Source organism: Lontra canadensis, unplaced genomic scaffold (assembly GCF_010015895.1).
Source record: "Lontra canadensis isolate GAN:19392208 unplaced genomic scaffold, GSC_riverotter_1.0 scaffold13, whole genome shotgun sequence".
NCBI classification, from domain to species: Eukaryota; Metazoa; Chordata; class Mammalia; order Carnivora; family Mustelidae; genus Lontra; species Lontra canadensis.
Window position 1 is genome coordinate 4,824,420 of NW_022631007.1, and position 288,358 is coordinate 5,112,777.

The 288,358-nt window shown below is 42.9% G+C and overlaps 4 protein-coding genes across 4 annotated transcripts; 1 reads left to right on the forward strand and 3 right to left on the reverse strand.

The window, feature by feature from the left end:
- Positions 1-15,987: 15,987 nt before the first annotated feature.
- AP1S3 (adaptor related protein complex 1 subunit sigma 3) lies at positions 15,988-73,287 on the reverse strand. The gene is made up of 5 exons (XM_032857340.1): positions 73,100-73,287; positions 32,619-32,797; positions 30,516-30,624; positions 23,155-23,292; positions 15,988-18,036 (listed from the first exon to the last, which is right to left on the reverse strand). Exons 1-5 carry the CDS (start codon positions 73,100-73,102, stop codon positions 18,001-18,003), a joined length of 465 nt encoding a protein of 154 aa, XP_032713231.1. The 5' UTR covers positions 73,103-73,287; the 3' UTR covers positions 15,988-18,000.
- Positions 73,288-97,631: 24,344 nt separating this feature from the next.
- Positions 97,632-140,508, reverse strand: WDFY1 (WD repeat and FYVE domain containing 1). Its single transcript, XM_032857341.1, has 12 exons — positions 140,343-140,508; positions 125,495-125,562; positions 120,010-120,089; positions 116,756-116,810; positions 114,828-114,978; positions 113,091-113,203; positions 110,981-111,107; positions 109,553-109,658; positions 103,864-103,965; positions 101,972-102,102; positions 101,047-101,155; positions 97,632-100,240 (listed from the first exon to the last, which is right to left on the reverse strand). The coding sequence occupies exons 1-12, from the start codon at positions 140,477-140,479 to the stop codon at positions 100,181-100,183; spliced, it is 1,239 nt and encodes a 412-aa protein (XP_032713232.1). The 5' UTR covers positions 140,480-140,508; the 3' UTR covers positions 97,632-100,180.
- Positions 140,509-146,067: 5,559 nt separating this feature from the next.
- Positions 146,068-155,685, forward strand: MRPL44 (mitochondrial ribosomal protein L44). The gene is made up of 4 exons (XM_032857342.1): positions 146,068-146,291; positions 147,825-148,293; positions 152,238-152,416; positions 155,400-155,685. The coding sequence occupies exons 1-4, from the start codon at positions 146,113-146,115 to the stop codon at positions 155,569-155,571; spliced, it is 999 nt and encodes a 332-aa protein (XP_032713233.1). The 5' UTR covers positions 146,068-146,112; the 3' UTR covers positions 155,572-155,685.
- A 9,658-nt stretch (positions 155,686-165,343) lies between these two features.
- SERPINE2 (serpin family E member 2) lies at positions 165,344-226,750 on the reverse strand. Its single transcript, XM_032857343.1, has 9 exons — positions 226,545-226,750; positions 190,978-191,258; positions 187,973-188,200; positions 181,523-181,720; positions 172,964-173,162; positions 171,305-171,405; positions 169,121-169,207; positions 166,704-166,787; positions 165,344-165,716 (listed from the first exon to the last, which is right to left on the reverse strand). The coding sequence occupies exons 2-9, from the start codon at positions 191,234-191,236 to the stop codon at positions 165,679-165,681; spliced, it is 1,194 nt and encodes a 397-aa protein (XP_032713234.1). The 5' UTR covers positions 191,237-191,258; positions 226,545-226,750; the 3' UTR covers positions 165,344-165,678.
- Positions 226,751-288,358: the final 61,608 nt, after the last annotated feature.

Genomic DNA, 288,358 nt, shown 5'->3' on the forward strand with positions numbered 1-288,358 from the left:
TATTTGGTCTCCTGAATTCAAGTCCACATCATAAATATGGTAACTAAGAGGAGCCTGATGGAACTGATATACTGGCTGCTCCTGCCTTCCGGGGTGTAATTCACACGTCAACACCAGTTATTCTTATTTTTCTGCGTCATTCCCTCTCCAGGGACAACTTTAAATTATCTGTGGGTAGACAGTTCAGCCAACTGAAAGTAAAATTGTTAAATTTTCATAAAACAGATCCTGTACAAATAAAGAAAGTGGGCATAAAAACACCTTGTTCTCTTTTTGGAGTGTTTTTATTCTATTTGCTTCCTCCCTTAACACAATAGCCAAGGTCATTCAACCCAGAATGGGCTACGTGCTGAATATATGCTCATACCTTCAGAAAATATTTAGTGACCATTGCCATGTACCCTGCCTGTATACTAAGTTCTAAGGATAAAATGACCAAGACAGAGCCCCAGGTATTCAGGAACTTAGAATCTGGAGAGAAATAAAGATAAATAGGCAAGCAATATGAAATGCTAAGACAGATCTTCCCTGAGTGAAATAAGTCAAGCAGAGAGAGTCAATTATCATATGGTTTCACTTATTTGTGGAGCATAACAAATAGCATGGAGGACATGGGGAGATGGAGAGGAGAAGGGAGTTGAGGGAAATTGGAAGGGGAGGTGAACCATGAGAGACTATGGACTCTGAAAAACAATCTGAGGGGTTTGAAGGGGTGGGGAGAGGAAGGTTGGGGGAACCAGGTGGTGGGTATTAGAGAGGGCACGGATTGCATGGAGCACTGGGTGTGGTGCAAAAACAATGAATACTGTTACGCTGAAAATAAATTTTAAAAAATGCAGATTCTGAAGCTTTTCCCATGTAGAGCCTCTGATGTAATAAATCTGGGATGATACCAAGATATCTGTATTGGAAATAAACTCTGCAGGTTTCGACAGTCAAAAAAAAAAAATGAACAAACAAACAAAAAAATGCTAAGACAGAGAAGTAGTAGAGAATATGAAAGTACTAAGCCTGAGTACTCACCACTGAGGAGGGGCAGGAGGGATCCCCACTGAGTGAAGGTAGGCAGTGATCAGAGAAGGCCTCCTGAGGGTGATATATAACACTGAGATAAAGATGTTAATATCAGTCTTTTCTTCAACAAATATTTTTGAGCGTTTTAACTACACAGCATTTTTATAGGCCCTGGGGAGACAATAATGACTTAAGACAAAATTCCTGCCCTCCAGTAGCTTACTGAGACAGATGTATATTCTTTTTTTTTTTTTTTTTAAGATTTCATTTATTTATTTGACAGAGAGAGAAATCACAAGTAGGCAAGAGGCAGGCAGAGAGAGAGGGGGGGAAGCAGGCTCCCCACTGAGCAGAGAGCCCCATTTGGGGCTCAATACCAAGATCCTGGGATCATGACCTGAGCCAAAAGCAGAGGCTTTAACCCATAGAGCCACCCAGGCACTCCAACAGATGTATATTCTTGATTGAAGTAGTAGTAACAGCTAAAAGAAACTAAAGCAAAGAAAGTGAAGAAATAGGGATAAATTATAAATATAAATACAATTTATTTTAATAAAAAATAAGGAAATAGAAAGTGATTGAATAGCCAAGAAAAGCCCCTTTGATTAGCAGGCATAAAAATAGAAATGAGCAAAGTGAGGAAGCCAGACCATTGGCTCTTTCTTGCCAGTTGGTGGTTATAACAAATCATACACAGTTATCTGGGATGCAATACAGCTAGTGCTGCCCCCATGTCTGGGGGCTTGCTTTGGTGGCTCCAGTGATCTCGGCCACACTCACAAACCGGGGGTGAAGTCCAACATGGCCACAGGAAAACAGACAAGAGGAGAGTGACCTGAAGACAGAGATGTTGACAGAAGCCAGATTCATGCAGATTTGATGTAAGATGTAATGGGAAGTTTTTGGAGACTTTTGAGAAAAGTGCCATGATGCAATTATTATTTGAAAAAGATCACTTGTTACTCCAGGATAGACTTCAGTGAAACAAAAGTGGAAGCCACCAGCTAAGGGGTCTTTATGATATCCTGGCAATATATTCTGATGGCTTGAACTAGGGTAGTAAAGGCAGAGGTGATGGAAAGAGATTCTGAAGAATCTTTTGAAGATAATCCAACGTGTCTTACAGGTGGACTGGATGAAGTTGGGTCAATGAGAGAAAGAGATAACCCAAAAGAGGGTTCTGCAAGATGGACTCATCACTCAGCGCTACAGCAATGTAGAGTGTGTTCCTTTTGTTGTCCCAGACACTTGTCCAGAGGGATAGCATTGCCTCTCTTCTGCTACTTTCATGGCACCAGCAGATTCAATATAAGATGGTGTGTTCCTCACCCCTGATTACCAGTGGAAAGATGAAGTGTGAGCTCTGTAAAACTATTTCACCTCTTTAATCCTTAAGTTCCTCTTTCAAATGAAAGTAATCAAGGCATCTGGGTAGCTCAGTCAATTAAGCATCTGACTCTTGATTTTTGGCTCAGGTCATGATCTCTGGGTCATGGGATCAAGCGCCAATTGGGGCTTCACATTCAGCATGTAGTCTTCTTGTCCCTCTCCCTCTGTTCCTTCCCCACTCATGCTCTCTCTTCTTCTCTCTTTCTCAAATAAATGAATCAATAAAATTTAAAAAATATATAAAATAAAGTAGAAGTAATCACTGACATGACCAAATGAGGATGTGGAGCAACGGGAACTCCAGGAACAGCAACATTCATTACTGATGCGAATGCAAAATGGTACTGACGACTTTGGAAGACAGTCTGGCAGTTTCTCTAAAAAGTAAGCATGCTGTCCTTCAGTAAACAAAGGGATAAATGAACTGCAGTACATCCAGACAACAGAATATTATTCAGCACTAAAAATAAATGAGCTATCAAGCCATGAAGTCATGGAGGAAATTTAAATGTGATTTACTAAGTGAAAGAAGCCTACCTGAAAAAGCTATGTCCTGCATGATTCCAACTCTATGACATTCTGAAAAAGGCAAAACTATGTAAACAGTAAAAGGTCAGTGCTCACCAGGGGTGAGGTGGGGGAGAAATGAATAGGCAGAGCACAGAGGATTTTTAGGGCAACAAAAATACTCTGTATGTTATCACAATGATGGATACATCTCCTTATGAATTTGTCTAAACTCACAGAGTACACCACACCAAGAGGGAAGCCTAAGGTAAACTACAGATTCTGGGTGGTTATGATGTATTAATATAGGTTCGTCCTTTGTTTAAAAAAAAAAAAAAAAGGAATGTATCATTCTGGTGAGTGAGGTTATGTCTGTGCCAAGGTAGGGAAAAATGAAAAATATCTATACTTCCCTCTAGATTTTGTTGTAAACCTAAAAATGTTCTAATAAAATAAGTTCTTACAAAATAAGTTCTTACAAAAAAGAAGTAAAATGAGGGTAATAATATCCACTTTATAGGGTTGCTACAAGACTAAGTGAGCACCTTCTGTGGGCAACACCCTCTCCTAGGGGTGCCATCTTTACACGGAGTGAAGGCAGCATTCTCCATGAAATATTAGTTCTCTGGGTTGTTAGTAAGTACTCTCTGGGAAAATGTTCCTATATTCAAATACATTTGTAACACACCAAGTTAAAATGTCTCCTCACAGCTGGGGATTCCAGAGCCTGCAACAGGCTCAGATGTATTGTGACTTTTAAAGCAGTTTTTAGCACAGGACCTTATTTTCTAGAGTATCTCCTTCAGCGACTTAGATGTGTCACATCCTGGGAAGTACTGTGGTAAAAGCAGCATATCCTAGGGGCCCCTGGTCAACACTCAGCAGAAATAATCATTAACCCACTCACCTCTCGGGAGGGAAATGGGTGTGATGAGGGAGGAGATGGGTGGTGTGGAGGAGTGGACTCTGAGGTCAACTCCAAGAAGTCAAATGCCAGGCAAGGTGCTGGAGTCACATGGAACTGGGAGGGCAATGCAATCAGGGAGTTTGAAGTCAGAGATCAGAGGTGGAACCCCAACTCTAAGAGCCCCAAAGCTAGGAGAACTGGGAGAATGGAGGAGTGTTGAACACAGGGCGTCAGAGATGCCTGTCTTTGGTTTGGCATTTTCTCTGTGGACTAAGGGTAAGGTCTTTAAGAGGTAAGGACTGATTTGCATGGATTTGCCAATGGACAGAAATGGGTCACTTTGCACCAAGGCAGGTGCAAGGCAGGTACCTCTTTTGGAGCAGCAAACATGTAGAGACACCTTGGAGGTAGGCGGGTGGTAAGCAGGGCTCAAGGCAGGAATTGGGGAGAGGAACCCAAGATGGACCCCAAGGGTGAATATCTTGTTTCTCTGTGTTGCACAGGCTCAGCTGGAGCCCCCCAAGATTTCTCTCATCCTAGGTCACAAGTTCACAGAGGAGTCCCATGCAAGACCTAGGGAGCTCCAAAAACAGCCAGAACTTTGAAGCACCCGAAAGATACAACCATGTTCCTCTCTTGCCCTCTTCCTATGTTCGAAGTTCCATTCTTCCATTTCGAGTGTATTCTTGGCCAATCTAGAGACGCACAGAAGTCCATTTTTAAAAACATCGTGAGCCAGGAATTTAGGCTTTCACTCAGCTGTTTCTCTGGCAAAGTTCCTCAACACATTTATCATCTACCCACTCACCAGTATCACAAATCAATTTATTTTTCGACTGCGGTATGGATGTCTCAGAACGATGTCACTGCAATAGCTCCATCCTGCTCATCCAAGTACCCATAACTGGGTTTAGCTGACCTTAACTGAGCACTTTCTAATGCTCAGGCATTGAACCAAGCTCCTACAAGCTTTATTTCATGTAATTCCCACAAGAGTCTTAACAAAGAGGAGGGGATTTTCCCCCACTGCCACCCCCTCACCCCGTTTTACTGATGAAAATATGGAGAGGTTGGACAAAATCCAAGATCCCACAGAGATTAAGTGGCAGAGCTGGGATTCGAACCAGCTCCAGCTTAACAGCCCTGAATCAGACACTGAACAAGAAATTCTAGTCTAACTCCAGCACCAAAGTAGGAATCTGAAGATGTGGATTCCAGTTCCAACTCTGCAGTTCATCGTCCAAATGGGAAAGTCACTCGATGAAAAGAAATTTATTTTACATTTATTCAAAATTTTCTCATTTATAATAAAGACAAGGGATTATGAGATGATCCTATTTAGAGCCCTGTCAACTACAAGAGTCTGTAGTTGTTGTGCTTGTTTTTTCTAAACTTAGTACACAGATAAAAGGGTACCCATTGCAGTTTTCTTTCTGAAAATAGTTGCAATGAAAGGTTTTGATTTTTTTTTTTTTTTCCCATTCAGCCCTTTGAGGCCATCTTGGACATTCCTCTGGAACGGTTGCCCTTGCACGCCCAGAATCTGTCCCCCTTCTCCAAGTCTCTCATTTCCTTGTAGGCAATTTGTACTCTGCCATGGGGGGCCCAGGGCACAATCTGGGCAATAGGGTGATTCTGAGAAGCCACTTTCCTCTGTTGAGTTCTGACCTTCCTCAGGCGGGTTTCCTGGACTCTCCATCAATATGGTGTGCTCTCTGATGGCCGGCCAACCGTTCTCCCTCCTCTCCTTCTCTTTTTTCTTTCTGTTCTATTACTTTTCTTTCGATTCCTTTCTCTTTCTTTCTGAATGAATCTTTTGAAATTGCCTTTGAATTTGGTTCATATCACCCTCAAGAAAACCAGTCTCATTAGATCAACATGGCTTATTTTCACCTAAACAAAGGTTTGCACCTAAGTCAAACCTCCACTATATTCACCAGACCTGATGTCCAAAACTTCCAAGTATCAAATTGCTGGCCAGCGATTCAAAATCAGAAGATTTGGGAAGAAATCCCATTGCTGCCTCCTAACACCTGTGTGACCATGCTCAGGTCAATCACTTCCTGTGCCTCGGTTTTCTTAGCTGTAAAATGGGAATAACCCAGACTCGGTTAGTGGGTGAGGACACAAACAGCTGTCATATGGTGGGAGCTCAATATTCATTTGGTCTTTAAGGGGCTGAAAGTGTGGTATTCTGTAGGCAAGTTCCAGAAGAGGAATTCCAACACGAGCATGAGCCATAGCAGCAGAAAGGACTAAGCATAGATCTTTGCAGCATGAGGTCCGTGTTCATTTGGATCTTACATTCCAGCATTTCAGCTTCAAAAACAGTCAGAAACTAGAGGTGCTCTGAGTGGCTACTGAGCCCAGCTCTGCTGAGCCTTTTACCTGGGCTGGTTTCCTTCCGGCTATGCCACACCAGCCGGCAAGCAAATGAGGGAAGAATGTTCTGTGGTTGTTTCTTCAGGACCACCCTGGCTCAGAAGTTGGGTCCCCTGTGGACCTCTCCCAGCCCAAGATTGTTGCTCTATTACAAACTCCTTGATTCTTGTCCATGAGCATGATTCACTCCAAGTTCTTTTTATATTCCAGTGAGGAACTACTAAATAAGATGTATATGAATGGTCAAGTGGATGAGCAAACAAAGAAATGGATCAGTGAAAATCTTCCCATATTTTCTGGATCAAACATATGAACAATGTCTATCCCTGAGCCCTTACCTTATGTCACCACTATGCAGCCCTGACTATGATTAACTCCTGTTTCTTTGTGTGTGAGCTCTGGCCTGAATATGATCTCATCTGACAGAATCATGAAACGAACTCTTTGAAGCTGCCTCACCAACTCTATTTCTGTCACTATAAATGCGGAAAAGAGGTGACTATGACAAAATAATAGCAGAAGTATTATGACTCTACATGATTTCTAGAGTTTTTGTTGTCTGTTAAGTTAGGAGAGACAGAGGTCTAAAAACAAAACAAAAAATAAAGGCTAGACAAAATATAAATATAAACTAAGCTGTCATTCTGCATAGAGGCACACATTTTTAAACTTGAGTAAAAATAATATTAGGCTAATAAATATAGCATGATATTAGGATAACAGATGTAGCAATGTGTTTTTTAAATGTTTTGTTTCTTTTTAAGAAGGGAACCAAGAAATTGTAGACTCAAGTCAACTCAACAAAATAACAAGCATTAATTGGGAAACTACTGTGAATTTATTCATTGCTCAATCAGGAAATAAAAATCTTTCCCTACTTAATGCCAGAGTGTGGGCTGTGGGCACAAGGGGCCAATCTCTTCCTTCCCAGGCTCCTTACAGTTTAGTGGGGGGGTCTGATGCATAGTCTGGCCAGGGAAGATACTTAAGAGCTGTGCTGATGGAACACAGAGGATGAGACATCCTCCTCCACCTCAGAAGGTATGGGAGGATGACGCATAGGTCCTACAGATGAGAAAGTATCCTCTGGCACATCATGGAAAATGGAAATTTGGGGGAACCATTGCCCACCAGGCTCTCTTTAAAGCTGTGTTCTAGGGGCTGAAAACATGGGTCCCTGCCCTCAAAAAGCATACGTCCTAGTGAGGGAGAAGGGGGGGGGATAAATGCAGAGATACATGCAAACACAGGTAAATAAATAGGTCAACAGCCAAACAAAGCCAGAGGATAATTTCAAATAATGTGCATATTATAAATAAAACAAAATGGGGTTATAGAATGAAAGTGACAACTGGAGGGATCAATGAAAGACTCTCTGAGGAGGTGGCATATAAGCTGTAGCTTCTAAACATGCAAAATTGTGGAAGAAAGCAAGAGCATATCACATGTTGGGGGCACCACTAAATGAGGGGCACAATGATGGGTGAGGCCAAAGAGATGGTGGCAACACAGAGTCCCATACCAGGGAGCTTGGACATTATCTTATGGGCACCAGGGAACCACAGTAGGATTAAGGATAACACAGGGGACAGATCTGACCTATAGCTCAGCAGTGCTGTGTTCAATCACTAAGAAATCACTGGCACAGAGCCTGGGTTAGAGAATTCCTCTCAAGTCTTCATTGGAAAGACTGAAACAATCAATCTGGTCTCCTTCTCTGAAAAGAGCCAACAATGTAAATGATATCTAATGTCTTTCATCAAAACAAAAATGTAACCCTGATCATATTCCTGGCCAAGACTCTGAAGCCAGACTCTTACAGAAATAGCCACAAAGATTCCATGTAATGAAATATATATAACCTCCCTATGGTATCCAGGTTCACAAGGACATAGAAATCAACTAAAGAGCATAAGAATTCCATCCACCCACACGATACTCTGCAGAAAAGGAGGAAGGGGTCCTGGAGGCTTCCAGGAGAAAGAGAAGCTTCCTGAAGTGAGAAGAGTGTGTCCTGAGCTAGGACATGTTCCCAAGTGGGTTGTGTGACCTTGGGTGTAATTTCCCAGCTACGAAGGGTCCTGAGAGCCAGAACACAGGAATCAGGAGCTGTCAGGGTCCATTCCTTAAGCCAAGACCTTCACATTCAAGGCAGAATATCATGAAGTTTTAATATGCGTAGTTTATCCCTAACTGCATGGAGCATTCAGGAGTGAGAAGAAGGTCTGTGAGCCTGGCAGGCCATAATGGCTTCCTACGATGGGCAAAATGCAACACCCAGATCTGTGGTCCTGGTGAGGTAATCACTTTATTTGTGGTAAAATATCCTCTTAGGTGAATCACTTAATAGTTATCAAGCAGTCTTCTCTCCTGAGCACTTAAATTGCTCTCAGTCTTTTGAACGATTAACCATTGCAATGATCACCCTTGCCATGGAGATGTTCCCATGTGTTGAGTTGTTCCTTAGATCGGAAGGCTGTGAAAAGGCCCAGATGGTAAAAATACTGGGCTCTGTGGGCCAAGCAGTCTGTCTGCCCTGCCCCTCACTCCTCCTCCTCCCCTTTCTCCTTCCCCTTTTGAAAATAGTTCATTATACTGCACACCTGAAACTAATATAACACTGCGTATTAACTAACCAGCATTAAAATTAAAACTTAAAAAAAAAATGAAAATAGTTTAAAACCTTGCAGACCGTCCTTATTTTCCTGGCCATACAAAATCAGGCCACGAGGCTGGACCTGACCCATGGACCGACTTGCTGACCTCGGCATTCGATTCTCAGAGTCCCTGGGTCAAAGGACGGTGACAGTGTTATTTACACACACTGACAAACTCTTCTTCAGCAGACTATGCTCTTCAGCTGTGTCATCCGACACTGGGAATATTAAGTTTGGTGTTCCTTTTTCTGCTAAATATGATTTGCATTTTTGTGAAAGAATTTGCTAGGGATTCTTATTCATTCCTTCAAACATGCCAATCTTACTGAAACTTTCAAGAGTTTGGAAATGGGGGCGCCTGGGTGGCTCAGTGGGTTAAAGCCTCTGCCTTCTGCTCAGGTCATGATCTCAGGGTCTTGAGATCGAGGCCGGAGTTGGGCTCTCTGCTCAGCAGGGAGCTTGCTTCCTCCCCTCTCTCTCTGCCTGCCTCTCTGCCTGTGATCTCTGTCTGTCAAATGAATAAACAAAATCTTAAAAAAAAAAAAAAGAGTTTGGAAATGGAACACCTAACCCTAAAGAATTAAAATACCTCATTATGTCTTTTTTTTTTTTCTTTTTTACTGTCCTGTGGAGGGACAGCTCACCAAATCATATAAGAGAAAATGTCACATCAGACCTTCAGCACACTGAGGAGATTATACTCCAGAAAACACTAGCCTGTGGCCTTTCAACTGTGTGCAAAAATGAGCTTTATCATTTGGGGATAATGCTGACTATGTCAAAGAAAAAGGCTATTTTAAATCGAGAGTTTGTCTATGATTCAAGTTTTTCTTTTGTCAGTTTGCCCCTCTTGGCCTCAAGGGTGATATTAGCCTCGTACTTGCTTTGTCTGGGAACACAAGAAATTCGTCCTGGCCAGCTACTGGCAGGGGACGGGAAAGAAGCCCCCAGGGACAAGGGGAGGAGGAGAAGCACCCCCAAGAGAACATATCCCAACTTCTTTGCCATAAAGAAATCATCTCCCTTGAATAGAATATCTGAGAAATCGACACAAAATGCCAACTCTGCTCCAGTCCCTTTTCTTTGTTCTAGCTCCTGAAAGCTATTTTGAACAGCACAAACCCTCTTCCCAGCGATACAGTTAGCCTAGCTCTCCTGCCGCTTCTCAAATAAATCCAGAAGAGAAACCCACAGCAGCAGCTGACATGTAACAAGCAATTACTAGGTTCCAGACCCTGTACTGAGCACAGATGAAAAAACTGAGGCAAGCACAAGTTTCCTGCCCAAAGTCACACAGCTGGCAGGTGACAGCATCAGGATAGGAACTCTGAGACTCCAGGTGTAAAACCCACCTTGTTAAAGAGCGCAGGGATTCTTGGTGCTAAATTCAAGAGTTCATAAAATAGCCTATGTGAAGAGATTCCCCTGGTCTTAGCTCACAGAGCACTGACAGGGCTGAGGAAGGCCCACCTCTCCCCCCACTCCCATGCAGGTCTGCCTCTCCTGCCCCCTTGAGGGACTAGTCCTAGATGGACAAGCTGCCCTGGGCAGAGTTAGAACCCCCAAATCTGCAAAATTGCCAGTTATAGATACGTACCTGTGTTCACTTCATTTCCTTCCCTCAGGAGCATGGAGATAATTTTGTGTCAAAAGAAACAAAGCTGAGTCTCCCACCCTCCTCCCCACCCCACCCACCTGGCTTTCAGTGCATAATCCCAGTAAAGTGGAAAGACCCAATCTGGTCAGTGAATCCACGGTGCCCAGCCCCCAAAACACCTTCCAGACTTTTCCCTTTTTGGTCTCCATAATTATTTGTTTTCACATACCTTCGTCCCCAGTGGTGGCATTTGAATGGGCTGTGTGCTGGGAGTGCCCAGGATGATTTACCGGGACTCACAGGGCTCAAAAGTCTTACAGCCACTGTTGCAGGTTTTTTGTTTGTTTGTTTTTTAAAGATTTTATGTATTTATCTGACAGAGAGAGAGATCACAAGTAGGCAGAGAGGCAGGCAGAGAGGGGGCGGGGGTGGAAGCAGGCTCCCCGCTGAGCAGAGAGCCTGATGTGGGGCTCAATCCCAGGACCCTGAGATCAAGACCTGACCCAAAGGCAGAGGCTTAACCCACTGAGCTACCCAGGTGCCCCACCACTGTTGCAGTTTATTGCAGTCAAAGGACATGGAGCAGAATCAGCACAGGCAAGAGGCACAGAAAAGACAAGGTGCCAGCTTCTGGGTGTCCCTCTCAGTGGAATCCCATGGGGCTAACCTGAACTGTGCAGCAAAAGGTGCAAAAACACATGCCAAGTGCTTCCAATCAGGGAAGCGCCCTAGCCTTGGGATCTGGAAGTTTCACTGGGGATCAGCCCTGTTGGTACTCAGGGCCTATGTGACTGAGTTCAGGTCCTTGGGCTCCAGGCCCCAACCCACGGCAAAAACAAGCATTCACCATAAATCACACTGTCAGGATCAACTTGTCTGGCCACACCGGTAGATCACCGCCCAAGCCCTGAGACCTGCGAAAACACTCTTATCAAGCAGAACATTCCAAGGACTCAGAGGTTACACCAGCCCAGCCTGGAGGCAGGATTTCCTGTGGAACCTGCAGGGTTGGACCCACCCAGACCTGCTGAGTTAACCCTTTCCTACACACACATTTCTGATGTATGACTGGATCCCTGAAGCTTTGGGTGACTTGTTTGATTTCATCTTCTGCTGGGTCCCCAGTGCCCTTCGCCATGCCCGAGATGCAGTAAAATATCGAGAAATGTTTGCTGAATGGGAGCTGAGTGATGAAAGACTGGGCGGAATGTGCCAATGAATTGGCCATGGTTGTTTCTGGGATGGAGCAAAGTGATTTATAAAATTAAAACTGAGCACTTAGCAGTGGTACCATATGGATATGTTTTGTCTCTTGCGAAAGAAGACACAGAGAGCTACTGGGTTTGGACCAGAAGGGAAGCCACCACACTTCTGGGCCAGCCTTCATTCAGTTCCATTTCTGTGACCGACACCAGGCTTCTACGGTGGAAGCACACTCACAGTGTACAGCTCAGGTTAGCCCCATGGGATTCCACTAAGAGGGACACCCGTGAACTTAGGATTCTTCAAAAACCTTCCAGTAAGGGAGTATTAAGGAAAATGTGCTTTTTTAAAGGGGAGGTTTTCGCTTTCTGATTTGATAGATGTTGATAATTGTGTTCGGGTATGCAAGACACTAACAGGGAGAGTCAAAAAAGTGATCTCTTTCTCGCTCTCTCTCTCTCTCACACACACACACACACACACACACACACACACTGCTCTCATGTATTTTTAAGCAAGAGATAACACATGTATTTGAATATCTATAATACAGAATTAAAGCAACGAGTGTCCTGGGAAGCATGTACCTACCGTAAAGGGATTGCAGAGAAAGGACAGAATGAGAGGAGGGCCATGAAGGAAGTGACACTCAGGCCGTGTATTAAAGCATCTGGATACAACTGAAGCAAACAGCGCTTCCGGTAAAGGAATAAATGGAACAGCACCAGCAAAGAAGAGAGTAACACGCTGACCTGTGAAGGAGTGTGGCACAGGAGATTTAAAGATCCAGAAGGGGTCAGATTATGAAAGGTCTCAGAAGTCAGACTAAGAAGCTGCATCAGCAACCACAGAAGCAGAGTGAAATGTAGCACGGGGGTCAAAATGAAAATCCCACCCCCTCTTCAAGCAGGCTGAGTCTGCAACTCAGTGAAGGGGGCAGGTATAACGGTGAGGACTGCAAAAAGCAGCAGTGCGTGCCCTCCAGCTCCCAGTGATTCTCCAGAATCACTGAATCACAGAATCACTTGTAGCTCCAGAGCTACAAGCCCAAAGTACTTGCAATTATCCAAGCAAAGCAAAAAAAAAAAAAAAAAAAAAAAAAAAAAAAATCTAATTTTCATGTGAAATTACTCAATTGATTCAATTTTCTTACGCAGTTAGAGCCAAACAAACAAAATCTGTATGCAGGTTCAGGGTACCCTTTGGGAGGGACCCGGTTTGACCTTCTAGAAAACCGGCACAATGTGTGGGTGGTAACATCAACATCTTTCTACTTCTCAGCAGCCTACTCTCCCAATCAGATTTATTATCCACCCTCCTCTAGATAATTAGTTGCTTGTATTAGCTCTAAAAGGGGCTATGTTTTTCCATTATCTGAAAATAAACTTGATTACCCCATCTTGATGCTGCCGATGGTAGCCCATGATCGTTCCACGTGTTAGTTTGGGCTTGTGGCTGAAACAAATCAACCATGGGAGTTCAGTTCACAATTGTTTCTTTCGGTCACATGGAAAGGTCCCATGTGCCTGTTTTACCTAGTTAGCCCTCCTGACAGCCTTTTTTAGGCTCCTTCCATCTCATGACTCTACCTTCTCTGGATCCTGGAGTATTTTCCTTCAGCCATAACAGGGAAAGACCGAAAATGAAGGGTCATGGGTGGAAATGTTTTATGAGCCAGACCTGCAGCGTGGAGGTTCTGTGAGATCAACCCACATTCCACCGGCTGTCATTTCACCATGGAGAAACCACAGCTGAGGAGGGTCTGGGAGATGAAGTCCACCTGCGTGCCCAGGAGGAAACAAGAAACGATCTCATAAATGAGCAGCTGGTATCTGCCTCATTTTTTCAGCACTGTTTGGTTTCATCCCATACTGACGCCTCAGCTCAGAACCAAAGGCAAAGGTTTTCTTTTCATAGTTAGGTACAAAGAGGGTTGAAATGATAAATCTTAGCTACCTGCAGGAAGCAGTCACTGAATTCAAGGATTTTTCCAGATCATTAGCTCCTTTTATTCAAGACTAGCCAAAAAAAAAAAAAAAAAAAAGTATTCCTCTTCTGTACTCCCTTTCCTCTGAAATATGTAAGAAGTTCCACCTCCAAAATTCAACAAACACAAACCTGGCAATTCACCCTTTCCTATATTCCAGCAGTAGCATTGTTTTTTTTTTTTTTTTCTACTCCTATAATGGCATCCCTCACTCAAAGTGCACTCAATATACTTCATCTGTATCATTTAAAAGGGTGAAAAACATGTTTAAATGTCATTAGGCTTGTATTTCATACCAGGAAAACAAGCTCATCAAATACTTACATGAGGTAAGACTTTTGAAAAAGACAAGGTTTAATTAAGCAAATGATTTAGCACTGAGACCTGATCAAAGTATAAAATGTTAATGCACTGACTCCTCTTTTTTCTTTGTATAACGAACGGGTAGTAGAGATTAGCTCACTTCCAAGATCCTGATTCTAAATTTCCATCCATTCCAAAGGACAAGTTCATGAGCCTTCTCAGCAGTACAGTCAGTACCAGTACAAAGATCCCCAATTTCTAGTCCATTTTGATGCTCTGACCACAAATATGATACCTAGTCTTATGGCTCAAAAAATCCCAACAGTAAGTTGGGACTCACGGTCGCAACCAGTGAGTAAAGGTCCACTTGTTTGCTCAGAGAAACTGATGGCTGAAAATCATATATAAAGATTTAAAAAAAAAAATCAAGCCATTATTCCCCATCACTTCAAAAAGTTCACAGCAGTGGGAATTGTATTTGACTAGTATTTGGATGGCTGCCTCAAAAAAAAAAAAAAAATCACTTCAGAAATATTTAGTAATTATGTATTTTAGCTCCTACAATCTTGATTTTAGAACACACTGACAAAAGGCAGAGGGCTAGAATTAGTGTCAGCACATGTAATACTTTCTAAACTACTGAGTTAGTCTCATTTTTACTTCATGATTTATCATCCTTGAGGTTGTCTGCTAAAGATTTAAATTTTCTTCCAACTTAATCTGCTCTATTTTGTTAATTATATTTTATTTTTATTTATTTTTTCATTAACATAGAATGTGTTATTTGCCCCAGGGGTATAGGTCTGTGATTCATCAGTCTTCACATTTCACAGGGCTCACAATAGCACATATCCTCCCCAATTTCCATAACCCAGCCACCTTATCCCTACCTCTGACTCCCCAGCAACCTTCAGTTTACTTTTCATGAGATTAAGAATCTCTTATGGATCTCAGGGTTGTGAGATCAAGCCCCATACTGGCCTCCATGCTGGGTGTGGAGCCTACTTTAAAAAAAAAAAAAAAAAGTGAAGCTAAAACAGCCCTAGCTGTTATGTCCTTCCTGTTTTTAGCTCTATGTCACAAAACAGATTATCACTGTCGGATACCAAAATACACTGTCTATGAAAAGAGTTTTTTCAAGTTTGTCAAAATCTAAAATAAGAATTGAAGAAAATTTTAATGGCCCTCCCTTTAATTACTGAAAAATAGTCACTGGCTTATTTTACTTACATCCCAGAGCATCTGACTGGACTTAATCCAAAATGGCAGGAACCATGTGAAAGAATACATTAACATTTACCAACAAAGTTCATTGATTAAACCTTAGAAAAGTAAAGTTAAACACAGTTCCTCAGTGGTGTTTCATAGTGATGTTACAAACAACATGAATCCTAGAGAAGAATTTCTAGAAGAACAACAGCTGATGAAAAAGCTTTATCATTATTTTAGGAGACTTGATTTCGAAAATGAGTTTGAATGAAGTGAAGATTCACTTACTTTGTCACAGTAAATGCCAACTTTACATTTGTTCATGCAAGAAAAGAAATTACTAGATTTAAAGAATGATTGCATCACTAAGTACATGCAGAGATCAGATTATCAAAATGTGATTGAATGGGACTGCCTGGGTGGCTCAGTCTGCCTTCAGCTCAGGTCATCCTCCCAGGGTCCTGGGGTAGAGCCCCACATCAGGCTCCCTGAGCCTGCTTCTCCCTCTCTCCCTGCCCCACCAATGTTCTCACACTGCTCTCTCTCAAATAAATAAATAATTTTTAAATAATAAATAAATAATAAATAAAATAAATTATATATATATATATATATATATATATATATATATATATATATAAAGCATTAAATAATCTTCTCTCATCCCCTGTCACATGCTCGTGAAGTTGCTCCTGGATGGTAAGTACCAAGAAAATAAAGAGATCATGCTAAAGGAACTTCACCAGGAAGTGTGGGTAGCAATTTCAAGCATAAAATTGGGTTAAAAAATAATTATATTCATAAAAGTACATTCAAGTTTCTCATTAAAAAATTTAAAAACATTTTATTTGTAAGTTTTATACAAATTTTATATTTATCTTTCACTTGGTAGTTTTATTACAATTATATAATATAAAGAAAATATAATGATTATTTTCACCAAGACCCACATAAAATGCCTCCCAAATCCCTCAAATTTATACAGTGTGCTATATCATTATGTTCATTTTCTAGGTGAGACACTGATATGGAGTCTGGAAAGCCCTACATACAGCTCAACAGTGTCTAATGTGGAATTATCCAATTTGAAAGAATAAAGGAATAAATACCTTCACCCCCAAATGGTGGAAAACTTCAAAAGAACCAGATAAACTGTGTTGATTTACATAAAGCCCATCTCTACAAAACTTTTTAAAAACAGAGTTCCACCATATTGACAACAAAAAAAGCAAAACCACAAATCTGAAGACATAAAATAAACATAGGTAATCAAAAATGACAGTTAAACTTCAACTCAATTCCATCACTGTAATCACATGATTAATTTGAGTACATATCAGATATTAAAAGCCCAATAATTCCTTCATTTACTAATCTGAGTTATTTCTTTTTAGTAATGGCTCTATTGAGGAATTGGTCAATTTTTTCTTTGTTCTTGTGGTCTCATCTTGTTATTTTCCCCTAAATCTATCTGGCAAGATGAATCAAAGAGGACATTTTTTTCCCCCAAAGAGGACATTTTTTCCATCATGTCCCCTAAAGATCTACCATATAGGATCTTCTAGAGACAGAATACAACAGTGAGCACACTCTTCTCATAGGAAAAGCACTACGGGCCCCTAACTACTCCAAAAGGAATGATACCAGGACTCAAAACCAACACTGAAAATGCACAGATACAACATCAGAAGTGGGACATCAAGACAGAGTATGAGCTACTTCCTTATAATGCCTGATCACATTTACTACCTGGGTATATAGAACTTTCATTCCAAGAAGCATGAATGCAACACAGACACAATAATCATGGTCAGCAGCAAAATCTGGGGCATGAGGAAATAAAAAATGAAGATCATCTACCATAGAGGCTGCAATAACAGTCAATTCTCTAAGTAAGTCTAATAAACAGTAAGTCTTCAAATACAGCAGACATACATTAAAACATATTTGAAGCAAAATCTCTCAAGCAGGGAGGGCTTCGAACCTCAAAAATTATTAAAATTATAGTAGTAATAATAATAACTGCTATTGCTATTAGTCTTCATTATACTATTTTTATAGTAAGAGAAGTCATAGACACATATCTCCAGATGTCTCAAATCCTTAATAAATACACAGAGTTTGTAGGAACCACAGCCTTATCGGAATGCCCTTAATATTCAACTAAAAGGTAAAATTAAAACCTCGATTAGATAGCAGCTTCCAAGACATCAAAACCATTTAAGTCCCTTATTGTCTTTGGTTATTTTCCTTAATTCCAACCCTGAAAAAAATAAATGAATTCAGGACATTAAAATCAGATACATTGTATCTGGACTGAAATTACATTTTACTAAGTATGTTAAAAATGCCTAGCATTATGTATGAACTCTGAACTCTTAACGTGACTTGGAATTATTACACAATTTAAAAAGCTAAACATTTAGAAAAGAATTATTAATACAATATATATCTTACATTCAAAATCATGGGTTATTACAATACAGTTTTCAGCTGTCAGTAGAGGATCAAATGCAACAAAAACATATTGCAAAATATTTGTTTAAATTAGCTTAAAAATATCACATGGAGTTCAAATGTTGAAAACAAATATTCAGTCAACTGAGTCACAAGAGCAGTTATTTGAACATCCAGACTACAGTAAGTAGGTATATACAGTATAATACAGGTATGTAATAATGATAAATATATTATGTTAAACAACTTTTTGCTAGTTAACAAAGAATCCCTTTTAGGTTATTTTTGGCATGACGCTTGGGGACTCTGTCAAAGAACCGGACGCCAGGCTTTGCTCAGGTACAAGCACCCAGTGCACAGCCCTTGGACTCTTCAAGTAGATTCACAGCTAAAATGTAGGCTTGTTCATATATTCTTCCATTGTCTGAAAGACAACAATGAATTAGAACAATTTCTCCTTAAACCACAGCCTTTAGCAGAATGTGAAACCTGTTTTCACTATTTTACTTACTCCTTTTTTGCTGTTCCTAAACAGAAGTCCTGAAACATGTATGCGCATAAATCTTTGCATTCTGATCAAGAACAGTGGTTCAAAGTTTGAGAATAATTTGCATACATCTCCATATGGCTGGGACTAAATAACTTTCAAAAGAGAAAAAGCTGAGCTTGATCATAAAAAGAATGTCGGATAAGAAAAATACTAAAGCGTCAGCTGCCAGTATATATCACTGTTGACTTGAGATAAATGTGCCTACTGAAAGGATCATGAACACCCACTCCAGGCACATGTATTAGGGAAATCTCAATTGTATCTGTAGAACATATGTACTGCTATAGATTCAGTGCAAAACATCCTTTTACACTTACTGGCAAGATATAAAGGATAAACAGACTCTGATTCTTAAGAATTTCTTCCATGGGGGCACCTGGGTGGCTCAGTGGGTTAAAGCCTCTGCCTTTGGCTCAGGTCATGAACCCAGAGCCTGCTTCCCTTCCCCTCTCTCTCTGCCTGCCTTTCTGCCTACTTGTGATCTCTGTCCAATAAATAAATAAAATCTTTAAAAAAAAAAAAAGAATTTCTTCCATGTATTTCACAACAGCTTTCCTCTGAAGTATGCAAACTTTCTTCATTCCCATCAGTTAGCAAGCTTGCTAACATGCCACAAGACCATAATTTTTTTCCAGTACTTTAAAAAAAAAATGTTTGGACAGATTTGCAATTACAGGTAGAGTTAAAATATACAGTGATGTTGCAAGCCCTTTACTATGCAAGATAAATGGACTTTCTCTTGCATTCTTTCCTATTGTAAACATACTATTTGTATAACACGGTGGCTCCTGGGTTGAATCAATAAGGAAGTCCAAGGGGGCAGACTTGGGTAATGGCCCTGCCTCTTCCATGTGAGCCACAGTCAGCTCAATCAGCAACCGGCAACCTGTTCTTGGGCTTGAACCTCAGGGTGCATGATTCACTTGCACCTGCCAGGGAAGCTGATCAGCATGGACCAAATAGAGCAAGACCACGGCTAAGCAACATTGCTCCGAGGTACTAAAGTTAGAAATCAGGTGTTCTGACTGGTTTTCATCAGCTCTATTTAGAATTCCAGGGCTCCTCTGCTGAAATACTTATGCCCAGTCATCCACTTTCTTATGAAGTTCTTATACCTCTTAGATGAGCACTAGCCGAAAGAAGCCCACACCCTAACAGCCCTATACCTCTTCTTACAGAAGCTGGGGGTGTCTTTAAAGTTAGCAGGAATAGCACGTTTGCCTGGGGCCCATGTCTGTTTTGTAGCATCTAGAGTTTATACCATGAAAAAAGGAACATAAAGGGGAACTTTGGTAGTTCAGTTGGTTAAATGTCCAACTCTTAATGTCGGCTCAGGTCATAATCACAGGGTTGTGAGATCGAGCCCCACACTGGGGCTCCATGCTGGGTGCGGAGCCTGCTTAAGACTCCCTCTGTTCCTCCCCCAACCCCAGCTTGCACTCTCTTGCGCTCTCTCTCAAAAAAAAAAAAAAAAAAAAAAAGAGGAATACAAAAATACAGATACAAAATTGGGTATAAAGTTTATTTAGAATGAGAAAAGAAATATCATGATAATTTTTTTAAAGATTTTATTTACTTGAGAGAGAGAGAGAAGGAGAGCATAGAGGAAGAAGCAGACTCACTACTAGCAGGGAGCCTGATGGGGGGCTCGATCCCAAGACCCTGAGATCATGACCTGAGGTGAAGGCAGATGCTTAACCAACTGAGCCACCCAGGCACCCCAAGATGATAATTAAAAAAAAAAAAAAAAAAGTTTTTTTTTTTATTTATTTATTTGTCAGAGAAAGAGAGAGAGAGAGCACAAGTGAGGGGAGTGGGAGGCAGAGGGAGAAGCAGGTTCCCTGCTAAGCAAGGAGCCCAATGTGGGACCCAATCCCCAGGACCCAGGAATCATGACCTGAGCTGAAGGCAGATGCTTAACCAACTGAGCCACACAGGCATCCCTCAGGTGATAAATTTTTAAAAGATGACAAATATCACAAAATTCAGAACAGCGTATAGTTTTCATTCATTACGTACCTGACACACTTTATAATATATTCATTATATGGGCACATATGCTTTGCAGTTAGATATCCTACCTTTGCAAATCTGGCCACATGAGCCTGCAGCGTTGGAAGGGGCTTGGGCCAGCAGGCTCTGGAATTGTCACTTGACTGGCTTCACAGCCCACTGGCCTCTCGTTCTCAGGCCTGCTTCACTCCGCTGGCTAACTCAGTCCGCTAAAGACTGCACAGACTGCTGTTTCTGGGTCATGCTCTTCCCCAGGTCACATGAACCAAGAACACACAAGGTTCGTATTTTCTTGAGCTCGCCACTTTTGAGGTTGGAACAGACTTTTAAAGCTGACACAACCTTAAAGAGCTCTGCCCTGGCCATTCACAAGAGGACCCAAATCTGTCCCTCAGCACCCCTTCTGTTATCCATCCTGTACCCCCAAGTTTCTGATGTATTCAACACTGTATGTGTTGCAACTTTTTACTGCACTATGGCTTCTCTTAGCTGTTAACATGGGTTTTGTTTTGAAGGATGACAATGTTGGGGTTCACCTAGCCATTTCTCACGCATCCACACATACACAGGCGAGGTATCCTATTACCTGAACTAATGAGGTACCCTTTTGGACCCTCGCCCCTCATTCTGTGGTGAAACCTCGTCTCTCGGTCGCCCCCGCTGGTGATGCCAGGAATTGCAACTCATGCAGGTAATGAGTACCATCGTCCCCTTTCAGCTTCTGTTCCCTTCCTCTCACTCCACACCACTGTCCACAGGTTGTCACCCTCAAAAGAAGGCACCTCCTAAATTCACCCCCAGCCAATTAAACTGCTCTCTTCTTAATCCGTATCACTAACATCAAGCCCCAGTACACTCAGAATAATCTTTGAGCATTTGGAGATTTAAGACCATGTACCTTCTTATTAAATATGCAAGGACAGCTTTTCTATTCTAAGAAACCTTTCTTAGGTAGGGGCTGGGGAAAGTTCCAGGGGCTAAAAGCGCAAGCAATATGACAAAGGCCTCCCTTAACTTTTAGTAGCTACAAGTATGTGCTTAGGTCCAGAGGACAGGGGAAAAAAGAAAGCAGTCATTTCTTTTTCTGAATGTAATTACAATACTTGTGCTCCTTCATTCTAAACGTTTCTGATCAGATAGACACAATCAATTTCCCAAACAGGTCCCTAGACGTTCACTGATTCAATGACTTAGCTGAAGTACCCAGAGCCCAAGAGAGTGCTGATAACACAGTCTCTATTGGGCAGGTGCTGTGATTTCACCAAGAGACATTTGGAAGGCAATCGTGATGTTGCCTGCTCACTATGGGGATGCAGGGGCTCAATGGAGGGGCTCCTGAGGCCTACCCATCAAGACCTCCCACTCGATCACCAGGGACATGAACTACTGGTTGGCATTTACCTGTGAAAGGGCTCTCTTCTGAAATCCATGCTTCCCATTGTTCCGTGGGACTGGCAGCACCAGGTGCACAACAAACTCTTTAAAACTCTATGTATGTCTTACAGAGGAGGAATTCAAAATAACTCAGGTGTGTCTTGGCCCCAATTCAAAAAGCTTTGATTACTGCGAGTGCCAAAGACCCTGCTAAAAAGTTCCTTTCTCTGGTAAGGCTTAGACTCCGCAGTCTGGGCCCTGAGGGTAAAATTATAAATAACCCCTGGTATATTTTAAGAAAGGTTGTTCTGTGGAATTTCCAAACCACTGAGTTCTCAAGTACCTTGTAAAATTCCCTTCCTGTGGCATTTGGAGAGAGCCAAGTAAACAGCCGAAAGTTTAAATGAGTTTCTTGAGGGGAGAACACTACTGGGAAGAAATGCGGCAGCCTCCTAAACAGCACGCGTAGCCACTTCAGGGTACCTGCTCCAACAGAGGTCATCCTCAGGGTCCATTCACCTGAGGACCGCTTCCCCTGGATGGGCAGGAGCAAGTCATCAGTTCAGAGACGTGCCAAAAAGAGTGGCTTGGAAAACATGCCTGATGTTGTTTTATTAACATAATCAGAATCTTCTTTCTCAAACGGCAGGGAGGATGGCTTTAATGCCAACTTTTAAGAGAGGGTTTAGGATCCTCTGGGATCTCCTGACATGCTACTGTAAAACAGGCAGGTGGAAAGACCCAAGGATGCTGCAGGAAGAAGGACCCGGGGTGGTGGAGCTGGGACAGAGCTCAGCTTTGTTCCAGGGCGGCTGGGGTCACCTCATTAGGGAGGCCAAAGGTCAGAGCGGTGATGTGCTCTTTCTCTATGTCCTTGGCAGGAGGGAAGGCGCTGATGTGGATGAGTCCCCTTACTGGGTATGATGCCTATCTATACTGCTTCTAAAAGACCCACTGTATTTTATATAAATATCACAGAATCAGGAGCACACGTATGCTTCTGGACCCATTTATACCTTGGCAAGCAAGCCACAGTATCCCCAATTTATTTATGCAAATAGGAGCACACATGCAGCCTCGCTGGGAGGTGTGAGAAATTTTAATTAAAATAATAAATGCCATCTTCAATAATAAAGGTCTAATATCCCTGGCAAAGGAAATAACGATGTACTCCTATTCTTCTTTCCCAGGGTAGCACAGATATTTTAATGAGAATCTTTTTTTTTTTTTTAATGAGAATCTTTTTATACCTTTCATAAAATCCTTGAAAAAAAAAAAAATAGCACCAAAGGTTTTGCTACCTTTTTGACAGTGAGGTTTCCTCAGTCAAACATAGAGCAAAGATTCTGGAGCTCAACATCCTCATTCAAATCTCTATTCCACACTTACTGGCTGTGTGACATCAAACAGGCTGTTTAACCTCTCTGTGACTCAGTTTCCTCAGCTTCAAAGTGAGGGTAAAAATGCTACCCACCTCTTAGAGTTACTGTGATCATTAAATGAGTTAAAACAGGTAAGCTGCTTAGAAGCATTCAGTAAGTATCATCATTACCCTCACCATCACCATTGCCACCCTCCCCCATGACGCCAACACCGGGTACTGACCTCCTGTAACATGTCAGAATCTTCAATGGCCTTGACAGCAGATTTTTTGGAGGTTTCCTGAATTTCTCCGCCCATTATAAACTCATCAAGGATAAAATAAGCCTTTTCAAAATTAAAGATAATATCCAGCTCACAGACCTGGTAGGACAAAAACAGATGTTTTGAGAAACTTGCGGGAATATCAGGGCAAAGCCATGTCAGCGTCTCAAGACGTCTCAACAAGTTACACCCATGCAGCACACCAAAGACAGAACCATCGGATGGAACTGGAAGGACTGAGAAACAGAGTGAAGGGATTGCAGGCCTTAAGCAAAAGTAAAACCACATTCCATTAAGCAGACCATGTCCCTAAGTAATATTCCTTTATGTCACAACAAGAACTCTGAGACTTGGGACAGGCATCAGGAAGCTCGGTTCATATTTCCATGGGCACGAACAGAAGCCCAGTCGCCACAGTGATTCAGGCGGAGGACAGCGCCTGCTTCCCCCTGCTCTCCTGTCTAGAAATCTTGGCTCCTAGCTTTGGGACTCTCAGAAGCTCACTCTTTAGAGGCAAATTAACCCAGCTGTGCTAATTTCTCTCAAAATCATGTCACAAGTCAGTGGTTCTCAAATTTTAGAGTGTATCCGAGTTATCCAGAAGGCTCCCTGAGGGACACACTGCTTGGGCTCCAGCCCAGGAGTTTCCGATTTGCTGGGTCTGCGTAAGGACTGAGAGTCTGGACTTGTAACTGGTTCCCAGGCGATGCTAATGGTGCGGGTCTGGGGACCACACAGGGAGAACAACGGTCATAGAACAAAGCAGAGTCCGACAGATTCTGCTGTGTAAGTAAAGCAAGTGGCAAGAGCAACCCCCACCCAATAATCCAAACAGGGCTTGTTTCCAATTCCCCAACCAGGCACCACTCAGGCACCCTCCTGATGTTCTCCTTCTTGCTCATTCCTCAAGTCCCTAGCACTTCTCTTTCCTGACCCACACCCTCTGGAAGGTTTCCACCTGCAAGTTTTCAGCCCTCCCCCTCCATGACCTCCCAGCAGCACTGGATACCCTCAGCAATCTTTTTCCTGAAAATCCTCTCTCCCTTACTCCCTGACTTTGGCAATGCCATTCAATGCCTGTTCTTGTCTTCCATCTCTGTTGAATCCTTCTCAGATTTGTTGGATGAGTTCTCCCCCTGCTACTTCACATTTGGTTAGGAAGTATTTATGGAGTGCTTGGGACATAATCAGCAAAACCCCGCCTCACTGCTACATGTGGCTTACTTTCCAGGGACCCACTTTCTGCTTAAACGCTGGTGTTTTCCATGAAAGCCTCTTCTCTTAACCCTGTGTATATTCTAGAATATTCCACGGATGCTCTCTGGCTGTGTCTGGCATGCAGGTGTCTTAACAAACCTAGGTGTCTAGCCCTGATCTCCTTCTGGGGGGAGTCCCATATTTCCACCTGCTCATTAAACCTCTCTGCCTGGATAGTCCTCAGCCCAAGTCACCAGGTGCCAAACTGTGGTTAAGCGAATTCTTTTCCCGGTAGACCTTGTTTTGCTTTGTAGCTGCAAACCTCCATCTGTGGCCCAATCGAATCATCCCATGGGTCCAACTTCCTTCCCCTTCCCTCTCATCCCTCTCCCTCCTTCAGTCTCATCCCTCTCAGTCTGGTCACCAATTCCTATTGATTCTGCCGTGTAAATAAAGCCCAACCCTTCCTGTCTTCTCCCCATTCATTTCCGCTGCTCGGACCTGCAGTGTCTCTCATTAAGGCCTGCAGTGTCTCTCATTAAGTCACCTACAATGACCTTCTAGGTGGTGTCCATCCCCAACCAAAGCCAACAGCCACTAACACTCCAGTGAGCTGCAATATTGTTCTTCCCCTGTGTGGGGTCTTATACTCAGGACAAAGCTTCCATTCCTCCGCCTGGCACAGAGGACTCCTGGGCACCCAGCCGGGGCGGGCTCTCTGCAGCCCATGTCAGCACTCACCCCAGGCTACACCCACACTCCACTAACTCGCAGGGACCTTCTGCCTTTCCCCTTTGCCCATTCCAGCAATTCCTGGGATGGCCCCCAAATGGCCTTTCTTTATTCTGCTGGCAAAATTAAGCTCATTCTTCAAAGCCAAATTCAAAAGTCAGGGGCACAATGACTCCACCAAAGCCTCTTTCCCCCATTCAGATGTCACTCTGTGTTGCTCTGTGTTCTGTTATATCTTGTGGGCACTAGTATATGCTGACTGATCAATCTCTCCACCAGCACTTGTGTGAGCTCAGGCACAGACCTTATCATTATCAGTCATCTCGTTATTCCTGGTACCTAGTGCTACATAATAGGACATAATACACATCTGTAGGATAAATGAGTCACTCACCACTTAGGCCTTGTTTCTATGATGCTGGGAATTAACAGCTTCCCAGATCAACGATTCTGTGACGCTACTGAGTGCTATAACTTAACATAAAACGGATGTCAACATTTTAGCAATGTTGGTTCCATATATTTAAGGTTTAGGTCAATAAACTTGCAGACTCCATAAGGTAAACAGTTAGGTAAATACCGCTATCATAAACGGCCAGCTCAGAAAAACTCACCTAACTCATCTGCAAAGGTCATGGTCTCATTTGTTAGAAAGCAGTATCAAGTAAGTAAATCAACCAGTGGGTATATATATCTAGAGCTACTTCCCTCTTCCCTCAATAGTCTATCTTTTCCTGCTGTGATCACATGGAAATTCCATGTAGAAGTTGGAAAAGAAGGAAGGAGACAGATTTCCATGGATGGCCATGGGGGAAAAAATAAAGAAAAACTTGCAGGATAATATGCATAAGTGGGTTAAAGCCTCTGCCTTCGGCTCGGGTCGTGATCTCGGGGTCCTGGGATCGAGCCCCGCGTCGGGCTCTCTGCTCGGCAGGGAGCCTGCTTCCCCCTCACTCTTTGCCTGCCTCTCTGCCTATTTGTGATCTCTGTCAAATAAATAAATAAAAATATTTAAAAAATAAAATAAATAAAATAAAACTGTACATATCTAGAAGGATATATTAAAAAAATGCAATTTTAAACAATACAGAGAAACAAAAAGAAAGCACAATAGATCAGACATTCATGCTCATTAGAGAAGGTAGGAGAAGCAAGCAGTTACCAGAAGTCAGAAGAGCCAGGAAGTCAGGAGTTACAGTAGCAAGAGCTGAGGAACCTCAAAGTTCAAGGCAGGTGTAGACCAGGAATCTGAGACAGACAGGAGCCTCATTAGGAGAAACCAGCAATCAGAATCCTGCAAGATGAACTTGACAGATACTAATGCAAGTCCTGTGGTTCTCTAGGACCATCTCAAACCCCACTCTCAGAGTGACAACCTGTAGGGTTGGCCAGCAGCCATGGGGCAATTAATTTACTGCATCTAGTTTCAAGGGATGGGAATAAAGTAACATGGCACCCAAAGCCAGATACACAAACACACGTGCACACACACACACACGCACACACACACAGAGGCAACCTGGATATACAATTACTGTATCTAGATCATAAGGAAACAGATGCACAAGTTCTACTGGAATTATAGAGAGTTTTACAAATGAGCAACTATTTCATATAGAGCAACTCCAAAATGCTCCCTCTATGGTTATTCTTTGAGCTTAACCTCAAGGGTTTACTACAGCCACAACTAAGAACAGAAAACATCTCCCAGAGCACCTTAGACCAAAGGCAGACCAATTACTCAAATACTTGTGAGTCCACCTCAAGGGTACTGTTCCAGTACATCAGGAAGATGCCCTTGATGCTCAAATGACTGCATTTCATCTAATAATGCAAAAAACAAATGATTTCCATGTTTATAAACACAGGAGCCTATTAGGGTTTTTTCTCATTTCTGGTGTATCTGTATTCTGGAGGAAAGCTTACAAAAGGCAAAAATAGTGATAATTTAATTTTACCCTTGATCTCTTAGTCTATGCTTTATCATAATTTGGCCTGAGGGTCTACTCGTATAGCAGAGTACATGATGCAGAAGATTATTCCTGGCAATTCAGTAACTCAATACTTCTGATTGAGTCTAAAAACTTTCTCTTACTAAATTCTGTTCTAAAGTAAATACAAAAAGCTTAAATTATATACAGTAAATGTATAAAACCAGACACGATACTTACAGGGTAAGACACAACAACGTAGCAACTGACAGTTTGTAAAAAGTACTGTTAATTACACTGTCTCTTTCATCCTCACAACAGCCCCATGAGATTAGCAAAGTAAATATTTCTATTAACATTTTTGAGTGTTATTTTTCTTATATGTCAATTAGAGATTTATTCCCCAGCCAAAATCATGGGTCTGGTGAGTGAGTGATGAGCGGACACCAGGACTCAGCAGGACTCAGAGCCCTCCACGTCCTCCCAGAAAACTTCCTAAGTCAAGGTCAAACGTCTCTGGAACAGCAACACCCATACACTCTGAGCACATCTGCAAAAACTCACACTGTACTCTGTAATGGGAAAATATGGCAGGTGCCTAAATCCTCAGACCTTTATCTAGCGGGAGATTCTGGGGTATTTCCTCTTAGCCTCCGTAAACTGGGGTTAATGCTGTTTACTGAAGATCGAAAGATTAACTAGTTAATCCTTGTAAATCTCCCTGGAATTGAAAAATGCTCGAAAAACACATAAATTAGTAGCCAGAGATACTGATTTATCTGTCATAGGAAGATAATATTTTCCAGTGTTATAAGAGAAGCTTGGTACAAAGTCTTCTCTTCAATAATATTAAGGGCAGAATTCCAGGAAACCTTCAGGATTAACACAAGAGGAAAAGAGAGCCAAAGAGAAATATATAATTCCTGAGATGATGTCAATGAGAATCGGTACTAGTAGGCTTTGCTCATCATAGTTAATTAATAAGAACTCAACACCTACTGGGCAGATAGCCTTGAATTGCTCTTAGCTTAATAAAAGATTCATTGAATTTTTTAGTGAATTAAATTTTGGTCCATGGCAAAGACAGAGCTTCTAAAGGTAGGCCAAAAATAGGATGAAAAATTAATGTTAGAGAAATAGGAATTCATTCTGATTCTCCGTATATCTTAACTGGGCTCACTCAGCTTTGGTGAAGGTGATTTAGATTCTCTTAAGAAAGCAACGTGATCTGAAATATCTAATGTTTGGTCAGATAAGACTGACATCAAAATTTAACCCCCATTCACATTACCACAGTCGGGGAAATCTAGGAAAACACAACAGGTCAAACCAGAGTACAGAAATTAAGGACAGAAGGCAGGTCCTGGGAAACCTGGGCCTCAGGAAAACACCTTCAGGCCTTTACAAAAAGGCCAAGGTTGCAGTGGATTTGACAATGTCGGGCTTCCTTTGAATAATGGAAAGCATAAAATTAAATAAACCCATGTTCAAAAACATGCAGTTATACACTTGCAAATCTCTCTTTAAAAAATGAAAATAAACATGGGGAGCTAAGAGAAAGAGAAAGGAAATTGGTCTGGCTATCTTACTCTCTATACTGACCAACGACCTAAAATCTCCCAAGCCACATTTAAGGTCATCTTCTAACGTCATTTACAAAGGGAAATAAAGGGGAATAAAAAGGATGAAGGGAAGGAGGGAGAGGAAAATTCTTTCAAAAGCCTTTCGAATACTCACCCTTGTGGAAATAGTTGCAAGTAATCGGATAAAACCCCACCCAATACTGCAAATGCTACTCATTCCATTGACCGGAGCACAGAAAGTCCTGTGGAAGCAAACCTTCCCAACAACACTTACTAGAAATCCTCAGTGAGCTGGGGAACAGGGAAGGTACCTGACTGAGAGAAAATCTATTCCAAATCCAGTGATTTATTTCTTAAGACTGTGAACTGGCTGGCATGTCCCTGGAACATTTGCTACAATCTGCCCCAGAGTGACTCACAAGTGTTGGAAAAAATCAAACAACTAAGTGCCAGGTCATGATCTCGAGACACTTACAGTCTGGTGTTCATACAAACCTTGCGCAAGTGAAGGATGGTATCAGGCTGTTCTATGTCGCCGGAGCACTGAGCACGTCAGGGGTGAAAAGAGAGGACAGCAAAAAGTTTGGAGAAGTGGTCTGGGACTGATGTTTAGAGAGCTTAAATGTCAGGCTAAGAAGCTGGGCTTTTATTCAGTATAGATGCTGGAAAGTGGCTGAGGACGACCGTCACCTGGATCCATGCACTGCAAGGAAGACGGTAACTAACCAGGCAGGAAAGGGAAGCAGAGACAAGCCCAGAGGTGCAAAGGGCCAGAGATGAGGTTTCAGGCAAAAGCAAAACTGCTATCTCAGGTAAGCCTATACTACTGAGAGTGGAAGGGAAGAGATAGTTTGTAGACCCATCTGAACAGACAAAGGCAGCCTTTAGCGAAGGGTGGAGGAAGAAGAAAGAAAAAAGCATTGAAGGATCCTGGGACATAATAAACTCAATCACAAGACACAACAGGTTTGCAGAAGATGATTTTAGTTCTTGATACGTTTCGACTGAGACGGCTTGGAGAAGCCCAGAGAAGACCGTCCTCGGCAGAGGGAAGGAGAGCCATCCGGTCACAGATTCCAGGAGAAGGCAGGCAGGGAGACAGACATACAAGGAGAGTAGAAAGGGTAGGGGGAGGAAGAGAGCTCGGGGCAGAAACCAAGCCATTAGAAACAGGATGAGAACCAGCAGAACTCAGGGTTGTGGCAAAAAAAGAAAGGGGAGCAGGGACGAGCAAAACCCCGGTGCTGTAGGAAGGTCAGGGGAAGGCTGAAGAAGCATCCCTAGTCCTGACCATTAGGAAGGGGCCAGTGGTACCTTTATGATTTCCTGGGAACCCTTAAGGAGGAGCCCAAGCCGTAAGAGTAAATGAGTTCTAAGGATGGGGGCACCTCATATAGGATATTACTTGGCAGTAAATGCACAGAAATTAAATAGCAATAGGAAAAGGAAAAGGATTTTGGTTTCCCTGTGTATGTGTTTGGCATTTTTTTATGTATAAATAATATTAGAGAACACTCAGAGCTTACTGAAAGAAGCCGGAGAGGGGATTAAAAAATCAAAATAGAAGAGAGATGACAGGCAATGAAGAATGAAGAGGAAAATATCAAGGAACCCTGCACAATTAAACTCTCATTCAGTGAACGAGCTCTCTACGGTGGTTGTGGTCTGAAGACAGAGAGAGACACAGCCTGTCTCTTGAAAGCTTTGGCTCCTTTGTTTACAAAGAACTACGGGAAGGGGGAGAATGCCTCATATTCTGATCCTTGTGCAAATGCAATTCGTATTTTAGACTCAAGAGAGGGAAGGAATGTGATAAAGACAGAACTGACGTAAGAGCTGAAATAGGGACTGATTCCAAAGAGACCAGAACAGCACTCACATTTCCAAAGTATTTGTCCAGCAACTCCACGTAACGGTGCACGATCTCGAGAGTCAAGAGCTCATTGTCCTGATTTTCTACAGCACAGCAAAAATATAAACTAGCATACCTTGAAAGGAAAAACACGAAGAAAGAAAAGTAAAATAAGATGACACATCCAATACCCCAAAGATGGTGTTTTCTGCAGTGAATATGCGAATCTCCCCCCATCCAAATGCAAGAAAGAAGCCATCATGGATCATATCCAATAGCCTCCCAATACGTGAAAGAGAATATATAAAAATAGCGTGCCCACTGGGTTGTACCGAGTAATTACATAAAAGACTCTCAACACCATTTTACCCTGAGGAACTATAATCAGGGAGACGGGGTTCTCGGCCCACAGTTATGGGGGTGCCTGCTCACACCCCTCCCCGGCTTGTGAGTGTCCTTTCTAAACCTCAAGGCTTCGACCCCAGCTCTCACCTCACATGGTGCTGCACTCCTGTATGTGACCCACCCTCAGCCCATCCAGTCCGTCCTCCAGTGACTTTCTTCTGCCCGAAATCCTCTTCCCCACCCCCATCTGTGTGGTTAACGCCGACTTCCCCCCTCAGCTCTGAGTTTGGATGTCCTTCCTCCTGGAAACCTCTAACCTCCCACACTGGGCTGGATGCCGGGCTCTGCACTCCTGAGCCTCCCCCATCAGAGCGGCTAGTGCTCTTCAGTGCCCATTTCATGGCCTGTCTCTGCCCCACTAGGTCACTGGCTTCCCGAGGGCATGTGCTGAGTCTGCCTCGCTCACCACGATGTATTCAGGCACTGCAAATATCGGCTTAAATCACAAATGAACTCAAAGTTTTAAAAGCCAGTAGGCAGGGAGTAGATAGGGACAAGCTTCTTGTTGACAAGTGCTTCCTGGGACTTTGCCTTGTTGTCCCTGGGATGCTTATTAAAAGGGGCCTTCACTGACATCTCTCCAGAGGCTCGTACTAAAAGCTTTAACTTTGGACCCAGCAGCAGCAGCTCTGCCCGGGCACTTCCTGGTAATTTACTCCATTAAATACAGCCTACCAAGTTGCCTCTGTTTTTGCCTTTCAGGTTTTAGAAACACCCTTTGCAAGAGCCTTCCCAATGTGCATTTTGCTTCTGGAAGTGGCAGTAGGATGCTGAATGCAGAGTCCTGTTGGCTGGGTTCTGCTCCTGGCTTAGACATCAGTTATGTGGGCCTCTGGGCAAAATGGCTTTACCTCTTAGGTAACGTTTCCTTATCCATAAACTGAGGTTGCTTGCCAGTACGGTCTTGCTATGGCAAGCAGGTGCAATAATGAGAGAATATATAGGTTTTAAAGCCAGAAGGAGGGGTGCCCAGGTGACTCATCTGCTTTTGATTCAGGTCATGATCTCAGGGTCCTGGGATCAAGCCCCAAGTCCGGCTCCCTGCTGAGCGGAGAGCCTGCTTCTCCCTCTCCCTCTGCCCTTCCCTCACCCCCACTCATGTGCTCTCTCTCAAATAAGTAAATAAAATCTTTTTAAAAATTAAAAAAAAAAAAAGCCAAAAGGATATGCATCTGAATTCTGGCTCTCCTAACTGCCCCTTAGTTCCTGTGATTGAAGACTAATAACTTAGAAACTCTCTGTGGCTTCAGTTTCCTCCTTTGCAAAGATGAGTAATAATAGCAATAATAAGGGCTGCCCATCGCTCTAGCACCTTCACCTGCATTTTTTCCCACAGCATTTGTTACTAACGGATAGGGTTTTGTTTGCCTGACCTATGAGTACACTCCGTAAGAGCAGCTCTGGTCCCCGTCTTGTTTGTTAAGGCATCTGCAGTCATTAGAGGTGCTGGAAATATAACAGGTGCCCAGAGGCTATTTCTTGATGCACTACATTATCCACATGTAGATCCCATCCCTAGAATCCATACTGGCACACGGAAAGCCTTTCAATACATGAGAGCTCTTTTTCTGTTAGTCTACTGGTACAAACATTTGGGCTCCAGACTCCAAAGATTTCAGTAAGTGATGCAATTGGTGTCGTAATCAAAAATGTTCAGGATTAAACAATCCAAAGTAATAATGAGAAAGACAGAGCTCATAGGAGCTCATAGACAGTTACTCACACCTTTTATAAACAAGTTTTAGCTCCTTCCAGTCAACAAAACTGCTTGTTCTCTGACCACGAGAGAGAATAATCTGAACAATTTCCCGGGTGATCTTTTTCCTCTCTTTGTCAGGGAGAGTCGTGTACCATTTCTGCAGCCGCAATTTCCCCTGTCTACTGAAAAGCAATATGAAATGTATCTAGAACAAACAAAGGACAGAGAAAAACAGAACTTGATCAGCTAAATCGTTCTACACAGACACTGGAAATTAAATGGCAGGGTTTACAAGCAATGATAATTCTGCACAAATGAAAAAGTTCTCACCGGTAGGAAACTATCTCATCTGAAAATTACATTTAACCCATCCAAGAACAAGGAAACGTGTGCATCACAAACATGACTTCTTGATATTAGAGGGGAAAGATACGAGTTTAAAAAATTATTCCCTTTTGGAGTCACAAATTTATCATATGCAAAAAAATAGAGAGAGAGAGTTACATACTCTTATTGAGAAAACAATAAAATTTTCCTTCACAAGGCAAAAATAAAGTGTTAAAAACAGCAGAAGAGTTTACTTTAAAAATTACACCCGAGTTCCATATCACAACTATGGCAACATAATGACAATAGAGGGAAAAGGGAGAGGAGGGAAGGAAAGGAAGATAAAGCACTAGAAAAGGGTGAGAAAGCAAGAAAAGGGCTACATTCTCAGTCTTTTTTTTTAAATAAAAATTGTATATATTGAATGCATACAACAGAGTGATCGAATCTACATCTATCTATAGTAGCGTGTTTACTATAGTCAAATTAATTAATATTTCATCTCCTCATATTGATTATTGTGCATATGTGATAGAGTCCTGAAATCTACTCCCTTAGTAAATTTCCAGTATCCAACCGAGTGTAATTAACTGTAGTCGTCATCGCGAACAGCAGATCTCTAGACTTACTCATCTTAAAACTGCAACTCTGTGCTCTTCAACCAACATCTCCCCATTTCCCTCACCTCCCCATTCCTGGTAATCACGGTGCTACTCGATATACCTCTATGACTTACCACTTTTTAGCCTCCTCTTCACATGTAAGTGAGATCATGCACTATTTGTCTTTCTCTGTCTGGCTTATTTTATTGAGCGTGATGTCACCCAGATTCACCCATGATATCACCAATGACAGGATTTCTTTCTTTTTTTTTTTTTTTAAGATTTTATTTATTTATTTATGAGAAAGAGAGAGCAGCACGAGCAGGGTGAAGAGCAGAGGAAGAAGCAGACTCCTCGCTGAGCAGGGAGCCCAATGCGGGACTTGAACCCAGGACCCTGGAATCATGACCCGAGCCAAAGGCAGACGTTTAACTGACTGAGCCACCCAGGCGCCCGATTTCTTTCTTTTTTATAACTGAAAATATTCCATTATATACACACACATACACACACACACACAACACACACACATATATACCACATTTTCTTTATCCATTCATCCATTGACGAACACTTGGGTTAATTCCATATCTTGGCTATTGTGAATAATGCTGCAAAGAACTTGGGAGTGCAGGTATCTCTTCAAGATACTGATTTCAGGGCGCCTGAGTGGCTCAGTGGGTTAAGCCTCTGCCTTCGGCTCAGGTCATGATCTCAGGGTCCTGGGATGGAGTTCCACATCCGGCTCTCTGCTTGGCAGGGAGCCTGTTTCCTCCTCTCTCTCTCTGCCTGCCTCTCCACCTGCTTGTGATCTCTCTGTCAAATAAATAGATAAAATCTTAAAAAAAAAAAATACTGATTTCATTTCCTTTAAAAATTCATCAAGATCAAAAGCTTCTACACAGCAAAGGAAATAGTCAAAAAAAACAAAGAGGCAACCCACGGAAAGGGAGAAGATATTTGCAAGTGACAGTACAGACAAAAGGTTGATATCCAGGATCTATAAAGAACTCCTGAAACTCAACACACACAAAACAGATAATCATATCAAAAAATGGGCAGAAGATATGAACAGACACTTCTCCAATGAAGACATACAAATGGCTATCAGACACATGAAAAAATGTTCATCATCACTAGCCATCAGGGAGATTCAAATTAAAACCACATTGAGATACCACCTTACACCAGTTAGAATGGCCAAAATTAGCAAGACAGGAAACAACATGTGTTGGAGAGGATGTGGAGAAAGGGGAACCCTCTTACACTGTTGGTGGGAATGCAAGTTGGTGCAACCACTTTGGAGAACACTGTGGAGATTCCTCAAGAAATTAAAAATAGAGCTTCCCTATGACCCTGCCATTGCACTCCTGGGTATTTACCCCAAAGATACAGATGTAGTGAAAAGAAGGGCCATCTGTACCCCAATGTTTATAGCAGCAATGGCCACGGTCACCAAACTGTGGAAAGAACCAAGATGCCCTTCAACGGATGAATGGATAAGGAAGATGTGGTCCATATACTCTATGGAGTATTATGCCTCCATCAGAAAGGATGAATACCCAACTTCTGTAGCAACATGGACGGGACTGGAAGAGATTATGCTGAGTGAAATAAGTCAAGCAGAAAGAGTCAATTATCATATGGTTTCACTTATTTGTGGAGCATAACAAATAACATGGAGGACAAGGGGAGTTAGAGAGGAGAAGGGAGTTGGGGGAAATTAGAAGGGGAGGTGAACCATGAGAGACTATGGACTTTGAAAAACAATCTGAGGGTTTTGAAGGGGCAGGGGGTAGGAGGTTGGGGGATCCAGGTGGTGGGTATTGTAGAGGGCACGGATTGCATGGAGCACTGGGTGTGGTACAAAAACAATGAATACTGTTACGCTGAAAATAAATTTAAAAAAAAATATATATATATATATCCAGAAGCTGGGTTGCTGGATCATACATCACTTCTATATTTAATTATCTGCAGAACCTCCATACTGTTTTCCATAATGGTTGCATGAGTTTATATTCCCACCAACAATGTTCCCTTTTCTCTATATTTTCACCAACACTATATCTTTTGTCTTTTTGGCAACAATCATTCTAACCAATGTGAGGTGATCTCTTATTGTTCTGATTTGCATTTCTCTGATGATTAATGATGTTGAGCATCTTTTCATATACCTGTTGGCCATCTGTACACATTCTTTGAAGAAATACCTGTTCAGGTCCTTTTTTTTTTTTTTTAAGATTTTCATTTGTTTGACAGAGAGAGACAGCGAGAGAGGGAACACAAGCAGGGGGAGTGGGAGACAGAGAAGCAGGCTTCCCGCTGAGCAGGGAGCCTCATGCAGGGCTCAATTCCAGGACCTTGGGATCACGACCTGAGCCGAAGGCAGACGCTTAATGACTGAGCCAGCCAGGCGCCCCTGTTCAGATCCTTTGTCCACTTTTTAATCAGGTTATTTGTTTTCTTGCTATTGACTTAAGTTACTTATATATTTTGGATATTAACCTCCTAACAGATGTATGATTTACAAAGATTTTCTTCCAGGTGGTCTCTTCGTTCTGTTGATTGTGTCCTTTGCTGTGAAGAAGTTGTTTGGTTTGAAGTAACCTCATTTATCTATTTTTGCCTTTGTTCCCCTTGCTTTTGGGGTAATATCCAAAATATCTTTGCCCAGACCAATGTCATGACGCTTTCTCCCTATTCTTTCTTCTAGTCATTTTGCAGTTTCGGATCTTACATTTAAGTGTTAACTCACTTAATTGAGTTTGTTTTTTTTTTTAATATGGAATGAAAGAAGGGTCCAATTTCATTCTTTTGCATGTAAATAACAAATTTTCCCTACACCACTTATTGAAACTTGTCCTTTTCCTATTGTGTGTTCTTGATAGCTTTGCTGAAGATCAAACTGCCTTAAACCTAAGGTCTTCCTCCGCTTTGTGGGTAACTTAGCTGAGAGCTTTAGAATAGACCATCTCATGTAGCAATTGTCTTTGTCATCATGATAGAACTGTAACAATTGAGATAGTGTGTTGGGTATCTGGAAGCAACCGGATCTTATATTCAATTAAGTTTCAAAATGTGTATTTTAAGTAAGGGTTTATATTCTAATGCATTTTAAAAGCTTTAAATGAATGGAAGACATCATAACATACAGAAATTTACTTTGGTAACTTGGAGGTACAGTAGATAATGCTTTTCAGAAACTGTCAGATGGTATATTTATTTGATGGGAGATTAAATTTTCTCAATGCACCATGTGAGAAGTTTAGAATCATAATTTATTTCATCAGGTTTTTGCTTTGTTTTCTTTTCTTAAAAAAATAAAATTCAGTAGAGGTTAAGTGTGTTATGGAGAGAAGAATGATATATACGGGAAGCCAAAATAATTAAAAACTTTTTTTTAAGATTTTATTTATTTACTTGAGGTGGTAGGGAGCACACACAAGGTGGGAGGGCAGAGGAAGAGAGAGCAGCAGAATCCTCACTGAGCAGGGAGCCCCACGACTCTGCACTCAATCCCAGGATTCAGGGATCATGACCTGAGTCGAAGGCAGATGTTTAACAGACTGAGGCACCCAGCTGCCCCTTTAAAAACTTTTTATAAATAAAATATTCACCTCCTTTTATTGAAGAGGTTTGGCTCTGAGTGTCAGAACATAGGTCATAAAAACTCACTAGGTGGTGATCTGAGAACCAAAAGTAACCAGGCTCTTTCCTCAGAGCTCCTCGTACCTCCAACCTACAGAATTTGAAGTCTTCTTAATAAGGTTATATTCTGTCTTAGAAAGAAAACATCTCTTAGAACAAGGACTTAAGGACCAAGGTATCATCAGCAAGGAGAAGCAAATGTGAAAGCCTTGCTCATCTAGCAAATTTAAGAAACATCACCCTCAGACTGGAATTTTAAATATCTGCTGAGAATGCATTTTCTTAAATACCCATTTCACTATCAGCACAGGTATAAATAATTCAGTAAGGGAACACAGTCACTGTTTTCTAAGAATTAAATTGAGAAAGGTATTTTTACTTCCAAGAAGAGATCATCCTAAAAGTGACATTCTGAAAGTATAAGGTGGAAATAAATAAATAAATAATAAAAGCATAAGGTGGAATGGTGATAGAATCATAAAATCATAAAATCTCAGAATCTTGAGAACAAGCCTCAGCTTTGGATCATTACCAATGGATAAGTCTATTTAATCCAATGTCTAGCAAATGGTCTAGAGATGTCTAGGGAAATGAAATCGACACATTTTCTTAGTGTTCACTTTGCATTTCCTGTCAGAAAATTTTTTTCTTCCCATCTAACCTAAATCCCTTCTGTTACAGTTTAAACCAGTTTTCCCTGATTTTATCCACAGAGTATATTAAAAGACAGTATGTCGTAAATAAGTCAACACATATTTGAAGACAGCCTTTCAGGCGACCATGAATCATTTTCCTTCCAGGAGAAATAACCCTGGTTTCCTGTTGTCTTCTTACCGGTTCTATTTCCAGACCTCAAGATCATCATTGTTGATTCCTCCCAGATTTTTCCACAGGCTAAGTAAGTGCTACTTTTAACTGGGGGCACGCAGATGGATACCCAAAGTTCCAGAGAGCTGCTGGAAGTAGGACTGAGTTTCATTGTGGATTACTTTCTAGTTCTTCTACATTGCAACAATCTCTCAAGATCAGGGGCCTCCCTTCTTAAAAACGGTTCAACAATGTAGGGCAATGAACAAAGAGGAACTCTTTCTTCCAACAACCAGTTCAAAGAGAAAAGATGATCAGGAACCTGATACATAAAAGCCCACATAAATAGAAACACGTTCTAAATTCAAAAGAAGCAACAAACTGATTCAAGTTTATCCCATAATTGCCTTGCATAAGACAGTGTTGAGAGATTTAGCCCTCCCAAGTTCTCCTCTGAGACAGAACATAGCTCACGTTTGTGGTGTCTGGTATCTGTCACGCCTCCAGAGTTAAGGTGGCTTGAGAGAACCAGCAGAATGAGTTGTGGTGACTCACAGGAGTTCATCACCTCCCGTAATTAATTTTATTTAATTTATCAGTTTAGTCATTCAAGGCATATTTGAATAATAAGTTTCAAGAGGTTAATCAAACACCTTTATTGATTAGCATTAGCTTGAGAGTAGGAGGAAAGCAATTGGAAGGATTCTTTCAATATTTACAAAGAGCCAACTTACATTCAAGTGATGTCATAAACAAACTTCATCTGACTTCAGAAAATAACACCCAGACATTCCCCTTCCATAGTACTGCTGAGATAAGAGGAGTAATGGAGAGGCTGACTGGTAATACCCTTCTGGAAAATGCTAACTCCAGAAATAACCATAAAATTCAATGAACTGTGTTAGGCAAGGTTGACTTCTTACATTTAGCCCAAATGCTTTGGCCTCAGGTGGACACAGCTTTACCAAGAGCTCCCATTCTTATCTCAGAAGCCCTTCTGAGGGGTCTGGTTCTGTACCAGATGATCCTTTAAATCCAAACATGTCTGGTTAGTCCAAGCATTCTTTGTCCTCAGAGTGTCCACTAGTATAATCCTTGACCTAACTGGGGATAGCCCAAATTTGTCACTTTGACCCAGAATGCAAACTACTCTGGGCATTTTCGTAATTTTATTTCTGAAGCATGTCCAGGGAGGTACCCTTAGGCCTTTGCAGGAAGCACAAAGCAGACCAATACCAATCTACTTAGCCTGCTGTTCTGAACCGGTGTTAGCATCTTTCTTCTCCTTAAAGATAAAAGGTGAAAGCATCCAGAAGCAGCTTTGGTTCTTAAAGTTTGTAAATCTAGTAGACCCATGACTAGCTTACAAGAAGAGAGGCATCCAGGAACCTCTTCCTATCCCCAACACTGTCACCTCACCAACACCACATATGCAGGGCTGGCTTGTATTTCAAGATCTGAGCTGCAAATATAAACCCATACAATCCTACGGCACCCTATAACCCATAATACATCACTTAAATAACACTATTGTTGGGAGTCCTCACCTCCTTAACCCCCTTTCCAACTGCTGCAGCCACTCAACAAACTCCCAATCTGGATCAGCCCATCCACCCTCCTCTCTGCTTCTCTACTGAAGCATCAGCCACTCCTGAGAAAAACTGCAGAGGACTTTGCAGATCGGTACTATTTTACGGGTATGAAATCTCCAGTGTTACTTGGAAACTCTCCATCTACCTCTTCAAGTAAAGGGGTTGCTAAGCAACTGCCCCCTTCTATTCCCCACAGGGGTTATTGCCAAGTCACAGCCAAGCCCCTCCTATTCCTTACCTCCATCCTTACTCCCTGACTCTGGGAAGATAAAAGTCAAGAGGATCAAAATCATTCCACAGGATTTCCTTAGCTCCTCCCACACCAGTACACATCTACATGCACAAACTCAGTCACCCCCCCCCCACCACCCCAACCAATTTACTTGCTCCCTATCATCTTCTGTTCTGGTTGCCCGCCCTCATCTATGTCTTCAGGAATGTGGATTCAGCATTCTGACACCGTCCCTTCCTTCTGAGACTCTTTACATGCACATACTAAATAATTCCAAGTCTCTCGCATGTTTAAAAAACAACAGTCCTCTCTAGAATCCCAATCTTGACTCAGCCAGTGCCAAGAGCCCAAAAAGTCCCCATACCTTTTGACCCAATGACCCTACTGTTTAAATCTGGACTAAGGATGTGCCTTAAAATGCAGATAAACATTTAGGCATTAATGTCTACTGTAGTTCTTTATAGTAACACACAAACAATAAAACTGTAAACTAACTAAATTACCAACAATAGAGACATTTTTAAATGCCATTTGTTAAATGATTTCAATAAGTGAGAAGGCCTACAGTATAATGTTACATTTAAAAAAAGAATATAAAAAGGTACATGGAGCATTACAGCAACAAATTAAAACTATACTTACGTAGACATTATATAAGGGAAAGACATGAAATTGCTCATAGTGTTTCTGTTGGAAGACTGGAATTACAAATGTTATTTTCTTCTTTGCACTTACCTGGAATTTCCCAAATTCATATGCATGATTTTATAATTAGAAAAAATGCTTAATGAAAAGAATATTAGCAAGTTCAATAAAAATTAGTCAGGATTCTATCTGAAGGCCAAATACTAAGTAAATGTCAAAGTGTTTTCAACAAATAGAACTATATCTCAAGGAGACTGCACGCTCCTCGCTACTCAAGAGATCCTGCAGACAGACAAACGCCTCCCCCCTGGCCCCTCCACAGCTCACAGGGGGTGTCCTGTCCATGGGACTAAGCCTGCATAAGGAGAAGGAGGGTAGGGAAAGAACATGCAAAAATGGTCATTGTTGGATGAAGAACCTCAATGTGAGAAAGGAATCCATCCAAATCCTTGAGGAGAACACAGGCAGCAACTTCTTCGACCTCAACCACAGCAACTTCTTCCTAGGAACATCGCCAAAGGCAAGGGAAGCAAGGGCAAAAATGAACTACTGGGACTTCATCAAGATCAAAAGCTTTTGCACAGCAAAGGAAAACAGTTAACAAAATCAAAAGACAACTGACAGAATGGGAGAAGATATTTGCAAACGACATATCAGATAAAGGGCTAGTATCCAAAATCTATAAAGAACTTATCAAACTCAACACGCAAAGAACAAATAATCCAATCAAGAAATGGGCAGAAGGCATGAACAGACATTTCTGCAAAGAAGACATCCAGATGGCCAACAGACACATGAAAAAGTGCTCCACATCACTCAGCATCAGGGAAATACAAATCAAAACCATAATGAGATACCACCTCACACCAGTCAGAATGGCTAAAATTAACAAGTCAGGAAATGACAGATGCTGGCGAGGATGCAGAGAAAGGGGAACCCTCTTACACTGTTGGTGGGAATGCAAGTGGTTGCAACCACTCTGGAAAACAGCATGGAGGTTCCTCAAAAAGTTGAAAATAGAGCTACCTGGGTGACCCAGCAATTGCACTACTGGGTATTTACCCTAAAGATACAAATGTAGTGATCCGAAGGGACACGTGCACCTGAATGTTTATAGCAGCAATGTCCACAATAGCCAAACTGTGGAAAGAACCCAGAGGTCTGTCAACAGATGAATGGATAAAGAACATGTGGTATATATATAAAATGGAATACTATGCAGCCATCAAAAGAAATGAAATCTTGCCATTTGCAATGATGTGGATGGAACTAGAGGGTATTATGCTGAGTGAAATAAGTCAATCAGAGAAAGACAATTATCATATGATCTCCCTGATATGAGGAAGTTGAGAGGCAATGTGGGGGATTTGGAGGGTAGGAAAGGAATAAATGAAACAAGATGGGATGGGGAGGGAGACAAACCATAAGAGACTCTTAATCTCACAAAACAAACTGAGGGTTGGGGGGGGTGACGGGGGAGAGTGGTTGGGTTATGGACATTGGGGAGGGTATGTGCTATGATGAGTGCTGTGAAGTGTGTAAACCTGGCGATTCACAGACCTGTACCCCTGGGGCTAATAACACATTATATGTTAATAAAAAAATAAAAAAAATTTTAAAAAGGTCATTGTTGCCCTACTAAGATGGGGGCCCATAGTTATTTTTCTGTAATTTCAAATCAAGGGTATTTAATTCTGGCAATGAAATAGAGAAAGGGAGAATGAGCAAAAGCGTGAGTCAATAGTTTAGGCTCTATTCACATGAACTAGAGCATTGGTTTTGTAACAGTCTGACAAACTCAGGGCATCCCAATCAGCATGTCTTTAATTAAAAAGGACAGAACGGAACACAGCAGAGCTATCATGGATATTAGGGGTGTGTGTTTCAAGAAACCTGTTCCTATAGCATATACTCAGACTGGGCGGTAGTGTAAAGTGCATGTCTTGCTTGTGCCTGAAAGAAGGAGGGGAGAAGGAGGAGGACATTGGAAAGAAGTCAAGGACAAAGACACTGAGCCTAGTGAAAAGGTCATCCACAATGAGGTAAAGAAGCAGGGAAAAAAATATGTTTATGCAAAGCTGGTCAGTAGGGAAATGTTAACAGAAAAAAAGCAGCTCTTTATTCAGTATTGATACTGAAGCTCTTAGAGAATTGCCCTGACCAGGAAGAAAACTCCCATAAACAACACTGTTTCCCCAATCTGAGAAGCCACCATTTGGTGTAGCAAACCATGACATTGTGTGTGGTGAGAAAGCCGACTTCCAGGAAGGGCGACATCAGGCCAAAGAACTAAATCGGTGTCGAGGAGGAAGATGCCCTCTTTGGAGTAGGAATGAACTGAAACGCTTTTTTTTCCTCAGTGCAGACAAACAAAATAAGCAAGTAAAATGGAGGGAAAGGCCTCACTCTGTCATGGGTGCGACTCTGCCCTTAGAACAGGGAAAAAGTACACAGCTGGAAGCGGTAAGAAAGCGAGAAAAGAAACTCTCGCAGGCCCTTCTTCATCTGCACAGTTCTCAGTTCTCCAGAATCACGTCCAGTTCTGTTCTTTGCTCATAACTGGGACACGATAAATACGGGCGGGACTGTCGAAGTCTGAGCAATGGCACCAAGCCCTATAATATCGAGCAGAGAATTGGGTTTTCTCTCGGGCTTAGAGAACATGAAAGTTTTCTTGAGATGACCTTTTAAAAGCCCGGGGTTTTATTGGACATCATAGGTTTACCACTGGAATTACTTTCCTCCAGATGAGTAAATGAGTATAGCCCTTGGATCCCCCAGATCTCCTGGGTGCTTACCCGGACTGGTTTAACAATCTTCTGGCCCAGAATGCAGGAAAGTGTCCACAAACTCAGAGATGGAGCTACTCTTCTGGAATCAATTATAAAAGGGTTGCACACAACTGCTCTGGGCACTCATTCCTTCAGGGCTACACAGTTTGTACACCTGTGACATGCAGCTCAACTACCGTTTCAGATTCCGTCCAGAGTATGCTACGCCTTCACCCTGAGGCCAGCCCAAATCTGATTAAGGAAATGCATCACCAGGCCGGGCCCTGGGGGGCTGCAACGGTATCACACACGTCCGCCTCCGGCCGAGTCTAGCAAAGAGAACTCTCAGTAACCGCTTGCCGTTGCTAACAAGTCATCCGGGAGGCAGGTCCGCCCATTTACACTGCCCTCCCTCTTCACGGAGGCCGGCAACGTATTCTCTGCTTCTTCCTTTGGAATCGCTGCCCCTCCATCTATTTTCCCTCACTGGTTCCCACACTGGGACGAAAAGAGGCTCTGATAGGCCTTCCGCAGGGACACTGAGGGGCATTCTGCTGATTCTTGGGGTAACCATAAGCCATCCAGTTTCTACCCAACCTGCCTGCTACCTAGTCCCCTCCGTTACCTTCCCAACCCTCAAATACTGAGGTTGCCCCAAAGACAGCCCAAACTTGCCCATAAGTCGCTCAGAGTCCCTTTCTCTCTTTTGACTGCTGACCTGTGGTCTTCAGGTTGTCTCTACTCATCCTCTCCAAGTTCTCTGTAAGGAGTGTGCTTCAGGCTTTCCTGTTTTTTCACCTATGTGTGTGTGAGCCTCCAGTTTCCTTTTGCACAACTTCTCCTTTTAACAACAGTTCATGTGTTAATTAGTGTTCGTCTCCTCTTCCCCCTGCCAGGTCCTATTCACGGGGCGGCAAGGGTTATTAGCAGGAACCATGGGGCAGGTGTGGCCCTCCACCAGCCACCGGCTCCCCACTCCAGGCCCTCCCCTATGAAACCGGAGAGCAGGTCAAATACTCAAATACCTTTCCCGGGCTGGGTGCAGAGGCAGGTAACCTTTCAAATGAAGATAAAGGTTCAGGGTAATATAATAGGGGTGGAAGACAGAGCGAGACTGGAAAGCACCTGTCCTGACTAAAGGGACAGGCACAACTCAACCACACTGAAGTATTGCCATGAAAAAAAAAGATCAGACAGTATTGCTGGGTCTTCAGATTGTTTTGTTTTGTTTTGTTTTGTTTCCCAAAAGAAGCCTGAAATCTGATAACTATGTAAAATACTGGAATTATTTTAATGTTGGCCATTAATCTTAGTACTAATACTACCAAAATAGTATTCACGCTAAGCCAAGCACACTGTGATGGCTGTGGGCTCGAAAAGCATTTGGGCTGCAGGCCTCACGTGACACTGCTTAATCAGGGGACGGCTGAAGTCCCCTACTGTATAATGTCATTCTGTAGCATTTGGCCACACAGTGGACCTCCTTTCCTTGTTATTTCTGAATCTCTCTGAGGAAGCGGCCCTCCAACCTGAGAACCCTGCTTCCACATCTCAGCCCCCTATTACTGTCAAATCTATTGGGAATCAGAATCTCCTATTAACTAAATTCATCAAATCGTATAGGTTTCTTTTCCTCAAGATTTCCAGCTCTGGTTTCTGTTTCTACAATAGAAGAAGATAACATTAAATGGAAAGAAAGTAAGATCCATGAAATCTCAGAATCGCATTTTTGGTTCAACGCGTCAGTCTTTTTCTCCCGGAATTAAAATACTGGAAAGCAGCCCCATCAGCCAACGTCTTTCAATTCCTCTCCTGATCCGTGTACACCACCTGGTGGCAGAATGGTCTGCTTAGAACAACTGAAATGCCCAGTGACGCAGCACGGAGCCCGGCCAACGAGGAGAGGAGGAAAGAGAAGAGCATCAGAGGGGCAGCGAGAGAAAAAGAAGGAAGGAATGACGTCAGAAACAAAAGTTGTAGGTAATCCATAAATGAAAGGATTAACTGCTGAGAATTAGCTGGTGACCATTTATGTACACCTTTAAAGCTCCTTCTGTGAAGAAAATTCCTTGTAAAACTGTCCAGTATCCATCTACCTGTACTGTACAATAGCATTTACTGGAAGGAAGGACGGAAGGACAGACGGGCAGGCTGACCGGGTTGCAGCTAGAGGACAGGACAAGCAGGCTACTATGGGTTGGCCTGCATTACCCCAAAATTCGTATGTTGAGGTCCTGCCCCCAGTAGCTCAGAATGTGACCTTGGTCACTGCAGATGTCGTTGGTTAAGATGAGTTCATACGAGAGTACTCCCCACTCCGGAGTAGGGAGACCCCCTACTCCAACATGACAGGTATCATTCTCAAAAGGGGACAGAGGCATGCACACAGACAGGATGCTAGGGGAGACTGAAGGCAGAGGAGGGGATGACACAGCAGAAGCCAAGGAACGCCAAAGATCGCCAGCAAACCCCCAGAAGCTAGGAGAGAGGCATGGGTCACATTCCCTCTGGGTCCCCAGAAGGAATCAGCCCTACTGAAACTTTGATTTGGGGCTTCTAGCCTCCAGAACTTTGATAAATTTCTGTCGTTTAGGCCAATCCATTTGTGGCCCTTTATTACACCAGCTTTCCTGTGCCTTTGAATTTTGTCTTTTTTTTTTTTTAATCTCAAAAAGCATCACTACTGTTTTCTAAGTTATTACAATGCATATCATAAAACCAAATCATCTACATTCCAAAGATAAGGTGGGCAGATTCCATTCAGCTTTGCAAATATTTATACACTGTCTACCACAGTGAGGTATTTAAAATGAAATAATCACTCATTCCTGGACTCACAAAATGCCAACATTAGAAAGGACAACAGAGCTGCTTTGGTGCAAACCTTCTCCTCTGAAGAGGAGGAACTGCTGGCCCAGAATGCTTACAGCTGGACCCTCTGCCGCTACTAAGGGGCAGAGTTAAAACACGCTCCTGCCTTCCAGAGCTCCCAAGAGCCTCCCAGCCCAAGGCTCTTTGCACTTGTTGCCTTCAACCACTTTTTGTTTTCCGGCAAAGCTAAAATTACTATTTTCCCTCATTGTTTCTTTTTATCCAGATAATTATAACCAAGTGAGTCTTTTTTTTTTTTTTAAGATTTTATTTTTTTGACACAGAGAGAGAGAGACAGCAAGAGAGGAAACGCAAGCATGGGGAGTGGGAGAGGGGAAGCAGGCTTCCCGCCGAGCAAAGAGCCCAACATGGTGCTCGATCCCAGGATCCTGGGATCATGACCTAAGCTGAAGGCAGACTGAGCCCCCCAGGCGCCCCATAACCAAGTGAGCCTTACGCTAACACCAGAGACCTACTTGTAATGGTTGACATATACTGGGCATGTGGTAGTCCCCACGCTAAGCACTTCACATGCAATACCTCATTTAATCCTCATCAAAATGTTATTATTACTCCCATTTAATTGATAAGGAAATGGGGCCCCCCAAAAGTGAAGTCCTGTGCTTCAGGTTAATCAGCTAGAAGACTCCAGAGCTGGGCTTTGGTTCTAGAGCCCACCGTTTAAGTGGTTATGTAACACTGCCTCCTTGACGAGAAAATTAAGTCCAGGACATGGGCACCAACTGGGCTGCCAGCACCACTTTTAAAGTCACTATGATACTGAACCGCCCTTTGTAACTAGAAGGCAACATTTTTCCATGACTGCTTGAACCCTGTTTAAAACAACTTTAAGCCGCAATGATGTTATCAATGACGAACAAACAGACCTACCAACTACTAAATCACTGTGCTCCATGAAGACAACACACTCCAGGTCTCAGATCTTCTATTCCCAAACACAAAGTCTTCCTCTTTCAGAAAGCTAAAGCTTTATTCACAGTCAAATGCTGCCAGTTGATTTTTTTTTAAATTTATATCCAAGATGAGTCAAGGGGAGCTAAAATGGCAAACAAAAATTAGATGCTGTTATGGGTATAATACCCCAATGTTATGATGCAGTTTTGGTGTTACTAAGTGTTACTTCTCAGAATTCCACTCCTAAGTGCTTTTCACTTCATGCAACAATTAATTGGTTTTATCCTAACAGCATGATGCCTGGCATGAGGGCAGAGGTGATGGGTCCAGCCATACTGTGTACTCAAAGAACATTGCTCTTGAAAGGCCCAGGACGGCAGGTCACTTATTACCACAGGGTGAAAACAGTATGCCTGAGTTCAGGAAACATGTGGGAAAGTGGACATAACTCAACCGAGAGAGAAAGAGCCATGATGATGGAAGTATGAGCTCCAAAAGATATTTAATAACAAGTTTAATCTACCTGCCTTTGCAAAGTAGAATGGACAATAGAAATGTGGAATGCAAGGCTGTCATTATTCAAATTCAAGTAGAATGCTGAACTGTGACCTACCCTATCCTGCATCTCCTGTTCCCACAGGCTAAACAAAGGCCTTGAGAAACAAAACAAAACACCCAAAAACTCTTGTGATAAGAGCCAGGTAAAGTTAGACACGCAGAGTCTCCCAACCAATGTCGAGGTTCACACTCCTAAATTTAGGTCCCACCCACGGCTCAGGCATGACAGAACAGCCATCAGGCAGTGGCTGAGCACATGTCCCAAATGCTCCAGGTTAGTGGCTGCCGATCTGTGCTGCCCACACGGAGGCGAACCACTAATTAACGTCACAATGCACACTCAAGTGAACATGCCTGCTTTGCCAATGCCGTAATTCCCTTTCTTCCAGTTTTCCAGCTCACTGATTGCAAACTATGGGATGACAGAAAAGACCTGGATCTTCCAGACCACGTGGAAGGAAGGGAGTTTTTAAAGTAAGGATATTAAAATCTGCAAATTGTGTTTGTATGTATGTAGGTAAAATCTGCAAATTGTATTTGTTTATATGTAGGTGAAATCTGCAAATTGTGTTTGTATGTCCACCTCAAACAGTGACTCTTAGGAAAAGACTTCATTTTGCAGCAGTGCTATAGGGAATGGGTGTTTTAGTGCTGGTTAGTTGAAAATCACCTTCAGCCAACACCTGAAATTATACAGGCTTGGAACATGTACAACTATAAGCCATGTAAAAAGACCCTGTGAGAAAATACTCATGGAGAAATCACCACGGAAAGAATTTGCCTCCGAATAGCCCAGCAAAGAATGCGCTAGCATTTAACAGAAGCCTTGACAACTTGTCAGTGGGCTTAGGAAGAAAGAAATAGGGACTACTGAAACTTTACAGGTTTACAATTTCCTGAAATACTTGTGGAGACCGTGTTTTCTGCCATTAAGTTTACGACATCCAGTGCCACGCTTCTAAAGTCAAGACAAAAGCATTTAGTCTCAGAGTTCATTCTGCCAAGTACATGATCCATAAGGTACTTCAGATATGTATCGAATACCATTCTAAGTTACTTCAGAGTAACAATGCATGCTCAAGTATATGCTAATGCTTTACTGTAGTTCAGAATCCCATCTCCCTTCTTATATATATATTTTTAAAATGTAGTTTGGAATATTACTCAGCCATAAAAAAGAATGAAATCTTGCTATTAGGAATGACGTGGATGGAGCTACAGTGTATTATGCTAAGTGAAATAAGTCAGAGAAAGACAAATACCATATCATTTCACCCACATATAGAATTTAAGAAACAAAACAGATGAACATAGGGGAAAGAATTAAAAAAAGAGAGGAAGGCAAACCAAAGAGAGGCTCGCTCTCTCTTTTTTTTTTTTTTTTAAAGACTTTATTTATTTGACCCAGAGAGACAGAGAGCACAAGAAGAGGGAGGAGCAGTGGGAGAGAGAGAAACAGGCTCTTCACTGACCAGGGAGCCCAATGCAGGGCTCAATCCCAGGACCCCAGGACCATGACTTAAGCTGAAGGCAGACACTTAACAGACTGAGCCACCCAGGCACCCCCATAAGAGAGACTCTTTAACTATAGAGAACAAACTGGGGGTTCCTGGAGCGGAGGGGAGGCAGGGGGTGTGTTAAAAGGGTGACGGGTATTGGGAGGGGCATTTGTGATGAGCACTGGGTGTTGTATTTAAGTGATGAATCACTAAATTCTACTACTGAAACTAAAAATACACTACATATCAACTAACTAGAATTTAAGCAAAAACCTGAAACGGTAAAAAAAAAAAAAAAAAAAAAATTTTAATGTAGTTTGGTATCTCATAGGCTGATCCCTAACCTATTTTGCTTTGAAGTTTCAATGAGTTGAGGTATTTCTTTTCCTTTTGCATTATGCTTTCTACCCAAGCAATATACACAATTTAATTATAATGTTTTTCAGAACTTTTGCAAAAAATGATGATTCTAAGATTAAACCTTTTACTCTGTGCCCTCACTAGTCTGAGTGTACCAGAAACCTCCATTTCTAAGGCTGATTCACCAAGTCCAGAATCAAATTTGTTAAAGGGGAATTGGTACTGTATCAAGTAAAAGTTAGAGAGAGAGAAAGAATCTCAAACTCCTAACTTCTAGAAAAATAAAAATACAGGGGCTCCTGGGTGGCTCAGTGGGTTAAAGCCTCTGCCTTCAGTTCAGGTCACGATCCCAGGGTCCTAGAATCGAGCCCCGCATCAGGCTCTCTGCTCCACAGGGAGCCTGCTTCCTCCTCTCTCTCTGCCTCCTCTCTGCCTACTTGTGATCTCTCTCTCTCTGTCAAATAAATAAATAAAATATTTTAATAAATAAATAAATAAATTTTAAAAAATAAAAATACAGATAGACTCGATTACAGACACTAGAAAAACTGCATAGCTCTCCAGCAGGCAAGCTTGCCAAGTTAAAAAGAAACCAGACAGGTTCCAAATGACCACATGCTTTCATTACTAAATGTGCCAAACCCAAATAACCCCGGGAATCACTCCAGTAAAGTAAAATGCACGTTCTGTAAAATTCACAGTCACATTTCAGTTTTTGAAATAAACAAAGGATTATTTTATATCATTTTGCACATAATTTCATGTGGATGATTATTTTTATATCATATATCATTTGGCTGTGTTTTAGATCATTTTTGCTATCATTTTATATCATTTTTTTCTTCTTTCTTTTTTTTTTTTAAGTGGGGGGAGGTAGAGGGGCAGAGGGAGAGAGAGAGAGAGAAAGAACCCCAAGCCGACTCCATGCCCACCATGCAGCCTGACACAGGGTTCCATCTCACCACCCTGAGATCATGACCTGAGCCAAAATCAAGAGTCAGATGCTTAACCAACTGAGCCACCCAAGCACCCTCATTTTATATCATCTTAGACTCTCCCTTTTACTTTCTTTTGAAAGTTGACTTTATACTTCCGGTATTTAGAATATTTTTACATTCTTTTATACACATGTGGCTGAGATTGTTAATGTTCTTTCTTGGGGCCCCAATAATTTCAGATACCGTTCATGTTTATTTTTTACAATAGTTGAAGGAAAAAGTAATTGTATAAGCAACGTTGCAAGGTTCGCTCAGGCATCATTTCAGGTGGTTTGTATTTTCCTCTTTACATTTGTTTCTTGCAAATTTTCTGTAATAATTATGCATTAGTCATAGTTTTAAAAATTTAAGTGAAGATTGCTAGGGAACTACAGAATACAGTATCTACCGTAACACAGGAAGGCGAGAACTGGGTTTTCTGGGATGCTGAGCAGCTGGAGGCAGATCTGTTACTCAGGGACATGAGAGCAGCCCTGGACTCTGCCACACATGCCAACCCCGCACCCCACACACCCTGCCCAAGAAAATAAGGCTTTGCAGATGTGAGCCTTAGGTCAAGAAACAGCCCAGTATTTATTAGCATTTCCTTCATCAAAAGTGAAAAAATAGTTAACATAAATTCTTCTCAGAGGGCAAGTATGACCCAAAACACAGGGAGGAAAGCTAGAACTGAGTAGCGAGGTAGCTAGAACTGAGTCTCAAGGATCTGGAGAACGCCATCTAGCTCTGATGGCATCACTGGTAGCTTCAAGCCAATCCTATCTATCCCTGAGGCCCCAGGGATCCAGGCTGGGAAGTGCTGCTTCTGCTCCTCCCTGGGCAAGCTACTCCCTTTGGATACATTTTAAATTCTAGGTTATTACCAAGAATTTTTTTTTTTAAGATTTTATTTATTTATCAGACAGAGAGAGAGAGAGAGAGAACAAGCAAGGGGAGTGGCAGGCAGAGGGAGAGGGAGAAGTAGACTTCATGTTGAGCAGAGAGCCCACTGTGGGGCTCGATTCCAGGCTGGGATCATGACCTGGGCCAAGGGCAGATGCTTAACTGAGACACCCAGTCACCCCTATTGCTGAGAATTTAATCTAATGCTACATGAAAGGGGGATTTGTTTCTGCTTTGGTTATTCCATAGGCCACCAGAAACACAACAGGAGAAAGGATTCTTTTCAAGCACATTTACATGAGAGAGTGGTATACTGTATAATTTCTACTTTTAAACAGTTCATCTTTTTCATTAATGCAGACCTAAAATGATCCCTAAATTTTAATACTCTCATGGTAAATCAACTAGGATGCCCTAGACTAATATTAGCACTAGAAAACAATGCAACTGAATTTCCTTAGAATACTCAACATTTTCCTTTCAACGAATTTTAACAGGTTAGTGAAGTTTTAAGAGACTTGATTAGACAGGTCATAACAATGACTTCATCCACTGCTCCCTTACCATCTGTTCTTAATAAAGCAACCAGACTGAACAGAGGATAGGTCACTCCCCTGCTCAAAATGTTCTCTCTGGGACCACCTGGGTGGCTGAGTTGGTTAAGTGGCTGCCTTCGGCTCAGGTCATGATCCCAGTGTCCTGGAATCGAGTCCCACATCGGGCTCCTTGCTCAGCGGGGAGCCTACTTCTCCCTTTGCCTCTGCCTGCCACTCTGTCTGCCTGTGCTCGCTTGCTCTCTAACAAATAAATAAATAAATAAAATCTTTAAAAAAAAAGATGTTCTCTCCAAGAAAAAGCCAAGTCCTTACCATGACCCACAAGGCCCTACTCAATGTGCCCCTCCCTACCTCCGACATCACTAAACACTCTTCCCCTTAATCCCTGTAACCTATCCACACTAGCACACCCTACCTCAGGGCCTTTGTACCAGCTGAGTGGTGCATGAGTCACTCCCTCACTCCATCAAGTCTGTTCAAAAATCCACTTCTCAGTAAGGCCTACCCTGACCATTCTATATATAACGTGCTGCCCCCACTGGTCTGCCCCAACACTCCTAATCCTCCAACCATACTCCAGTATTTTTCCAAGTATTTGTGACTTGGCATTTTATTTTTTTATTTTTTTAAAGATTTTATTTATTTATTTGAGAGAGAGAGAGAGAGAGCGCGAGAGAACATGAGCAGTGTGTGGGGCAGAGGAAGAAGTGGACTCCACGCTGTGCAGGGAGCCCGATGTGGGGCTTGATCCTGGGACTCCAGGATCATGACCTGAGCCAAAGACAAATGCTTAACCAACTGAGCCATCCAGGAGCCCCACTTTATTATTTTATTATCGTTATTATTCCACAGTATACAAAGTATGCTCCATGAGGTCAGTCCTGAAGTCGTTTGTGTATCGATGTATCCCAACCTTCCAAAACAGTGCCTGGCACATAGTAGGCCCTCAATAAATGCTTTTTGAATGAATGAATGAATGAATGAATGATGATGGCAGATCTGCTCTTGTAGGAAGACAATGAAGCAGTAATTTACTCAAGTGTAGTTCCATAATACAAGAAAGAAAAGCTAATTTGTAAAATGTAATTATTTAGCTAACTCACAATAGAGCTGTGAGAATTTAGAAGATTAATGTGTAGAATAATATTGATGGGTTTTGAATTATGTCTAAATCAACCACTGCTTCACCTCTTAATGGCAGAATTTTGCCAGTGGGAGAGAAGATAAATTAATTTCTTCCGGGCAACATTGATATACTATCAGCATGCAAGTATATTCGGTGCCAATCTTTGGTGGATACATCCAGGACAACAGATGAAAAAGCAACATGAGAACACTATGAATTTTTTTTGCTATAAATTTTAGAGTGAAAAAAAAAAAAGGAATAATCCATCATCTAAAGTCAAAGAAAATCTCTTAGCCCATTTACTGGAAAGACTAACAATCATGAAGTAATTGCCACTTCATGGGACGTGACATTTAGTTGATTAACATTTAACTTCTCAACTAGATACAAATATCTGTTCTTCCAGCACATTCGATAATACCCCTCCCAGAAAATGAGACAATCAACTATCAGAAAAAAGTCACAGCCAAAGAATCTTGACAGCACAACAGTAGACCAGGCTTGCATCTAGCATGTACCTAGATTACGTGGACTACCACGGTACAGCAAGTAGAAAGCAAACCTCTAAACATTAGCCTGTGAAACTTTAGGTAAGTAGGAAGTAAAAGAATTTTCTTAAAACCATTCATTACAGGTAGCCATTTCACTTTTTTGTTCTCCTGGGAAAACCCTGTTTAATTCCAAGCCAATATTTTCAGAACAAGGATCCAAGCTTCTGTCAGCATCCGTCCCTTCATGTTCTCGTGCTTTTCTAGGTACTGCTCCAATGGCAGAGGAGTGGCAGTGCCCACCTGCTGACTTCAGAGGGAGGTGATAACAGATTCCATCAGCACCAGTATCAAGGGAGCTTGATGGTGGTTTTCTTTTGTTACAGAACTGAGAATGACCTAACAGAACACCATCTAATATCAAGACGCTCTGACATCTTTGTCCATGGCTCTTCTCAAGTCTGGGCTATTTACTGAGTCTACTGGGTCTCTTACTTTTTCTTCAAAAGCAGTCTTTAAGGATTTTTTTGATTGAGAAACGAGAAAAGAGCTAGATGGACTGAGAGCCAAGAGTGAGGTGTTTTAAAATCTGTATATGCACTAAAAATCCCAGTGTATGACCAGAGAGCTCACAAAATGCTAAAGCTGGATAGGACTACCAGATACAATCTAACAGAAACTCAGTTCCAGAAGAGAAGGCACTGCCCACAGCTGTATCAGTGGTAAGCAGTTGAGTCAGGATGACTGCCTGGGGAACCTGACCTCAGACACGGTTGTCATGTGTTCCTGACCTCAAACACTGTTTTCATGTGTGTCACGCATGCACACACACGCATATGTGTTTATTTTAAATTCCAGGTTACAGCTGTCTTTTGACCAAAGCAAAATGCTGCTGGGCTGGTGAAAATTTAGACTAAGTGGCTTAATACGTGACAGAGGGGAAATAAATGATACCTGACCCCCTTCTTTCTTTTGTAGTTTTTTGAAATACACTACTATAAAGTTTGCAGCTGGCCCACAGAAGCATTGTTATTTCCTTTCTTGAAATAACACATGAAGTAATGTCTACTTATCTAAATGCAAAGGTATGCTGTCCCACTTACCAAAGAAATACTATCCGGAAAAGGCTCAACAAATACTGTGTGATGGATAGAAAATTCCCAATAAACTAGACAGCCATTATTTTTAATAGACCATTAAAGATTCCTCTCTTACTGGTCCATTCACTGCAATATTCTTTTAAGAAGTGCCTTATCATTTTATTATGGTTTAAAGTTTGGCTCCATTTTTAAGGATTTAAGATTTTTTATTGTAGTAAAATATACATAACATAAAATTTGTCATTTTAACCATTTTGAAATGTATAGTTCCGTGGCGTTAAATACATCGTAACGTTGCGCAATCATCACCACCATCCATCTCCAGAACTTCATTTCCCCAAACTGAAACTCTGTCCCCCACTGAAGTGAACAACAGTTTCCCACTCCTCCTTCCCTCCCCCCAGCCCCTAGCAACTACCATTCTACTTTCTGTCTCTATAATTTGATACTCTAGATATGTCATATAAGTGAAATTACACAGCATTTGTCCTTTGTGACTGGCTTATTTCACTTAGCATAATGTCTTCAAGGTTCACCCATGTTATAGCCTGTGTCAGAATTTACTTCCTCTCTAAGTCTCAATAATATTCCATTGTAGGTATATATCGCACATTTTATTCATTCATCCATCAGTGGACATTTGGGTTGCTCCCACTTTTTGGTGAATCATGCTGTTACAAACATGGGTGCACAAATCTTTTCTTTTTAAAAGATTTGATTTATTTATTTGAGAGAGAGAAAGAGCACACGCGGGAGAGGGGCAGATGAAGAAGGAGAAGCAGACTCCCCAGTGAGCAGGGAGCCTGATACAGGACTCTATCCCAGGACCCTGAGATCATGACCAGGGCTGAAGGCAGATGCTTAACAGACTGAGCCACCCAGGTGCCCCCACAATCTTTTCAAGTCCCTGCTTTCAATTCTTTTGAGTACATGCCCAGCAGTGACATTGCTGGATCATATGGTTATTCTCTGTTTAATTTTTTAAGGAAACACCATACCATTTTCCATAGCAGCCGCATCATTTTCTATTCCCACCATTTCATTTCAAACCTAAGAATTCCAACTTCTCCACATCTTCACCAACACCTGTTATTTTCCGGGTTTTTTAAATAGTAGCCATTCTAATGGCTGTGAAGTGCTATCTCATGACCATCCTGATTTACACTTCCCTAATGAATCGTGATGCTGAGCTTCAGGTGCATGTTGGTCATTTTGATATCTTCTTTGGAGAAATGTCTAGTCAAGGCCTTTGTCCATTTTTTCATTGAGTTGTTTGGCTCCATTTTTAACAATTTCATCTATACACAACTGTAGATGCTGGGGGCATTCTGGTTTGAAGATTATTTGGAACGTGGGAGTTGTGTTTATGCCTTGGGGCCTCTTAGACATAAGCTGTAGAAATTATAATATGTGATTTGGTAGGGGCTTTTTTTTTAAGATTTTATTTATTTATCTGACAGAGAGATAGCATGCACAAGATGGGGGGCGGACAGAGGAAGAGGAAGCAGCAGACTCCCCAAGGAGCAGAGAGCCCAACTCAGGGCTTGATCCCAGGACCCTGGGATCATGACCTGAGCTGAAGGCAGACTCTTAACAGAATAAGCCACCCAGGTTCCCCAGTGATTTGGTGTTTTTAGGTGCCCTGTGAGTAGTTTAAGCCTTGATTATTCTGTACCTATTTACTAACTGAGTCAGCAAAATAATAGCCTTAGGAAAAACAACACAGCCTAGCTGCATCGATTGTGGTTCCAGTCCCGGATTTTACCAAGAACCAGTTCCATGTGACTTGGCAACCTGACCGGCATCTCTGGGGTGCTGGACCTGAAATGATTTCCACAGTTCCTTTCAGCCCCAACCGCCTGACACTAGATACCTATCGCACAAGGCAACAATAACCACAGATTCTTTCAAATGATGGGATGCAGAGAGTGCTTCTTAGATGGACAGTCATAAAGCAATTTTTCATACTTCTCAGAAACCAAATATTCTAGGAAAACACAAAGTTTTTCTTTTTTTTTTTAAGATTTTATTTACCATTTATTTGACAGAGATAGATCACAAGTAGGCAGAGAGGCAGGCAGAGAGAGAGAGAAGGAGAAGCTAAGCAGAGAGCCCGATTCGGGGCTTGATCCTAGGACCCCGAGACCATGACCCAAGCCAAAGGCAGAGGCTTAACCCACCGAGCCACCCAGGTGCCCCACACAAAGTTTTTCTGACCAAAGTCTCCCCTCCCTGGCCCCGCCCGCCCAAGATATGAGAGCCATTGCTTTCCTGGAATAAGGCAAGCGCAATAAAACATGGTTCTCTTCTACCCTTTGCCCTTAGAGAAGTGGTTTTCAAGTTTGAAGCTTTTTGCTTTTTGAGTTTTTGTGAAACATGAAGTCTATATCTAAACAAAAGCCAGTGACAAAGAGTCAAAAGTGAGATCTGAGCAGCTCTGGTTAGAAACGTTGGGGGTTTTCGGGGATCTCCAAGGAGCCTTGCTTGAACACTATTGTCTCATTGTTCAAAGAGCTGGGTGGGGGGCGGTAAAGCCAGGATTGTGCCATAAAGTCACAAAAACAAGTAAACTGGAATCAAAACTGGTCATATAGCCAATGACAAAATGGCCTTTTCTTTTCTTCCACTATTGCCTCATGTATGCTATGCCATTCTGACCTCTAGTAATGCCAGACAAGTCATCCTCAGAAGCAGAGGTACTCCTCTGAGTGCAAGAGGTAAGAAGGAAGGGGCCAGCCTGACATCCACAAAGGATCTCCAACTTAGAATTGTGTATTTATTCAGGAGGTCACAGGGAAGCCCCAGGGAGGCCAAAAGACAGAGACGTTCTTCATACGGGATAGAAGCTTGTGCCCATTTGCAGACTAAACTCCTGGCCGACACAGTGCATCAATACGTGTTTTAAAACATTTTACGAAACATTTTGCAAAAGGGAAAATGAAAGTGCACGATATTTTATGTATGCTACATGCATTCACTTGTTAAGCATAAGGCTTGAAAAACTGCCACAATATTTATAGCCTGGCTTAGCCACTTTGTTTTTTTTTCCACATGCCAGTGGCTTCAGAATATGGAAGTGGCCTGGGTTTCGAACCCCTACCCCTGTCCCCTTGTGACTCTCACTAGGAGGAAGAACATGCTAAGTAAGTTTGAGCAAAACCAGAGAGAAGAGGCTGCAGTGGGCATAGCTGGCATCATTGAGTATCTCACACTCCACTCTCTTAACAATGGGAAATGGTTATTCTCTGCCTTTTGTTCTTTGTTTTGCTCTGTCTAGTTTAGAGCCTGCAGCCTAGGAACAGAGACCACACCCATCAGAATTGAGTTTAATAAAGAGGCAAAATGACAAAGGGTTGGTCTTTCTGCTTCTCAGACATCACAAAATTCTGAAACCAAAAGTATTTGAAAGTAACATTTAAACCATTCGTGGTCACCATTCCAGGGGCATGTGGCCAGGACTAATTTTCCAAAGACCCTAACAAACTTCAAGAACAAAATTTTCACTGATCGTGGGAACATTCGCCATTTGCAAAACAGGCTCATGCTTCAAATACAGAAACTCTCGTTTGTACTTCAATCAAAATGAGGCTTGCACATTAAACTAAAAACTACAGCAAGAATTCTAAGACTGTACAAGAGATTTCAGGCTGACAATAATAACAGAGACCCAACTTTATTTTAAATGAACGTGGTTTAATTTTTGACTTGGACTTTTAATTCATTTTACCAACAGGACTTCATAGAGGTAGCAAAACAATACCATTGCTTCTATAAATGTTCTATAAACCACGCTGGAAAACGTCTGAATATCTTCTGCTATAAAACTAAGGACAGTCTTTGATGCTTCTTGCATGGTAACTTTTAGTCAAGGGCTCGTGTAGGATACACATTCTTTGGGAGGAAGAATCTGGAGGAGGTAAGTCTGGGAGAAACTGTCCAGGGTTGATTTTTGGATTCGATCCAGAGAAAGCTGAGAGACTGGGTTAATTAATTCCAGACAGACCCAAGTAACAATTCTTTTAGGTTCTGATTTAACCTTCAGATAACAATCATTTTCCTTAAAGGTTTATGAACCAACTTCAGACCTTGGTACTAACTAACCTCAAATGAATGATGCACAGATTTGTAAACCAACTTCACATGTGGACCTTGTCAGAAAAACTAAAGCAATGGGTCCAAGCTTCCGAAGAAATCTAGAAAGGTTTTAATTCCACAGCAACGAATTCAAGCCCATTAACCATTCTTACGTGCGCATTACTCTGCATTCCACAGAACACTATCCTACCAGACAGAACTTTATCATCGTAGGTTAATTGGCTAATGAAGAATGGGATGTAACACAGGTTATTTTTGTCATTTTGTCATTTTGCCTCTTTATTAAACTCAATTCTGATGGGTTTGGTCTCTGTTCCTAGGCTGCAGGCTCTGAACTAGAGGGAGCAGAACAAAGAACATGATGATAAGCCTCTATGACAAAGAGTGGATGATGATTCCTTTCATCTCCAAACATGTGAAAACAACCACTTCAGTTGGTCACTTGTCAAAAGTAAATCAAGAGATCACAGGGCCTCTTTCTGAGCAAAGTCAAGGCTCCAGGCCATGGACATGCTGCGTTGCTAAGAGAAGCAGGAAGTGTGAGTAGCCACAAGCCATCACAATCACGATAACTACCAGCAGGAAACAGATAGTGAATGTTGATACGAGGCCCCGGACAGATGTCCTGGAATACCCATGTCAGTGACTAAGCTCAAAGGTAGTCATTGGCAGAGAGGGATTCCAACACAGATACCTTTGGCTCTAAAGCCTGAGGTCTTGCCACCATCCACATATCAATCCTTCCTACCAACCCGAGGCAGTCTTTGAATGTGCACAGCATACATGAGACCACTAGTTACGGCTCCCCAGCCTTCCTAGTCTGTGTTAAATAGATGCAAAAAACTACCATCCATGACACCGTTCAATAGAAGACTACAGGTAATCCTCATAACCTGACAATTAGAATAAAATAGATTAGCTAGATTAGCTCTCTACAGAAGACACAGTCCAATCAACCATGGTGTGGTCATTCCACCGCAGGAACGACAACCAGAAGAAGGCTTCAGGATCTACTCAACAGTAGCTTGTCTGACGACAGCTGTGTTAGCAGCAGTGGTCTGCTCAGAGTCCTTGGAAAAAAGGACAATTTGGAAGAATTTGTGAACACAGCTCCAGGAGAAAAGGTGCCCTGTCTGGCCTCTATAACTTCTCAGGGACCCCTTCCTTCAGGAAGACTCCAGTCTGTTGACCACAGTTGAACACAGTATTTCACATGACAATTATACTTATCAATAAAAATGACCCATTGCATGGCAGGTACGGTTTGGGGCACATTTACACATATTATACTGTTGAATCCACACGCTTAGGTGATGTATTATATTGAAGATAAAAGACATTATGTTTCTGACATTTAAAAGACTTTCCTGGAGTCATCAAGAAATAGGTCTAGGCATTGCATTCAGGTGGGAGGGGGGGTGGTCATCGCAGTCCACCATGTGTCTACAGGACTGGAGATGGGCTTAACATCTTCAATTTGAACAACTGTTTTTCTTTTATAAGATCTCCCAAACAGCATGAAGTTTTTTTTGGGGGGGGGGCTGTTTGTTTTTTGTTTGTTTTTTTAAGGGAGAATACAACAGATGTTTTGGGATCACTTTTGCTGGAAATAACAATTCTTTACATCACCCAGTAGAGAAACTGGCAATGTTAGAAAAGCACACTCTATTTTCTCACTTCTTTCCCTTGCACAACATCTTAACTTGTTATTTTAAAATCCAGAAATCAAATCTAATTTTAGCAGTGTGTAGCTATAGAAGAAGTGATGAAGTCATTGGCACCCATAAATGTGTGAGTTGGCAGTCAAATTGATATTTAATCATAAATCTTTCAATGATGTTATAAAAAGATACCACCCCAAGATTCATCGGTCAGTTCTATCTCAATAAAACTGGGGAGAAAAAAGAAAAGGAAGTCCTACTCTGTTCATGAATGTCTTATTTTGCAGCTAATAAAAAAGAACTTCACAGCTTTTTGGGGTCACTTTTGCTCAAGGTCTAAAAATTTTAGCTCCCACAGTCAAGACTCTACTATAGAATATAATTCTAAATTGGAAGTATGTCATAGAAGCATTCAGGTTGTAGATATTTGCTAAAAATACAATGATTATTGAAAAGCTATTCTGTTCTTTGAACTCTTACTGATAAAATGTAGTTATATTCACTGGGTATAAGAAGGAACTCGGGAAAATTAGATTTAAAGGCTGGTTTTATTAAAAAGTCTTTTTTTTTTTTGGTGCAAAATGGTGGCTTATTAAAGAATGGGGACAGAACCTGTGGGCAGAAAGAGCTGCTCTAAAAAGTCTTAATGTCACTGTTAGCAAGATTTAGTATGGTCTTTAAAATCTCAGCATTTTGACCCTGAAACTGATTTACATGGGGCGGAGATAGCACCAATGCAAATCTTATTGGGATAATGTTTGCTAAGCTAGTTGCTCCAAAAATTACTTTCTATCATGATTTAAAAGACACTTTTGATATTGACTTTACTCATAAATATGGATAAACATCACTTAATCAGAAAAGCCCATTATTTCAAAGAAGGTCACTTTGAACAACTCTTTTCTCAGAACAAAAGTTATTTCTCTCGCAGCTCTAGACAAGGCGCCAAAGGTGAAGCCTTCACATTCAGTCCTGCATGCTTCAAAATGTTTTATTTTTAAGTAAGTGTAATGTTTGAATTTTAATAGGCATTGACATATAGCCGCTCAATAAATATTTACTGCCTGAATTTTGTTTTAAAATGATCATAGGCAGGACGCCTGGGTGGCTCAGTGGATTAAGCATCTGCCTTCGGCTCAGGTCATGATCCCAGGGTCCTAGGATCGAACCCCACATAGTGGGGCTCCCTGCACAGCGGGGTGCCTGCTTCTCCCTCCGCCTGCCGGTCCCCCTGCTTCTGCTCTCTGTCAATCTGACAAATAAATAAGTAAAATCTTTAAAAAAATAAAATTAAGTAAAATTATCATAGACAAAGATAGGCTCAAGTTCTTCTGAGAAATGGGTATAGTTGTTCAACTTACCTAAGACAAAGAAGATGAACACAAAACTTTACATTTCATTTTAACACCTCAAATCAATAGCATCTGTCTGTGTACATACTACCCTCCACCATCCAAAAATACGACAGAGGGACAAGGATTTAGTTTAGGCACTTGTCCCAAGAAGGGCCTGTCACACTGCTCATCATCCACATCTATGAAACGATGGTCCTGAACAGAAGAGAAAAAAAGCCCGACCTTCCTGGATGGTCCTCCAGATGAATGACATGGAGAAAATCTCCTGTCTTTCAACACCCTCCACCGAAGTACTCCACTTTTTCTTCTGCACTAGATATCTGGGTGTTTTGGAGAAGTGTGTGTGTGTGTGTGTGTGTGTGTGATTGTGTGTGTGAGTGATTGTGTGTGTTTTGTGTTTTCCAAACTCGTTCCCCCACGCACCCATGCCAGGGGGCTTCCCGCCCTGAAGCACCTCCTGCCCAGACCGGCCTCACCATCTTGCCCCTCCTCCCTGCCCATGTCTGAAATAGGCTCTTCCCCAAAGCAGGTCTGTAACATGCTTTCAGGACTCCTGTCCAGATGTCTCTCCACTTCCCTATGAACCCTAGCCCCTGCGGACCACAGCTTCATTTTCAACATTCTTTGAAGAAAGCCACAGTTTACGGTAGCATACAAGCTGCTCTACTTACATGTTCCCCCCCCACGCCCCCCACCATTGGGTCAGAAGCATTATCAGTTCTGTTTCCTTTATAGCTCCTTCATCATCTCCACGTCTGGGTTTAGACCACAGTAGGTATTTGGTAATTTTAACCTAAAGCAAAACAATAATGCTGTGCTTCCTTTACACTTGACCTGACTGAGGCCAAAACTGCACCTACGACCGTGCCTAGACTCTGTCAACAAACAGACGTGTGAGCAGCGCAGTGACTCACTAACTAGTTATGTGCGCTCCGAGTTGGTGGGGTCATCGTTCCTTCGGGGCCAGCTGCAGCCATGAGAGCTCGAGAGCTCCACCTGCACGCTGCGGGGAGGACAAGCCCAAACCTCATCGGCAGCAACACAAGGACACGCGGGTCAGCAACTGAGCATCAGGCCAGCCCTGCCTCTGATTCTGACCCATTCGGAACACAGTGTGTGTTAGGGTCGGAGAGACAGAGGATCTTCTTGTGGCTCATCACAGACTGTGAGAGCAGAAAGGATTTTTAAGAGACTATGCCTCAGATCTGCGCAAGCTGCTTCCTGGCACAGCAAGAACAGGCCCAGGGAGGGAGGGGAGTGGTGAAGGTAACAGCAATGAGCAGGGCTGGGTGACAGCCCGAGACCCTTAGTTCCAGGGCAGCCATCCTTCCAAGTGTTAGGCTCTTCTATCTTTCCGGTGATGTCTCTGATGCTACTATTAAAATGACCTTTTCTTCTCTTCTCAAAACTATATGAAAGTGGTAGAAGAGAGTCTGGAGACAGACCTGCAGGGTAGGCAGAACACCAGATGGTATTTTAGAGACACACAAGGGAACTAACCCACTTGGGAGACCACACACACACACACACACACACACACACACACACTCTTAAACACACCTGCAATTTCAGTAACACTGTACCTTGGCTGGTAAAAAGGCAACTCATCTCCAAAACCAAGCAGTGCAGTGAAGGAGTCAAGTGAGGCTGCTCCTGACTTTGAACAAGCCTCAAGCACTTTGGATCCATTTTCCCAAAGCTTGAGGAGGGTATTAATATCTTTCTTACCTCTAAAATTAAAAAAAAAAAAAAAAACAACTTTGTCCTTTTGAGCTATCTGGAAAATCCACCCGTGAGAAAGTCTCATTCCCCGATAATACCAGATGAATCCTGTGCTAGTGGGGTTGACCAGGGGTGTCAGTGAGACACCAGGCTCTCCTCCAGGATTTGCATTTCCTTTTAACTGCCTGTCTTTACAGTCTGCTTATTAACCGCTTCCACTGACACACACATCCAGCACCCGCACAGTACGCTCTCCTCTGAAAAGCTGAGGGTGGGATCGCCCTGCCCTTCTGGACTCAGTCCCGAGCCTCTCCCTCTCCCACCAGCCCCTCCCAAGTCCTGCTCCATGGAATTCCTGCAGCAATTATATAATCTGAACGACACACTTTCGTGCTTAATTATCCACTCCCGCACTCATCTAGATTTGCTACGCATGTCACAAATGTCTTCCCAACGACACGAGTTTCTTGTAATCAAGGAACAGATCTTATACCTGTGGGTTTTGCTTTTCTAATAACCTCCCCAATTAAGAACTCAAAGAGGAGGGGTGCCTCAGTGGCTCAGTGGGTTAAGCCTCTGCCTTTGGCTCAGGTCATGATCCCAGAGTCCTAGGATTGAGCCCCACATCGGGCTCTCCGCTCCACGGAGAGCCTGCTTCTCCACCCCATGCCCCCACCTCCCCCCCCCCCGGCCCAGCTTTTTTTCTTCTTTTGACCCCTGTTTGTCAAAAAAAAAAAAAAAAATTTTAAAAAAAAAAAAAAAAAAACTCAAAGAGGAAAGCAAGTGAGGAAAAAAAGAAAAAACCCCTGAAAAGTGATTCACATATTATTTCTTCATTTATCACTTCCTCTGGACAGAGTAATCAAGTGGGAATATACCAACAATACCTGTTAATCATTTAACTTTTGTCTCATAGTAAATACGCCTCTCACTAGGTTTTCTTCCTGGAGTCTTCTGAGAGGCAGACTGGCTTTCGGTTCTGTTTCAAATCATTTAAGGAGCAAAAAGATACTGGAAATAGCAAACATTCCAGGCAACTTTCACTACGACTTTGAAGTCGAATGAAACATTAATATCTTGGGACCCTATTCGTATTTCATAGTGATGCTTATTTGATCTTTCTTAATGCGAATTTTTTTATGATCAGAACAAACTTGGTTTGAGAGGCTATGCTTAGTATACAAACCTCAGCACCCTGCATGGTAATGACCACTTAAATGTTGATTAAGAACTTTCATTATTTTCCTACAGCAGCCTACCTAGCTAGCACTCATTAAAAATCTGTCCCCAGGGCCTTTATACCTTGACAACGATGTCTACAGCCTGAACAAAATTTGTTAGGAGGAGGGAGATGGCATATCTGTCAACCTCTTTCAAAGTTCAGGTTCAATATGAGAGACAGATCTGCCTTGCTGTATATACAGTCAAGTCTCCCCTTCCCTCTTAGTTTTTTACCAAGACAGTTGATGTAGATTATCTGAATCCTTAAAGTACGGAAGTCATGAGACTGAATAAACTTTGAAAGGAAGGACTCATGCACCCCGCACCTAGAATTGAGGACCTGGCTTCTTAGTAAAGAAACTGAAAGTACTTGTCTAAGAAATAAAAGAAAAATGTCCCAGACCTACGCCGGGTAATTGAATCCCACTGGGAAAACTGATCTTACAATAACCCTTACCTTCTCCCACCTCCCCAGTGTTTACAGTCTATGATATTTTGTTCCTTTAGTTCATTGGTTCAGCTAGGTTTCCTAGGGAGAGGGGAAAAAAAAAAAAAAACAACTTATGAATTGTTTTTAAACTTTTTTTTCCTGTTTCTCTTAAAAATAGCCTTGCTAACATTGATGGAATGCATTCTAGGTGCCAGGACTCACGCAAAGGGTTTGGACTGAATTATCTTGTTCGATCTTCAGGTAAATTGAGGAAGTGGGCCCAGTGTGCGAGGGATAAGCAGAGTGTTCAAGATCACAGAGCTTACACGCAGGGCCTTAGGCTGTCTGCCTCATCTCATTCTCTTCCTGGACACATTGCCCTGACATCTGACACCGGCCTCTCCAAGTGACTGCAGACGGGGGGAAAAAGCTGGGCAAAACGCCCTGCGTGTCACTTCCACGGGGAAGGAGTAGCTAAATATTTACACAACAGAGATGTGTCTTCCAACAGCATGTCCTGTCCCCCGATGAAATTCTGACACTTCTCTTAAAAGTCAACATTTTTTCAAGTCTTTTCTAGTTTCACCTGCCTAACAAAAAGTTAATACCTTTTTTTTCTTTTTCTTTTTTTTTAAAGAAGGCAAGAGAAGCTGGGGGTGTGCAGCAGACACTGAAATCGGGGGCAGAATAATTCAGTGATAGGGGAGCCTGGGTGGCTCAGTGAGTTAAAGCCTCTGCCTTCAGCTTGGGTCATGATCCCAGGGTCCTGGGATCCAGCCCCGCATCGGGCTCTCTGTTCAGCGGAGAGCCTGCTTCCTCCTCTCTCTCTGCCTGCCTCTCTGCCTACTTGTAATCTCTGTCTGTCAAATAAATAAATAAATAAATCTTTATTTTTAAAAAAAAAGAATAATTCAGTGATAATCAGAATCTGATACCAATTTGATGGGGCCTCTGGGCTTTTTCAGAGACATGACTTCTTAATCTCCGCTGGAATGTTTGGCTCTCTATTGAATGCAGAGAGGCCGACCCCAGGTGATCTGACAGCCATCTCTGTACTTTAATGGTTTAGTCCTATGAAGCAACCAGAAACATTCAACATTGTTAGCATAAGTTTTGAGAGTCACTGAAGTGAGAGAGATGAATTAGATTTTTGCCCCCTCAGCTATTCTCGATTCTTACATGAAAGCAAGGTACAAACAGAAATCTCAGACATCTGGCCAAGAGCCCAAGTTAGAGAAAGCCTCTGTGTATATGTGTGTGTGTGTGTGTGTGTGTGTGCGCGCACGCACGCATATTTTCAGGAAACTTCTGTTTCCATCCAAATTCCAGACACATCCAACCTTAAAAAGTTACATAAATAGGGGAAAACAAAATAAAGTTTTGCTGGAGAAGTAATATAAATGACAAAATTTTTAAAAGTCATTTTTCACATAATTTAGAAGATTGACCTTCCAACAGAGGAAACCGAATGGCCAAATAGAGCATACAATAAAGAGTGAAACTTTATCACACTAGGTGTTTCGAGACCTTCTCAGAAAGAATCACTGTTTCTTGTATACCCTGCTAGAAGTTCCCAGTTTCTATATGGGCATATCTGCCTTATTTTATACAAGAGCTAATGTACAGGATTTATGTTGACAAATAATACCACACCCAGATTTTTAGGGCCGACCAGGGAGGGGCTAGAGAAGCCATGACGTCCGGCACCCAAGACTCCACAGAGACATGGACAAAGGCAATGCCTGGGAGAAAGGTATGAATCCTGAACTCTGTCCAGCCAGAACTGGTTCAGGAAGTGACCAAGAACCAGCTGAGGTGGCTGGATGAAGGGACCCTCCTCCTTAGGCCACACAGGGTTGAAATGGCAGAGCCTAACATAGCCACCAAGGCCAGGACAGCTCCTAATTCCACATGCCCCGACTGGTCCCTACATTGCCCACGTCAGAAATGTCCGCAACTTCCATGGAGTAAAAAAGAGATGATGATTTTCCAATGCCTTATCATAGCTTCTTCTGTGTAATTGATACAAAATATTTAGAAAGTTCAGAGAACTTCCCACCAAGAACATGGGCTCTGGGAAAGCATGAGCTTCCGGTTTATTTAATGCAACCTCTGGGGCCTAGACCCAGGGCTAGTTTCCATGAACACAGACAGGGTCCTTACCCGGAGCCCTGAGTTCAGAAGGATCCTAGACTTGGTTTAATGCTCTGCAGTCATCTGGAAATTCTTAATAATTTTGAACAAGGGACCCCACATTTTCATTTTCTATCAGGTGCCACAAATGATAAAGCCAGTCCTACCCGAAGCACTGCCTGTCATAGGGCAGGTATCCAATTCATTTGTCAAATATACAGTGAAGTAATGGAAGTTACCTTAGAACACAGGTCAGTAAACCATAGCCTACGGCCCAGTTCTGGCCCTCCACCTGTTTTTATAAATAAAGTTTTATTAAAACATAGCCACACCCATTCGCATCTTATCCATGATTGCTTTCACTCTGTAAGAGAAGAGTTAAGTGACAATGCCAGAGACTACAGTACCAACAAAGCCTAAAATACTTCCAACCCAGCCCTTTACAGAAAAATTTTTCTGACCCTTGCCTTAGAACACCAGTTCAACTTTTTTGTGAGATGTAGTGTGCTAATCTTAAGCAGTTAGCCATAAACAAGATATTTCTTGGGTTTTTATCTTTAAAGTTTGCAAAAATTTTGCATCTTGGACCCAAATGCATTCGTGAATCTGTGTAGAGAAGTTTTTAATCTAAGATGATCTGTATATGTCACATTTATCCCTTGCTGTTCCCTTTCTATAAGAATGAGTAGAAGAAGGACGCTCAATCAGTTAAGCGTCTGCCTTCAGCTCAGGTCATGATCCCAGGGTCCTGGGTTCCCTGCTCAGCAGGGAGCCTGCTTCTTCCTCTCCCTGCTGCTCCTGCTGTTTGTGCTCTTGTTCTCTCTCTCTGTCTCTCTGACAAATAAATAAAATCTTTAAAAAAAAAAAAAAAAAGCAGAAGCACGGCAGCTTGCAAGCAATGGCCTCAGTTTCCCCTCTTTATTTATGTAATTTTTTAAAAAGATTTATTTATTTATTTATTTGACACACAGAGATCACAAGTAGGCAGAGAGGCAGGCAGAGAGAGAAGAGGAAGCAGGCTCTCCGCTGAACAGAAAGCCCGATGCTGGGCTCAATCCCAGGACCCTGAGATCATGACTCAAGCTGAAGGCAGAGGCTTTAACCCACTGAGCCACCCAGGCGCCCCAGTTTCCCCTCTTTAATGACACAGTGTGGAAAGGAAGTTCCTATAGCATTTAAGTATCCACACACCCACCATTTCTTACCAGCTCTGAGGTCCTCCTGGAAAAGATCCATCGAGGACATTAAATTATGGAATCCTGAATGCCCTTCTTGACCTAACGTAGTGTAGGTCTATGTCCCATCACACTGAGAGACTAAAGAATGCTTGTATTCTTTTCCCCCAGGCACTTTTCAAAAACTCCTTAAAGACAGCCATTTCAGATCTGATTCTCAGACTTGAGACTCGGTCAGAGTTTTTTCAAAGGCCAGGTTCCTCATAATATTCAATGGTGTTTCATTCCTACTGTAAATAATTTGTAGCACTCCTTTCTCATAGTTAAAATTCACAATTTATCCTGCTATCAGGAGCCACATAATGAGCACATTTTCTCCAGCTGGCCATGATGCCGGCGAGACAGATAAGTCCAGCCCTGAGAGGATTCAAGCGGCTTTGCATCTGGCTTCTGTGTACATTCTCTCCCGTCACAGGATCTGGGGGATACAGGTAGTCAACGGGAGTTTATCCTGGGTCAATGGCTATGATACTTTGGGGAAAACAAAGAATTCCATTAGAGAAGAACAAGATATGCCAGAAAGGAGACTTTCTCAGAGGCAAGTAAGGGTCCCAGGAAAGAAGTGACCCCAGGGGAGTCCTGGACCACTGGGAGAACCTCTGGCCGTTGTAACTACAAAATAACATCAAAGGAATGAGTCATGGAGATACCCAAAACTGCTTATCTCTAGGGACTCTTCAAGGAGTTCTCTTTGTTGGTGTTGGGGGGTGGAGTGAAGAGGAGGGTTAACTTTGGTCAATAATGAAATCATTCATGGGACCCAAAAGGACACACTGAAAATGCCCTGTGGGAAATACACAATCTGCTGACCATTGCCTTCCAGCTGCTGTTCGTAAAATGCCATAGAGAAATCGCAAGCTATTGATGGTACTTACCACAGAAGCCAGTAATGGGAACTCAAAAGTAACGTTCCTGCGAGGGGTAAATACAAGTCTCACTGATGTTGGGAGACCTTGGAGAAGGGCTGTCGTGGTTTACCCTCTGGAGACAACTGAATACCACAGAGGGGCAATTCCCTCCCCTATTCCCAAGCCCCTCTACTCACCTCTGGCCACACTCACCTCTGGCCAGCAGCCCAAACCAAGCCTCGGAGCAGGAAGGCACTCATTACTATAATAAATGACTTCACCCTCGAACTACAACTTAAACTACCAAAATAACTACACACTTATTACAATTCCCTTAAGGTGGGACAATTAAATTGATACACTAGGTGGGGAGAGAGGGATCATAGCAGGATACAGGTTCTTGTTAAGACTTCTCCCCCCTCAGCCTCTGCACTCCTCTTCACCCTTCCTGTCCCCACATAATATAATGAGATGAGGATGACCATGAGCATCTCTGAATTACTTGATTTAGGGAAAGGGTGCCTTCATGCTGTTTCAAACTAACAACAGTTCTGATAAAGAAATGGCTTCACAGTTCAGCTCGGGAAGCTCTCTCTCTCTCTCTCGAAAGGAAGATTTAAAATCACACCAAAAAATCCATTTTTTTCTTCTTTTTTTAGTGTAAGCAAATATCACTTTGGATAAACAACATCCATTATGAGAACTGGCTCTGCAACACAAGATGATTCATATTTCAAAAAACTCTTGAGCTTCTTTCAACGGGTAATTCCTCTATTTTGTTGACAATGTGGTTTAAAAAGTCACTTCAAATTTTCAGAAGCATACAGACTAGATAGAGCAAAACTGACTTCATTTTTACTAAAGGTGTTCCCACAGCTTTTTAAACATCACCCTCTAAATCCTTACCGCTACCTTTTTACAGAAAAACAGAACAAAGAAACAAATAAAAGAAAATCCTCCTTCTTCCACCAACATTGTCAACCATTCAATAGTAAATTCTTCCCACTAAGATGTTTAAATACACTGGGCTCGGAAACCACGGGATTCCTTGAAACACAATAACCCTATGTTGTTCTCTATGCCAGAGGTTTCAAAACCAAAGACAGGGTGCAGAAGTACAAAGTTGATTCAAACAAGATACTCCAGATACAAACACAGTCCCAAGATTCAGGAGGTATGAAGTCTCTGTGCTAGAAATCTGGACCACCCACACAAGGGAATGAAGAACCATTTCCTTAGGGAGGTAGCAGGAGGGATGCTGTAAGCCATCTTCCAGTTTCCTAGAGTAAGAGTTGGCAACAGTCAGGAATGGAGCAGGAGAGAAACAAGGAGTCACCAAATGGCCCTCAAGGAAAGGCCAAAGCTGCTGGGGGAGAGGGGGTTACCTCGTGGCAGGAAGAACAGATAAGATGCCATAGTCCCTGAGCTCTTACAGCGGGCAAAGCTGCTCTAAACTCATTCACTTGCATTAACTCACAGAGCCTGTCTCTGACTCCTTTACACTCTTAAAAATAGATGGCCCCCAAGACCTTTTATTTATGTAGGTTGTTTCCTTTGGTACGTACTGTAATATACATTTAAATGGGAAAATTTTTTAGATATTTACTAATTCATGTTTAAGTAGTATTACACATTAACAGAAATGACTTTCTCATGGACAGTCACAATATTCTCCAAAGAAGAAAAAAGAAAAAAAAAATTGTGAGAAGAGTGGCACAGTTTTTCAAATCTCCTTCATGTGCGGCTCAATCAAAGGCAGCTGGGTTCTCTGAGCTGCTTCTGCTTTCACACTGTCACACTATCCCAGGGCATGTTGGCCTCAAGCAAGCGCCACATTGAGTCACATAGGGAACGACTATGAAAAGGGCAAATAACATCATAGTGCTATTATGAACTATTAAGAAAATACTTGGGTCTTGTGGACTTCTGAAAAATTTTAGGGACTCCTTAGGGTCCCCAGACTGCACTTGCAGTACTCCTTCTTATTATCCCCAATTCGCAAATCAGCAAACCGGCACAGAGAGGTCAAGGGGACTGTGCAAGGACACACTGCTGAAACAGGTCAGAGCAGGTAAAAGGCAAAGAGCATAATACTTACCTTTATCCGGTTGCTTCAAGGATTGCCTGAGACGGTGAATGGGAAGGGTTGAGCATCCCACCCAGCCTATCAAGTGCTCAATACTAACATGAACATTTCTGTCGGGCAAGGCCTGGTGGAAAAGCTAGGGAAACTTCACACATTTCTGATTACCTGATTATATGACACCAGCAAGGAAAAAGAAAACTCCACAGCAAGTACTGTCTAGAGCAAGGATTCTGCCCCTGCTCTCAGGGTGGAAGTAGCATTTGGTACTCAGAAATGCCAGGGCCTTATTTCGACCTCCGTTAGGCAAATGATAAGGGCGAGCTAGGCACACTGTCACTGTGTTCCTCGGGAAACCAGAGCAAGCCAACAGAGCTGCTCCATTATTTACAGCCTTCTTTTTGCATCCCACTGTCCTTACAAGGAACCCTCAACAAACAACCAAGGCACCTCTAGTCTGTGCAACCAGACCTCCTCCAGGAACCAGCATCTGTGACCCTCCTGTCCAGGGGCTGAGCACTCCACTGAACTCCTTCCCCACCGATTTCTGAACCCACAGGCGCTCCCGCTCCTGCCTGAAGTGGGGGCTCAAGCCCTCAGAGTGCAGGTCACTTCTGTTCCTGCTTTCTTTTGGGAAGTGAAGTCACCTGGGGAAGTGGGACCCCCATACTCCCAAAACACAAACCGCAGAATGAAGGCATTGGTAGAGGCGTGGGAAGCTACTGTTTTCATTCAACTGCTCGCCAGGATCTCTCACCTGGAGCACCAAAACTCCTCTCCCTGTGTCTCCTTGTTTCTACATGGACACCCCTCCTCACACACACCCCAGTTCACTCTCCACCAACAGCCAGAAGCATTTTTTTTTCAGTGTAGAAGGAATGAGGTCTGTGATCTTGCTAAAACTCTCCCAAGACTCAACTCCGTGGGAATAAAACCCAAACTCCTTCAAACTTGTCTTCTAGGACCTGCCTCAACTGGCTCTCTGGCCTCCGTCTATCTTCCTGGTACAAGCCAGGGTTTCTTCTCTCTCGGGCCTTCGGTCTGTCCGCGCCCACTACGGGCAAGGCCCCTTCACGACCTCCAACAGCTCAGACGTCACCTCCCCAAAGAGGCCTTCCCCGCCACCTCCTCTAGAGTTGCCTCTCCACCCCTCCATCCGGTTGTAGCGGAGACTTCAGAGCGCTCACTCGCAGAGGTACCCTTTATTTTTATTTTTTTTAAGATTTTATTTATTTATTTGATAGATAGAGATCACAAGTAGACAGAGAGGCAGAGAGAGAGGAGGAAGCAGGCTCCCCGCCGAGCAGAGAGCCCGATGTGGGGCTCGACCCAGCACCCTGGGATCATGACTGGAGCCGAAGGCAGAGGCTTTAACCCACTGAGCCACCCAGGCGCCCCGCAGAGGAACCCTTTAATTCCCGGCAGACGACACGTCTGCGCACCCACAGCCTCCTCCGAGAATGTAAGCCCCCCGCCAGCACAGGTCCGCCGGGTCCCCTGCGACGCCGGGAGCCTGGCCCCGTGCCCCGCACGCGCGACGCGCTCAGCGAACGAGAGAATGAATGAAGGAGCTGCGCTCGTGGCCGCGGGAGTCCCGGCAGGCGTCCGGGTGGCCCGCGCGTCCGCCCCGTCCCGCGGCTGGACCGCAGGCGCGCGCGGACTGGGAACCGTTCGCGGCTTCCCCCATCCCCGGCCCCGTCGCCGCAGGTGCCTCCCGCCGGCGCGTGCTCCCGGGTCACTCACCATGGTGGCCGGGCCTCCGCCGTCCCCGCCCGCCGAGCAGCGAGCGGCGAGCGCGGTGATCACGAGGGCGCGAGGCGAGCGCAGGAGCGGGGCGCGGCTGACAGGTGAGGTGCCCGCCTCAGACCATGGCTGCTTCCCACAATGCCCTCGAACGGAAAGTTCGCAGACTCCTCCCCGCGCTCCTCCCCTCTCCCTCCTACCCCCTCTCCCTCCTCCTCCTCTCCCTCCTCCCCGGCTTTCTCCTCCCCTCCCTCCTCCACTTCCTCCTCCCCCTCCTCCTCTCCCCCACTCCCCCGGCCCCGCGCCGCGGCTCTCCCAGCCCGGGGCCCCGCAAGCGGCAGCAGGTGCACTGGCACCTGCGGGGCGCCTCTGCACCCCCGCACTGGGAAGCGCTGAGCAGGAAGCCCCGAGGGGGCTGCTTTCCGGATTCTGCCCGGCAAATGTGTCATTCATGTATTTGAGAAACGTTTATCTGCCCTGGCACTTGCGAATACACTTAGGGAAAGTGGCAGAGGCAGGCTGGTCCTAAACCGCAAAGAGAAGCAGTGGTTGGCAGATCCGGAGCTAGAAGCAACTACTTGCCCCGATTTCTTTCTTTCTTTATATCCTTTAATCCTGCAATCCAAGGACACATTGCTTTCTACAGGCCCGGTTTTATAAGATGTCTCTCCTAAGACTTGCGGCGTCGAGTCTCCAGTCTCCTTCTCCACTTCATTTTTCTTAAGTCTGGAGTTTTTACCTGGGGCGGTAGAAGTCTCCAGACCCCCAGGTTGTAAACAGAGTTTTGAGTGTATACGGATGTTCTTTTGGGAGAGTCCTTTGCTTTGGTTACATACCTGAAGAGATCCGTGCGGAAAGGTTAAAAGGCTTTGCCTGGGTGGTCCTTGGAAGCCAAATTGGTGGAAGTCCTCCCTAGGATTTACTGTGTAATTTCTGTGGGGTGTGGGCCAACTGAAGTGATGGAAAACAAGGGATGCTCCTTCCATCCATGCCTCGCTGCCACATTTATCAGCGCTCACTCTCTGCCAAGTTCACGGGGGTCCAGCTTGGGAACAAACAAGATGGCCTTCTTCCGAAGCTTACAGTCTCTTGTGGGACAACAAATAATAAATAAATAAAAATAATTTGAAATAATTATAAAGTACGATGAGCATTAAGTAGGTGAAGAGATTATAAGGAGGTTAAGTGCAAGTGGCTGGGATAGGCTCGGGGAAAGCCACATTCATTGAGCTGGGGTGGGGGTGCGCAGGGAAGGCTGGGCCTGGGGCAGTGACGGAGGGCCTGAAGGTGAGAAGCCGGTGCTCAGAAGGAAAAGAAAAGAGATTTGTCATTTTCAAAAGACCCTAAAGCAGGCCTCTCTGTCTAGACCTAAGTGACAGGAGATCCAAGTGGTGGCTGGAGCCGGAGCCGGAAGGCAGTGAAGGGTCTTCCCTACACCTGATCTAAGTGCATCAGGTGCACTTACAGACCCCATAGACAGCCTCAAAGTTCTCAAAAAGCTCACTTGTATGTTGCTACGCACCTCCTGTTGGCTTCCACCCCAGGGTGCATGTTCCAGAGAGCTCTGAAGAGGTTATTTAACAATTAAACCCCAGTCAATGGGGTGAGTTTGCCTCTGGACAGAGGAGTCACAGATCTGCTTTCTAAACTTCTAATTGTAACCCCAGGGTGTGTTTTCTCCCTATCTCTGGCCTTTCGACTTTACTCAATTCGACCCTAACCTTTGTGTCTTTTTCTTTCTAACTTCAGGGCAGAGCCCAGCCCTGCCTCACCTGTCTTGCCAAGCCTATGGAAAGCACCCAGGGCACTCTCTGCTTTAAGGGTTTTTTCCCTAGTGCAAACAGCTGGGGGACTAAAGGTGTGCTTAGAAACTAAAGAAATCTCAGTGCTCTGGCCATGACGGTTACATACAATTCCCTTATAGGATGGCCCATGCTAGGGAATGTTTGATTAGAAAATGAGGGGAGTTTAACTTAAAAACTATTGTTATCCTTTGCCTTCCTTCAGTCTTGCTGTGATGGGCAGTGGAAGCCCTCCTGGGCTTCTGCCCCCAATCTTCTTCCCTCCAGATTCTCCCATTGCGCCCAGATCCTCCCTCCCCCAACCAGAGCTGGACACTTCACAGAAGTTATCTTATCTGGCTGTCAAAACAGCTTGTAGAGAAGGGGGTGCTGTGCCCATCATCCAGACGAGAGCCTGAGACTGAGAGGAAGTGAGGCCAAAGCAGGCACAGACAGCTCAGGGGCAGAGCACGTCTGGTGTCACAGCACCAAGGCTCAAGCTGATTCCCCTCAAAGCCTCATGTGAGACAGACCCACTCAGTTCACGACAGTGGGTAGTGGGCAATGTTTATGTAGAATGCCTGCGTGTCCCAGAGGAGTGACTTGCATTTTTGAGTCTTCCCTCCCCTCTCCCATCTTTACTCCCTTCCGAACTCCACAGCAAGTCTACCAAGGATGAAGCTGACCCTAGGGGGAACCCAGAGGCCCTGGAGCTCAAGATGTTCCACTGTAAAAAGGGACTCCCTGGTCCCATCCCAAGGGGGGGCTTTAGATTCAGAATGTGCTGTCCTAGGTGGAGACCGGTGTATACAGTGTGCTACGTGTTTCAGATGAGGTCGCGAGCTGGCGTAGCGATTCTGTGTGTGTGCATTTACTCCCCACATGGCCTGTAATAGAACAACTCAAGGTAGGAGCTTCGCTTCTCAGATGGTTCCAGAACCACCAGGTAACAGAAGAGAGGGTGAAAGCCACCACCAACCATGGAGGTTGGGGAGGGGGAAAAATTAGGGACCTGATGATAAAGTAAAACTATGATAGTCAATAAACCAAAATATTACCTTTCTAGAAATTAGGAGAGGTCAAGCCACAAGTTTTAAAAATAAATTTTATTTAAAAATAAAAATAAAAATAAAAGCCGCTTGGGTGGCTCAGTGGGTTAAGCCTCTGCCTTCGGCTCAGGTCATGATCTCAGAGTTCTGGGATCAAGCCCTACATTGGGCTTTCTGCTCAGCAGGGAGTCTGCTTCTCCCTCTCTCTGCCTGCCTCTCTGCCTACTTGTGATCTCTGTCAAATAAATAAGAAATAAATAATCTTTATTTTAAAAAATAATAATAATAAAAATAAAAGAAGTAAAAGAGAGGCCCACTTCCGAGCCATCTTATGTAATGGCTCCACAGCAATACACACATCCTTGATTGAAACCTGGCCCTCCCATTCCCCAGCGCCCTCCTCTTAACATCCTACGTAATCAGCTTCTCCTGTAATCCCCTCTGCAGGGCACAGGAACTCATTTTGTCATGGGGAAAACTTTTGACTTAAGGTTGTACACGCTTTAGAAAATCTCTTTTATTGTCCAAACAGGGCGTTTTTTATTCCAAGTGGAAGAACCTTAACTACTCTATTTCTAAAGGGTATTTTCAGGAAACTTTTTAGTTAAAAATACTACAGGTTAATTGTAGATTAGGAAAATCAAGAAAAGTGTTGCTTTAAAATCCCATTCTTAATTCTACCATCAAGAAATAACCACTGTTACATTTGGTGTAGTTCTTTTCAGATTTGCAATCTATAGAGACAGAGGAGGGGAGAGATGTAGGGTTGGTTTTTTTTTTTTCAAGATTTTTATTTATTTAAGAGAGAGAGAGAACTTGAGCAGGGACCCAGGGAGAGGGAGAAGCAGACTCCCTGCTGAGCAGGGAGCCAGACTCTGGGCTCCATCCCCAGACTCTGGGATCATGATACAAGCTAAAGGCTGACACTTGACTGACTAAGCCGCCCAGGCACATCAAGATACATAGTTTTTTTGTTGTTTTGTTTTGTTTTTTTTAAGATTTTATTTATTTATTTGACAGACAGAGATCACAAGCAGGCAGAGAGGCAGGCAGAGAGAAAGGAAGGGAAGCAGGCTCCCTGCCGAGCAGAGAGCCCGATGAGGGGCTCTATCCCAGGACCCTGGGATCATGACCTGAGCCGAAGGCAGAGGTTTAACCCACTGAGCCACCCAGGCGCCCCAAGATACATAGTTTTTAAAACAAAAATTGGAATCCTATCATATGTTCTGTTTTATAGTCTGCTATGGGTTTTTTGGTTTTTGTTCTTAGTAACACAGTTATTGAACAAATGTTAAGTGAGCATTTGCTGTGTGCCAAGAGAACTATGCTGGCTACCAAGCATAGAACAGTGAAGAAGAGCCACGGTCCCTGTCAAAGTAAGTGCAGAGTGTCATGGGAAAGACAAATACTAAATAAATAATAGCATAGATAAACATAGTTTATCACAAATGCTGTGAAAGAGAAGGGTAAGGATACTGTTTACGTTTTCAGGACCCATTGCCCCTGCTTCTTGTGCTCCCGGGTTAGCTTTGGGACCCAACCCACATGTGAACTCTTAGTCTTAGGGGTGGCACTGGACCTAGTCCTAGCCAACCAGAGCATTGCATTGTCTCAGTGACAATACCTAGCTTTAAAATAGGCAAGTGCCTGGAGTCAAATAAGCCAAGCCAATAGGACTAAATTTGGGACACTGTTTGGAATCCTCTTAGAGAGGTCTATCCCCTCTTCCTACTGGATTTGAAGGTGAATGAAGTCGCTGGAGCAGCTGCAGCCATCTTAACACCGTTAAGGTTGAGCTTCTCCATGGAGCCAAGGCCAAGGAAATGGGGTCTAGAGGTGGAGAGATAATCAGATCTGGTGATTTCTTCCTGAACCAAGCCTGAAACTAACCTCAGGTTTTGCGGCTAACTGAACTAGTTTGGATTGTCACAGTTTGGGGTAATTAAGATGACTGGGGATGTAAAGGTTTTCCTGAGGCTAGGAGGTGTAAGGTGAGATCTGAGGATGGAATCGGAGTTAAGCAGGCTTGGACCAGAAGGGAGGTGAGGAGCACAACTGAAGCAGAAGGAGTAGCATGCACCTGGCCAAGGGGCCTGGAGCAGCAGAAGCTGGACAATGTTGGAACAGGAAAGCCTGAGTGTGGGAAAGGACAGATCACGTAGAGTCTTGGAGGTCATTTCAAGGGTTTGGAATATAAGACCAAGAAGTAAGAAACCACTGAAAGCTTACAAGCAGAGAATTGTCCAGATTATGTTTTAAATGTGTTTATGAATAAATACCTTTGTGTACAGCGTGGAACAAAGCACTGGAGGCAGGTGGGAGAGGACATAGGGAGATTTGCTTATGAACCTTCACAATATTTCAAGTGAGAGATGATATTGTGACTTCAACCAGGATGGTTATAATGGATTATTTATTTATTTATTTATTTATTTAGCTGATACACATAGAGAGAGAGGTAGTGAGAGAGAAAGCACAAGCAGGGGTTGCTGCAGGCAGAGGGAGAGAGAGAAGCAAGCTCTACACTGAGCAAGGAACCCGACATGGGGTTTGATTCCAAGACCCTGGAATCATGACCTGAGCCAAATGCAAATGCTTAACAAACTGAGCCATGGAGGCACCACATAATGGATTTTTTTTTACTTCATATTATTTTGAGAGAACTTCTCAACATCAATTTCTAATTTAAAAAAGAAATGATACTTAGAGGACACAGAAATAGCCCATTCTTGGGCTAGTCATTTTATTTCCTTATAACTGATATATAATGAAATTCTTAGAGTCTTAAAGTCCCTACAACAAAATACTGAGATTGCTACTGGTTTTTATTGGATTAATATCACAATGGAAATCTTGTACATATAGTTTTGGTCTAAGCTTCTGATAACATCAGGATCAATCCATAAAATTCAAATGACTGGTTAAAAGAGTAAACTGTTTTCTAGCCTTTCTTTATATAGGCCCGTCCGTCTAGAAAGATTGTACTAATTTACACTGATACACATTCCCAGCAGTGATAAACAGCCTGTGTAACTTTTGAATTAAGAATATATAAACAGAGTTCCAGCTGACTTTAGCTGGAGAAAACTCACCACTTGGCTGGCCGGTCTCACTTTACATTTGTGCCCACAGATTTAAATAGGCCTTTCGGCCCACAGGCAGGCTCCCCAGTCACCTTGGGCCTCTCTCCTGGAGGAAGTATTTTCCACCTTCCCTTATCCTTCAACATCTCCTCCCCTTGCCTCCCTCTCAGCTTCTACTGTGCTGAGAAAATGGAAGCGATCAGAACAGAACTTCCTCATCCTTAAAACACCAAATGACTTCCTACTTCCACCACCTCTGCCACATGCTCGTCCCTTCTGTGACCACTGTACCAGCCAGCCCAACTAGTCCCCTTGGGCACAAGTTCTCCTGCCCCACAGAGCGAAGGTCTTGTTCTGCACCAGCCAGCCTCTTCTGTGTCCCCCCTCCTCCCCTTCCACAGGAGCACTCCCATGCTACGTGTACACGTGCAGCAATTCCTCCAGAAAAAAACAAAACTTGCTTCGGCATCCCATTCCCTTCTAGCCTCCACCTGTGAACCGGCTCGCCTTGTTGGTCATGCCTTGAACAGTTTGTTGTTACTCTGTCTTCATATCTACTCATCCCACGTTCTTCTGAACCTACTTCCATTTGTTTTTGGTCCTGCCAAGCCAAGTTGATCCAGATCACCAATGAGCTCATTGTGCTCAACCCAGTGGGGGAGTTCTGATCAGCGTTCAGCTCCATCCATGAGCAGTGTTGCATCAAACTGCTTGTGACCTCCTCCCAGAAACTGTGTACTTGGCTTCCAGGACACCACTTTCTCGGCTCTTCTAACTCATTGGCCATGTCCTTTTTTGCCTTCACTAAATTCCCCCCACCTGCCAGTCCTCTGAGCATTGGCCTACTTGCCTTCACACTCACTCCCCAGTTTAGCTGAGATGTGGCATGCGTTCAGACAGTGGGGGTTTTAAAGCTGCTGATGGACCAAATTTTGAAGGGCACTAGTGCCACTCAGCTAATTTATGCCTTACTTTTAGACAATGAGGAGTTACTGGGTTTTTTTCAGGTAGGTGAGAACATTGGGGGTGGGGAGTGTGGTGGGAAGGGTTAGTATGTGGCTGGAACACAGCTGGGCTTGAAGAAAATTGACTTGAAAAACTGTTTGGCTGCAGGGCATGGGGCAGACCGTGCGCAGGAACTGTTCTAATATCTCCATGCTCAATCAGGTGGGACCTTAGATGTGCCTTTGGAGATTTGACAAAAGAAGAGTAATTCTGGCCAAGAAATTTAGAGTGTATGTGTAACTTAATTCACAGACATGCATGGGTGCCACATGCACACACACATAAAAAGACATGCCCACACACTCCTGCACAATCACTCAGTTCCTTTAGGTTCTGGATTTTACCACTTCTTGAAATCAATCCCCAGGGAAGGCAGTCCACAGCTATCAAATTGTTTCCATTTCTACATGAACGTATTTCCAGCATGGCTTCCATGCAGTGTGGATTTATGGAAAGAGGAGTGCAAACTCCAGAGCCACAGCTGTAGTGTGGGATAGGGACAGATCCTTAAAAAGGGGGGGAAAGCCAGCAAGTCGGATGCTGAAGATTTACAGTCACCCCTACATGTTCTTCTGGGCAGATACCTTGAGTAGGTCCCTGCCTCTTCAGGTAAGTCCCAGAATGCCAAGCCCTTTTGGTCCATCCTTAAGCTAATTATGTCCATGATCTCTAGAGACCACAAATTGGTTTTAAAAGCATCACTACATGGGGCATCTGGATGGCTCAGTCATTAAGCGGCTGCCTTTCGCCCAGGTCCTGATCCCAGGGTGCTGGGATCGAGCCTTGAATCGGGCTCCCTGCTCTGTGGGAAGCCTGCTTCTCTCTCCTCTACTCCCCTACTTGTGTTCCCTCTCTCTTGCTGTGTATCTCTCTGTCGAATAAATAAATAAAATCTTAAAAAAAAAAAAGAAAGAAAGAAAAGCACCACTACATGCATAGTACCAAGAGTGGTCGGTCTGGCATCTCTTTGGGACATACCAAAGGATGCGTGCATACATGTCAAACCCTGAAGAAAGTGAAATGATCCCAGAATGAGACAAATATCCCTGCAGTGACCTGTGTGTCTGCCTTAGAGTTTCAACCATCTACCCAGATGACATATACACCAATTAACATGATTCAAATGTTATTTTATCACATGGTAGATGCCAGATTTTCTTTAGAAAAGACAAAGGTATAAAGTATGCCATTTTCTGTGTGATTGTGCAAAATGCTTCCTGATGGTTATTGAATTCTGAACCATAATGTCTGTAAATAAATAAGACTTACTGATACCAAACAACCTGGGTCAGGAAATGAACAAGGTCTTTCTTTCGATTCGTAATGGTAATCTGGTTAAAGGCTAACTCAACTAAAGATAAAGAGGATGGGGAAGAGCAGCTCCGGGGTTTCTCGTTTGATTAGTCTTGTCAAATACGAGCTGCTTTAACAAAACTGGCTTGATGGTTAGCACTGCTACACCAAGAAAGAAAGTGGAATGCGGAGGCACCCCGATGTTGGCTGGCAGTTACGATCACCACTAAAAACACAGAATAGGGGGCACCTGGGTGGATCAGTGGGTTAAGTGTCTGACTCAACCTCAGCTCAGGTCTTGATCTCAGGGTCATGAGTTCAAATCCCATGTAGGGATCCACACTGGGCATGGAGCCTACTTTAAATTAATTAAGAATTAATTAACATAAAACAAAATAAAAATAAAAACTTAGAATATGTCGGTGTCATTGGTAAGACTGAGTACCTCTGAAGCAACCAAAACATTTCATATGTAAGAACTAGCCTTTGATTTGATCAGTCCCGTCCAGTCCAGTCGCCTTCCCCACTCTGGGTCCTGGTTTAAAAGGGTTGGCATCATTCCTGACAGCTGCATTCCACTTTTGTCTGATTTTTGCTACCATTTCCTCACTACAAGTATCCACCCACCTTTGGAATTCTGCAGATTCAAACAATACCACACCCCAGGCTCCTCAGCAGATCCACAGGTGATAGCAATGAATTCCCTAAGACACAGACATGATACTGAAGGCCCAGTTTAATAGGTGGGAAGGAGACACTCTTTCTGTGCAAGAGGCCTTCAGTTTGGCCTGAAACTTGATGCCACCTTGGTATCTTACATTGCCAGCCCCTTATGGAATATGGTGAAATCCCTGGTTGATATTTAAATTTCAACATCAATCAGAAAACTGTTAGCCCTGGTTCTCCTGATGAACAGCTGTCTTTGATTCTATAGCTTTTAGCTGTGAGCTCCCCATATAATCTTGACTATGCATCAGCTGAGCATAAGAACAGAATCCCTCAGGGCGCCTGGGTGGCTCAGTGGGTTAAAGCCTCTGCCTTTGGCTCAGGTCATTGATCCTGGGGTCCTGGGATCGAGCCCTGCATCAGGCTCTCTGCTCAGCGGGGAACCTGCTTTCCTTCCTCTCTCTCTGCCTGCCTCTCTGCCTACTTGTGATCTCTGTCCGTCAACTAAATCTCAAAAAAAAAAAAAAAAAAAAAAAGAACAGAGTCCCTATTAAATGTTATTAAATGTAGATGGTGGGCAAGGAACTGAGCCTCTAGGCCAGTGATTCAAAATCTGGGACAGGAAGTGGGGAGGGTGATGGAGAACAGAATCCCCTAGCCCTCAAGTGAGTTGGGACAAGAAAAGGTGGAAACCAGACCTACCTGACTGGTGGGATTGCCTCCTAAGAGGAGATGATTCTGCAGTCAGAAGCTCTGAGTGCTTCTCCTATCCATCAGCCATGTGATTTTGGGCAAGATGCTTAACCTCATTGTGCCTCTGTGTCCTCATATGTAAAGTGAAGATGACCATTCTTATGCCTCCTAAAGATGCTGCCAGGATTTAAAAAGTCAGTACTCAATAATTCTAGCCAGTCTTACTACTAGTAGTAAGTTTTCATTTGTGTTAACTTTATTAAAAAGGAGCCTTGTATACTCATGGACCAAAATACTTTTTCCAAAGCATATTAAAATGTGACTTCTTGTGCATGTTCCAAAGCAATGGAGAGAGTGAGTGGGATGGCAGGGTATCTTCATGGCCCCAGCAATCGTGTTCCCAGCAGTGCAAGCCACATGCCAGGTGAGGTGCACGAGACTCAAGAAATAAGCAGAATAGTGATCTGCACACACAACTGGGGTGTGGGTGACCGCACGGCCTCGATGTTCCTTACAGTGAGTAACGTGAATGCATATGGCTGTTGGCTAAATCTGCAAAGGCAGAGATTGTCACCTGAGAAAACATCAGCAAGCCATCTCCTACATTCAGAATTTTGGGTGTGAGAGTACTTTCTCTTCTTCTGTTGAGAGAGATTCAGTATGTTGACCTCCATTTCTGTCCTTACAATATGGCACCAGCATAAATATCCACTTACATATTGACTTTTCTCTAGTATGGGTCAGTATTCTAAAAACAGCATTCATAGGTAATCGATACTAGCTGTTAATCTTATCTCTAAGACAAGCATTCTGCCCTTCTGATCTAGTATTCTGAGTTGAGTGACGCCAACAAGCACCAGGAATCCATTCCGCAGTGGGGGTTTTCCGAGTAAGTTCATCCCCCCGCTTTATTTTCTTCAAGCACATTCTTTTCCTCTCTTAACTCTTGTTTCCTCTCTGGTTACACATTTTGGGAAGAGATACTCCAGATGCACAGTGTAAGTCCTCACCCCTGTTGTATCGATGAGGAAACTGAGGCTCAGAAGTGTTAAGCTTACGAAGGTCTCCTCACTTGTAAGGTGCAGAGCTGGGATTCAGATGGGCGACCTTGATTCCAGAGCCCACTGTCTTTCCACTTTGGTTATCTTTCAGCCCCCAGCATGTTTTAGTTAGACTTTGACCTTTTCTTTATCTTGTTGTCCTCTTCCTTCCCAACTCTCTTTCCGCCACATTTATTCTAGCCAACCCTCTCAGTGTTTTTGAGTAAGATTCTAAAGACGGCTCTCTCTCCCGCACACAGCAGTGCTCACACTTCTCAACATGGGATGGGGTCCCCGTGATTAGAAAGGAAGACTCACACACCTACAAGAAAAGTCCTGCTGAGACCGTGGAAGCCATCAGAACCTCTAGACCCCCCTCACAAGAGCCAGTGGACCTCAAACTTTGGTGTGCACAGAATCGCCCACAACATGCTAACGACAGGCATGCCCAGCCCTGCCCGGAGAAATGCTGATTCAGAAGATCTCTTCAAGGGCTTCCCATGAGGGAGTTGCAAGCTCAGATCTACTACATGGCTCTGATTTAATAAGTGACCTCACTATTTCTTAAGTCTGCAAACTTGGACTGATTGTGCCTCAGTTTCCTTGACTGTAAATGGAGATGGTATCAGCATGCAACTCATGGGGCTGTTGTGAGAATTAAACACAATGATAATACCCACAGATATTTACATGGCCCCTGTAGTAGTAAGTGCTTGATAAGGGGGAGCTGTTTTTGCTGATACCAAAGTTCGAGAACCTCTGCCATAGGCAAAAACAAACATCTCACTCAGACTATGTCTCCCCCAAGACAAGTAGAAGAGTAGTAAATGCAGATGATATTAGTACACAACTCACAGTTGTTGTTGTTGTTTTTTTCTTTTTTAAAGATTTTATTTATTTATTTGACAGAGCGAGGTAGGGGGAGAGAGCATGCAAGCAAGAATAAAGGCCCAGGGAGAGGGAGAAGCAGGCTCCCCGCTGAGCAGGGAGCCTCATGTGGCACTCTATCCTAGGACGCTGGTATCATGGCCTGAGCCGAAGGCAGACGCTCAACAAACTGAGCCACCCAGGCGTCCCCACAACTCATAGTTTTGTGATGAGAATTAAAAAGCGTAAATCAGTACACCAACAAAAGCAGTAATAAAGTGTACCAGGAAACTGTAATGAGTTCCACAGTAGATAGTACCAGGGACCAGGGATGGAGAAGAGTGGGGTATCCACTTAGAAGGGGATAAAGGAAGGAACATAAATCTGAAGGCTGAAGGGGATTGGGAGACTTGGACTAGATTCATCCAAGTGAAGAGGATGGGAGAGGACAGGTAAGCAGGTGAGCGGCTGGCAGAGTAGAATGAAGGCGGGTGAGTCAGGAGCATAGTGGGGACCAGAGCCCTCAGCTAGATGGGGCAGACCTTGCCGGCTCTGGTAAAGACATGGGATTTTATTAGAAAAAGAACCTCCTTCTTTTAGCTTTCGGAGCAAAATGGCACTCATTAGTTCCCACTATTCAAGAATTCATGAACAGGGGCGCCTGGGTGGCTCAGTGGGTTAAAGCCTCTGCCTTCTGCTCGGGTCATGATCCCAGTCCTGGGATCGAGCCCCACATCAGGCTCTCTGCTCAGCAGGGAGCCTGCTTCCTCCTCTCTCTCTGCCTGCCTCTCTGACTACTTGTGATCTCTGTCTGTCAAATAAATAAATAAAATCTTTAAAAAAAAAAAAAAGATTTCATGAACAGAACACTGGTTCCCCTGTCGGAATCCTATGTTCCGCGGTGGTCTGCTTCCCCGGTCATGGCGGCGTGGCCCCTGTGCCGCACAAGAAGTCATTTGTCGTGGAATGTGGTGATGGGGAGCGTTCCACATTTTTCACTGTTCCCACTGAGTAACCCTCAACACCTGCCTAGACAGTCCTCTTGCATCAAACCTACATTTCCAGGCAAAAGGAAAGTCTGAATATGAGCTCAGAGCTGGCTTTCTGGTAAAATGAAGCTCCCAGAGCAGTAAGTAACCCTTTCTATCCCTGCCAGGCTTAAAGACTAGATTCTAACCATCTTAAGGGAGGTGTGATACGGCTTTCAAGGAAGACCAGAAAACTGAGCTAACTGAAGGCCAAGATATGGCAGTGGAGACCCCCTGTGTTCATTCTGAGTAATAGCTACCTGAGTCAACACTTTTTTTTCCTCCCACCCAAAGAAAATTAAAGGTGTTAAGTGGAAAAATGTCCTTTCTGTACCAGGGCCGTTCTTAGGAATTTATTTATTCTCTGCCACCTTTCCAAATACCACTTCACCAACAAGAAGTCAGGTTAAATTCAGTGGAACCAGCAAGCAGTGTCTTTTAATGTCACTGAGACTTAGCGTTATCATCTGCAAAAAGACAAAGTTTGTGGGTGCCTGGGTGGCTCAGTAGATGAGGTGTCTGCCTTCGGCTCAGGTCATGATCCCAGGGTCCTGGGATCGAGTCCTGCATTGGGCTCCCTGCTCAGGGGGAAGCATGCTTCTCCCTCCCCTGCTCCCCCTGCTTGTGCTCTCTCTCTCTCTCTGTCAAATAAATAAATAAAATCTTTAAAATATATATATATATACACATATATATATATATAAATATATAAATATACATATATATATATATATATATATAAACAAACTTTGGACCATACCTTTTGTTCTCCAAAGTCCTGGCAGCCTGTGATGAGACCTGGCGACCCAGGTTCTAGCCTTGCCTTCACCTTGCCTTTGGCTCGGATGGTCAATTTCCAGGGTCCCAGAAGAGGTGCAGGATAGGATTCAGTGCTCTCTACTCTTTTCGGCTACTTGAAACATGTAGCTTTCAAAACATCCCCCAACTTCACAGGCTTGAAAGAGTCACCACGGCAACTTGTCTAAGCCTGTGGTCTCCCCCAAGCTTGGCTCTCAGACTACAATAGCTCCCCTACACGACGGTCTCTGCCCCCATAAGAAAGGACGTGAATGATAAAGACCGATCAGGAATCAGAGAAGAAACCAGAAGAGAAGAACCAGAAACCATGGCAGGCAGGCTTTTCAACAGCACCTTATCCCAAGCAGGGCTTGGAACTGGGTCTGGAAGCTGCCGAACACCCTCTTTGCCTTGACAAGGATACCCAGACTCCACCTGCTGGGATGAGGGGCCACTAAGTGCCTTGCAGCCCTCTGAGACTTCATTAGTCTTTGAAATTCTGATCTTCTGGCCCCTCTTGACATATGAAAATAGCCAAAATTTACTGGACATTGGATATGTGGCAGACAGAGTTCAAGATGCTTTGTACAGGGCCTCTAGGAGGGCTCAGTAGGTTAAGTTTTCGACTCTCGGTTTCTGCTCAGTTCATGATCTCAGGGTCCTGAGACTGAGCCCCTCTACTGGGCTCCCCACTCTGCAGGGAATCTGCTTCTCCTCTCTCTCCTTCTTCCCCTCCCCCTGCTCATGCACAGTCTCTCTCTCTAAAATAAATAAATATATCTTTTTTAAAAACCACTGTGTACATATTAACTCATTTAATATTCACTACAACACTGTCTAGAGGTAATTACTCTCCCCACCTTGCAGGTAAGGAAATCTGAATCCAGAGATTAAATAACTGGTCTGGGACCACACAGCTCTTAGGGGGGATTCCAGTCCAGGTGGTCATTACCAAAGCCCATGCTCTTGGTCCTTCTCCAGCACCCCCCAAACCCCATAGCAGCTGCTGCATGGTAGGTGCTCCGTGAATACACACCAAATGAACCAATGTCCAGCGAAGGTTTGAATGCATCAAAATAGAACTCATTTCAAATTCCCAGTGAGAAATGTTCCTAGGCAATAGATTCTCCTAGCACCTCCTCTTCCTTTCTAGACCTTCGGAGATTCTCAGCCAGCAGCTCTAAGTTCTTTTCTTAACTGGTAACAAGCACCCAAGGAGCTGGGCCAGAGAACACTTGCATGGCACTGACCAGTATCAGCCTTTCTTAAAAGCTGTGAACCAGAAACCCCAGATGGGATCAATCCACACATTCCAGAGCCACCCCAAAGTGAGCTTTGCCTCAAGGGGCACATCCCACACAGCATTCTATTGTCCATCAACTTCCCCAAAGCAGGTTCAATCCCTGCTTCATGTCTAACATTTCTAATAGATGAGAGGGAGAAGAAAGGTAGTACTCTTTATTATCTACGATGGATACCAGGCTACTGACTTTAAATGCCTTAATCTTTTTTTTTTTTTTTTTTTTTTTTTTTTTTGAGATCAAGCCAGCATGGTGGGGAGGGGCAGAGGGAGAGGAGGAGAGAGAATCTCAAGCAGGCTCCACACCCAGCTCAGAGCCTGAAGCCGGGCTCCAACTCATGACCCTGAGATCATGACCTGAGCCGAAATCAAGAGTCTAACGCTTAACTAACTGAGCCACCCAGGCGCCCCTAAATGCATACACCCGATATAATTGTACTCATTTGACAGGTCATGAAAGCAATGAATGCCCAGAATGTTTGCATAACTTGCAAGTGTTAACTTGGCCCATAAGTAGCAGCCCTGGAATTCAAACCCAGATAAGTCTGGAGCCAAAGTCCATGCTCTTTCTACCTGATGCTGTCCTGAAGGTGGTTATTAGCACTTCCTGTTGGCCTCCTCCCAGGTTCTATGATCACTGTCTAGGGAGGGAGTGAGGGGGTGGAAGCTGAGGACGATTTCTATAGAGAATTCTTAAAAAGATTAAATCAAGTAAGCCAGGTGAAGAATTTCGCACCGTGGCTAGAACGAGTAAGCAATCATCCTGCTCAACCGGGGCCAGAACCGAGAATGTTCCAGAAGATATTCAAATGAAGACATAAATGAACAAATAAATGACTATTTATTCTTTTTGAAACGGTTTGTCGATGTCCTACCTTTTAGTTTGACTTTGTCGAAATAACCAACTGGCTCTAAGTAACAACCTGATTTTCCTAAATTTCTTCAGAGATAGCTAGAAAAATAATGAGACATATATTTTCATTGAATTAACTCTAATAAAGCTCCTGAGACCAGAAGCCGGGCAAAGGCTGCCAGACTTATTCGAGGCACACACACTTCCTTCTATGTTCCTTTCGATATCTGGTCTTCAGACACTAAGTGCAAATGCCGACATCCAGTCTCCAATGGTATATGATGTCCTGAGATGTACATGGCCCTTTGGATCCTGCTGTGAGTTGGTTTGGAGACTTGGGCCAAAATAAAACCAGCACCACGCACGTAATTAGAAGCTTCCAGTGCATTCATTAGGAGGCAGATAAATAGTTTAAATAGGAGATCAAAGAGCCATTAAAATGATTATGGGAGCACAGAAACAACTTTGCAACTAGGGGACTAGGTCCCCTAATGTTCCCTAAATGTGCAACTGCATTTTCAACATAACTAGGTACTTATTTGTGTACTACCCTCAGTTAATACATTTTAACACATAAAACATTGGATTTTTTTTAAAAAGCTACTTTTACTCACTTACTTTTACTCACTGCTTTTGGAAATCAGAAAAAAAAATATATGAAGTTTCCTTCTTACCCTCTACCCAACACGTTGCTAAAGTTTTCGTTGATTCAAATTCAAAAGTGTAATTTGCTTAATAGTTGTAAATGGTTGTCTAAGTCCCTGTAAGAAATTTGTAAGGAGCCATGTGAAAAAGTCTACTTCACAAATTGGACTTGGCTCCATAATTAGGACTTTGAACTTTTTAATCAAAATTAAATATGAAGATTTGAGATAACATGCTGTAAATAGGTACACTTCTTCATTTCCCTTTAAGAACTTTCACCAATGGTGGCTGAATTGTGGCCCAAAAAAGTCTTCAAATAATTCATGATAACCGAGCCACCGATGTCCAGGTTTTGAGTGTAGTTTTTCAGGGAGAGAGGCAAACACAAAATTGTTAGAGCACTCAGCACTCAAACAATGAAATAATTCAGTCAAGAAGCAGGATATAATTTCCAAAGGCAAAAAAACAAACACAAAACAAAACCCAATATCCTTCATCTGTACAGTTTCCAATTAAAGGATATAATAGCAGGCAGACCTCCATTTACCACAGCAACAAAAATTAAAAAAAAAAAAAATTACCTGGGAATAAATTTAACGCAAAATGTTAGAAAACTTATTTGAGAAAAATGAACATTTTCCTGAGAACCCAAGAGCAGACTTCAACAAAAGGGCACACATTCTCTATTTTGCATAGGATTACTCAACAGTATAAAAGCATCAGTTCCAATAAAAATGAGAAGTCATTGTTTATGGAGCAGGACAAGTAGGAATCAAGTTGTTATGAAAAAATAAACGTGCAAGAACAACAATCAGGAAACATTTAAAATGAAAAGCTGCAGCGTGGGACCAGGCCTACAGGACACGGCCAGGTGCTGTAAGGTCTTTACAACTGTGGCAGCTTAGCAGGCCCAGAGGTGACCAGACCAGCGGAAGGGTGCACAAACTCTAGAAATAGACCCAAGTTCATTGGCACCTTCATGACAAAGCTGGTATCTCAAATATGGACAAGGCAAGGAGGGGGTTTTTAATAAATGATGCTGGGATATTGATTCACTATTTGGAAAAAGATAAAATTAGATCTCTACCTCACACCATAGATAGATGGTGTGAAACTCCACATGAATCGGGAATCTAAATCATGTGGTTTTTGAATGTTGGTGAGGTCCAGAGCCAACGGCCAGGAAAGACGTTTTGAGACGTCTTTGATGCAAAAAGTTGGTTTTATGAAAGCACAGTGACAGGACCTGCGGGCAGAAAGAGCTGTTGACCAGAGTTGTGCGGAGCTACTAATTACATATTTGGGAATGAGGGCGGGGTAAGGAAAAAGGGAGATGTCTAAAAGGGCTTTGATATGCTGAAGACTCCCAGGATCCTGGAGGCCTATTGTCAAGCTAAGATTGTTTAACATTAAGACCTTTGGGAGTTTCCTGGAGGAAAGTTATACTCTGTCTGGCTCAAGTATTTGTTAATGGGCTGCTTGTTATAAGGAAATTTAATTTTATCTACATTTCCTTCTATATTTGTTTCTCACATCACTATGGATGAGTGGGTGATGTTCAGACTCTGGGAAATTGTGGCTATGGGTTTCTGGAAGTTAGGCTATGGATAAGAAGGCTTTTAACTTGTGAATCACCAAGATGTTTGTAAACGGCTGGAGACTCCTGTCCCACAGGACCGTGACATCTATTATTTAACCATTTGTTTTTCTTTCCTTAACTTTTACGGCAGCTGGGAGTGCCTGAGGAAGGTCACACATATCCCACCTGTGTGTGTGTGTGTGTGTGTGTGTGTGTGTGTGTGTGTTGGGGAACTGTTGCTCCATGTCAGCTTGTGCTTTGCCCTTAGCTTGCCTTCTACTCCCTCATCATAAATGTTAAAAAAAAAAAAAAGGGAAGGGAAGAAAATCATGTAAGTACTACAAGAAAACATAAGTTCCTCTTCACCTGTGTCTAGGGAAGGGATTTCTAAAAACAGCTAGACTCAATCAGAGATTGATAAATTTGACTCCATAATGTTTTTTTAAAATGTTATTACAGGAAAACAAACACAACATAAGTCAAAGTCAGAAGGCAAATGAAAAAAGGGACAAAATATTTGCAACATTGGCCATAGATAAAGGGCTAGTTCTCTAACATACAAAGAACTCCTTGGAATTAAGGAGGAAGATGTCAAAATACCTGCTAGAAATATGAGCAAAAGGCAAAGAGACACAGGTACAGGTGCATGCACAGGCGTGTGCACCTGCACGCGAACGTTTTAAATGACCCTTAAACATACGAAAAGATGTTCAATAATGTGAGAAGTGCAAATTAAAATTACAGAGATACCATTTCTCACCTTTTCTGGTTAACAAGAATTAAGCAGTACGACAACAAAAATTAAATGGTTTAACAAAAATTAAACAGTATGAAAATAGCATTTCTGATTTTTAGAAGAACTTAAAATTCAGACATCTGCGTGAGCCCCTCCAAGTGTCATGTTCCGTAGGCGCTGTGCTTTCTAAAACTACTGGATTAGCAAGCCCTGTTCGTGATAAGAGTTTACATTTTCATGGAGCTTTTTATAGTCTGATGGGAGAGGGGACTATTTCACATTATTCACCTCGGTAAATAAATGAAGAAGATAGTTTCCGATTATGATAAATACCAAGACAATCTGGGTAATGTGACTCAGGATGGGATTAGGGTGCAGCCTGTGAGTCTCTGAGGGCAGAAAATTTAAGGAGTCAGGTCACGCAAGTATCAATTTAATTAAATCATGATCAATTTTAACTTAAATTGTAATTGGAAATAGGGAGCCAAGATTAAAAAGCCTTGAGGCAGAGTCGGAAGCAGCCGAGGTTTCACATGCATCCCACAAACCAAAGAGCTTACGCTACCAGCTGATGATAATGAGAAAGGAACCATGGACCCTTCGTGGATGGAAAATGGTGTGTTTGGAATGGCTCTTCCACAATGGGACAATAAAACATCTGCAGCCCCCTCTTCTCAGACGAAGGACCTAGGCATTTAACAAAATAGTCCGGAGAAGTCCCCACCCCCACATCTTGCCTAGGGCTGGACATTCCAAGAGGCACAGGCATTTACACAACAGTTAACAATGATGCTCACTTTTTCCCATTTCACCTATTTCCTCCTTCTAAGGATTATCTGCATGTGACAGAAGTCTAGCGAGATGTCAAAATATAGTCATATCAAGCATTCCTAATTAACAGATCATTTGGCATCAGGTGAATCCACAGTATTTCAGAAATAAAATGGTTTCCCAAGTCAGCACAACAAAGATACAGAGAAACTATAGGTAACTCACATACCTATGTTTGGAAGCCATAAATACTTATCAATAATTAAAAATTATGTATCAATAATTAGAAAACTATAGGTGGGACCGAAAGCAGTCTGCCTTCAACAGTCTTTGGCATCAATATGTTCAAGCCGTTTCAGATCATTAAAAAACAGAGGGCCATTCAGACCTAATAAACCGGGTAAAGGAAGTCTAAATGGATTTGTAGGTAAAATACACTCAAGTATCTATGGACCCAGGAGAGGGGAGGTTTAGAAGGCAGTGATACCCTTTGATCAAGAATTAATTTTGTCTTATACAACTGGGCAGTTAAGGAACGTATTGTGAAAACAAACAAGCAAATAGTAACAAGGAGTAACAAGATAGAGTAACAGGTCTTGGGGATGAGATGGGATTGCGTCTCATCCCTGCTCCTCCACTAGGCTGGGCAAGTTCAAACCTTTCTAAACCTCATTGGCCTTTTGTCTCCTTCACTGTGAAACCCAGATGCTGCCTCATTTGTGGAAGTTGTGTGAAATAAAGAAGAAAATCATGTGGAGTAGTGGAGTATTGGCTTGGCCCTTGGTCGGTTCTGAATATGCTGTGTTCTTTTTCTAGCGCAAATTTAGACCAGAGCTCCACAACATCGACTGGAATAATTCTGAGCTATATATACGGCACTTCCTCCCTTCCAGGTGCTTGGGGCCAACCTTGGAGTCCCTGTTGACTTGCCGATTTCCCTCGTACCTCCTCCCCTCCAATGCAGGAGGAAGTCATGCTGGCTCCCGGATGTCCAGAACATGACCACTTCTTACCCCCTTCATCACTGCCCCTGGAGGAGCTGCTGTCATTTGTCCTGGGTTACCCCACAGCCTTTCCAGCAGCCTCCATGCTTCTCTTCTTGCCTCCACAGGGTATGCACAGCAGAGCAGCCAAAGTGAGCTTCCCAAGGTGCAAGTCAGATAATACTCATAGCCTTCTGATGGCTGCCACCTCACTCTTAGTTAAAGCCAATGTCTTTGCAAAGGCCCGCCAGACCTCCATGACCCAGCCCCCACTGAACTCTTTCACACCTTCTGTGCTAACACTCTCACTTTCCCTCACTCTGCATAGTCACTCTGGGCTCATTGCTTTTCCTCAGACACACCCCACTCACTCCTATCTTGCAGCATTTTGTTTAGCTGTTTTCTCTGCCTGGGACCTCTTTCCTTTTCACTCTATCTTCCTCAACTTTTTCAAATTCTTTGAGCTTATATCACCCCAGTCACTCTAGCTGGCAAACTGGCCCCTACCCATGTGCATTCTCCATCTGCAGGAACCTGCTTTTTCTTGTCTCCATGGCACTCTTCATACTGTAGTAGAATTTCTTTTTTTTTTTTTTTTTTAAAGATTTTATTTATTGGGCCGCCTGGGTGGCTCAGTGGGTTAAAGCCTCTGCTTTCGGCTCAGGTTGTGGTCTCAGAGTCCTGGGATCAGGCCCTGAGTCGGGCTCTCTGCTCGGCGGGGAGCCTGCTTCCTCCTCCCTCTCTGCCTACTTGTGATCTCTCTCTCTCTCTCAAACAAATAAATAAATAAATCTTGAAAAAAAAATGATTATCAAATAAATATTATCAAATAAATAAAATCCTTTTTTAAAAAATTTTATTTATTTGACAGAGAAAGACAGCAAGAGAGGGAACACAAGCAGGGGGAGTGGGAGAGGGAGAAGCAGGCTTCCCACTGAGCAGGGAGCCCGATGCGGGGCTCTATCCCAGGATCCCTGGGATCATGACCTGAGCTGAAGACAGACGCTTAACGACTGAGCCATCCAGGCACCCCAATAAGGAAAATCTTAAAAACAAAAAAGGCTAATGGAATCATCCAGATAACACTGTACTGGACCATGGTAATAGCAGCTCAGTGATGCAAAGGGGCCATGGTGGGATACATTTTGAAGGTAGAGCCCATAGGCTTGTACTGAGGTTTGTATCCGTAAGCCCGCCCATGTTTTCAGCACACATGTGCAACTTGAGATCCATTTCATACAGTAACAGCTGCTAGGACTCCTGCAGCAAGATATTAGATGTCATGGCTATCAGAGTTCTACTGGAACTCTTGGGTGTGCAAAAATACACCACACTGCCTTGCTAATGCTGTAATGAAATGTCTATCACTGTGGCTTTCTCCAGAAAATCAAAACTCAGGATCTAAAATTTCTTCACATATTAATGAGCCAGATCAGGTAAAACAAAAAGGAGCATGGGCCTTGACGTCAGAAAAAACAATCTTGAACCTTCAGTCTCCCACTTGGGTTTGACCTGCAAGGTTGTCTCAGTCCCTGCTTCTACACTACAGATGACGGCAATGAAGGTGGACCCAGAATGTGTTTCTCTGCTTTCATGAGAAACTGCATGTACCAATATGTAATGGGCTTCGTGAGGGATAGTTTGCACGTACAATGCAAAGATTTAGAGAGGGATCTAACGTATAGCCAAGGAGATTCGGAAACTAAGGAGTGAAGGGAAAGAAGGCTGGAACCCTAATACCTGAACCGCTCATCTGAGCGTGTTTTATACATCAGTGGTAAGTCCGGTGCACTCTACAAAGGGAAGTCCAGAAGCAACTTGCTCAAGTGTTTCCACTGTTCAGCAACCTTGGCAATGAGCACATCAGGCTGTCACGATGGCATCAGTCATCCAGCCAACCTTTCTCTGTCCTTGGCTGCTAAGCAACCTTCCAATGGTGATTTGGGTTCTATGTGGACTGTCCTAAAGGTATGTGGCCTGGGGGCACCTGGATGGTGCAGCAGGTTAAGCGTCCAACTCTTGGTTTCTGCTCAGGTCAGAAACCTTTGGGTCATGAGCTTGGGCCCCACATCAGGCTCTTCCCTTGGCGCAGAGCCTGCTTGATATTCTCTTTCCCTCTGCCCTCTTGCTTGTGCCCTCTAATAACTAAACAAATCTTAAAAAAAATAATAATAATAAATTAAAGAAAAAAAACATGGTCCGCTTGGCAGATAGAATTCTTACGGTAAATTAATAAACTGGAATTCCACATGCTAAGACATTAAGACAGGCCTTTTTATTCCCTGGTCAAAGGAAGAAAATTCAAGTGTTGGCAATAGGGTGAAGATTCTAGCAGTAATAAAAAACTTAAAATATGCATATTCTTTGACCTAGTAATTCCCACGTTGAAGTATTTATCCTATGAAAATAATTGGAAAACTGGGCAAAGATGAACATACAAGGATGCTGAATTTAGCATTTCGTAAGGTATTTTAATTAAAATTATATATATATTCTAAAAATATATGGTCTAGTTTTAACATGTTATTTGTAAAATAACTGACAGTTGAGCCACATAATAGAACAATGGGATACCGCGGTCCAGACTAGGTGATGCCAGTGTGTGTGTGTGCGCGCACACACACACACACACACACACCAACCTCAGTGGATCAGAACAAAGATTTATTGATCTCCCATGCAAAGTCCACTGCAGGTCCAGGGCAGTCAGGCTTCAGATCTTCTCTATCAACATGCACTTCTGTGACCCCTGTGGGAAACCCGTGGAGGTTAAGCTTCTCCCCAGCCATTAAACGCTTCTTCCCATACTTCATTGGCTAAAGCAAGTCACGTGGCCTCACTGACCCTCAAAGCCCGCAGCAAGGGTAAAAGTATGGCCCCTGAACACTCTATCCAGAGGTGTCTTGTTACATGTCCTGCATGCATTTAACGCAAACACTGAAAGACATATAGTCCAGGTTTAACCGTGTTTTCTCTGGGGGGTTAGGACAGAGGGCTTAAAGCACATCTTTTTAACATTTTTGGTATTATCTTTTTATTTTCACTTTTTAAACTATATATTATTACATATTATTTACTAAATAAAGCTGTATGTCTTTAAAGACACACAGTAAACTGCCATGCTGGTTTCTAAGAAACCAACTTCCTATCAGTGAAGCAGAGGAATCCGCTCTCCTGGGTCAGAAGCACCCCGTGTTTATTCACAAGATGGAGCTGCTTGCTGATGTGGAGAACTGGGGCACAGATGCCGGTGTGTCCCCATGCACCTCGGGGAGCCTAGACATCCAGAGCAATCGGACTCTGGGGCTTCACAAACTTGGAGAGAGATGATAATACCTAACCCCGAACCCTTACAGGAAACACTCATGACAAGCTAGCATGTGAAAGCAGGTATTATGGAGAAGGCAAGTGCTTTCAAGTCAGACCAACAGACAGGATCTTCTTAGCTTCTCATCTGTACAACAGGGACAGTAACACGTCTGAAGTGTCTCCAGAATGGAACAGCAGAATGCAGGCAGAGCAGCAGCGTACTGTGCTAAATACAGGCTGGCTAGTATTACTGCCCTGGGTCCGTATCAAACATAACAAAAGCTAAATTAAGCAAGAGAGTAATAAGCAAGGAACATTTTATTGTGTATGTATATTCTCAAAAAAAAAAAAACAACAAACCCACAAAAACAGAACCCACAAACAGGAGCAAAGAACAAAGTTTTCTAACTCTCTGGGATTCACTGGGGCACCATATCTTATAGAAACACAGCTAGTACAAGACAAAATGTACTAATTGACACTGCCCTCTGCTTCCCCAGTCAAAAAAGCTATAGAGTAAAACACTTTAAATTGTATTCTAATATAAACTCATTGCACAAGGAGTTACTGTATAGTAAACTGCAGAAAACAGAGTAGGCATTTGATAATCTGCTCACAATTAACAATTAAGCAATAGACACTTGAATAAATAGAGCATGTATTACTTATTTGTTAAACCTCAGGTTTATAATGAGCAGATGGTTTATCATTAATAACTGGTTAACTGGTTCCTTACATTTTAGAAGACACCAGATCCAGTAACGGAAGTAGGAAGTAACTGAATGAAACCCAATTCAGAAAGTTATTTCCTTGGGTCTGGGTCACCATGGAATTTATAACATATTTAGGCCAGTTTCAACAGTTTAAAAATGTAGGTACTAGTAAATTGAATTCTTTAGGGGAGAACCAAGTGACATGTTCTAGAGAGCTATTTTTTGTTCATATCCTCCAGGCAGCAGGACAGAAAGTAGGACATTGTAAACAGAGATTTACAATATAATGAATAATCTGTTTCCAGCTAATGCCATGGGGGTGTTTCTGTCATTTGCAGTAAAAAAAAAAAAAAAAAAAAAGGAGGGCAATTTGAGAATACGTCTCAAATGAAGAACTGACATTTCCTTATCACAGACATACTAGATCTAAAACATAAGGATCTTCTCTAACATTCTGTACTTCTTAATCCCTAGTTACAGGAATCAGCGTGAGTATTCAGGAATGGAAAAACCATGAACTGTTACTTGAAGAGCTATTTTAAGTGACCCGTTTAAGAGTAACGCAGTCAAAATAAGGCAATAACTAGAAACCTAGTTGGATCTTCCTTCTGTGTCTGGTCAGCAGAACTGTGAAAATAATTTTTGCTCACTTTATAAAAAATATTACTCATTCGCTCCCTAGTGTGCAGTAGAGACAAGACAAGCCTGCAATGTGTGTCCCTAAAATGAAAAGTGCTAACAGGCTCTGGTGGAGAGAAAAGTTAACTGAGACATTCTTTCCTTTTGCCGATATCCCTCTCTAATTCTCCCTTACATAATGCCTTTCCTCTTTGATTTACATTAGCTTAAACCTTTAGGAGGTGCTCTTACAACTTTATATTCTCTATTGAACACTGCATTTTTCATTCAGTTTTTAAAATAAAAGAAGGTTGAAAGCTACAGCATGATATTGTGCTCAGTCTACCACAGACATTATAAAATCACATTTTACAGAAGTTAAAGGCAAACAAAAACCACAGTTCGGTACTTGTCAAAATGGCAAGAAACAGATCATATCCTATTTTCCTTTCAGCACTTCACAAAATCCCCAGGATAGCACCTTTGTATGAGCTGGACCATTAACTGAACAAGAGCTAACATTCAAAACTGCCCTGTAAGAGCCCATCCCTCCAATTTCCTTCTGTCTTAGTATCATACGTTTTGCAAAGAGCTCACAAAAAGTTTAAAAAAAGCAAACACCTTTTTCAGGTGATAGAACACAAAAATCATATGGAGCAACAAAACCCTTCAGTCTTATTTGTGAAAGCAAGTCAATTTTTAATGCAGATTATTCTAAATATGAGGTACCTGATCTCCTTTCCCTATTATTTGTGTCACTTGGCCAGTAAGACATCTTAATTACCTGTCTTAAATATTACAGTCCCTCTCAGCTGTTAAAAAAAAGATTTAATCCCTTCCTCATATCACAGCGAACCACCATGCTGTCTTGATAGGATCCCAACGCAGTGACGCAGTAGTGAGTTTTTAATCAATATCCACTAGGAAGACTAACAAAAATACTGTTGCCATCTACTTAAAATTTGTCTTTAAGAAAAGTAGGCCTCTCTCCACTCATTTGCATAGCCCTCAAGTAATAGGTACGTGTACTATTGTTAAAAACAAAGAAATAAATATTGGAATATTAAAAGACAGGCTCTCCCTTTCCCCATCTCTTCCCCATCCTGATACTAAGTGGCCAAAAACTTTTAAAATGCCATTTGATACAAGAGAATTCACTAGTTGCTATGAAAGCAATTTACAAGTTAGGAATTACTGTGCAGGACCTGGTTAACAATTCCTGCTCTGGGTTACTAATTCCCTTCTAGGAGATGCTGATAATATTCCTTACAACGAAAAGTCAACATAAAAAAGCTTTGGAGTTCTTTTCCGAGGTGTATTATTACTAAACTGCCACAGTATCGCAGGGGCCCGTCTTGGGACTACAAACAGAATGTGTCTTTTTAGGAGGACTGGGCTGTTCCATGGAGCGGACCGATCATCTCCCTTCATCATCATGCTGCCAGCGGGGCTGTTTTCCCATTTTCCGAGAGTCGTTACTGACAGCAGCCGAGTATCAGGCGGCTTGTGTGACTCCCACATTAACAGCACCATTAAAAACGTTTTGTCTTCAGGGAACATTTGGGGGAAGGGGAAGGATGTGGGCTGCCTCGGTTAATACAGAAATTGTACAGCTCACTTGGTAACAACGGGGAAGGTTGGCCCCCGGCACACCAGCTGGCTGGGAAGAGGAAACTGAGCGCTCCCGATACCGAGTGCAGGTAAGGGTGCTACCTGGCGAGAACAGAGATCTTTAAGAAGAATCACTACGTGCAGAGAATATTCACATACTGCCAGTGAGGAAGGAGAGATCTCTGGGTTCTTGGGGTCCTCCTGCACCCCTCAAGAGGGAGACTGCAAGTCCTCCTCTCCTAATCCCTGCTCTAATAACAGAGCCACAGGAGCCCGTGGAGGGCCGGCAAGTCTTAGGGGAAGGGTGTTTGCACTTGGGACTGCTTTAACGCTTTTGTTCAATGGTTTCTCCTCTAAAACTCTCCTTTGCCGAATGACTCCTTCAGCACACGTGAGCTCACTGCTCATGAGGAGGTCTCACTGAAGTCATTCCTTTCCTCAGGGAACCACAACAGATGAACTTTTTTTTCCATATTCGTCCCTACAGGTAGTTCCGCAAAGGCCCCCAAACACACCTTACATTTTTTTCTCTTTAAAAACGTTGCTTTGTTTTTTAGTGGCTACTATCCATTCACGTGACCGTGACCACGGAGCCACGGGGAAGGGCTGTATTGGTGAAGGGTGCCGCGGGGAAGGTGCAGACCTTGACCAGCTCCTGGATCAACGTGGAGCAAACCCAGTTGCCAGACTGCAGCCCACCACAGGAGTCATGTCCCATATCTGCAAGATAAAGAACATGCTAGAGAAGGCTGCGCTCATCACAGGGCCCAGAAGTAGCGCTCACACCAAACAGTTATTAACCTGGAAAAGGGGATAAAAGAACTCAATCTATCATTCTTTCACTACAAAACCTCCTCGAGATCTATAGACAAAACCCCTCAGTGCACTAAAATTTGAAAAAAGCTTGTGTTATCTTGAGATCCGAAAATGACATAATAATGATGTTTTATTATAAATCTAATTTCATTTTTAATAAAAAGCCCACTGGGAAAATTTCCTATTTTTAAAAAAAAGATTATGAAATAAAGTGTGTCATGGTTTCACAACTCCGGAGTGGTACTCAGTATGAAACACTTGCTTTTAGTTCCTGTGTTAGTGACCTGAGGGATCTAGTGAAAGAACATCTGGTTATTTCCTACAACTAGGAAACCTGTCTGGGCCAAGAGGAACACCAGCCGGGGAAGGATGACCAGGCAGAGGGGCTGACTAAGCCCTGACCAACTGGGGAGGCAGGACCTCTAGGCAGAGAGTGACCCAGGGGTGCCAGGCCCCAGCAGCTACTCTGAGAGGTAGAGGTCGTGCCAGAAACCCCCCCCGGAAGGAGGGGCCACTGCATGCGGGACACTCGCAAACATGGAGTTTGTTACTCAGGGTTTCCATCCTGCTACAGGGTGCACGGCTGCTCATGAAAAGGGAAGGCAAGCCCACTGACTAGAGAGTGAAACCAGGCCAGCAGCTATCTGTCCACAGCACAGCCACGGAGCACTCCACACACAGACACTCCTTGGGACACTTGAGCAGACTACCTTTACGACGCGGTCGGTCCCACAGGTCACCATCAGTCCCCGAGCAATGTCCATGGACATGTGGGAAATGTTATGTTTTCCTTCATGAAAGGTTGCTAGAGAAGTCCGACTAACAAAGAGAAAAAAGAGACCGCTGAAAGCTCACCTGTTTTCCAGAGCTAAGGGAAGAGGTTTTTTTGCAACGTAACAATGATAGTGTTAAAAATTTATTCCTAAAAATGTGGCTACAGTTTGGAAAACTGTTTATAATTAGAGGACAAAAGGCAGGATAAGCTGAAGATTATTTTACATAAGGTCTGACAAAACTCTCCAGATAACTGATTTTAATTTTTAGTGGAAAGGCTAGTATACTCCTAGACATAGAACAAGGGCCTTAACTGTGCAGAGGAACTGCACGACAGGAGATCCTACCCCGTGGACAAGACCCTCATAGGGAGGCGGCAGGCCCCTGAAGACTCTGGTTCCTCCAGGAGCAGCTCGGGGCACCGGCTCTCACTCTGCTCCTGCACCCAAACCCCGGCCTCATCATGAGCACGCATGGACTGATACCAGTGATGCCGACTAGCCTTTCCACTTGGGCCTCAGCCAAGGTCTGCCAATGTAGCACTTTCTAAGATGATTCAAAGGGAAGGCAAAGGAAACGAAATTCCCAGACACATGCAAGCCAGGGTTGGGACACTGGAGGGACAGCAACCTCTGCCACCACACTGGTGTGTGCTGGCCTTGACCCTGAGGGGGCTCAGGGATGCCCCGCTGCTCAGCAGCCCCAATGGTGTTGGGGAGAAACTTGTCTAAGGTCATACAGCGAGGACAGAACGCCCTCCCCAGGAATATTTAGGGAGCTGGGAAGAGACAAACGGGGGGCATCATTTCTCAGTCCTCCCCCTGCAGGCACCTAGTAAGACGAAGACCCACAAACACTCACTCCTCGTCCTTGATGGAGTCGTAGCAGGAGTCGCACACCCGGACCTGGAACTCGAAGCCCATGACAGGGTAGCTGGAGCGCTTGCTGCTGCACTTCCCACACACAGCCTGCCCACATTTCCGGCAGTGATGCTTCAGGACCACCGGAGGGAGGAAAAGGAGGAGTTTAACTTTCGCTCGTGTTCCGCTTCAGGGCGGGAGGGTAGGAGTGGGGAAGATTCGCCCTGAATTATAATTACCCTATTCAATGTACCATTAACACGGCAGGCAGACAGTGTCAACATTTGTCAAGGATTTCCAAAGATCCTTGTTTTATTGGTCAAATACTGCTTTTTATTCATTCATATTATCTGTCTAGAGGTCCACAAACAACATTATTAAAACCAACTTCAAGTTCATTTAGGAGCTCAAATGACTACAGGTTTCAGGAAAAAAAAAAATCTATTCCTATGTCAGAGAAAAGGTTTCAAATAAAGTAATATGACCTCATTAAGAAATAAATATTCATAATCACATGTTTTACCATCTCTTTTAATCTTTCAAACTGTGATCCTGGAAATAAGCTTCAAGAACATTCAAAACAGTCCGGTTATTAATTTTGTCATATTCTTTTACCACTAAAAGTTTAGTAACCCATACCTTTCCTCTCTCTTCTAGTAGTTAATTCATAAGATGGAAATTAATGTCTTCACGTTTAGAGGTAGGGAGTATCTCGCCCATCAGTTACAATGCACTAGTTACCAGCAGACATGCATTGCGCGAAGCAGTCTAACCATGGAACTCAGAACTTGAGTTCCATTTCCGAGCATCAGAATGTTATAGGAATGCTAAGATCACCCCTGCACTGCCTGTCAGTCTCATAGCAGACCTTGTGGGGAGTAGCTTTGTAAGTGACACTGAAGAAAGTTTATTAACACACACAAACTTTAGGCCAATCCCTCATAGAGGCGCAAAGAAATAAAATCAACATTCTTCATTACTTACCTGCATCAATTCATACTGAATTCATATTCAATCTGAGTGGACTACCTTCAAGGTTGCTGTAGAAATATGTTTTTTGTAGAACTTTAGAATTACATGAATACCTAGTGATAAGGGCGTCTCTGAAATCTATAGGCTATTTGGGACATGTTTCTCTTATCCAAAAAAAAAAAAAGAGAGAGAGAGAGTACCAGAAACATGCTTAATAAAAATGTTCCAGGTACACCAGGCACACTTATATAGAACAATCTGTGAATAATTTAAAATTCTGGGACACCTGGGTGGCTCAGTGGGTTAAGCCTCTGCTTTCGGCTCAGGTCATGATCTCAGGGTCCTGGGATCGAGTCCCGCATCGGGCTCTCTGCTCGGTAGGGAGCCTGCTTCCTCTTCTCTCTCTCTGCCTGCCTCTCTGCCTACTTGTGATTTCTGTCTGTCAAATAAATAAATAAAATCTTTAAAAAATAATAATAATAATAATTTAAAATTCTTAGTGTCACAGTACTCCAGTGAGGGCCAAATTGTTACATTTTTAACAAACAGTGAAAGCATAAGGTTTACAACCATATGACCTGCTTCATTCCCATTCTAAGCATGGTTAGCACGGAACACTGACTTGAACAAGCCACACTCCTAGACTGAAGGATCTTTCATGTATTTGCAAATAGGCTCTCAGTGTTTTCTGTGCATCCATGCTTTTCCAACACTGGACAAGTGACAGAACACTTGGGTAATAATCTTGCTGCACCAGGAGAGGCCTCACTCATGGTTGTTACACAGAGATGGTGATCTAAAAAATTCAGGAGGTCACAGCACTTACAGGAAAAAGTATGATTTCAAACAAAATGACAAATTAGTACCACAAAGAACAAGATACATGATTAATCCAGTGAGAACTCAACGTCGGCTACTCACCTGTCTCAACCCCAGTGTCTTTGTGTCCCACATCTGCTTTATATTCCAGAAAAAGGGCTGCTCGCATTTCTGGCAAGAATCACTCTCTAACCACTGAGGAGCCTGGGGGAGAAGAAAGTCAAAGCCATCATTGGAACATCTCCTTGTTTACTAGGATTTCTCAGGGTTAATACCACAGTTTCAGACCTTGCTGGGTTGTTAGCATTTTTTTAAAAACTTCCTCATTTTAGCTTTTGCCATATTCAATATTATGTATTTTCCATAATCTCTATCATTTTAGCAATGTTGACAAGATTGTTCCATTTTTGGGGCGCCTGGGTGGCTCAGTGGGTTAAGGCCTCTGCCTTCGGTTCAGGTCATGATCCCAGGGTCATGGGATCGAGCCCCGCATCAGGCTCTCTGCTCAGCAGGGAGCCTGCTTCCCCCCAGCCCCGCTCTCTGCCTGCCTCTCTGCCTACTTGTGATCTCTGTCAAATAAATAAATAAAATCTAAAAAAAAAAGATTGTTCCGTTTTTAATGTATATAGATAGGAAGGAGTAATTCAGTTTTCACTGTGAACTCCTAAGGGTTGTCTTCATGTATTTCTTTTCTGTGCCAGATATTGTTTAATATCTATATCCAGTTGAGTGAAAGCCCATTTCTTACAGAATCTAGTGAACTACCACTTGGGAAGTCTTGCAAGGTCACAGGGTGGCCAACAGGAGCATTCTTCCGGGTGTATCTCGTGTCAGACAGATTTGCCACCCCCTGCCCCCAGCTCCTGGGAGCTCTTGTGTCTCACACCACCCTCAGACCTCTGCTCCAGCACTGGCCTCTCTGTGCTGTCATCCTTTATGCCCATTTCCTCTCTGTCACTAACCTGTCATTCACCAGGCTCGCCCATCTTTGTGTAGGGATAGCCTGTCACAGACTAGATTCTTGATGAATTTTTATTGAAAGAGGATGACTAAAGTCTCAGCATTACTTTAACAAGGGCTTAGAAAATATCTCTCTAAACAAACCATTACAAATTGTACCCGATTAGGGGCACCTGGACGGCTCAGTCAGCTAAGCATCTGCCTTGGGTTCAGCTCACGATCTCAGGGTCTTGGGATCCAGCCCCACGTCATTCAGTGGGAATCGTGCTTCTCCTTCTGCCCCTCCCCCACTCCTGCTTTCTCTCTCTCTCTCTCCAATAAACTAAAAAAAAAAAAAAAAACAAACCAAAAAACCAAATTGTACACTATTACAAGATGAAATAATTTAAAGTTATCATTCAACCTCAATCACTTACCATTCTATATGTGCACAAATAGAAAACATGCATTTCTATCAATTAAACCAAAGACTATGACAAAATAATCCTTTTGATCTTGAAATTGGGACGCAGAAGAAAAATATCCACGGTAAGAGGAGACAATGCTGGGAGAACACAGACACCGCATCACACCGACCCTTCTAACACAGGCAGGAGAGACTGAGGACTTTCAACACTCAAACCCGGACTTCTGGGGGCTTCAAGGACGGGTGCCCTTACTTCCTTATTTTGTTTCCTATTGCATCAGAACTTTTGGCTTTCCTACTTCTTATTTCAGCGATGTCACCAGAAATATTTCTACACATGACAGCCATGACAAAGGTGTTTCTTGGTGGGGTCGGGGGGAGCACTCACAAATCACAGGACATGTGCTGAGACAGAAGAGAGGTCCCTTTAAACAACAGAGCCGTGCTGGAAGGACGGGAGGACGGACAGAGCAACAGGAACAGGCACCGTCTGGCTGCAGAACCACCTCTGCTTCTGTGGTCCATGGAACCGGAAGGAGGTCTGGGAACAGTGCTTGAGCACCCCGTCCCCCACAGTGGGCCCTGCCGCCAGCGGCACAGGGGAGGGGACGCAGAGGCCACGGTCTGGTCTCATGGCTGGGAACCCCGCCGGCCGGACGCCCACAGCACCACACGCACGTGCAACAGATCACGAGACGTGTTCAGGGCGGCAGGATCCAAGCAGGAGGAGCCCCGGGTGAGGGCGTGAGGAAGGCGTGAGTGAACCCGGGTGAAGTGCTCGCACGGCGCCCGGTATGCGAAGCGTCACGCACGTGCGGGCCGGGCGCTGAGATCGGCTGTGCCTTATTTCACCCGATTCTCCACACAACCGCAGGGCGCACAGGCAACACCGTCCTCACTGTGCCGCAGACGAACCGGGGCTCTGACCCTGGGAGACGCAGTGGCCGCAGCCTGAGCCCCGGTGCCTGTCGGACACACTCCACACAGCTGCCGCACGTGGGCCTCTGGGGCGGGACCCGTGAGGTCTCCACCCGTGGCTCTGGGGGGGGACCGCCAACGGAACCGGGTCCCTGCCCTCAGGAGCGTCGCTCTGTCTAGGGGTTTAGGAAAGAATATTACTTCGCTGAGCTGCAGGAGAGAGCGGCTCGAAGGAAGAAGGGTAAGTTTGAAGTAATCTGAGGTAACAAACCAAAAACATCAGAAAGAAACAGGCTTTCTGGGACAGTTTACTGTAAGGAATACCCGTCACTGCTATGCTCTAGGCTGTCAGGAAGCAGGCGGTTATGTGCTTACTCCCTGCAGAGGAAAAACTCTCCTTTCCTAAGAAGAGCAAAAGAGAATATTAATCAGGAATTCTGCTCAAAGATGACGCAGCAAGAACAGCCCCTTGCACCACCACCACCGGCTGGGCAAAAACGCACACCGTACTAACGTATACACACACACTAACGCGTGCCATCACACACCCTGGGATCTACTAGTTTAAAAGTTTTCTTTTAAAGAGGATCCAGTCTAATGATTACTTGCTCGTTTATATTTCATGCCTACCTCCAAAAAGGAGCCCCTCTAATTATGATCTGGCAGGGAAACAACTGCCCCAATCAGCATCTCCAGGTGACTCAGAAAGAAATTCCAAGCAAGCAGTGTGGGCCTAGAGAATCTGGGCCTTTGCCTAAGGAAGTCCTACAAATTGTACAAACCCTAACTCAGGGCCAGAACCTTATAGATCACAGGCTGTTTCACTTTGTGCTATACTAAGCTGGTTTAAAAAAAAAAAAAAAACTACTAAAAATAATGCATTTTTAAAAAGATTTATTGATTTACTTTAGAGAAAACAGATATAGTGCATGGGGGTGGGGCAGAGGGAGAGGGAGAGAAAATCTCAAGCAGATTCCATACTGAGCATGGACCCTAATATAGGGCTTGATCTCGGAATCCTGAGATCATGACCTGAGCTGAAACCCAGGTGCCCGAATAATGCATCATTTTTATATAATTTGCTTCCCCACCAACACTGTCAACTACTGGGAGAGAAGCTAGTCGAGCACCATGTGCTACCAGCCAGCATGCAAGTGATCCTGGGTAATCTTCCACAAACAATTAAAGAGAGAACCACCTACACAGGAAGTGGCCTGAGTGATGGCGCTGTATTTTCTTTCCCTAGACATACAGATAAACTCCATAATTGTGTAATCTTGAAGGGGGGGGTGGAATCTTGCTTTTATTTTGTCATTCTTTCCTAAAAGAATTTAGTAAGGATAAGAACAGTGGATTGAAATCCAAGTGGGTAAGCCCTTAGGGGAACCACCAGCAACACTGGCCCCAGGGGGCACCTTCCCACGTGAACCAGGGAACACAGTTAGCTGTGTTCTCAACAAAATCAAAACAAAGAGACCAAGAGCCCAGGAAACCGAACAGTATACTAGTTGTTCTTGACACCTGAATCTAGCAGCTTTTGTAAAACACAGCTAAAATAAATCTTTGTAAGGAAAGTGTCCATAATTAATATTAAGCCAATATTATATGTATTTAATGAATTACCTTAAGCCTTACCAAAATATCTTGCCGCACACAGGTAATCAAGATTTCCTACACTTAACTCATCTCACAAGGTTACTACAAAAGCTAGTGATCACTACTTCTCCACATATGGACTTCATTTTATTATTTATGTATAGGTTACTCTATTTCCTTCATGAGATTACAAGCCTACAAAAAGCAGGCAAGAATCTGCATAATGAGCATGGTAGCCATAAAACTTGAAAATGAGTAATGTCGCCTTGATTACGATTTCTGTGGTATGCCTAAGATGCAGGTTTATTTGGTGAAAACGAGACTCCCGAGTAATCAGGAGGCCCCACAAAGCAGACGTGCGCGGAGTGGGGTGGAAACAGTGCACCCACGCCCAGAGGCTGCTTCGAGGGGCACATGGGGCCTCTGCAGGACCCCGGTGACGTCACACAGCCTGAGTGTAGTGCCATGCAGTGCCGTAACCCTCTATGAGGCAGATGCACCTGCCTCCAGACCTGTGAGCCATCCTGTAGGGGCTCAAAAGATGTCTGAAGTTCAACTGTAAGCCCTCAGTTCCTCACACTCTAAAATCTCTTCTGAGTCAACAAAGAGGCAACTCTTCTGCTATTTACATCACAGGTTGGAAAAGACAGATAATAACCATGCTGGCAGACATGAGAATGGAAATCCTGCCTGGAAGTCAGCTGACACCATCTATAAAAAGCCTTAAGACATCTCCTTATCCCAGAAGGTCTATTTTCAGAAATCTGAAATAAATGAACAATCACACAATGACAAGGTCAAGAATGTTCACTGCAGCATTATGTAAAATAGAAAAAACAACCAAGTTGGCCATCGATAAGAGAACAGACTGGTGGCTGCTAGAGGAGAAGTATGGAGGTGGGGGAAAGGAGTGAAGGGGGTCAAAAGGTGACCCAAGAATCTGGGGGGTCTCCTAAGCGCCTACCCACTTGGATTTCAATCCACTACTCTTACCCTTGATAAATTCTTTTAGAAAAAAAAAGTTGCAAACTAAAAGCAAGATTCCCACCTTCAAGATTACACGATTATGGAGTGTACGTTCTTCAATACAAGAAATTAAAGTTTTGAAACGATGGGTGGTGCTGGATGCTAACTGGGCTCATCATGGGATCATGGTCCAATACCTATGAATGCTGAATTGCTATTTTCATACCTGAAGTTCATATAAAGATATATGTCAATTATTTCTCAATTTAAAAGAAGATGGCGAGGTTGTTTAGACAATCAGTGAATCTGCCTCAAGAACTAGAAGAGGTTTTGGAAGTTGTGTCATTGAATGACCCTACTTGAAAGAGGGTGGAACGGACACTCAGAGACAATGACACTCCTCTGAACAAGGTCCCACAACTAGTTGGTGGCCCCAGCAAATGAGAACACCCGTATCCTAAAAAGAACACTATGTCAACATATGCTCAGTGGAAAATAAAGCAGAGGATAGAGATATTCTTTCCCAGGAAAACATGAGGCTCCTGGCAAGGTCCCGGGCACTAGTCACAGCAGGCATCCCAGAGTATCGGGTAACAGGGATGCCGTGGGGCTGCTGCAGTGCTTCCTGCGCCTGCGCACAGTGCGTGCCCCAGGCAACACAGGGAACTGTCTCCGGCATGTTCTCAGTGCACGTCTGCATACTGAAAACAGCCCACATCCTCAATCTGTGGGCAAGGCCTGTCACTGCGGAAACTCTCACGTGGGGAGAGGACACGGGACAAACTGACAGGCAGGACCTTGTCAGATAATAACCAGTAAGTACAAGGGAGAGGGGCTGGGGCTGTCTGTGACCTGGTCAGCATCGAGAGCCCACAGGGTGGGAAGCCAAGAAGCCAGGTCCTCGGGGACCTCTCCACATCAGCCTTGCCCTGCTCCTTCTCTTACCTCCTCTCTGCTAACGTCCATGTTCCACACTGCAATCCCACCATCCGAGGAACAGGAGACCAGCTGCCTTGTGAGCTGAAGGTAACACAGCGACTGCACTCTGTCACTGTAAACAACACACATCAGTCACTCGTCTCAATGTGGAGAAACATAGATACTGTCTTCACTTAGGCTCCAATCTCTCCCCTTGCTGGAACCAGCCACTGGCATTTTATCATTGACAATTTGGTATAATTTCCTGGCTTCTAGTCTAAACTTGGATCAGCATTCTGTAACTTATTACACAGCATAGTCACTTCTATGAAATAAAAACTACTTTCAAGTCAGTCCCTCAGAATTGCAGGCTGTGCACAGATAGGGCAATGGCTGTTTTCAGGACCAGTCACTGTGGTCCATTCCTTTTCAGGTATACATGACTCACCTACCTGCTCATAACAAAGAATAAAGGAGGGGTGACTCCCTTACTGGAACACAACCCATAAGAATAGGTGATGAAACGCCAGAGACAATGGACACACATACTTGCCCGTGCACTCGCTCGTGCACACACATGCGCACACACAATGATGGAACGAAATCTGCCTCCTTCCCATATGCTTGTCAGACTCCTTTCTGGATCCCTACAAAGCAATCTCCTGCCCTGCAGACTTGTGTGAAGCATCTTTCCTGGGGCGCCTGAGGGGCTTGGTCAGTTAAGTGTCTGCCTTCAGCTCAGGTCATGATCCCAGGGTCCTGGGATCAAGCCTCGCATCAGGCTCCCTGCTCAGCAGGCAATCTGCTTCTCTCTCTCCCTCTGCCTCTCCCCCTGCTTCTGCATGCTCTCTCAATCTCTCTCTGCCTAATAAATAAATAAAATCTTAAAAAAAAAAAAAAAAAAAAGAATCTTTCCTTGGCTAATTTTCAATGTGATTCTGCTTACAGTAAGCAGCAACAGGCTAACCAATGGGGAGGAAAGGCCAGTGTCCCTTCCCTCTCAAAACCAGAAGGCAAGAGCCTGGGTATTACACTGTCCTAGCTCAGCTGACTGTGTCAAACCACACCCACATGTGACATTTCAGAATAAAAGAACAAATCGGGCATCCAGTTCGAGACAGGCTCAGCACGGCATTCCACGCCATCTTCCACGGTCAAAATCTCACCGGAACCTCCTTAACAGCCCCCCCAGCAGGTAGTTCAACAGGGTGACTCCTCAGGAGAGGCAGGTGGCAAGTGCTCTTTGGACTAAGAAGGAAGAAGACCCTGGGCTCTATTTTTGTTCTACAACATCAGTCAGGACTCACAGAAGAGCAGTTAAAAGGGACTGAGTGAGCCCCAGTAAATGGCTGTCTTAACAGATGGGGTTTGAGAAAGCAGGAGCAGACTACGAATGCTGCCCTCCCGCCCCCACAGACTCTGATTCTGTCCCCACCCCCACAAACAGTCACGCACTGATGGCCTTGCAGCAAGAGCGTGCGGCCTTTCCGTCCCCCGATGTCCCACATGATGATGCTGTTGTCAGAGGCTCCTGAGAAGAGTAACCGCTGAATAGGGTCCCACCAGAGGCAGGCGATGCTTCCTACAGGGCAGAGAGAGGGCGAGGTTAGGTACAGCTTTCCACCTGCACAGCTGGACTGAACAAGGACCAGCTGAGCCCCGAAGTCAAAACATCTCTTTGCTGTGTGAAAGGTCATTCAATGCTTTATCATGAGTCGCTGAGAAGAAAGAGCACATCCATCAGACTTGTAAGATAATGATCTTTGGTTGGACATCAAACTACTTTGGACACAAAGATGTTCAAAGAAATATTTTTCATTCTGTATCAAAAAAAATTACACAATAGCTATATATATATATACACACACACACACATATATATATATGTATGTATATACATAAAGCTAACGCTATTTCATGAGAAAAGACAGCGAAGATTATTGTGGTCAACTTGGGTAATCTAAAAATCTAGATTATTCCAGGTCTCCAACATTGCAGGTGTTTTACCTTATGATACATGTTTAAGAAAATTAAATTGAGGGTCTCAGAAAAAAAATGGTCTGTAGGTATACCATACAATTATGCCAGAGAATTTAGGTAAAAAAGTCCAAACTTCACAATTCACATTCTCTGTTGGGTGAACTTATCAGATTCAATATCCTTGGGAAATCTTTCTTTCTACAGCTCTCTAATCTATTTCTCTCTCAACAGATTTCTCTCTTCATTATTCTACTGATTACTGCCTATCTTGAAAAATTATTAATAAACAATAAAACAGAACCCGTCACACAAGTTAATAATATTTTTGGTGGTTATAGAGAAAACTGATGAAGTCATACTCAAAAGCAAACAACAGTAACTAGTTTCTCACAGAAACTTAACGTAAGTGAAAAGAAAAGTGTTCTGCAAAACTGGCTTCAGGGAACAATTATGCATAAATTTAAGCCTGTGCCCCATACACTTCAGCTAGAGGCCTTACAGCAGATAAACACGGGGCTTTGCTATAAACACCACGAAGCAGTTACCAGAACCCGGTCTGTCCTTAGCAACACAGAGAATACTTGTGAGCCTGGGGATCATGAGACCATTAGTCATAAACACAAGTGGTTTCCTTAGGGGCTGTGCTTTCCTGCCCAAATACATTCTAACTTGCTGTTCTTCTCCTCTTTCCCCTTTGCTCAAAAAGGTCCCTGATCTAACGCACTCGATTTCACCCAAATAGATCAGCTAAGAAGCACGGAGTACATTCAACTTGTTATACTAAAAACACTGTTTTCGGGGCACCTGGGTGGCTCAGTTGGTTAAAGCCTCTGCCTTCGGCTCCGGTCATGATCCCAGGGTCCTGGGATCAAGCCCTGCATCGGGCTCTCTGCTCAGTGGGGAGCCTGCTTCCTCCTCTCTCTCTGCCTGCCTCTCTGCCTGCTTGTGATCTCTGTCTGTCAAATTAAAAAAAGAATAAAAATAAAATACACTGTTTTCAAAAATAAGTTCATCATTAATTCTTTGAACAAATCCCCATTTCTTCAGTCTAAACCAAACAGTGGCAAAACTTCTAATTTGCTACCCAATACAGCCAAATGAGTTTTAAAACCCTTCCACAGAACCTGGCCAACTGCGCTGGAAAAATAGTAAAATTCCACCCATTCTTTCCCCTCAGTCCCTAACTGAGCAGAGGCAGAACCAGCCCAGACATTTCTCCTAATTGTATTGCTCTATCAGGTCTTGTTCGGTATCCCAGAAACCGAACCCCACCTCAAAAATCTTCTAAAGGTCTCACCACTTACAAGAAATTTTCAAAGACCTTCTGAAAATAACTTAAAAAGGCAAACATAATGGAAAGTATTACCCCCACGAGCAATCTGGAAAGGATTTTGATGACATGAAACCCAGCTCAACACCCTATCTTCACTTCGCTTTCAGTCTTTCAGATCTGAATCCCACATTTGGCCAATCAAACTGAAACTGACAGGTCAGAAGAGCAGATCATTCATGAAGCTGCAGGGCTGAGAACTGAGTCTGGATGCCCAAATTAGGAGAAAAACCTGTGGGTGATCACAAAGCCTACCTTCATGACCTTTGAGGGTCGTAATGACTGAACAGGAGTTCTGTTCCAGCTTCAGAAGCGTGATCTGTCCGGAATAATCGCCAACAAAAGCATACTGAGTATCAAAATCGTATCTGTGGAGAAGCAGTCAAGGATACGTAACACAATCCATCTAGAAGTCATCAAACAGAAAAATGTGCATTTTAAAGACCTAAGCATAAAACTATGAGACAGGAAGTACCCAACTGAAATTCATGCATTATGTACATATTTAAGAAAACAAGCTTTCAAGCTGGTAAATGTTCTTAGGAAAATTAATATTCATTCATTTAACAACAATTCATGGAGTACCTATGACTATTGTAATCAATGCCCTAGGAATTAGGAGTAAAAAACGTTAAGGAGTGACAGAGAAGTGAGACATGAAAACAAGTAATTTTAATCGAATTATAAGAGAGTTTAAAAAAGTAGAATAACAGTGAAAACAGCAAAAAAGAATTGAAACAAAATTGCTTTTTATGAACTATCTCTGGAGATAATGTAAAACTGATAGCAAATACGACATGTGCACCCATCCTTCTTTGGCGTAAATGATGCAGCTTTAAATGAAAAGCATGGTTTATTTTAAATTGCTGTGGAGAGTTTCATCATCCAAAAGACAGCTATTTGGGGCAGTGGTAAATTTAAATTTTAAAAATATATTAACTATTGATAACAATGCATTACTTTCTAAGTCACTTAATGGGCATAGATAGACCTTTATGGCCAATCTGCAGCGTAAACACATCAGGATAACCACTGCTTTGATTCCAAAACACAGGTCAAAAGGAGCATCACAGTCTGGGCCATGACTCTGTGATTCTGCCATTTTCGATCAGTCCATATGAAAAGCCCAGCACATAACAGAAACACTTAATTAGCAAATTAAATATCTGAGTATTTTTCCCTTACTTGATTCTGAAGTGTATGGTACTGCTTTAATGCTTACTTTAAATATCTCATGCTGTGCATTGATTTGTAGCAAACATTTTTTTATAGAGGTTTTCAATGGAAAAAAAAAAAGAATTTACTATGCCAGACATCCAACTCTAAAAGAAACTACTGTGGGGCATCTGCCTGTTGACAGCCTTGATCTTGCTGTGACTAAGATACACAGCTACCACGAGAAGTCCCTAGCAAGGGCAAATTGTACATGAAACAAATTCCTTACAGCGATAGAAAACCATGAAAGCAGCAATTTATTAACATTCTGGGGGATTCTGAGGCACTTCTGAGAATATGGAAAGGATTATGAACCCTCTCCACACATTCACACAAACTATGAAACTCCTCTAAGCCCGTTTATGAAGAACTCTAGGGTCACAAATCCTTACTATATTCTCTTTCAGGGTCTGCCAATAAGCAAATAAAAGATCGGTTCCTTTCTACCTTTATTCAACAAAAAAGTCTTTTCTTTCACCTTGAAATGCAAAGGAATAGGGGGTGAGGGTTTGCATTAATGAGGTTTAGGTTTCCAAGATTTTGTATTAAGAATGGATAGTACCTCCCAATAAGAACAGTAATTCACCTAATTGTTATTTTTAATACACCAATTTTATACCAAAGAAAAGCAGATACGGGAAGTCTTGCATTTCAAGTGAAATACACAGGAGTCACTCGGTCTTTGGATCTCAACGGACAGGTTACGAGCGTACTCAAAGCCAACTACTGAGCAGAGGAGGTGCTGGGCAGGAGGAGGTCCAGCCCTTGGAAGGATACTGTAAGCACGAAGCCCAGGAGGTGAAGAAATGCCTCCCCAGCATGTTGCCGCTGCGGGTGCACATCCAGCTGACACACTTGTCGTGGCCGGTGCTAATGACCCACTCGGTGGCCAGGCTGAAGATGATCGCAGACACCCGGTTCTGATGAGCTGCGGGGAGAGAAAAGGAAATCAGCACCCTTCGCGAAGAAACGGGACCTTCCGGATCAGAACCGAGCCCCACCTTCTCCAGCTGTCCAGCCGGGAGACCCACAGTCTGAACAGGGGTACCAGGGAAACGCCTGTGCGCTGAGAGCAGCTTCAGATAACTGCCCTACCCGACCTCACCAACAGGCTTTCCACCGTCCAGCTGCCCTGTCTCCCCATCTGATGGACAATCGTGAGCTGCAGGTTACTAAAGACTGATGCTCAAGGGGGGATTCCAATAACTCATCAAAGAGCAGACCTTTTTTTCCCCTCTTCTGTACTTGAGAACATTTTTACTTTGCTAGTACTATCAATAAGGTCCATATGGAAGGAAGTAGTATTTTCTTAAAGGAGCAATGTGTTTTTATAGCCTATCACTTCAGTACTTTGACCTTTTAGAAAACACTGGCATTGTAAAGGCGCCTGGGTGGCTCAGTTGGTTAAGTGACTGACTCTTGGTCTTGGCTCAGGTCGTGATCTCAGGGTAGTGAGATGGAGCCCAGGCTGGGGAAGTGAGAGGTCTGCTTCTCTCCCTCGGCACACCCCACCCCCCGGCCCCAAACCCTGCTCAGGCTCTGCTCTGAAATAAATAAATCTTAAAAAAAGAAAGAAAAAGAAAACACTAGAATTGTAAACAAGAGAACTTAAATTTTCTGAAATTAAAAAAAAAATAGCGTAGGTATTTTGTTTCTGGAAGAATTTCTGCTTGTGTAACTTTTTATTATTTATAAAAACAAAGTACTTATAGAGTACTGTATTCCAAAATAATAGCTGAGAATGAGGAAAGTATTCTATTACCTAACTCCTGAAATGTTGCATTTCCAGCTGACTGTAAGCCACACTGGGACAGTGACCTGTCAGTCTACTTCATCTAGTGTAGGACCTGGCATGCAGCAAGTGTTTAACAAATGCCCAATCTGATGAATGAAGTCAGAGGCTAAACAGAGAAACTTCTGACCTTGCTCTCAGCTGTTCAGGTTGTTTTGGAAGAACCCAGGGACACCTTCTTATAAATTAATTAGGAAATACTACAACTCTGTGAGTACAGGGGTAAAATCATGAACAGACATTCATCAAACCTAACAAATGATCGCCATTAAGTAAAGCTTAAATAATTTATAAATTGAGGACTATTTTGATCATCAAACAGGCAAAAAAACATTTGTTAAGAGCAATGATGCATAGGCTGGATGAGCTAATACTCTCAACCACCACTCATGGGCCTGTAAAAGCTTACGCTAATGCGAGGAGAAGATTGCAAAATAAATCTAGAGCATTAAAACACTTTTTAATGTTCAACCCAGTTACTCCATTTTTAGGAATTTGTCTTAGAAGCAACCAGGGTTACAGGATTAGAGTCAGAGTCAAGGACACGCACACACTATGTATGTATATATGAAATATACACTCACAGATATACACACACACAAACACACACGTTGTCATATATATTAGTGTGTGTTATCAAAAAACTGAAGCAGTACATAAGCTGAAAAATAGAAGAATGGTTAAATTAAATCTGATAATGCACCCAATGGACTAGTAAATGCAAATTTAAACACTGATAAGCAGGTAAAGGATGGTAAATAACCCTGAAGAGTTGACAGCATCCTCTATAATTGGGGGAAACACATCTACAAAGTTAATGTGAAAACCTAATTCTGATCACAAGAGACAGAGCTCTCGTTTTGTGTCTATCTATACGCATGTGTATGCAAGTATGTGTTTGTATTATAATTACCTGGGTAGGTCTTGATAAAGTTCATTTTATTAAAATCCTCAGAAACATGAAATTCCTAAAAGTAAACATATGCAATAAGAACACAGTTATGGTTTTAAAAACAGGAACTTAACTTTCAAAACAAAGTAAAATCCAAGACTAGCTATCACCAGAGTAGGGACTCAAGATTAGCTGTAACAGAATACTAGGGAATTGCTTCCTTCATCAGACTTGTCCTCAGGCCACGATCTCTGTTGGGGGCCAGACCGAAGAAAGGTGTTGCTGATCAGCATGGCGTTTTTGTTCAATTCTTCCTCCACAAGTGCAAGCTTTGTGGTCCCCCTCCCTCTACTGCAAAGGAGGCATCTTTGCTAATTCTGCGCTCTCTCGGCTACACTGAGTATTCCCAGGATGACACGCGTGAAACAAGACTGCAAAGATCTGTTAAGATAATTCTCAGCTGCAGCGAAAATAAGGCACTGGGAACCTCAGCAACGTAAGGGGGAAATTATACACATGCCATAGAGAACACACACAAAAAAGGGAAATTCAGAGACTGTGAGTGGCTTGCTTCTTTTAATATTCTTGTATTTTTCAAATACAAGTATTTGGAAATAAAGTATGTAATCCTTTATAAGTAGGAAAAAATAAAAGTATATGCTTTTTAATGAAAAAATCAGATTCAGCATAAAACCAAGAAGACAAAACTCTAAAGAAAAAACACTAAGAATTCTATTGATCAATGTTAACTGAAATTTCTTAAGGCGCTAAGGAACACGGGCATTAGGAACTGTTATACATACACACACACACACACACACAGAGGAATACTGATTCCTTGCTCTCCGTCTTGATATTGCGAAGTACAAAAATGTGTAAGTATATCTAAGTATGTGTATATGTATGCATTAATATATACAGTATATTGCATGTGTATATTTACACAGATATATACATACATACACGCTGGGGACAGTATAAATGTATTATTATATAGATCATTGTACATATACTGATCTGTATTGGATGGAAAATCGATAGATCAATTGTTACCAAATGATACACTGGGTTTGCACTGCCCCTTTGCACTGAAGAGCTAAGAGTTTTTATACGCTGTTCTACAATCACAGAGTCTACCCTTGAACTGGGAGCCACAAAAAGCATCCCTAGAGAGACAAAGTGTGCAACCATTGGAGGAACTATTTGTGCTTTATGGTTTCTGGTTATAAACGTGTCTGCACATCACCATGATATACCTATAAAATTTCCAGAAGGAGGAATACGCGAACACTGGCATCTACTACTACTATGGTATTCATAGCAGTCCCCAGCTGATGGCAAAGACCTGGGAGAGCCCAACCCTGCAGCCCTCGCCATCTGCCCACTGCTGAGTGAACTGCTTGGGCAGAGAGCCCATCCTTTCCACTGGCTTTTTCCTTCCTGGCCCTTAAACACACACTCAAGGCTTCTTAGCCTTTAACTCTAAAAACAAAACAAGGAGACACAACAAAACACTTTTAGCAGTTCTACGACTTTCCTCAGATCCTTCTCTAAAAATCAGCCCACACTGATGACCCACCATGGCACACGGCATACGGCACGGAAAGGGCTTCCCTTGCTCAGCACCAGCTGCTAACTGCTGCTCCCAAGGTCATTTTCCAGGTCTGACCTCATCCTCTCCCCACTGCACCTGGCCCTATGACTCACCCCTGCATGAAACTCACTGTCTCTCCGGCTTCCACAGTCACAGTGTCCTGGCTGGCTCTCCTCCCACTTTGCCCATTCTGCCTCCGTCTCCCCCAGGGGCTCCCAGTCGCTGAATTTCCCTTAAATACTGGTATTCCCGGGGAATATGACCTTGGCTCTCTGCTCTTCTCAGTCTACCTGCTCTTCCTAGTTGAGGCCAGTCACTGCTGTAGTTGCCACTGACACCTATGTCAGAGAACTCCCAACCCTACACTCCAGACCAAACCCTGAGGTTTACGTCCATGTACCCAACTATAGTACTCACCTCATCACTCTTCCCTCTATATCACAACTTTCCTGTCTTAGAACGTAGCTGACCACTCAGCACCACCATCCTGGCTAAAAATCTGGAAGCCACCTTCACCCCGTTCTCCATAAAACACCCACATCCAACTAGACATCAAGTCTGCCACCCAGATAGCTCTCAAAGCCAACGCCTCTTGTCCAGCGCTACCCCAGCATTTCAGTGTCACACTGGGGTCCTGAAACAGCCTCTTAACTGGGACGCCTCAGTTTCAACCTTGTCCCCTCAAACTCCACACACTGGCACAGTAAGCTCAAAAAAACAGAAACCCGACCATTCTATCCTCTGCTGCTTAATGCTCTTCAACGTCTCCCCCTTGTGCAGTGACTCCCTACTGCACCTGACCCCAAGGCTCACTTTTGAGAGAGGTCACTGAGAGGGCATGACCACCAGCTGACCCATGAGCCCGGCCCTGGCAGTCAGTTGTCCGAGGCTCCTCACTGCTTACCCCTCTTTGGTATGTATGTGCCGCTGCCTTCCCCATTCCAGAGGCTGTCCCAAGCGCAGAGACTTGATAGCGATGTGGTGTTAGGGCCATCAGGATGATATACAAGACTTAACCCAGCTCAGGCCGCTATATAAACTTTTAAGACTCTGGTGAGTGGGGACAGAGATTTACTCGTCTTGCAGCCACTCAAGACAAGCCTTGTACGTAAGCTCCCCTGCTCATTAAAACTGCCACCCAGCAATGTAGAGTGACCTGCTTCTTTTTTCGGTCTCACACAATTAGACCCACAAAAATATCTATCTATCAATCTACAATAAACTGAATTTTTAACTATCTGGTCCTTTACCAGGGTTAGCTTGAGAAGCACTGCCTTAAAGAGTTATAAGAATTGTTGGCTGGATAACTAGTCGCTGACCTTGTTCTCGTCCCCCTCCGTTGTTACTTACACACACACACACACACACACACACACACACAAACACACCAGCACCCACAGGCTCTCCACTATACCTGCCTGCTTCCCTGTAGTTCAAGGACAGGGCTGCTGCAGACCATATATTCAGTGTATGAAGGTTGAGCACCAAGCATTCTGAACTCCATGACTTGTGTAAAAATAAGTACAAATGAAAATTAATCCATTTTTTGGCCTCGTGTCTATACTGAATTAAACATTTTGTTATGCCAAACAATCAGGCATTCACTGTTCTTTATTTAAACTGTCCACAGGCATGAACGCAGGGGGTCAGTATTAAGGAGAGTGCTCTGCACGCGACCTACCATCACGGCGCCGTTGTCCTGACCCACAAACACCCGTCTGCTGTCGTGGTGGTGGTGGTAAGCCAGAGCAGAGCACGGGGCTGCCAGAAAGACAGAGACCGTGTTATGAGCAAAGCTAGGCATTCTGAGTCATTGTTTAAAACACATTACTATAGAATTTACATTAAAAACAAGAGGGCAAGACTGTTTTAGAGAAAATAATGATGTAAATGGAATATGTTATTCAAGTTCTTTCTGTTGTTTTAGTTTAAAATACCAATTCAAAAAATCTTCTACATTATTTTTCTCACTTTGAGGGCAGCGAGCCAGCATGAAGCTTCATCTGGTTGAAACTCCTACCTGCAGACTGCAGAGTGTGGGGGCCAGTGCTCAGAGAGGAACCTGTTACCCAAACTCAGCAGGCCAACCTGGCCCCATGCCCCCTTCCCCATAACAGAGAGGCTGGAATCTGTGGAAAAGGGGTTCCTATCCCACTGTACATGTGAGCAAGCAGGGCAAGCCACTTTGGAATTATGTGCTCTCTTGAAGGGTCAAGAAAGGTTCCCCTTCCCGTGACATACACAACCTCAGTGTACAGGGAGTGAGGTGTACATGTGAGGTATACAAGTGAGTATACACATGTTCTTTGTCTGCAGCAGTGTTAAGTGCCTGGGATAGCACGTGCTTCTTCCCACGTCCATATCCCCTTCCAGGTTCTACCTGTCTTGCTTCCAGAAGCTTGGCCCAGAGAATGAGTTTCAGAAAGGAGAAACTCTACAACATCTCCTTCTGCTTAAAATCAGATTGAAGTGATCTGGAAAATGGAACATGTGGAAAAAGAAATATCTGGGTTCATATCAGCCTAAAGAAGTTTAACTGACCACAGGAGAACCGCGAGGGAATACATTTCGTGAAACAAACCTGAGTTTACTTCAAGGTAACACTTCTTATAAAAAAGTACAACAAAAAAAGGCTTATAAGTGACATGACCACTTGAAAACAGGTTAAAGTTTTCTCCCTACAAAGGGCTGACATTTTCTACTGAAGGATGAAGGTAAACTACGATGCTCCACTGCACCTGGAGGCAAAGACACGGCGAGCTGTATGATCAGATCACGGGAAGGGACTTTTTTCAGGTGCATTCAGAGAACTACCCCACTGGGAGGCAGGAGCTGCAGCTGTCTGCACACGAAGCAATTACACGTCACTGAAGCCTGTACCCCTCACCCACCACACCGAAGCGGGAGCCTATAAAGAATCAGTGTCTGGGTGGCTCAGAAGGTTAAGCGTCCAAATCTTGATTTCAGCTCAGGTCATGATCTGGGGTCATGAAATAAAGCCCCGTGTGGGACTCCGCACTGGATGTGGAGCCTGCTTAAGATTCTTTCTCTCCCTCTCCCTCTGCCTTTCTCTTTCTCTCTAAAAAAGAATGATCGAGTTTAAGAATTATAACCACAGGGCTGCCTGGGTGGCTCAGTGGGTTGGGCCTCTGCCTTCAGCTCGGGTCATGATCTCAGGGTCCTGGGATCGAGTCCCACATCGGGCTTTCTGCTGGGCAGTGAGCCTGCTTCCTCCTCTCTCTCTCTCCCTACTTGTGATCTCTCTCTGTCAAATAAATAAAATCTTAAAAAAAAAAAAAAGAATTATAACCACAAAGGTATAAATATCTTTGTCATATAAAGTACTCTATATTTTTATTTTTATTTTTTTAAAAGATTTTATTTATTTATTTGACAGAGAGAGATCACAAGTAGGCAGAGAGAAAGGTTGGGGGAAGCAGGCTCCCCACTGAGCAGAGAACCCGATGTGGGGCTCATCCCAGGACCCTGGGATCATGACCTGAGCCGAAGGCAGAGGCTTTAACACAGGGAGCCACCCAGGTGCCCCTGAAGTACTCTTTAATAACTATCATGAAAATATCTTGGGGGGGGGCCTGGGTGGCTCAGTGGGTGAAGTGTCTGCCCTTGGCTCAAGTCATGATCCCAGGTTCCTGGGATTGAGCCCTGCATCAGGCTCCCTGCTCAGGGGGGAGCCTGCTTCTCCCTCTGCCTCCACCTCTCTCTCTCTCTCTCCGTCTCTCATTAAGAAATAAATAAAATCTTTTAGAAAATAATAATAATAAAATTATCTTTGGCAAATCAAACATGCATTGGTGATTTCTGATTCATTGTCACCATTTTGCTTACTTTTAGGTTGGTACAAAATCTTAATGCTTTAGTTTTAAGCTTCTTTTCAATTCTTTTTATGTCCAACCCTATAACAAACTATACATAAATATGTAACATCCTCTTGTGTAAAATTTACAATGTGCTGAGTAGTTTTATGAGGCTAGAGAATTCTCACATTGGGGGGGATAAAAAAGCTTCCCTAATTTATTTGCTATGTATCCAAAGATGTCCTGGCATTTTTCCCCAGAAGGGAAGCTTCTAATGAGATAAGTGGTATTAATTTAAAAAAATTAGATATTCACAGTTGTATAAACACACAAAACATACATCATCTTTCAAATCAGTGACCTTTTAAAAAAGCATCATTGCAATCCAAAATCATAAGCTTAAAACTCAAGTTTCATAAATAAAGGTTATTTCTGTTTTTTTGGAATATAGCCGGGCTCCTCCGTTTATATACTGTTTATGGTTGCTTCCATGCTGTAATGGCAGAGTTGAGTGGTTGCCAAAGAGGCTGTCTGGCCCACAACGTCTAGATATTTACAGGTCGACCCTTCACTAAAAAACCTGGGAGGCAGCACAGTTCTGGAGTCTGACGGGTGTGGACGGAATTCCCGCCACAAGCAACGGACTCAACCTCTGGTGTCAGTTTCCTCACTCACCAAACGGTGAAAAAATCATCTACCTTATACAGCTGTGTGATTTCATAAAAGTGGTATTGTAAAAAAATAGGCAGGAGTCACACAGTAGATCACAGAAACTAGGGGTTACCATTTTTCTTCAGCTAAAGCATATTCTGAAATTTATTTTTGTTACAAGAAGTAAAGTTATGAAAAAACTCAACCGCACAGAGCAGTACAGTAAGGATTGGCTTATTGATCACAAGAAAAAGTTCAAATTGGTGGATGGTCACTAAAATGTCCTCAACTGGGTAATCTGCAGATAGTTTTTGGAACAGGTCACTTCGCATACTTTGAACTCATCTTCAATTAGAAGTCCCTGTAAAGCAGTCGTTTCTCATCATTCATTCACCCTGCTCTCTGCTGGAGGCCTTCGTACAGTCCCAGCAGTGACGCAGTTCCAGATGGAAGTGTAAGGTGCAGTAGGGAAGCATCTGGAAGCCATAAGCTGAATATGTTTAGGGGCAAACATATGGATGTCGGCCACTCACAGAGACGCTATGCCTGTTCTTTCCAGTTGTTGCTGGTCCTTCCAGACACAGCATTCTGGGAGCTGCTTTGGCTGGTGGGGGCGGGGGAGCATTTAAACTGAGTTAGCAAGGGATGGCAACTGAGATAGCCAAAGCCATGAGCTCAAGAACTAAAAGCCAAGGAAGAGTGCACACTTCTGCTAAATTCGGAGAGAGCAAGTACAAAGCTGTATGAACTCTCTGGGATAAATATAAACCGAGGAGGAAGTTAACTGAACATAGGACAAAATCCATCTCTGTCTCTACTGCAGGAAACCTGAACTCCAAGGTCGAGGACGCAAGGGCATGAAGCTATGCCCAAAATGCGAAGTGCGGAGGAATGGAGGGGAAGGAGGACTAAGAGCAGTAGCGTTAACAAGACTGTTCACAAAGATGACAGAACATTCCCCAGCACTGGCAGGACTTCCTTTCCAGCTGTGAGATGCTTCCCTGGGCCGCTGAAGGGAAGGGCTTATCCGTCTGAGAGATGCTCTGCCCTGGTCCAAAACAATCAAACTCTGATTTGAAAATCTGTCCAACGGGCTCTATGAGTGCACATACTGAGACGCAGGGTCATCGTCATTGAGAATAAGCAAGGTCACGCAGCCACAGTCCACGTGGACGTGGGCAGGAAGTGCTACTGCTTGGCACAGTAAGTTGTGATTGGGTTTTCAGGGGGTCTTCTCAGAGGGGCCATACTGTAGAATTCTGTATCTCCCTTTGCAACAGTTATCGTTACAGCAGCAGCCCACAAAGTCTTCACATTCGTGGTGGAATTACCAAGACAGAGGTGAGCAGCCTGTCCAAGCTGTCCCAGGAAGGCAGGAAAAATCACACTCCTGATCGACTTCTGATTTTTTCTGTACGTGATCACAGAAGCTGAACAGTGCGCGCCCCGGGACAGATGCAGGAAGGAGAACGTGCCGGCAGAGAAAGGAGGTGCTCTGAAGGACGACCCAGATGGATTCCTCGGAACTTGCTGAAGAACTGGCTGTTCTGTGTTTGTAACACACTCTACTGCCTCTGGAATGAACTCTTGAGAAAGCTGGGAACACTGTCAACAGTGTCTGCAAACAATGGCAAGAGCTCTTCCTCGGAGGATCTGACCATAGCCTTCAGAAGAACAAAGCATCAAGCAAGCCCCAAATCCTTTCTCTTCCTCGGGGGTCTTCTGAACACCGAAACCATTAACGGGGGAAAATTCCTCATTAAGGACCAACATCACACGAGGGAGTGAATAGCGATGGTGCCTTCCGTGTTGGCCATTTGGGATAGCAGGACCCAACCCCAGAGTGGGCCCAGGGGCATCCAGGCCTCTGCCCAGGGCTTTCTTTCCAAGAAAGGAGGAAGAGAAGGAGGGGCAGGGACGGATGGCAAGGCCGCTCACATCCGCAGGAAGGCCTGGAACTTCGGTGTAATTTTATGTCACTGCCCCTCGGGGCTCTTTTAAAATCGCAGTGCAAAAGCTTTATCTTCTGGATTTATTTTGTGAACCTAGTGAACTATTGAGAAAATTCTCCACACAGAATGGATTATACTTCGGGCGCAATCTCTCAGTAGCACCCGGAAGTTTGTGAAAAGGGTGAGCAGAAGGCGGGTTATGAGGGCATGGGAGTACACGGCTCTTCTTTAGTGCCAGGCTCGGCCACTTCCAAGCACACAGTCATTCCGAACACAGGCTGGCAAAACAAAAACAAAGGAAAACCTGGGGGCAGTGAGGCACGCCCCTCCCCCTGCCTCTCCTTGTTTTTCAGTTTTGCTCAAGTCAGCTTTAGGTAAGCCAGCAGACCTGACTTCCTTTGCAAAAGAAAGGGAGTCTTCCTGCAGCTTACCACAGTCTGTTGGAGTATTAGGCAACTAAGAAACCCATTTTGAAATCTCGTAGCACTTTTTTAAAAAAAGCTTTTATTCATTTATGTATTTTTGTTGGGGGGGGGCGGGAGAGCAGAAGGGAATCTCAAACAGACTCCCTGCTGAGCAGATCTCACAACCCTGATATAAAGACCTGAGCCGAAATCGAAAGTCAGATGCTTAACTGACAGCCACCCAGGCACCCCTCTAGTAGCACTTTTTAATCAAGCACTTTGAACTCTGAATCACCAAAGGCATTAGACATACTTCCCTCAAGTGGAACAGTTCTGCTACTTACAGGCCATGGTGTGGTAAATGCTGGGCCAGTACTGACCACTGTCTCTTTTCAGCCATACTCGGATGGTTCTGTAGAGAAAAGAATGGAAGAGCAGTCTTTAGCAATTTCATCCTATTTGTGCTCCAGGGAAATATAATTATTTACTTTATTTTCAATCCTGTTTCCCAATTGACCTTATAACATCGATCAGTTGGACAAATTAGAGAAATACAGTAGCACCCACAAGTACTGCACACAGTACCTTATATACAAACCGTGCGTGCACGCACATGCATGCACACACAGACACACACACACCATATCTAGCTACATATCTATGACCATATGTGGCAAGTTATGTGGCAGCTATGAGTCAGAATTTCAAATAATTTTAATAATATGGAAAATCTTATTATATAAAAATATACAATGAAAACTGCTGCTTTTCTTAGTAAAAAACAAACTATGCAAACTTGGTCGCCTGCCATCTGAGCCAAATGAGGGGAGCAGAAGACATAAACAGAAAGAGAACGCTTCTGGAGAACTGGGAGAGATGTGCAGTGCCCCTACTGCTGCTGGTTCCCGATAATTCCTGGTCTTCCTGCCCTGGGGGAGGAAGTCATCCCACGCCAGGTCTCTGGGCCTCTCCTTTCATCAGAACCCGCACAGGGAGATGAGGAAATCCTGCACACAGGCAGGAAAATGACAAATGACCAAAATAGCCAAAGTTTAATATTCTAGCTTATCATGTCAGAAGAACAGTAAGGAACACTAGGGCTCTTCCTACTCCACTCGCAGAAGCTCCTCAAAGCTCCAGGTCCCATCCTCTTCCCAATGCCGGGGATGCTCACTGCATCTCCCCACACAGGCTCACTCTGCTTCTGTGCTGGGTCCCACGCATCCCACTGCCCCTGACTCTCAGCTCTGTCACAATCATGCTAGGATTTCTAACAGCAACGCAGATTCTCGTACACAGCTGGGACTGATTAAATGTCCGCACCTTAAATTAAAATATGTAAGTCTAAATGTTGACACGATCTGTCTTCATTTTGTTTGGCATTCAAGACAAGTGTGACTAGTCCATAAAGATAAAAATCAGAATGGTGTTGCTTCCAGGGGAGGAAGACAGAACGTAAAGAGATATGCAGGAACTTTCGGGGTAATGATAAGGGCTCTGGGGAGTTAGTTTCATGAGTACATGCATTTGACAGGACTTGCCCAACTACAATTCAGATCTATACAGATTACTGTATATAATTAGATTACAATAAAGACTAGATGTGACCTTCATTCATCCAAATAAATAAGAGGACCTAGCAGCAGAGTTGGCAAATTACTATTTTGTATATGAACTGGTTACAGGCCTCAGAGTAGGAGAAGCCATGTGTACAACACGCCATCTTCCAGCCACTGCTGATTGGTCACAATGGAACCTTTACCAACTTTCTCCACATCCCACCCCTGATCACAACTGGCTAGACCAGAAATGGGGCATCTGATCCTAGCTGGTCCCATTAGCTCCTCCCTGGGGAAATTAGGAACAGGGAGAGAGAAAAACAGATCAGTATCTCTGATAGTTGAAACGACGGTTTCTGGTCACATACTGTTTTCCAATTTGGACTGCAGAATGTTGCACATCAAAAAAAGGGAACAAATGAAGTCAACCTATTAAAAGAAGCAGAAGCAATCTGAAGAGGGTCCAGGTAAAAGGCCCTCATGCCCAAGACTGAGCTACTTCCCTAGTCTGGTGTTCTTTGAGGCAGATACCGCAGCATCCTTACCAGAAACACTCTCAATAGCTTAAGTCAGCCTGAGTTATTTCTGTTGTTGGCAATCAAGCAGATATTAATACAGGACATCTATCTGATGACACCAAGAATATCAGACCCAGTTTCTTCAGTTGAGCACATTAACCAAGCTCCTATGTGATGAGGTTCACAAGGCAGGATAATCAGGCAGACTTTCTTTCAAGATACCTGTATTGTGACAGTAAGTTCTAAAGTCTAAATTCATATGCAAAATTAAACGAGAGATTAAGAATAAAGCATATAGGAAGGGACCTTTAATTTTCGTAATTTGTAATTCCATATCCTCACAAACACACAGGCAGCTCAAAGAAGGACTCAGTGGCACATGCTCTCCCTCATGGAAGAAGAGCAAAACTCAGTAACGGAGAAGCTGGCCATGAGTGCCAAACCCTAAAGGTCACCTCTGCCATCCAGTCAGCTAACCTTGAAAAGTCTAATTCTTATTTCAAAAAGTTCAGAATGATATATAAAATAGCCCAAGGTCAATATGGAAACTACCCAGACACCAGCACCTTGGGAACACAGTATTACTTCCTTTGGAGGACAAACATTACAATTTAGTCTGCATCCAGCTGACACAGCAGAAAACTGGCAAGACTTCAATTATCTCACATGATGTTTCGTTTGAAAATCAATTACATCCGGGCAGAGAGAAGACCATCCTTGCTTGAGAATCAAGTTCCAAAACAGGCACCTGACCTTGAGAGTCCGCTCTACCTCTCCATATTCACATCTTCTACCTGGAATTCTGTCCCGTCTCTTTTCAAGCCTCGCTCTTTCCCCTCCTTCCACAACAATGCTAAAACCTCCCATTTCCAAGACTAAATCAAAACAATGTTAAGTTTAATACCTAACACTCCAGTACTCTACCCAGAACCAATGTATTAAACAAAGTTGTATAATTTCTACTAAATAATATAAGAATTTGTTTTGTATTGTGTTTAGAATGTCTCTTGATTGGGTAATAAATGGTTGTAATAGGCTTAAGTTGGGCTGCTTATTAAAAAAAAATCAACAAATTCGAGAGACAAAAAAAATTTACTATTCAGTAAACTGGAAGTAAAATCTAAGTTGAAAGCAACACAATAATACAATTTAGTAACATCTACAGGACAAAACTATTAAAAACTCTAGTATGTTATTAATAGACTATATAATCACCAAGTATCAAGATCAGATTGTTTTACTTCTATTAAAAACCACAGTATTTTCTGCCGAGCTGAATGTCTAAGCCAGTCTCTCTGAGTTAAATTAAAATATAACAGCTTAACTTTTCTTTAATATTTTGACAAGTTTACACCCACTCACCTAAACTCGTTTTTTATGCTTTGCTTGCTGCTTATTTTAGCCATTTTTTTTAATGGATGGGTTTTCTTTGAGATTCTAAGACCATGCCAGTCTGAAAAAAAAGTCTTTCCTTAAAACCAAAACCTTAGAAACATGTTCACCTTTGCCAGGCTCTACTTTTAAGTTATTTTAAAACAATAGTCTGATAGTTTTCCAAAAGGTACTTAGAAGGGAAATGTGTCATTTCTTTCAGAGCCTACATAAAATTTTTCCAGAGGTCTCCATGCTACTGTTACCTACACTGATCTCCTGTGCCCTTCTTGTTAGAGATCCTTGGGCTCACATACGGCTGCAGTATTTTCCAAGGGGAGGTGAGAAAAGCTGTTTCTATGTAAGATGGTAATGTGATACATGTATGATCACGCCGGACGCCCACCGCGACCATCACTTCATCTGTCATTCTTCAGCTAGCTGGATGATCTGCTTGTTTTCCAGATAAAGGAGAAGCCAAAGCTGGATGGTAAATTTTTATTTTAAGTATTTCCGACTGAAATGTGTTTAAAATGTATCGCCATGGAGGGCTAAGCAAATGAACAAGTGAAAACAGTAACAGAAATGCCATTTCTAGGGCTCTCATAATTTTCTGCCAGCGCTGTAAATCAGAACTCACTCTTCGGCCAGAATTTGTTCCATATACTGAGAAAAACGTTTCCTGCCTAACTAATACGGCTGCTACCACTCCTACTAATAGTAATGGCAACAAAAAGTGATTTAGGAATTCCACGCTTGGCAAATGAGTCCAAAGAAATTATTTAATAGGAAAAAAAGAATCACACATTACTAAAAAGTGCCTATGAGCATCATTCCAAGGAGTAAAAACTGGGAAATGTTAAATAATGAAATGGATTAATGTCATATTAATTCAACAGTTGACATAACCATTACAAATAGTTCTGAAAATCAGGAGTTCAGATAAGCTACTGAATTAGTATGCTCACGCAGTCATCAAAAATAGTTGCAAAGGGGCACCTGGGTGGCTCAGTGGGTTAAGCCTCTGCCTTCAGCTCAGGTCATGATCTCAGGGTCCTGGGATCGAGCCCTGCATCAGGCTCTCTGCTCAGCGGGGAGCCTGCTTCCTCCTCTCTCTCTGCCTGACTCTCTGCCTACTTGTGATTTCTGTCTGTCAAATAAATAAATAAAATCTTAAAAAAAAATAGTTGCAAACACTATGAACCCACGAGAAAATATTTATGAAATGTTCATTTTTTTGTAAAAAAAAAAAAAAAAAAGCACAATGTAAAATGATATATCTAACTGTTGTAATTAGGCTGGGAACACACCTGTGAAGCAGCCAAGGCCTTCAGCTCTGTTTCGGGGAGAGGGGGAGGTCCTGGAGCCCTGAGACTCGGAGAACTCCAGGGTCCCCAACCTCCACTCGGTAAGCAGAAGAACAAGCCAACCATTAAACAACGCTTCACGAGCCCTCAGGCACTCAAGGATATCATCTGTTCAACTTCAAGGCAGTTATCTAAATGTGAAGACTGGGGACCCCTAGGTGGCTCAGCGGGTTAAGCGTCTGCCTTTAGCTCTGGTCATGATCCCAGGATCCTGGGATCAAGCCCCGAGTCAGGATCCCAGCTCAGCGGAGAGTCTGCTTCTCCCTCTGCCCCTCACCCGATTTGTGCTCTCTCTCTTTTAAGTAAATAAAATTTAAAAAATCAATCAATAAATAAACGTGAAGACTGTGCACTCCCTACGAATGCATCCGTTAAAGCACTCCCAACACGAGCAAACAAGGCTGAGGAGTGACGCAGGCCTTGGACTGACGCTCCAGGGCAAGCACAGGCTCTAGAATCCAAGGCAACTCCAAGCAGGCTGCGGCCACTTCTCTTCAGTAAGGCAGAGCCTAAGAGGTTCTGGTCATCCCTCTCGGACAGCTCTCCTCTGAGGCTGATTCTGTCTTCAACAGACACTCCTGCCACGGGTGAGGCCTTGAAGTCTGGAGCTTGTCGCACCCCCATAGAGTCTAGTCAGGGATCTGATGCGTGGAGGAGGTTCGTGCAGAGGGCCACACACACCCAGAGCTAAGAAGGAGACACGGACCCATGGCCTGGGACTCAAGGACTAGAAGTGCTATGTGGACACAACCTTGAGAATGTCACCCCCCCCCCAGGAGAAGTGAGCAGGGGGCACAGCTGGGTGAAGGAATCAGATGCAGAAAGGCAGGAAAGAGAAGACCCCAAAAGACTCAGGGCCACGAGGCCTGAAAGACACAAGGCAATGCACTGTGCCTCTTGATAAACGTGCCCCTGCTTGACTTCTTCTAAGTTCACAGCAGTGAACTGTAGTGGCAGACAAAGCTGCTTCCTATACTCTAGAAAACACATCGGGATCCAAGAAAGGCTACTGTTGGTTGAGAACATGATGCCATATCCTCATGGCAATGACGACAGCTAAGACCTCCATTTTATACTTAGCAAAAGTAAGGAGAGTCAAAGTCCTAAAAACAAACAAACCAACATCAGTTTGTCTGGTTGTTTTGTCCAATTTTATTGCTCTTTTATCAGAGGATGATGAAAATTTCACATTTCAAAACATTACAAAAGTAAGTAATTCAAAGCCGAGCAGCTTTTATATGGTAAATAATAAAACAATTTTTTTTTTAAAAACCCTTTTTAGAAAATTCTACATTTTCTCCTCCAAAGCAGTAACCTCTAAACAATAAGGAAACATGAAGAATTAAGTAACTTTTTCCCTCCAAACAACTCTAGAGTGTGGAAGAGTCTAGGTCTAACTTCGAAGCTCTTATTTGGTACAAAGAAATCCTGACTTCTACGCTAAACAGGAACAGTGACTTAACAAAATCTCCCTTGACTAACATGTATTTTGTTTTTTGTTTCAAAATTTTCATTTAAATTCTAGCTAATATACAGTGCAATACTGGTTTCAGGAGCAGAATTCATCCCTTACATACAACACCCAGTGCTCATCACAAGTGGGCCCCTTAATCCCCATCATTCATCTAGCTCACCTCCCCACCCCCCTCCCTCCAGGCACCCTCAGTTTGTTTTCTATGTTTAAAAGTCTCTTACAGTTTGCTTCCCTCTCTTTTTTTTTTCCTTCCCATATGTTCATCTGTTTTTTTCCCCTAAATTCCACATGTGAGTGAAATCATTCAGTATCTGCCTTTCTGACTTATTTTGCTCAGCATAATACACTCTAGTTCTATCCATGTCATTGCAAATAGCAAGACTTCCTTCTTTGTAATGGCCAGTGTTCCATTATATGTATCATATGTATATAAAAATATATACACACACACCTTCTTTACCCATTCATCAGTCGATGGGCATTTATTTTTTGAATAAAATAAGAGAAGAGAAAAAGTTATTAAGAAAATCAAACTGAAAACACATTTATAGTACCATACTATAAGAAATCCACACAGAAGTGGGCCTGCACAGTCCAAAGTCATGTTGTTCAAGAGTCAGCTGTACTTGCTGTTTTAAGCCACTGAATTTTGAAGTGGCTTGTTTCATAGCAATAACTAAGTGATACAATGCTATCTGTTCCAAAAATAGAATACCCCCCTTTTTTTAAAGATTTTATTTATTTATCTGACAGAAAGAGAGAGAGAGAGAGAGAGCAGGCGCACACAAGCAGGGGGAGCGGCAGTCAGAAGGAAAAGCAGGCTCCCCACTGTACGGAGAGCCTGACACAGGGCTGGATCCCAGGACCTGGGGATCATGATCTGAGCCAAAGGCAGACGCTTACCTGACTGAGCCAACCAGGTGCCCCTAAATACTTTGAAGAATACTTAGAATTCTGACCTTAAAATGAAGGATAAAAATAGCAAATGGCCTTTACTGAGTGTCAAGGATTTAAAAGTACGGAATATACACGCATTAAAAGCAAGTTGAAAATGTAGGAAATCACCAAGTATTTATAAAGCCTCATCTGCTTGAACTAGAAAGAGGAGGAATGAAGATAGATTCCAAGCATGGTTCTTGTGAAAAGCACTGGCTCTCCAACCCGAAAGCATCTTGTGGGAGTGCAGATTAGTATCACATTTAAACCTAAAACTCCATGAGACAGACATCTGGATTCAATACAGTTTATTTTCCAATACGATTACCCTGAAAATCACGCCCACTCTTTGATAAATAGATTCAAAAAGCACACCAGTGCTTTGGTAAAATCACAAGGCCAAATTCTGTCTAGACCGACACATCAGCATTTCTAAAACCAGTTGTTGTTTTGTTTTGAAGTAGGCTCCGTACCCAGCGTTGTGCCCAAGGCTTGAACTCATGACCCTGAGATCAAGACCCAGTCTAAACTCAGGAGTTGGACGCCCAAATGACTGAGCCACTCAGGCGCCCCTTTTTAAATTTCTCAAAAAACACCCCAATTATCCCAAAACAGCTAAATGGAAGCAATTCAACCATTTTTACATTATAAACTGATAAATGAGGATTACTCAATTAACAATTAAACACAGAATACAGAGGACAGCATATGTTACAAATTAAGCCCAAGCCCTGGTATTTTTAAACTCTTACACTAGTTAAGTTTGAGGAAATCTGATTTCCCAGTCACTTGTAGGACTGCTGATACTATTTCATGTCTTGATCAATCACCAAACATTTCTGTTACCTTCAGCAAAGGATATTCCTCCCTACTCTAACTACCTTCCAGGGCTACAGACACCAAGTGTAACTCTGGAAGCCTCGGTGCTTTCTCTAACATCAGGATGCTAGCCTACAAGAGAAGGAAAAGGATATGGTCATCAGTGCAGTCTGCTTTTATCAAGTAAATAGCAGTTTCCTTTCAGCCAAGTCTCCTGAACTCTGTCCTCTTCATTCCTGCTGTGGAAAGAAGCCTTTCTCCTTTGGTAACAAAGGGGGGAAACACTAGATTTTTATTGAACTGACTATCTTAACAGAAAGGCAGGGAAACCACCTTTTTTTTTTCCCCCCGAGGAAAATTAGATTGGCTGAGAAAAATTTAAATTTCCATCTCCCCTACAGTCTAGGAAAGGAATTCTGAACAGCTTTAACTGCCCGTGATGATGATGCTTGGACTCCTGACTTTGTCACAGGCAGATTTCTAATCCCAAGAGGAAGGCCACTTACGTGGCACCTCCAGCAGCTCTTAAATGAGGAATGTCTCTCCAGAAGTCAGACAGATGGTTTTCTACCTGCACATGTTTTCTTTTTTACTTGAGGAACCATTCCTGTTGTTATCTGCTCACCGTTAGCATCAAAATGATTTTTGGTGACCTCTGTGCTACCAAGAAGGCTAAAAAGCCATCAGAACCTCTAGCAGCAGAAGCAATCCAGGCAGGAGGCGTCAACAGAGGGTCCATTAAACACTTCAGCTTAGGAAAAAAAAAAAAGTCCAAACTCTATCCATAGCCTACACGTCTCGAAACACAAGGTTAAACTAACCCCCCAAAAGCAAAGTTTGAGGCACTCAGGAAGAGCAGCCTCATTTCCAATTCTGTTCCACGCTTCTTTCTTCCTACCAGGTCTGTTTATTGATTCCTTCAAACTAACAAGTGAGAGACCACTGCCCACCGGCGTTCCATCTGGGAGTCTGGAAGTTTGGCAAGCGCTAGGCAGAGGGTTCCAGCCCCTGGTAAAAGCAGGAGTACGGAGTCGCTAATGAGCGTCCTGGGAGACAATACTTTACGTGTGTGGTCAGAAGTCAATGCTGGAGGAATGGAGCACTTTCTGTGTGACTCTACACAGGGTTAGGACTCCCAGAAGCTCATGCCGCTTTCCTCTGGCCTTCGACCCTTACCTTTCCTTCACCAGTTCTGTCTGTGTCCTTTCGCTGTAATAAACCATGGCCATGAGGACGACCATATGCTGGCAGTCCTCCTGATGAATCAATGAACTGAGGGGTGGTCTTGGGGCCCCCGAACACAGCAGGGCAAAGATTTTATAACAGAAAACTCATGACTGAAATGACTCCTGACCAATATGGAAATGATGAGAAGACATGACTCAAAGACAGTTACAAGAACTTAGGTTTGTAAGTGACTCCCAAAATTGTTCTTGTGCTACTTCATACAGAATTTTTTTTTATTTACACACATATACATGCAAAGCAAACTCTTTAGCTTTTGATGAGATTAAAATAATTCCGTGGGAAATAACAATAGCCAACACATACCCAGTGCTTTCCCTGTGCTGGCCACTGTTCGATGCACTTTGCGTCTTAACTAATCCAGTTTCGAGGCAGATTCTACCCCCATTCTGCAGATGAGAAAACTATGGCACAGAAAGAATAAGCAACCCGCCCCGGGTCACATGGCTGGGATTCAAGCTCAGGCATTCTGATCCAGAATCCGCTCATGACTATGCTATAAAAAGAAAGTGATCCTCACAGTAAAGGGCCACCCTAACAACAGAGGAATAAATGCTTCCTGCCTTCTCACTTCTTCGTTTTATTTTCTAACACAAATCAAAGAGTCTACTTTTAGGCACTGCGTGACAACAAAAACACAGCAGTTAACACCCCGGGTTTCTGTAAAAGCCAACAGCTTCCAGCTATGCCAGGCTTTCTCTGAAGTGTAACGCTTAAACATCAAGTTGTTGATTCAAATTTGCTTCCATGTGAACAGTTAGTAAATATGTAATTTTTCCCTCAAACTACCTTAATATGCTTAGAAGTGTCTAAAAGGAAACAAGTACGTCAAAATAACGGCAGTAAGAAACGTAAATGTACCCATCTATGTTAAAAGTTGGATTTCTCTAATTGTTACGGTTTACCAGCCTAAGTGCAACGTCCAAAACACACAAGATCTGCCTTTGTTTGACTGTGGCCAGGAAACTGAGTTCCCCGCAGAAATCGATCATGGCCCCCAGATCCTGATGCAAGGGCAGAAGCATGCTCATCCTCCAACTGTCTTCCAAACACGAACACGGCAGGACTGCAGCCTTGCCTTACTTCTAAGGCTTTATCATAAAGTTTTTTCTTTTAAAAATTCTACCCTTCCACTGACTCTTAAGAAATTTTTGGTGCAGTCCATAGGAAAAGAAAAAGTTCAAAAGGCAAATGTGTCCAGGGGATGGGTTTCTCGCCGTCTAACCACTTTTCAGTTCTGCTCAGAAAGCGGAGTCTCGTTTTCTGTTCCCACTATCAGGAAAATGATTGCTGTGGTTCAAGTTCCTAAACTGACAACTCAGGTTAGTCCTTTTACTTTTACAGTTTCCTGAACTCAAGAGAGAGACAGTCCGTCCTATTTTATTGATTCAAGAATTTTTTTTTTTTTAAGCTTTACAAACATAGCGCACTTGGCAAGCAGAAAAACAGCAGTTCCCAAGTTCAGGCAACTGCAAACTAAAGTTTAAAACACAAATTCAGGTCTAGTGTGACAAAGGAGTTTGGGGTAATTATGACTCTAACAAAATCTACATGAATGCACACAAGAGAGGAGTTCCCATTTTTTGTTAACCCTTTGTGGTACAGGAATTCCAACATTTCGGATCAGACCCCTAAGCTCACTGGCCAAACCATTTCCAGTGACTCCAGGTACAATGGAATTAGGCTCAGTGTTCCACATGGGTTTAACACTCTTTGAGGGGATTGTGTGTTTTCAGATTTGTTGTACACAGGTTGTTTTTTTTTTTTTTTTTTTTTAAAGATTTTATTTATTTGACAGAGATCACAAGTAGGCAAAGAGGCAGGCAGAGAGAGGGGGAAGCAGGCTCCCTGCTGAGCAGAGAGCCCGATTCGGGGCTGTATCCCAGGACCCTGAGATCATGACCTGAGCCAAAGGCAGAGGCCTAACACACTGAGGCACCCAGGTTCCCCCACAGTTTGGTTTTAATGGGAAATCGATGGGCACATGGAAATGACTCCAGATAAATATATCCCAGAAACTGACAGAAAAGAAGGCGAAGTATACAGTGTTCGCCCCCAGTGGGCCTATGCAGGCAAGCACCATGACAAGTAACTCTGATACAAAGTGGTTCTCAAAGTGGGGTTCCTGGACCAGCAGCATCAACATCACTGGGAACTTGGAAGAAAGGCAAACTCTCAAGCCCCACCCCAGCCTCAGTGTCAGAATCTGATACAGGCTCAAGTTTGAGAACCACTGTCGAGAAAGACCAGATAATTACACGAAGCCTAATAATTACACGAAGCCTAACCCAGGTATCTCAAACACGGCACTACTGACATCTGGGGCTGGTAATTCTTTTCGTGAGGTACTTGGTGTCCTGCACTTTACAGGATGCTGTGCCCCATCTCTGGCCTCTACCCACTAGATGCCAGCAATACCCTCCTCCAGTTGCAACAACCAAAATGTCTCCAGACCCTGCCAAAATGCCCTGTGGGCCCAAACCACCCTCTTTGAGGACCACCGGCCTAGTTTAGAAAACTGGACACTAACTTCAGGTGACCCTCACATCTTTCACTTTTCCTCTCAAAATGCTCTCAAGCCAGTTCCCACTGCTTTTAGCATTTATAAAACGAATTAACTTTAGCTGGAACCTACTTTAAATGTTAAGAGTTAGTGTTCTGAGCATTAAAGCAGAAGTTATACAGAAAAGGTGTAAGCTTTGTTTAAAAAAAAAAAATTAAAAGAAGGAAGGATAATTCAATCATAGCAAAAGGTAGAATCCTAGCATTTTACACTTGCTGCTGGAACAGTCGATCAGTGATGGATACTGCCTGGATTCACTTTGCCCAAACACGCAGCTGGATGATGGCAGAAAGAACCAGAGCCTCCCAATCAGACCTGGGTTCAAATCTTCATCCAATCACTTACTAGCTACAAGGCCTTGGGGAGTGACTTCAGGATCCTTTATGCCTCCATTTCCTAAACATTAAAGGCCCACCGCAGTGGGATGCATAAACCCAACGTCTGTTCCAAACACCCCAGGCAGGGCCTGGGGACAGCCCCTGAGGTTACATGCACGGCTGCTTCTGCAGGAGAACACATGAGCACTCACACAGCACGGGATAAATAAAGAGTACAGTCTCGTCTCTTCAGGCCAAGTTTTTGCACCAGTGAGTTTTCAGGCCCAGTTTACAAACAAACAAACTAACCCACCTGTGACTTTTAGAATACACTGAATTCTGGAACTACTGAAAAGGTTAAAAGATTAGCCATTGTTATTTCCAAAGTATAAATTCTGATCACATCACCTGCTTTGCAATCTCATGGTTCCTCACTACCAGCAAACAAGTCCAATTCTTAAGAGTGGTGCACAAGGAAGGCCCTTCCAAAACTGGACACTAGGCCCTCCAGCTCTCAGGACTCTCCCCTGCCATGGCTACTCATACACCTTTTGCTCTGGTCACCTAGATGTAACGGTGGTCCTTCACCACGTCCTGTTCTTTCCATCTGCCTGGTGCAGGGCTGTGCAGCCTCTTTCCTCCACACAGCCCACTCCTCTATCCAGTGACATCTCCTGAGGCTTTCCTTGAACCCTGGCCCTCAAGGACACTCTTTCCTCTGTGTCTCCCCAACACTCTGAAAGCTGAGAGCACAGGACCACCTCCTCATCGGTCCGTCCAGCTCTTTGGAAACAGAGATTTTGGCATCACTGTCATTCTACCCCACAGATCCAGCCCAATGTCTAATAAATACTTGTTTGATGAATAAGGGTGGTTAGTATTCTGTTTCCCTAGATGCCGGTTCCATCAGGTCAAGGGCCATAAAAATCAATGAATCAGAAGTCAGGAGGGCAGGTGCTGTGACTTTTGATCCCTGCTCTACTACCTGAGCCTGGACTCAATAGGTACAGTATTTCTAAATCTATGAATCAATGAATATATGAATATATAAATGAATGAATGATTGAAGAGGATGACACACATATATGACAATGTAAAGATGCAGTAGCACATCCAACAACAACAAAAACCCATAGCCAAGTGCTTTCATAAATTTGATAAAGTAAGGCACCTGCTCCAAAATGTCCTACCTTCAAGGAAGCTCCACGGGGCCTGAAACACAAATTAGAAACACAAGACTCCAAGCATCATCTGGTCCAGTCATCAGCAAGGGCCCTGCTGTGCCCCAGTGAAAAAATGAGCTGATCTAAGGCTCCCCCAGAACATTTCAGTCCCAGAGCAGCTAAGTAATCACTTTCCATAAAACATTTATCAGCACTGCTCCTAGCCAGTAATCTCAAATATTCAGCAATTTATCCAACATGCATGAGTCACGGATAAGATATTTTACTGAATAAGATAGCTAAGTTTTATAAAATGTTGTCTGCATCTAAGTTCATATCATGCAAATATCATTATTATGTCCTTTGCCTCTTCCCCCCCACCCCCCATTCCCTCTTCTCCCTCTGGCTCATGCTCCCACCCCCTTCTTCCTTTCTCTTACAGCTTCTGCACAACAACACCCCGGTCTTTCCAACTTCTCCCCACCTCCTTTGAGGTTAGCTACATGCAAATGAGCTGGAGAGGCTACTGCCTGCTTACAATAAAAGGCCTCAAAAAGCAAAATACAAAGGTCAAGTAGGCACTGAAGGCTTCAGGTTTTGTGTTCCCAATCAGGGCCTCTCAACAGTACTTCAAAAGCTATGACTGCGGAGTGCTGGACTATGCTGTCAGCTCTAAGGGGACAACAAGTACCTCCCATCTCCAGAAGGCTTTTATGACTTTTGAAATATCACCATTTAAGAACACTCATTGTAGCAAGGAAACACAATTTCACTCTGCAGACATCAGTCATTTCCTCCAAATTCCCATCATAAAGCCACAAACCTTTTAAACACTTAAGGTTTTAAAAACACTAAAGTTTTAATACAAATAATATGTCTTCAATCCAATCACACAGCCCTGGGCCAACCAATGAGCTGGAAAGAAGTGACTTTAGGTGCATAGAGACATGCTTTAGCTATGAGTTTAATTCTTTATGGCAAGTGATACTGGTTTTCCATTAACGGTGGAAAATAAATTTTTCCTTGAAATAAAAGCATCTAACCTTTTCAAAGATAAATCTCTTTTACAAAACAAAACAAAACAAACACCCAAAAAACTATGTAGTAAATAAGAGTTCAGATGGTAATAGCAGCTGTAAAAAAAATAATAACTGATCTAGGGAGCCGGTGCTGTGCGAAAAGAGTTGTCAACCCCAGAGTAGAGAAGTAAGAGAGTGAAAGCCCCGAAGTTCTGCTGAGAGCAGGGAATCCCTGGCACTGCCGCCAGTGCTCCAGGGTCCAAGGCTTGGAACGGACCGCCGAGGTCCAAGCACCCCCACCACCCCCACCCCATAGAGGTCGCGACGCTTTCGAGGAGCAAGCAAAACCCCACAAAGGAGAGCAGGAACGGGAGTCCTGCGCTGGAAGGGGCGCGGTGGGACGGAGTTGCTAGGCTGGAAAGGGTGAGGATCCCGAGCCAGACAGGCGCGGTGGGGGGTCACTGACCGGAGGGGCTCAAGGGGACGAGGGTCCCGGGCTGGAGGGGCGGGTCCGGGGTCTCGGGCTAAAAGGGGGGGGGAGGCTCCCGGGCTGGGGGGCGCGGTGGGGGTTCCCGACTGAAGGGGCGCACTGGGACTGGGGTCCTGGGCTGGAAGGACGCAGTAGGACCGCGCGGCGGTCCGGAGGAGCGCTGTGGGACCAGGGTCTCGAGCTAAAGGGTGAAGATCCAGGACTGGAGGAGCGCGGCGCAATCCCGGGGGTCGAGGACGCCCCCACGCGGAGACGGAGACCGCCGACCCTACTGCCCCCACACCCCGTCGCCTGCGGGAGTACGGGCCGCCGGGATCGCGTCTCGGCCGGCGCACCACCCGCCGGCCCTACCTGTCCTCGCTGGCGGTGATGACACCGTCCTCCTTGGGGATAAGCAGCGCGGCCGTGACGGCGTCCTGGTGCCCCTCGATCTTGCTCAGCAGCACCGGACGGCTGCTCTGCGGCCTGGAGTGGATCTCGGCCGCCATGTTCGCGCGGCGGCGGCGGCGGCGGCTGCGGCGGCTGCGGCCTCCCCAGCGGGCGGCCCATCAGCTGACGGCCGGGCGGGCGGGGACGCGCGGGTTCTGCTCCGGCTCCCGGGGCCGCGTGGGCGCTGCGCCGCCGTAAGCTCCCGAGTGCTGCCGCCCCAGCCCGTATTGCCTGGGGAAGCCGCGCAGCCGAAAACTCCGAAGGCCGGCGGAGCGCCCTAGACGGCGCCTGCCGCGGTCGCGGAAAGTGATAAAGGTTGAAAAATGAAGGCATTTACCCAGGAATGGATTGAGCAGTTGGAGGGGATGAGGAATTGTCTCCCAAACCAGAGCCTTCTGGAAATAATACCACTTTGTGTTTATTCTAAGAAGCCATTGTTTGGAAGACGTTCCAAGATACTGGAATTGTGAAAAAATATAGGGCAGTTTAGATTCCTTGAATGACAGTGACACTCATTAAGTGGTGACTATATACCAGGCACTATTCCAGTTTCTTTACACGGACTGTCTTACTTAATGCTGCTAATAAACTTTAGGAAATTGAGAGGTGAGTGTTTTTGTATTCTCATTTTAGAGACAAGAAAACTGGACCATGGAGAAGTTAAATTACTTGCTTAAAGTCGCACAGCTATTAGAAAGAGAAAAGTTGCTAGCTCTAGAACTCCAGGAGCTGGCTTGGTACTCTGAGCCAGGCCTCTGCATTGCTGGAAGCTGGCCTGGTGCTCACAGCTGGTTCTTGCAGAACATAAACATTAGACAATGCCACTCTATAATCATATATAAACACAGCAAAACATGAAATTGTTCAAGCCATGAAAATGAACAAATATCCCTCTATTCTGGTCAATAAAAGCGACTCCTGTTTCTTTACCAATTACAGATTTAGCTTCTGCCTAGTCTTCCTCCCTCTAGACCAAATTAAAACCTCCAGTCATAGAATTATCCCCGTTTCCTAACAGCATCCAGCCCAGTCCAGAGGAAAACCCTTCTTCCTTAAACCCTCCCTGAAATCACCTAATACAAACCCAAGTCCCACAATAAGTTCTTTCATTCACCAATGCCCCATAGTTCCCATCATATGCCTTCTGCCCATTAGCAACCAACCCAACATGTTCAACTATGAATGTGTTTCCAGTAGCTTTTGGCTGGAGTACATCAGTAGCTAAGTTAAAGGGTCATGATGGGGACCCAGAAAATCATTGACTCTGGAGACCTCCCCTCTCCAACCCACAATCCCCCCAACACTGTATTATTCTGACTAATGAATTGCAGAATTCCAATACAGTCGTGTGGTACACAGGGCTATCCAGCACTTAAAATGTGACTAGTCCAAATTGAGTTATGGTATGGGGGCAAAATACACACTGAATTTTAAAGACTCAGTATGACTAAACAAAAAGATATTTCATTAATAATTTTCATATCGCTTACATGTTGAAATGATAAAATTTAGATATACTGAGTTAGGTATTTTAAAAATTAATGCTACCTGTTTCTCATTATTTTTTAATATAGCTAATGAATTTTAAATTACACATGTGTTTCACAAAATAGTCATTCGTGGATTTATTCATTTATTCAACAAACATGTATTATACACCTACTAAGGACCATATGCTGGTAAGATGAATAAGACATGGTTCTTGCAAGGCTTTTACAGTATGATGATTAGACAGGCTACTAAACGACATTTTCAAACAACACATATCTATTGAGTGCCTGCTATGAGCCAGGCACCATTCTGCATGCAGCTGTGCTCCAAAGACACAAAAATCACTCATCCATTAGAACGTATACTCCAGTGAAAGAACCAGATAATAACATAAATAACTAAGTTACATAGTATATTAAAAGGTGGTAAGTGCTGTGAAAAAATATAACAGTGAAGGGTGATAAGGACAATTAAGGGTATTACAATTTTAAACTGGGTGGTATTGAAGATTTCAAGACACACTACACAGATTGCCTTCATAGAAGGGAGACAGCAAACACTCTTGGCCTGCAGCTCCCTCAGGGTCTGCTTCAGAAGAAGGGAGCCACCATGTCTTGGCCATGCCCTTCATGGCACAGACAAAATTCAGTAACTAAAAGAGAAAGGACTATAAAGGCCTGGACATGTTGGTCTGGTGCAGGACACACTGATAGAGCTCTCTCCCAGGTTGGATGAGGTTTTGTCAGGCCTGTATTTCAGCTGACTTCTTCTCCTGCCTAATCCTGTTACATCTGCCTCTCTTCATAGCTATGAATGCTTAATAAATATCCTGCACACCAATCTCTGTCTCAGCATCTGCTTGCAAAGAATGCAGCCTGAGGAAAGGCCCCACGGGGAAGGTGACATCTGAGCGAAGAAGGAGAGCAGGGAGCAAACCATGTAGAAATATGGAAGATCTCCTTTCCTGGAAAGGAACAGCAAGTGCTAAGGCCCTGAGGTGAGTGCGGTTTTTAGGGCTGGCAAAGCAGCTGGTGTGGCTGGAGCAGAGCGAGCGAGGAATACAGAGAGATGAGAAGGAAGGGTCACCAGATGGACCATGTTAAGCCCTGAGGTCATGGTAAGGACTTTTGCTTTTCCTTTAAGTGAGATGGGAAGCCAGTGGAGGATTTTGAAGGCAGAAAACTGCCTTGATCTGCCTTTAGTCTTAAAAGGCAAGGATGTCAGTTGGGAGGCTAATAAAATAAGGCAGTTGAGAGTTGATGATGGTTTAGCACAGACTGCAGATGGTGAGAAGACAGCAGAGTCTAGATATTTCTGGAAGGTGGAGCCAGTGAGCTTTGTTGGAAGTGGGGTATGAAAGAAAGAGGAGCCAGGATTTGTGGGATGACCAACCAGAGGAATGGAACAGTCTGGGGAAGGTATTTGGGCAAGAAGACAGGGAATTTGGTTTTGGATATATGAAGCTCGAAGGGCCTGTAGATGTCCAGGTGGAGGAGTTAGCGGATGATCAGGTGCAGGAGTTTTGTATACACAACTGAAGAGCAGAGAGGCCTCTTCTGAATGTGTAACACTGGGATTTGAAGGGGGTGTAAATGAAGTGTACCAGGCTGCCCTCGGCGGGGTATGTTTCCTGGGTCTGGGTCCTAGAAACATGTAGTCCCGTTATTGAATTATCCATTTATTGAATAAATAAACAAATGAAAAAATAATAAACAAATTGAAAAAATAAACAAATTCATGAATGAATTTTAAAAACTGGCTAATTCCTCAACTCTGTGAGTTAGTGGTAAAAAGTCTCTGAGACCCTACATTTTTGGTTCCATAAACAATGTTCTCATTGTATTTACTGAGAAACTCTCCATACAGAGACACCTCATTTTAATATAACATTGTTTGCTTCAACTAGATTATTAGATTATTTCTCCCATTAAGTGGACTATTAACAGAAATAACAGTTTCCTGTGCTTATAATCCATTTATCTGATGAATGAATGTTCAGTGAATTTTTTTTTAAGATTTTATTTATTTGACAGAGAGAGATCACAAGTAGGCACAGAGAGAGAGAGAGAGGAGAGAGAGAGAGAGGAGGAAACAGGCTCCCTGCCGAGCAGAGAGCCCGATTCGGGACTCGATCCCAGAACTCTGAGATCATGACCTGAGCCGAAGGCAGAGGCTTAACCCACTGAGTCACCCAGGCGCCCTTCAGTGAACTTTTTTTTAACATGCAGTGTACATTTATTGAAACACAAAGACCAGTCATGATCTTTTTTCATCCCTTCTTAGAGAATTTGTTTCACCCAGAAATATATCAGCTTGTTTTATGATATGTACCAACCTGTCATTTCCTCTCTGCCTCCCCAAAGAGAACCCTTTTCTAGGCTAATGAACCATTCAGATGTTCCCTCTTGAAAGGTTAAGCTAAGAGACCCGAATCGAGTTGTATGATCTAGCAAAGAAAAACAAGAGCTAGACAATAGTAAAGAACAGATTTTATTCTGAACTATTGCGATAAGGGAAAAGAGATCTCTGTATGGAACTGAGCTCAATTCCAAATACAACATGGACCAGGGGAAATTATAGCCATGGGGGCTGGGAGGTGTCCGTGAACACTGAACTAAGTGGAAGAAGCATCAAGGTTGTAAGGGTGGGGGGCAGGATTCTAGCTAAACCAACAGGATTCTTCTGAAGGCAGGCCAGAGTGACCAGGTATCACCAGGGGTGATACAAATTGAAAAATTTGTATGGTAGGTGATGAATTTGATTAGATATTAAGGGTAATCATATATTAAGGGTAGGGGAGCCTTTCTTTTTTTTTTTTCTTTTAAAGATTTTATTTATTTATCTGACAGACAGAGATCACAAGTAGGCAGAGAGGCAGGCAGAGAGCCAGGCAGAGAGAGGAGGAAACGGGCTGCCTGCGGAGCAGAGAGCCCAATGCGGGGCTCGATCTCAGGACCCCGGGATCATGACCCCGAAGGCAGAGGCTTTAACCCACTGAGCCACCCAGGGGCCCCGTGGGGGAGCCTTTCTAAACTGACTTAGGATTCTTGCTGAAAGTGGGCTATGCAGTCCCAACAGACACCAAAACCTAAGGTTGAAGCCTCGTTACAAAGAGGGCATAGGGGAGTCTGACTGAAGTTTGGTCAAGCGGAGAACCTTTGCCAGAGCCTAATATTAGAGATTCTTGAGCTAAGTAGTAACATCCCTGGGTCTGCGTTTCAGGGAGATGAATGAAGATGAACAGTGTCTGGGGAAGAGAGGAAGGTGCAAGATGTGTTTGGAGGTCTGGCAAGGAGGTGAGGATCACCATCAGGTAGCCAACCGCTGCTAGATGTGACACCTAAATAAAAGTGGGTGTTTGTGGAAAAAGGAATAATTGAAGACATAGTAGTCCAAGCTGGGTAACTGTGGGGGGATACTGATGCCATGAACAAGTAGAGAGACCACAGAAACAGGTATCTTTTGGGGCCTTAGATATTCAGCCTGCAACTCAAAATTGGAAATTCAGAGAAGCCCTCCTTTGTGAATTAATATAAGAGCAAAACATTTATATGAACAGTTTGGTAGGAAAGTTTCCACTAAAAAGTGGAATATAAAGGGGAAAGAAACCCTTATAATCCCACTGTTCTCATTTATATATATATATTTTCTTTCTTTCTTTCTTTTTTTTGGCGGGGGGGGGAGATGCTTTAAAAAGTTTGTACTATTAGAAATCGAAATTTTGGTTAAGTCAATATCGCTTAGTCTAGGGCTCCTGAAAAGAAGTTTTCTGGAGACATGTTGAGTAAATATTCGCTCCTAAATAGTGGCTGGGCTGATGGTCTGTAACTCTTAAGACTAAATACATACACATGGACAAGAAGTGTTTTCTTTTATTAAGACTTTCACGTGTTTTCTTTAGACAGTGAAACAGGTTTTTGCGCTAATAAGAAAGGAAAGAACAAGAAAGCAACTGAGGGTGAAGTAACTCCCACACATTGCCGGATCCAAACGCCCCTCACTCCCCGCTCACCTGAAAGTAATCTCTGGGTTGGCAGAAACCAGAGCTCGCACATGCGCAGTAAAACTCAACGGCAGCCGCCAGCCCCTGGGTACTAGCCCCGCCCGGATCTCGCTCAGCTTCCCCAATTCCGGGGGGACTGTGTTACCGAGACACTGGTCCGACTTTCTTCCTTCCGCCCTCCATTGCTTTTCCCGAGAAATGGCATCCGGCTTGGGGAGACTGCTTTTGCGGGGGCCTCGCTGCCTCCTGTCACCGGCCACTCCCACTCTCGTCCCACCAGTTCGGGGCATGAAAAAGGGATTCCGTGCCGCCTTCCGCTTCCAGAAGGAGTTAGAGCGATGGCGCCTGCTCCGGTGCCCGCCGCCGCCCGTGCGCCGGTAGGAGGCTCCTAGGAAGGGGTCGGCGTGGGCGTCGAGGCGGCTGCCGGGAGGGTTGTTCCTCGTTAAAGCGCGCCTGGCTTGAGCCTAGGACGTTTGCCGTAGGGACACCGGTGGAACGTGGACGCGTGGGCTGAGGCCCAGGGAATGAATTTCTGCCTCCGGGTGGAGCGCGGGGCTGTCCCCGACGCTTTGGAACCCTTAGAGCCTGTCAACTGAGTTGTGAGAAATGACGCCGGCTGAGGCTAACTAACCTTTATGTAGACTTGGGGGCGTAGTTTCTCTGGTAATGGCTGAGAGTTCCTGAGTAAGAGAGGCGAGAAACCGTTGCACAGCATTGCAAGAGCAAAATTAAGTATGTGCAACTACAAGTCTGTTTGCCAGAATAAAAGGAAAACAGTTGAGCTTTAGCTTTCTTGCCCCAGTTAATCTTGTTTCTTCGTAGTGTTGTTCCAGTAGTGTCTGGCATTAGCCTGACAAGTCCAGTAGTGTGGCGTGAAAAGACAGCGTCTTAGCTCCAAGTGACATCTGCTATACCTGAGGTCTTGAATCTTGCTCTCTAAAAATGTGACTTTGACATGTAGTCGTGGCGATGTAAAATATGACTCCATTTGTGGGTATTTGAGTTCCATGTTATTGCTATTACAACCGATGGAACAGTGATTAGTTTTGAAGTTCTTACTCCTTGGGAAATTTAGTGTGAAATTTTGATAACTACTTTAATATTGCCTCCCCAAAGTTGAGCCAACTTATACATCTGTCAGTAGGAATATATGTGTTCATATTCCTATACTCTTTCAAAACAATATTAAGTTATTTTCCTAATAGGCAGAAAATACTATCTCTTAACTCACGCTTCTTTGATTATTGTGAGCTTAGTCTCTTTTGGCTTTTACAGTTGGAAGAAACTAAGGATTGTATAGGTTAACGCACATTTTATGACTTATAACTGAGATCTTTATATTTTCTTATCCATTTTTACTTAAAAGAGTTTTATTTGGATTTTACTGTCTCTTTTTAGAAAGACCTTTTAGCATTCTTGGGAATGCTTACAAACTTTTAATCTATTTGTAATGATGTTAGATTATTTAGATGCTAACTTAAGTGGGGGTTTTTAAAACTTAATAAAATATGAGAAATATAGTGTACTTGTTGTTTAGAGTTTGAGCCTGTGAAATTATAACTCCTATTTCGTACCTACATATAAAGCACAATTCCATGGTTATAGCAGAAATAAAGACTCAAAAAGATAGGGTAATGGCTTAATTTCTGATGTTGAAGAACTTTAATTTGGCAGTTGGCTCAAAGGCAAAATGAATCCACCAATATATATAGCAAAGAACCACGAGTAATCATCTGACTTAAATTTTAACTTTCAGAAAATCAAAGTGTGGTGTTAAGATGAAACTCAGTCTTTTCTTTATTTCCTTTATGTAATCAATAAAGTTGCATCTCAGTTAAAGTTTTCACGTTATTGTAGCATCTTATTGCTCTCTTTACCATCTCTTACTGTCTTCTGTTTTACATTTTTAGTTCAGAGAAGCCCAACTGGGATTACCATGCTGAAATACAAGCATTTGGACATCGGTTACAAGAAACCTTTTCCTTAGATCTTCTCAAAACTGCATTTGTTAATACCTGCTATATTAAAAGTGAGGAGGCCAAGCGCCAAAACCTTGGAATAGAGAAAGAAGCTGTTCTTCTGAATCTTAAAGACAATGAAGAACTCGCTGAACAAGGGACGTCTTTTTCAAAAACTTGCCTCACACAGTTTCTTGAGGATGCATATCCAGACTTGCCCACTGAAGGCATTAAAAGTCTTGTTGACTTTCTCACTGGTGAGGAAGTGGTATGTCACGTGGCCAGAAACTTGGCTGTGGAGCAGTTAACACTGAGTGCAGAATTTCCAGTTCCCGCACCTGTTTTACAGAAGACTTTCTTTGCAGTGATTGGAGCTCTGCTACAGAGCAGTGGCCCTGAGAGAACTGCTCTTTTCATCAGGGTAGGTAATGCTTAAGTGCACATGCTGGGACCTGCTTGAGGTGGACAGTAGGTTGTAATTCATTTCTTTGTTATATGATTGTAGAAGGTGATCTGTGAATTTTTCTCCCTACCAAATTCTGAGAAAGACCTAAAGCTTTTTTTTATTATTATTTTTTTTTAATGTTTATTTGAGAAAGAGAGTGTGCACATGTGTGCATGCTAGGGGGTGGACAGAGGGAGAGAGTCCTAAGTAGACTCTGCTGAGCATGGAGCCTGGTGCGAAGCTCCATCTCATGATTCTGAGGTTACCTGGAGCTAAAACCAGGAGTCAGAGGCTTAACCGGCTGCACCACCCAGGCACCCCCCATATGTGCATTTTAGAAACTGTTCTAGGGAGATGGGATTAGAATAATTCAACTTGTGCTCCCACTGAAAGTTCTAATAATAAACTAATAAGACCATTTTCCTGTGGGGAAAAATAGGAGGCATAGGTGATCACCAAAAAAATCTAGATTTCTTTTTATATTCCTACTAATATCTTAGGTATTCACATTGTTTTTCCTTTACCCTGCAGTTGGTTATTCTATATTGGAAGTAATCCAGTGATCCATACATAGTGTAACTAACCGTATGTGTCTCATAAGACAACTCTATATCTATATATTAGAAAATTCAGAGTCCCTTATTGAGGACCTATAAACTTAAATTTTTTTTTAAATTCCAGTGTAATTAACATTCAGTGTTCTGTTAGTGTCAGTGATAAATATTATTTATTGACAAAGCTGAAATAGAGTTCTAGTGCTCGGGCAAGTGTTGTAACGAAATTAACTATTTTGTGAACTAAGGTATTTTTCTTTTTAAAATTTCTCCCCTCATGTCCCCATTCACCCATCCTTTATTATATACTGTGTTTGTTAACATGAACTAATTGCAGTGTATTGTGACAATTCATGTTCTCATATTTTCTGTCAACACTGGTAATTTTTTTTATTAGCAAATGAATTCTACTTTGAATGGTCATAATTTTTCTATTTTTTGTCTTATAAATTGAAAATATTATCAAGTCTTTAATGGTTTTAAAAGAAAGTTATTGTGAAATTATTTAGATGATTTTTTTTTTAAATCATGAATTTAGACAGTGAAGTACTATTATAGGAGTTTCTGCCAGAAGTTACCACTATTTATTCATTAATTCATTTGTTTTAAAAATATTTTTCTTATTGATAAAAATATATTTCTAAGTTGTGAGATAAGATTTTACCTTTATGAACTTTGGTGGTTTTTTTTTTCAAGTTTTTATTTAAATTCCATTTAGTTCATGTATAGTGTAATATTAGTTTCAAGAGTAGAATTTAGTAGGGGCTCCTGGGTGGCTCAGTGGGTTAAAGCCTCTGCCTTCGGCTCAGGTCATGATCCTAGGGTCCCGGGATCGAGCCCCACATCGGGCTCTCTGCTCGGCAGGGAGCCTGCTTCCTCCTCTCTCCCTCTGCCTGCCTCTCTGCCTATTTGTCTGTCAAATAAATAAAATCTTAAGAAAAAAAAGAGTAGAATTTAGTGATTTATCACTTACATATAACACATAGTGCTCAGCACAAGTGTATTTGTTAATACCCATCACCCATTTAACCTACTCCCTTGCCTACCTCCTTTCCAGCAGCCCTGTTGGTTCTTTGTAGTTAAGAGTCTCTTTTATGGTTTGCCTCTCTTTTCCCCCTCCGGGTTCATCTGTTTCCTTTCTTAAATTCCACATATGAGTGAAATCATTTTGTATTTGTCTTTTTCTAGCTGACTTACTTTGTTTAACATAATACTCTCTAGCTCTACTCATGCCATTGCAAATGGCAAGATTTCATTCTTTTTTATGGCTAAGTAATGTTGTGTGTGTGTACACCACTTTATCCATTCATCAGTTGATGGACATTTGAACTCTTTCCATAATTTGGCTACTGTTGATAATGCTGCTATAAACTTTGGGATGCATGTGTCCTTTTGAATCAGTATTTTTGTATGGTTTGGGTAAACACCTAGTAGTATAATTGCTAAATCACAGGGTAGTTCTGTTTTGAGGAGCCTCCGTCCTGTTCTCCAGAGTGGCTGCACCAGTTTGCATTCCCACCAGCAGTGTAAGAGTGTTCCCCTTTCTCCGAATCCTCGCCAACTTCTGTAGTTTCCTGTGTTTTTAATGTTAACCATTCTGACTGATGTGAGGTGGTATCTTACAGTTTTGATGTGTCTTTCTCAATGTTAAGCATATGTTCATGTGTCTGTATGTCTTTGGAAAAATGCCTGTTAATGTGTCTGCCCATTTCTTAAATGGATTATTTGGTTTTTGTGTGCCGAGTTTGATAAGTTCTTTATAGGTTCTGGATACCAACCCTTTATCAGATACATCATTTGCAAATGTCTTTCCCATTCTGAAGGTTGCCTTTTAGTTTTGTTGACTGTTTTGTTGACTTGATGAAGTCCTAGCAGTTCATTTTTGCTTTTGTTTCCCTTGCCTCTGGAGATGTGTCTAGTAAGAAGTTGCTATAACCTATGTCAGAGAGGTTGCTACCTGTGTTCTCTTCTAAGATTTTGATGGTTTCCTGTTTCCCAATTAGGCTTTCATCCATTTTGAATTTACTTTTGTGTATGGTGTAAGAAAGTGGCCCAGCTTCATTCTTTTGCATGTTGCTGTCCAGTTTTCCCAAATTTATTGTCTTTTTTCCAGTGGATATTTTTTCCTGCTTTGTTGAAGATTAGTTGACTGACCGTATCTTTTGGGTCCATTTCTGAGTTTTCCATTCTGTTCCATGGATCTATGTATGTTTTTGTGCCAGTATCAAACTCTTTTTAAAAATTTATTTATGTATTTATTTCATTATTATTTTTAAAATTTTTATTTATTTTAATTTTATTTTGGGGGTGAGGAGGGGCAAGAGGGAAAGAGAGATAATCTTAGCTGAGCTGAGCTGAGCTTGATCTTACAACCCTGAGATCTTGACCTGAGCTGAAATCAAGAGTTGGATGCTTAACTGACCACACCACCTAGGTGCCCCAGTCCCATACTGCCTTGATCACTACAGCCTTGTAATAAAACTTCAAGTCCAGAATTGTGATGCTTTCAGCTTTGATTTTCTTTTTCAAAACTGCTTTGGCTATCTGGGGTCTTTTGTGGCTCCATATAAATTTTAGGATTGTTTGTTCTAACTGAAAAATGCTGGTGGTATTTTGATAGGGATTACATTGAATGTGTAGATTGCTTTAGGTAGTATAGACATCTTAACAGTGTTTGATCTTCCAGTCCATGAACATAGAATGTTTTTCTGTTTCTTTCTGTCATCTTCAGTTTCTTTCATAAGTGTTCTGTAGTTTTCAAAGTACAGATCTTTTAACCTCTTTGGTTAAATGTATTCCTAGATAGGGGATGCCTGGGTGGTTCAGTTGGTTATGCATCTGCCTTTGGCTCAGGTCATGATCCCAGTGTCCTAGGATCCAGTCCCACATTGGTGCTGCTCCCACTGCTTGTACATGTACTTGCTCTCTTCTTTCTCTCTCTCCGACAAATAAATAAAATCTTTAAAAAAAAAAGTTTATTTCTAGGTATCTTACGGGTTTTGGTGAAATTGTAAATGAGACCTATTCTTTGATTTCTCTTTCTGTGCTTCATTATTGGTGTATAAAAGTGCAACAGATTTCAGGATATTGATTTTTTTATCTTGAGACTTGACAACTCATATATCAGTTCTAACAACTTTTTTGTGGAATCTTTGAGTATTCTTGCCAGAATATCATGTTGTCAGCAGCAACTATGATTTTTGTAAGAAAACTTACATGAAGAACTATATGGATATGAAAAGGAGTAATACATTTTGTCTCTTTCAATTCCCATTAAGTTTTAAATTCTGTTAAAAGTGTGCTTTGATTACATTCCTTATTTTCTTTATACTACTTTAAATGTATAAATTGTATTTTTATATGCAGGACTTCTTAATTACTCAGATGACTGGAAAAGAACTTTTTGAGATTTGGAAGATAATAAATCCCATGGGGCTACTGGTAGAAGAACTGAAGAAAAGGAATATTTCAGCTCCTGAATCTAGACTTACCAGGCAGTCTGGAAGTACCACAGCTTTGCCAGTGTTTTTTGTTGGCTTATACTGGTTAGTAAAATTTTAATCTTGACTTCATAACATTGATTGGAAGCCTTACAACTGACTTTTCACAGTTCTTAATACAAACTCTAATTGCATTAACAGATTTAAAAAATCTCATTCCCATGATTTTTTTTTTTAAGATTTTATTTCTTTATTTGACAGAGAGATCACAAATAGGCAGAGAGGCAGGCAGAGACAGAGGGGGAAGCAGGTTCCCCGCTGAGCAGAGAGCCTGATGTAGGGCTCAATCCTAGGACCCTGAGATCATGACCGGAGCCGAAGGCAGAAGCTTCAACCCACTGAGCCACCGAGGCGCTCCACTCTCATTCCCACGATTATCTGTTGATTACTTTCCTGCTGGTCAGTCTTAGGGGAAGGTAAATAATCTGTGGTTTGCTAATAGTAGCTTTTGTTAACCAACTGTACATTATAGAATTCCATTCATTTCAGTGAATAAGAAATTCATGTTAATTAAATATTTCTGTAGAAAAATAAAAGTTCTGATTCATAAGTGTTAGAGATTTACCCTTAATCCACACTTGTAATAGCTTTAGCTGAGCCTAGGACTAGAAAAAGAAGGGCCTAGTTGTCCATCAAAATATATAAATCAGCCCACATTGAGAATGTTTTAGTTTTGTTAGTAAACAGTTGGCTTGCCTCACACTGATTGAATATTTAAGAAACCTAGATTAAAATTTAGGTCAGTATTTTTCTGATCTTTATATGATGTAGGATTTTATAGGTTAAAGGCTCTGGGAGACATCACAAAGGAGAAAATGGACAATGTTGTAAAAAGTTTCAACTTTAGTTTTAATTGAAATGCAAAGGAAAATAATGAGGTACTCTTGCTTATTAACTTGGTAAGTTTTAAGCATATCTTTTATCAGCAGTTCATATATTCCTAGTAGAAGAAAAGAGTGGTACAGTGTTTCTGTCAGTAATTTTGACCAGACGCCAAGAGGTTTTAAATTCTTCATATCCTTTGATTTGGTATTCTCACTTTGGGTATGTCTCTCCAGGTTGCATCAAAAATTTGTAAACAAAGATATGCATTTGTTGTTTACTCTTCATACCCCATACCTAGAACAGTTCCTAGGACATGGTAGTCAGTAAACAGTTGTTGAACTAATATTATTTTTTTCAATTAGAAAATCAGAAATAGGGGCGCCTGGGTGGCTCAGTGGGTTAAGCCGCTGCCTTCGGCTCGGGTCATGATGCCAGGGTCCTGGGATCGAGCCCCGCATCGGGCTCTCTGCACAGCGGGGAGCCTGCTTCCCTTCCTCTCTCTGCCTGCCTCTCTGCCTACTTGTGATCTCTGCCTGTCAAATAAATAAATAAAATCTTTAAAAAAAAAAAATTAGAAATAACTTTGGAATCCAGTAAGAGAGGAATAATAAATGCACGTGACAGAATATAGTACAACTAGGACAGGTGATTTTTTTAAGAGACTTTTAGTGACATACAGAAATTTTGAAGAATGGCCTCTTATTTTTAAACAAAGCAGTTTGCCCTATTACTACCAGTGGTTGTCACTGGGTAGTAAAATTATTTAGTTTTTCCCTAGATTTTACATAATGGTATTTAAAAAAAAATGATCAGTGATACACTAAGACCATCATTGGACCAGAAACATAATAAACATTTTGTAAAAGCTTGAAGTTCACTCAGATGATTTTCTCATTCCATACTGTAACAAATATGTATATGGAGAATTACTACTGTAAAGTTTAACTTCTATCATTAATCTTTGTTTCATTTCAAATTACTACCATAGCAAATGTTTCTTAGCAAATTCCTTCTGTATTGTTTTTTTTTTTTCCTACATAGTTTTGCTCATTTTTCTTTAATTTGGTTCTATTCTTCCTTAGCTTTCAAGTCAACTTATATTGAATCTGAGCTATTAAGTGGAATTGCTGCTCATGAGATTTTCAGAGATGCTTCTTTTAGTTTACAGTAAAGTTTGGGGTCAGGAAATTTCTAGGAGGTAGTTAAATGTTATTGAGAAGTAGTACATCCATACCACACTTGTTCAGTGCACATCCTTTCCTCCCTGTGGGAACAGTTCTACATTTTTGGAGAAGAATTTGCCAGTTTTTTGTAATAGAAATATCAGTATAGCGGGAATACCCATTTTTGTTTAATTTGGCTTAACTAGAATACTGATACCCTTAAGTGTTCACTGTGCAACCTCAGTATCTTTTGGGAATAGATTAGAGTGGATTATAATATATAAAATAATGTTTTAAACCGTAGCAAGTTTTAAAGATCTAAAGCTCTTAATTTAAAGGACAGAATTGATTTATTTGTTTTAAAGTTTAGATGAGAAACCAGAAAGGCTACAATTTTTTTCCATAAAACTTTTCCTCATATCACAGATTCAGGATGAATTAAAAATAATGTAGTTATATTTTCCATGAACATTTTTAATAGTTTCAAATTTCTTATAGCAAGATTTGTATATATTCTTTAAATTCCTTCAACAACAACAGCAGCAGCAGAACAAACCCATACTTACATGGGCCTTGGTTTTTTTTTTTGTTTGTTTTTTTTTTTTAAGGTTTTATTTATTTATTTGACAGACAGAGATCACAAGTAGGCAGAGAGGCAGGCAAAGAGAGAGGAGGAAGCAGGCTCCCTGCTGAGCAGAGAGCCCGACGTGGGGCTCGATCCCAAGACCCTGGGATCATGAACTGAGCCGAAGGCAGAGGCTTTAACCCACTGAGCCACCCAGGCGCCCCAGGGCCTTGGTTTTTTGATTTGAAAAATATTCGATCCATCTCGTGAGTTATTTGTATTTCTATGGAAATGTAAATATTTCTTTTCTAACTACTGCATATAATAAATTTGCAACAAAACTAGTGAATATCCAAAGCTCTTGTGTTATTTCTGGTAGATATTATTGCCAAAGTAAGATTTAGAAGCCATAACTGATTTGTGGACTATCTTATGATCACAGGTAATTTCAGACTACTCTTGTTTTTTTTCCTAGTGATAAAAAGTTGATTGCAGAAGGACCTGGGGAGACAGTGCTGGTTGCAGAAGAAGAAGCAGCTCGAGTGGCACTTAGGAAACTCTACAGGTTCACTGAGAACAGACGGCCCTGGGACTATTCCAAGCCCAAAGAGAATTTCAGAGCAGAAAAGACTGTCACTGCCAGCTAACTTGTCAAACTGTGGCAGCCTGAAATTTGTGAGCCAGAGAATGAGATAAATGTTAAAGATGTTCGAAGCTGGATATTTTTCAAATTGTAAATAAATAGGTCTTATTTCTCATAATGAGTTCTTAAAATTAAATGATATTTATCAGGTCATTGATTTTGGGGGGGGGGGTGGTCAGAAGTCTTACTGTTTCCATAATGGGATTTTAGCTAAAATAGTAATAACTCTCAACCCTTATAAATGTTAAAGTGCAGCTTATCACAATTAGACAGTTATTTATATGATCCCTAGAGTCTGTCTAGGTTTAAAATTCTGTATACCAATTCATAGTTACTCAATTTCTATAAAACAAAAGATAAAGTTTATGCTTTTAAAAGAAAAGGAAGTCAAAAGCAGCTAACTGAAAAAGTATGTATTTATCAATGTTATTGGAAAAACAAAGTATCAATTTAGTATTCCATAATCATAGCCACTGTGTACCAAACACTGTTCTTTTTTTTTTTTTTAATTTTATTTATTTATTTGACTGAGAGAGAGAAATCACAAGTAGGCAGAGAGGCAGCAGAGAGAGAGACAGGGAAGCAGGCTCCCCACTGAGCAGAGAGCCCGATGCAGGGCTCAATCTCAACGCCCCTGAGATCATGACCTGAGCAGAAGGCAGAGGCTTAATCCACTGAGCCACCCAGGCACCCCCCCCAAACACTGTTCTAAGTATTTTATTGTAACACATTCAGTTTCTAGAGAACAAATCTTAAAGAGTATGCCTTTCTAGTTCTTCAGTCCTTTGTGTTAGATGTAGTATTTCTCCAGCTGCAAATTTTTTTTTTTGTTTCTTTGTTTCTTTTTGGCTTTTTGGCAATAGTGGTAATTTTTAGTTTCAGTTTGTCAGTAGTCACTCCCAGGGGTTAATAAGAAAAATGGGACTTGGGAGTTGGGAATAGAAATTTTAGAACTGAGGTCACTTGTGCTGTAAAATCCTTTTTCTTTTTTTTTTTTTTTTTAATTGAAATATTTTTATGTTTGAAGAGCTAGCATTAAGGTAAATATCCTGGATGACCCATTCAGGGAAGTTCATTTAATCCAACTTCCTGAAGCCTGCTTCCTTTTACTGATGGAGATGCTGGTGGCACTCACTCAGGCTGTATTTCTGGATCAGACCATGCTCATTTGAGCAGGGGTGGCAAAAACAAGACCCCTGGCTGAGTTTTCACAGCTCCCAAAGACCTGCTGGTGACCCATCTTGCTTTCTCAGATGCAAGGAGGTGAAAGGCTTGACGTAAAATCTTTATAAGGGAAAATGAAGAGGACCATTGGAACCCCTTTCCTGAAACTGGTCAGGGAAGTGGGAGTTTTGTCATATGTAAGGGGGCTTTCAGTATCTCAAGTGAAGCAGAGGCTGTGTTTAGAAGGGGAAGTTTGAGAACTACCTAACTGGCCAAATTGGTAGTTTAAATGATTTCACCCTTCCTTTTTTTTTTTTTTTTTTTTTTTTTTTGTAAGATTTTATTTATTTATTTGACAGAGAGAGATGAGAAGTAGGCAGAAAGGCAGGGGGCGGGGGCGGGCTCCCTGCTGAGCAGAGAGCTTGATGCGGGGCTCAATCCCAGGACCCCGAGATCGTGACCTGAGCGGAAGGCAGAGGCCCAACCCTCTGAGCCACGCAGGCACCCCGATTTTTGAGAGTTAAGTTTTGAGAGTTAACTTTAACTCCCAACACTTGAACGCAGGGATAGAGGGCCAAACGCAGTAGTAAAAAACACCACACTTGTGTGTGTCATCCACAAGGAAACATGATTTGATTTCATGGATGCCAGAGAAGGGATGATAGAAAGTTTCTGAGAAGCAAAAGACAGTAAATGTCCTCCAACCACTTACACATCCAGTATATGCAAAATGTCAGGTTTAGCTGGAGTATTACTCTAATTTTATTTTAGATGAACATTTTTTCCAAAGCTCTTGAGAGAATTCATTGGCAAACTTAGTAGTCCTTCGTTTCCCTGACAAATAGTGCTGGTAATGTGATCCCAGGTTTCCCCTGTTCAAGGCATTTTGCAGTATGAGGATAGTTCCCCTCCAACCTTATCCTACAAGGTTGGAGGGGAACTATCCTCATACTTTGTTTTTTAAAGCTCCTGAACCTTGAATGATTCTAGATTTACATGTAAGACAGATCTAGCTCTGGTTCATAAAAGCTACTTTTTACGAGTAGAGAGATCCAAATCCCTTATGGAGAGAATGTGGTTTCAACACATTTCTAAGTAAAGTCTTATCTGAATTTAAGTTGTACTTTTAAAAAAGTACCCACCAAGCTAAGATTGGCTGGAATGTAGAAAATAAAACACATATTTTCTCAGTTCCATATGAAATTGCTTGAAACTTGGAGCCAACCTCTAGGACAACTTAATTTGCATTATAAGAACCAATAAATACTGTGTGAGTTTGATGTGTGGGCAAGAGGAACATAGGTGTAAGGATGTTGTCAAAGGGGTGTGTGACCAAGAGCATTGAGTGACCAGGTGGAGGACTGCCTTTTGACTAACATCTGGTTCATGTTGAGAAGACAGTCATTATGACCATAAGGAAGTTGAAGAAATACAGTAGCACTAATACTTGAGCTTGGCCTGGCACCACCGAAAGACGTTTAACTCTTTAATCTTTACTCTGAGATTGACATCCTTTCCCACCATTTCCCACTCGTTTTCCCTAAGCCCAAAGTAGAACATTGAACAAAAAATGCATGATAGATGTCTATAGATTCCATTACATAAAACTTATTCTTTTTAGTCCATACTGCTTTTTATGATATGCATATATAAAACAGGAAACCGTATTCTCAAAGTGTTTTTGTGGTCATGAGAAAGTGAATTATTACTAGAAAGTACCTTCCAAGTAAGAATGGAACAAATAGGGACTGTTTTCGTGTGTTTGAACCTTTTTTAATATTTGGCCACTAGGTGGTGTGGTAATTCTACTTCGTAGTTGAGTATGCAATGTGCTCATTGTGGGGAGCTCTTTTCTCCCTATACAGGAAGGACAGACATTTAGGGCAAAGGATTACAGTGAAAAATGACTTCCTGAGGCCTGTTAGAGCTCTGACAGCCTATGAACGTGATTGCAGAAACTAGCTCACCTTATCCCGTAAGATGTTGAGTCTGATATGTGAACAATTCACCTATGATGCCAAGGTATGGATGTTTGAGCTCTTTCATATTTTCTGAAAAGAGGGAAAGCTGTAGGGTTGCCATAGATTAAACTTTTAAAGACGTTATTGGCCCCTTCTTGCTATTCTTTTCTTTTTTTTCTTTTTTTTGGTGATGGAGAAGTTGCACTGCAGACTCAAGGGCATCTTGAAACTTTTAGCCAGATGTGGACATTTCTTCCCATGTGGGGGACCAGATCTCCCTGGCTGAGGGGCGCCCACTGAGGAGGCCCAGCTGGCAGCCTGTAAGCAACGTCTGTATCCCTAAGCCCACTTGGTTTTCTCCTCCCTTCCGTTGACTCTGGTGTCATCTACAAATCTAGTTTGTAAAGCCCCTCTACCATCATCCCCGAGGACCCAAGCTGAGGCTTGTAAATTTGGTTGGCTATCAGAGCACTTGGAAGCCATGGTTCTCTCTGTAGAATACCAAGAATGATTGTTAGATTAAATCTCATCTGGCAAACTAACAACAAGTCCCCCCACCCCCCAGGAGAAAATTCATGCAATCAAATATTGTAACCACAAGCACACATGCCCCTGAAAAAAGAGCAGTTTGACACTGGTAGTGGCTGTGCCTTCCATAACATTCATTTGTTCTTGATCAGGTATCTCATCTGTTAGTACTCACTCACAGCAAGACTAATAGTTTCGAGAAAAATTTCTGAGAGAAAAGCAATTAAGAAAATTAAAAACATTAACATATTCTCCCTTCAACCGAGGAAGAACTCCATTATTTGATTGTTTGCAGAGTATCTTTTTACCACATCTGTTATGTATCAGAATCATCAAATGAACTAATGAGTTTATTCTAATGAGTTTTGCAGAAGAGATGAGTAATGAGGTCATTGAGTGCTAGAGAAGAATATTTCTAATCAGAGAAATTGCCTGACTTTCTGAAGACACTTCTCTAGGTACATTATTGATCAGCAAGACAACAAATCAGGGACAGAGATACTTATCAGTAGGCAATATAGTTAATAAGACAAATACAGTAAAATAAAATCAGCTGATCATCCTCAGATTAACCAACCTGATGATCTCTGGGGCTCCTGACAGCCTGCCTCCGGGACCGAGCCGTGCGTGCTCGCATTGTTCCCTGGTCTATGAAGGACAAGCACAAAGTCTGGCTACCCTTCTTTTCACCTTTGGTGGCTGGGATTAGAAACTTCAGATGAAGGAGGTATAGTGCTGAGAAATTTAAAAATTCACTTCCATTTCAGTACCTCCTACTCAGTAATTTAATCTGCAAACACTAATCATGTATCTTGCTATCATATAAAAGCGATTTTTAAAAAAATCTTATTTATTTGACAGACACCGTGAGAGAGGGAATACAAACAGGGGGAGTAGGAGAGGGAGAAGCAGGCTCCCGATTGAGCAGGGAGCCCGATGCTGGGCTTGATACCAGGACCCTGGGATCATGACCTGAGCCAAAGGCAGCCGCTTAACGACTGAGCCACCCAGGCACCCCATAAACAGTGATTTCTCATTTAGCAAATTTTTCCTTTAAATCACATCTGTCTCCTTTTTTCTCCAAGATTTGGGAGAGGATCAAAGGGTCAGTTGGGGAAACTCAGAAACGGGCTATAGAGCCAGTAGTGTCTTTCACTCTTGGGTGGCCTGAAGTGGATTCTTGGTGGGACACGGGGTCTTTCAGTGGTCATGGAAGGCCAAGGCCAGAGACGTCTTCTGCCACTTAGTTGACTTGGTCGGTGCCTTTCCCCAGACAGCCACCAAAGACCAGCCCTAGGAAGTGGTGTTTGCTGCTCTGCTGGCTCAGGGCAAATCCCTGCTCCTCCCACTTCAATTTCTTAGACCCCTGAATGTGGAGCTCATGGGTCATTCAGTTTTTCACTTTCAGAAAAGCAGAGTTCCTGGGACAAAAGCCACTCCCTGTGTCTTAGGATTGGCATTATTTTCAAGTTATTTGTCATCTCCTTTTTAGGACAAAGACTCAAAGGCCAGTAAGACCTAGAGCTTTCGACTTATTTGGGTCAGTGCCTACTCTTTTTTTTTGGGCAAAATGGAAGAATCCTCATTTCATTAAGCGTCAAAAGAGTGATTTTACTGGTTGTTGGCCTCAGTTCCAGAAGTCTACCATTTTGTTACTTTGGGAAAATTGCAGCTTGTCTCCTACCCAAACTCAATGTGACATGTAATCTATGTGATAAATTGTTTGCTCAAATGTCTGCATGCATAGCAAATAAAGATTCTGACACCCAGTTCCAATGTGTGGGGTCCCCCCCACCTGCATCACCAATGCTCAGACACCAGCTGGATATCCTACAATTGAATTCAATTCTATCATCATCTATTGAGAGGGAGTATCACATCTCACTGGTTAAGGGCTCGGGCCCACAAGGCTTCCCCTCCCCCACCTACTTCAGCTGCCAGTTGGCACCCAGGTTGTCACCTCTCCTTCTGACCCTTAGGCTATAAATCAGAGCTTCCCAGGACCCCTCCTCAGCTTCTGTTAACTTGCTAGAGTGACTCACAGAACTCAGAGAAACATCTTGCTTACTGGATTGCTGGTTTGGAAAAGGATGTAACTCAGGAACAGCCAGATGGAAGAGATGCATAGGGCAAGGTCTGGGGAAGGGCGAGGAGCTTCCCTGCCCTCCTAGTGCACCACTCACAAAAATCCCCGGGTGCTCATTGACCCGGAAGCTCTCAGAACCTGTCCTTTGGATTTTTATGAAGGCTTCATTACAAAGACAGTTGGTTAAATCATTTGGCCACAGGCCATGATTCAACTTAAAGCTGTTCTCCCCTCCCCAGGGGTCAGTGGGGGTGGAGCTGAAAGTTTCAGCCCTCCAGTCACATGGTGGGGTCTCCTAGCAACCAGCCTCCAATCTGTAGCCATCAAAGCTCTCAGGTCTCTCTTTGGAGGATACCCTGGCCAGCCCACCAGATCCAGCCCTGGCTGGCAGTCCAGATTACTGCAGGTCTGCCTTTTGTGGAAATAATGCACATTTGTGTAGGTTAGGGCTTAGAATTAGGTAGATGTCTTGTAAGCTCAAGGGCTCCCTCCCATGACTCCACCTCTCTGGATACTTGCCTTCTTTGGCCAAATGTTACCTCATTAACATAACAAAAGCTCTTATCACTTTGTAAATTCCAAGGATTTGGGGAGCCCTGTGCCAGAAATGTGGATGAAAACCAAATATATATATCTCTTATTATAAATCACAGTGTCAGGGCACCTGGGTGGCCCAGTCGGTTAGGTATCTGACTTCAGCTCAGGTCATGGTCTCAGGGTCCTGGGGTCAAGCCCAGTGTGTGGCTCTGTGCTCAGGGGGGGTCAGCTTGTCCTTCTCCCTCAGTTCACCCCCCCTTATGCTCTCTCTCAAATAAAATTTTTTTTTTCCAAGATTTTATTTATTTGACACAGAGAGAGAGAGAGAGAGAGTACAAGTAGGGGAAGCAACAGGGGGAGGGAGAAGTAGGCTCCCACCAAGCAAAGAGCCCGACATGGGGCTCAATCCCAGGACCCCGGGATAATGACCTGAACTGAAGGCAGATGCTTAACCCACTGAGCCACCCAGGCGCCCTTCAAATAAATAAAATCTAAAAAGAAAAGAAAAAAAGAAAAAAATCACAGTATCACAGAAAATGTGAACTTTTATGACAGGTCTGCAATTTTTTTAAATTTATTTTTTATTATTTTTATTTTTTTTAAAGATTTTTATTTATTTATTTGACACACAGAGAGAGAGATCACAAGGAGGCAGGCAGAGAGAGAGAGGGAAGCAGGGAAGCAGGGGGAAGATTTGGTGGGCCGAGATCATGACCTGAGCTGAAGACAGAGGCCCAACCCACTGAGTCACCCAGGCACCCCAGGTCTGCAATTTTTTGTCTCCATATCTTAAATTTATTTCAGTTTCCCTCAAGTAAAGGAGTTTTTCTAAATTTTATCTTTTTGAAGATAAGACCTATAGACTCATTGACTGAAGTGTATCAAAAGATAAAAGTTGAATTCTGTAAAAGTAATAAGTTGAGAACTTTCCTCTAGTCTAGAGATTATCCACAAGTTCTAGAGGCTGCTAGAGTCAAGTCAGAATATGGATGCTGATGGGTAAGAGAGGGTTAAAGATGAGCTGGGAAGATAAAGTGAAACAGAAGAAACATAGTCTAGGAATCTTGATTCTACAACTCTTCCATGAGATTCTTCCAAGGTCTATATATCATAAATTTGAAACTTTACTATCTAAAATACTAAAGAGGCATTCAGAAATGCCACCAGATACTTCAAATTTTAATGTGCTCAGTAAAATGTGACCAGTTTCTATTTTGGGGGAGTAGACTATCTGTAACACATAACAGGGCCACACTCTACTAGGTGATATTAGAAAAGCAAACCCTCGGGGGGACCTGGGTGGCTCAGCCAGTGGGTGTCTGACTCTTGATCTCATAGCTCAAGTCTTGATCTCAGGGTCATGAGTTTGAGCATGGCACTGGGCTCCACACTGGGTGTGGAGCCTACTTGGGGTCAGGGGAAGCAAAGCAAACTCTTCTGGTCTTTTCTGTGGTGAGCACTGCTGAAGCCAAGAGCTTGGGGATCTAGTCTTGGTCCTGTAGCCACTTCTAGGCTTCTCTCTTGGACTTATGCCCACTTGGTCCTACTTGTGTATCTTGTAAGTACACTTAACACAGGTTAGGTATTTGGTCAAGCTAGAATTCACTCTCTCCTTTCCATGATTAAGTTATCTGTGGAAAGGACATATTTATCTCTGTACCCCCTAATGCTGGGTACCCAGTAGGTACCCAAATGAATAAATGGAGTGTATAATTCTTGGATTACTGCTAACACTATTTCTATCTTAAACTATTCAAAATAATATAATAGAATGGGACCAGAAAATGAGTAAAACTGGCTGTAAAAGCATTAATAACTATATTAGCATGTTTGCTAGAGTAAAATAATTTGTGTAAACCCTTCAAAATAAATTTCTGGCATTTACCCTTTTAAAAAAATTAATTAATTAATTAATTTGAAGAGAGAGAGATCACAAGTAGGCAGAGAGGCAGGCAGAGAGAGAGGAGGAAGCAGGCTCCCCACAGAGCAGAGAGCTCGATGCAGGGCTCGATCCAAGGACCCTGGGATCATGACCTGAGCTGAAGGCAGGGGCTTTAACCCACTGAGCCACCCAGGCACCCCAGGCATTTACTCTTAATTAAGGAAAGCAATTCCCACCCGCTTTCTTTCTCTCTTGGCTAACCAAAGTATCCCTACTTAAATAGTTGCAAACAGCAGAGCTCAGAAAACTTGAGAAATAAGAATTACAAATGGCAAATTATTGGAGTGCTGGATGTGAAGTTTTAATGTATAAAGAGGGATGAATAGAGCTCATGGATTTAAAAAAAAAGCTTTTAAGTTTTGATACATATTTTAAACCAATTCTGATATTAGGTGATTCAAGCCTTTAGGAGATTAGAAAAGTAACAACAATGACAACAAACCAGGCAAATAAAAAATTATGAGGAATTGTGAGGAGGTCTCCAAAAACAAAACAAAACAAAAAATCTTGCCCTATCAGGAAACAAACACTCCAGCCCATCACTGAAATTGTAACATGCACTGTTCACTCCGAGTTCAAAGTGTCTCAGGACCCAGCACCTTCCCTGTGCACTTGCTATAGAAAACCCTACTCTTTGCTGGGAATACTCTTGAATCCTGCCCTTAGCGAGCCACTGCTGAGAAGAGGGCTGGGACTGCATCCTCCTCTAGTGCTCAGCAGTGACTTAGAAGGGGTGGTGAAGCAAGGAACAGTGTCTGATTGCCAGGGTTAGAGGAAAAGAAATTGTGGGGGGCTGTGGGTTTTCTGCTACTTGCCTGAGCACAAAGATTTAGTAGAAGTTAAAGTATTTTTTAAATTAACATATAATGTATTATTTGCCCCAGGGGTACAGGTCTGTGAATCATCAGTCTTACACAATTCCCAGCACTCACCATAGCACACACCCTCCCCAATGTCCACGACCCTGCCACCCTATCCTTACGCCTCAACCACCCGGTAACCTTTTGTTTCCTGAGATGAAGAGTCTCTTATGATTTGTCTCCCTCTTGATCTCATCTTGTTTCATTTTCTTCCCCTTGAAGGTAAAGTATTTTTAAAAGGCTCTGTTTCTTTTGTTGTATTTTCAATCACAGAGAAATGGCATTTCTTTTTTTTACTACTCATAACACTTTATTTTTTACTTTGTACAAAATACAAAAATGCAAATCCAAAGAGTACAGAGCAGTAGTGACAGGCACACTGCAGAACAGCAAACCTTGTCTAGCAAGACATTCTTTTTTTAGACTTTATTTTAATGAATACATGCATTATAGAAAAACAACAACGGCAACAACAAAAACACCCAAAGAGGCTAGAGATTTTACTATTTCTACCCCCGAAATAATGCTTCCTACCAAGACTTTGGATGAGACCAAAACAAAAGAATTTAAAAAGGCCAATAATATTTTTTTTCATAAAAAAAGTAAAAGCTACCATAAAATGTGTGTTTTTGTGTTTTTTATTTTTATTTTTTTTTATTTTTTCCCCATCACACTGATTCAATTTCTTCTGAAATGCCACACGTGTAAACAAAACAAAACAAAACAAAACTCCTGAACTGGACGGTAAATACTCAAGAGGGTTAGCTCAGTAGTTTAAAGGATTTTTTTTAGACATTTTGAAACCTTTCTATTCACCTGTCAGTACAGTGCTCCAGCTATCCTGCCCCTTTTCCCTTTGATATATATCCCAGAACAGAAATGCTTGCATCACTGAGTCTCTGTTCCTAAGAACTAGTTTTGAAAAAGAAAGTAATGTACAAAAATATTTAACAGAACTATGAAAGATGTAGGAAAGGAGCCTTATTTTCATTGCAAAGGAGCTTAGCTTTGCCTGGTTTCTCCTGCACACTCTTCAGGGTTTGTATATTTGCCCCATGAATAAGACAGCACCTACAGAATTAGAAAGAAACAAGGCACAACTCTATAAAAAACATTTCTTAAAATAAGATATAAAGTGTGTTTAAGGGATAGTCCCTAGACTGCGATTAATTGTTCTCAAGCAGTGCTATCCAATAGAACTTTCTGCAATGATGGAAACGTCTATATTTTCATTGTTCAATATAGTAGCCACTAGTCACGTGTGGCCATTGAGCCCTTGAAACATGGCGAGTCTAGGAAACTGAATTTTAAATTATATTTCATTTTCATTATTGAGAATTAAGGTTAAATAACCACATGTGGCTTGAGGCTCCCATATCGGACTTCTGTGCAGGAGCACATGAATTATGACATTAAAGATACAAGACAAAAGGATAAGGAACTAGCCTGTGTTATTGATTAAAAAAAAAGAGTAAATGCTGAAATGTAGGAGTTTCTACTCTGCACCAATGTGAAGCCAACCTCTCCACAAAGACAAACTCATTTATTCTTCATAATTGTACTAAAAAGGTAAGAACTATTGTTATCCACATTTTAAAGATGAAGCTAAAAGGACAGAGCCAACATTGAACCCATGACTTGGGGAGCCAGTCTGTTATCAAATTAACAGTTCTTGGGCTATAACAATAGAGGGGGGCTTCCAGAGGTTGAGGACACGTAGTTTCTTATAAAATTTAACTACTGCACTTACAAAAATGTGGACAAAAAATCAGTAGCTGTCAAAAGTCCCCAGAAGGGCTGCAGAGCTCTCTCAATGCTAAAAACAAACCAACCAACAAACCTAAAATCAATGTTTAAAAGATTCCATCACACTCTGTAAACACAGCCGTGGTTTTCTTATCTCTTCAAGGTGGGTGGTCTATTACTCAAAGTGTTTGCAATTGTTGACACAAGGGAGAAGGATTAAGAGAAGCAAGGCTGGGTTTCCCTATGATTCATAGACCTTTCTGAATTCTAACAGCTAGCGAAGGACTAGGACGGAAGAGAAGAGTTGCTTACCTGTAGGATTATGTCGGATGAAAAACAGAAAAGGTCTGTCTACTATAAACCAGGGAGGCGACGACCTTGCAATTAGAATCGCAGCTACGGGGAGAAAAAGAAAATGTGTTGTACACCCCGCGTGAGGCCAGCAAGGATCCTCCATGCTGGAGTTCGAGGACACAATGCCTGTCCCATAGGCTGGCCAGGTTAGATTGGCCCAATGGTCCTCATTTATTGAACCCCTACCATGGATGGGCCAGGCCCTTTCCACTCCATGTCTCATTCAGTCTATACAAATACTACCTTCTTTAATCAATGTACTCACTCCATAGGGTTTTTAGGAGGATTAAAGGACCTACACATTATAAGCTTGGAGAACAGTGTTGTCACTTAACACCTAGTGCATACTCACTGTTATAATTAGCTGTTTTTTATTTATACCGTCTGCCTTGCCAATGAAGGCTCTCTGGTCATTTTTGCTCAGCCAAAGCCTTCCTGTACATCAAGGCCCAGCTGTGTTTTCAACCATTTTGTCTGTGCCTTTTCCTCTGGTGGGTCCCCTCTGCATGGTAACAGAGTCCTCTCCTCTGGGACCCTTACCCCATGCTGTTGTAGCCGCTGGACTCAGAAAGCAAACTTCCGTAGGCCACGGCCCTAGACATGCTTGCTCTGCCATGCTTCCCCATGGCGGCTTCAATTTCATAAGCCTGTGACAGGGCCTTGTGGGAGGGTAGGTGTTGGGATAAAACTGTACCACTCTTTCCGCAATGGCCCAGTTTTCTTCCTCAAACCCCAGGAAGTACTAATGAATTGGGCTTGATATCACAAAGGAACCATCTACAGCTAAACCTGGGGTTACTGAAAAGCAATCAGGAGTTAGCAGGTCTTTTGGGCTAAACTGTACCCCCTCAAAATCCCTATGTTGAGGCCCTAAACCCCAAGGTATTTAAGTTTGAATGAGGGCACAAAGGCGGGGCCCTGATCCAATAGGACTGGTGTCCTTTTAAGAAGAGAGGAAGACACACGGGATATTGGTGCTCGGGGCGAAGGCCACGTGAGGACATAGGGAGGAAGCAACCCTTGGCAAGCCACGGAGCAAGGCCTCAGGAGAAACCAGCCTTTGATCTTGGCCTTCCAGTCTCCAGAACTGATATAAACTTCTGCAGTATAAGCCCCCCTGCCCCATCTGTGGTCCCGTGCTACAAGCAGCCCTAGGAACTAAGCCAGCAGTGCTGGCTTCCTGGGCACATGGCCTGCCAGTCACACTCACGAGAGGCCCACACTTGGTTCAGTGCTCGGCTACTGCTGTCTTCAAATTCTTAATAAGTGTTCAGCGAGGGCTCCGTCTCTATAGTCTATAGCGCCCTGCAAATTACGGAGCCAGTCCCGATAATTACACAAATTGGCAAAATTGGTCAATAATGGCAAAATCCAGCTCTAACTTACAAGTACCTCCTAGAAGAGACAAAAGGCATCTAAGAAATTTGAAGCACTCATATTCTAGGTCTTTGTTTTTAATGTTATTTTAAAGGATTACAAATTAAATGTTTATTCTAGAAAGGCCATAAAGTGTCTATTTGGAGCATAAATGGTACTTTTTCATGACCAGAAATATGTGGCCCAGTTACAAGCGGAACTGGGATATTCCCTTTATGAGTTCAGAGCTTGGCCAGATCCACCCAATCTCAGTTGGATAATTAGGGGCTACGAAAACCAACCTAAGATTGTTCTATTTTCTCCTTCGTTATGTAAAGCACGAGGAGAAAGCAGATGTAGATGTTCTACTTATCAAAGGGGGTGGCCCAGCAATCCTGCCGTAATTCAACAGCTGCTCGCTCTTTCTTCGCTTTGTCCCAGATAGACCTGCCTAGTCCCTATCAGTAGTTGCTATTATTTTAGGTTGCAATATGAAGATTGGGCTTTTCTGCCAATAAGAAGCCAGAATATGCTTTAACCTTCTGAGGGCAGGGGTCAGCAAACCCCTGCCTTCGGGCAGAGTCTGAGACAGATCCTCCTTTCATAAATAAAGCTTTATTGGAACACAGCCACGTCCACTGGCTCCAATCAGCTCTGTGGCTTTCCCGCTACAGTGGCAGCTTCCCCATTACAGTGGTGGAGTTGAAAAGCTCGGGTGGAGATAGTACCAGCCACAAAGCAGAAAATACACACTATTAAGCTCTTTACAGAGAAAGCTTGCCAACTCTCGTCCTGGAGGAATGTCTCATACTGAGGGGCTTTCCTTAACGGAACAGACTCTGAGCCTTGAGAAGACAGGTCCTCATTCTCTCTAAATTCACCCTTGTCACCTGGGGGGCAATCCCCAGTTCTGGGCTGGGGGTACTGGGTTTGCTACCAATTGGCTAAGTGGCTGCACAAGCGATAGTACCCACCCCCACTACGTCATGGCTCATTCTGGCTCCTGACCCAGTTCTTACTTGTTGCTGCTGAAGCTTTGGTCCCATCTTCGCTGACTTCAATTTTTGCTTTCTGCAAGATGTGAGAAACATGCAGGTTTTCTGACCCTGTTTCCAGAAAATAAAACAAACACAGCATTTATCTGATACACAGGCCATCCATTTGGCTCAGAAAGTAACTTCAAATCCTTGGCAAATTCCAGTTCTTAAAAGGTGTCAGGGGAAGTGACCTCTTATAGTCTGGTGATTGAAGGCTGTAGGGTGACGGTCACCTGCCGTGAATTTCAGTCTCTGTTAAGTGAACTGTGATATCACTTCTGAGGAGGGATTCACCGACCCTGAATGTGTTAGTACCTCTATCAGTTCAACTCTCATCACTCAGCATTGCATAAAAAAATAAAAAAAAGCAGAGCTTTAGTAAAGAAGTCCAGTTTTCCAGAAGAAGCAAGGCAAAAATATTGTTTCTAAGGGACAAAATGTCAGACCCAGAAAGTATTTCAGATGGCATTTATGGATGGGGAAACTGAGGCCCAGAGGGTTAAGAAATCTGCTCTCAGATCATATGGCTGGTGAGTGGTTTTCCATAGGAAAAGCCAGTCATCTCACTGCCGTATTAGTGAGAAGAGTGGTGAGTGTAAGAAGAGTTCAAAACCAGACTCAGAATGGCAATTGTGCCTCTGGAACCTTCTAGTGAACCCATTTTCCTTCTCAGCAAAACCTTCTCATTCCAGCAATACCCACTGGCCACGGCATTGTAGGAGAATGCAAACAGAAGTTAACAGTAGCCTTGATGGGACACGGGTCTGGAAGCAAACTGAAAAAGTGCTTTCCATGTCACCCGGTTTTCAACTGTCTGCACAGATGCTGGGCTTTAATATGACCACTGGAGAATGAGAGGGATGTCTGCAGGATGAAAGTCACCAGCAGGTTAACCATAAGATCTAGGAGAATTTCAGGCACCTGGTTCTCCCTCTGAGCACCTGTGAACTACCCTGCCGGTGTAGACGGTGGGCCATAGAAGAGAACCCTGGAGGGGAACGTGCAGGTTCAAACAATGCCCTCTAATGTTACTGGGCTGAGGAATCCTGTTAAAATGATTCTGATTCAGTATGCCTGGGTGAGACCCAAGACTGTGCCCCTCGGACAAACTCCCAGGTGGTACTCAGGCTGCCGCACCTGGGATGCATTGGGTTATCCAAGGATGAAAGGGTGTCAGAATATCCCTACAGCTGCAAGTTCACCAGGGATGTTGTGTGTAGCCCCAGGACGGGCACCCAGGTGCTCTCCTGCAGGCCATCAAGCTCAGTAATGAACTTTTCAAGGGGAAAAACACAAAGGAGCATAAATAATGTTTACTCCATGACTTCTCTTTGGAAGGAGGTTGCTGTGCTCCACATTAAAAGGACCAAGAGCGGAATTATATTCAATAGGACTATAACTCTAGGAAAAGGTACATATATTGGCAAATGTAGTGACAGAATACCAGCTGCGTCCTAGATGCTTTGGCAAAGAAAGGTTCCAGTCAGACCCCTCTGAATTTATACTGTTTCGGATTAACGAGCATTAAATGCCAAAATACTCATCTGGATATAGTGCATGCCTCTTGTTGCTAGATGGAAGCAAGGATAGGAGAGTTTAAAAATCTTCATTTTCCAAACACAGGGAAATAGTTTGCGTTTGAAAAAGAAAGACTAATATCTAATTAAGAGCTACATTTGTAAGTATTAAAGATGATACACGAAGGTATTCTGTAACTGCAGAGTCACTTGGGCCTCCCATGAAATGTACACATGAAACACAGGGATGAATGATTTCTGTTGATTTAGATGACTGAGGATGAACAGCATCATTTGGTGATAAATAAGAGTAAATCCTGGGGAATTTCAGGGCAATACACTCCTAACTTTGATCTTTTCTTTTGTTCTTTTTTTAATTTTAAAAAATTTATTTATTTGAGAGAGAGAAAGAGAGAGCGGGGGGAGGGGCAGAGGGGGAGAGAGAGAATCCTAAGTAGACTCCTGGCTAAGTGCAGAGCCCAACACAGGGCTTGATACCCTGAGATCATGACCTGAGTCGAAATCAAGAGCCGGGCACTTAGTGGACTGAGCCCCTCAAGCGCCCCTGATCTTTTCTTTCCGAACAAATCAGAGACCCAGTTTGTAACACAGTCTTCAAGTTTAAGGAGAAGTTTTAAATCGAACATACTTGTTATTTTTGCAAAATTTGCTTTCGATGGCTCGAACATCTCGGTGATACCAAGAGCTTTCAGCGGCTCCTTCAGGTCTGTCTGTGCTACAGCTGTGAACCTAACAGGAAAGGAGAAAATGAGGGAAAATTATCATACCATAAACAATGTAAAACGATATTATCAGTGCTGGTGCAGAAGGCTTGATAAATGGATTCTTTGTTAAGTATGCTCTGGACACCAATCTAAACTGTGTCTGAAACTGTAGTTCCAAGATTTAAGCAGAGAACGACTCCTCTCTCAAACACTTAGCTGGCGAAAGGAGCAGGACCCCGTAACGGCAAACGAGGGTGGCCTCACCCTCATGTGCCACAGGCTCCCCCATTCCAGTTCTTAGGGAGATCTTCGGAAGCACTTTCCCTCACGCTCATGGGAGGACACCCAGAATAGTGACAGGATTATCTACAGATTTTCCCCATTTCCAACCAATCAAGCATCATGGTGGCTGCCATATTGGGGATGGTCTAAAGAGAGGAGACACATTCCTGCTCCTTCTTGATGGGATTTTGAAAGCGTTTTACTAGGAAAATACAAACGAACAACAGGAATTGGTGACAATGCATTCTATTTGGGTGTCACAGGGGTTTCTTGCGACCTATCTGGCCTTAGAGTCACACTTACGTAAATGTCAGCTATTAAATCTACCATCAGAGGAAGTTTTTTTTAGGCTTTCTCCCATTTGGTGGAAGAGTAATCAGGGTAGGGGAGCAGATTTTCATCACAGATGGGCTCTAATGATAATTTACCATTCTAATTGTGCTTTACCTATAATGTCATAAATCTTACTCATTTATAGCAAGCACTGCCTACATAAAGGCACACTTCACAATAAAAAAATTCTTAGGAGGATTACTAATACTTATTATGAATGGACTCCTTGGATTATACTTAACTCCGTGACCAGAGAAGTAAAAGCTATTAGAACTGGAAGGTGTCTTTCCCACCCTGAGACGTGGCTGGTTAAAAGCTCCAGGAACTGGTGGCATGATCACAGATAGGGGAGGTTCACTGCCTCTTTCACAGGTCTGGGTATAAGGCATTCATTCTCTCACCTGTTAGAAATTTGGGATTCAGGCAGAATTTGGGATGATGGTGCAAGAAAGAACTGCCAAAGTATGATACTAATGTAAGAATTCTGCCTGGATGGTTTCAAAATGTTTCCTTACCACCTAGCTTTTGGACCTTGGTCTTCAGGAACTTCCAGCTAAAACTTAAAAAGACTAAAATGAAACTCCTTATCAAAACACGACTAATCTTTACTGTATGGTTATACACGTGTTTTTCAGTCTTTTGGACAAAATTAAGTAAGTTAAAAGCCCTCAAAATGGTACTAAGGAGCTTGAGGTCTTATGGAGACTCAGAGGTCAGGCTGCCTCCTTTCCTTCCCTCCTGATGATCATTATCCTGCTGCACGAGAGGCACAGGAACTGGAAGGGGGATGGAGAAGCTTCCGCAAAAGCAGAGCCTTGTATTTCCACCATGCGACTTCTGAAAAGTAAATCAGGCTTTAGGTTTTAGGCTGTGCCATTTCCTAGCCTCATGCTATCTGGTATCTGACACAACTGCTCCAGGGACGGAGTACTCCCAATGTCTTCTCTTCAGGGAGAGGGACAACTTACTTGGGCAAGATGACCTGCACCCTCTTGGGCACCATGGTGCTCATCCAGCTGTCTATGGTCTTGGTGCTGATGTGAGGGATGATGGCCGACAACGGGGTGGAGCTCTCGGTTGGCAAGGCGATCAGCATGCTGATGCTTTCCCCGTGGTAGGGCAGTTCGATGAAGTTGTACCATAAATCATTGGGGGTGCTTGTAGACCCTAAAGAAATCAGAGGCAGGTTCAGGGTATCCCTGATGACTTCTAGAAGTGGCCTGAATTGTTTGCTGACCACATGGGTAGTTTCAGAGGGAAGAGGGCAATTCAGTTTGAAAACTTCTCTTTTCTAAATACAGTTTCCTTAAAAGGACAAAGATAATTATTTTTTCTTTCCCTGGTAAAGAATTCTTTCTTCAATTTAGACATGTCTTAACAAAATGCCTTTGGCATCACTAAAATAACATTAATTCTGTTGAGTTAAATTGAACGAGATCACGAGGCACTTAGAATACAGTGCTTTGCAAGTGCTAACCCTTATCATGTGAATAAAGGAATGAATTTGAGCTGCCTGAGAATTGCTCTTTTGGCTGAACCTATGTGAGCATGTGAAGAGAAAGGAGAAAGGGATGAACGGCTCCATTGTTTAGGGCCCACACCAACCATTCCAACACATTTAGAAGCTACAGCGCCCCATGAAGTAGTATTGTAAGGGCCTATTTAGCCAGAGTGACTCCATCTTGGTTAAAAGCCATCTTGTTGTATGTGCAGTAAAAGTTAAATTGACCCTGCCCCACCCCGGCCAGAGGAACTGACTTAGAAACAAGTCTGAGAAACCAGTAAAATATGGTCGGCCAGTTCCTAATAACAGAGCCCAGAATACAAGGAGGAGTCGGGCCATGTGAAAACATCCAATCAGTAAAGCACACATACTATCTCCTTAACCACCAAAGAATGTAAACCCCGCCTTTTGGGCGCCAAACTTGAGCGCCAATTCTGACCAGAGTAATAGGTTAGTTCAAACAGCTACCAAAGGGTAAATTGTAATTCAATTAGCCACCTGCGTGTGGCCTAACATGACTATGCAATGTTACAATCTCATTGGCCACCTACGTGCGGCCAGGCTTTTACTCTATAAAAGTTAGTCTGTGAGGCTGGGAGGGGTCACTGCCTTCGGAGGTGGCCCTGACCTGTCAGTCAATTCTTTTTTTTTTTTTTTCTTTTAAAGATTTTATTTATTTATTTGACAGACAGAGATCACAAGTAGGCAGAGAGGCAGACAGAAAGAGAGGAGGAAGCAGGCTCCCTGCTGAGCAGAGAGCCCGATGCGGGGCTCGATCCCAGGACCCTGGGATCATGACCTAAGCCGAAGGCAGAGGCTTTAACCCACTGAGCCACCCAGGTGCTCCAGTCAATTCTTAAGCCTGTAAGCTGGGGGGTGGTCGCTCTCTTTGGAGATGGCCCTGGCCGGTCAGTCTGACTTCTAATGCTTAGCATAGGATAAAGCTTTGCAAAGCTTTAACTTTGTTTCAGTCTTGTTCCCCTGGCCGATCAGTCTGACTTCTAATCCTTGGCATAAAATAAAGCAGTCCTATTTCATAGACCGGGAGGCTACAATTAGAGAAAGTAAGTAACTTGCCTAGAGACACGTGGGCTAAGAAGTAGAACGCCAGGACTTGGATTCAGTATGTCTAACGCCAACAATGACCTTCCTAGTCCATTACCCCACTCCCTCCTCACACTTCACCCACTCCAGTAACCGTCCTTATGGCTTTCAGATACCTTACGGTACTTGTACTTCCTAATAAAAACCTGACAACTGATTTACACCTGCACTTCTCAAAATGGCGGTTGTCTGGAGAACAGACGCCCAGGAGACCTGCATGTCGCCCAGGAGACAAACAGATTCCGAGCCCCAGTAAGTTTAGGAAACACTGGACTGATTCTTCTTGCAGATTCGTAATATATACCAGTGCTGTAAAGGCTCTGAGACGGTTCTGAAGGAAAGCTGTTTGGCTATCCCCAGGTTTCCTGAACTCATTTGATCCTAAAACCCTTTCATCCCATGTAAAACATTCAAAACATTCAGCAGCTGAGCAGCACAGCTGCGCACTGACTGATGGGAGCTGGTGTCACTGAGCTCAGGAAGGCACCAGCTGGAAGCTCAGCTCAGGGGCACGGGGCCCACAGAGGCCACTGACTCCCCGGGAAAGAACCTCCCATGGAACACACCTTAGGATCCCATGAAAACTTTACATCAGGCATGTAATGAGAGACTCATTAAAATCAACTATGTGAATGGAAAGTCAGCATTTCTAGATTTCTGGCGGATCTCTGAAATGGTTTATTAAGCACTTCAGACTTTTTAAGAACGTAGTGACCTTGGTGAGGCACTTAACCTCTGCATGCCACTTACTATGGAGCGTGGAGATATCAGGGACATTAAAAGTACGTCCCTCACAGGGTCGCCGTGATGATTAAATGAGAAAAAATACGTAAGGCGCTTGGCAGGACCGGGCCCACGGCCAATGCCCGCTGAACACGGGGCCCCTCCGCCTCCTCCCCCGGCTCTAGATGACCTAGAAGAATAATGCATTTAGGAAAAAGAGAAAAGAGAAAGAGTGTTTCTCTCATGATTTTCACTTGTCTTTTCTCTGGGGACGAACTCTGCCAGTCACCGCGTGTGAGACAGGGAACTTCAATAAGCCAGTTCTCCACAGGAGGGGGCTGGGAGGGCAGGAGAAAGGGAGAGACCTCGAACTTTCTTTGTCTTTGTTACATAATGAACACTTTTAGCTATAAAATATGATAAAGAATAGCAACGCTATTAGAATATGTGACATGACAGGATGACATTCAAGTTTCTCCTTCAGGAAGAAAACTGTGGGCAATTCAGGAAGTGCTCAGGATATCCCCTTCCCATCCTTCTGCATTTGCCGGCGGGGCCGTTCAGCAACCCGTCTGGCTGGCTCCGGATGCCCGGGAACTGTCACTCAAGGCCAGTTCTGTCTCTGGGCTGCCTAAGAATCAGAGATGGGATTCTTTAACTTTCCTTTTACCTTGAGTAATAAAATGGTCTCCGCAGAAACTGGAAAATCAATGGGAGAGTCAGAAAAAAGCACCATTTCCTAATGAGCCCTTTAATCTTCAAAGAAAATAGGAGGCCCTGATCTGGCAGAGCTCTTCGAGAAACTGTGCGGTTTGGGGAGCAGTTAATGATCGCTTCAGGGCATGAAATAAGGACCTGGAGGCATCCGTTAACCACTTCTAGAAACATTTACTGTTCTGATAAGAAGAATCAGGGTCACAAATAAAGAAAAATTATGAGCTGGGGTGTGTTTTTCCAGCGGGGAAACAGCTTCTACCTCCACCAGTGAATCCAGCCTCTACTGGATACGTGTTTTGTTTTGTTTTAAGATTTTATTTATTTATGAGAGAGTGAGAGGGAGAAAGAGTGAGAGAGAGATCAGGAGCAGGGGAAAGGGGCAGAGGGAGAAGCAGACTCCCTGTTGAGCAGGAAGCCCGATGTGGGGCTCGATCTCAGGACTCCAGGATCATGACCTGAGCTGAAGGCAGAGGCTTATCCGACTGAGCCACCCAAGCACCCTGCACTGGGTACACCAGTGACTGATCAGTTCCATGAATAACCCCTAAGCATTCTGTACCCAGGCACTCACATCTACCCGATGATTTCTTTCTCCCTGGCCCTACTTCTGCTTCTGATCACAGATGCCCCTCTACACACACCCCTTCCATGCTAATCTTTGCTCGGTGGCTTGAGGAGGTAGGGGACAAATTAACACCTCTCCTCTCCTAACCTGATCACTACAAGACTGCTTTCTCAGCATCGTCTTAGGGAGAACAAGGGCTGAGGTTAAACACATGAAATCGGGAGGTCTAGAATCTGAATTCAAATCCTGGCTCTTCTGACACGCTGGCTCTGCATCTTGGGCAAGTGGCTTAATGCCAAGTCTTAGTTTCTTTATCTGTAAAATGGGATAGCAGTGCCTGGCTTAGAGGATTGCTGTGAAGATTCAACCAGATGATACACGCAGCACAGTGCTCAGCGCAGAGGCTTGCTTATACCCAGTAAAAACTTTCATCTACTGATGGAAGGAGCTTTATAAAATGCATTTCTTCTTGAGTGCTTGGTCACTGCCCAAACAGCTGAAACGCAGCCTCAGTCCACCAAAAGCAACCACAGCGACTGCAGTAGGCACAGCTCCAGGGTAGAAGGAATCGAGCAAGGAAGGGGAGCTGGAGCCTTGTGTCCTAGCAGGCAGCTTGCCTTTGTCCCAGAGCCTTTCTGTTAAAAAGTCCCGGCCAGGCTCTCTGTGCTTTAACATCTGGGAAGTAGATGGAGTGTTCTCTAATGAGGACTGATGCTGGAGTGTAGAAAAATGTGAATGAAGCAGGTTCATTTATGCTGGAAAGGAGGAAACAGATTAGAAGGGAAGAGAAATCTTTTCTCTTAGATGAATGGGGATCAACAAAACCTTTAATGAGAAGTAACTGACAAAGAACCAAGTATTAAAAACATGGAGATTTAGAACTTTCTGTAAGTGGTATTTTGGGGATGATCCAGATATTCTGGAAAACCCCCAAAAGACTCTGATCTCTTCTTTAAATCCTACAAGGGAGGAAGTAACTAGGCTTGCTTGAAATGTTAAGAACTCCTCTTGGCCTCTAAACTCAGAGAGAATATTTTAAATATTGAATCAGGAAAACTTTATAGATGAAAATTCCTCCAATTACCTTCCACTACAAGCAGCTTTATGGATTTCCTGAGCTCTTGGGGAATTGTTTCAGCTCTACTTCAGAAGAAACTGAAATACAGATTTGAAAGCAAAAAACAGAACCACGGAATGCAGTGGTCCATATTCTAGCTGAAATGCAAAGGGGGTATGGAGAGAAGTAATGGGGAAGAAGGTGTGGTTTAAGCAACTAGGTGAGTGCAGGTGACACTTGCTGAGCTAACGAATGTGGAGGGAGAACCAGATGGGTGAGGACAATAATATGTTTCATCTATGGAACTAAAACTTAATAGACAACCAGGTAGAGAGGTAACTTGAATAGGTAGGTATGAGTAGGAAGCTTAGAGGAGAGTGAAAATGGGAAATATACTGTATATTCAAATATATTTATATATATACACACATATATACATATATATCTGAAATTCTTTTTTTTCCAAAATGAAGTCTTTAATGTCTGAATTCATAACCATAGTCAAAAAAATTATAACAACTTTTGATTCAGCAATTCCTATCCAAGGAAAGTACCTTTATAAATTCTGACAGTTGCTAAAGATTTATGTACAAGAATGCTTGAAGTGTTTACTACAGGAAAAATGTAATAATATATACAATAATAATATCCATAGGATAGTATAATACATTTATGCCATGGAATATTATACAGCTGATTAAAGGATCAAGTAAACCTACATGAATTAACATAAAGTTTTCCACAATATACTATCTAATGTATAAAGCAGATTATAGAATAGAAATTACAGTATAATCCTATTATGCAAAAAAGCTTCATAAACATACTTTCTGTATCTATAGAAAAGGTCTCAAATAATACACCTACCACTAAAGGGGTTCTTACGCTGGGAAACGGGATTATAGGAGAACATTTATTTTTTGCCTCATTGCAATGTTTTATTTATAGATTTTTGCAATGAGCATGAAATACACTTCTTCTAAAAAAAAGATTTCAAGAACTTTTCTTTTTAAATTAAAAGAGTTTTTATCCTTAATGTGCTTCTACTTTATGGGACATAGTCAGAAGGGTTTCCCCTCATCTTTCATTTTCCACCCTCTCTTCTTAACATTACTAAGTGAATCTCCTCAGAGATCTTGATGGCGTCTTAGGGAGACGGTCCAGAGGACAGATACATGGGCTACCAATGTTTCTGCAAAGTGATGGAGGGGGCGTGGTGAGACCCAGAACACTTGCGATGGGGGAGGGGGGCGGGGGGGTGGTTGGCAGAGGTCATGTGAGTACTCGGGGCAGCCTCTGAGCTCAGCAGCAATGGCCCATCTCTGAGCACTGGCTGGTCGTGCCAGCCGGACTGGTGACAGGCAGCAAGGGGGTGGCCAGCTAAGTGGTCTGTAGTCATGAAAACAAGTAGCTGCTGTGCTGTCTTCACAGATGTGACAAGTCTGCCCTGTGTCACCCTGAGAAGCAGCTGTGCTGGCCCAAGGGGGAAACCAGGGAACATAGGACCCCCGTGTGCTCTGTCACATGGCCCAGGAAGAGACTGGGTTCCACTTCCCAGTTACTCAGCAAACCCCTGAGAGAGGCACAGGGAGGAGGGCAAGGAGGACGGCGGCTGTCCACAGTGTTTATTGTGAGGGAACGAGAACAGTGCAGAGAAGCGGGTTTCCTTCTGCTCTGAGTTCAGTGCAGATCAGTAAGGGTCCGAGAGGAAGAGAGAGGATCACTGGGTCACTGAAAAGAAGTTTAATGACAGGAATACTTACAAAGCATGGGCAGAGAAGAGAGAAGCCATTCCAGATAGTATCTTGGGCTACAAATATTACCACACGTAGGCTGGGAATCGGGAGGGCAGCATGGTGACCCAGAGAGAAAGCGCTCTTGGCCACACCTGCTGACAGGAGTAGAGACCTTTCTTACAGGGGAGCAGCTGCCCTGGGGACCGGAGGGAGGGCCTGGAAGGGCCGGGAAGTCAATGCCCCAAGCCCTCTCCTCCTGCAACCCTATCACCTGCCAGTTTACCTCATAGCCAATGCAACGGGAGGCAGGGGAGCCCCAGTGCAGCCTCCTGGGGCCTCAGAACAGGAGGGAAGAGGGTGGGGAAGGGAGGGCATGACTCTTGGAAGGCGGAGAGAAGGTACCAGCTTACTGTGGTTCTATACGGTTAGAATGCTTGACAGCGAGAATGCATTCGTACATTACTGTCTGTAATATACACACACACTCTCAGACAAATCAGTTCTTAATGGAAAGGCTACCCGGATATGTAACTGCCTCTCTAGGAACATACTATATAATGAAGAAAAGATGTTCCATTCCTGTAAAAACAAACATATTCGTGTTTCATATGTCTTTCACATGTCTACAGGATCCTTGTGTTTTAATCTTTCACGACTGATATTTATTTTTCAGCAACAGAAACATACAATCATTGAAGGCCTTTCACTTTTAGTCTTTTTATTAGAACAGATAATGTGTATAAAGACTGACCTAAAATAAAACGGCTTTGCTTTGGATACGAGCTGGTGGCTTTGCTGACGTTCCAGTGAGGTCTTCCCGGCAACACCAGCAGGGAGTAGGGAGGGCTGGGCTACCACAGGAAAGAGGGGATGACTTTTGGGCAGAAAGAGCCTTTTATTATTCTCACTTGCTGAGTATGTTATCTTCCTGCAGGGCTTTTAAATACAAATTATCTTCTAAAAAAAAAACATTTGAGGGAATGACAAAAATTCATCTAGAAGCTTCACGAAAGATAAGCAAGAAGGAAAGGGACTGTATTACTTGCTCCCCTCTCGGGAGCCATTCCTTCACTTAGACAATTACGCAGATGGCGGGACCCTGAGCAGCACCGGATGCTTTCAGTGACCGAATATGCAAAGGTCATACTCGGGGCCCATGTGTTCAGGTTCTGATCGGAGACACAAAGGCTAACTTACAGAGGAAAAAGATCAATTTAAATTGGACGACAAATGCTTCCATGAAACCAGGATTAAAAAAAGAATCACCAGACTTCGCGTGTCAATGCTGTGGTAATGACAGCAGGGGCTGGTCATTGTTTCCTGGGTCGTGAAACGGACACAGGCTTGTTTTAAAAGATATGCAGATTCAAATAAAGAAAAATAATCATTTGAAGTAGTACCACTGTTCACATTTTATTGAACATCCTCCAAGACGTGTCTCTACAGATGGAGGAATATATAGAAAGTATTTTACGTAAATGAGATGAATCAGCATCTGCTGTTCTAGAACTTGTTTTCTGAAATCAACCATATATTGTATCATCTTTCTACTTATGTAAATCTTAATCTATTTATCACATATGTTCCACTATACATACGTATCTGGGTTTTATTTGCTAGGGTGAGAGGATCTTCAGAGCTTACGTTCCTTGGTGTGGGATCACTACGTGGGCTCCTAGGAAGTCCCGCATCCCACAGCCTCTTCCATCCTCCACAGTCGGGGTGCCCACATCTCCCCTAGCCCCCACCAGAGCTACAACTGGGCTTTGTCAATCTTTGTAATGTTTGCGAATCGGTAAGTGGAAAAAAAATCAAATTTTTACTTTTATTTTTAATTTGGTAATGTAAGGTGGCTAATGATGATTTGATGATGCTTTTGTAGGCTTAATGCCTGTTTATATTTCATATTTTATGAGCTGTCCTCTCTCTTTAAATTGTCAACCTAAAAGCCTATATGTTACATGTTAATACAAAACCTCTGTAAACGATACAAAACTTTACCCTGAGCTTTAAAAAATGTCCTGCCCTCCTCTCCCCTGCGCTTTTTTAAAAAAATCAGTCAGTTCTGCCCCTGGACAAAGTGAAGGCGCTGGCAGGGTGCATAGCCACACGGACACTTACCGCATCGGAACACGGAGAGCTGGGCTAGCATGGGCACTTGATACGACTTCCCATCGGCTGCCACAAACGTACGTTTCTTCGTGTTCTCGGGTTGGAACCGTGATTTCCACAAACCTTTAAAATACACGGCATTGACCAGGACGAGTCTGGTGAGCACACCATCAATGAGATCTGGGGAGAGCAGGTTGTCGATCATACCTGGAAGGTCACAGAACAAGCAAAGGAAGATCTCAGTATTGGCAGTCCACTGGAGGGCAAAAGGCAGAGTTGGAGCACAGACAGTGAAAAAAAAAAATGGAAGAAATTTTTAAAAGACTGGAAGGGAACTGTTTACAACAGCCTTTTGGTCCTTTCTCATTTTTTTTTCCTCACTAAAAGTGAAAGCTGAAAAATTAAAGATAAAATCAGAGAATCCAAAAAAAGACTTTAGACAGCCTCTATTTGAGGGTTACCAGAAATTTCATCAAAGTATTTTTATAACCGGGATGTCTGGGTGTGGCTCAGTCGATTAAGCATCTGCCTTCTGCTCAGGTCATGATCCCAGGGTCCTGCATTGAGCTCCCTGCTCAGTGGGGAGCCGGCTTCTCCCTCTGTCAGCCACTCCCCTTGCTTGTGCTCACGCTCTCTCTGACAAATAAATAAATAAAATCTTAAAAGAAATAAAACAAAAAAGAAATTATAACTCATTGCCTACAAACCCCATGTTTTAGAAAATTTTACTCATCTAAATAAGCTATACTTAATTAATGATGAATTTCCCTATCGTGGCTAATAACTGAGGGTGCGACTCCCAAGGAGGGTTTGCCATCAGCACAAGAGATGCAGTTGCTGTTTCAACCACCGAGTGGATTTAATCCTGGGCAAAAATGAAACTCTTCGGCCTGCGCAATTTTATCAAGGATAAATGTTTAATTTCTCTGAAGGTTTTAGAAATGCCGGGCATTCGCCTGGCATCCCTGGTACCACAAGGCCTCACAGCTACTTACTGAAGGGCTGGAACCAAATTGGTGTCTACATTTATGAGTTAGGGATCGAGGTAGGTGTAATATTATAGAAATAAAAAGAAATGGGGTCTGTCCTAGAAGCCCTCCCGAGTTGAAGGGACATTTGCTCGACAAAATGTCAAGAACGGTCCATCTTGTTTGTGTCAGGAGTGAAGGAGCAAACAACTGTGACAGTCTCAGAATGTTCTCTGAGGCCACGAAGACCTTTCTCAAATGCGACCTGTGCTTGAAGGTTTGGGTTTTCATTAAGGTTCCTTTTGCTTGGTCTTTGAAGATTCAGCTGTGTATGTGTTAAATGAGGAATTACTAATACCCAAAGTGATAAAAAATCAGCTTACTAATTAGTTTAAACTAAAAATTAGTTTAACTATAGCTTTTGGCCCCAGCATTTACAAAAGAAAATCATAGTGCCATAATAAAAACGCAAGTTGTAATTCTTTAAATGGTTAGAGTACAATCAATAGTTTCTGAAGAAGCAAGACTGCCAAATTCAGGTGTGAGGGCTTTGAGTCCCTTTAGATGATGTTCAAGAAGTCGATGTCCAATAAACAAACGTTTGCCTACGTCATGGTCAAGTCAAGATGCACACCCAGAGGTTGCCCAGACTCCAGTGTCCTAAGTAAGAGCTTCATCACTACTCCTTACTTACACAAGGGGGCACCAATGCCACCATCAGTCAGGGTCTGAAGGAAAATCCCCAAGCTTAAATGGCCATTTCTATGGAAGGGCAGCCTCTGTCCTGTGGGAGGAAGTCACAATTTTGTGCTTCAGCCATGGCACATTCCTCAGAGTTGGCTCCCGACAGTGGAGGTTGTATCTTATCTTTGCTGGAAACATCACCCAATCCAACCCCTAGGTGCCTTTAAGACACAGGTCCACTCTGTATCTATAATAAACTTCCTCAGACCTTCCTCCCAAACTCCCGGGAGTTTCCATAAAGCTCAACTCTCAGCACCACCATTATACGTGTGGTTTTAGACCCACCTACTAATGTGTCTCTCTCTCCCACCTGGACCATAAACTGCACAAGAGCAAGGACCCTGTCATTCACTTTCTGAAAGTCAAGTCTATCTCTGTGTTGAGTGTACTGTCAGTGCTCAATAAGTGTTTAAGTGTCTAAAAAGACACTTATTGTCTCCACAGACTCTTTTTTGTTGTGGTAGATAACGCCTCTGATTGACACTGTCAGAATCAAGATATAATCAGGGGAATGAAGAAATAACAAGAAATGATAAAAAAGGTAAGAAATGCATGGTTTAGAAGCAATGAAGCACTTGGAGGACCTGCCATCAAGAACTATGAACAGAACTATGCAGTAAACATGCATTCACCTACCCACCCACCCATCTGTCTACCCACCCTCCTTCCCTCCATCCATCTGACCACCACCCCACCATCCATTCTTGGATACCTACCTACCATGTGCCAAGTACTCTTCTAGGCAAGAAAATGAACAAACAAAAAATGAGGCCTACCCTCAGAAAGCTATGGAGAAGAGAGAGGGGGAGGTTGGCATAAATGACCTAGGAAAGTGTATTCAATAGTAATAAATACCTTGAAGCAGAAGTACTCGAAGATGCGAGGGCAAATAAGAGAGGGATCTGATCTGGTCAGTGCGGTCAGGGATGGATGGGTTCCCTGAAGTATTACTTGCCCTAATAGCTATAAAAACAGCTCACGCCAAAATAAGTCAATCAGAGAAAGACAACTATCATATGATCTCCCTGATATGAGGAATTTGAGAGGCATAGTGGAGGGTTTGGAGGGTAGGGAAGGAAAAAATGAAACAAAATGGGATCAGGAGGGAGACAAACCATAAGAGACTCTTAATCTCACGAAACAAAACTGAGGGTTGCCGGGGGAGGGGGGGCAGGGAGAGGGGGGTGGGGTTATGGACATTGGGGAGAGTATGTGCTATGGTGAGTGCTGTGAAGTGTATAAGCCTGACAATTCACAGACCTGTACCCCTGGGGCTAATAATGCACTATATGTTAATTAAAAAATTTAAAAACATTAAAAAAAAACAGCTCATGCTTATTGAACATTTGTTAAGTGCTATGAACTTTGCTAAATGCTTTATGCATATTATTTACATCTCCATAAAAATCTTAATGTTGTTTTAACTTTTAGTAGATGTCACTGTCGTATCTCCACTTTACAGGTAGGACTCTGGGGCACAGGGAGGTTAGGGACCTTGCCCCAGGTTACACAGCTAGGAAGCGGCAGAACTGAGATTCAAACTTAGCGCCTGTACTTTTAACTGTGATGATGCCCTTCCTGTGCGGGTGGGGAAATAAACAGGCATTAGCAAGGGGAGGGGGGAAGAAAGGCAAGCCAGTAGCCGGCTGTGACAGAAGAGAGCCCGGTGAGCTGGAGGGACAGGGAGGAAGCTCACATGGCTGGAGCATAGAGGAGGGGAAGGAGCAGCGGAGGTGGAGACGCAGGCAGGACAGCCCTGGCTGGGCCATCATCACCCCATCACATGGGACATCTCCTTCATGTCTGGCTCACCCCCTCCACAGGGGCAGGAATGGGACTGGGCAGTCTTCCAAATGTGGACTGCTGGATCTCCAGGGTCCTTGTGGGCTCTGCCAGGTAGGTAAGTGCCCCTCAGTGGGGCTGATTGCTCCAAGGAGGCAACACGGGACCTTGTGGGGGAGTTTTCAGCTGCGTGGCAGGTGGCCAGAGAAGCTACCTGTCCTGCGATGCTCCCAATGGTCCCACGCGATAAAGAAGCGTCCTGCTTGCTCTGTGGCTTACTCACACTAGCATCACACTGGCTTAGCACCCCCGGAGCCCAGAACCTCGCTTTCTCCTCCATGTAAACACAAAGTTACCTGTTTGGGGGCATGTTCTTAACGTACAGGGAATTTTGTAGGTGTGTGACTGCCGGGCATATCAAGTGGAGATTCTTCTTATTTTGTTATGAAATTTACAAAGAATTTTGTACCGTTTTAGAAAAAAGTGCTTCAGAGAAAGCGGAAGGCAGCTTGTGGTTTTCGTGCTACTGGCATGACAAAGCTGTCTCCATCTGTTTTTGTAGCTGTCAGTTCACAATTATTCTAAGAATATGACGGCTTTATTATGTTTTCAGGTGCAGCTGGTGCCCAAGGGTTTACCTACTGAACTACATACATAAATTAGTTTTGTTTTTCCTTGTATTACAGTTCAGTGTATACTAATTTCTAAAAATTCTGTGTACTTTTGGGGCAGCTGAGGGGGGTGCTCAGTTAAGTTTCTGCCTTCAGCTTAGGTCATGATCCTAAGGTCCTGGAATCGAGTCCCACATCAGGCTCCCTGCTCTATGGGGAGCCTGCTTGTCTCTCTGCTCCTCCCCCCACTTGTGTGTCCATGCACTCTTTCTAATAAATAAATAAAATCTTTAAAAATTGAAAAAATTGGGTGCCTGGGTGGCTCAGTGGGTTAAAGCCTCTGCCTTCGGCTCAGGTCATAATCTCAGGGTCCTGGGATCGAGTTGTGCATTCAGCTCTCTGCTCAGCAGGGAGCCTGCTTCTTCCTCTCTCTCTGCCTGCCTCTCTGCCTACTTGTGATCTCTGTCTGTCAAATAAATAAATAAAATCTTAAAAAAAAAATTGAAAATTTTTTTTAAAAAGAATAAAAATTTTGTGTACGTGTGCACAGGTTACGTGAGCTGTGGATTTCATTTCAGGGTGGCAGAGTGAATAGTAAAATCTTTGTTTATAAAATCTTATAAAATATAATCTTATAAAGTCTTACAAAATATTATAAAATATAATCTTATAAAATATAATTATATTATAATCTTATAAAATATAAAATCTTTGTTTATAAAGACGGGAGTGAGTCTGTAGGGTTGAAAAGCATGCCCAAGTCTTACCACACTCCCCCCTCCCCAGAGGCAGTAAGCAACTGAGTCAGTGTGTGTCCAGGCAGTTTGAGTGCTGTCACATGGCACACAAGCATGACTAACTATTCCCAGCACACTGGTAAAGAAGGCTGGCAGGGAGCATTGACACGCCACAGTCAGCCAGCCATCTAGCTCTGAGCGCCAGCGACCCCTGTTCTTAGGCCTCTAGGCCCAGAAAGAACCACTAAACCCTTCATACTTGCAGGTCTCCTGATCGTTCTGTGGTTTTAGGAAGGAAGCCCAGATCGCGCTATCCAGGACCCTATGGAGAAGGAATGCCGTTCCGGCTCCCCTCTACCCTCCCTGGCCCTCCTGTTCCATCTCTGCACTAGTCTGCCATACGTTCTTGGACATTTGCGTATACAAGTCTGCTAGAGGGTGGGGGGCGGAGGCAGACTTGGCGAGCACCTGTTTCCATGCAGAAAGCCAGGCCCCCTCCTTCAGAGATTCGATACAGGAGGTTGGGGTCCAGGGACCTGCCTTCAGAACAAATGCCCTGGATAATCCTGACGCAGGCGCCCCTGGAACCACACTTGGAAACATATGACCCGAAAAGCCAGTTTCCTCATGTTCTGTCCTTGGGTCCCAATGGAGCCTTTGGGTCTCTTCTTGTGGCCTAAACTCAACCTCCTACAAAAAAAGTTTCCCCGGTCTATATCTGCAGTCTTCCCTTTCCTCCATTGTTCTGGACCCATCTCTAGTCCAGAACGTTTCCAACTAGACCTCCAGTTTACAAATTAACAGGTTTTAAAACACCCACGTTAGACATCTCCTCGGTCTAATGAGAGGAGAAATGTGTGTAAACACGTAATCACGAAGCGGCGTGGAAAGCGCTGTAATAGAGGGGCATAGACAACGCATAATCACATGCCCATCGTAAGCCAAGAGGAAGTACCTACTTCCTGGAGGGGATGCCAGCAAGAAGGAAGGAAAGCAAGGAGGGAGACCAATCCCGAATCTCGCAGGTGGAGAGGGGCAGTCGCAGAAGTGCACGTAGGAAGGACTGAGCAGCTGAACCTTCAGAGAGGGCCTTGGCCTGCAGGCAAGGCTTCCAGGGAGGAGATGTAGCGAGGACAGGGGAGAGTCAGCGCGGCTGAATTCTACTCTGTTGCCAAGGCCCCAGGGAGAATCGTCCTGAACAGCACAGGGAGTGGTGGTGGCAAGAAAAGGGAAGGAAAGGCGCCTGGGTGGCTCAGTTGGTTAAGCGACAGCCTTAGGCTCAGGTCATGATCCTGGAGTCCCGGGACTGAGTCCCACATCGGGCTCCCTGCTCAGTGGGGAGTCTGCTTCTCCCTCTGACCTCTCTTCTCTCATGCTCATGCTCTCTCTCTCTCTCAAAGAAATAAATAAAATCTTTTTAAAAAATTAAAAAATAAATAAAAATAAAATTTTAAAAAGGGGAAGGAAGATGTATGGAGTCATGAAACCTGCTTGAGTCCAGGCCTTTCACAATGGAATGGCCATGGGACCCATTAGAACCTCAGAGTCCCCCTCATGTTTTCATTCACAAAATACAAGATTGTACAAAACCGTTCCCGGGGAACCAGGGCCACTCACCCCTGGTTTCGTTCTTAACCCACACATTGATGGAATCACAGGCGGAGGCTGGATCCTCAAAGCTCACATTCTGGACTTCACACTGAAACACATCTTTGTTCCGGGTGACAAAAGGCACCTCCATCTTGAAGCCGTTCTTCACGAACACTGCATTGGCCACGGTCACAATGTCCTTATTCTTCTTGGAGCTGATGGCCTTGTTGATCTTCTTTAACACTTTACCGACTCCTAGTGGAGAAATGGAAAGATGCAGCAGTATTTTAGCGAGAATTCAGAAAAGCTATTTAAGTATCTTTCTTAGGATGGCAAATAAGAACAGTATAGATGAGATAAGCTTGAGTAACAAGAGACCAAGTGTTGTGCTTCCTCAGTGGCCTTATGTTAAGAAGGGGGAGAGAGGTAAATGGTAAAATTAAGTAAAATTATTAGTAGTTCTTAAAAATCTGTGGTGCTTTTAGCACCAAAACAGCATATTCAAGGCACCTCAACATCTTCCCCACATAGAACTCATCCTCCTGGGAGACTTTCTTGGTGCCAGGTCACTAGGAAGACTGGCAAGTCCTTTCTTACATAGCCATGGGGGAATAAATCCAAGGAATCTTCCTGATTCATTCTTTTTCTTTCTTAACAATCTTTGGTGCTCTTTCCTGCCAAAGATTTAACACTGCGATTTCTTTTTTTTTCTATTTTGGAAAAAAAATGAATAAAATGAGCATTAGAAAGACCATAAAAAATTACCAGGTGCCGCCATCCAAGAACAGTGTGATTTTTACCTGATCTCAAGCTCAAAAAGCATGGGGATTAATTTTATGGCAACATAGCTTTATTTTACACGAGCCACTCATACATGCTCCATTTGGTTTTAGAACATGAAGAGGAAAATAAATCGTAAGGATGAAATGTGTTTCTGTAGTGAGCTCGAATTACAGATTCTTGGGTTCCTCGCTTGGGGTCCTTTCAAAATGACACTGTCCTAAAACAGCCTGCAGGTGTCACGGTGATGGTCTCTTGGAGAGCTGACCTGGCACACGCCGTGTCTCTTCTCCAGACCATTCAATAAGGGCACGGTGAGCTGGCCATGGGGCCCAGGGAGGTGACCCTTTGGCCCTTTGTTTGGCTTCTAATGACCCCACTTTCATGCTGTCCTATGGGGCAGGCCCACTTTATCAGTAAGGGAACAGCAGAGGCCAAGACCCAGCACCTGTCCCTTTTGGCCACACCATCTCCTCCTCCACATGCCTTGGTCTCCTGCCAGGAAAAGAGCGGTGTAGTTCTTCCTCCCCTGCTCCAGACAGTTCTGTCTCTGCCCTCAGTAAGCGTATCGCTATCCTGAGTTCTCAGAGGGCCTGAGAAGCCACTTGGTCTACCCTGAGCTCCCTGCAGCCCCATTCCACAACACAATGGCCAATAACTCGGGAGAAAGCAGGGGCGGGGTAAGGAAGCCACCCAAAGGCAACACTGTCAAAATTTTAGAAATATCGCTTTGCATGAGTGTGGCTCAGTGTGAAACAAGAGTCCAGTTGCCGAGCTGGAACTGTACTGGCTGACAGGGTCTGGACGGCACTGGGAAGGGCTGTAAATCCTAGCAGTGATTCAGTGTCAAGCTACAAATCACCAACAGTTTTCCGAGTGTCCAAGCAAGGGGCAGAACGGTGTATTCAAGTACGGAGTCCTTCCACGCTTCTGACAGGTGATCCAACTGCAGACTCATGTGAAACTGAAGGCCATGTAAACAGAGTGCGGTGCTTAGGCACTTGGCTGGCAGCTTGGGAGGTGACACTGAACACAGCCACCGAAGGGCACGAAGCGAGGCACGGAGTTCTTGAACCCCTGTCCACCCCTCTCATCTTCCTCTTTCAGCCGAAGGCATCAATGCAGTCAAGATTCTTAGAACTTTATGAGGCTAGCAGGAGTGGAGGAACATGGAAAGAGCAAGTCCCTCATTTTCCAATAAAGCAGCAAAGACGCAAGAGGTGCAGAGGAACTTGCCAGGCCCACAGTGCTCAGGGTTCTGCTCCCTCACACGCGGCCCTCGCACAAGAGGCGAGTGCAAGGTGGGTGCTGGGGGACGAAACCTGAGCTGGAGCCACGAGGCACCAGTGCTAGGAGATGGAGACTTTGAAGTTTATGCAGATCATTCAAAACAACAATTCAAACCTTCTCCATTGGGCCTGACTTCAAAAAAAGAAAAAAAAATTTTTTTTAGCTTTTTATTTTGAAATAATGATAGATTCACAGGAAGTTGCAAAACAATATACAGGGTGGCCCCCTGTGCCTTTTGCTCAGTTTCCCCAGTGGTAACACTGTGTAGGACTACAGCACAGGACCTGGAGACTGCCACTGGTACAGCTCACAGTGCTCAGGCACAGCGCATGCCTTTTACAGGGATTCGTGTGTGTGTGTGTGTGTCTGTATGTGCATATGCGTGTCTCTCTGCACTTTTCTCACCTACACAGATTCATGTGGTGACCGGCATAGTTAAGATACAGGACGGAAGGGCACCGGGGTAGCTCAGTCAGTTAAGCATCTGCCTTCAGCTCAGGTCATGATCCTGGAATCCCAGGATCAAGTCCCACATCTGACTCCCTGCTCAGGAGGGGTCTGCTTCTCCCTCTCTCTCTCAAGTAAATAAATAAAGTTAAAAAAAAAAAAAAACTTAAAAAAAAAAAAAGACACAGGACAGAGGTTCTCCCTTGCTGCCGTCCATGGCCACAACGACCCACCCAACTCCACAGCTCCCAACTTTAAAAAGTGTGTTCCCAACCATGATGCACCATGGAGGTGGGGCAGATGGGAAGCTTTCTTTTTAGAGGTGAGTGAGGGGGTGTAGCAAGACCAAGTGACTGACCCAAAGCCCCAAGACTATAGGACAGAGCCCAGAATCCAGGCCTCCTGACTTCCAGGACAGCCACATTGGTCCTGGGTGCCAGAATGGCACCAGAGAAAACCCTCCAGAGGCAGAACTCGCTCCAGGTCCCGGCAGCCAGAGCCCACAGGGCACGCACCGTTCACGCTGTATCTCATCACCGTGGTGAGCTGCTTCTTGGTCCTGCCGTCGGCTCCCAGCTGAAGCATCCCCAGGATGGACGCAATCCCATGGGGGGACACGACCACATTGTCATGAGGCCGGGATTTGACGATCTGATTGAAAACCTGGATTCCTGTGTTGGAGCCCAGTTCCTCCAGAGACAGGGGGTTGAACTGGGAGCACACAGAGGGCAACGTCACTGTGGCCACAAGGAAGAAAGGAAAATGCCAATTCATGGTTCCTTTCGGGAAGGACGACCTGAAAAAGCAGATTAAAAAAAAAATATGTGAATTCTTCATGAACACTTTTGGGGGGACTACTTTATATTCAATCTAGGTATGATTCACTGTACTCAGTATAACTGAGTGTCTTGTTAATTTATTTAAAATAGAATGGCATAGATAAAATCAGTTTTTGCCATATTTTGTTAGGGGGCTGGGTGAGGGAGAGGAAGTGACCCTCCACCTGGTAGGCTCCCAACTACACGCCAGACGACATTCGAACTCACAACTACCCTTCATTTCTAACTGAAGCAGTATTTATGGAGAACTAGGGTGTGCCAGGCCCTTTTCGAAGCGCTGGGCATACAACTATAAATAGATGGGCAAGACCCCTGCCTTCCTGGAGTTTACACTGTAGAAGGGAGACAGCAGATCAGCCAGTAAGCAATAAAGTAACTTCAGGGAGGGATCAGGGCCAGGGCGATAAAACACTGTGCCGGCAAATGAAGGACAAGGCATGGACATGAGGGAGAGCGGGTCAGGGAAGACATCTCTGCTGTGGGAACACGTGTGATGAGTCCTGAATGACAAAGAAGCATCTCCACCACCCCCAAACTCCCCCAGCATGTGGCCACCAAGGAGGGAGTTGGGGGAGGACATGAAGAGGAAGAAGGGCCCAGACCCCTAAGGCCCAGATACCCAGTGTATATGGCCCTTGGATTTCCTTTTAAGGGTCACAAGAAACCACAGGAGGGTTTAAAAAAAAAGGGGGAGTGAATCCCTCGGGTCGCTATGACTATTGTAAAACCTGTTGTCCTCAATTTTTTTTTTTTTACTATAAGCACATTACTTTCTTAATTGAGGGATTGTTAATTAAAATAAACTTAAATGGTATCCTTAAATCTACACTAGGGCAGAACAATTGGTCAATTTGTCAATTGTGAGAATGGTACTTCTCAATTACAGTGATTTGTCTGAAATATGCTTTCTTCCTTGATTACCACTTACTGAGCTTCCTTTGGCTGTGACAAGTAAGAGGTAGGAAATTTACATGTATTTACAGAAAAGCAAATACTTTCATTAAATAAGAGCTTAAAGGAGGCAGTCAGCAAAACAAAAGCAGAATTCCTGACGGGGCTAATTTGGTTCCTCCCTTGGAGACCCGAACTTTGCGAAGCACAAGTTCCCAGAGGAGTGCGCATGTACAAGTGGGAGACCCGGAGTGTCTGCAAAGAAAACGTAAGAGGGGAGCCTCTTAGGAAACGGGGTACCCAGAGTCCAGGGAAAGTAGGTGTCTGTGCTCCAAAGAAAAGGGTACCAGGAGCATTAGGTAAAGTTGGCTTTCCTTGTCTTCCTTTCTATGCATCTGTCCTGCTTCCCACTCCACGTCATAGTAGAGGTTCAATAAATACACGTGGGATTAAGCCCGATGGCTTATATACTTTCGGTTTTTGTTAATTATTTTTTAACTGCATCAAAATAATGTTTATTGAGCGTGACAGAGAAAGTGATTGTGTTTAGTCCTCAGCTGCACAGTGAGCTTCAAACATTTTCAGTGCAGAGTCCCCCACTGCACCCACCCTCCCAACCCAGGGCCACAAGGCGTATCGCTAAGACCATCATTCAAGGTGATGCTGCAATTTTCTCATATGTTGTGAAACAACCACATTTAAAAAAAAAAAATTTAGAACATACAGAGCTTCTCCAGGACTTACTTGTCAAATAATTAATTGTGTTAAGACAGTCTGTCTAAATTCAAAACATGCAAGTGACCTACATACCCTCCTACTTGGGGCTTTCCCCTATGGCCAGCGTGGCCTATTTTGACTTTGGCACCTAGGACTGTCTCTAATACCATGACAATCCCCTGAGTTTTTTCAGTCTCCTGGACATTGGAGAGCTTCCAAATGCTGACTATGTAGGCTTTACTCATTTCATCTAAAAATTAGCCTTCCTTCCCTCTGGAAATAAATCTCCTCTTTAAAACTTACTATGCCACAAAGCCATTAAAAGTCTAAAACAATGCGCACAATCTTTGTTACAAATGGTCAAGTCCGGTCGCTAGCGCCACCTTCACTAGCGCCAGCTTCATCAATCTGAATTGCTGATTCTCGCATTAGAGTCCATTCCGACAGTATCCCGTATGCCTGCTCTCTACTCCCCAAGCCTCCCAAAGCAATCCTCCTGGATTAGCAACTGTTTGAATAACTGAGTCAGAAAGGACATCAAACTGGTTTTGCCTCTGATTGCTTAAAGCTGATTCACGCACATGCTAAAGGTTTGTGTAGACAACTATGAAAGAGGTAGAGGGGATCAGCAAGAGAAACATTTAACAGTGCCAACCTCTCGGAGTCAGCAAAGATCGTCTCACAAATAAAGAGCCATCTTATTTAGTAGAATTTTGCTTCGTTAGGACTTTTTTTTGCTAAAAGAACAGTTTCATTATGAAGTGGGGGAAGGCTGCCTTGGGTGTTTTTCTTGGATTCTTAGATTTGGGAAGTTTTTTGAGAGAGGTCTATGCACAGTCTCCTAACAGTGCACCGGGACAGTGTCAGAGCTGTGCAGAACTTGGAATCGGAGCTATTTTTGATTGATGTTCTGGGCATAACTTCTTCTTGGCCTCAGTTTCCTAGGCTAAACGCTCCCTCATTTAGGCCCACCTGGCTTACGTACATGTCTGAGACTAAGCTTTCGCTCCTCTCCAAAGTTCAGTAGCCAGGAGAGCGGGTGCTGATGCATAAATTACTTTGGCTTATGAAATTCTTACCTGATACATATTCATATCCAAATAGACACTCATTTACATGAAGTATCTGCTGGAGTTAATCAGGCTCTAAAATGCTTACTCTCTACGACGAGGAGACTCTCATTATGGGAAGAACATAGTAACCTCCTGTTTATTTTTAGGAGAAATTACACTTAAAACTTTCAAATAAGAGAGAAGGAATAAAGCTGTTGCCCAAATGTAGAGCATTAGTATGGAAGATCATAAATCTGTTTAAATGTTTCCATTTCTTGAATAATCTTTTCATAACAGTAAAACACACACTCACACACACACCCCAAGAGTCTGTTTGAGGCCATCACTGGAAGGAGATCATAAACCTATAAATAAAGCTGTCACCACAGGCATAACCTTTCAAATGTGGGATTCTCTTTCCCCATGTACTGCCAGTGTCTCCTACTCCAAGCCTTTCCTTTCCAGTGTGGGGGATGTCTGGGCAGGAACTAGGCATGGCTCTGAGCTTCAAGTGAGATTCAGTGTAGTAAATGCCAGAGTTGGTGGTTTTACAAATGCCAGATTCGGAGCATATCCTTAACGTTGAGCACCATCTCCCTTCCCAAGGGCAGACATTAGAGAAATACGCCCTCCACAGACGCCATCCCTTCAACTGTCACGTCCACACAGGCGATGCTCAGATTTGCAGCTCAAATCCTCAAACCTTCTGCTGAATTTCAGGGTATGCGTTCATCTATTTGCTGCCTGCGCTCACCCGACTGTTCAGGACATTATCCTGGCCTGAAAAATCCTTCATGGGCAGATTATGGAGAGCCACTGGTCTGTGAAACCTGCCAACTGTCTTCTTAAAGGGTTTAGGCCTGGGTCTCGCCCATGTACTCTTGTCTTTGGTTCTCTCCCTATCTCGCCACCTGGTGACAGCCTGTGGTCCCCCAACTCCGTCCACAGCCTGTGGGAAGCTTCCCCAGATTGTCCCAGATGGCTCTATTTACCCCCTTCTCTGAATTTCCACAGTATTTCCTAACTGTACCTTCCATCTTGTTTTTCCAGTGTGCTCCTCCCTCCCAACTAGACTGGAAGCTCACAGAAAGTAAGGCCATGGGACTCTAAAACCCTAGTGGCTACGGGGTCTTCTTTAGGGCCTTATCACAGGTAGTCACTGAATCAGAGGTTGACTCATGGGACTAACCCAGCTGCTCAATGCTCATGTGTTTGGTTTGGAATAAAAGGCACTCTAAGAATATCTTAAGCAGCTACAATTTGGAAGATGTCACATGTGATCTAGATTCGGAGTTATTCTCAGGAAAAATAAAAATGAATGGGACCTTGGTAACCCTGGGCCCTCCTTCCTAGGGCAGACATCTTGCACAGCAACCAAACCACCTCTAGGGGCTGGGTGCGAGCTCCCTCCACTCCCAGGCAAACCTTGTCCATCGTTGCCACCACTCACATCACCTCTCCAGGCTGTGCAAGCTTGTGACCAGACTCCTGCACTGAATCAGTGCTAACTGATTCAACAATGGCAGATTAATCCAGCGGGTCACAAAAGATGTCACTTATGTTCAACCTAATTGTCTTTTTTACAAAATAAAACCTATTTTACATATAAGACATGAGCAAAAGATAAATAAAGTGATACTGGTCAGCTGATAAATAGTAGGCTGTCAGCTCTATTTAGTATAACAAATAAGATGTATGTGAACACTTTTGGAGGGAAACGATGGAGGACTCCTCTAATGATTCACATCTGTTTTAGGAGGACCCAGGACTGTCTACTAAACTGGCAAATATTCTATCCCTTCTCATTCTCTAAAATGTTTCAAGTGGTATATTTTATAAAATCTATGTATCAAAATCTTTATGTCATAAAAGATTTTACATATATGAAAAAAATATAAATCCCCAGTACCCACCATCCTTTATAAAATAATGATCAACTTGGGGCACCTGGGTGGCTCAGTGGGTTAAAGCCTCTGCCTTTGGCCCGGGTCATGATCCCAGGGTCAAGGGATTGAGCCCCACATGGAGCTCTCTGCTCAGCAGGGAGCCTGCTTTCCTTCCTCTCTCTGCCTGATTGTAATCTCTGTCAGTCAAATAAATAAAATCTTAAAAAAAAAATAATGATCAACTCATGGATTATTTTATTTCTTCTAAAATTAACAATTGTCTTGAAGCAAATTCTAGACATCATATTATTCAAAATAGCTTAAACACCTAAGGAATGAATACACACACACAAACACACACACACAGTATCATTATCCCCCTCAAAAATTAGTAACTCTTTACTATGTTAATATCTAGCCAGTGTTCAAAATTTTTTTAATAGTTTATTTGAATCAGGATCGAAATAAGGTCCACACATTGCAACTGGTTGATAGGTCTCTTGCCCTTTAAAAAATCTTACCTCAGTTACTTTATCTTCAGCTTTTTCCTCTGAACTTTATTTATATTTTTTAAATTTGAGAGAAAGAGACAGAGAGAGAGAGCTCCAGCACTGGCAGAAGGGAACGTCAGAGGAAGAGGAAGAGGAAGAAGCAGACTCCCTGCTGAGCAGAGAGCGGGATGCAGGGCTCAATCCCAGGATCCCAGGATTGTGACCTCAGCCGAAAGCAGAAGTTTAACCTACTGAGCCACCCAGGTGCCGCCCTCTGAACTCCATCGTTGAAGAAACCAGGTTATTTATCTTGTAGAGTTTCCCCCAGTCTAGATTTTGCTAACTGCATTCATGTGATGCTGGTTAACAAGTTGCCCTGACTTCCGTACTTCCTGTAAGTTCACAGTTAGACCCAGAGCAGCGATCTGCAAGCTCCTGGCCAGACCCTGTTCACACTTTCTGTTTTGGCCATGACTGCACTGAGCTCCTACAGCAAGTCGAAAAGAGTTGCCCACTTGCAACAGAGACCGTACAGCCACCAAAGCCAGAAACATCCACTACCTGGCCCTTTACAGAAGGTTTGCCTCCTCTGCTCTAGAGGCTGATCGGATTCAAGTATCTTTTTTTTGCAAAAATGTTTCACAGAGGTGTTGTAGCGGGTGCTGGAAGCAGGAGAAAGTGGCCATATGTCTCTTTTTTGTGATGTTAGAAGTTGCTCATGATCACTGCCTAAGTGCACTTATTAGGGTTGCCAAATGATGCTACTGTGGTTCTAACTTTATTAGTTGGAACACTTCTATAAAAAGACGTTTTCCATAACCAACCCATTCCCTTATTCTGAGTTTCAGCTTGTATAGCAAGGTTAGGATGAATGTGTGATTCATTTCTTAGACTCTTCTTAAAATGATGACTTGGTTACCCTGTATCTCAGAGTTGATCAGAGGGTTTTTTTAGTTTCTTTGCTTAGTATAATTATGAACCTATGTTTTTCAACATATCATAAAGGGTCTTGATCCACTGAAATTTTATTATTTTTTCTGATGCTCACAATGAGCCTCTTCAGATGGAGCTCACATATAACCTCATAGTCTCAAGAGCTTCCTTGTTTTCTCCTTTGACAAGACGTTCCAGGCTCATTCTGCACCCTTCCTGCCCTAGGTAGAATCAGCCACTTCCCGAAGGAGCTCTGGTTCCCCTCAGTGGGAGACAGAATTTAGAGACAATCTGAGTATCCTTACCAAATAAACTCCAAATTAACTGTGGGAATCCCAGGCAATGTGGAAAATCCAAAATCCACTGACAGCACTCTCTGGACCATAGCCAAATGTTAAAGTTCAAATTATGAAAGAGAGACTGCTTACTGGCCACAGATGAGAAAAAGATGGGGAACAGAGCTGGACATTCAAAACTGGGCTGGGATAATAAAAATGGATCATCCTCATGTGAAGACAGTTTGTCTCCTGGATCAAACCCATCCTGATGGCTTGTGGGAACCAAACAATGAGAGTACCTGTCATCCAGCATGACAAGGAGAGAGCCCCAGTTTATCTAGGTGGGAAGGAGTGACAACCATCCCCTCCCTTCAATGAAGGCTGACCACTACTCTTGGACTGGGAAAGTGCAGATATCCCTCTGGTCTCTGTGTTTGTAGGCTCCTGATTCTTAGAACCAAGGCCTCATATTGTTCTGCCTTGGGACCATTTCTTCTTCTTCTTCTTTTTTTTTTTTTTTTTAATTTTATTTGTTTATTTGACACAGAGAGAGAGAGATCACAAGCAAGCAGAGAGGCAGGCAGAGACAGAAGAGGGGGAAGCAGGCTCCCCACTGAGCAGAGAGCCCAATGCAGGGCTCCATCCCAGGACCCTGGGATCATGACCTGAGCTGAAGGCAGAGGCTTTAACTCACAGAGCCACCCTGGTGCCCCTGGACCATTTCTTCTATGGAGGCTACAGGAGGCTGAGGAAAACTGCACATCGGGTTATATGGAATTGTGACATCTCCCACCAGTTCTTCCCAGAGAAACAAATGTGAAGGAAAAGTGCTGGGTTGCCAAAGACAGCTGTCCAAGTGGCCTTAAGTCTGTGCCGCCCAGCCGTCAGGCCCAAATACCGCCTGCCCTTCAGTACTTTGCCAACAGGCACAGGTCTGAGTCTGAAGGGTGTTTGGCAAGAGGCCTTCTAGGGACTTGAGGAGGTGATCCACGGTGATTAAGGCTGGATCTGCAAAGTAATAGAGGCCGTTATGTGCGAAATTGACGTTAAGCCTCAAATATGGTCGTATGAATGCAAGAGGACGACTCTGGTCTCTCACACTTCTGCTAACGTTACTGAAAAGGATTCCACATCAAAATCTGTCCTCCTTTTACTAATATCTACCACATTCTCTTACAACAGATGATCAAGCGTCACTGAAGTGCATCTTGATGCCCTTGGAAGTGTGCAGAGTGTTAGCAGAATGAATCAGCATCTTTACAACTTAGGAAACAGGAAATGCCCACTGATTACCACGACAGCAGCCTGGTGGTTCTAAAATGTTCTTTCAGGTTACTGAGAGATGTTCACAGACCTCTGAGGAATTTTTTCTTAAATTTTTATCACACTTCAAACTGCTTGATTGATCTGTGACACTAATGAATTTAGCCAAAAGGAACCTAAAAATAGTCAGGAACGAAATTTCCAGCCAGTGAAATATACGGCAACAATGTTTAAATGGTTCCTTGGAAGAGACACATTGTTAAGTACTCTCTGACATCTAAAAGTGCCTTTCATCTACAGATCATTTATCTGAAATCTCTTTTGGGGTAAAGGGAAAGGCTAGGAGGAAGAATGCAATTGGGGCTTTGTTAGTTGTCTATCTTTTAGAATACAAGATTGTGGGACATTTACTCTATTTTCCTCTAAGTGTAAGGAGAAATTCATCCAAGGTTCAAATTCCAATTTTACCATCCACTAACCAAGATATCCAGGGCAAGTCACAGTCTTTCCCAACCTCAGCTTTCTCCTCCACACTACATTAGAAATCAAATTCCAGCACCGGCCACGGGAATTCGGTAAGCACGAACAGAAACATAAGACAGTAACTAACATAATGGTACCCATCTCAGAGCGGTTCGCAATGAATGTTCATTCCCTTCCCCCTGTCTTCCTCAATGCTCAAGACCTGAAATAAACTGATTTTTATTTCAATAGCAATTTAAAAAGTGTCAACGATCAAGCTAAGAAAATGCGTCAAACACAAAACTTCCACTCTGATAGAGCCCTGTCTGTATCTTTATAACATATTTTAAGACAGAGTAAGATAATGCTAGCGTATTTCCTTGTCTCTATAAGAGAATGGAGGCATTCCATTATGATGGGAGGAGAGGCGGGTATGTTCCAAAAAACGTTTACTTGTTCTGGGATATGTTTTTCTGTCTGTTGTCTCAGGTCACTAAGTCCAATTTATTTATGGTATCAAGTTCTGTACACTTTCTTATTAGCACATTAAGATGTAAGAGTTCAAATGTGTGATTTCCTGATTGACAGCCAAGAGACGATCTAAGATGTTACAGTGATGTTGACCAGTGGTTCTCAATCTTTAAAACAAGGTAGCACCTTCTTTAGACATAAACAAGTACTACAGATATTTTCAACTAATTATGTTTTTAAAAAGTACTTGTGAAACTACAGGATAAAAATTTCTATGAATTCATAAACAGTTCAATAAATTCCAGAATCTTTTTATCTATAACAGCATCTAGATACATTTCAAAAATCATATTTTGAGGTATTATTTATTCAATCTCTACTCAAAGTTGGACTACCAACATGACTTTTCTGACCCCTTAGAATAGCTCCAATGTTGTCTACAGGTCCTCAATTCATAGGTCAGAAATTAATGCTCTCCAGGTTGTTGCTAGTAAAAAAAAAAAAAAAAAAGTTCAGTAGGTGTTGGGAGTGTAAATCAATAAAACAAAACAAAGCAAAACAGCTTTTCGAAAGGCAATTTGGGGTATGCATAAGCTTAAAAATGTATATACCTATCAGAACAGTAATACTCTTTCTTTTAATCAATCTGAAGGTAATAATCAAATAGGTTTGGGCCTAAAAATGTCTACTGTAGAGTTCATTCATTCATTCTTTTTTTTTTTTTTAAAGATTTTATTTATTTATTTGAGAGAAATCACAAGTAGGCAGAGAGGCAGGCAGAGGGTGTGGGGGTGGAGGGAAGCAGGCTCCCTGCTGAGCAGATGTGGGGCTCAATGCAGGACGCTGAGATTATGACCTGAGCCAAAGGCAGAGGCTTAACCCACTGAGCTGCCCAGGCCCCCTGTGGAGTTATTTCTAAGAGCAGAATCACTGCAATAGTCTTTGCAATAAATAACTGGAGTAACAATGATCATTGCAATCTCAGTTTTCAATGAAGGGGACCCTGTGAGTGACCTTTTATCAGCTTTGTGTGCTTTGTTGCCAATATTTGCACCTGTTGCAGCAGCAGATTGCTTCTGGGAGTTGGAGCCCATTTTCTTGGTGGGCCTTAAGTGGCTGGGAGTTCAATACAGCATTCCTCTGCTACCTCCCCCACCCCCCACGCCCCACCCTCCAGGTGGCAGAGACCACCTGAAGGAAGACTGTGGGATTGTGCACATGGGATTGTGCTACTATCACTCCCTAGCCAGCTGTTTCTTCTGCAATTCCCACTTCCACCACCCTCTTACTGTTTCACCCCCAGCACTTCCTCAATGAATCACTCACACTCTCTCCTTGGCTCAGGGGCTGCGTCTGGGAGAGCATAACGGTCACTTCATGACATTCACCTATCAGGATATCAACCAGTTGCTGAGAAACTATACTGGAAAAAAATTTGAAGATATGGCAATAGATTCTGGATATATCCTAATGGGAAAAGGAAAACTATGATATAATCAACTATGTAAAAATAATACACACCACAGGGGGGAAAAAAAAAAGACTAGAAAGATGGATATCCAGATATTATCTATGTAATTATTCTGGTGGTGGGAAGAGGAGTTTATCATTCTTTTTTATTTTTTTAATAAGATTTATTTATTTATTTGACAGAGATCACAAGTAGGCAGAGAGGCAGGCAGAAAGAGAGGGAAGCAGGCTCCCCGCTGAGCAGAGAGCCTGATGCGGGGCTCGATCCCAGGACCCTGAGACCATTACCTGAGCCAAAGGCAGAGGCTTAACCCACTGAGCCACCCAGGCGCCCCGGAGTTTATCATTCTTTATACTGTTCTGTATTTTTCAAAATTTCTACAGTGAACACATCACTTTAGAACAAGCATCCCTTTTTCTGTTTATAAAACCACAGCAGTGGGAACTTAGATCAGCTGAAATGTATAGTAAGGGACAGCAGAGAAGACTACAGAGCATGAGAACAGTGGTTAAGTCACAGGATCATAGAAAACTGAATTAAAATGGTAGTTAATGGAAAGGGAGAAAGTTGAGAAATACAGTGGGATCCCTTTATATACACTTAGATGCATGTCATACCCCATTCCAGCCCACAGATCACTTCGCAGCGAGTTTTTTTAAGTAAGTGATGGCTCTATTTTGATGAACATGATCTGACACATTTATATAGCTAAATCTACCAATTAGGTACTTAAAGGCAGGGATTAACAGTTTATTAATTTTTTTTATTCCCTACATTTACCATAATACCTGGCATAGAGCAGGAACTCAGTATTTATGAAACACATTGTAGTTCAACGGAAATTACCTGTTCCAGCCACTATTCGAAGTAGCAGCAGCAACTGTTAGTGCTAATTAAAGAAAGAAAAAATCCAGTTTGCTTAAAACGTGTAGAGTACAGAGGGGGCGCGAGAGGCTCAGGCAGTTAGCATCCAACTCTTGGTTTCGGCTCAGGTCATAATCTCAGGGTGGTAAGAGCCCCACACTGGGCTTCGCACTAGACATGGAGCCTTCTTAAGATTCACTTTCTCCCTCTTACTCTGCAACCTGCCTCCGCACTTCCTCCCTTCCTCTCTTAAAAAAAAACAAAACAACAAAACAACTTGTGGAGTACATTCTTAAGTACTCAAGAATAATGGCCATCATTCAGGGAATGTCTCCTATACACCAGACACCCTACCTAGAATTTTGCATATTCAACATCTAGCTGAATCCTCAACTTCAGCAGACATTAGTATTTATACTTTACAGAGGACAAAAACGGAGGCCCAGAAAAATTAAGTAGCCTGCCCAGATCGTGGGTGGTGAAGACACATCTGAAAATGGACATGCTCAGCCAATGTGTCATGCCGCGTCCTGTGATGGAGTTTCAAGGGTCAACCTTTAAAGGGGAAAAAAAAAAAAAAAAAGAAGAAGAAAAACTGCCTTCTTTCTACCTCTCTGTCCTGCACTTAAATCATCAAATACTAGGAGTAAACAAGTGACCACAGCTTTACAAGGCACAAGAATTGAACAGAATGTTTTTACTCTAATGCAGTGGTTTCTCCACTGGGAGGGTGGTGACACTACCCCCCAGGGGACATTTGGCAATGTCTGGAGACATTTTGGGTGGTCATAACTGGGAGGGGTGCTACTGGCATCCTGTGGTTGAGGTCAGGGATGTTGCTAAACATCCTACCATGTGCGAGACAACACCCCACACAAGGAATCATCTGTGTGTGTTAGTGCCAAGGGGGAGAACCTGGTTAGCGCACAAGAAAGCACACTTTCCCACTCTCCCCCCAACACTGTCATGCCGTGACACACTGACTTTCCTTCATTTGGAATCAAGGCTTCTGTCTGAAGTTAAAGATGGTTTCCTGTCACAGCAACAACTGCACGGACACCAACTGTCATGGTGGCTTTCCCGAGGATTCTGCATCCGAGCCTTTTCCATGTGGGAGAGGACGGAATCCAGTGGCTTCCCTTCTGCGAATCCCAGTGGGGAAGGTCTGTGTTACTAGTATCTAAAGCTCTGGGTAGTTGGTCCATCCCATCGAAGCACCTTCACCTACAGCCTGTTGTACAGAAGTTCTGCGGCAGGAGGTGTGGGGACGCCCATGTTACACCAAGCTTTGAGCCATAAGCATCGGGGAAGGCATTTCCACCAGGCACTGACTCCTCCACAGGAGAAAGGGTGAGTCCCTAAGCTTCCCAATGCTGTGCAGCCTCTGGGAGCCCCTGACAGCATCCCCATGAAGCAGAAGCAGGGAGCCGGGGTGACATAACCAGGCTTTGTCCTCCTCAATGGCTGCCTGCTTTCCCGCCAGCCACCCCCACTGCAGGCTTTTTGCTAAGCCACGGCCAGCTCTATCATTCAGGCTCAGGGAGCAGAACTACCAGGTACAGAAAAAAAAACCTAAATCACTCACACATACCCTAAATTATTCTTAAGGCCACTGTACTTACTCCCTGGGAACTTTCTGCACTAATTACATCTGGTTATGTGCTTTGCTAAGCAAAATGGAGCCCAAACCCCTCTTTTCCTCCCTTGCCTCAGGAAAAGGGAGCAGGGCTCAGCTAGAGGAAAAGGGGACCCAGCAGGTGAACGCTGAATTGGATCTCCAAGAGTGCCCTGCGCCACATTACCCACAAATGCCACCTGCAGGAGCTCCTGTCCTGTCTGCGGGGACGCCCTCTTTTTCTCAGAAGGAGGTCTAGAGTGAGTGGCTGTGAGGGCCCCTGCATCGGCAGTGTTAGGAGAGGATGTGGGCTTTAATCAGGCAGGAACTGGAAGAGGCATGCATCCTCATCTCAGCCAGTGGGCAGAAGGACAAGGAAGCCCATATTCCTCTGTGTAGAGAGGACTCTAGTTTTTTACGGCTCATATTCACAACTTGATTCTTTTGCAGTCAGGGGGGGGATTTCCAAGGCTGGCAGATAAAGAACGGCTTGACAGTAGCTACACTTTGTCCACTTACTTCTCACAAACATTAGTGGATACCAGTGAGACAGGCACGGTGCCAAGGTGAGAACATCAACAAGATAGACTCAGCACCTACTCTCTCAGAACTGAGGGCTTGGAGCCAAGGTTCTCAGCCTGGGCAGGTGTGTCCCTCAGGGAACATCTGTAGACACTTTTGGTTGTCACAACTGGGGAAAGGTGATACTGGCCTCTAGAAGGCAGAGGCCAAAGATCTTGCTTGACATCCTACAAGGCTCAGGAGAGCCCTGCACTACAAGGAGTTGTCTGTTCCAAATGTCAACAGGGCTGAGGGGGAGCTCTGAGGAAGGGCCGCATAGTGGGGACATCAGAGTGTGAGCTGGACATCATGGGACAAAGGGGGACACAAAGGAGGGCAAGAAGGAATATTACAGACAGAAGATCTCAAGTGCAAAAAAGTCTTGTGCTAGGAGGTATCATAAATTGTTCTGGAAACTGAGACTCTGGAAATACCATTCTTTGCACACTATCATCATCCTATAGTGTTTCTAAGACGAGGTCTATTCTGGGGCCATAAATGTGACAACCTGCTCATGACACACACCAGAGACCAAATTAGACAGGAGATGGAAGAAACATACATGCTCCAATGTCCATCCTGTCCCACTGCCTTCTTTCTCAACAATTAGACCACTGCATTAGGAGAGGCAGGAATCAAAATTCTATTTGGACTTGATACTAAAAGCATGACTCAAAAAAGGAAAAAGTGATAAACCAGACCTCATCAAAATTAAAAATATTTGCTCTAAGACTCTATGAGGTTGATGAAAAGACAAGCTACATACTGGGAGAAAGTATTTGGAAACTGCATATCTGATGAAGGACTAGTATCTACAATACATAAAGAACTCTATTAATGCAACATTAAAAGAAAAATCGAACACTCCAATCAGAAAATGGACAGAGAGATGGATAAATGTTTCACTGAAGAGAATAGAGTGATGGCCAATAAGTTCATGAAAAGGTATTCAACATCATTTGCCATTAGGAAAATGCAAATTAAAACTACAATGGGCTATCACTACATACCTAACAAAACAGCCAAAATAAAAGTTAGTAATAATGCCAAATGCTGGAGAAGAGGCAAAGAAACTGGGTAACTCACACACTGCTGGTGGGTATGTAAAACGGTACAGTAAACTCTGGAAAACGGTTTGGCAGTTTCTTACAAAACTAAACATGCATTTAATCATAAAATCCAGCAATCTTGCACATTTATGAAGCCTCATGTTCACACAAAATCCTGTACACGAATGTACATAGCAGCTTATTTGTAATAGTTGCAAACTGGAAACAGCCCACATGTTCTTTACTGGGTGGATGCTTAAGGAAACTGTGGCCCATCCACAGGCCCATCCACAGTGGTGTCCACACAGGGGACACCACTCAGCTTGAAAGGAATGAACTCCTGGTACACTCAGCAATTTGGATGGATCTCAAGGGAATTATGGTGAGTGAAAAAAAGTCAATTCCCAAAAGGTTATATACCACATGATTCCATTTATAAAATATTCTTAAAATGACAAAATTATAAAGATGGAGAACATACTAGTGGTTACCAGGAGCTAGGGAGGCTGGGAGTGTGTGGGGGGGTGTGACATGCAGGGTCCTTATGATGGAGCTCTTTGCTATCTTCCCTGTGGTGGTGATACACGTGATAAGACAGCAGACAAGTAAGTGTGCACACACACACACACTTTGAACTGCAGAAACCTGAGTAAGATGGATGGCTTATACCAATGTCGATTTCCCAGCTGTGGTATGTACTATTGTGTATAGTTATGCAACATATTAGCACTAGGGGAACTAGGGAAAGGGTACAAGGGATCTCGCTGCATCATTTTTTATGACTACATATGAATCTACAACTATCTCAAAATAAAAATTAAAAAAATAAATAAAGTAAAAAACAAAAAAACCTTACCTAAAAATGTTTGTCAGCCAACAAATGCACCTGAAGACATCTTTTTTAAATTTACTTTAATTCTTTTCCCAACATGGCAAACATGCTAAGAAAAACTCAATATTCTAAAAAAAAATGTTTTTGCATGATTATGCCTTTTCATAGTTCTTTGATTAATCTTCTTGGCCTCTGCAGGCTCCTGAGACAAACCACCCAAGCTCAAATCCCAGCTCTGTTACCAATTAACTACATGACTTTTGACAAGTACTTCACATTACCGTGCCTCAGTTTCTTCATCTGTGAAATAGCTATGTATAATAGCAGTATTGCCTTATGAGCTGTTGTGGAGAATAAAAAAGGGCAGCACATCTCAGGTTCTTTAGACAGTTCTTGAAGATACTAAGAGCTCAACCAAAGCCGGCTTTGCCATTACTGCCACTTACTACCATCATCGTGGTAGCTCAAGAGTCCTTGGGTCTCTCCTCAGCCTCTTAAGGTCCTCACGCCAACCTATCTTCATAGTTCTCTCAATCATAAAATATCCCCAATTTCCAATTTTTAAAAATCAAAACGAAAATTTAAAACCTGACATTTCTATTTGCTTGCAGTCTTTTTTCAGTTGTGGGCTGTTTCCTTCATTTCTTTGCTGGAGGAGGAATTCAAAGGTCTAGTATGTGACTTTATCAGAGCTTGACAGCTGGTCACAAGTCCTCAGGGAAGGTAGCCTTGTGCTCTGGGGGCAGCAGCTAGGGTCCATGCAGCTTCCAAAAATGGCCCTGGTGATGGGGTCAGGAAATGACTGATGGCCACTGGGTGACTTTGACTTGGACTCAGGCTCTGGGGACTTTCCTTATGTTCTTTCCAAGACTGCCAGGCTCAAGAATAAGATAAAATGTTTTCCTTCTGGCTAAAGCTGAAATAGGGTGGGATTAGATTAAAACAATTTTAAAAATTTTTAGTGTGGTAAAGCCAGATGAGACCTGCCTTAGTGGTTGAAAGTCTCAGTGGTACAAGTCTGATGGTAAGCTGACTCTCATCTCTGTTCCACTTGCTTAGATAGAAAAATATCTAATATAGAAAATGCTTGATAATTTCCCAAAGAAGCCATTTAGAAAGAATTCTGAGCTACAGTGGAAAGCCTATTATGATGGTAAGCAGAGAACAGAGGTACTACAGGAGAAATACCTTACATTTAGTAAGCAGGGCTGACTCGTAGTAAGTAAAAAGACATATAGAAGTCCCCTCACCCATTTTCATAGAAATTCTAAGATGGGAGGAAAGAGTACACACTCATTCCTAAGCCTGCTGTACTTCCAGGTTCTAGAACCCAGTTGGTGCAGGACCCCATCCATCCAAGAATCTAAGCTGAAAGTGTTGGAGTTACCCTTCATCCTTCTCTTCCCCATTGACCCATCAACAAACTCTACCACTCTATCTCTGACACAGTTCCTGAATGGTCTACTCTCTCCACCTCCTTTGCCCCCAGAGTCAAGCCACCAGCATTCCTGGAATAGAACATGAGTCTCTTATACTCAACTCATTGTCTGTACTACCCCAGTGACCTTGCTGACCAGGAACCTGACCATGACCCTCAGCACCAAAACCAGTGTTAAACCCTCTAATGGCAGCCCTAACTCTTACCATGAAAGAAAATTCCCCCCACAGCCTAGGAGTTGACCTGCCTTGTCAGGATTTGGCTTTCTTCCAGAGACACACTTTCCTCTTGGCTGTTCACATGATCTGCCAGGCTCCTTCCAGCCTCAGGCCTCCATGCCTATGCTCCCCCTGACTGGAACACTTGTCATCTCCCCTTCTCTTTGTGCCTGTGAGTGAGGGGAGCCTCTGTCTGTCCTGTTCACCACTCTTCCCCAGCATCCAACATAGCACATGGGGACACTGAGGTGCTCAATGTGTCAAGGCATTGATGAAACAGCCAAGTTTTCAACCATGACCTTAACTTCCTTTATGTGCTAATGTTAATTACAGAAACCGCCATGTTATGAGCAGGTTGTATTCTAAAGTATTTGGGGAAGTCTTTTTTTTTTTTTTTAAAGGAATTCTAGAGCAAGGCTTCACAACTTGGGCACTACTGACAGTTTGAACAGGATAATTCCTTGTTGGGAGGGACTGTCCTGTGTAACGTAGGTGTTCAGCAGCATCCCTGGCCTCTACCCACTATATGCTAGTAACAGCCCCCACCCAAGTGCAACAACCAAATGTTCGGAGACACTGACCAATGTCCCTGAGGTGAAAGGGAGGTTCACCCCGGCTGAGAACCACCGATCCAGAGAAAAACTAAAAATTGGTGGTTAGGACTTTAATGCTGACCACAAAATACCTAACTAACCCATACTTCAAATCACATTGAGCAATAATGCATTCTAACAATCACCTAACCACCATTTACAACATCATTTCAGTGAGAACATGCATTCCAAATCCCCAGTAACGTTTATAAACAACCACAGGGAGGTTGGCTGGTCCATCCTGAGCATCAACTTAGCTTTCTGCATCAGCACTATAGGTGATGTCTGATACGAGATGGCTGGCAAAGCATGGTAGGGAAGGAATGGGAGGTAAGAGAAGAGTTGGGGGAAGGTTGGGGTTCCCCATTTACCTGACCTGATCTTCTGTCTGTGTCTGGTATATGCAAACAGAAGAGAGAAATAAGGTAATGCCTTCCTGCTTGGGGTCTTTCGTGAGAGCACAACCCACAGAACCCTCCAACAGTCAAGCACCCTTGGTCTTTTCGTGGTGTGGCACAGCCCAGGAATGAAATATGAAGGACTGAATCTCAATATTTCCTGTCCACCGCCCACCCCTCTGACTAACATAATGCTTGAGCTTGGAGCACCACTCCAGGAATGCAAAATGACATCCTAGTTTTTACCTGCCACACTGCAACAATATTTTCAATTATTGGTTAAACTGCAAATGCCCCATGAGTCATTTAAATAAATCTCACATGTATGAAATAGTCAATTGTGTTCTCAGAGCAATTCCCAGCTGTAAAAATAGAGCCACACGGAACATATTTTTTTTGCAGCTAATTGAAAATACTGCACATATAATGCATGATTTAAAGCACCCAGGAGGAATTTCAATTTGCATTCCCTATTTTAAAATGTACAATCAAGAGCTGTCTTAAAGTGCCCTACACATTTAAGTCAATATTGCTTGCCTGAAGCCCCAACCACTTCTACATTTTCACACTACTAATTGATGACTGAGGATTTTAATGCTCGCAGCGACTTTTAAAACAATAGTTTTAATAGGGCTGCATTTCCCCGAGAAAACAAACACTCTTAGACTTGACTGGTTCAAATCTCTGCAGCCCAGACAAAACTCCCCAAATGGCAGTGAGATGCCTGCCAGGAGTAAGGGACTGTGTAGAACATCCTTCACTCAGGAATCCAAACTGCGATCTCTTCAGTGCCCACAGCACTGCCCTGGAGGGAGAAAGGATGCTTCAATATTCTTGATGGTTGATCAAATGGTGGCTAGCAGAGTATGTGGCCATAATGAGAGGGGCTGTCAGAGTAACAGGTGCCAAAGAAGGAGTGCCCAGACTCTTGGGTCAGGGGAAAGGGAGTTGCAAAAGTCACGATCATTTTCCATTGCTGCACAATGCTCATGCGTTTTCTCAGTCAACAAGAGTTTCCTTGGTCCTGCGCCCCAAGTAAGTCACAGTGGTAGAAATGACAAAATGAAGGGAAAGCACAGTCTGACCTTAAGAGCTACGGGAGAACCAGAGACAGAAGTACTTAATGGAGTAAGAAGCCAAGTGGACCTGATACATAGTATTGAGACTTCCAAGCAAATGAGAAAAGTGTTAGTTAGCCTTATTTTACATTCAATAGCACCGCATTTGACCATCAGTATCTCTCTATAGGGAAGATTAGTCAGACGAGATGAAAACCAGAAAAGCAGCCATAACCTCCCCTCTCAAGACAAGAGTGACCAGCAATGGCGGCAACTGACAAGGAATAACCAAACTAGCAGAGAATCACAAGCACTGGAATTTAAAGCAACAATGGACACTCGATATATATTTATTCAATAAATGACAGCACCACTCACAAACTAGTGTTGTTCCTCAGGTATGTAAACTTTAACCCCTAGCTTTTGTTCTACAAAGTTAAACAATAAAATTTAGAAAAAATGAAAAGATGCAAAAATGACCTCTTTTAATAACTTGTCACCAAGGGCTAATGTTTTATATTTTCTGTAATTAAGACACAGACGGCCCTGCCACTTGAGAATGAAGGCATCCCCAGCACGTGGGGAACTGTGCTGACAATACTTAGCCTCCAGTGCTCATGGACTAGGAACTTCCCCACAGGCCATTTGGAACTGACCCAGACTGAGTTCTAGGACTTGGACCATCGATTGTCCCATGTGCAAAGAACTTTCCCACGGCAAGTGGGCTTTCTATGAAGACTTCGTTAGAGTGGGGAGTAGGCTAATTAGCTAAAGGACCATCTTCTTAGTCTTCCATCTCTTATGAGTCTGGTAACTGTGAGCCTCTCTGCTCTGCAACATTCCTGTGGCTCCTGACAGAATCTGAGTTTTTCCTCGGTGCTGCACACTGTGCACCCCCCAAGCGAGGCCATCTCAGAGGAGCCCACTTGAGAAAGTCCGCCTCTCTGACATCATGGAAATAAAATACGACAACGTTCACTGACCCATCCTGTGTTTTCCTTATTCCTTTGGCACCACTGGGTACTTATTTATGATCTTTTTTTCCCAGGCAAACAAGAGGAAGGTAGGAAAGGGCTGAACTTGTGTTGAGGAGCCTGAGAAGGAAGAAAGTGCAGGAAGAGAGCAGTATGGCTTCATTGGCCTCCTGACCCACCTCCATCCCCTGGGAGGTTCAAGGACACAGTTCAGGAAACAAAGGCTTAGGGAAAATGGACAGGCAGCATCTCTCCTACCCTCCCTCTAAATAGATTAATGATGTTGTATTAATGGGTTCGGTTGTGGACACAGAGCCATTAGGCTCCATTTTTCATTAGATGGCTATGGGGCAGCTTTGAGGTAAAGTTTTGGGAGCCCCCAGAAGTGATCCTGTGACACCTGGGCACACTTTTCTCTCTCTTCCCTCAGTTTTGTGTCTAGTTCTGATGACTAAGTCCCCTCTACCCAGGCGTGGCTCGAGAGACCCAAACAGGCTAACCCCATCTAAATCTCAGAACGAGTTTTTGGTATTTATTACAAGTGAAATAGTCATGCAGGGGAGGTTGGGAATGGGTGTAAGCTTCTCTGGTCCCCTCATTTTAACTTCTGGGGGGAAATCATCTGAGGCAGACATCTTCTGAAATAAATATACACGTAACTATAGGCATAGGATCTGGAGATACTTCTGAAGTAGGAGGAGGGAATGAGGGATGGGATAAGATAAGAGAAAATAGTTAATAACTTTAAGAAAATCTCTTCTGCCATGATCTCAGATTCTCTGCTCACTTCTTTCAGTACAAAGAGTTTATAAACAAACAAAATCCCAAAGTAATATTTTAAAAAGATGAACCCTCTATGTTTACATGTTTATTTCCGGCAAGCAACCATGGAATGAGCAAAGTTCTGCAAAGCTCAGAAACCATCTGACATGATGGGAAGCACGATTCCAAACTTGGCTTTAGCTACCCAAGTCCTGAGGTTCTTCCTTTAGCCTGACTTCATTTCTCTTGCTGAGCTCCCCGCTAATGCCTTCTGAAAGGATTTGGAAGGGGGTATGCTCAGCCAGTTCACAGGAGAAACCTGCGTCAGCATGAACACAATTGGGGGATGGGCCTACAGTCTAATCCTGGGCCTGCCTGCGTCGGACAAATTGCACTGGCTGAACTGCATAGACTGTGACTCAGTTTCTTCATCTGGAAAATCAATGACAACCCTCCTCTCCCATTCTATCCCTCAGAAGGTTGCTATGAGGATCACAGAAGACACCATCCTGGGCAATGACGTGACAACTCTTAGGCATCGCACAGCTTTTCTTCACAAGAGCAGCTTTTTACGTTCCCACATCCAGCACTAAGGCAGAAGAACAAGGAATTCTGGAATTAAAAATCGGTGACATAATGAAAGTTCTCCTTATTTCAGCCTAAACTCTGCTGTAAGATATTGATTGCATGGAGGGATCTCTAGGGATGGGGGCGCTGAGCTTCTTTGGTTATGAAATCACATTTTATGGGGGAGAACCATCTCCCCAATATCTCATAAGCAGCTACGGAAATGACATTCACTAACAATGGAGCTGGGGAGTAGCCGCACAGGAAACGGTTGGAGGGAAGGGCATTTATAGAGCTCCTACTGCATTCACAGCCCTGTAAACATGTCATCTCACTGAATCTCACATAAGCCCCTCCGGATACAGCTGAGGTAACAGAGAAGCAAGGAGACTGACTAATCTGCCCACATCACACAGCAAAAAAACCACACGGATATGCCCACAAGTCAGATGCTGCCAGAGGCTTCTCCCAAACAGGGCAGAGCTGCTCCTGTCACCTGCTTCTTCCTTGTCCAATCCCTGGTCCTTTCATTTCCTGTCAGAGCTCAGCATTGGCATTGACCCCATTCCCCAGCTTTCATCTTTCCTTTTGCTCCCACATGGTGTTCCCAGCGTATCTGATGACCCTCTCCCACACTGGAAAGACACCGTCTCATAGGGTGAAAGTCTTTATTTCTTTAAGTTCTAATCCCCATATGTGCTTGAGTAGATGGTTAGCTCCCATTTAAGACAGACCTCCTCTCTTTACCAGTGAGAAGAGCCTCAACACCTCCCGTTCCCACCCACCTGAGTTTTGGTCAACCTGACTAAATAAACTTCATGAACATGCGGAATCACATATATTATGATCTAGAAATGGCACTTTTCTTTCCGGTCTCCCCTTCCATGACGCAATTTTACTCCGCGTTTTCCCAGACATCTTCTCCAAGCCTGTCATCACTCCGAGTTGTCTAACAACTTTCCCAAGCACATCCTCTTTTTGTCCAAGCTGCCTATGATACAGCACTTTTCAAATCTATGTGTCATGCTGTCACTGAAAAAAACCTCTCCTAAGCCATAAGAAGCTTTTCGTAGGCCTTCAGGACAGTTGCCCTCATAGAAGAAAATACATACATGATTGCCATGTTACGGCATGTTACTGTGTGACTTTTTAAAGTGGCTTAGAGTCTTCATGAAACTTCATTTACCTGAGAATAGCTATCTCCTTGGAAAACTCATTTCTTCTCCTTTCCAAACACAGAGCTAGGGCTACACTTCCTAGCCTCTATTGTACGTGGGAGTGTCCATGAGACTGAAATGTATTTGATGAAACAGGAACAGGAATGATGTATGCCATTCTCAGAGTTGGCCCACCAAGAGTCGCCATATGCAATCCTCCATGATCTTTCTGCTTCTACCAGCTTGACGCTGACAAGCATCATGACCTTGGAAACCACCTGTAAATCAAGTGGAGCCGGAAGGTGGAAAGAGGCTGGCTCCCTGAATCACCAGTTTTGGAAGAGACATGCCCATATCGGGCATTATGCAAGTGGAAGTTTGTGCCACAGTACGTATTTGGGGTTATTTATTATAGCAATCAGCATTATCTTAATGAACACAGCATTCAAAATTAGGCAATTGAGAAGTCATGACCTCAGGAATAATGACTAAATCTGTATTCTAATTCTGTGCCTTTTTTTTTTTTTAACCTTCTTGTATGGTACAACCTCTATGAGTCTTCAGAATAAATACTGATTAAGGGGATGGCAGGCTTATGTGCTCTTCTCCCTCTGTTCCTAGACTCATTCATTAGTCTCATCCATCCAGGGCTTTTGGTGAACTCTGACTAATGAACTTATCATGATCTTTGCAAATGGGAGACTTTGAAAGGCCCCTAAAATATAGCAACCCCCAATTTCCCTGAGGAATGATTCTGGAGAAAATTTTTCCTTTTGTATTCACGCACAGAGTTCTCAAATGAGAAAACACTTTTTTTCACAGAGAAAAATTATACATTTTGATGCCTTTTAATGACTGACTAAGGAATCGCTTTGGCAGTTTTGCCTTGCGTGCCTGCCCCGGAAGAGACCCAGCTCTCATGCAGTTTTACATTCTCAAGTGTCTTGTACTCATGAGCATTCAATGAAAGGGAAGTTGTAATGCTTTACCCCTTTGCAAAGTTGCCCACTAAAATTCAATTCAATTCTATTTTTTTCTTTCTTTCTTTCTGAGAACTGATCTCTCCTCCATGAAGGAGTTATCTCCTTGTATTTACTCATGGAGAGCACTTGAGAGACTAAATGGCCTACTCTTATTATTCTTATTACAAATTAGTAAGTAGCAATCAACAAAATTTAGAGCAAAAAGGGTTTTGTGGAGAGTAAATACAAAAGGAAAAAAATAAGGACTGCATTACCCATGAGGGCTATCTAGACATTTGCATTTATCACCTACTTGACAACATTTCACACTGTGCATAGACTTAACTCTCCCATGCATGACCACTGGCAGTAACAGATATTTAAGAACCTTCTATCAATAAAGGGCTTTAGCATTAGCACTGCTGAGCCTCCTACACTCCCAGAAAGCTGGGCATTCCTACCTTTACTTCATGCAGAAGGAAAGAGAGACCCAGAGACTATCCATCACTTGCCCTCATTCCCAAATCTCATGGACCCTCTGGATTCCTCATCTACAGAAAAACCTTGGGTTGCCAGCCTTTCAAGGCTGTCAAGAGAAATCAGGGGGAACATGCCTGTAAAGAGCTTCCACAGCCCATGACTCATGGTGGCCCCACAACTAGACTAGTCATCGGGGTCACACACTGCTCTCCTGGAGTCCTTCACCACAAAGCGGGGGGGGTGGGGAGAGGGCTTCTGCACAGCCTTTCCAGTGACTGAATCCACACTAACTCCCTCCGGTCTGGTCTCCTAGACATCTCATGCAAAGCACTCATTCTGGCTGTGTATTACTGACCTAGTGCAGTACTGGGGGTCAGTCAGACTGATGGCTCTGCTCCAGGGGAAGAAGAATTGATCACCATGGTACTTGATGATATAAAAAGCTAAACAATTTTGAGGTATTTTTACTGCTGCACTGAAATCCTCTACAGAAAATGTACCCCCTTGTTGCGTCCACCCAGGACAGTGTACCATGGTTTCTGAACTGTTAAAGCATCACAGATACGCCCTTTCTAATGGAAACATATAAGACCCTCAAAGGTCAATCAATGTTGTGGAGACTTCTGTGTCCCTCAGAGCACCTGGCTGAAAAACTAGTTTTTAAACCAAATGCACCCAAACACAATAGGGCTGCCACTTTGAAGTCTTGTGCGGGGCAGATGCATCAGGAATAAGTCTTGGGGAATCTCTTTACTCTCTGAGAATAATCCTCTTCAGGAAGATGGGGCTGAACAACACAGAGAAGAGGAGACATAAATCAGTCAAGTGGTTCTAAGGGATGGATGGTGAGTGTCCCTAAGTCAGCGGGGTACTCTGAGGGCTAATCAAGGGGAGGTGACAGGTGATGGCAGTTCTGGCTGCTGTACCCAGACTTGGCGACTGCAGAGGTGACAAGGGATAGGAGCAGAGACCCGAGTTCTCAACCTGCCTCAGCCCTGATCTTGCCACGTGATTTAAGTCACTATTTGCTATCTCCCTGTATGTGAAGGAGGGACAGTGCTAGCTTTCTCTACAAAGAAGGGAATAACCTCATCAGCTCCATTCTCCAGCTCTGGAAATGAAGCCCAGAGAGGAAAATATTTTGTGGACATCAAATGACTAATTGTAGAGCTGGGGTTTAAATGCAGGTTCATCCGATTCCCAAGTTCACCTTGTCCAGCATGCTCTGACCTCTCACGTGTGGAGCTCTGCACTGTTGCTCAGACACCACTGTCTAGTCTCAGTCACTCCCTGAAAACAAGGTTTCGGGATGAAAGATCTGCGGAGATACAAAGACTTGGAGTGAATATCCCATGGGTCAGATTCTCAGCAGGGTGCTCCACATACGCTAATTTCTGTTTTCTTGCCTGCCAGCTAGGACTAATTTCAACCTTCCAAGGGTAGCTGAGATTCAATAAGCTCATGTATAAAATGTGCCTAACAGTACTTGACACACTGATGATCCATGCTCTTTCATTTCCTTCTTCCCTTTTGGGCTCCTCGGAGTCAGGTATTGTGTAAAGAACCGAGGAGGATAAGAAAGACCAAAAACCCTCAAGGGTTCCTAACAGGGCAGATAAGACACAAAAAACCACAACACAAGACAGAGAGGAAGACAAAAAGCATGATTTTGCCACTGTACATGGAAAAACTACATACTTATCCTACCCAAAAGAAATTGTAGGTTAATGAGTAACACACATGCATGGAAACAACTATGTGTTCAGTACTTGCTGGATTAATTCACCATGAGTATGATCAGCACTTTGATATTCATGATTTACCACTGTGCTGCACAAGGACATGTTGGCTATGCATACTTTGGCATCTCTGGCCAATCCTCTAAATTGCTATTTTAATTAAGTGTTATTAAGAAGTGAACACAGGTTTGGCATAAGATGATAGGAGTCTATCAGTAAATTAATTTCAAAGAGAAAATCCACACCTTTAGGGAAAGGAAGCTCTCTTTATAATTAAGTCATCACACAGAATCAATCTCCCTACCACCTCGTATTCCATTGTCCGAGCAACAATTCAGGTGTGGGCATACACCGTGTGCTGTACAAAGTCCCAAATGGCTATCTGCCAGTAAAATTCTAAAATATCTTATTAATGGCAGCAGAAAATATATTTCCTATCCGGGAAAGTTTGCTAGGGCTCGTCCAACATTCATAGAACTCTTCCGTATACGGAGGGAATCAAATCATCATTAAATGACTATGTGTTGAAAGTATATTCAATATGTGTTCAAAAATGATTACTTCTGGGGGCGCCTGGGTGGCTCAGTGGGTTAAGCCGCTGCCTTCGGCTCAGGTCATGATCTCAGGGTCCTGGGATCGAGCCCCGCATCGGGCTCTCTGCTCAGCGGGGAGCCTGCTTCCTCCTCTCTCTCTGCCTGTCTCTCTGCCTGCTTGTGATCTCTCTCTGTAAAAATAAATAAATAAAATCTTTAAAAAAAAAAAAATGATTACTTCTGGGTTTTTGGATATTAGTGGATATCACTGGATATAGGACTTTTTCACAGCCTGGAAAATAAGAACAAAACGAGAAGACTCTGGGTACCACATTTGCAAAGACCCAGATATTAAACCAAATAGATTATTTTTCTGCTGCAGAGACATTTATTAATTCTTCCTAACATACTATATAAAAGTACCCAAGCTGACAGGGCTAGCCTGCAATGTGGCCCTAGAAAGACCTTCTGGTAACACAACTGTTTACATTTCCTCACACAGGTTTAAGAGGGAGTTTATTACCCGTGCTGGCCATTCTTGGCCCCACAGCCAGTACTGGAAGAGCTGGAAGGCTGGCAAAAGGACAGATGACCAGCTGATTGCTGGGAGTACTCCCTACAGAGACTGTTACGGGTCTGGAAACCAAACATACAAACACACACAGCAAGCCCCTCATTGACTGGATCAAAGACACAATGACAACCGGAGTCCCAGAGGAGAGAAATGCTTACCTGGACAACTGTGACACAGAGAACCCCACCGCCAGGAAGGCAGCTCCGTTCCGGCCCCTGTGCTCCACACCTAAAGCATACATTCCACTGCGTCCTTCCAAACTTAAGACACAGTTACCTTCATGTCCAACTCACCAATGAAGAAACCGAGGCTCAGAGACGTTTATGGCCTCCTGACCCCAAGCTAGTAACTGACAGAATCTAGATTCAGACCAGTCTATTGGCCTCCAAACCCTCCATACACTTAAGTACTATACTATACTAAGGAAGGAGGGGGGTCAGGGGAGGGAAGGGAAAGTACACCATTTAGATAGACAAATTTGGGGGGGGGGTAACTATTAAAAAAACAAACAAAAAAACTATAAAGGGTACCTGGGTAGCTCAGTTGGTTAAGTGCCTGACTCTTGGTTTTGGCTCAGGTCATGATCAGGATCATGAGATTGAGCCTAATGAGCTGCGCATGGAGACTGCTTAAGATTCTCTCTCCCTCTTTTCCCCTCCGCCCCTCATCCCCCTTCCTGTGTGCCTGCGCTCTTTCTCTCACTCTCTCTTGCTCTCAAAAAAAAAAAAAAAATGTATAAAAACAAAAATTAGATCTCAAATAATATTCTAAGCTAAACCTCTATACCTTTGTGAAGTTCAAGTAGGTATTTTTTAAAAAGATTTATTTATTTATTTGAGAAAGCATGCACCACAAGTGGGGGGAGGGGCAGAGGGCGAGGGAGATTGGATCCTCAAGCTGACTCCAGGCTGAGCAAGGAGCCCCACCAGGAGCTTGATCCCAGAACTGAGATCCTGACATGAGCCAAAATCAAGAGCCTGCCACTCAACCAACAGAGCCACCCAGGTTCCCCTCTATTGGCATCTTCTAAAAGTCATGTCACAGCCATTGTTTGGTTACCTCGACTTAACCCCAGCTCAGCCCAAATTATTCCCTCCACTCTGGGTAAATGCACTCTACCCTTTCAGTCCAAAGGTCAGTACTAATTTTAAAGTTTGAGTCCTAGGGAAAAAAAAACAAGTGTCTAAGAAATAAACTGGGCAGGGGTGTGGGGCAGCAACAGGTCTAAAAATAATACTTCCAACAGAAGGCAAAAATATTAGCTTCTTTCGGGTGAGTTCTGGTTGTGTTACTGAAGGTTATCTAGCAGCCAAGTGAGAAGATGGTCTTTTGAAAGGAGGCATGTTGTTTGACAAGAAGTTATTTTGAAAAGCTACAGATATTGATGAGGTATAAATCTTTGAAAATTCATGGTATCAGCTCACAGTTCGCACATTTACACACCTGGGTTCAGGCTCTGGCATTGACACATACAGGCTGAAGGCAGGACCATGGATACTTCAGCTGCTGCCAACTCTTCTTTCCCAACTGAGCGAGTGGAGGATACTATCTGTCCTATAGACACAGATGAGGCTCCAGGAGACAACAGAGAGCCTCTGGTCAACTGAAAACAAATACTAATGGCAGTTGGGGTAACTAGTCTGTCCAGCACACCCCTCTCAATACTCCTCCCCTCCTGACCACAGGTTTGAACATGTGACTCAGAATCTGGCCAATCACAGTATCCCATTCCTCTCACCACAGCCATTGGTCCAGGGAAACGCAAATGACCTGAACTGAGCCAATCAGAATGCCTCCCTAGGATTTTTCTAATTGGAACTGGAAGGAAGCCCCTCTTCTCTCTTGGGTCATTAGGCTGGTCCCTGAGAGGACGAAGACCACCTGCAAAGAGACACACACGGAGAGAAGAACGCCCCAAAGCCCTGAATCTCTGGTTTCAGTCACCTCCGGGGCCAGAGGCACCCCCACCATCTCAGGGTCTGTGGCGTAAGCCACTAGGTCCTCCCTTGCACCCCATCTTTTTGCATCACTTACACTGATTGGGTTTCTGCGCTTGTAACCAAAAGATAAGGCAGTCGTTAATAGCTCATATAATCCGAACAGTGACCAAACCTGCATGATCGTTTCTTCCTAAGCAGATTCCTTATTTCAAGAATGAAAAATAAATTTAGTAGAAGAAGCAAGCACTGCCTTTATTTATACAGCATTTTCTCAAAAGAAAGGAAGAAAAAACTATTTTCATTTGCAGTCACCTTAGTCATTTTCAAGTGGGCTTCATGTTGGGTGTTAAACGTTCTCACATACCCACACCCACTTTCAAGATTTGGTCCATAAAAACTTAGGCAAAAACAAGTGGTTATTTTCTCTGTAGCTATATTAGTTGGCACTAAATAGAAAGGAAAGTTGGGGGTGGGGGGAGAAAGCACTGATGCTATTTTTGGTATGCTCTTAAGAGAAATTCCCCAGGTTACCAGAGTTCTCACTGCAGCAAGTGGGGGAGGGCATTACAACAACAAAACAAAGTACATTTCCCAAGATTTGCAGTAGCTACAAGAAATCCTTTCTGCCTTTTCATAGGATTTTTTTCCCTTTTATATTAAAATCTCCTCCACACTATCTTTCTCCCAAGAATTAACTAGTAAAAATAGAAAGGTACAGTGGGTTCTGATTCTGGAATTATCCCTCCTGAGGCAAAGGGCAATGTCTGAGGTCAACCTGAAGCGAGAGCATGAGGTGTTCCTGGGCTGACCTTGAACTGGGGCCTGCACCCCAACCTTTGAAGGAATTCAAGGATGAAACAGGGGACATAATTGTCCAAATGCAGGAATGAAATTGCAAACAGAGGACTGCTTAGGCTCAGTGTACATCCACATGCACAAAAAAGAGCCCGAGAAGCAACGCCAACTTCTCTGGACTGGGCTTACATCCAGACCTAGAAACCTAACAGCAGAATAAGGGGAGAATCACTGACTGTGTAAATAGACTTGCCCTGTTGGGTGAAAGGCAGCATTTCTCAAAAGAGAAATAAAATCCTACTACTCTTTCAGTGCTCTTAGACAAACTGTGAACTTAGAGATAAGAAATAAGCTCAAGATGTAGTTTATTGCATTTGCCTCTATTCTACACCTAAGGGTAATTTTTTTTTTTTTTTTAAACCCAACATTGACTTTCAGATCAGACATGCCATCTACTCATGAGGAAAAATGGTTTGGGAAAGAGAAGATAGGCACATTCATGGATAGAGACAGTGGTTTACAAAGATCAAGTATAGGGAACCCAATTTATTTAACATTTTTATAAACGCCTTTAAGTGGGAATATAAACTAAATCCCCATTTTGGCCCTTAACACTATTTCTGGATACTAAAGAGCCAAGCTGAATGATTTCATAGACTTAAGAGAGAGAGAGAGAGAGACGATAAGAATTTCATGTAGATAAACATAAAATAATGCATTTAAGAAAAAATTTCATCTAGATCTGATCTTTATGAGAAAGCCAGACCAAAGAGGAAAATAAGTCAAGAAGTTATAGGCTCTTATTTTTTAAAATTTTTATTTATTTTTTTGAGAGAGAGAGAGAAAAAGAGAGAGGTGGGTGGGGGGAGGAGTGAAGAGGGACAAGCAGACTCCTCACTGAGCATGAAGCCCAATAAGGGGCTCTACCTTACAATCCTGAGCTCATGACCTGAGCTGAAATCAAGAGTTGGATGCTTAACTAGCTGAGTCACCTAGGCGCCCCAGGTTGGTTGTTCTTTTTTTTTTTTTTTAAATGACATATTTGATTTCATCACACCCATTGTATAGACAAAAGAATTAAGTTCTAGATGATTAACTATACAAATTATTGGCAGCACAGCCCACACCTCTCCCAATGTAGGGCTCTTTCCATCAAACTTGACTGAAGATATTAGTCAAAAAACTAGCAAGGGAAAAAAAAAAGTCAGCTAGAGGGCATGCATCACCATCATTGAAAAGGTTAATGGAAGCCAGAGAGAATTCTCCTACCTTGTACAAGCCACAAAATAGGGAGTATAGCCCAGCCAGTGGATCTCAAGGAAGACAGAACCAAGCCAAAAGAGGTTCAGATACGGATAACTGAAGTGACTATAGGGACAGAAGTACTCCTGGCTTAGACTTTTGCTTTTTTCTAAGTACGTTCTGTCTCAAAAAACATGACTGATCAAAAAGATTTTGATTTTTTAATTTCTTAAGCATTTTTCTGCTGTGAAACCATATATATTTACTACAGAAGTACCAAAACAGAAGTGGAGGTCCTGGTGTGGTGGGGGCAGGGGAAAGCTCCCCTTCAAGTCCAAAAGACAAGTATTCTTTCGTAAAGACTTTAGTAAACTTATGAAAAATATAAATATGGTTCAGTTCAGATAGCCATTAAGTGCCTTTGGATCATGCACCACTACAAGACCAAATGAAGCTAAAACACAGGCCCGTCTTCATTGCACTTAAGAGTCTAGTGGGGAAAGCATGTAGCTACAACACAGTACCTGCCATCAGAGAGGCCTCCCCGGGGTAGGGCATACATGTGTGCACACATGCCACACATGCCAGAGAGGGTTGGGGGTAGCGATTTTCAGGAAAGACGTTATGGAACAGATGACACCGGACCAGAGTGTTGAAAAGGGGGAAGTTAGCCAGATAATGAATGCAGAGGATGGAGAAAGAGAATTCCAGGCCGAGGTCGAGTAGGAGCACAGGCAAAGAGGCATGGCAGCCCCACGGTGTGAGGAGCTTGCAGGAAGCTTGGTTTTGCAAGAAAATAAAGTTTGGGGACTGGCACGAGGCAGGGAGGTAGGAAGGAGTGGAAGGAAACTTAGACTTTGTCAGGTCATTGCAAAGGGCCAACAGACCAAGGAGTTGCTGGAAGGATGGTGGGGCGCCGTGGCAAGTGCCCCGGCTGAATGTGGAGAAGTTCCGCGACACAAGGTCCAAGGAGTGACCTCAGGAGCACAGTGTAGGACTCTGGGCATCAGGGGTTAAATGGAGCCTGCCATGTTCCAGGGGTCTCCCTACTGTGGAATCCACTGGGTCCCATCTGCTCCCAGGGCAGTTTTAAGGAGGCAGGAGGGTGGTGAGGTCTGTGGGAAGGGTTTACAAACAGCAGAGATGGCATCTCGGCACAGGTGAGGTAACACTGGAATTATGTATTCCCCATTCTCCCTATAGGAGTTCAAGGTGTGCTGAGAAAAGGAGGGACAGTCCATTGTAGAGACAATAGCTTCCCTTTGCACTGGAGCTACCGGACCAGATACAACAGAGCCTCTCCTTCCAAGTCAGGGTTTGTCCCAAACACAAGAGGGACACTGAGTCTTTATCAGGAGGGACCCCAGCTGATTTGGATTTGGAGCAACTGCAGAAAGTCACCCAGCACTGCTGTGGGAGACGGTGGAAAGGGGTACATATGCTAGGATGTAAGAAATCTGGCGGGAGGCTGCACAGTTAGGCACCAGGGTTTCACAGGCTGCTGCTGGCCTCCTGGCTGCTAACTCAAAAGCCTGTGGGAGCCAGGGGACTACCATAAATGAACACCGTGGGTCCAGGGAGAACCAGGAAGCAAGCAACAGCCAGCGGAGCTGGGTGTTGGAAAATCCATGTGAGCCAAGTGTTGCCACGTGGGAATGGAGGCCTCGTGTTCCAGGTCTTCTGATTTTTTTTTTTTTAAGATTTTATTTATTTATTTGACAGAGAGAGAGATCACAAGTAGGCCGGGGGTGGGGGGGGTGTGGAGCAGGTTGCCCGCTGAGCAGAGAGCCTGATGCAGGGCTCGATCCTGGAACCCTGAGATCATGACCTGAGCTGAAAGCAGAGGCTTAACCCAATGAGCCATCCAGGCACCCCAGGTCTTCTGATTTTTAAGAGAAGTTATAAATGCAAGTGGCATTTTAATATTTCTAATATTAACTCAATTTGTCTATACTTTGTGCAGGCCAACAACACATCTGCCAACTGGAAATGGCACACTGGCCACCATTTTGCTAGTTCTGGACTTGGAAGCAGGGCCAGGCCACCATGACTACAGCAGAGGGCTAGGTGATTTCACAGCATGGAGAAGCAATATGGGGGGAGTGTCTGCATGTGCGGAGTGCTGGAGAAGTCCAGCGTTCCCAGAAGTTTTCTGCTTTAACATCCTGCTGACTAGCAGAGCCACCACCAAAAACAAAGAACAAACAAAAAATTTTTTGGCTGATGATGGAATGGGTATGGGGTGGATGGTAAGAACTAAAATCAGTCTTGGACTCACTCCGGGATTTTTTTGCCTACAAGGTGTGGATGGGTAAGCCACTGGACTGCAGATAACTTGCTGGACATTATTCTGGAAACAGCTGAAGCTGAGGAAAAGTGCTTCACTGAATGACTCTATACAGAGCAGAAGAGAGATCAGGACAGAGCCCTGGGTAACCCCGGGAGGGACTAGAGAGGCAATGGAGACAGAGGGAAAACCAGGCACTAGGAAAGAAAGAAAAAGTACCAGAAAGGAAGGAAAGGTCCATATCTAACGCCCCAGGGAAGTCTAGAGAGAATCTGCAGGATCGCTGTTTAGGAATTGTGGGGTCTTCTACTCTGGGGAGACCCTGGCCAGCTCACAGGGAGCTGAGAAGAGAGCAGAGAATAGGGGAAATGTTAACTTATTTGAGAAGCTGGGGAGATCCAATGGTTGCTGGAGAGCAGGTGGGGGTACAGGGACAAGGGAGATGATGGCATTCTAAAAATAAATGCTGTTCAATTAGAAAAGCGTTCATGGGGAGACACTAGGCAGTGCCAAAGGGAGGCCTTCTCTCTAATTTTCCCTGAGTTTCCTGCCCCAACTTGATTTTTCTTCTATTATTCTACCCAATTCATTTTATCATAGCATAATTATGTTTGCTTTTCATCTGTTTCCTCCCACAAGAATGGCAGTTCCAAGACAGCAAGGATCTGCTGTATTTATCACACTTCAGGGCCAGGCAAAGCACCTGGACACAGCAGATTAGTTGAAGAAGATGTCCTGGATGAGGGGGTAAATTTGGAAAAGTCTGTAGGAGGGAAATGGAGTAGGACATGGGCATACTTCAATTCAGTGGCCCCTACTTTCCAGGTAGAGTGGGCCATGAAGCCACCTGTTAAACTGGAAGGAGGGAGGGGAAGAGGTCTCTTATATTGAGGAAGAGTTGCAACAGGAGCACCAGTTGGCAACCTGGAAGGCAGGAGCTTGTGACTGAGACATTGAGATGCTGATGTTTCTGATTTTAGAAGATGAGCATCTCTGAGCGAGGACAAGACTTAGATATAGTTAGAGGACTCTGTTGCTAGAGTGGGTGGAGGTCACTGGATTTGAGATGGTCAAGGAAGTGGCAACAGACAGCATTCCCTAAATGGACTTTGGGACCAGAGGGGGAGCAAAAGCCAAGGAGCCAAAGTCCCTGGAGGAGAATGACTGGCTGGCAGAGGATGGCTACGTGGAGGGGTAGGTGGGACATGGTTCATTTCCAACTCTAATACCTCAGTCTCTCTCTGGTATTTATTCACCCATGTGGGGAACTTCAAAACTAACGTACCCTGGAGACTGTCATTTTTGTTCTTTTAAAATTACACTAATATATGAAGTCATAGGAGGCAGAGATTTTCTGCATAGATTCATTTTTGTTTAGAATAAAGGATGTATGACATCTTTATGACCTTCAGTAATTGCCCTACCCTGTACAATATTTTCAAACATCATTTTAATCTAGAATCAAAATTTGGGGGTTGAAAGGATCCTTAGATTAGTTAGGCTAACACCTTCATTTGCATAGCTGAAGATAATTTTTGCTGAAATACTGCAAACAGAAATACTGATTTAGATATGCAGACAGCATTGAAAGTATCTTCAATTTTTGAAGTGTGCTTTAGATATACAAATTAGCAATGCTTACATTCCTTACAGTTATCTCTGTTCAACTTTGGATATAAAACCTCCAAAGTACAAAATTATCACGTAAATTGTTCCCAAACAGTTCAGAGAAGTAAACTGCTTCCTGGCTTAAAAGAGGCAGTCAGACCTTCAAACACCTTTTTATGTTGATGCTAAATATAAGAACGATCCCTGCAAAGTGGTCAAAGCAAGACACAGCAGCCTTTGAGATTTCTCAAGAGAGACACACATGAAGATTATTTTTCGTTCATTAAAACACTAAAACCTTCAATAGCATCTCCCATATCACCTGAAGGTGGGGTGCTGTCTTATGTAATAGAAGACTTCCATCCCCGATCAGTTCGTCGGCAAATCAAATACCTGATTCCGCCCAGAATTTCTGAGGACTTTCACCTTACCTGTAGCCACTAATCAATGTCTCGATTCCCATTTCTACAGATGATGAAAATAGCAAAAATCTGCTCCATAGGGCTGAACTGATTGCCAGAGGCCAATTTAAAGGCTCTCCCCCCAAACATCGGTCACCCCCACGCTGCTTGGGCAGCGGTAACCACAAGAGTCGGTTTGTCTTTCCCCATCGGGCAGCGCACACGCAAAGTACAGGGTAGAGGAAGGCTGCCTAGTACGTGGGTACCTCAGGTTCAGGGTCACCGGCGCCAGCAAGGATGAGCCGGTACAAGCAGCGCGGGCCCCGGGACTCCCAGCTGCAGGCACACCTGGACGCCACAGCCGTCGCGGCCCCTCCTCACCCGGCCCGGGTCCTCCTCGGGCTCCCCGCGGGCCGGGTACAGAGCCGGGCGCGCACGCAGTCTCGGCCGAGGCAGCCCGAGGGAGACTGAGAAAGTTCCTCCGCCTCGACGTCGCCGCCCCGGGGCCCCGCTTGCCCCGCTTGCCCCGCACGCCCCGCAGCCTCCGGGCCGGGCGCAAGGTCGCCGAGCGGCATGCGCGCAGAGCCCCGGGACCGTCGCCGGCGCAGGGGGCACGCGGGCCGCGCCCCTCCAGCCCCCGGGCGCCCGCGATCGGCCGCGGGGCGCGCAGCCGGTACTCACCACCCCTCGCACGATCCCCAGGTGGCGGCGGCGGAGAGCGCCCCGAGCCGGAGCCGGAGCCGGAGCCGGGTGGCGGCGGGGCGGAGAGTCGGAGGACGGAGAGCGGCGGCGGCGGCGGCGAGGCAGTTCGGGGGAGCAGAGAGGCGGCGGCGCCTGCACTCGATGCGCAGCCCGAGCTGCCCGGCAGTCCCACAGCGCGAGCTGGGCGGCCGCGGCGGCGGGGGCTTTATCGCCGCCCGCCCCGCCCCCGCCCCTTCCTGCCGCCCCCGCCCCCGGCCCGCCCCGCCCCGCCTTCCCGCCGCCTCCTTTGTGTGCCAGCGGGCCGCAGCGTCCCCGCGCCCGCACGCCGGGACGCCCCCACTCCGGCCGCGGCCTCGCGGATGCCGCCCCCAAGGGCTCCACGTCGTGGGGTTGCGCCCGGAACGCGCCCGGAGACGCGCCGAGCCCGGGGTGCGGCGCCAGTCTCCGCCGAGCTGCACGTGGGTCGCCGGGGTCCGGGTGTGTGTGGGGACAGGGAGGGACCCAAGGGCTCGCGGCGCGTCCCGAGGACGCAGGCAGGTCGTCTTGGCCGCCCCCTGGGGGAGATACGGGGGGGGGAGGGGGTTGCCCCGGGATAGTGCCCACCGGTCTGGGTGATGGGGATAACGGTGTCGGGTCGCGGCCCGGGAGGGGCAGATCGCCCCTCGAGACGCTTCGCAGGGTGCCCCGGAGCCGACCTCTGGTCGACTGGTCGGCTGGTCGCCGTAGGCAGATGGCAGACAAGGGAATCTAGAAATCTGGATTCGTGTCTGCGGTGACAGCGTGAGGTACCCGCAGAGTCCTGGGAATCCGGCCTTCCCAGTCGGTAACTACAACGGATGGGACCTTGTGGGCAACAGAGGCTCATATCCCAGAGGCGGGCGACATATCACCCTCTGGCACCCAGACCTCGTATATGCAGTCCTCCTTTGCGTCCACCCGGGTTTGTGGGGACACAACTTTAATGACATAATTTATGTTACCCTCAGTGCAGAACCCTCCCCGGCAGGCCCACGGCCCCAACTGTGAGAAGGAAATGTGGTAAATCTCCTAGACACAGCCATGAAATAAGGTTGCATCTACTGATTAGAGCAACTTCATGATCTAGAATTGGTGTGTAGGCGGCCATGCTAGACGGGGTGTGTGTGTGTGTGTGTGTGTGTGTGTGTGTGTTGGGGTGAAGGAGTCACTTTTAAAAGTGTAAAATCTGGGCCAGCCTGAGGGTATTCACAGCCTCTCTTACAGGGAAACATGCTGGAGGGCTGGCTCCTCAAATAAAAAGGAAGCACAGTCCACAAAAAGAAAACCTGTTTCATTATTTTACAGTCATGCCTGATATTCATATTTAATTACAGGGCAGGATATAAATGCTTTTTCCTTTTTGTTCTCGCTGCCTAACATGCTCTCCCACGGTCCGGGATGGGCCTATGACTGCCTCCTTATATGTCAGGTCACAACTCAAATGTCACCTTCTCTAGGAAACCTTCCCTGACCGCTTGAACTAAAATCACTTCCAACTTTTTCCAACTTACTGTTTTCTTCATAGCACTCATCATCATTTAATTTTTTTTTTCCTTCTGCGTTTTTCTTGGCTAATTTCTCTTCCACCCTTCCTCAGAAACCCCTCCCAGAAAGCAGGGAAGAGAAACCACTTCACCATGGTTCTCACCTCACCCCATCCCTAGTGCCTGGAGCCAACATGACACGTACAGTAGTTGCTCAATAAATATTTGTTGATTGGTGGGTGAACAAGAGCCAAGTGACTACTGACATGGTAAGTATTGCTCCAGGCAACATGTTAGGACTTACTCTAGACTGGGAGGCCCAGCTGGAGCTGGGAGGAATGAGGCAGAGGGGGAAGCTAAGAGCAGAAAAGCCCAGAGCTGTGTTTGAGAAGCTGGGAGTAGCCTCTTCCAGATGGAAGGGAGTCATTCAGGGAACTAGTGGATGGAGAAATAAATTAGAATGAAGAAGTGTGGGTAGAGCCCTTTTAGGAAAGCCTGCCTGATTCCCTGCACCCATTTCCTCCCAAATCACTTTTTTTTTTTTTAAAGATTTTATTTATTTATTTGACAGAGACCACAAGTATGCAGAGAGGCAGGCAGAGAGAGAGAGAGGAGGAAGCAGGCTCCCTGCTGAGCAGAGAGCCCGATGCGGGGCTCGATTCCAGGATCCTGAGATCACGACCTGAGCCGAAGGCAGAGGCTTAACCCACTGAGCCACCCAGGCGCCCCGCCAAATCACTTTTTTTAATTGAAAATTTTTATTGAGTTAATTGTAGGTTCTCGAGCAGTTGTAAGAAATAACACAGAGAGTTCCCGGGTATGCTTTGTCCAGTTTTCCCCAATAGTAACATTTTGTAAAATTATTATATGATATCCCAATCAGAAGATTATGTATTGATTTATATCTCAAACACTTTGGTTAATTTTCTGCAATTTAAAATTTAGAGTAAACTTACTCTAAGTTTTTGAAAGAATATACAGATACTATTTTAAAGGGTTTTGGTCTCTTGTTTTAATGGAGCCAACATTTTTTAGGGGGAAAATGTTTTATTTTCCCAATTAGGGCGTAATTAAGGTCCGAATTCTTCAGCTATAAAAGACAGTCAGAAGTCTTTGGGACTTACCTCTTTTGTTTACATTTTAATGACTGCCATTCACTTCCCTGTCCTACCCAGTACTGTCGAAGGAACATTTTGAGCAATACTGTACATGACTTGTCAATTCTGAAATCAGACAGGATGCAGTGTTAACTAATCTGCTAAACTAAGCCCAACCACGAATGTGCCTTTCTCTCTCCTTGGACATTGGATGGGACTGCCAATGAGTGTCTCCCAAAGAGAAGTGATTCAAGACAAAGACCCATTCTGCCACTAGGATATGTGGGGAATACCAACTATGCTTGTTACAGAATGTGCATCGCTGGTGTTGGCTGGCCCTCCTGATGCCAGCAAGAGGATACAGAAGCAATCTCCTAAGCTTTCCGTGACATTCAAGTGACAAGCCACTTTGACACTCATCATTAGGGGGCTGCCCCAAAGCAGCTGTGTTCCTACCTCAGTTGGTGCCCAGAAACAGCCATTCTTCTCATATTTGGCCCTCTTTGAAGTTTATTTCTCATCGATGTGTACGTTAAGCTTGCATTTCCCTCCTGTCTCTACCTCTGTCTTATTTGAGAATTCCAAATAATTATCCTACCTTCCTCTTCCTTTGCGATTCACATTCACAGCAGAATTTCATTTTGTCCTTCAATTGTGTGGCTTGCCTTAATCCTCAGATAGAGCTTCAAATTGTTTATTCCTTAAAAAAATTTCAAAAGTGACCTGGAATTTAGCCAGCTCCAGCCAGTCTCTAAGTTTGGCTTTGTGTCCATAAGCCGCAGTTGAGAGAAACACACGAAATGCCCAAACAGAATAAAACAAATGATCTATTTAGTCTCATTTCCTCTCTTGGAAGAGATCCAGAGTTGAGCGCTTTGGAAGAAGATGAAAATCCCCCTGCCCCACCCCCACTGCTCCCCCAAACACCCAAACAGTATGACCTTGTATTTAAGGAAAAACTGTCCCTACTTCCCAATGGGTGATGGTGTTTTGTCTGGAAGAGTGACCGATATCATGATAGTAAGGTAGTAGTCACTCCTCTGCTATCTAACCCCTATTTAAAACACATTACACCACAAGACTACTTGTTACACAACATTATGGATGCAAATGTTGTTATGTAAGATTGTTTCAATTGGGGGAAAGGAGAATACTTATAACAGTTCAGTTGGACAATTAGTTTCTGGGACTGTTGCATCTGTATGATTTTTTTTTTTTTTTTAAGCTTACAAAAGGCATTTGTCTTCTTTGTTTCCCTTATTGGTTGGCTTTTAAATAAATCCAGTTTTCTTTTTCTGTAACTTCTGAAATGGATGAAGGCAGAGCATCAATTCACACTTTCTCATTGTCACTGCTTTTCACAAGAGCTTCAGAGAAAAGATATCAGTAGTGCCACGCTGAGCATTATTTTGTCTTTATATTTGACCAAATGAGACAGAAAGCACTCGTGCTGAGGATCACTGGGGTACTGCCCCCTTCAATCCCCAACGTAGGTCTTCTTCCTTTCACCACCGAACAATGGATGCTGTCACCTGACCCCTGCCCCTCTCTCTGATCTGCCTTCTCTCCTGCGTCACTGGGTCTTCTACCTGTCTCGGCCCCTTCATACCTCCCCCGCCCCGCCCTTGTCTCCCAAAGGTTACCCATGACTTCCAGTGATGGCAGCCCCAGCAGTGTTTCGCCGTTCTTTATCACCCTTGATCTCCTGGCAGCCTTTAACTGTGGTGTTTTGCCCATTTTCAAAACAGCCTATTCTCTCTTCCAGTTTCTTAGCCAGCCTTTATCTTTCCCTCATCAAATCCTCCTCCACCTTGCCTGTTGCCATGCAAGCTGCCGGCAGCTCCATTTCCCCTGCACACTCGCTCAGGGGAGTAACCATTGACTGGTTGTGGCCACACAACGTCTATTCCCACCTCCCCACCCTCCCACCCCCATCTTTTGGTAGCTGAATCTGGTTTCCTTTGGAAAATCACTTCTCCTGCTTTCTGCGCCACATAGTTGGGAATGGAAGATGAAGTGTCCTTACTTCCTTTAGCCCAGCGGTGGGTATATGTCCAAGCCAAGAGGATCCCCTCCCAGGACTTTGAATTCTGAGGACTGGGGAAAGTAGTTGGAGCTGACTCATCTCAGCCTGATGAGAGGGTTCCTGAGTTCTTCCCACTGGGGCCCCCAGAGCCGTTGTTCCTGCCCCTTGTGGGTAGAGGTCGACAGTCGACCCTTCATTTTTTTTAGTCTTTTCCACTTTGAACCAGGTTTTGTTTCTTTTGCTTGCAATGAGGGATCCCTAACAGGCATATCCTTGTGTGTAACTTTGCTTAGTTCTGAGTGAATTCCACACCCATATCTACAGATGACCTTGGCCTCTGTCCCCAGATCCTACATGCATCTCTCCAAATGCCTGGCGGACACCTCCACCTAGTGTCCTGTTGTCACCTCCACTTAGTGAGTCTAAACCCGACTTATTCTCTATCTCCTCTAAGCAGTTCTTTCCATGCACTCCCTAAGTGTTTCAGAGGAATGACTGCCTTCTTGGTCACTGAGGCCAGAAAGATGGGAATGTGTTTTGACTTCTCCTCTCTCCTTTATTCATCCATACTCAGTCATTCCCTGGGATAGATTAATAGTTTTTCACCCAAATCCTTCCCATTCCCTCGCATTTTTTTTTTTTTTTTTTTTTTTACTAATTCAGTCGCTTATCACTTGATGACTGGACCTCTCTCCAATAGCACGTAGCCATTCCCTCAGCTTTCAGATTCTACCCACCGTTGCCAGCTTTAATCATAATGCCCTGACTTAAAATGATTCCATGTTTATCGCTAGGGTCAAAATTCCTTGGCTTAGGCAATCTTCTGTAGAGGTCATGGTCACAGTTTCCAGAATTAAACTACCTGTGTTCAAATTCACTTCTCACCACTTTGTGATTTTTTTTCAAGTAACTTAACCTCTGAGCCTTAGTTTCCTTATCTGTAAAATGGAGGAATGTAATAGTGTAATCTTCTTCATTTTTTTTTTTAAAGATTTTATTTATTTGTCAGAGAGAGAGGGAGAGAGAATGAGCACAGGCAGACAGAATGGCAGGCAGAGGCAGAGGGAGAAGCAGGCTCCCCGCCAAGCAAGGAGCCCGATGCGGGACTCGATCCCAGGACGCTGGGATCATGACCTGAGCCGAAGGCAGCTGCCCAACCAACTGAGCCACCCAGGCGTCCCTGTAATAGTGTAATCTTAACCTGGATTTATATGAGAAGTAGTTAATCCACAAAGGGGTTTAGCTGAGTAAGCTAAGTGCTCAATAAAAAAATTAATACAATGAAAGCTCCCCACAATTTAACTCCAACTTACCTGGCTAGCTGTATTTTCTCGTCTTCTCTAAGATGGTCCTAAAGTCTTTACTAATCAGAATTATTTACCTGAATCCATATTGTAGTTTTCTATCACTGTACCATCATTCAAACTGTCTTCTCTGCTCTGTATACCTTTCTCTTGTTTCTACTGTATCGATTACCTACTCTTGCACTATAAATTCTCCCGATATTAATCGCTTAAAGTAGCCATTCTGTTTGTTCACAATTCTGTGGGTTGGTGGGGCAGGGTTCAGCTGAACAGTTCATCTCTGACTCACCAGTGCTGTCTGACCTCAGTCGTGCAGCTGCAGGATTCAAGGTGGCCTCACTCGCATGTATGGATGGTCTGCAAGGACGGTGGGAACCCACTGCCACGGATCTCTTCCAGAGTTTTCATTTTCATGGGTCTTTTCCCCCTTGTATTTCAGACTGAGGACATTCCCTCCACACAGATTTTCCAGCAGCCCTCAGACTCCTTTATATGATAGCTCAAGACTCCAAGACGGTGAAAACAGGAGTTGCAGTACCTCATAAGGACTAGCCTTGGGTTTAGCACAAAGTCACTTCGATTGCATTCACAGCAGATCACAGAGCTATCTTGGGTTCAAGAAGTAGATTCCCTCCTGATGAGAGATCTTCAAGGCACCTCAGGTTGCTATAACAAGATACCACGGACTCAGGGGCTGACATAACAGATATATTCTCTTCAAGTTCTGGGGGCTAGAAATCCCGGACCAAGATACCGTCAAGATTGGTTTCTGGTGAGACTTCTTTTCTTGTCTTATAGATGGTTGCCTTCTTGCTGTGTGCATGCATGTTGTTAGAGAGAGAGAGAGAGAGAGAGGCAGAAGGAGAGTTGGATCTTTTGGGTCCCTTCTCTTCTTCTTTCTTTTTATTTTTTTTTTAAAGATTTTATTTATTTACTTGATAGAGATCACAAGTAGGCAGAGAGGCAGGTAGAGAGAGAGAGAGAGGGGAAGCAGGCTCCCTGCTGAGCAGAGAGCCCGAAACGGGACTTGATCCCAGGACCCTGAGATCATGACCTAGCCGAAGGCAGAGACTTAACCCACTGAGATGCCCCCCTTCCTCTTCTTATAAAGACACCAGTTCTATTGGATTAGAGCCCCACACTTACATCCTCGTTTAACCTCTGTTACCTACTTGAAAGCCCTAGCTCTAAGCACAGTCCATTGGAGGTTGGGGCTTCAGCATATGAATTTTGGAGGGACATAGTTTAGTCCATAACAAGAAGAGTGGAAAAATCGCATGGCAAAGGTGCATGCAGGATGCGAGGGATGTCTGGGCCCACTTTTGGACATCACCCACCACACTTCTTGGCCACTAAAATAATTTCCATCCTTCACAATTTCCTCCCTCAGCCTGGCCAGGCATGATGGGTCCTCACTCAGCACTCCTGCAGCTCTAAGTGTGGGTTGCTTAGTTCACATGACCACATCCTGCCTTGGATGTAAGCATTTGGTTGGTGTAGGTCCTAACCTCAAGGCAATGGCTATAGTTGTTTTTTGTTTTGTTTTTTTTTTAAATATCTCTGAGTTCTCATACAGTGCCTGGCATAGGGAAAGCCACAGTAGATTTTGTGGAATGAATCAACAATATAATTAATTTTACTATTTCAAAAACTGATGACCACTCACAGACCAAGCGAGGTTTGGCACTTGAGCAGTTCGCATATTCTTTTGTCTTCCATTTCTTTCAGCTCTTCAAACCGTTGCACGCGGGAAGAACTCAGAAGACGGCACAGGGGAGGAGAGCCTGGGTTCTGGTCCCAGTGCTGGGACCTCTATATTGTGATCCTGGGCAAGTCATTTCATTTCTCCTGGGCCTCAGTTTCTTCATGTCTGCTAGAAGAATAACAATCCTTTTATGGGCTGTGAGAGAGGAATATGATAATTTAGGTGAAAGTGTTTTGTAAAGTCCCAAGAATTTCACAAATGTGAGTACTTGGATTATTCTGGTGGGGCTATCATAACAAAATACAATAGGCTGGGTGGCGAAATGAATAAAAATTTGTTTTCTCACAGTTCTGGAGGCTGGAAATCCAATATCAGCGTGCCAGCATGGTCAGTTTCTGGTAACACTCTCCCCTTGAAGGGCGTCTGGGAGCCTCAGTCAGTTAAGCATCCGACTGTTGATTTCAGCTCAGGTCATATTCTCAGGATGGCGAGATCAAGCCCTGAATGGGGCTCCGAGCTGCGCATGGAGTCTGCTTAAGATTCTCTTTCTCTCCCTCTGCCCCTCCCCTCCCCCTCTCTCCCTCTTAAACAAAACAAAACAAAACAAAACAAAAAACAACTCTCCCCTTGGGGGCTGCAAATGGCTTCCTTCTCAGTGAATTCATATGACCTCCTTGTGCTTGTGCAGAAAGCAGGAGAACGAGAGCTCTGTGTGTCTTCTTGTACAGACACTAATCCTGTTAGATGAGGGCCCACCCTTATGACCTTCTTTAACCTTAGTTTCCTCCACAAAGGCCCTATCTCCAGACCTCCATGGGGGTCGGGGCTGCAACAGATGAATTTGGGAGTGGGGGAGAAACAAACAGTCAGCCCATAACATCGTTGTTGTTAATTCTGAAGCAAACGATTGATCTTCATTAGTCTAGTTTGGTTCCTTGCTGATTCTGCTCCCTACCAGCACTTTCTGCACACGTTCTACAGCTGCTGGAACATTGTGGAAATCAATAAATGATAGCATTTGCTATTGTCCCAGTCCCTAAGGATAGATGTTTGGGGAAGGGAAAGTGAAACTAAATGTTCTGCAATTAAGTAGAGGAAAGGGTCTACTCTCTTAGGTCCCTCCCTTTACACCAGGTTCGAGAGCTTTCTGAGCACTGTCTCCAAACGCTCAGGAAGACCCCTGAACCAATAAATTACACTCAGACTGGAGAGGGGATATAACCAGCCTTCTCAAAAAGAGCTTCTGAGCAGGAGAGAAAAAAAATTAATTTTTAAAAATTGCAGGCTCCTGAACCAGCTCCGTGTTCGGTTACCGGGCAGGAGCTGACACGCGCTGAATCTTGTTCCACAACAACACACTTCTCACAGATCCCGGCCACCAGCCTCCCACCGGGGGGAAGGACGCTGAGTGCCCCCTCCCTCTTCTGCTTCCACTTCCACCTCTCCTCGCGCACCATTTTAGATTTAATGAGGATAATGCTGCCCTCATCTCTGTGAGACCCTGAGGACAGACTGGTTCTTTCTTTCTTTTCCTTCCTTCGTTCTTACCTTCTTTCTTTTCTTTCTTTCTTTCTTTCTTTCTTTCTTTCTTTCTTTCTTTCTTTCTTTCTTTCTTTCTTAGTAGACTCCATACCCAGTGTGGAGCCCAGTATGCAGCTTGAACGTAAAACCCTGAGATTAAGATGGACCTGGGTGGCTCAGTCAGTTAAGCATCTGACTCTTGATTTCACCTCAGATCATGATCTCAGCATCCTGGATTCAAGCCCCATGTCAGGCTCTGCACTGAGCATGGAACCTGCTTGAGATTCTCTCTCTCTCTCTTTCCTTCTGCCCCTCCCCCCTAAAAAAAAAAAAACCCAAAAGCCCCTAAGATCAAGACCTGAGCTGAAATCAAGAGTCAGATGCTTAAACAATAGAGCCACCCAGGTACCCCAAGACTGATTCTGATTAAAGAATAAAAGCCAATTATTAAGTGACACTAGACATGGAGACCCATGGTCACTTTTTAAGCAATAACTCCTAAAGGACCACTGGAGACACTCTTCAGCCTCTCCAGTCTACCCTCTGCAGACTTCTAAAGGATCTAGGAAGAAGCAACTCCACCGGAAGGTGGTCCTCGTGAGTTTGACTCACTGCATCTCTTAACACATACTGTCAATGCCTGTGTTATCTTAGTATCTAACATCTTTTCAGCAATTCTAAGATGAAGAAGGGATCCTATAGATCCTCCATCCAGGATGTTTTAGAAATGTAGTCCAAGGATAGTCTGCAAGATCATCTGAGAGACTCTTATTAAAAATGCACCTGGGAATCCATCCGAAGATCGAGTCATTCAGCACTCCTCTGAATCTGAATATTTTAAACAAGCCTGCCAGGTGTCACTTATACATACACATCTAACCACCCTTACTTCTGAAAGATGCAATTTTTAGATCCAGTGGTATCAACATCACCCAGGAGCTTGTTAGAGATGCAGAATGTCAGGCCTGCCCCCAACCTACTGAATCAGAATCTACACTTTAATAAGATCCCCACTTGAGTAATATGAATATTGAAGTTTAAGAATACTGGTCTAATCCACTTACCTAATATACAAGGTAGCTGGGGTCCAAGAACCCAAGTGACATGCCCAAGGCCACATAGGTAGATCAGGAGGCCATAGGGATAACTGGGTAAGAGCCAGATAGACCATTGTTCAACTCCCAGCTCTCACCTTTATTAATTTAATGTCTTAGGTAACTCCCTGCAAATATCTGTAAATGCATAAATATATATCTATATTCAATTAGTTGTTGTTAAACAAAGTAGTAATATTGCCTCATAGGCTTGATGAGAAGATACAATAAAAAGCATGTAAAAAGCACTTAGAAACAACTTCTATGATCATTATCCTAACTGAGATGTTCTGATTCTGTGCAGGCTAATAAGCATCCCATATAGCATGCAAGAAATGAGAAATAGTGTTTTACATAAATTCGGTCTTTTTGAGATTGTTATGTCTAATTTAGATTCTAGGGTTTGAAAGAGTGAGGACAAGGGTTTCCTCACTTTTCCAAAGTAAAGTAAACAGAACATGGTACACCTGGGAGATTTCTCAGACTCCTGTTCTCCCAGTACCCTAACCTGGTTTCTCCATGATGACCTGTAGAACCAGCCAGTCCCTGGAGAAACATGCCGGTGTCTGAGGCTTTCACTCATGCTCTTCTTCAGCTTTTGGGTGCTTCTCCTTTGTCTCATTGCTGTAGGCATCCCCTGACCCCCACCCCAACATTCTCAGGTGGGTTCCTCACAGATTTCCCAAGTGGAGCTCTTCCTCTCTCTGACTCTTGGGAGGGCCAATAAACTCGGGCCCTTTCCTCCACACATCAGAAGTCACCTGCCCTGTACTTCATCCCAGAGGACTGGCCAAGGAAGGTGATAAATCAAGTTCAACCCTCGCTTTTATTTGCATTTTAATGAGATATTTTCTTGTCATCAACCCTAAATAGTGAGCAATGTATCACCCCGTGGCACAGATATTTTTGAGTGGAGTGACAATGGGATCCTTTTACATTCCACAAATCCTGCCAGTCCGGCAGTAGCCAGCAGCATGTTGATTAATACAGTCTCTAGAGAGCTTCCTTCTCTCTATCCCTCCCTCCTTCCTTTTCCTTTTTCTCTCTCTCTTCATTTTACAAGCCACATTTAAAAAAAAATAAACTTTTATTTTGGAATAATTTTAGGTTTACAGAAAAGCTGAAGAGATGATATAGACAGTCCATTGAATATTTGTCAAAATCTAGAAATGTACACTGCCACACTGTCATTAAACTCCAGACTTTGTTGGATTTTACCAGTTTTTTTTTTTCCTCTGAGAAAATGATTTAGCTGTCATCTCTCTGTAGCGTCCTCAGTCTGTGACAGATTTCCAGTTTTCCCTAGTTTTTCATGATCTTGACTGTTTGAGGAATACTGAGCAGGTGTTTTGTAGAATATTTCCTGATTTGAGCTTGTTTACAGTCTCCCTTATGATTAGACCGGAGTGCTGGGTTTTAGGGAAAAGACCACAAATGTGAGGTGCCCTTCCCATCACAACATATCAGAACTGCATTCTATCAATAACATCACTGGTGTCATTAACCTTGGTTATGTGGGTAAGCTAGTGTTTGCCATGTTTCTCCAATTTCCCCCTTCTCATGCTCTGTTCTTTGGCTACCTGCCACTCAGTTCAGTGCACCCTCAAGGAGATCGAGCTCCACCTCCTGGAGGTAGCAATATCTACTTGAATTAAACGGGAGATCTTCCATGGGCAAAGATTTTTCCCTTTTCCTCATGGATATACTTAATTCAGTTATTTGTTTATATGCCCATGGACTTATTTTTGTTTATTTTAGAGTTGGGGTTGTAATACTATAACACCCTATTCATTTTGTTGTTCACATTTGTCCAGAGTTCGCCATGGGAAGTTGGGATGTCCTCTTCCATCCCCTCCATGCTTTTGTCTTTTGATCACTTTCTTGCTTTCTGGAACTCTAGGATGCTCCAGGCTCATCTTACTTACCTATCCAATCCTAGAATCAGTCATTTATTCAAAGAGCCCTGGTTCTTGATGTTGTGGAGCAGCACTGAGAAACCAAGATATGGCCACTCTGGGAGTTTATTCATACTAAGACATGGAACAGTTTTGAAAGTTAAAGTTTTGCTATTATACACGTAGTTATGAAATAATCCACATGGTTCCTCTTTAGCCCTATGTCTAGAGCTTACTCTGATTCACTCACGAGAAAAGGTTTTCACGTGTTCCAGTGCACACAGCTTGGTAATATTTGATGTCCTCTTGCATCTTACTCATGGGAAAGTATTTCCTGTACATACCACAGCAGTACAGACAGCTCAATATAACATTTCTCTCTGACACCTATTAACACATCAAGTTGGGCATTCATATAATAAATCCAATACTCAGGTCAAAATCTGGAATATACTTGTGGAGAGATTATGATACTCAGCAGCACATTAGTTGCCAGCCATTTTGTAGCAGGTATGCATGTATATAGTACGTAAGTTACCTAAACAATTCTCATTCATTCATTTTTAACAAATACTTACTAAGAAATGGCAGCAAAAGAGAGAGACATTGATTGAGTAATCATGCGCGCATATAATGACAACTGCAAATGCCATCTCCCTTTCTTGCTTACAGAGATTGGATTTTGTTCAGCCATTTATTCATCTATCTCTCTGATAGCTGTTTCAGAAGTAAACCCTGGTTAATCTTGGCCAATCATGATAATTCTATTTTCTTTGCCAATGTTTGGTTTATAGGCAGAAATAATTTACAGGAAGTCAATTCGTGGGAGAGCTTCTGAGAAAGATTGCCTTGATAATGAAAAGAGATTCATATTGAAAGAGATCACATCTACTTGCTGCGCAGAACTACACCAACCATCTTCTGAGCATGAGAAGAACTAAGGCAACACATTGAGGACAAAGAGACAAGAGATGGAGAGAACCTGGGTCTGTGATGATGTCATTGAGCTACTCCTAACCAGCGCAAGGATGCCCCTACCTTGTAATGTCTTGTTATATAAGATAATAAGTATTCCTCATTCTCTTGGTAATTTGAAATGTTTCTTTTACTTATAGCTGAAAGCATCATAATAATCATGTCCTACTTTAGAATATTTTAAAGCAATTATTAGCTTTTATTTAGATCCAAAACTCTTTTCAGAACTCACCATCTATCCATCCATTTATTTTTAACAAATATTTAAGAAATGGCAGCAGAAGAGAGAGAGAGGGAGAGAGAGAGAGAGCACACTATTGAGCAAATAATCACAGGCACATATAATGACAAACTATGATAAACAATAAGAAGGGAAAGTATAAGAACTATGTGAGAATAACTAATAGATACAATTTAGACTGGGAAGGGGAGGCATTAAGGTAAAACATCACTTAGCAGGTGATGTGTGAACTGAGATATGAGAGCCTTTGTAGGGGTTGGAAGGTATTAAGGAGGGGGTATTGCCTGTGCCATGCCTCCAGCTGGAATGCAGCATGATGCCTTAGAAGAACCTGCAGGAGATCTGTGGAACAAGGGCAAAGAGTAGCACATCTAAGACTAAAGATTTGGCAAGGTCCAGACGACAGAGGCTTGATCTTAGAGACCATAGTAAGGACTTTTCTTTCTCTCCTAAGAGAAAAAGAGATAATGATGGGCTCTGAGAATCATGACCTAACCAGTACTTTCTGGGCACTTTTGGGCTCAGGCTTGCCGTAGTCTTGCATTCAAATGCATAATACTGTCAGTGAATGTTCTAATCATTACTTGGGCCTCTTAAAAGGGATCCTTGACAGAAAGTATGAGAGCTCTCCCAGTATCTGTTTGCTCCTTTCCATTTTCCAGGTTTCTTTACAGTTTCCTTGGGACCATGAGACTGGGTTTGGCATTAATGATGTAAGTCTTTTCCAGGTCGGAGTCTTAAAAACATGCCTGTGATCTTCCAGTCCTTGCTTTACCTGCTACTGTGAACTTTGAGGTCACAGTAAGCAAGATGTGAAAGGGCTGTGGTGACCTGCAGAGATCAGACTTTGGGTAGGTGATAAAAAAAAACCTCCTGTCTTTAAAGGCATTGAGGTTTTAGTCTTTCTTGTTACTGTGGTATAATTTAACTGTATTAGCTCCTTGGAGCTGCTATAACAAATTACTACAAAATGAGTGGCAACCGAAATTTATACTCTCACAATTTTGGAGACTCAAAGTCTGAAATCAGGGTGTCAGCATGGTTGTACTTTCTCCAAAAGGTCTAGGATATAATCTTTCCTTGCCTCTTCATAGTTTTTGGTCCTTCTGGCAATCCTTGGTGTTATTTGGCTTGTAGCTGCGTCACCCAGTCTCTGCCTCCATCTTCATAGGGGTTTCTTCTCCATGTGTGTCTGTCTCTGTCTGTGTCTTCAGATGGCCTTTTAAAGACACCACTGCTGGATTTAGGGCCCAATTCAATCTAGTATGACCTCATTTTAATGGAATCAATCAGATCTACAAAGACCCTATTTCCAAATAAAGTCACATTCTGGGGTTCCTAGTGGAAATTCATTTTGGAAAGACACTATTCAACTCACTACAATAAACTGATCCAGGATATAATTTATAATACACAGTGGTATTTCTTAAAACCACCACTTATATCAACCCCAATTGCAGGGCAGCTCTGGAACCTGTCACCTCTTCCTCGCCCATCCCTTCTTCTACCATTACTCTTTCCCAGTTTTCAGCCTGCAGGACCATGGTTCTATCTATCTACCTTTCCTCCCACCTAATGTGTATCATCTCTCCATACATTTATCTTGATTTAAGATCACAGCAGTCCTGGGAATTGGGCTGACAAAGGCAGAAAAACCATAGAGGGCAGAGAAAAGGTGAGGAAATTAAGAAGCAAAAGCCAAAATTTTTAGTGCATAAGTTAATTTTCCCATCAGATCTGTATTTCAAGAGATCATTCTGGCTGCAGTTGAGTCTGATGATGGGGAGCAGACAAGAGCATGCATAGGTCAGGAGGCCATTGTGAGGCTATTGTAACAGTCCTGAGAGCTTGGACCAGGGTGATGGTAGAAGAACACAGGTGTAGATAGAGTCCAGGGATAGTACTGATAAGGCATAAGAAGAGGGTAAGGGAAAGAATTTGACCAAAGCTGTGGACCCTATTTTCAATGAAATTCACATTTTAAAAAAGTATTCTTTAATATTGATTGATTGATTGATTGATTGATTTAGAGAGTGAGAATGAGCGAGAGGGGCAGAAGAGAGAGAGAGGGAGAAAGAATCCCAAGCAGGCTCTGCACTCAATAGGGAGTCTGACTCTGGGCTCAATCTCAGGACCCTGAGATCACAACCTGAGCTGAATCCAAGAATCAGACACTTAACTGACTGCCCCAACCTGGTGTCCTCAAAAATTTTTATATAATCATAATGACTCTTGTTATAGGCTCCTGAAACCTGTTCTTATTCCTGAACTTAAATCCTCGTTCTCAGGAAGTAGTTTCAGACCACTGGAAAAACTGCCTCTTCATCCCAGCTTCTGATACCTGTTGAACAGCAGCCAGGCTGAGGTTATTCTTCGTGAGGGTTGTCTGGAATGGTTCCATGTTGCCCTGAATGAATGAAGCCATCAGCTTCAACAGCCCAGTGTTTATATGAAGTAGGGCCCTAGCTGCCTGGAGATAGGCCAAGGGGATAGCCACAGAAAGGGATTTCATAAATATTCTTTTCCAAAAACAATGAGCAGAGAATAGATGCAAAGTTCAAATGGGAAAATCCAGTGGCTATCCAGGGGAAACCTGGAGCACAGTTAAGAGGCAGGTCCTTGGTAATAGAACATCTTGTATGGATGCCAAGAAATGGAAGTGTATGTGAGAAGGAGTAGGGCTGGTGAGCCCCATGATCCCCAGTCATACTTGTGTGGAGTCAGAGAGCTCACAGCTGCCCATCCTGGTGACTGCAATTGCATGTAAGTCCTGTCAGTCTGCACTCACCACAGCCTGCCCCTCCCTCCATGGGGCCAGTCAATAAAATGGGACTTCTGCTTTGCAACCTGTGTTGTGATGACATGTTTAATCTTTGTTCCCAAGCATTTGGGGTTCCCACCCACAAACTCACAGGGAATGGGGATAAGATGATTCAGTGGGGCTGGGGTCACATTGACTAATACAATGGGGGAGTGACCATTTGGGAAAGCCTGTATAAGAAAGGGAGGCAGCCATCTTAAAAAGGTTTAATGTGACTGGCATCAGGACCCTAGGGGTCCAGTTTGGGGACTGAGGGTCCAGTAGTAAGCGCTCTGAGGAGTAGTGGATCAATCCAGGGAGAATGTACTTGCAACGGAACAGTGTTAGTGACAAAATTGTTGGTAGGCTGAGGAACAGGGTTCCACTCACTGGAGAAAGAAGGGGACAGGAACAAGCTGGGCAGGTTCTTGGGGTTCTGGTCCAGCAGGGGATGGATCAGGAGCCTGGCTGGACATAGTGACTAGGCACATGAAGTACTGAATCTCACATTCAGGGATTAGGGTAGGGAGTAAGTGCATAGGTTCTAGTTCCAGTTCTGAAACTCTTGGGTGATCATCTATCTAGGTTCAGGGCCAAACACTGAGCATGACCCTAGTGGTTTGGCAACTGCTAATATATCACCAGGCATGTCTCTCATTGGCTCAGGAGCTCTGCCTGAATGACCCATCAGGTAACAGGTCACTGGTCTTCATCCTGGGCATGCCTGAGGTAGTCAGGGACTGACACGTCTTGGCTTACAGGTTCCCACTGTGGCTCCAGGCAAAGCCCAGGAGGCTTAACTGGATTTACTATACCTGCCCTTCTACCTTCCCCCAGATCACTAAGGCAGCTTCCCACCAGCCTGGGTTCTCCGTCTCCACCTCCAGCATCGAGTATTGCCCCTGGGAAGACAGAAATTTCCAACTTGGGCCATGGAAACAGGTTACATGATCTGAATTCCAGGGTCTGATACTTCCCACCAGTGTGATCTTCAGTACATTTCTTCACCCTCTAAGCCCTAGTTTCTTCATTTGTAGGTAAAAAACAAAACAAAACAAACAAACAAACAAACAAACAAACAAAAAAACCTAAAGCAAGGGTGAATAAGAGAATTAAATGAGATCTTGTATGTAAAGCATTTGATGCAAGGTCCAGCACATAGCAATATTACTTGATCATTAGTAATCTCGCAATTGTCTGATTTGATTGGGGGCTCATCTTATAGCTGGGATTGCCCACCAAGCTTGTCCTGGATCCTCCTTCTTATGGCTTTCTGCTCTTCCTCAGCCTTCTGAGATGCTGAGATGCTAGTATACCTTCAGGTTGAAACTCTGTCCTTACCTTTGTGTGAGGGAATGTTCACGTGTATATATTTGAGAGGAAGGAAGGGGATCAAACCCAAGTTAGTTCCATGTGATTGTTCCCTTTTAAAAATTAATTTCCACTCTGAATGGAGAACAAATAGACTTCTGCCTCTTCTGGGAACACAGTGAAGTTGACACCTCTTCTTTCCAAAAAGCTTGTTAAAGGCCGAGTACACAGGACTGATGGCAGAAGATTGTCTAATCTTTCAGCTTGATTCATAGTGGGATCGGGGATAGGTTTAAGAATGGTAAGTATATGAGAAGATATTTATAGGAAAGGTAATGACATCTTATTCTACACCATCACCAGTAATAGTACAAGATTAAGTTAAATTCATTAAAAGAAGAAAGATTCAGTTGAGGTACAAAGAAAAGAAGACAGAGATAGTTCTAGTAAGAACCAGCTTAGAAAACACAGAAATTGGAATTGTTTTAGGTATCCTTAAAATCACATTTCACATGGAAAATGCTGTGATGTTAACACAGGCAGGCATCCATTCTGGGTCTACTTAGTCTGCATGGTTTCATAGGAAGTTATAATTATTATGGCATTTGTTAGTGATAGTAGATTTACTTCCTTCTTTGCTTTTCATTATCTGTATTCATTTTCCCTTTTCCATACATGCTCTACTCCCGTTTTCACATTACTTTAGTGATTATAACAGGATCTTCTTAACACCAATTAAGCTGAAAACTAATACCCTTTCCCCTTTCAAATTGCCCTTAAAACACTTTGTCTTCCACCTTCACCTCAGGCCTTGTCCATGGAGTGTTTTTGACAATATTTGTAAGTCTGTACACAGAGCTGATAGAATATGAGGGGAAGGAGTCTTTGCTCTCGGTTTTGTTCAGCTTCCCACAGTCTTCTGAGCTTGGATTTCTGTGTAGACTTCTACTTTTTTATTTCCCAGCACTTTTTTGTATGAATCAAGTTATGGAAACCCTGTAGCTGTGCAGAACCCTCTCCCTTCCCTTCTCACATTCTTTGCCCTACTGGGAACAGTCCTCTTGGGCCTTCCAGTTGAGATGGCCCAGCCCTCCCTTGGGCAAGATTGAGTAAGTGACATAAGGTTGGCCAAGTAGACGCTCTCTGCTGAAGGTGGTTCATCATGACAATAACAACTTGAAGAGGTGACACATTAGTTTCTAGCATCTTGTACCTGGAGCTCTGCTATTCCTTATCTTTCTGGAGTCTGTTATGTTTTGTTTTCCTTTTAGCTTCTCTGCTGATTTTGAGAGCCATCCCCTATCCTTCCCAGTGTGTTCCTTTTTGTTTAACTTAGTTACGGTTCATTTTTCTATTGTAAGCAAAGAACCCCAAAGACATGCCGATACACTGTTCTTTATGAGATTATCAAACTCAGAAAAACAATTCCCATATGTCCTTTTAAATATTATCTTTTCTTGCTTTAAGGCATTAATAAAATGTTGATTATTGGCATGGAGATAGTTGTAACATTTTGGGGGAGTCACCAGATGGTGATATTACATATTATTTCCTAATCCAATTTATCTCAAAATGTGTGTTTGTTAAATCTTGGGGAAATACTTTATCATCATGATTATATTATAGTTCTTCTGTCTAAAAACCTAGCTATAGAGTGTCCTGTGGGGACAGAATTTGGGTGTGATGAAAGCAGTTCTTTGGCAATATCTCAGAAACAGGCACGCTGACTTCAAAATAATTTATGTTCAAAATGTTTGAAGGCAAACAAATATCCTCAGTAGGGGAATATTTCCTAAGTGGCTGCAGCCAATATGTAGATTTTATTATAGCTCTGTCCCAGGAACCAATGACTTACTCATTGCTGTCACTTACACATAAACCTATCACAGATTATGATAAATCCTTCTTTGATATGTAGGCTCTGCTCTCAGCAAAACCCTCAAGCAGTGGACTCTGACCAGAAGCCTTGTGGGTGGTGGCAAAGGACCTTTTCTTTGGATTATAAGGGAGATTGCAGATTAAATTGTTATGATCATACAGGGGCTAGAAAATATTTCTACATTTACAATAGGAAGTCCATGGACATTTTAAAAAATTGACCAATGTTATTTTGATAGATCAGACCAAGAAGAAGAAGAAGAAGAAGAAGAAGGGAAAGAAGAAGAAGGAGAAGAAGAAGGAAATAACATTGAACCCAATGCCATTGAAAGTGAGAAACTCTCACTGGGAAGTATGAAAAGGAAACAAAACATATTTAAAAGAGAATATTTTCTATTTTGCTCAACTTCAGCTCTGGGGTGTCAAATAGCAAACATTAATTAGCTCATGAGTTTCTGGATTGGCTGGATAGTTCTTCTGGCCTTAGCTGGGGTTGCTCATGAATCTGGGATGAGTTGAGGGGTGGCTCCTGGCTGGCTTTGTGATCTTGACTATACTCACATGCTTGGTGGAGGTTTGGCTATGTGCTGGTCTAGGATGTTCTTAGCTGGAACAACAAGGCTCTTCTCTACTCATCCTCTGGTAGGCTGGCCTCTGTTTTTTCAGATTGCCATGTCAGTGTTCTGAGAGAAATGACAGGCAAAACATTTTTTTGGAAGTCTAAGCTCAGAATTGATACACAGTCACTTCTATCTCAACAAAAAGAGCTGTGAAATCATACTGCAAAAGGTATGGGTATAGAGAGGCATGAAACATTGTGGGCAATTTTAATTTTCTACACTTAGGAATGCTGCAGCTCTGCTAGCCTGGTATTTTTTGCAACATCAATGAGAAGAATGGGCAGAGAGGGGTCGTAAACAGAGAGGAGGGGGTGGAGGAGAGTGAGAGTTCATGTGGGTTGAATGTCAGAAAGAATTTTGGGGATTTGGCAAATGAGAGGCTTCAAACAACTTCTGTATAGAAAAGAAATGGGTGTGAGAGGAAATAGGGTTTGGATATGTGTTTACATGGTTTAGGAATTTGATCCCTTCTGATATTCTATAAGAGATGCAAATAAAGAATGGAATTTCCATTAAGTTAATTTTTTGGCTATTGAGCAATGCATTTTTCCATGCAACTGTACAGGAGCTATGTGGGGGTCCCAGGACTTACTTGGATTAAACATTTATATTTCTAAAGGAAGAGCTTAAGAAAAGAAAAAAGGCTCTTCCAAACTAGAGGAAAAGCAAAACATTTATTTCCTGCCTGCCAAGGAGGTCAATCAATCATATTTAGATATTTAATATTTTTTGAGCACCATCAGGTTTAGCATGTCAAAATTTTGAGCAAATATGGAGCTCTCTGAAGACTTTGTGATTTTGGTTTTTCCAAATATCCATGGAAATGTAAAGAAATGATGTATTGACTAATTCCTAAGGGTATGATGCTGCCCATGTATTTGAACATTTGACAGCTCCACTGAGCACATACTTTTTGTTCACCCATTTCTGTCCTAATGGTGTTGGTGCTTGACTTCTATAAAAATACCTGTCAAATGAATGGGAGATTCCCTGGAAGCCAAAACCTGAGGGCTTGAAAGTTAGCCTATCTTGTAATCAAATCCTGACTTCAACTCTACTAACTATGTGAGCTTGGACATGTTTCTTATATGAAAAAGCTTTTTAAAAAATCTTAACATGAGGTTAATAATCCTTTTACATGAGTTTATTTCGAGAATGAGGGATAATGTATAATCAGTGTTGAGTACATAAATGTACATCTATGATTCCTCAAAAAGGGGCTATAGAACAGCCTTTACTGAGCCAGTGTCAAACTACTACAGCTTCCCCAAATTCGGTAAAAATAACTTGTCTTATTTAGTCCAGAGTCAGGAAGCCATTGAACCAACAAAGAACTCTCTTCTCATTATTGCTTGTAGGAGAGAAACAAAGGGATAGCTACCAATTTAGGTGTTGGTGCTAGGTGTTAGTTACTGCGCTACTGGAACCATTTAAAAATAAATCAACAGATACAGATTTTATTTTCCATACAGTTATTCCAGATCTCAAGGCACTTGTAATTCAGCTGGGAAGAAAAGACAACAGAAAACTTTGAAATGCAGCGAGTATTCATCAAATGCTAAATTTGAAGTTTTAGGGCTTTCAAGGGGAGATCGATAAAGGCTGAGTGGACACTGAAGGTGAGGCAGTCTCAAGGTAGAGAGATGGCAAAGAGGGGCTCTCTGAATGAATGCCTGGGGGTTGATGTAGATGAGAAAAGAAGGTAGAAATTGGAGAGATGAGTGGGTGAGGGGTGGGGAGGTTGATCAGCTAGGAAGAAATTAGAGATGGAGGATTTTGAGAGCCAAGCAGTTGACCCTTGACAGACAGATCACTAACAATTTCTAAATAAGTGAAAGAGATCATGAAAATCAGTCCCTGCAGGAGACCAGCAGATTCCTGAGCAGCACTTGGAATCAAGTGTTGGTTGGCGGGGAGTCAGGGACATGGTAGTGGAACCTGGCCCAGTGTGGTGGCAGCGGTGGTGGTAGGGATGGGAAAAAGTCACAAGGACTCTCCACTATGGGAGTTTGGGAGAGCTATAGGTTCTTCTGAGCCCCACCTAGTCTAGACTGACCAGTGCTATTCTGGCTCAAACCTCTGCCTTGGGCAAAGATGTAGAAGGCAAAAACTGTCACGTTGGAAAGTGGATGAGTGATCTGAGATTCCCTTATTGTCAACTTTGCAGAAACCAGGGTATTGCCTGTTAGATGCTCTCAAGCAATGCCTAGTCCTTTAAGTACTTGAGAAATGGGAATAAGAACAGCATGTCTCACCTGGCGCTCATACAACAGCTACAATTTTCTTTCTACCCAAGCTCTATAATAAGAGAGAAGGAAATTTCTCTCCCTATCCCTGGGCAAGGGACAAATAGAAAAGTGGAACGTGGGTTGGAATAACATGGGTCATCCCCTCAATTACTAATGTTTACTTTTGCCTTCCCTGGATTGTCAATTACAGATAAACTGGCTCACACAACACTTCAGTGAAAATTCAAGGTCAAACAAGTCCTCTGATTTAAGTGTCTGTGGGACTTCTATGCGATCCTTTTCCGCCAACTAAAGGATGAAAACTTGAATGTTTTTCTGTGACTTCTAAATAAATGACATCTGTCTCCAAGCTGGCATTCAGCACGGAACAAAGGAGGGAAAAGACAGAACTGAAGAATCCCAAGAGTCAAGGTACATTCCTTTCTCTTCTGAGACGTTTTCTGATTGAGAGGGTCTGTCATGATGGATGAAGGGGAGAGGGAAGGGAGCATTAATCTTGAAGGGGAGTGATATTAAAATTTAAAGCTTAGATATTTACCTTCAAATCCCATTCATAGGAATCAACAATTAAAAGCAAATTAGAAGTCATTTGAATTTATTTATTCAGCAAGTAGTTGCTAGGGGCCCACCCTGTGCCAGACTCTGTCCCACAAACGAGGAATAATATATCAGAGAAGGAAACAAGTCCCAGCTCATATGTGGTTGACATGTCAGTGGGGGAAGATATACAATAGCCTATAAAAATGTACTCTGTCAAGTTGTCATAAGTGCTAAGAAGAATTAGTCTGGGAATGGGGGTAGGAACAGATTTGGTAAGGTGATGTGCTCTTTTAGACAGAATGTTAAAGGCAGGCTTCTCCAATGAGGTGACATCTGAGGAAGTGAGGGACTAAGCCACACAGACATCTAGGGAAAGAGTGGCCCATGCAGAAGTATTAGCATATAGGGGTTCCAGGTAAAATATGGGATTCCCAGGTTTAATTGAATTATAGATTTAAAAAAACAAAATTTTTAAGTATAAGTATGTCCTAAATATTGCATGAGACACGTTTGTGCTAAAAAACACACAATTTACCTAACATTCAATTTGAGCTGGTCATGCTGTGTTTTCATGTCATGCTATATTTTTATTTGCTAAATCTGGCAGCCCTTGCCAAATCTTGAGGAAAGAATATAGTGGGTGTGTTTAAAGAACACTGACTAGACCCGAGACAGGAGCAAGGGGAGTCTGATGGGAGTTGAAGACCTAGAGGAGGGTAGGTAGCTGGTTTCCAGAGAGCCTGAGGGCCACTGTAACAACTTTGGTTTTACCTTTGTGTGTAACGGGAAGCCAGTGGGAAGCTTTGAGTGATTAACTGTTGAAATTCATTCATTTTCTTCCAAGTGCTTAATCAATTTCATTTAATAGTCATTCAAACAAATTATTGAATATCTATTAGCTTTCCTGAGCTAGAACAGTGTTGGGGTCCTATTTTTGCTTTCCCGGTCCTCATCCACTATACAGGAGTGATAACACTTAACCACTTACAGGGGTGATAAAACTTAACCAGGTAAATGACAATATAAATGCTTGGGTCAGCTTGGGTGGTTTCACCCAGAGTACCACTGGTGGATTACTTGGGTTAGAAAAGTCTGGGAAGCATTCTGGAAGAGGCTGGACTAATTGGTCCAGGAAGGATAGGGGGAAAGGTACCTATTTTCCTTCTATTTCAAGGTTGCAGTTATTGTTCTTTAAGATATGGATGGAACTCTGGTGGGTATTTCAGCCTTTGCATCCAATTTGTCCAGGGATGGTGCTCCTCTTGTACACTGTGTCTAGGCAGTACTTTCAGAACTGAATGGACTGCAGGATGAACATCAGTCCCCAACCAAAGGGTCAGAGGGTCAGAACTCTGAATGGAATCAAAATGGATCTTCTCCACCCTGACACACCATATAGCCCTTGTCTGGAGTAGGAATGTGGACTTCAATAAATGTACATTTAACACAACAACCGTTACTTTTCCTGAAGGATTCTTGCCTCTGGGAAGTTAGCACCCAGAAAAATTCCTGCACACAGAGAAGCTTATAAATGTTTGTGGAATAAATATCCAACTTTTGCATCAATTTTCAGAAAGGATTTTGAAGTCTTTCTGATGGAGTAATCAATTTCATCAATTAGCTTTAATTTAAATCATTTTCTTTCAGACTCCCTGAGTGAGCACAGAAGAGATCACATGTTCTGTGGCTTCTTTGAAATGGCCTGAGAAACTCAGAGAAAGGCCATGCTTGTGGTCTAGAGCCAGAGGACCCGGGGGACCAGAGCCTTGGTCTTAAGGCCTGCCTCACCTGTACCAGCCTGGGAATACAGTCAGTGTAGACTCTCCCTTCCCTAGTAAAAAGCTCAAATACTGTAATGGCTGGTGGCATTCTCTGAAGATGGGCCAGAAACAAATTCAGGGAACCTAATTTCATTTACGAGGCCTGTTATAACAAATTACCACAGACTGGGTGGCTTAAACCAGCAGTAATGGATTCTTGAGCAGTTCCAGAGGCTGTACCCTCTCCAGTCTTTCAGAGAGAATCCTTCCTCGCCTTTTCTATCATCTGGTGGCTCCAGGTGTTCCTTGGCTTTGGCAGCATCACTCCAACCTCTGACCCTGTGGTCACATCGCCTTTCCCTCCTCTGTCCCAATATGCTCTGTCTCTCTCTTATAAAGGACAATTGTCATTGGATTTAGGGCCCATGTGACTCAGCCCCACTCAAGATCCATAGCTTAATTACATCTGCAAATACCCTTTCCCTAAATAAGTTCATATTCACAGGTTCCAAGGGTTAGGATGTGGACATATCTTCTGAGGGAGAGGGCACATCCTTGATTCCACTACACACCCCAACACATAAAAAGTAAGGGGCTCGAGAGAAAAGAAAAGTACATAAACATGAAAATATGTAAGAAAATTGCTGTTGTACAGTCTGTGCATACACACACTGTAGCCAGGACTGTGACTTCCTTGTTCATAGCCCCTCCGTGGCAACAATTCCCAGACACACCAACACCTTCTACCTGCAAGCTTCTCTCATTCTGCCTAAGGGTTTTCTCTGGTTGCTGGATTGTGTTTGGCCCATGAGCAAGCGAAGCAGACTAAATATACCAAGGAATTAATGCACCAGGGAAAATAATTCAACCGATGATGGATAGGATGTATCCCAGCTTCCTTAGCCTTCTGGTAGTACGACTTGAGGGAAGTAAGCTCTAGAGTCTTTCAGTGGTCACTGGTAGGACTGAGTTCTTATGGCTCATAGCAGTAACTTGCTCATTATTGTATCCAGCATTGCCTTCTTCCCTTTCTTCTTCATACTTCCCTTCTCCCCAGTTAGTGCTTCCCAGAATCACCTCCCTGATCAACTACCCACATGCAAATATTTGGCTCAGGGTCTGCTCCAGGAAGAACCCAGAAGAAGACATTTAAATATATGTGCTTCCATTTACTGAGTACTTATTATGTCGTTGTGTTAAGGACTATATCGTACAATATTCTATCAGCATAACCATTTTAGTGCCACATTATTATCATTGTATAGATACAGAATCAGAAGCTCAGACAATGTAAGCACTGCACTTAAGAGTTCACAGGTTAGTGCTGATGGGAAGCTAGGATTTGAACTGGCTCTATGAGGCTTCAAAACCCTTCTTCTTTTATGAGGGCTCCTGTCTTAGTTTCTCCAGGAAAGAGACCCTGAGATGGAGATTGGTGTGCAGAAAATTCACTGGGGAAGTATCATTAATATCAATAATAATGGGAGGTTGATGAAAGCAGCTTTGGTCATAGGGAGAAACTGAACTATGATGCACTTTTTTAATCCATGGGGAGCTCAGAAACTGGTATAGCCCTTCTGAATTGCCTTTGAGGCAAAGGGCCTTGTTCTTTATACCCTCCCAGGATCACCCAGTCATTGAGAAGTGAGAAAAAGTGAGTATGAGAAGAAGTCATTACCTCGGGTGAGGTAACTCTACTTAACATAGGCAATTTCTGAGGGAAACTAATCTGAAAGTTTTGTGTTATCAACATTCCCAATGAGTGGGGGAATGGCTTTTTTAATCTTGAGAGTGAGGATCTGAGTGTTGTACTAAAATGTGCTCTACTACTACCCTTTACACTGCTTACATGCAATTTTTAAAATATAATACCTTCTGAGAATAACTCCCAGAGGATTCTGTAATCTCTTTCCTTGGGCAAACTTATAAGAAAATAAATTACAAGGATGATCTACAGGCCTAACCACCATAGCTGATCTTAAAGCTGCAACCAATCTGCCCATTCTAGATTTCTTAATATATCTTAATATATCTTAATAATATAATAATCTTAATAATATTATATATATAATATATCTTAATAATATTTCTTAATATATCTTCTGGTTTGGGTGGTTTATTTGATGGAACAACCCAGAACCTCCACTCTGAGGTCTCTGAACACTGATAAATATGCTCTTCTCAGGCTGTGCTACCCTACATTTATCCATTCACTATCAAAATAAGACAGGGAGTTCCAAGAGAAGCTCAGCTGGGTTGCCTGGGGGCCAAACGCAGTCTTCTCTACCCCTCCACTGTGTAACAGCAACCTCACCTCCTCCTAATGATCAGAATCAATCCAATCAGACTGGAAGCAACTTGCTTTGCCTTCTTGTTTCTTACCATGAGAAGACTGAAGTGACTGGATGTAGCTTAAAGTTAAAAGGGACTCTTGCTTTATCCCTTGGTGCAAGTGTTTCCACTCTAGGAACTAGGATCTTTAAATCCATAGAAACTGAAATTATTGGGGCTAAAAAAACATCTTTGGGCATGATGGTAAATGAGACCACTCCTACTTCCACCCCTTGGTTCTGGATATATGTATTCACCTTCTATGGATTCAATACCATATAATGGTGAGTGAGTTAGAGTATATACTGAATCCTGGGTGCAGTGGGCACCCTTGCAGGGTGTAATCTCCAAGCTGACACACCTTAACTGTACCTTCAAAATTCTATCTCATTGCTCTATCAGGCTTGTAGTTTCTGAGTGGTCCAGTAAGTAAGGGAACCAGTAGATCCCATGGTCATGTGACAACTTCCATATCTCTTTGCTGTAAAGTGAGCTCTTTGGTTCAATATGATGTCATATTGGACTCATATCAATGGATCGGTAAGCCCTTGAAATGTGTTGCTGGCTAAAGCCTTGTGGGAAGTAGAGGCAAAACCTAGACCCTCTACAACGTGTTTATATGTCTATCAGAATCAATTGCCGTCCCTTCCATGGTGAAAAGAGTCTAATGTAGTCCTCACCAAGGTTGGTGTCCTATCACAGCAGTTGCAACAGAGTCTTCAGTCAATTCCACAGGGATACTGGGAACAAGAATGGGCCATCAGGGTTGTCTTTATTTAAGGCAAGAGGGTTGCACCTTTGTATTCACTCCCCTGCCAACCAGTCATTGGATGATGGCTGTCCCCTGGAAGACACAAGACTTTTGGAGAAGCAGCTTCCTTTAGCTGACGTGGATTTCCAAAGAGCAACTCAGCTGAGAGCCTTCAGCCCCCAGCTAGCCCGGCAGATGGGAAAGGATCTGGCAGCACAGCATCAACTGAGGCTCATTTATCTTCCATGAGTGGGACTATGTTTGCCATTGTTTTTCCTCCCTGGAGAAAAGGATTGGCCCTGAATGGTCCTTACTCAGGGCAGTTAGCATTTTGTTGGTGGTTTCAGCAGGAATTATTTCAATGGAGTGTTGGGAGGAAAGAGGAATCCAGATCATTAAGAAGTAACTCTGAAATTAGGAAACTGAGCTAATGAGTCTAAACCTCTTTTGCAAGAAACTTTGCTGAGAAGAAAGATTCCGTAGATTTGGGCAGAATGAATTAAAATATCCTTTCTTCCCCAGTGAGTGCACTTCCAAAATAATGGTTGGGGTGATAAGGGAAAATTGGAAGATTTTTTTTTTCTCTGTGTGAATCTAATTAGTCCCCAGGGGAACTGAATCTGTAGCTCCAGCTTCATTAGTATCATCCCAGCTGAATCAACTGGCTGGAGAACAACCAGGCTTCAGGCCGACTGTAGCAGTCAAATCCAAGATTATTCAAGAGGTCAAGTTATTTACAAAGTCAGACAGATGGGGTGGGTTTATGTTCATGTTATCTACAAAATGGTTACATCATAGCTTGTGAGGTCTGACACTAGGGAGTCTACTGGCAGTTGGCTGAAACTTTGAGATAGTATTCTTATTTATGTCCAAAATGAAAAATAAAAAAAAAATTTAAAAAAGGAAGATGACAATTAGTAGTTTGGGATATCTTGATGGGATAGATTTGAAGGTCAGTGGATTCAGATGTGAGCACAACTTTCCATGTCATCAAATCAGCAAACCCAAGGCAATTGCACTTTCTGAGAATCATTTTTCTATTTTGTGTGTAAAATATGGAGGACCAAGCTCATTATGTTATAATTATAACCGATGAGAGAGGTGGATCCTCTCATTCATCCACTCATGAACTATTTGAATCACTTCCTAAGTCCTATGTTTTATAATTTTTTCACCTGCTAGAAAGATGTATCCTCAATTTGATCAGAAAAAAGTCAGGCTTTCTTGAGCAGGGCTAGGAGGCTAGGAGGAAGTGAACTCAGTTTCTTATCTTGTTCATGGCAGATGGATGGGGAGAGGATGGGTAAGAGCGTGGGTCTAATTCTAAGTAACAGGAGGAGCCCCCTTCTTATGAATATAAGAAGCATTGTCTTCAGTTGAATGAAGAGTTGAACCAGGTATGTACTAGGGCCAGGCATGATTCATCCTTGGACATCGAAATATGTCCTTCATCAAAGAACAGTCTAGACTGGCCTCATGCTCAACAACGTTGAAAGCACTTCTATGTGTCTGGAATCTTCTCATGCCCCTCCAGACTCCTCTCATGGCTATCTCTTTTGCATCCTTCAGATCTCTGAGCTTCAATGCCCCTTCTGCCAAAAGTTGGGAACTATCATCTGGCAGATAACAGCTGTATCTAAAGTAGATACTTCCGTTACTCTCTCTCAGCACCTTGACTTTTTTTTTTTTTTTTTGTAGCTTATATCCCAGTTTGCATTTTTTTTTTTTTACATGTTCACCTATTTCAGCCACTTGAGTGTAAGCTCCATAAAGGCAGGGACCAACTGTATTATTTCACAGTCAAATCCCAATGCCTGGTACCTTGTGATTAATCAATAAATTTACATTGATTGAATAAATTATATTGAACAGATTTGGCCTGAAAAGGATCATAAGGTTATGGCAATACTTCATTTTACAGTCAAGGTATTGAACTTGGTCTTAATTCTGCCATTAGCCAGCTCTTTGACCTTGGACAAGACCTTCAACCTCTCTGGGAGTCATCTATAAGATGTAAAGCTAGAAGAGGTTCATCCTAACTCCAGAGTTATGTGACTAGAACTGAAGCTGATTGGGATTATCCTGGAGTTTTGTGTGTTCACACAGTAGTCTTACTCAAGAATTTCTCTTTCTAACTGGTTTATATACCTCATTTTTTATGGAGCAGCTTGTTTTGACCCAAGGCATATCTAAGCCAAAACTGAATAAGCTCTTATTGGAAAAATATGTCCATGTAATTAAATTCCAGTATTCATGATTTCCAAAACCACTTTACAGAGATAATATGGTCAGTCAGTCTAGAAATCCCCAATACAAATTAAATTAAGCACTAGGGTTCATTCAAAATGATTACAAATGATACAGGAAACTCAAAGCTTTTGTGATCTTTTCAAAATATTTCAAATGTTTGAAGAAATAACAGTGTTTACTGGAGTATCAATTTGTTCTTTCATGCTAAGAACAGAGATATTGAAAAGTTGAGAAATACACTTACAGGCTCATTGGTGAGGATAAAGGCATAAAATCACCATCATCTTTTATTTGACCACAGAGAAAGGTTCATGGAAACACGTGACCCAGACATGAGTTGCCTCTTGAGCAAATGGCATTGGGCTCAGGTCCCTCCATACAGGTTGATGCCAGTTTCATCAGCGTCACAAGTAGAAGGAAGTCATGTCTGATTTTTTTAGTGTCTGTGGTATGAGCAAGTCTTTTCTGGCACTAAGATGCTTGCTGGTACCCAGTTATTCATTTCATCACTCTTAAAGCTCTAGTGGTGGCATCCAGAAGGAAAAAAATGGGAAACAATTTCCAGCATCTATAATCATTAGTAGCAATATTTATATTTTCCTAAGTAAGTTGGAAATCAAGTATTTAGTTGACATGGAGACCTAAATACTACTCATAGGTAACAGATTGAAAGCAAGCTCAGGCATAAGGGCTCAAAAGACCACCTCAGCTGAGAATGGCTTGTCTAGAAGTGAGAGCCCCTACACAAAGTGGCCAGACTTTATCCGTGTGACCATGGATGAACTAGTGCTTTTATTAATGGTGCACTGTGACAGGGCCTGTGGTTTGGACTTACACCCAGAGAGAAATTAAATGCATTTCTGTGTTTTAAGGGAGATTAGAAACCTGTAAACCAATGGGACTTGTCCCAGAAGAAGCTGACTTCTTTAAAATCTGAATTCCATTGACATTGGCTAAGGATGGATTTATTCAAGCCTCAGCTTCAAGTCTCAGTAAGAACACCAACAATAACAAAAAATGTTCCTTCATGTAAGTAAACACAGTTTCAACCCTGGTTAATCTGCCCCAGGCAAAAAATATTTCTTTATAACCACTCTCTTAAAACTCATTAAGAGGTCTTTTGTCCTCCTCTTCATCCTTCTCCTTTGCCTTGAGTCCTCTCTTGTCTTCACTCCCTCCCTTACCCCACAGCCTTTTATGAAAATTACTCTAGAGTGTCAAACTCTATGCCCATTCTTTATTTCTAGTCAAGAAGACTCCAATTTCTCTCTGCCTCAGAACTTTTTAAAAAATGTGTTTTAAAGATTCCTTCCCTTCGCTTCATAAACATAATATATAAGATGTGTATATATATATGAAGTAAATAATGTATATTAAGTATAGAAAAAGGATGTGTATTAAGTATAGAAACATAAATAATATGTTATTTCTTTATAAATTGAAGATATTGTGGAGGACAGTTTGCATATTTGCCTTTTTTTTTTTCACACTCTAAGGATGCCAGTATATCTCCTATCCTTTTCAGCCCCTGTGACTGAAATCTATCCATGAGTTTGAGACTTTGGTTTTTATTAAAAGTTTATCATTTTACGCTGTTTTAAGTTATATACAACACAGTGAAGAAGCTTATTTGTTCCTTCCTAAGAGCAAGTTTTGCTAAGGCAGACTGTGGAGGAGACATACAAAAATGGGAACTAGAAGATGGAGGAATTACAGATGATGGGTAAGGCAGAGCCTCTGACCCCTTCCCCCATTCCATCTCATCACTTTCTCAGTTTCTGCTAGAAAGAAATGATCTGTGTTCTGTAGGTTAGCCTCCCTCTGCTTCTCTCAGCCTGGCCAATGACCAAGAAACCCTTGGTTACTTATTTCTTTTAGTATATTTTATGAAGTCATGTTTTGTTCCCTACAACATGCCAGGCATTATGCTAATTGCTGAATGAGCCTTGGCACACAAAGCACACCTCTGCCTTCCCAGGGCTTATAAACTAAAATCAACAGGAAACAGACAAATAAATAAACCTAATCAACTATGGTTAACTCTATGAAGGAATCTAATGGGGCTTTTTGACAGTGAATAACTGAGTGACATATTCTTATACGTGGGGCAAGAGAGTTTCTCTGTGGAGGTGAAAATGTAGGAGAGAAAGGCCTAACCACACAGAAAGCAAGATGGGTGCTCTAGGCAGGGGAATAGCGAGTGTGAAAACCATGACTCAGAGGGCAAGTCAGAATTTTTGTTTAACTGTGAATCATTTATTCTACTTGAGTCTTCAGTGTATGTCTTCAGGCATTGATGTTCATCATTAGGTTATTTATAGTTTTCATACCAGTTGACTAGTTGTTGGGCTGAGGAACACTTGAGTAAGATAGTAAGATAGCATTTAAAAATATTTTTCCCAACTATAGGAAGAGCCCAGATGTCCACTGACAGATGAATGGATAAAGAAGGTATATAAATACATAAATACATGGAATATTACACAGCCATCAACAATGAAATCTTGCCATTTGTAATGTTTGTATGGAACTAGAGGGTATTATGCTAAGCAAAATAAGTCAGTCAAAGAAAGACAATTATCATATGATCTCACTGATATGTGGAATTTAAGAAACAAGGCAATGATCATAGGGGAGGAGAGGAAAAAATGAAACAAGATAAAACCAAAGAAGGAGCCAATCCATAAGAGACTCTTAATCATAGGAAACAAACTGAGGGTTGCTGGAGGGGAGGAAGTGGGGGGATAGGGTAACTGGGTAATGGACATTGGGGAGGGTATGTGTTGTAATGAGCACTGGGTATTATATAAGACTAATGAATCGCAGACCTATACCCCTGAAATAAATAATACATTATATGATAATTGAATATAAATAAAAAAATAAAAGCATTTTTATTAGCCTTATTTTAAGAAATTGCAAACTGGAGGGGGAAAAAAGGAAGCTCCTGAGGTCTACATGAAATATAATTTTCCAGGGGTACCTGGGTAGCTCAGTTGGTTAAGTTTGGGACTCTTGATTTCTGTTCAGGTTATGATCTCAGAGTTGTGAGATTGAGGCCCCATCAGTCTCCATGTTTGGAGCTTGCTTAAGATTCTCTCTCTCCCTCTGTTCCTACCTCTCCTCTCCACGCCCCTAAAAAAAAAAAAGAAAGAAAGAAACAATTTTTCACTAAGTAAGTTAAAAAATGTTTCCATGGAATTCTAAGCATTGTGTCTCATTTATCTTCTTGTTCTTACTACATTTCTGAGTGCCAGGTTTCAAATCTCCTTTCAGCTAACATGTCAGATAGGAGTAATACTACTTGGGGAGAAGAAGGTTTGCAAATGTGCTATGGGTTACCCCAACTATCAGGAGTCCTCAGGAGTATCTTGTGTAGGAAAGAGGAGTCTAGTTGAGCTCTGAGCTTATCTTCAGTTCTTCAGCACCTGTGCTGATCAAGAAGTTAGTGTCTTTTGTACTAGCCATATATGTGTATGCCTGCTAACCCTATTCCTTCCAGAAACTGCCCCTCCCTCCTATTGCTAGGTTGTTGGCCCTGTTTGCCTTGACTCTAGGGTGGACTCATTACCTAAGATTGGCCAATCAGAGTAGACCATTACTCTGGCCATGGTGATTGGTTTAGCCACGAACACATGACTCAAGCAAGGGCCACTAGAACTCTTCTGCCAGATTTGATATGTGAAAGCTGGAGGAGAGTCTTTCCTTCTAGGATTAGAAGCTTTAAGGACAAAATGGGTTTAGGATGATGGGCAGACACCTTGTTTCCAGGCAGAGAAAGAGACTGACATTAACACTGCAGATGTGAGTGGGGAGATGGAGAGAAGGAAGAAGAAAGTGTAGGCATCACAACTTGGGCCCCCTGATTTCCCCATACCTGAAGCAAGATGCATTTCTCAGACTTTCCAGACAATGCTTTACCTTTTGGGTTTAAGTGCTAGTTTCAGTTGGATTTGTATCTCTTACAATCAGTAGGTATATACTTTCAAAGTAATATATATCTACTTCAAAAGAGTGTGTATGTGTATGTATGTATGTATATTTCATTTCCACTAAATCTTGCTATACAAAGTAGATATAAATTCATGTAAACTTTTCTCTCACCACCAAACGTTGCCAATTTCTCATGTAGGATAGCTGAGTAGTTTTCTTGGACACACTCAAATTTGTAAGAGAAGACTTTCAATGTTTTAAGTACAGATTACCATCCAGAAGAAAAGTCAAAGGGTATGTTTGCATCTGTGTTAAGAGCAAACAGTGCCAAGAATGAGTTGCTTAATGGGAATTAATTTTCCTTTTGAATGTACTTTATTACAACCCTATTACATAATTGTAGGTATTATTTTCAGACAAAGCTCTCTTTTCATCTGTAACCAGAAAATTATCTCTTTCTTAGGTTGAGAAACAAACAGAAATATTTTTTTTTCTATTTCCTGGATTTATAAAAAAGAGTCATAAATTGAAGAGGTTGGTGGTCTGTATTTGTGACTTGTGCAAACTGCTTCCACAACTTCCTGAACCATCAAAAGACAAATCACTGTTGAAAATAGTGGGGTTGTTGCCAGGCCACTTAAGCCAATCCTGAAGATGAGTCATTATACTTAAACCCCAGGAAGTAAAGACTCAGAAGGAGAGGAGATGGGTCCATGACCTCCATTTCCATCCTCATTCACCACAGTGAAGAAAGAAAACTCAACACATGGATAAACTGGAAAACCTGGGTGGGGGTGGGGGAGCCTAACTTCAGACCTACTTCTGCCAAGGTTAGGAAATGAAAATGCATTATCATCTCTAAGTGTCCTTACTCAAGTAAGACTATCTCAGGGTTCTGGTGAACCATAAAATATCTTGGATTAATGAAGCATCCAAGAGTAGAAATTTTTAGTGATTTTAATACTCAAGTCTTGAAATTCCACTTAAGGAAAATGCATTAAGTCTTTAGGAAAATAATAACCATTTGGCTTTGGAATCCGAATTGTATTTCTGCAAAGTCAAGTGGGTCTGGGAAGTCATGGAACTCTGTTTTATAGAGTAGTACTCATTTTTTTTTCTTCTTCCTCTGTAGTCATTTAGTGAAAATGACCAAATACAATATTATAAAGCTCTGGGGAAAATCAAAAAATATTCAAGCTGGAAGAGAACTTAAACTGTTCACTTTCTAGATGAGAAAAGGGTGACTCATGGCAGTTGTGACATTTGTCCAAGGTCTCATAAAGGTCTGATAGTTTTTAGGGGTGACTCTATGGCCAGATGACTCCATCAGCCTTTCTTAAAATATGTGAGACAGGAGGAGAACATAGGCAGTAATCTCTTCGATATCAGCCACAGCAACTTCTTTCAAGATATGTCTCCAAAGGCAAAGGAAACAAAAGCCAAAATAAACTTTTGGGACTTCATCAAAATCAAAAGCTTCTGCACAGCAAAGGAAACAGTCAAGAAAACAAAGAGGCAACCCACGGAATGGGAGAAGATATTTGCAAATGACAGTACAGACAAAAGATTGATATCCAGGATCTATAAAGAACTCCTCAAACTCAATACACAAAAAACAGATAATCATATCAAAAAATGGGCAGAAGATATGAACAGACACTTCTCCAATGAAGACATACAAATGGCTATCAGACATATGAAAAAATGTTCATCATCACTAGCCATCAGGGAGATTCAAATTAAAACCACATTGAGATATCACCTTACACCAGTTAGAATGGCCAAAATTAGCAAGACAGGAAACAACATGTGTTGGAAGGGATGTGGAGAAAGGGGAACCCTCTTACACTATTGGTGGGAATGCAAGTTGGTGCAGCCTCTTTGGAGAACAATGTGGAGATTCCTTAAGAAATTAAAAATAGAACTTCCATATGACCCTCCAATTGCACTATTGGGTATTTACCCCAAAGATACAGATGTAGTGAAAAGAAGGGCCATCTGTACCCCAATGTTTATAGCAGCAATGGCCACGGTTGCCAAACTGTGGAAAGAATCAAGATGCCCTTCAACGGACGAATGGATAAGGAAGATGTGGTCCATATACACTATGGAATATTATGCCTCCATCAGAAAGGATGAATACCCAACTTTTGTAGCAACATGGACGGGACTGGAAGAAATTATGCTGAGTGAAATAAGTCAGGCAAAGAGAGTCAATTATCATATGGTCTCACTTACTTGTGGAACATAACAAATAGCATGGAGGACATGGGGAGTTAGGAGAAGGGAGTTGGGGGAAATTGGAAGGGGAGGTGAACAGTGAGAGACTATGGACTCTGAAAAACAATCTGAAGGGTTTGAAGAGGTGGGGGGGTGGGAGGTTGGGGGAACCAGGTGGTGGGTATTAGAGAGGGCACGGATTGCATGGAGCACTGGGTGTGGTACAAAAACAATGAATACTGTTATGTTGAAAATAAATTAAAAAATGATTATAAAAACATATATATGTGCATTGGAATACTGGTGAACAGTTGTTCCGTGAAAAAAGAATTTGCTAAACAAATGAACTTGGGAAATAACGTACTGCAGCTCTTCTTGAAACATACTAACAACCCAAAATGTTTTACAGTAAAAAAGAAAAGAAAGAAGTTCTCTATATTTATCAGAGAGTTTGCCCAATATATTTGACCAAGAAACCCTTATTCTGTGTAATACCCACTAACTGGAGTAGATCAAGTTTTCCACTGCAGGAGAGACTGATGTATCTGTTTGGTGTTTGCTCTGCCACATGAACACAAGCTCCTGGATACATTTTTAACTTTTTGGGGGGGCTTTATTGGGCTAGTTTAGATTTTATTTAAAATGCTAAATTAAAAAATAAAATTTTCTACAGAGGAAAAGTTTTCAAGCATATTGTTTCTGGTCCTTTCACAGCGTGGCTTAGGAAATACCAAAGTACCATAACTCAATGAAATTCAGCATGTGGTTCTTGGAATCAAACAATCTGACAATTAACTGTCTGAGTAAGCTTGAAATATGAATCCATGAGTCAGCATGACCAAGCCGACTCTGCATGGGTGTGCCTACAGACCAGGAGTTGTTAGTAACCCTGAATGGACCTGTTAGCCAACATCTTACTGAACATCTTCCAATGAAATTGCTAAATCCTTCTAGGGCTCACTATTTCAAAGTCCTGAGGCAAGAGCACAAATGGGTAAAAATATAATATAGAGGGGTAGACATTGTATTGAATTGGGAAGGACTTGACCCCTAAAAGTAAAAGAAAAAATTTTATACTATGTCTTCCAAACACAATTTATTTGGGGGCTGAATTAATTACAAGCCATGACAGTGTGTAATCCCTGTCTTGACCTTAAAAGGAAAAGCAAAAGTTCAGTAATAACAGCTAGGATGATCCTAGAAAATAGTGGCATATTCCTAGCAAGTAAGGTTAGAGAACTGAATAATTGGCTTATCAACATCATGATTTATAATTGGTGGTTATAATCCAGCTTTATCTTACAAACAATATGCAGATTTTCCATTCCCATGAAATTGGCAAAGAGAGAAATATATTTAGCCTCCAAACTAGACTGATCATTATCAATTATTCCAATGATTCAGAAGACACTGGAGGAGGCTGGCAATGTTTCTGGGGTATGATATTGGCCAAGAGTCATATTCATATTGTAGGGATTTTTTCACTTGATAGTACAAGAGCTAATAGGAGGTTTGCTGTGGTGAGATTAGACCAATGGCATTTTCTGGGCAAATCAAAACACCATAACTTAAAACAAGAGAAGATTGCTAAAAAGTGACCAAATGGGTGAAAATCAGTAATCACCTAGAAAATTAGAAGGAGATGGGTTTATTTCATTTGTAGGAATTGCCAGAAAGCTGCTACAGAAAGCAAGTTTTCAGGAGAAAGAGGGTTGTTATTGAAAGATAATTTCTTTTTGGGAGAGGTTTTAAATTAGGATAAATGCCCATCATCAGTAATTGTGAAAGTGCATGCCTTCCTAGACACAGAAAGAGCCATAATCCATGCAAGTTGCATTCTTAATCAAGAATATTACCAAATGCCTTCTAAGAACTTCAAAACATGGGAAAATCCATTTATGAGTTTTCAAAGGGCCCTTCTGTTTCTTCTTTGGCCTCAGAAAACTTCCCACAACACCTGTTATGATGTCCTAACCAGAGTAGGCACTCAACATACAACTGAAATGTGGTTCCCTAGAAGAACAGTAATACTGGCTAGCACGGACTGAGCCCTTGCTGTGTATGAGCAGGGCATTGAACTGGGTGCTTTTTATCTCTGGCAACTCTTATTTTATAGATAAGGAGACTGAACTTCAGAAAGTGTATGTACTTCATCCAAGCTGCCATAACAAATCTAAAGTGACAGCTCTAATGCCCATATGCTTTTCAATATACTGTGCAACTAGATATATGTTTGAGAAACAAGTGGGTTTTGGGGTGGGGGAGAGGCTACAATCTAAGAAATTATTGGTCTGTATTCAGGAAGGTACACATTGAGACTTGAGGAAAGAATGAAAGAGCTTTAGAGTGGCAAGAAGTTGCTACTGATTAATATTACAAAGAGCTCAATGTCACCCATCCTATCTGTGCTTTGAAACCAGGTAATGCAACTATTTGTAGCTATGAGCTGGGAAGCTGTTGAGAAGTTGGGTTAAGAGTGCACAATGGGTCAAGTAGTAACACTCCTCTCCTGAAAAAAAGGTATGTCCAAGTTCTAAACCATGGAACATTAGAATATGATTTTAATTGGAATTAGGGTTTGTGCGGACATAATTAAGGTAAGAATATCCAGACGAGATCATGAAGCACTAGGGTGAGTCCTTTAACCTAATGACTTTCCTATATGATGAGCATCCTATAATAGATGGAAAATAAGACACAGACACAGAGGGAAAGCCATGTGAAGACAGAGGCAGATGTTGGAGTAATTTGTCCATAAGCCAGGGAATACCAAGGATTTTCAGAGCCTCTAGAAGCTAGGAAAGAGGTGTAGAGGAGAGATTCTCCCTCAACCTCCAGAAGGAGCCAACTAGTCTTTCTCACGCTTTGATTTCAGACTTCTGGCCTCTAGAACTAAGAGAAGATAAATTTCTATGTTTCAGCCAGCAAATTCATGGTAATCTGTTATGGCAGCCCTAGGAAACCAATACGGAGTGCCCATCACATGCGTGTATGTGGACCTGCTTTCTTATCGCTCTCAGGTTTTTCTCAGGGGTTTATGGAGCTTCTTTAGAGAAATGATTTGATAAGAGGGAAACTGAGCTGGCTATTCCAGTTTAGAACTGGAGAAGATGCATTCCTTAAAGTGACCTCTTAGGTGGTAGCTTTTATATTCTCACTGTGGAATGGTCTAAACTGGCACTAAAAACCAGATCGCTAGTTTGAATTTTCCAACTCCTCATCTTGATTCTTCTTTAATTCCTTCTGTGGCTTAACCTTAAGCAATCTAATCAATATCACTTTCCTGGTTGGTAAACAGGACTGCACCATCAGCTGCTTTATTCAGCCATTGGCCAGAAAGATCGAGTAGTCTGTATTTAGGAAATGTTACAGGCTTGAGATATACTAAGCCCGAGGGACAAGTGTCATAGTTGCTTTCCAGTTTTTCTGTCCCAGAGATTGTTGCAGATTTGTCCTGTGGTGTTAAAGAGTTCGTGATCACACCCCACAAAGGGTTAATGTTCTGGCATCACAATATTCAGACTCATGAGGCAAAGTCTCAGTGGGTACCAGCAGCAAGCCTGCTATGGAAACGAACCCCCAGGGCTCTTAGAAGATGCACTGAGACACACCTTTAGTGTTGCCATAGATGCAAAACACACGCCATGGGTCTGCAAAGAGCTGAAGTACTTTTTCCCAGTGGAGAGATCTACCTAACTCATGCTACACTGACAGGCTCCTGGGGGTGCAAGGCACTCAAGTACAACACAGAGACATGAACAAGTATGAAAATGAAGTATGTCCACCATATCAGAGTATCTGGACTATGAACTGTCCAAAGTCATTTACCATCTTCAGACCATTTTATTTCCTCTTCTACTCCATTCTCATAGGGTTTAACTAAGGTGTTATCTCTGCAGATTCATCCTTGCTATCTTTTGAAAACATCGGCTGTCTTTGCTAGTAATGGGGAGAAATGTGCTGTTTCCACCCTTATCAACGTTAAAAAAATAAAAAATAAAATATCCAATTTACTCATTCATTCTAGTTTTCCAGCAAATAGTTATCAGTAGTCTCTGTGCAGTACTCTTTCAGGTATTAGAGAGAGGGCAGGGATTTCAACAAACCAAATTTTTTCTCATAGAGAAGGCAGTCTGGTTTGGAGAGACTGGCAATGTACAAAAAAATAAATGTACAGTGGTTCAGATGGTAATAAAGGGCTATGAAGAAAAACCAGGTAAGTTGAGTGGGGGAGAGAATGTTGGTAGTGGTCTTAATTAGCTCAGGCTGCCATAAAAACTACCATAGACTGAGTGGCTTAAATAATAGAAATTCATGTCCCCAAAGTTCTGGAGGCTGGGAAGTCCAACATCAGGGTACTGGCTGATTCAGCTCCTGGTGAAGATTCTCTTCCTGGCTTATAGACAGATACTTCCTCACATGGTGGAGAGGGGGCACTTATAAGGACACTAATCAGATTGAGTCCATCCTTATGATTTTATTCAACATTAGTTGATACCTAACTCCAAGAATAGTCCTATTGGAAGTTAGAGCTTCAACATATCAATACTGGAGGGACATAGTGTATCACATTGAGATGATGAAAGTTGCTATTTTATGTAGGATAGTCAGGATAAGCTTCCCTGACATTTGATCTGAGACCCAAAGAAGTATGGGAAGAAACCTTGTGGATAACCAGAGAATGCTTTCCAGATAGACAAAAGAGCAAAGTCCCCTAAATAAGAATGTGTGTGGAGAGAGACTGACAATAGAAACAGCTAAGAGACCAGCAGGTGTGGCGTGCAATGAGCCAATGAGAGAGTGCAAGGGTTGGACTCAGGAAAGACTCAAGTGTTAGAGCGTAAGGTACACCACTTTGTAGATCATGGTAATACCCTGAGTGGAGGAGCGACATTGTCTGACCTAAGCTTTAGAAGGATCCCTATGGTGAAGGTGTGTGTACTTCTTTCTTCCTTCTAGTAGTTGGTCTCAATAAAATGGCTCACAGTTCTTCCCCAATCTGTACATGTACACTTGTCCTCATGACAAGAAGTAGAGCCTATTTCCTCTCTTCTTGAATCTGAATTTTTCTTATGATTGGCTCTGACCACAGGGATGCAAGGGAAGTAAAATCATTGGATTGCTGAGTCCAGACCTGAAGATGAACTGTTTCTGTTTTCTGTCTCTTGAAACTCAGCTGCCATGCTATGAGGAACCCAAGACATATAGAGATGCCACGTAGAGGAAAACAATGAAGCTGCAGTCAGCAACCCCAGGGGAGATCCCAGATAGCAGTTAGTACTATTGGTCAGCTGCCCTCTTGAACTTACCAGCCTAGCCAGTTCCCTTCATGCCTGTAGCCGCAGCCAATATCATATTGAGCTGAAGAGATGCTGACCTGAGCCAGCCAACCCATAGAATCATGAGATAATAAAATAGCTGTTGTTTTAAGCCACAAGTTTTAGAGTGATTTATTATGCAGCAATAGGTAATTGAAACACTACTTCTCATTCCCCTTACCTTTCCCTCTCCCTCCCGCCTCCCTCCCTTTCCCCTTCCATTTATTTACCCTTCCTTTCCTTTTTTCTTCTCTTACCTTTTTTCCTCTTCTATCTTATATACCATCATCTATCTGTTCATTTAGTGCTCCTATGCTGAGCCCTTGTAGAAAAAATAAAAACTAATTCTTATGTCTAAGAAAATATTTAAGAAAGGAAGGAAATAGCTAATACGACTGAAAGGGAGAGAGAGAGATAGAGAGAGAGAGCGAGAGAGCATGCACAGTACCTATATATCAGAGAATAGTAGAAGAAAGATTTGGGAAATACATGAAAATTGAAATAATGTATCTCTAACAGTTCTCTGAGATCAAGCTGGCTGTCCCAGAACCTACTTTTGCAACTCTCCCAAGGCTTGGGAGTGTACTTCAGTGTCTCATCCTTCCTGGAGCAGGGAATAGGATTCTGAACTGAGGATATCACTGCTATTTTATAATCTTGACTTTAGTTCCCCGAAGAGTGATTAGTTTTCTACGGATGCATAACAAATTTCCACAAATTGAATAGCTTAAGACAACACCCATTTATTAACTCTCACTGTCATAAGTCAGAAGGCACATGCTGGATTTTCTGCTGAGTCTCAAAGGGCTGAATTCAATACAACAATCAAGCTGAATTCTTGTTTGTAGCGTCTAGAGAAGAATTCACTTCAAGTTCATTCAGATTATTGGCAGAATTCAGTTTCTTGAAGTTGTAGGATTGAGGTCTCCATTTCCCTACTGGCCTTCATCCAGGAGCTGTTCTCAGTTCTTCCAAGCCACCCAAATTCTCTGCTACCTGGTCTTCTCCATCTTTTAACTAGAAAGGGTGTATGGCCTCCTTCTTCAGCTCCCAATCTCTGACTTTCTTTTCTATGATGTGCTGGAGAAACTTTCTGCTTTTAAGGGGCTCATTTGATTAGGTCAGCCCTACCCTGATTATCTCCCTATCTTAAGCTCAACTGTGTCATATAACATCACCTAATCATGGGAGTAAAATCCACCATAGTTCACAGTCACATGAACTATGCAGAGAGTACATATTGGGCTTGGAGGAAGGGACCATCTAATAATTGTGGTAGACAGTACCAAAACTTGACAATTATTGGTATTGTAAAAGACTTCCCTCTTTGTGTAGCAGGAGGGTCAGACAATGAAGCAAAAGTCTATATGGACTATGTTTGATTTTTATTTGAGTACATGAGCTGATATGTGTAGAGACTTTTTTTTTTTTTTGACTAAAGAAAGAAAGAGGAGAACTTTTGTTTTGCCTTGTTTTTGTCAATGGTGTCCACAAGTGAAGGAAGAGAATAAGAAAACAACCTGTACATTCCTCATCACCACCATGAACTAACTGACTCTGAGCCCCTATAGAGAATGAGGAAAGAGCATAGGTAAGCAGAAAATGACTGAGTTCAGGGAATCAGGAACACAAATTTTAGTAACAGATGTGGCGGACCTCAAACTTCCCTCATACCCAACAGCCCTCAACACCCATGTTAGCTTTAGCTTTCAGTGTAAAAGTACCCAGAAGAAGCCATTTTGTCAGAGCTCTAGGACCTCACAACACCGGGGGAATGGTGAGGTCTAGGACAATCAATCTTGGTGATTATTCTACATTGAGAAGATAAGTTTGAGTGGCTTTTCTAAAATTAAAAAATTTAATAAAAATTTCATTTGTAAAGAAATATCCGTTGCATTTCCTAATCCTAGCTCAGAATGGGAATCATGAAATTAATTTCTATTTTATCATCCCTTGTTCCTAGAAATGGCTTTATCATTTCTCTTTCTAGAAATTGCAATGAAATGTTCACAAGCTTATTTTGCTTTGTTGCTCATAACATGCATAGCATGAAACATTTTCTTTGGATCACCCAGTTATTTAAAGCCTTCCTGATTATATTACTTAAAGTTGTAGACTGCTGCTTCCCAGATACCAGAGACCTTTATGAAGGCTTCAATTATTTCCCTCATTTTAAATAATGTCCAGACAACAACAGAAGATAATTACCCCATGTTGTGTTTCCAGTAGTATATAGATCACATAAAAGTAGACAAGAATGATTTTTACATTACTGAGATCTAAGGGCCCAGGGTTTAATTATGTCAAACTCGCTTCTAGGTTGTTCTTTTAAAGAATGGTTTCACTGAGCATCACCTATCCCCTCTCTTGATTGTGAAGAGACGCTCTTCATTGTAGACTCCTTGGTAAATGAATGGTGTCATTTGGCTGGGAGATTGAGGATGGGGGTGTAGTCTTGCCTGCTCAGGCAAAATGCATGTAAGAAGCATTGGCTTTCTCTGTTTCTCAAGTTTACTCCTATTTCAGAGTCTTTGGATATGCTGCTTCCTTTGCTCAAAATGCTCTTCTCCCAGATCTCCAAAGTTCTTGGCAATTTCTGTCATTCCAGTGGGTGCTTGGGTATCACCTGTCCTTGGCCTTCATAGCTAAAATGGTTCACTGTTGCTGTTGATGACAGAACCCTGTTTCATTTTCTGCATAGCATTTATAATTATCTGAACTCATTATCTTGTGAGTTTCCTTCTATAACCTGTTGTTGACTGAGACCTTTTGTATTATTTTTAAATAGCTGACTTAGGTTCAAAGCTGAGGACAAGAAAGTTGTTATATACCCCCGAATTCTAAAAATTGCCATAAAAGATCATGTCCAGGTCCTTCCCTTGGATCTAACTAAATAACTGCAGATATGTCCCTGTTACCCCCAACAGATTGGGGAGAGGTTTCTGGATATGGTTGGGGATGGGGAGAAAGATGGGGGTGTTCAGGGTCTACTGGCCTTGTGGAATGTTGGGAGGTTACTTCCTCTACTCCCACCACCATCCAGCCCAACCAAGTGACCCCAGAGTCTACAAGAGATTTGTTCCTAGAGCTAGGGGATTTCATTGAAGGAAGGTTGTTATCTGCTCCCTGGATAGATGATAGATGACTGACTAGCTACAGAATGGACAGTGTGGTGAAGTAGTAACTATAAGAGTTTAATGGGTTCTGGGGGTCATTGTTAAACACAAAGATTGTTAATTCCTTTTCACCTGGAATTACCTGAGGGTAGAATGCTTAATGGAACAGATGGAGCCAAAGGAGTGAATATGCACTATGGTCTGGGGTACCTGAAAAAACTGGCATTTCCCACAGCCCCTAGAAAGCCTGGAAGAGAAGCTCCAGGGTTCCTGATGCTCTAGGTCAAGGAGCACAGAGGCAGGAGGAGGGCACAGAGTTGTAGTTCTGACCAGGTTTCAGAGAGGTGATGTCCCCTGGGGAATGTTGGAAGGGGCTCAGTGTCCCAACATACAAGCCACTGTCTATGTCAGAACCTCATTATTTGTAGACTATTCCATATTACAGATGATTTTCTAATGAAGATTTATCAAACCAGCTCAGCTCAGAAGTAAGATAGAATAGTGACAGGAGTTGTCAACACTACGCAATCAGCTGCAAGCTTTGTTTGCCTAAAGTAGGACTTCTGGTCACTTCATGGCATGCCTTAATGGCCATTTCATTGTTTGGGAGGAGTTTCAGACATAAGAAGATGTGTCTCCAAGATTTTACTGAGGCAGATATTTCTTAAATGTGAAGAAAGGGTTCTAAACAAGAGTATGACTCAAGAGGGAAGGGCATCGGCAAGAGTGCATAAGGCAGGAAAGGAAGTCTCTAAAACAGCCTAAACAGTCTCCCGAGGAGCTCTCCAGTGAACGTACATTTGAAAAGGTCATGTACACAAAAATTGAGTAAGAGATAGCCAAGAATGAAAAACAAAGGAGTATGTTGTAAAAGCTAATGACTAGGCTCAATTTAACACTGTGAAAAGTCAAGAAAACAAAAGGCATAATATCTATTCTCAGAACAGAATATGAGAAAAATGGCTCAGAACAATGTTTTGCAAAATGATGCAACATTAGCAATAAAAGAAAGGTTAAAATTTCCTCGCTTCTGTCTTCTTTCTGTCTCTTTGACCGGGAACAATGGACATCAAACTGGGTGACTATGGGAGAGGTATTATTGAAAGACACATGAATTTTTCATAAATGGAAGGTCATGTTCCTGGATCAAAGAGGTATAGATATTCAATTATTGCCACAGTTACATATAGAGTTAACAAAAATTCCAATTAAAATCCCCATAGGCATATGTTCCCAAAACACGTGTTCAAGAATGATTGTAGCAGCACAATTCAAGTGTAGTTGAAAACTGGAAATAAGCCAGCAGAATATATAAAAAAAAATTGTGTAATCCCAAAATGGAATTCTATACAGCAGTGGGAAAGAACAGCTACACTTTACAGCATGAATAAATTTTGCAAACATAGGGTTTATAAAAGAAGTCAGACACAAAATAATGCATACTGTATGACTTCATTTATATAAAATTCAAAAACAGGCAAAAGCTATCTGTACAGTTAGAAGTCAGAATGGTAGCTACTGTGGAGGAGTAAAGACTGGAAAGGGCATGAGGGACTCTTGATTTGGAAACTAAGTAAGAAAGTACTAGTTTTGTGAAAATTAGGTGTACACTCATGATGTGTACTTTTCTGTCGGTATGTTTTATACTCATGAGATGTGTACATCACCTGCAAGTAAAGAAATGGTTCCACGGGATTTTATTTTAGAACTTGACCAAACTCTTCTGAAGCTTATTTGGAAAATTATAACAGTAAGTGCATTTATTAATCAGCATTCCTCAGAGAAACACAAAGAAAATGTTTATATATTCATTCTAAGAAATTGACTCATGTGATTGTGGAGGCTGACAAGTCCCAAGACCTGCAGTCAGCAAGCTGGAGACTCAGGAGAGCCAATGATATAGTTGCAGTATGAAAGCGGGCAGGTTGGAGATCCAGCAAGAACTGGTGTTTCCATTTGAGTTCCAAGGCATGAACAAAATGTCTAGCTCAAACTCAGTCAGGTAAGAATAGTTCCTTCTTAGCTTTTTTTGTTTTATTTAGGCCTTCACCTGATTGGATGAGGCCAACCCACAAATGGAGTGCCATCTGCTTTACTCAGCCTACTAATTTACAGATACCCTCACAGACACACCCAGAGTAATGTTTGACTAAATACCTGGGTACTCTGTAACCCAGTCAAGTTGACACACAAAAACCAACCACCACAGTCCAATGTTTGTCAACTTGGCACCCATATGCATCTCCTTGAACCATACTTGATCTCCAAATAAAAACAATAACAAAGTCATAATTCCACCTAACATGATCCAACTATCCTATGTACAATTAAAAACACACTAACTAGTAGGAGAGGTATAGTCCTTGCTCTTCTGCTTGATGTCATATGATTTAAATACTATTATAAAAATTAACAGTATTTAAATATGATATAAATAATAAATATAAATATTATGCTACATGATAAGGGAATAATAGAGGGAAAAAATAGAGATATCTGTTATATACACACATATATGTGTGTATAGGTATACAAATACACATGTAGAGATATCTGCTATATTTGCACATACATGCATATATACATATATATGTGTTTATATGTATATATGTTAAGAGACACACATATTCATCAAAAAATGAAAAAATACTCATGACAATTACAGTCCTCATCTCTGTAACTGATCACGTCATCAAGGCTGGTATTTATAGCTACCTTCTTCCACTACCCATTTTTTTTAAGATTTTTTTAAAAATTTCGTTATTTGACAGAGAGAGAGATCACAAGTAGGCAGAGAGGCAGACAAAGGCAGGGAGGAAGCAGGCTCCCTGCTGAGCAGAGAGTCCAATGCAGGGCTCAATTCCAGGACCCCGAGATCACGACCTGAGCCGAAGGCAGAGGCTTAACCCAGTGAGCCACCCAGGCGCCCCTCCACTACCCATTTTGTATTACTTTTGCCTTCAGTGTATGCCTTTGTTAGTTGTGGTTGTTTACCTGGTGGGATGACCCACACTGTCATTCCTGAAGGGTATGGGCCATTAGTAGTCCTGCCTAGATTGGGTTGTTATAGTTTTCCATTGACCTTAATGGCAGAGCATGGCAGTACTAAGAGCCACTGTAAGGGATCTCCTGTATTCCAGATGTATTCTTTTTTCCTCCGTTGTGGAGTTGTGGTCCAGTTTCCTGTTGGCAGGCAGAGTCAATCTCCCCAGACAACAGTAACTCCCTTCTTTGCTTGATGATTCAGAAGCCTGAGGAGGCCAAAGTGGCTGGGTGGCAGTCTTAATTTCCAGTTCAATGGAATCATTGTTGTATCTTTTTGTGGAAGCATTCCTCCCTCTGGAACTAAGACCTCTAGGCCAACATAGCATATAGTCTCTGGAACAGGAAGCAAAGATTTTGCTAATGGGTCACTAGGGGTAATCGTGAATGGTGCCATTCTCATTTCCACCCCCGATTATGAGACTTTGGAATCCTGGCAATGGGGGTTGCCACACTGTATATTGGACACTGTTTCAGAGCATATACAGCCCTCAAAAGAACTTTGCCTTAGCTAGTGCTGCATACTCAAAAGGCCATACTACTGTTCCACCAAGTCAGCTGCTTCAGGATGGTGGGGGAAACATGGTTAGACCACTGAATTCCATCAGCATGGGCCCACTACCACACTTCATTTGCTGTAAAGTGGGTTCTTTGAGCAGAAGCAGTGCTGGGTGTTAATACCCTGACAGTGGCAAAGGCATTCTGTGAGCCTACAGATCGTAGTTCTGAATGAAGCATTACATGTAGGGAAGACAAATCTGTATCCAGACTAAAAGTCTACTCCATTAAAAAGAAAAGAGTGTCCCCTCCATGATGGAAGTGGTCTGATGTAATCAATCTGTTACAAGTCAACTGGCTGATCATCCTGGGGAATGGTGCCATATTGGGGACACAGTGCTGTTCTCTACTGCTAGCAGCTGAGCAGTCAGTGGTGGCCATATCCAGCTTGACCTTAGTGAGTTGAAGGCCATGTTCCTAAGCCCATGCCTAACCTCCATCCTTGCCACCATCCCTACTTTGCTCACAAGCTCATTAGGTGATCACAGAAGTAGCTGGGGAAAGAAAAGTCTGATTCATATCCACAGAATGGGTCACGTGATGATTGTGATCCTCCTCTGCTGAATTCACCCTTTGGTGAGCATTCACATAGGACACAGTTTACTTTTTGCCACAAACTTCTTCCCCAAATTCCCTTGTCACCAATTTTCCAATCACATTCCTTTCAAGTCCCTGATCATCCTGCCAAACCAATGCATGTAGCCCATGAATTAAAATATAATCACATGTCTGGTCGTTTCTTCTTCCAAGCAAAGTGAACAACCAGGTATGTTACTCGAAGTTCTGGAAGGATTTCCTTTTACTGCTGCCCTTCATGGATGTTCCAGACTTTTAGGTGGTACCCACGTACTGTGCAGAATAATCTGTCAGACATCTGAATCTTCTCTCCTTCTGCCAGCTTATCATAAGGAACTTCCAATGAAGTACAGGATGAGACAAAAAAAGTCAGTGTAGCAGGAGAGAGCATAGGAATTTTGGCCACTTCTCCATGTAACTTATTTGTGCCTGCAGGGTCTACTCAGACCTTGTCATGAATATACCACATCCATTTGATGATGGAGTGTGGCTGGTCACACCCAACTTTATGACTTAGTGGGTCCCACAACACCCAGTTCCTGATGGGTAGACCAGGTCACGTGGTAACTTGGTGGCCCATGGTTATGTGTTCAGTCTGCGATGGCCCAGCAGCAGGGCACAAGCTCTTTCTCAAAAAGGGGTCATTATCTGCAGAGGATGGCAGGGCTTTGTTCCAAAATTCAAAGGGCCTCCTGTGAGTCACATATAGGGGCCTAAGATGACAGCATCCCTCTCTGCCATTGATGCTTTAAGAACCATTGGACCTGCTGGATTCTATGGCCCTAGTAACAGTGCAGGCTGCACCTATTGAGACTTCTCTTATTCTGGACATCACCCCAAACTAGCAGCTTTTCAGGGCCCTCAGTAAATGGGCCTGAGCAACACACTCAAGCGAGGAATATGCTGCCTCTAATGTCCAGAGAGGCCCACTAAGTGCTGTGCTTCTTTTCTGTTGTAAGAACAGCCAGAAGCAACAACTTATTCTCTACCTTGGAAGGGATATTTGGACATGTTCCTCACCACTGGACCCCTGGAAATTTCCCTGTAGTAGAAGTCTCCCAGTTTTTAGTTGGATTTGTGTCCCACCCTTTGACACACAAATGTCTTAACAATAAATCTAGAGTAGTTGCTACTCTTAGTTGGCTAGGTCCAATCAGCCTAATGTCATCCATGTAAAGTCATCCAGATCCATGCTTCTTATAAGTCATTGATTAGGAGTATCAAAAGGTGATGTATTGAGTATCTTTATTGTTAGATCACTGGCTATCTTCACTACTGGAAATGAAGTCACAGGGCCACGCAGAACTGAATCTTGAACCACTGGCTCCTTCACAGGAGCCAGTGAACTTAGAAGAGAATGCCAGACCTCAGATGAGAATCACAGCCCTACTGGCACTTTAAAACCCTTTCAATCTTGGGACGCCTGGGTGGCTCAGTTGGTTAAGCAGCTGCCTTTGGCTCAGGTCATGATCCCAGCGTCCTGGATGGAGTCCCACATCGGGCTTCTTGCTCGTCAGGGAGCCTGCTTCTCCGTCTGCCTCTGCCTGCCATTCTGTCTGCCTGTGCTCGCTTGCTCTCCCTCTCTCTCTATGACAGATAAATAAATAAAATCTTTGGAAAAAAAAAAAAACAACCCTTTCAGTCTTGTGAAATTCTGACCTATAAAAATAGTGAGATGATAAATTGGTGTTGTTTTCAGCCACTAAGTTTCTGGTGATTTAATCTATTGCAGAACAAGAGAAAATTAATACAGTAAGCATTGCTTAGAATGTTTTGAAAAAGAAGAATTTAAAAAGGCTTTGTGTGTTAAGATAGCAAAACTTACTTTAAGACTTTGATAATCAAAACAGTGTCATTCTTTGTACCAAAAAGTGATGTAAAAAAATCATCAGAAAAAGCAAGTAGTTCCATAATCAACTGAGTATGTGCATATATAGATATTGTGTCTAATATAAAAGAATGATTTTCAACAACATTGTTGGGAATACTGACAAAATATCTAGAGGTAATATTAAATTTAAAATCTTATAGCTATGACAAAAATATGGAAAGTTAAATCCAAGACATAAGATTATGAAAAAAGTAGAGTTGGAGAAAGATTTATAAGTATAAAATACAGTGACATATCCCATAAGCCTTAATAAAATTCACATTCCCACTTCTAGGAAAATATCCTTAGAAAACTCAGATATGAGATAAAGATTTTTAAAGAAAGATTTTTCTTTTAGCATCATTTATGATTCCCAAAAATATCCAACAGGGAAATGTTTATATAAATTATGCTGTAGTCATTTAATTTTATATACACAGTCTCCAAAAAACAAGAGTCTAAATGCATCAGACAAAACATTTTTACTAACAGCAGACTGTAATAAAACCCTTTAACTCATATTATCATGTCAAGTGGGAAAAAAGCCCTATAAAATCATTTAATAAAACATGTTTATATGGAAAATTTAGAAAACACATTTTAAAAAGAAAGAAAATACAAGCTCTATATAATCTCAACATCCAGGACTAAGCATTGTTTCCTTTTTGTTGAATATCTTGTTAGACTTCTCTCAATGTGCATATACACATTTAAGTATAACTTTTAAATAAAAACTATCATAACACCTTATACTGTATTTTGTAACTTATGTTTTCATTCAATAACATGATAGATGTATCTTCATGAAAAGAAGTCATATTCTAAAAATGTGACTAACTTCATAGCCCATCCTTTTATGTAAGTGATTTACTTAATCATTCCCATATTATCTTTTCCCCCACATTTTCCTTGTAATAATATTTGATGCTGTGAAAATCAACCTGGTAATCAACTCACATCCTTAAAAAGTTACTTTAAAGTATGTAGGGTTTTTTAAGGTTGAAGATATGGTAAATGTTATAATTCATAATTAATGTCAAATTATAAACATGAATGGGAAATGAACTCTAAGATGATGGAGAATTTACTAAGAAAGTTACTTTAGTTTTTAATTTTCAAATATATGAAAATAGCTTTTAAAAATGAAAAAATATATATAATTAAAAAGTCAAATATGCCAGAAAGGTGTCTAAAGAAAGCAGCTCTATAGAAAGGGGTGAAGCTTGTTCATTGTCTAATTTAGGTGAAAGAGCAGTATTCCAGTGGTGTTGCTCTTAAAACCTAATCTTAAAATGTACAGATCATCTCTTTAAGGTAACATCTCCCACAAGGGCCTTAGTTCTCTAGAATTTTCCATGTTTTTATTATGTTATGTTAGTCACCATATAGTACATCATTTTTGATATAGTGTTCCAAGATACATTGTTTGCTTAAAACACCCAGTGTTCCATGCAGTACGTGCCCTCCTTAATACCCATCACCGGGTTGACTGATCTCTCTCTCCCCTCTTCCCTCTAAAACCCTCAGTTTGTTTCTCAGAGTCCATAGTCTCTCATAGTTCATCTCCCCTTCCCATTCCCCCCTTTCATTTTTCACTTCCTTCTCCTAATGTCCTCCATGTTATTCCTTATGCTCCACAAGTAAGTGAAACTATATGGTAATTGACTTTCTCTGCTTGACTTATTTCACTTAGCATAATCTCCTCCAGTCCCATCCATGTTGATGCAAAATCTGGGTATTCATCCTTTCTGATGGCTGCATAATACTCCATTGTGTATATGGACCACATCTTCTTTATCTATTCATCTGTTGAAGGGCATTTCTGCTCTTTCCACACTTTGGCTATTGTGGACATTGCTGCTATGAACATTAAGGGTGCACACAGCCCTTCCTTTCACTATATCTTTGTTTTTGGTGTAATTGCTAGGTTGTAGGGTAGCTCTATTTAATTTTTTGAGGAACCTCCACACTGTTATCCAAAGTGAGTGCACCGACTTGCATTCCCACCAACAGTGTAAGAGGGTCCCCCTTTCTCCACAGCCTCCCCAACATTCGTTGTTTCTTGCCTTGTCAATTTTTGCCATTCTAATCAGTGTAAGGTGGTATGTCAATGTGATTTTGATTTGAATTTCTCTGATGGCTAATGATGATGAACATTTTTTAATGTGTCTGCTAGCCATTTGTATGTCTTCTTTTGAGAAGTGTCTGTTCATGTCTTCTGCCCATTTTTGGACGTAATTATCTGTTTTGTGTGTGTTGAGTTTGAGGAGTTCTTTTTAGATCTTGGATATCAGCCCTTGTCTGTAGTGTTATTTGTGAATATCTTCTCCCATTCCGTGGGTTGCCTCTTTGTTTTGTTGACTGTTTCCTTTGCTGTCCAGGAACTTTTTATCTTGATGAAGTCCTAAAAGTTCATTTTCACTTTTGTTTCCCTTGCTCTTGGAGATGTGTCTTGAAAGAAGTTGCCCTGGCCGATATCAAAGAGGTTATTGCCTATGTTCTCTTCTAGGATTTTTAAGAAGAGAACTCTCCTTCCTGGAAGGATAAATTCCTGCCTACTGGGGCATCTGCTCCTGGGCTGAAGGTTGGACTGACCTATTAGTCTTTAGACTTCAGTTGTCCATCTTGACCCTGTGTTGCACTTAGAACCCCCAAATTCAAGCTTTTCTGTGGTTCCTGAAATCAAGGCAGGCTGTCTTCCTTCTCAGATGCTCACCCATCTCTGACTATTTTTGACCACAAAGTGTTCTACTTGGATTGTCCACAATGCCTACATCAGCTTTCTATTTTTAAGAAATGTATTGACACCTTAAATCTACTGAGAACCCCCTTTCTCTTCTTTGTTGTAAGTTTATACCTTCAAAAATTATTATTATTATTATTCTCCTTGCAACAGATTAGTGGAGGCTCAGGTAGGAGGGAGATAGATATATGTTTAATACATCACTTTGAATCAAAGTTGACTATTTGTTTTAAGTGTACTTGATTATTGATTCTAGGATATGCAACCTGAGTATTTGGCAAGTTGATATCACTGAACTTCAATTTCTTCATCTGTATAGTTAAATTAATTAAATAAATTTAAAAAACGGGGCCTGTCTACTTAGATGGGATCAAAGGAAATTATCACATGCATGCAAAGGGCTTTATGAAACCCAAAAACTGCACACAGCTAGGGTTTATTTTATTCCCTCAGTCTTCTCCCATGTGTGAGATGGTTATTTCGTCTTATATAACCAGGTTCATAAAGGAAATTTCTCACGAACTATAGACTCTTCCTCTTCTAAACCTATTTTATGCTAAACAAAACATCATAGAACTTTTAAATTATCAAGCATAATTTTTCAAAAAGGGGTTACTTTTTGGATCACTTTATGGTGCTATTTTCTTTTTATTATTTCAAAATGTCACAGGTCTTAGCCAAATATCATAATAGGTAAGATCATGTTAGGCTACCTTTTTTTTTTTTTTTTAATTTTCAGTAAGAAAATCAATTAGCTGGTAAAAGGAGGATAAAAGTACTTGTGAAATCTTTAATCAATGTGCTAATTGAAAAAGTAGTTCGTTTTCCTTGCTGTTGTCGGATCATTAGGATCATGTTGTAATTCATCAGCCTCTGAAGAAGGAGGAGGAATGTGAAATCGCTCAAGCACCTTGGCTCCTGGTATTTTTCCTAGACATAACTTTCCTATAATGTCTTGCCTTATGCATTCCAGCTGACCTAAAGGCAAATTCAAAATGATCAATGCAACCAGCTTTTATTCTCTCTCACTTGCTGCTGTGATTTCGTGCAGTTCACTTTTTGGTGATTAATAACTAGCTAAGGCAACTTGCCTGTGGACACGCACAGCATTTCCTGTCCAGTCATTAATCTGCATGTATCAGCAATAGACATTCATCATTAATATTAAAATACAGCGTTGTCATTAGGCAAGGGATTAGGAGTGTGGAATGTGTCCATTGCTGAAAAATAAAGAATTCAGTATCCATTTCCAGGCCTCCAAATTATGCACCTGAAAATCATTGCTATACATAACCTGTAACTCTAAGATTAACACATTTAAGCACCATTATTTGCTTTATATATCACTTCTGGGGATGGGGAAACTGAAATATGTGTTGGTTTATAATGATTGTACACCTGAGTACTAGTGGTTATTTCCATAACCTAAATCCCAAACCCACCCCCAAAAGTCATAATTCTTGTTTTTTTTTTTTGTTTTTTACAGCTGTCAGTGGCCTTTTTAAAAAGGTATTAAAAGTCAGTATAAATTTTTTTTCTAATTGTATTTTAATTTGTTTTCAATTAATGGGGCAGAAGAACCATGTATTAAGAGATTTATAGAAGCTGGAATGCAGATATTTCTTTATTCCAAGAAAGTTGCAAGTATCTTCTAGACTAACATTTCCTAAGCTTGCATGATTACACGGATCATTAAAAGAGTGCATTGGTGATCTACCCCAGAACTCAGTGGCTTAAAATGATCATCTATTATTGCCGTCAAGTCTGTGGGCTGACTGTGTGTCTGCTAGTCAGTTCAGGTTGGCTCATCTTGGCCAGGCTCACTGTGTGTCTGCATTCAACTCCCACACATATTTGCATGGTCTCAGATGTCTGATGGCTGATTGGCTGTCAATTGGGTGTTGGGGTGACAGAGTTCATGTGTTTCTAATAATGCAGCAGACTAGACAGGCCCTGCTCATCTGGGAGCAAGCGAGTAAGAGAACAAGTGAAAATAAGCAAAGCCATTTGAGGCTTAGGCTCAGAACTGGCCCAGTGTTACTTCTGCACCACTCTATTGGTCAGAGCAAGTCCAAAGACCAGCCCAGATCCAATGTAGGGACATAGACATTACATCTTCGCAAGAGAAGCTGCCATGCCACATTGCAAATGACATGGATATGGGGAAGGGCAGAGGGGTTTGAGAATCTCAAAGAAAAAAAAATACACTGTAGGGATTGTTTAAAAATACAGACTCCCAGGCCCTGCCCCAGATAGCAATGTCCATCTTAAGACTACACAAGGTTGTGATTTCTATTCAATTCCGCACCCGTCAGTACTCTCAGAAAAATCTACAGAACTTTCTAGTCTACTGTATTTCACTCACAACATCCTCCATCTCTGAGATTGATGAAGTAAGTGAAGACTTCTACCAACCCTATTTTTTCTGCAAAATAAACCAGGTTGAACCATTTAGTTCTTCTTTCAAAATATAGGACAATAACATCTTCTGGGAATAGACTATATCTCCATGGTGCTTGTATGCCAAGGTTACTGGCCATTTGGTCAGACTTAGCTTTCAAAATATGGTACTAATAACCTGATGGAAAAGTATCACTGAATTCATTCCCTTGATAAATATTTATTGAGTCTCTAGTATGTACTAGGTTCTGTAAATATAAAGATATTAAACGCAACCTTTTTGCTTAAACATTGGGTTTATTAGAAGAAAGGGGAGGATTTTATTGCTAGAAAGCTTTCTAGGAATGTCTTAGAATTAATGGTATTAAGCAAATGATATATTTTATTACATATATATTTGCTCTAAACATTGACAAAAACCATTATCTTGAAAATTCAGGTAAATTTTGGACTGCAGGAGTATTAAAAAAGATAATTTGATGTTTAGTTTCAAAATTAACACCCTCAATTTCTGTATTCTTGTGTCTTCTTCTTCTTCTTCTTCTTCTTCCTCTTCTTCTTCTTCTTCTTCCTCTTCTTCTTCTTTGGGGCATCTTGGTTATTTGATATCCAGGAGCATAAGGAGTGGGATAAATCTTAACCTAAATTCATAGGGTGACTACAGGTTGAAAGGAACACTATGTCTCAGTAAGGACCTTAGATGAGACCACTTCAGTGTTCATACTTAACGAAACCCATCAGTGGTGTCTCATATGTTTTCTAGTTTATAATAATGGTTTTTAGATAAAGAGGCTTTTTCTTCCCTCTGTAAACTTTTTCCTGATTGCCTATTAAATATACTTGGGATGTATCAGTATACAAAACAAAGGGCCCTGCTTTTGTAGTATGCTGAAATCCAAAGGATTCCCCAATTTTCAGGGATTATCAGTGTTGATAGCAGTACCCCGTGCTTAAAGGAAAAATTAAAAATTACGGGAGGTAGGACAGCTACCACATTATAGGAGTGTTCATTTTAAAGACTTCCCAAGAAGGTTTTTTTTTTTTTTTTGAAGATATCAATTTCACCTCCCCTGAAACATGAAATATTTAAATTATGAAGTGCTGGACAATAAAGATAGGTAATGCTCTCCACGAAGATTAGGGATCTGAGAATGTCCAGGGAGGAGCATGGGAATTGGGGTATTCCAGGTTCCCAGAGAGGTCAGGCAGGACCTGAGCACAGAGGAACAGGAGACAGCCCTGGGAGGCAGCCCTCAGCCAGGGCCCACAGGAATCGGAGGGCATGGCTGGCTTGGGAGGAAGGAAAATTCCAGAGCCTAGAGGCAGGGCCTCGGGGGTGTCACAGTGTCTTCAGCCTGGGCTTCATTAAACAAATAATAACAAAACAACCTCAACAACCCTCAGAACATAATAACAACAAAAATCACCCCAAAAGTAGGAGTCTTCAGAAACAAAACAAATAACATGGAAGAAGTTTATTTTGTTACAAAAGAACAAAAAAACCTGATTTCAGCCTTCAAACCTTGTTAATAAAGGAGGCTTCAGAACAGAGTGACTATCCTGCAGGGGAAGCAGGCAGGATGTGAGGAACCCCAGGGAGCCGCTTCTGGGGGAGAGCCAAGTTTGGCTGATGTGGAGGCTGTGGAAGGTGGTCTGGGAGGGACTGGCCTAAAGTTGTTGCCAGGAACTTGAGCAAAGGAGATTCTGGGATGAATCTGAGAAGCTCCACTCAGTGTGTGGTTTGGGCCCAGGCACATGTAGTGTCCAAAGAGCCAGCGGGGTTGGAAGCTCTCAGGTCCCTCACTGCCACATGGTCAACTCTTCACGCCCTTGCAACCACCTCCTCAGAGAGCAGGTTGTGGCTCCAGTGACTATTACTCAGTTCTTCTGCTCCTTTAGGACCCTCAGAGTTTGAACAGATGGAAAAACATTGAATCTGATCATTGGTGTATACACACACACACACACACACACACACACACACACACACACACTGGCCCCGGCACATATATCATGAATATGAAATTTATTACACATCCTGTCAGCCTATAGGTGCAATGTGCACACACCTATGGTGAGATAAACTTGTGAGGCTAGAACCAAACTGGAGAGAGGTCATGGAACTGGAAACATTCTAAGAAGAGAGTGCGTGTGGCCAGTATGAATGTCAGCGTAGCTCAGAAGTCGGGCATTGGGATTCCAGAGTCAACCCTCTTTAGTTTTCCTTGGATTTCTGCCACTTACTAGCTCTGTGACCTCAGGCAAATACTGAATTTTTCTTGCCTCAGTTTCCCCTCTTATAATCTGTAGGATGTGCCTCATGGAGTCCTTTGAGGTTTCAATAAGTTCATTCATGAAGAAACCTCAGTAGAGTGTCTGGCTCATCATGAACACTTGATAAGTGATGGCCATTACTCTCTGTTTTGGACAAGTTGTCAAAATGGTTGAAGCAGTTTGTCATTGATTTAAATTAAGGGCAAGACAGGTAAGTCCCATAAGTGAAATCAGGTAAGAGAATCAGAAAGTATGTGACCAGTCCCACATGTACCGCTTTCCTGTCACCTGCCAAATCTTCTGATTTGTCAAGAGAAGTTGGATATCAGGATTTTTATATGAAACTTCCCAGTTTTTAAATACCGGAAACAATTTTCAATTTTTTTTCCCCCAAAGTCTGGGCAGACCCATCAAAACTACCTGTGACCTGTATCCTGCCCACAGGCAAAATTTTTCTCACTGCTGATGAGCATGGTCTGAAACAATCCCAGACATTTGAGAAAAGATTCCCTTGGGGAGAACCAAGCAAACCTCATCATCAGGGAAGAGTGTTACTGTTGGTTCGTGTCAGATCTAGGCCCACTGCAAATGTCTCCTTCTTGTTCTTTCTAACAAAGAAAAGGATCGTTATCAGATACATAATCCTATATGCCATCACACCTTAAAAATGAAACCCAAAGGACTGCAGTGGTGTTCCTCTCCTCTTGAAACCAGATGGATTCACACCAGGCCACCCTCCTAACCACATCCCTTTGTAACTAGAGCAACCTCAGCACATTTCTATCCCACTGCTACTCTGCCCAAGGTCTTGTCCAGGGCCCTGAGATGGCTACAAAGAGGAAACAGATGCCTGCTTGGCCCAGAAGGATCTTTCTGCAAAGGCAACAAAAGGTAGATATAGTTCAGAGGTTTGGGAACTGATTCAAGTCCAAACTTGTGGTTCAGTGAACCCTTCCATAAAATTCAGTTCCTGGGGTTTTGGTTTTGGTTTGGACACATTTTCTTAAGTATGGCCTTTCTCCCAGTACTTATTTATGATACTGACTCTTAAGATTTGGGATTTTGCAGATGGGTGATATGGCATAGGAAGTGCTAAGTCTAAGTATGAGAAACACCACTCTATGTAAATATATACAATGAAACACATTCTACATTTGAGAATTTACTATTTTAGTTGTTTTCTGGCTAAGGGCCCGCTTTTGTACAGCTGCCTGAACCTATTCAAGTTATTACTACAGCTTGCAGTGAAATGAGTCAATATTAAAACCATAGAAATTCACACAAGTCAGGAGCTTCTCTAATAACCTAGGTCTCATGTTCCTTCTCTTCTAACTTATTGTTGAAACTATGTGTGCCTGTTCTTCTTGTAGTTTCCTTCTGAAGAATGTGTCTCAGGAGATTCAGTCTTTATTTTCCCCTGCCTACTCCAGGGTCTCTGTCCTCCTGCTCACAATAGACTGGACCTCTGTTCTTTGCCATAACAGGAAAGAACTATAAGGAAATCCAGCCATGAGGTAGCTTGCTGGGATGCTGCCTTGAGTCGACTTCCGTGGTGAAGGTGCCACACTGGTCCCAAGAGATTTACTCTCTGGGGGACAGTGAATGAGATATTGACCAGGGAGAGAGAAAGGGAAGAGGAAGTATGCTTGGTCTGGGGGACAAGGTGGCTAAACCCCTTGGAAGATAATAAATGCTCAATTGGAACAAAATAAGCCAGGATTTCTCAGAGGAGAGTGTCCCACTTACTGAGTACTCATTCATTCACACATCAGAATAGCTTGAGTGTGTAACTGTCTGTTGATAACCATAGGCACTGTGGGAACATGTCTGAGCTCATTCTTAAAGAATTTATGTCTACCTGGGCAGTGAGATAGACTTCAGTTTAGGAATTCAATAACGGAAAAAGAGTTGTGACTTCTTGACTTTTCCAGAACCAGCCTCCTTTCAGGTTTTTCAGATATCAAAAAGTACAGAACTGTTTTTGCGTCATCTCCAATTACTCTATTTTAAATATAACCTGTCTCTCTCTTCCTGACTTTTGTCACCCCTGCCCTATATTTCTTTCATCACATTTAGCCCCTTTGGCCATAATGTATTTGTTTACTTCTTTGCTGTATTCATTGGTTATTGCCTGTTTCTCTCTGCAAAAAATTTAAGCTTCCCAAGGGCAGAGATTCTTGTCTTATTTCCTGATACATTTCAAGTATGGAACAGTGCCTGGAATGTGACAGGTGCTCAACTGGGTGAATGTAGAATGAAGGAAACTTAAAAATTCATAGATGAAAATGGTTCCAAAATATTCTTTACTGCCTGCCTCCTTAACTATGCTATTCTAGAAAGAACGTAAACTGTTTGTTGTTGTTGTTGTTTTGGGGTAGGGGGGAGTGTTATATTGAACCACTCTCAACTTACTGAATTTTTAAGTTGTCCTCAGGGCCTACTGAGAAGGGTAGGACCTGTGTCTCTGGCTCTGGGGTCAAACACTGCAGATGAATTCCTATTTGAGTTCTGGTGAGTCAGCTCTTCTTTGCTATCAGCTGACCACAGGTCCTTTTTCACCACCACATGGGGGAACCTCTTCCTGCTTCGAATTCCAGGCCTGCTCAGTGGTGGCCTTGAGAAATCCAGAGAAGGAAGTGTGCTATATTTGTGTTGGAAATAAGACTAAATAAGTAACCATTAACTTTGAGGTCTTATTTTCTAACTCCTAATCACATCAGAATCTTTTAAGCTAAGTTTCCTACTGCCCATTGATGGATGGAGGAAATGAGAACCCAGGAGAGGCCTATCCCCCAAATTTGTTCGAGTTCACATGGTTTATCTGTGGCAGGGATGAGGTTGGACTGAGTTCTGTCTAGTTTTAGAGTTAGAACTCTTTTCTTACTGTCATTTTGCTTCAGTGAGGACCTGGAAATGTGTTCTTTCAAGTAATGTATAAAAAGTTCCATTCATGACACTTACACTGTGGCTCCTTACTGCTGATGGGACTTAATTTTCTGGTTCTCACTTTTCCTCTTCCTTCCTTCCTTCTTCCCCCTTCATCCCTCCTTCCTTTCTTTCTTTCTTTCTTTCTTTCTTTCTTTCTTTCTTTCTTTCTTTCTTTCTCTCTTTCCTTCTACCTTCCTTATAAAGTTGAAATTTCAGGTAGCAGGTTTCTTGTCAAAGATACTTCATAGCATACTCCAAGGAGTGGAATGTGCTCTTGTTTCTGGAAAGCAATGGGGTCATTTTATAAAACCAAAGAAGAAATTTCAGATTAGTGCTTGAGTCCACAACAGCATGAAAGAGCAGATATTTGGACAAACAGCTCCCTTCAACATGGGGCAGATGCTTATGATTATGCCAGTGACAATGGCTTTGACTAAAAAATCAATAGAGGCCAGCTCCTTCATGCTTTTCCAGATTAGAAGGCAATGTTCCTTCCCAAAGGGAACACTTGTATATCTGCTCCTGGCATGACTTTAGAGGTTTAAGAGTAAATGAAATTAAATTCCCAGGCTCCCTGCATAGTGAATTAGAAAAATGAAAGAGAAAATGACTTAATGAGATCAGGATAACAATGACACCCTTTATAATATCAAAAATATAAACAAACGGTCCCTAAGTTTCCCCATTCTCCATGGAGACTCTGGCCTTCTCCCCCAGGGGTCTGACAGTGACAAATAGCCCTAAGGATTGGAAGCAAACAGACACTTTGGGCTGGGAAAACAAACTTTTACTTATACAGAGCCCAAGGGTTCAGATTTCCTCTCACCACTTCTAGAACAGGATTATATTCTTAATAATTATGCTTGGCTTCTGCCCAAACTAAAGGGTTCAACGGCTGCCTTTTCTATGGCCAGAACCATCTTTGCATGGTTCCCACTCTTTTCTTTCATCTGTACTTCCTTCCT

Bases quoted from the DNA above. Each gene is read 5' to 3' on its own strand.
- AP1S3 (XM_032857340.1), bottom strand. The intron at 23,293-30,515 runs GTGAGTGCTGTT...TTGTCCTACCAG, and splicing joins TGGACAAATACTTTGGAAAT to GTCTGTGAGCTGGATATTAT. The intron at 18,037-23,154 runs GTCAGTACCCGG...GTTGTCTTTCAG, and splicing joins ATTCTGACATGTTACAGGAG to ACAATGGAAGAATATATGAA.
- WDFY1 (XM_032857341.1), bottom strand. From the start codon at position 140,479: ATGGCGGCCGAGATCCACTCCAGGCCGCAGAGCAGCCGTCCGGTGCTG. The intron at 111,108-113,090 runs GTAGGCTTTGTG...TCTGCCCTGTAG, and splicing joins GACCCTCAAAGGTCATGAAG to GAAGCATCGCCTGCCTCTGG. The intron at 100,241-101,046 runs GTAGTCTGCTCA...TTTATCTTGCAG, and splicing joins GGACCGACCGCGTCGTAAAG to ATATGGGACATGACTCCTGT.
- MRPL44 (XM_032857342.1), top strand. From the start codon at position 146,113: ATGGCATCCGGCTTGGGGAGACTGCTTTTGCGGGGGCCTCGCTGCCTC. The intron at 146,292-147,824 runs GTAGGAGGCTCC...TTACATTTTTAG, and splicing joins CCGCCGCCGCCCGTGCGCCG to TTCAGAGAAGCCCAACTGGG. The intron at 148,294-152,237 runs GTAGGTAATGCT...TTTTATATGCAG, and splicing joins GAACTGCTCTTTTCATCAGG to GACTTCTTAATTACTCAGAT.
- SERPINE2 (XM_032857343.1), bottom strand. From the start codon at position 191,236: ATGAATTGGCATTTTCCTTTCTTCCTTGTGGCCACAGTGACGTTGCCC. The intron at 173,163-181,522 runs GTAAGTGTCCGT...TGATTTCTTTAG, and splicing joins GCTCTCCGTGTTCCGATGCG to GGTCTACAAGCACCCCCAAT. The intron at 165,717-166,703 runs GTAAGCAACTCT...CTAATTCTGTAG, and splicing joins CATCCGACATAATCCTACAG to GTGCTGTCTTATTCATGGGG.